We start from the raw sequence: 254,706 nt of genomic DNA, 5'->3' as shown, positions 1-254,706 counted from the left end.
CTTAAAGCCATCATGGCCTGTAGCCATTGACAACTTTGTCTGTGAGTTTCTGCCTAATTCCCTTCTAAAGCCATCCAGGTTTGTGGCCATTGCTGCATCTTGTGGGACCCAATTCCACAGTTTAACTGTGTGTTGGGTGGCTTCCTTTTGTCTGTCCGTTCAGCTTCATTGCAATAGTCCCAGCTTTTAGATGTATGATGACAGAGTCTGTCCAATTTTATCTACACCACGCATTGGCAAAGCTCTCAAGAGCTGCTCCTTCCCTGATCCATGAAAGACAACTGAAGGCGGCCCTGTTTAGGGAAGTTTTAAATGTCTGACGCTGTATTGTTTTTAATATTCGGTTGGAAGCTGCCCAGAGTGGCTGGGGAAACCCAGCCAGATGGGCAGGGTATAAATAAATTATTATTATTATTATTATTATTATTATTATTATTATTATTATTATTATTATTATATTTGGTCTTCCTTCTGCCATGATGCTTTTCCAGGGAGGTGTTTCTCTGTGTGGAGCTGAGGGAATCTCCTCCCTAATTGTTCGAATAAATGTTGCACCTTTAGATAACTACTCAGAACACAATTTTGTGTGTGTGTGTTTTATGGCTCCTAAGTATTAAGAAAGAGATGGTACAAACAATCACTTATGGATTAAATGACTAAAATGATGCCATGGGTTATTTATTAATCCCGGAACTGTAAAAGCATAAAACCTGGATATTAAGTGACACCAGCCTTATTAGACAACAACGTCCCTGAGTTCGAAGGAGAGATGGGCAACTTTCATGTAAGTAATCTTCCTCCTTCCCTTTTGCCCATTTAGCCTTGTTCACTATGGGGGTCCAAAGATCGATTTTTTTCATGTCTGCAGCCTACAGACATACGGGAAAGGGGCCCGTTTTAATCAGCCTGTGCTATTTTTCTAGAAAAAGGGGTGTCAGAACTGGCCTGAACGCCTCCCGCTCTTTTATAATGGCAATGGCGCCCACGTGAGAGGTGACAGAACTGAGTTCCTGTGAGTTCTGGCTAAGGGGGGAAAGCACTGGATTCAGCCAGGGATTTCCCAGCATCCCAAACTGGCTTAGGCAGGCCAGTATAAGCCTCCCAAGGGGAATGTTCAGGGGTGGCGGGACTTAGCCTAGGTTCTAAGCCTGTTTTGCTTGGTCACTTGACCTGCCCATCTGGCACTGAAGACTACAGTGGTACCTCTGGTTATGAACTTAATGCGTTCTGAACCTGAAACCTTTCTTTTTTCTTTATTTTCTTTATTGATTTTCCACATTTATGACAAAAAGAAAACCCATTACAATACAATAAACTAAACACAAAGGAAATTTGTTTTTTCAAATACCGTATTTTTCGCTCTATAACACACACCCGACCATAACACGCACATAGTTTTTATAGGAGGAAAATCCGTAGGCATGCCACCCGTAGGCATTCCCTCCATAACACGCACAGACATTTCCCCTTACCTTTTAGGAGGAAAAAAGTGAGTGTTATGGTGCAAAAAATACAGTATCTAATTCTTGTTACATTGATAACTGACTTCCTCAAATCCCCCTTAACTGAATTTCATTGTATCACCTGTGTAACAGTTCTCCAAAATCATATTTCTGATTAAATCAACTCCTTTCATTTACTATCCTCTTCTGTTTTATTAATATTCTAATCCTTAATATTTACTACCACATATTCTACCCCAAAGCCTATTTATTACTTCCAATAATTTTCTATTTATCTTATATTACAATATTTAGCTAAATATTCTTTAAATTTCTTCCAATCCTCTTGTATCTCTTCTTTCTGGTCACGGATTCTTCCAGTCAGGTCAGCCAGCTCCAAAAAATCCAACATCTTAACCTGAAACCGTTCTTAACCTGAGGTACCACTTTAGCTATTGGGGCCTCCCACTGCCGCCACGCAATTTCTGTTCTCATCCTGGGGCAAAGTTCTTAACTCGAGCTACTACTTCCAGGTTAGCAGAGTCTGTAACCCGAAGTGTTTGTAACCCAAGGTGTTTGTAACCTGAGGTGCCACTGTATTTTAAAGTCTTGTTTTCTCTCTGCCACGCTTAGCCAAAGCAGCAGCAAACCTGTTGCTGAACTGGGTTTGGATCTGGTGTAACTTTACACCGGCTTAACTTAAACCGGTTTGCTTATGCCACCTTCTCATGCTTCCCGAAAGGCAATTTTGGTTCTTCTTTTGAAGCTCTCTTGGCTCCTTGGAGTTACCGCACGAGGGAATAAAAAAAGAGGAATCAGAAAATTATATTAATGCAGAGGGTTGCTTCTTAACATTACATTGTAAACAATCTAGACTTTTATGAATTCTGAACGTTAATACTATACAGAAGTCAAGTCTATCAGAGTTTGGTAAATGGTTTACTAAGGGTGGGGTCAGTATGGGCACACAGATTATCTGGACCATTTCTGGAGGAATAGTTGACCCATGGGGATTAGCTGAAAGCTGAAGAAAAGCCTTGAGGATTCAGAGCAAAAGCTTTGTCTAGAACACCAAACTGTTCTCACAGTGGCCAATGGAAAGCCTGAAAGCAGAACCTCCGTTGGTGGGCACAGTTGCATCAAGGGTGGGATTAATGGACACAGTTTGGCCTCCAATACACACATTTGACGTGCTCTCGAACTGCTAGGTTGGCAGGAGCAGGGACCGAGCCACGGGAGCTCACCCCGTCCCGGGATTTGAACCACTGACCTTCTGGTTGGCAAGCCCTAGGCTCTGTGGTTTAACCCACAGCTCCACCCATGTCCCATAGGGCCCATGTTGTTGTTGTTGTTGTTGTTGTTGTTTAGTCGTTTAGTCGTGTCCGACTCTTCGTGACCCCATGGACCAGAGCACGCCAGGCACTTCTGTCCTCCACTGCCTCCCGCAGTTTGATCAAACTCATGCTAGTAGCTTCAAGAACACCATCCAACCATCTCATTCTCTGTCGTCCCCTTCTCCTTGTGCCCTCCATCTTTCCCAACATCAGGGTCTTTTCCAGGGAGTCTTCTCTTCTCATGAGGTGGCCAAAGTATTGGAGCCTCAGCTTCACGATCTGTCCTTCCAGTGAGCACTCAGGGCTGATTTCCTTCAGAATGGAGAGGTTTGATCTTCTTGCAGTCCATGGGACTCTCAAGAGTCTCCTCCAGCACCATAATTCAAAAGCATCAATTCTTCGGCGATCAGCCTTCTTTATGGTCCAGCTCTCACTTCCATACATCACTACTGGGAAAACCATGGCTTTTACTATACGGACCTTTGTTGGCAAGGTGATGTCTCTGCTTTTTAAGATGTTGTCTAGGTTTGCCATCGCCCTTCTCCCAAGGAGCAGGCGTCTTTTAATTTCGTGACTGCTGTCACCATCTGCACTGATCATGGAGCCCCAGAAAGTAAAATCTCTCACTGCCTCCATTTCTTCCCCATCTATTTGCCAGGAGGTGATGGGCCCAGTGGCCATGATCTTCGTTTTTTTGATGTTGAGCTTCAGACCATATTTTGCGCTCTCCTCTTTCACCCTCATTAAAAGGTTCTTTAATTCCTCTTCACTTTCTGCCATCAAGGTTGTGTCATCTGCATATCTGAGGTTGTTGATATTTCTTCCGGCAATCTTAATTCCGGCTTGGGATTCATCCAGCCCAGCCTTTCGCATGATGAATTCTGCATATAAGTTAAATAAGCAGGGAGACAATATACAGCCTTGCCGTACTCCTTTCCCAATTTGGAACCAATCAGTTGTTCCATATCCAGTTCTAACTGTAGCTTCTTGTCCCACATAGAGATTTCGCAGGAGACCCCATGTTAATTCTGCTCTCCAGGACAGCCTTCAACAAGCTAGCCATCTTCAGATGTTTGAACTGCAACTCCCATCAGCATAGCCAAAAAAAAAAACCCCTCCCTGAAGTCTAGAAGCTCCTAATACAATTAATAATTAAACCCAAGTCAATGGACAATTAATCTTGTCAGCCTTGATTTGCCTAAGCTAACCTTCTGCCATCAAACTGTATTTGTTGAACCGTAAATGAGACATTTGCTGTTCATGTCTTCAGGATTTCCTGGTTGACTTATTGACGTGGTTTCAGTCAATATAATTTATCTAACCCAGTGCCTTTCATTATGATGTGTGCATATGGATGCTTGGGATGTGTGATCTGTTACAAAGACTCCAGAGTACAGATCAGAGGAGAAATTCAGTTCATATTTAAAGGGGAGCCTACCTAATTCCACATTTTCCAAAACCACATAAGAACCACAGCACAGCTATCCTTCAAGATTCTCCCCAGTTTTGCCATATGATTTTGCAGCCAAGTAGTGCTCACAAAATTTCATAAATACAGTGGTGCCCCGCAAGACAAATGCCTCGCAAGACGGAAAACTCGCTAGACGAAAGAGTTTTCCGTTTTGGAGGTGCTTTGCAAAACGAATTTCCTATGGGCTTGCTTCGCAAGACGAAAATGTCTTGTGAGTTCCTGCGGGGTTTTTTCCCTTCCCCCCTTTTCTAAGCCGCTAAGCTGCTTATCAGCTGATCCGATAAGCTGATAAGCCGCTAAAAGCCGCTAATAGCGCTAATAGCGCTAATCCGCTAATCCGTCAATGGGCTTGCTTCGCAAGACAAAAAAAACGCTAGACGAAGAGAATCACAGAACGGATTCTTTTCGTCTTGCGAGGCACCACTGTATATTGAATGCTATTTTTCTAGTAAAAGTGGTGTTGGAGCTCACAATGAACTTCTCCTTTGTTCTCTTAGAATGGCAATGGCGCCTACCTGAGAGGTTCCAGAGCTGAGCTCTGGCTGAAAAGAAAAGCCCTGCATATATTAGTAAAAATAAAAGATCATATTAGAGAAAATAGATTTGCAAAAATGTGCACATGAAGAAAAATCGCATGCAAAAAATGTGTATACAGTATTAGGAGAAATTCACACAAAATGAAATCTTAGGGTCTGGGATGATGCTAACCTACAGACAACCCTACAGGCGAGCGTCTGGGTGTCAGGTGTGGCTGGTCAGTCTCAGAATGTGTCCCTTGCAGCTGTAAAGACAGGGCAAAGCGCAATTGCAGGTGCCATCTGGTTTAACCCTCAAATGCTTGCTGAAAGTTTTTCTATGCTGCCAAGCTTCTATAGGCAATTAACACAGAGGTAGGCAACCCAAGGGCCATGGGCCAGATGCAGCCCAATCGCCTTCTCAGTCCAGCCTGTGGACAGCCCAGGAATCAGTGTGTTTTTACATGAGTAGAATGTGTGCTTTTCTTTAAAATGCACCTCTGGGTTATTTGTGGGGCATAAGAATTCGTTCACACACACCCCCAATATATATATATATAGTCTGGCCCACCACATGCTGTAAGGGACAGCCCATGGCTGAAAAAGGTTGCTGACCCCTGAATTAACAGCTTTCCGTAATAGTTGGTGGTCTTTGTAATTTTTTCTGTATAAATATTCTTGTTATAAAGGCACCTTCATATTTTTAATGGTATATAAATAGAGAGAGAAAGGCAACTGTAGTGGGGAAGCAATATGGTCACCCCCATCAATTAATGATGTCCTCTGTTTCTTAGCCAACTATTCGGCGCCACCACGATTTTGATGCCGAGCGAGATGCCAAGAAGGTCCATAAAGCTTGCAAAGGGATGGGTAAGAATTCTGCTACTTACCTTGCATGGCAAGAATCCCATGCAGAGGACCAAACCCTGCCACAAAACAAGGCACTCTTGTTTAGATGGGGGGAGACAGTGGATGCGGGTGGTGCTGTGGTCTAAATCACTGAGCCACTTGGGCTTGCCAATCAGAAGGTTGGTGGTTCAAAATCACTCAACAGGATGAGCTCCCGTTGCTCTGTCCCAGCTCCTGCCAACCTTGCAGTTTGAAAGCATGCCAGTGCAATTAGATAAATAGGTACCACTGCAGCAGGAAGGTAAATGGTGTTTCCATGTGCTCTGGTTTCCTTCACGGTGTTCCGTTGCTCCAGAAGTGGTTTAGTCACGCTGGCCACATGACCCAGAAAGCTGTCTGCAGACAAAGGCTGGCTCCCTCAACCTGAAAAGTGACATGAGTGCCACAACCCCATAGTCACCTTTGGCTGGACTTAATCGTCCAGGGGTCCATTACCTTTTTTATCTTAACAACTCTCAGCACCCTTAACAAGCTACAGTTCCCATAATACTTTGAGTGAAGCCATGACTGTTTAAAGTGGTGTCACAGCATTTTAAATGCATGGCATGAATACGACCATTGTGAGGTTGTGGAGGACACCAGATTGGTAGTCAACATTCTATGTACCTTTTCTATATAAAAAATGCCTTTTGCCATTAGGGGAAGGGGGAGAAATCAGTTCAGCTCACATTTTAGTGGAAGTCTACCTAGTTGGCACTTCCCAATGAAACTATTAACATCAATCTGGAACTCTGTTAAGCTGGTGTTCATGTACAAATACACAGCAGTTACACAGGTTCACTTGCAAATATTGGTGAGATTTGATCAATAAGAGAAGCAGGCATGTCATTCACAGGAAAACTTTGCATTCCAAGATGGTTTGAGTAATCTGTGGTGTAGATGAAGAGACATCAACTGAATTCATCACAACTATTTATGGTAAAGGTGACAAACGTGTGGCCCTCCACACGGTTGTTGCCCGTGTTAGATCTCCTAAGAGTAGACCCGTTGAAATTAATCAACTCGACTTACTTAGGGCCATTAATTTCAGTGGCCCCCCTCTAAGTAGCACATAGTTGGAAGCAACCCAAGATGTTATTGGATCATAATTCCCATCATGCCTGACCGTTGGCCATGCTGGCGTGGGTTGGTGGCAGTTGGAATTCAACAACATCTAGAGGTCCACAAAGTCCCCATATCTGCTTTGGGGGACACAGGTGGCACTGTGGTCTAAACCACTGAGCCTCTTGGGGTTGCCAATCGTAAGTTCAGCAGTTCGAATCCGCGTGATGGGGTGAATAGCCGTTGTTCTGTCCCAGTTCCTGCCAACCTAGCAGTTCGAAAGCACACAAGTGCAAGTAGATAAATATGTACAGCTGCGGCTGGAAGGTAAATGGCGTTTCTGTGTGCTCTGGTTTCCGTCACGGTGTCCCGTTGCACCAGAAGCGGTTTAGTCATACTAGCCACATGACCTGGAAAGCTGTCTGTGGACAAATGCCGGCTCCCTTGGCCTGAAAGTGAGATGAGCGCCGCAACCCCATAGTTGCCTTTGACTGGACGTAACCATCCAGGGGTCCTTTACCTTATATATGATTTATGGCTATGTATGCAACATCTATTCAGTGCTAGCCCTAAACTCTCAGATTGGGAAGAAAGGGATAACTGTCCATCCCCTCTCCACTTTACAAGAAAGATTGGTTTCATGCTGACGTCCTCCTTTGCGTTCATATTTTCCAGGGACGGATGAAAAAGTCATTATTGAGATCTTGTCCAACCGTTCATCAGACCAGAGACAGCAAATGAAACAGAAGTACCAAGCCATATATGGCAAGGTATTGTTGTGCATGTATGGCCCTTGAAATGAAGAGAATGTGGCCCTCGAGAGTGCAAAAGGTTCTCCACCCCTGCTGTCAGCCGTGCATCACAGCACCCACCCACTGTTCCCACCAGTCCTCTTCCTTTTTTATATATAGTTTTTATTAAATTTTTCTAATTTACATTTCAAAATATCCATTTAGACAACTTTAAATGAATGACTTCCCTTCTCTTTCCACGGTTTATTTTGCATACCATACATCCCTGCATATTTTACATGAACTAAACCATTCAGTAGTCCATTAATACACCCATCAAAACTTATTTACACTGCTGAATTTATCTTAATGGTACCAGCGTTTTCAAATGTACACAATTTTCACCCATATAATCAGTAAACATTTCCCAGGCTTCTTTATACATATATTCTTCTTGTTCTCTTGTTCTGTATTTTAATTCTGCAAGGTGTGTGTATTCCCTCAGTTTAAGTTGCCATTCTTCTTTGGTTGGGACCTCGCTCATTTTCCATTTTGGGGCTAGCAAAACATGGGCTGCAATAGTAGCATTACATAAACAATATTTTTTTACACCTGGGAATTTCCCTCTTAATTATCCCCAACAAAAAGGACTGACTTTTTTGGGAAAGGAACTTTTAAACATTTTTTCCAATTCATTATATATTGTTTCCCAATACTCTTTTACCCTTTTACAAGTCCACCACGTATGATAAAACGTACCCTCTACCTCATTACATCTCCAGCACTTATTTGATTCAGACTTATACATTTTAGCAAGTCCCACCGATTCGCCTCCTGTCCTCTTGACCTGCTCAAGGTGTTCTTCGATGTGACTTAAAGGATGGCTTGTGATTATTTTTTCCCCTTATGTGTTTGTTTTTTTTAGGATCTGGGAGAAGTGCTGAAAGGAGAGCTGAGTGGGGATTTCGAAAAGACTGCCCTGGCCCTACTGGACCAGCCGTGTGACTACGAGGCCAGGCAGCTTCGGAAGGCAATGAAAGGTGTGGGGACAGATGAGTCGGTCCTGATTGAGATCCTGTGCACACGGGTCAACCAGGTAGGACCATCCGGCCTTCTGCATCACTTTTAAATGTCTTTTAACCAGATAACAACATAGAAAAAACAGCTCCTCCCGTAAAACCACCTGTTTTTCTTTTCTCTCTCTCCCAGCAAATTTTAGCCATAAAAGCTGCCTACCAAAGGAGTAAGTCATGTCTTATTTCAAGAACTCCTGCTTGCATGAAAAGGCCCGAGCAGTCACTCTCTTCCTTTTCTTCAAAGTCTTTGACAGAGATCTGGAATCTGACGTCAAAAGTGATACCAGTGGGTCAGTGAGGAAGATACTCCTCTCTGTGTTGAAGGTGAGGAGGGGTCAGACTGCTTCTTTATCACAGAGGGGGAGAACCTGAGTCCTGGAGACACCTGTCTGCCATTGGGGTGCTCTTTTGGAGTAGGGTCACCCCCAAACTGCACTGCACGGCAGATTGAGGGTTCACATTGCTGTGCCCAGCTACCATCTCATTCTACTTAATGCACATGGATTTTCTTATCTCCTTTGTTCCTTAAAGCTACTGCTGAGTGGGGAAAGCTCAAGGGGTGCAGAAGGCTTACCGTATTTTTCGCTCCATAGGACGCACCGGACCATAGGAGGGGGAGAACAGGGGGGGATTTCTTGTTCTCCCCCTCTAAAACAAGGTGCGTTCAAGGTACATTCACCAGAGCTTGTGGGGCTGGCGGTGGGGGTAAGCGCTGCTTTCCTCCACCGCCAGCCTCAAAGATCCCTGAAGCCTTTGGAGCGCAGCGCCCCGCTGCCCTACAGAGGTTTGCGCGCAGCCGTCCCCAAGCTAGAGCAGCGAGATGGAGCCCTCCGTCTCGCTGTTCTGGCTTGGGAACAGCCTTGCTAGCTTCTGCAGGACAGCGGGGTGAAGGCACCGTCCCCAAGCTACAGCAGCGAGACGGAGCCCTCCGCAGTGCTCCGTCTTCCTGTTCTGGCTTTGGGCTTAGCGGCGCAGCCTGCATTCGCTCTATAGGACGCACACACATTTCCCCTTAATTTTTGGAGGGGGAAATGTGCGTCCTATAGAACAAAAAATACGGTATCTTACGGGGCAAAACAAAAGTGAGGAAACAACAGGGAAAGAATGAGATTTGTGTGTCTTGTTTCCAGTTTTGCTTGTCAACACTCACTAGAGGGCAGCACAAAAACTGACGCGTCTCTTTGTCAGATGGTTTTTAAAGTTTTCAGAATAAAGGGTGCATAATCTACACCAGCCATTTTTCCAGAGCCATCCCTGTTTGTCCACCTCCGTTCTGGAGAATCTTGACAATGCACACCACTGCCTGCAACACTAAATTGTGTGGAAATTGTTCTGCTTGGTTGTGTATTCCCAACGCATCCGGACTATACATTCAAAGGAGTAACACATCACTTTAAACAGTCATAGCTTCCCGCAAGGAATCCTGGGAACTGTAGTTCATTAAGGGTGCTGAGACTTGTTAAGAGACCCTGTTCCCTTGATAGAGTTAAAATTCCTAGAGTTCCCCAGGAAAGAGGAATTGTTAAGCCACTCTGGGAAGAGTTCACCTGCTTTGGTTTCAATGACAGGACTCAATTCTGGAGCAAACAAATAAGTTATGGAGTTAATTTCCTCACCAGCAAGTAGTAGCTGCAGACCTGAAATTAAGAAGAAGGGTTTTGAAATCAGAGGGTAGAGCTGAGGAATGCTAAAAAAACCATTTCCAGTAGCCCAGGGCAGGGGGAACCTTCCATACTAGAAGGAAAACAACCTGTTCTTTGTTTGTGCTTTTTCTTAACTGGGTGCCATTTCCACCCCCAGGCTAGCAGAGATCAAGGGATGGAGACTAACGAAAACCTGGCCCAGAAAGATGCCAAGGATCTCTATGAAGTAAGCACAATGATGATATAACATAAACAGGTGGAGCAGCTTTTATTATTATTAGGGTTCTGAAGCAACCACACAGGCAGACAGCATGGTACCCTGTTATCAGACTCAACACATTGAAATTCCAAGCTATATTCCCAGCTGGATCCCCAAACTGGTGTTTCCCCAACTGTCCAGGTGCACTCTCTATAGAACAAGCAATGGAGAGTACATACCCTCCAACATTTCTTCGATGAAAATAGGGACATCCTATTCATGCCCTCCGACATTTCTCCGATGAAAATAGGGAGGTCCTAAGGAAAAGCAGAACATTCTGGGATCAAATCAGAAACCGGGACGGCTTCTGAAAATCTGGGACTGTCCCTGAAAAGTAGGGACACTTGGAGGGTCTCAAGAGTGTTTCTCCTTCTGACTTGCGGTTGGGTGTGATTTGCATTCCAGGTGCTTTGGTACAGCCAACCGCCCACCAGTTCCAATTAAGCAAACTCTTAATATCCACCATCAGCTAAAAGCTTCCTTGAGCATTTATCCCATTGCTAAACTGTCCTTACAGGGAAGGAGTTCCCTCCCTTGGGGTGGCCACTGTCTAAAAAATAAATATGCATCACCCAAAGAAGAGGCCAAGAATCAGCAAAGATCTGCAAAACAGACAAACAAACACCTGATATGTGCTAATTCAGCCTTTCTCTACAACTCCCATCATCCCTAACTAGCAAGGCCAGAGTTCAGGGATGATGGGAGTTGTAGTCCAACAACATCTGGGGACCCACAGGTTGAGAACCGCTGTGCTAACTGGTACAGGTGCAAATTTAGAAATAATTAAAATTTAAGCAGAGGAATACAATACATCTATCTCATCATAGTGGGGAACCCTGTGAAGAGGTGATCTACATGCCTACACAGTCTGCTGCCCAGGTACTAATGGCCGATGAGCAACTTTGAAGCTCCTATCTTTCCTTCTCATGGTTCTTTATCTTTAAACTGGACTTTGATCCTTTAAACCAGGCTTCCTCATCCTCGTCCCTCCAGATGTTTTGAGACTACAATTCCCATCACCCCTGACCACTGGTCCTGCTAGCTAGGGATCATGGGAGTTGTAGGCCAAAAATATCTGGAGGGCCAAGGTTGAGGAAGCCTGCAGAGGGCTAGCTCTTCTCCTGTTGAAAGAGGGCCTGTGGCCATTCTCTCTCTACCAGACATGGGGCAGAAATTGATTCAATTCGGGTTTAACTGTGAACCTACATGATTCACACATCCTGAAACAATATGCGGACTGAAATACAGCCATCCTTTGAAATTCACGCCCCTCCAAATTTTGCAGCGCAGTTCTCCAGCTGAGTAATGTGTACCAAAAACACATATACGAGGGTAGACTCTGCTTTAAAAATGCACACTGGTTGAAAAAACATATGCCAAAAATGCATTATCTTAGATAAAACAGCTTTGCAAAAATCTGTATATCAGGCAAACTTGTGTATTTGGAAAAATAGTCTGAGGAATTTTCTCATGAACCTAAAAAAAAAATTTGCGAACTCGTATGAAAATGTGGAGAACCCAACTTCTTATTGGAAAACTTGGGGGAAGCGAAATTGACAGATTCAACATTGCTTGATCTCTCTACACAAAAAACACAAACCAAGCTTGACCCATATTTACATTCCTGTAGTTTAAATTCTTAGCCTCTTGTCAGTGAATAGGTCACAAAACCTATAGTTATAGTGGTCTTCCAACTCTGAGGCAGGAGAAGGCCGCTGGGGAACTGACGAGCTGGCTTTCAATGATGTCTTGGCAAAGAGAAACTACATGCAGCTGAGGGCTACTTTTGAAGCCTACAAACATGTGAGTACCCTTGTTCTGTGGTGGCAACTGATACTTCACCTGAAGCTCCATGCTAGTGCTGCCAGTGGGTAAAATATTGGTCGAGCGTCTAGCTTTATAAAGTGCAATTGCTATCCCTGCAATGAAGTACCAGCACACTGAGCTGCTTTTCTGTATGCCTGTTAAACTATTGTGTTGGCTGGTGGCCATGACCAAGGAGAACCTGGGTCTGAACTCTCATCACCCTTGAGCATGGACCATGTAAGCCAGGGTTTCCCCAAACTTAGGTCTCCAGCGGTTGTTGGACTCCAACTCCCTCCATCCCTGACCACTGGTCTGCTAGCTAGGGGTGATGAGAGTTGTAGTCCAACAACCTCTGGAAACCCAAGTTTGGGACACCAATGGAGGCTCGTGGAAGCTAGAATCCAACAATGTCTTGAGGGCCACAAATTCCATGATGAAGACACAGCACCACCAATGTGAAGAGAAGAAGAGTCCAGTGTCTTGTTCTCATGGTGGCCAACTAGATATCTGCCGTAAACCCACAAGCGGGACCTCAGTACAGCAACACTCTCCCCAGTTGTGATTCCTAGCAACTGGTCTTCAGAGGCATATTATGACTAGCAGCCTTGGGTTGCAGCATCTGCCATGACACCTTTTACAGCTGCCCAAGAAGTTGGTGGACATCACTACCTCTTGTTGAAAAGTGCCATAGGTAGCTCAGTGGCAGAGCAAATGCTTTGCAGCAAGAAAGGTCCCTGGTTCAGTCCCTAGCATCTCCAGGTAGGGCTGGGAAAACTGAAATATTGAAATTGAATTGAAATACTTTACAGTGGTTCCTCGGGTTAAGTACTTAATTCGTTCCAGAGGTCCGTTCTTAACCTGAAACTGTTCTTAACCTGAAGCACCACTTTAGCTAATGGGGCCTCCTGCTGCTGCACCACCAGAGCACGATTTCTGTTCTCATCCTGAAGCAAAGTTCTTAACCCGAGGTACTATTTCTGGGTTAGCAGAGTCTGTAACCTGAAGCGAATGTAAACTGAAGCATATGTAACCCGAGGTACCACTGTATTGTCACTTGTACAACTAGTATACAGTGAGATTACACGAGCACCCCGCAGCTCTCTTAGTCTTAATTCCCCTCGTTTACTGACACACACACACACCAAACCCAAAAGTCAGTTGTCCTGTTGTTATCTTGTCATTCAGCAGCCTAACAGCCCACGGATAGAAGCTGTTCTTTACCCTGTTGGTCTGACTAATCATGCTTCTATATCTTCTGCCCGAGGGTAGGAGATCAAGAAAGTGCCGGCCAGGGTGTGAATCATCCCTGAGAATTTTCCTCACTCTCCTGAGGCAACGTTCTTCCGCTATTTCATCCAGCGGATTCACGGAACAGCCCATAATATCTTGTGCTGTATTCACCACCCTCCGTAGGCACTTCCTATCAGTTGATGTCAAACCAGTGTACCACACCGTAATGCAGTATTAAAGGACGCTTTCTATTGCTGACCGGTAGAAGGAGGTCATCAAATGTTGATTGACATCGTTCTTTCGCAATACCCTGAGGAGATGGAGTCTCTGTTGGGCTTTCTTAACCACCTGGGTTGTATTTATTTTCCAAGTAAGGTCTTCACTGAGATAAACTCCTAGGAATTTAAAGGAAGAGACTCTCTCCACACAGCCCTCCCCGATGTACAGCAGAGCTAGTTCTCCTCTCTTCCTCTGAAAGTCCAACACCATCTCCTTTGTCTTGCTGATATTAAGGTGCAAGTTTTTCCCTAGGCACCATGTAGATATTTTTTGGACCTGTCTGGAATCCTGGAGAGCCCCTGTCAGTCAGTGTCTACGAGACCAAGCTAGATGGAGCAATGGTCTGACTCAATACAAGGCTGCTTTCTCTGTAGTGGCAAATTCCACAGTTAAATCCTTCACTGTGCGAAGAAGGGCCATTTCCACTTTGCTGAATGCTACTGTTGTAAACAAAAATTGCCCTTTTCCCTTATGGGGTATCCAAGAGCCCATATAGAGTCCTTACATAGGTTCCCTGTTGGTAGGAGAAGATAACAGAGGCCAACCAGAGAATATTGAGAAGCAAAGCAGCTAGTAAGCTTGATCTTTATTGATCTGTTGCAACAGGGTGCTCCCCTCACCCGCAGGAAAGGAGGAAGAACCCTGAAAAATGGCACACAAGGCTTTATAAAGACTTTTGATATTCCCACCCTGTAGATCAAGACCACCCCCCAGAAACATCATACATACATCACAGAAGGGGCGTAACCTAAGACCACCCCTCAGATACATCATACCTACATCACAAAAAGGCGGTCTAAAACAGAAATTTGAATGTTGTTTTTCTCCTGTCCTTGTTTATCTCCTGTCTGGCAGGTTACTTGATTGGATTGCCTGGGTAGCCTGGCTAGTCTTTTGTAATGATAAATACTTAGTTCCTGGGCCATGTCACAGGCTCACACCCTATTCATATCTTAAATCCCCCTGGCGACTCATTGACTGAGCTTGTTGAGGGCTGGAATGCCCAGCTCCTGGCAGCCATCGATGAGATCGCACCTAAGCGCCCTCTGCGACCCCGCAGAAACCGGGCTCCCTGGTTTACCGAGGAGCTTCGGAAAATGAAGCGGGACCTCAGATGGCTAGAGCGAGTATGGCGGGGTGCCCGTGACGGAGCCTCAAGAACATCTTATAGGGCTTTTATGAAAACCTACGAGATGGCGGTGAAGGCTGCTAAGAAGTCATACTTCTCGGCCTCCATTGCATCCGCTAGCTCTCGCCCAGCGCAATTATTTAGCATAATCAGGTCTTTAACGTCCCTTGAGGGACAGCCAAATTTAAATAACAAATTGACACACGGCTGTGAGGCATTTGCGAGCTTTTTTGCGGAGAAGGTCTTGTCGCTCCGCCATGACCTCCCTGCCAATTTGGATACAATAAAGGAACTGGAGGCCCCTCAACTGTCCTCAGGTCCAGTATTGGACCACTTCGACCAGATATCCCCAGCCGATGTGGACAGACTCCTCCGAGCTGGAAAGCCCACCACCTGTCCTCTCGACCCGTGCCCGTCTTGGCTGATTAGAGCGTGTCCAGACGAGGTGCGGGCCCTCCTGGGGGATATCATCAATTTGTCCCTTGGCACGGGGACATTCCCAGGGGAACTGAAGGAGGCAGTGGTGCGTCCGCTCTTAAAGAAAACATCATTAGATCCTTTAGATCTATCCAATTACCGCCCGGTTTCGAATCTTCCGTTCCTGGGTAAGGTGATTGAGAGAGCGGTTGCTGAACAGCTTGGTGGGTTTCTGGATGAAACATTGGCTCTGGATCCATTCCAGTCCGGCTTCCGCGCTGGTCATGGGACCGAGACGGCTCTGGTCGCCCTAACAGATGACCTTCGTAGACAGCTGGATCGAGGCGGGTCGGGGCTGCTGATTCTTCTAGATCTATCAGCAGCTTTCGACATGGTCGATCACGAACTTTTGGACCACCGCCTTACCGACGTGGGGATCCAGGGCACAGTCCTTCAATGGCTGCGCTCGTTTCTCTCTGGTCGGGGACAGAGGGTGGCGCTTGGGGGGGAATTGTCATCGCGTCACTCCTTGGTGTGTGGAGTACCTCAGGGCGCGATACTCTCCCCGATGCTTTTCAACATCTTTATGCGCCCCCTCGCCCAGCTTGTTCGGAGTTTTGGGCTGGGTTGTCATCAGTATGCCGATGACACCCAACTCTATCTGTTGATGGATGGCCATCCTGACTCGGCCCCAGACACACTGACCAGATGTTTGGAAGCTGTGGCTGGATGGTTACGTGGGAGCCGGTTGAAGCTAAATCCTTCGAAGACAGAGGTCCTGTGGCTGGGACGGGGCGATATGGGATTGGGGGGGCAACTCCCATCTCTTGCGGGGGCGCAATTAGTGCCAGCACCGTTCATTAAGAGTTTGGGTGTAATCTTCGACACCTCCCTTTCCATGGAGGCGCAGATTGCAGCTATAACAAAGGCGGCATTTTTCCATCTCCGCCAAGCTAAGCAGTTGGCTCCTTACCTCTCTCGCCCTGACCTAGCCACTGTGATCCACGCGACGGTCACCTCCAGACTGGATTATTGTAACTCGCTCTACGTGGGGCTGCCCTTGAGACTGACCCAGAAACTCCAGCGGGTGCAGAATGCTGCAGCGAGACTCCTTACGAGGTCTTCGCTGCGAGATCACATTCACCCGGTGCTATACCAGCTGCACTGGCTCCCGGTGGAGTACAGGATCAGGTTTAAGGTGCTGGTTTTAACCTTTAAAGCCCTATATGGCCTAGGACCCTCGTACCTACGGGACCGCCTCTCCTGGTATGCCCCACAGAGAAACCTACGGTCTTCAAATAAAAACATCTTGAAGGTCCCAGGCCACAGAGAAGTTAGGCTGGCCTCAACTAGAGCCAGGGCTTTTTCGGCTGTGGCTCCGATCTGGTGGAACACTCTGTCACAAGAGACCAGGGCCCTGCGGGACTTGACATCCTTCCGCAGGCCTGCAAGACAGAGCTGTTCCACCAGGCCTTTGGCCAGGGCACAGCCTGACTCCCTCCCTCGGCAATCTTCGCAGAGCTCTGGCCCAATGGTTGCTAGTGGCTTGAATTAATTAATTTTTATAATGAATGATTTTAGAATATTGTTTATGTTGTACTTTTGTACTGTTTTATTGTTGTTAGCCGCCCTGAGCCCGGCTTCGGCTGGGGAGGGCGGGATATAAATAAAATTTATTATTATTATTATTATTATTATTAAATGTGCCCTTAAGACAGGATTTGTGAGGAAAGAGACAAAGGGAGGTTGAAATATACTCAGAGTCGCAAAGTGATTTCATGCTCTTTATTCAGCTCATAGTGGTGAGGAGGAATGAATGAATGTCCCCTCAAAGTATCTACTTTATATACATTATTTACACAATGGGCTGCACATGATTGGCTAATTCCGGAATTCTACTGTAAGCCAATCAGGTTGTGGATTCACTTCTATCTGGAGCCGGATTGGGTGGGTCCTGCCAACCAATCATACTGCTGCATTGTTCTAGGACCAATCAGACTGCTGCATTCCAGTGGCGTAGCGTGGGTTCTCAGCACCCGGGGCAAGGCAAGTAATTTGCGCCCCCTAACCCGTGGATTTTAGCACTCGAGTCTCTTCCGCGCGCCCCCAGATGTTGAGCCAGGTGCGGCAGGCCCCCCTGCACCCCCCACGCTACGCCACTGCTCCCACCACAAGTCTTCAGGACAGCCATCCGAAGGCTGGCGCGGGGAGAAGGTCTCTCTGCCCCACCGCCAGCCTTCGGAGGAGGTCCGAGGACAGTGGGGTTCCTGCTTCCTCGAGGAGGGCCGGCCAAACGCGCCCCCCTAAATGTTGCGCCCGGTGCGGCCGGCACCCCTGGCACCCCCCACGCTACGCCACTGCTGCATTCTGAATCCTATTGTTCTAGGACCAATCAGACTGCTGCAGTTTGGATCCTATTCAACTCAGTACATAACAGAGGTTTTCCCACTTTGGCCTTGCAGAGAAAACATTTGCTCAGTTTAGGAATCAAAATGGTTCCAGGTTGGTCTTCCTGTGCTGATCTATGTACGTACTTGGTTGGTATATTTATGAACATTACCATATATCTAAGACCATCAAATTCCTATCACACTGCTAATATACTACCAACAACATTAGTGGACAATAAGGTCCCACCCATCCAGCGGTGAATCAATCCTTTATTTAACCCAGGACAAGCAAGGGAGGAAGAGGAGAGAAAGGGAGGCAGGGAAACAGGAGAATAATATGGGTCATTTCCATGGCAGTTAGTTCAGTTACCCACCTCCTTCGAGGAAGGGTGGGATAAAACGTAATTTCAAAAAGTGTTGTTTTAACTAAACCCTAAGCCTATTTAGATTAAATTTAAAGTTATTTAAACACCTCGTTTTGCTTAAGCAAATACATTAGACTCTAAAAATAAGGCTTGCCACGAGCTCACAAGCTCTTTACCCCTGACTACTCGCTAAAGTTACCAACTGACTGGCCGAAGGTGGTCTGGCTTTTACACAAAATATCTTTTGTGCAAAAGCTAGGATTCGGAGCCGGCTGCCAGGTTTTTGTTTTTAATAGTTAAGGTGGAATTTCGGTTATATTTAAGCAGAGCTTCAGAATCGGTGACAGGGTTTAGGCCAGTAGCAAAGGGAAGAGATTCTGACTAAACATGAGGAAGAACTTTCTGATGGTAAGAAGTGTTCAACAGTGGAATGGACAGCCTCAGGAGGTGGTGGACTCCATTGGAAGTTTTAAAGCAGAGATTAGCTGTGATTCCTGCTTTTTGCAAGGGGTCAGTCTAGATGACTCAGGATCCCTTCCAACTCTGTGATTCTACGATTTTATAATAATAATTTTATAATAATTTATTATTTATACCCTGCCTATCTGGCTGAGTTTCCCCAGCCACTCTGGGCGGTTTCCAATCGAGCGTTAAAAACAATACAGCAATAAATATTAAAAACTTCTCTAAACAGGGCTGCCTTCAGATGTCTTTTAAAGATAAGATAGCTGCTTATTTCACATATATATATATATATATATATGCTTTCGTAGATTTTCACGGGTACAGGAATGCAGGTTTTGGTGTCTTCGGGTGTCTTCCCGTGTAAGAGTCGGGGTGTCTGGGCGACGTTTCGACGAGGTCTCACTCGTCATCTTCAGGCTGGTGCTTTCGGCTTCTTGTTACTGGAACAGAGCAGAATCTGGTGTTCGCAAATTTGTACATGGAACACTTTGAAACCAATGCTTTAGACAAGTCAGAACACAAACCCAAACTTTGGCTCAGATATGTTGACGACACCTTTGTAATTTGGCCACACGGGAAAGAAAAACTAGACAGCTTCCTCACACATCTCAACAGCCTACACCCCAAAATACAATTCACTATGGAAATAGAAGACAACAACCAACTCCCCTTTCTTGACGTCCTAATCTACAAAAAACCTGATGGCTCCCTAGGACACACTATCTACCGGAAAAAAACACACACCAACCGCTACTTACATGCACAATCACACCACCACCCTGCACAAATAAACTCCGTAGCCAAGACTCTCATCTCCAGAACCAAACGCCTGGCTGACAAAGACCACTTGACAACTGAGTTACAGAATCTCTCAAATGTGTTAATCGCCAATGGATACCAGAAAAACAAGGTTACGAAGCTAATCCAAAAAGAAACACCCCCCAAAAACCAAGACACAGAAGAAAACAATGGCATGGCCCTCCTTCCTTATATCAAGGGCACTACAGACAAAATTAGCAAAATCCTCCATAAACACAATATCAAAACAGCCTTCTGCACCAACCAAAAAATAGCCAATATCCTCAGAAACCCAAAAGACAAAATCCAGCTGGAAAACCAAGGGGTCTATGAAATACCCTGCAAAGTCTGCCCAGCCACGTACATTGGACAAACAAACAGACGAATAAATGCACGTATCGCAGAACACAAGAATGCCGTCAAAAAAGAAGAAAAAACTTCCTCTCTTTTCCAACACATGAAAGAAACAGGACACGAAATTAATTTTGCAGATTCCAAATTGCTCTTTAACATGGAACATCACCACAAGAGAATAATCATGGAAGCCATCGAGATAGAGAAACACCCTCACAACATGAACAAGCGTGACGACACGTCCCGCCTGCCTGACATCTGGAAATTAGCCCTCCCCACAAAAACCGACACCAGAACCAGAGGCACACAGAACGCCGTCACCAATCAACCACACCAGACCCAAACCCAGACCCTCTCCACAGACATATTACAGACTCCATCCAGTAGCCAAACTATAGTGGCACCTCCCGATGCTGCACCCCCCTGCAATCCCTACACAGATCTGGCTGGCACAAGGCACAAAATTACAGCTCGCCCCTATACACGAAGCCAAGCCAGAGCACAACTAAATGCAGCACAGCCATCTTCTCAGAAAAACTCTTCACAAGCTCAAGAGGTCAAGACACGAAAGCTTTAGCAACTAATCTACACTTAATGACCCACCCAGTGGTATTCAGAATATCACTCATGAAATCACCCAAGATATCCCTCAAGTAATTAAGGAACAAAAGAAGAAAAGGCACACTAATCTAGGAACTTCCTCTCTGCCCAGAACGTTGGAGGCTATACACCACACCCCTCAACTGTATTTATAGGAACTCAAACACCAGATTCTGCTCTGTTCCAGTAACAAGAAGCCGAAAGCACCAGCCTGAAGATGACGAGTGAGACCTCGTCGAAACGTCGCCCAGACACCCCGACTCTTACACGGGAAGACACCCGAAGACACCAAAACCTGCATATATATATATATATATATATATATATATATATATATATATATGCTTTCGTAGATTTTCACGGGTACAGGAATGCAGGTTTTGGTGTCTTCGGGTGTCTTCCCGTGTAAGAGTCGGGGTGTCTGTGCGACGTTTCGACGAGGTCTCACTCGTCATCTTCAGGCTGGTGCTTTCGGCTTCTTGTTACTGGAACAGAGCAGAATCTGGTGTTTGAGTTCCTATAAATACTGTTGAGGGGTGTGGTGTATAGCCTCCAACGTTCTGGGCAGAGAGGAAGTTCCTAGATTAGTGTGCCTTTTCTTCTTTTGTTCCTTAATTACTTGAGGGATATCTTGGGTGATTTCATGAGTGATATTCTGAATATCACTGGGTGGGTCATTAAGTGTAGATTAGTTGCTAAAGCTTTCGTGTCTTGACCTCTTGAGCTTGTGAAGAGTTTTTCTGAGAAGATGGCTGTGCTGCATTTAGTTGTGCTCTGGCTTGGCTTCGTGTATAGGGGCGAGCTGTGGTTTTGTGCCTTGTGCCAGCCAGATCTGTGTAGGGATTGCAGGGGGGTGCAGCATCCGGAGGTGCCACTATAGTTTGGCTACTGGATGGAGTCTGTAATATGTCTGTGGAGAGGGTCTGGGTTTGGGTCTGGTGTGGTTGATTGGTGACGGCGTTCTGTGTGCCTCTGGTTCTGGTGTCGGTTTTTGTGGGGAGGGCTAATTTCCAGATGTCTGGTAGGCGGGACGTGTCGTCACGCTTGTTCATGTTGTGAGGGTGTTTCTCTATCTCGATGGCTTCCATGATTATTCTCTTGTGGTGATGTTCCATGTTAAAGAGCAATTTGGAATCTGCAAAATTAATTTCGTGTCCTGTTTCTTTCTTTCCTGTTTCTTTACACAAAGAAGAACAGAAAGCACTCACCAACCTGAGGAAAGACAACAACATAATCATTCTCCCAGCAGACAAAGGCAACGCCACTGTTGTGATGAACACATCGGACTACCAAGCAAAACTATCAAATCTACTCCAAGACCCTACCTACCAACCTATAAAAACAGATCCCACCACCTATCTGGAAAAAACCACCAAATCCAAAATAAAAGCCTCTCCTATCAGTGAAGAAATCCAGCTAAGAATCATCCCCAGAGAAAAATCATCCAGATGCCCCAAACTCTACGGTCTCCCCAAGATACACAAAGAAGGAACACCACTCAGACCAATAGTCAGCTCCATAGGCTCACCTCTACAAAATCTCGCTAAATTTCTCGCTAAGCAACTTCAGCCCTATGCAGAATCCATCGCTTCACACGTTACTAACTCCTTCCAGTTCATAGAAACAATAAAGAAACAATACCTACATCCCGATGACCTACTTGTGAGCTTCGATGTTGTATCTCTCTTCACTCAAGTGCCCATTAATGAAGCCTTGACAGCCATTCAAAACAAATACAACCCCCCCAAATACATCCTGGACCTGACCAACCACTGCCTAACCAACACGTACTTCATCCACAATGGACAAAGATACAAACAGATAGAAGGAGCACCTATGGGATCACCCCTCTCACCGGTCATCGCAAATTTGTACATGGAACACTTTGAAACCAATGCTTTAGACAAGTCAGAACACAAACCCAAACTTTGGCTCAGATATGTTGACGACACCTTTGTAATTTGGCCACACGGGAAAGAAAAACTAGATAGCTTCCTCACACATCTCAACAGCCTACACCCCAAAATACAATTCACTATGGAAATAGAAGACAACAACCAACTCCCCTTTCTTGACGTCCTAATCTACAAAAAACCTGATGGCTCCCTAGGACACACTATCTACCGGAAAAAAACACACACCAACCGCTACTTACATGCACAATCACACCACCACCCTGCACAAATAAATTCCGTAGCCAAGACTCTCATCTCCAGAACCAAACGCCTGGCTGACAAAGACCACTTGACAACTGAGTTACAGAATCTCTCAAATGTGTTAATCGCCAATGGATACCAGAAAAACAGGGTTACGAAGCTAATCCAAAAAGAAACACCCCCCAAAAACCAAGACACAGAAGAAAACAATGGCATGGCCCTCCTTCCTTATATCAAGGGCACTACAGACAAAATCAGCAAAATCCTCCATAAACACAATATCAAAACAGCCTTCTGCACCAACCAAAAAATAGCCAATATCCTCAGAAACCCAAAAGACAAAATCCAGCTGGAAAACCAAGGGGTCTATGAAATACCCTGCAAAGTCTGCCCAGCCACGTACATTGGACAAACAAACAGACGAATAAATGCACGTATCGCAGAACACAAGAATGCCGTCAAAAAAGAAGAAAAAACTTCCTCTCTTTTCCAACACATGAAAGAAACAGGACACGAAATTAATTTTGCAGATTCCAAATTGCTCTTTAACATGGAACATCACCACAAGAGAATAATCATGGAAGCCATCGAGATAGAGAAACACCCTCACAACATGAACAAGCGTGACGACACGTCCCGCCTACCAGACATCTGGAAATTAGCCCTCCCCACAAAAACCGACACCAGAACCAGAGGCACACAGAACGCCGTCACCAATCAACCACACCAGACCCAAACCCAGACCCTCTCCACAGACATATTACAGACTCCATCCAGTAGCCAAACTATAGTGGCACCTCCGGATGCTGCACCCCCCTGCAATCCCTACACAGATCTGGCTGGCACAAGGCACAAAACCACAGCTCGCCCCTATACACGAAGCCAAGCCAGAGCACAACTAAATGCAGCACAGCCATCTTCTCAGAAAAACTCTTCACAAGCTCAAGAGGTCAAGACACGAAAGCTTTAGCAACTAATCTACACTTAATGACCCACCCAGTGATATTCAGAATATCACTCATGAAATCACCCAAGATATCCCTCAAGTAATTAAGGAACAAAAGAAGAAAAGGCACACTAATCTAGGAACTTCCTCTCTGCCCAGAACGTTGGAGGCTATACACCACACCCCTCAACAGTATTTATAGGAACTCAAACACCAGATTCTGCTCTGTTCCAGTAACAAGAAGCCGAAAGCACCAGCCTGAAGATGACGAGTGAGACCTCGTCGAAACGTCGCACAGACACCCCGACTCTTACACGGGAAGACACCCGAAGACACCAAAACCTGCATATATATATATGTATACACACACAAAACTTTTATTTTGCTTTAAACAGGTACAGTGGTGTCCCGCAAGACGAATGCCTCACAAGACGGAAAACTTGCTAGACGAAAGAGTTTTCCGTTTTGGAGGTGCTTCGCAAAACGAATTTCCTATGGGCTTGCTTCGCAAGACGACAATGTCTTGCGAGTTCCTGCTGGGTTTTTTTCCTTCCCCCCTTTTTCTAAGCCGCTAAGCCGCTTATCAGCTGATCCGATCAGCAGATAAGCCGCTAAAAGCCGCTAAAAGCCACTAATAGCGCTAATCCGCTAATCCGTCAATGGGCTTGCTTCGCAAAACGAAAAAACCGCTAGACAAAGAGAATCACAGAACGGATTCTTTTCGTCTTGCAAGGCACCACTGTACATATAAATATAAACAACCAAAATTACAAAGGAAAATTCCATAATAGTAATGGGGGGGACTACAAAAACTACAAAAAATATCCAAGTACATGACACAGAACATAAGCAACTATGGGAAAGATAAAAGAAAAGATAAAAGAAAAGGTAGCTGCTTATTTCCTTCACATCTGAAGGTTCCACAGGGCGGGCGCCACTACTGAGAAGGCCCTCTGTCTGGTTCCCTGTAACCTCACTTCTCACAATGAGGGAACCGCCAGAAGGCCCTCGGCGCTGGATCTCAGTGTCTGGGCTGAACGATGGGGGTGGAGACGCTCCTTCAGGTATACAGGACTGAGGTGTGTGCTTGAATTCCAGAGTCCCTACACATACACTAGGCAGACAAGTTCTTCCTTTCCCCACCTTCCCACTGATAGCATACATTTTTTTGTACCAGGCTAAAGGGGAAAGAGCAGAAACCCCTACTCGCCCCCCCCCAAAAAAAGCAGAGGCAATGCCGCATGGTATCTGGTGGCGCTGTGGGTTAAACCACAGAACCTAGGGCTTGTTGATTGGAAGGTCGGTGGTTCGAATCCCTGCAATGGGGTGAGCTCCCATTGCTCGGTCCCTGCTCCTGCCAACCTAGCAGTTCAAAAGCACGTCAAAGTGCAAATAGATAAATAGGTACTGCTCTGACGGGAAGGTAAACGGCGTTTCCGTGCGCTGCCCTGGTTCGCCGGAAGCGGCTTAGTCATGCTGGCTACATGACCCGGAAGCTGTCTGCGGACAAACGCCAGCTCCTTCGGTCTATAGAGCGAGATGAGCGCGCAACCCCAGAGTCAGTCACGACTAGACCTAATGGTCAGGGGTCCCTTTACCTTTATCTCTGTACTAAACTCTGCGCTACAAAGAGCAGTTATGAGATTTCTTTGTTTATTGCACCATAGCTGACTGGCAAAGATATTGAAGATGCCATTAAGAGCGAAGCTTCTGGAGACCTTGAGAAGGCCTATCTAACTCTTGGTAAAAACAAAGGCTTTTTACTATATATATATTTTTAAATCATCATCTTTTGAAGTGACTCTCTTTGCTACACTGGATGAAATCATGAGTGGAGAGGGGATCATATTCTGGAATCCGAAGCCCTTCTGACACAGCCCCTTCTAAAATTATAATTTGCCTTAATAGCACAATTCAAACTTCAGATCTCCCGGGATGAGCGGCGTTTGGAATAGGCGGGTTGGCATGTCTCACCTGAGCCCAGCAGATCTTGGGGAAGGGTGCTGGCTCAGCAGTTAAGCTAAGCATTTGCTCTGCATGCTGAGCCCAGTCTAAAACCCCAGACAGCTGCTGCCTGTCTGTGTAGACAATATTGATCTAGAGTGGGTCAATGGTCTGATTCAGTATAAGGCAGCTTCCTGTGTCCCCTTGTAGCTCAACTTGACTGAGCTGGGGCTCAACCAGTGGAATGTATGCCACTGTAACTCCCCCAGAATGGGTGTTTCACGGGATAGGAGGGTCAAGGAGGATCTGCACCTATTCCAGGTGACCCAGGGCCCAAAACTCAGGCCGACACTCACCTGCCAGCTGCACCAACAGTAGCCCCTGGAAACTCAGGCCATCATTTTCCCCTCTGCATCTGATTCATTGGCTGCATATTTTCATTCTCGATGGCACCATTGTGGGTCTTCGTGGGATGTTTTCCTTTAGTAAGATGTGCCAGGGACTGCCAAGCCTATTTCGCCACTCGCCTGTATGAGTCCATGAAGGGCGCGGGAACCGACGAGGAGACCTTGATTCGCATCCTGGTGACGAGGGCTGAGGTAAGAAGTTTGGGGATTCTTAAATTCTTGTGTGAATGTGTTATCGTTGCAGTAAGTACCGCCTTTAAAAGTGATAGAAAGAGGGGAGCACGGACATCACTTGTGCAGCATGCTTGTCACCCTAATAATATGCAGTAGCTCTGCTAGCACCAGTGGCCTAATGATTTTCGGCTTGTGGTCACTTGAAGGTGGGCTTTCTCACTCATGGACGCAAGTGAAATATGAAAGTCCACCCAACAGTATCGGCATTCTGCCGGCTCACAAAGGCACACCTCTTTAGGCAACCATTCCGCTGAACTTAAACTTCCTGATTTAATTGTGCCAACAGTCTCCTATGTAAGTAGACCTATGAAAACATTGTTTTGACATTATGTTGATGCTGGAATTGGGGAGCCCCTAACACATACACTAAGGAGGCAGGCTTGTTTCGCTGTGTATTTTCATTGATTTTGATGGTGATTTTAAAGCGCCTAGAAACCTTTATTTATTTATTTATTTATTTAATATCCTGCCTTTCCTCCCAAAAGTACCCAAGGCAGCAGTGTGGTGAGAGCCAGTGTGGTGTAGTGGTTAAGAGCGGTGGACTTGTAATCTGGGGAACCGGGTTCGCATCTCCGCTCCTCCACATGCAGCTGCTGGGTGACCTTGGGCTAGTCACACTTCTCTGAAGTCTCTCAGCCCCACTCACCTCACAGAGTGTTTGTTGTGGGCGAGGAAGGGAAAGGAGATTGTTAGCCGCTTTGAGACTCCTTCGGGTAGTGATAAAGCGGGATATCAAATCCAAACTCTTCTTCTTCTTCAATCATAGCCAGAATTTAAAAGCAAAAACATTCTACAATGGTTACAACTTTCTAAACACATTTTTTTAAAAAAAACTGGGCATATGAGCAGTATATAAATTAATTTATAAATGAATAATAAGAAGGTTATGACAGTACAGATTCATGCCCATAGGGCACCTGGCATGAGCAGTAATCAGAATGTAGTAAGCGAGCACATTGCTATCAGAGGGCATGACTAATGGGCACAATTCCGCTCACCCTCTCACATGTTCACTGAATATATTGGGAAGTGGGTGTCCTTGCAGGTCTCCTGATAGTCCACACAGAAATATGATTAAAGCCACCTATCAGATTTGAAGAGGCCACTGCTCCTCTTTCCCCGTTCCTTTTGGCACAGTAATTTCTGTCATTTACAAAGGTAAGGTCTACCAACTTGGAAAAACGGCAGTTTTGCGGGCTTCCTCTGAAGCCGCCTCTCCCAGAATACCTTACTCTATGGAAGGACCCCATTTCCTTTGTCAGGCGAGGCATGCTTCATCATTGGCAGTTGGGTTTTTTATAGTTTGTTCCAATCCTTGCCTATATATGGACAGGGCTTGGGGTCCACAAGCAACAGCCGGAAAAGTCTAACTTGAGTGCGTCCTGGGAGAGCTCACTTATCTTCTCCTGCTATTTCTCACCTATGGCCCCAAAGAGTATGCTCTGGCATGTCAAGCTTTTGACCCCAGGGCTCCTAATCTCTTCTCGTTTGCTTTCAAGATTGACCTTCAGACAATCAAGGAGAGGTTTCAGCAGATGTACAGCAGGTCTCTGGCCGAAGCCATCCGATCCGAGACTTCGGGAGATTTCAGGAAACTGCTGCTTTCCCTACTGCACTGAGACCTTGTTGAAAAGAGGGGTGCCGAAATGAATGGCGCAGATATAGATATAGATATATGAAGAAGGAGTTTTAAAATAGCTCCGGCAGATTACTACTTCAATTGTAGGTTTGTGTGGTTTTTTTAATGAAGACAATGAGCAGAATTCTTTGCAATGTTGGCCCTACCATTGGGCAGAGTCAAGAGGCAGCCTCGGGCGGCTGATACAGAGTGTCAATAAACAGCAACATAATGTTAGTAATTGGATATATTGTTGTTGTATTTTTTATTTCCAAGATCAGGCACGCTGGATTTTTCATTACAGCTTTGCCAGAAAATCTGCTCTTTTCCTTGGAGGGGAGGCAAACCGGCAATTGCTCCTCTCTCTCAAGAAGCACAATGCTGTGGACTGGCCCTGCTTACCACACTTAGCGGTTCTTGAAATAGGAGCTAGGCCTCCCCGCAGAGCTGGAGGGATAGTAGCCAGCATAGACTCAGCTTTCTCTCTGAACCTATCCCATGAGGTGACTAGATCTGGCCAGGAGCCAGAGGGCCTATTCTTGGGTTGACTCTCACTTCTGGGAGCCCAAGGGATGGAGCGTTTAGGTTCAAGTCCTCCTTGTGTTATAGCTCACTGTGTTACCACATGTCAAGCACTCCATGCTTTTAAAGCACAATGATACCACTTCAAACCATCATGGCTTCCCCCAAAGAATTAAGGGAGCTATTTTTCATTAAGGATGCTGAGAGTTGTTAGGAGACCCCTATTCCCTCATTCCACGGCGGGTGGCACTGTGGCTTAAACCACAGAGCCTAGGGCTTGCCGATCAGAAGGTCGGCGGTTCGAATCCCTGTGATGGGGTGAGCTCCCGTTGCTCGGTCCCGGCTCCTGCCAACCTAGCAGTTTGCAAGCATGTCAAAGTGCAAGTAGATAAACAGGTACCACTCTGGCGGGAAGGTAAACGGCGTTTCCATGCACTGCTCTGGTTCGCCAGAAGCGGCTTAGTCATGCTGGCCACATGACCCAGAAGCTGTATGCCGGCTCCCTCGGCCAATAAAGCGAGATGAGTGCCGCAACCCCAGAGTCGGCCACGATTGGACCTAACGGTCAGGGGTCCCTCTACCTTTACCTTTATTCCCTCCCCGGAGCTACTTTCCCCAGAGTGGTTTGGCAATCAGTCCTTTTGCACAGGAAGGCTAACGCAATGACCCCCACGTCTGAACGTACCCTTTGTATTAGTGAATCCCACAAGTTAATTGAGCAGAATATACATACAGTGGTACCTCGGGTTAAGAACTTAATTCGTTCCGGAGGTCCGTTCTTTACCTGAAACTGTTCTTAACCTGAAGCACCACTTTAGCTAATGGGGCCTCCTGCTGCCGCTGCGCCACCAGAGCACGATTTCTGCTCTCATCCTGAAGCAAAGTTCTTAACCCGAGGTACTATTTCTGGGTTAGCGGAGTCTATAACCTGAAGCGTATGTAACCTGAGGTACCACTGTATTCCCTTATGGCTGCCCAGAACCTATTGCAACTCACCGCCTCTCACCCTCGGCCTTGTAAAATGCGAGGCACAGTGACCCCCATTAATGCAAAACTAAAAATACTTTGAAATACTTTGTCACTTGTACAACTTGTATACAGTGAGATTACATGAGCACCCCCTACTCAGCTCTCTTAGTCTTAATTCCCCTCGTTTACTGACGCACACCCACCAAACCCGAAAGTCAGTTGCCCTGTTGTTATCATTTCATTCAGATTTTCCAAGTATGGTCTTCACTGAGATAAAAGCAGATTAGAAGGCACTTTGCAAATCAGCACAGCAATTCCTTCCCACGTTCACCTGGTAAGGAGCCCTACTGACCCCAGTGGAACTTGCTTTCAAGTAAACATTCATGTAACGGAATTGCATAAGCAATAAGTTGCTGTAGGGGGTCAGTGGGGTGAAGCATCTATTTTTCCGTTCTATTCTCACACTGTAAAGTGTGTCGTGGGCAGCTGTAATGTTGGACACAAGAAAATGTTGCAAGATGAACCGTCTTTCAGGGCAGAACTGAACGTCGCAAGAAGCAAAACAAAAAACAAGTGTTGCTGCCAAACGAAAAAACCCCACCAGCGTCTTAAGTTTCTTACTTCTCCTCCAAACCAGCTTGGATAACTTAACCCGTGTGCCCTCTTGGCTTCCTTACGCTATGTCATACTTCCCTGCCCTACATCTTTGACATCCACTGGCGGTAGTGGCTGAAGCACGTAGCATAATGGCTTAGTTAAGGGCACAAGGTCCCTGGCAAGATATTATTTTGCCCAACATGGGGCTTGAACCCACAACCCTGAGATTAATTGTCTCACGTTGTTTTAGTCACGACCTCTGTTAAGGGTCAAGCCAGATGTGCACTGGGACACCTCTGGTAAGGATCCCTTATGATTTTCAAAACTGTGTGTTTGTTTATTTCAGAGGTATATTTGAAACTTCAATGCAGGGGTGTCCAAACTTTTTTCAAAGAGGGCCAGATTTGATGAAGTGAACATTCATGAGTGCCAATTTTACCCCAGGTCATATACTCACACGGGGCCCAGATTAAATCTATCAGCGGGCCGGATCAGGCCTCCAAAATGGACTTTGGACATGCCTGCTTTAATAGATAAAGGTAAAGGGAACCCTAACCGTTAGGCCCAGTCGCAGACGACTCTGAAGTCGCAGCGCTCATCTCGCTTTACTGGCCAAGAGAGCTGGCGTACAGCTTCCGGGTCATGTGGCCAGCATGACTAAGCCGCTTCTGGCAAACCAGAGTAGCGTACGGAAACGCCGTTTACCTTCCCACCAGAGAGGTACCTATTTATCTACTTGCACTTTGACGTGCTTTCGAACTGCTAGGTTGGCAGGAGCCGGGACCGAGCAACGGGAGCTCACCCCGTCGCGGGGATTCGAACCGCTGACCTTCTGATCGGCAAGTCCTAGGCTCTGTGGCTTAATCCACGGCACCACCCACGTCCCTAGACTTTAATGTATATGTGTGCATTAAAATTTACATCACACATGTTCTGCCACAGAGTTATGGGAAGATTAACCTACCACCCAACTCAGTTTGGTTCTGGTCCAAACTGGACTCCCATAAAACTGCTATTATTTTTATCATCATCATCATCTTAAACTCAGGAGTGTCTGACACCGTGGATTGCTTACATCTGGTTTGATGTTTACATTTGAGGAGTGTACATAAGAGAAGCTGGTTTCCTGACCTAAAGAGAAGCCTGAGAATGCAGATATATTACTGGGCTTGGCTTTAGGTGGAAAAGATATAGTGGTCTCCTTAGATTCCAGGAAAAGAGGAGTCCAATGCATGAGACATGCATAGCCCTTAAACCTCCAGTTGCACCGATCGTCCTGTAATAGAAGCACAATGAAGCGGATCTATAAATAACCACTCAAGTGTCCAGACGTTCATACCAGGATCGACTGTTGCTCTGAGCCCATCCATGTTTTTCATGGGGAGCGGGGCATCTATCACAGATACTAGCAAAGTCAAGATCTCATGTGACGGAAGTACAAGCAGATTGCAACATAAGCAGAAGTGAAACCAAGTTCAAAAATTAGGTGCAACAGCTGAAAATCTAAAAATAATGGAGCAGGGCCTCAGGGAATTAATATGAGAAGCAAGAAAGCTAAGGGTCCATTTCTCTGGGTTGTATTAGCAAGGGAGCCACAATTCAAACAGAAATATATTAAATGTTATTAATTTAGTTCTACTCAAAGTTCTTGGAGCTAAGCCCAAGCACAAATCTTGACACAACTGCAGTTATTTATGGTTATTAAGGGACCAATTGTTGCAATGTACTTGGGTCATGGACTGCTATTCCAGTTGGCCAATTACATGCATCAAAAAGAGGAAAGGAAAGAAATAAAAGTAATGCAAAAACCAAAAAAAGAGAACAACAGATTGTACAGATTTGCATGGAATTTGCATATGCAAATTAAAAATTTGTTTATATATATCCAAATTTAGAAGCAGTGTCAGTAATTTAAATAAAAACACACTGGTGAGCATACCCCAATCTCAGAGTGGTGAGAGACTCCAGCAGTTCCAACACTTACTCAGGGCTTGATTTCCTTGGAATGAAGGTCAATGGAGACTGTGGTGTCTTTAGGATATATGGTTTAATTTACACATATATGCATAGCTGTCAACTTACAGATTTGAAAATAAGGGACCAGCAGCCAAAATAAGGGATTTTAGTCAACCGGCTGAAATACAAAGTTAAAAGGGACCAGATAATTTTGGAGAGCAGCGCCAGTTTTTAGCCCTTCGTTTCCAGAGGTTGCTGCTCAAGACACCAGCTGATGAACCACTGCAATTAAATAACTATAAGCAGCAACCACTTTTCGCGCAAAACAAAGTCCAAGCTACGAAGATGATGCTGCAGTTCTGTATCTTTTCTGTCGTGCCTCTGCCTCCGCCTCCTCTCTCTGAATTGCTTTCTCTATGGTTGCCCTTGCTCTCCTCTCAAGGCTCCTCAGCAATTCATAGGCCATGCCAGGCTGCCCATCTCATCTGGGTTCTTCGGCGGCGCAGCCGCAGTACGGCCTAGTGGGAGCGGCGGCGGGCAGAGGGGAGGCCCCAGGCAGAGACGCTCACTTCGGCAGCCGCGAGGAGGATGGCGGCGGAAGGGCACAAGGCTCCTGCCACTCCTGGCGAGGAGGGGCTCCCAGGGGCCGAGGCTGGTGAGAGGAGGCCAGAGGGGGCCGGGCCGGGCAGCCAAGCAACACAGTTGGAGCCTCCCTCCTCCCTGGCCGGCAGGGAGGGAGGGAGAGGAACTGCTTCCTTTGAAACCCGGGAAATTTAAGGGACATCATCAATAAGGGACAGCAGCGGGACACGGCGCTGGAATAAGGGAGTTTCCCGCCAAATAAGGGACGGTTGACAGCTATGCATATATGCAACCTGAGCATAGGGTGGAAGGGCTTGCAGCATTAGCACTCCAGCAGACCATGCTTCCCCAATTAGGTTTCTAGGGAAAGTCCTCCAAGCCACAGAATTGGATACCAGCACAAGGAATCAGAAGCCCTTCTGCCTTTCCAGCTTCCAGTCAACATGCAGACCAGCCCTGGCTATTGTTCTCCTACTTACACGATCATGTTGCCTTCACTCAGGTGATGTGCTGGGGAAAATGCCCACCCCTATTAACATTATCCCTTAGTTGTTTCCAGTGATATTTTTCTAGTACTCACCATTAACACCTCCCTCGTTCTCCTAGAACGGCAATAGCACTCATCAGAGAGGTGCCAGAACTGAGTTCCTGTGAGTTCTCCCTGAAAAAAAGGGCCTGGTTGTTTCCATGGTAACATGGCCACCTCTTTGGTCATGCAAATGGGGGTTCCTTCAGTTAGGGCCATCATCTTACAAAGAGACTGGTTTCACCAGTTGAAGAGGCTCCCTCTTGTACATTCCCCTCTCCACCACCACCATTTTGTAGATGCAAAACCAGATGGGCTTGTCCAATCCTCTTTTAATGCCATCCAAGTTGGTAGCCATCACTGCCTCTCGTGGGAGCAGATTCCCAGAGTTTAACTAAGAGTGTGAAACAGTACTGTATTTTCTTTTGTCTGTCTTGATCCTCCCAATGCTCAGTTTCATTGTATATCCCTGAGTTGTACAACTCTGAGACAAGGAGCAAAACTTGTCCTCTGTCCACTTTCTCTAAAGCATGCCTCTTAATCGTTTTTTCTCCAAATTAAACCCCTCAGGTGCTGTAACCTTATCCTCATAGGTCCAGCTTTCACTTCCATACATCACTACTGGGAAAACCACAGCTTTGACTATATGGACCTTTGTTGGCAAGGTGATGTGAGTTACTCCACCCCTTTGATTATTCTGGTGGTCCTTTTCTGAAACTTCTCCAAATAATTATATGAACACCCCTATTGTTTTCCCTCCTAAGTTATTGCCCAAAATGGTAGAATAGCATAGCGGCAAGGCAACCAAAGTTCACCCCAGTCGATGCCTGTGTAGAATAATGTGTGTCCAAAATATTCATTTTGTAATGAGATTGTGCTGACTGAGACAGTTGAGATCTGCCCCACCGTCCCCTTCTGTTCAGCCTCACCTGTACTTTCCAGTAAAAAGGACACCAGTTCACAATGTATTTATAGCAGGGTGTCTGGGACAGAAATAAAATCAGATCTGCGGCCTGCACATGGAATCCAGGCATGTGTTTGAGAAAGAATCAGACTTCTGGTGTGACTGGTGTTTTGTAGCTACACAAATTCTCAGACGTGTTCCATAAGCTTACTGTAAAAAGGAACACAACCCTAGTCCCTGGTTGCATGCTCATTTGGTACATTGATAAACTCCATAGCCTTTTCTAATACTGCAGCAACTCTGAGCAGGGTATAACTCGAGCTGGCCTACTGGCAAGCTTGCAAGAGTTCAGAATCAGGTTTTGATAAATCCATTGGCAATACCAGGGCTGGCACCAGTGGCGTAGCGTGGGTTAGCACCCGGGGCAAGGCAAGTAATTTGCGCCCCCTAACCCGTGGATTTGCGCCCCCTAACCCTAACCCCCAGATGTTGCGCCCGGTGCGGCCGGTCCCCCCTGCACCCCCCACGCTACGCCACTGGCTGGCACCAATACCTGGCAGCCTTGGTCAGCTGCAAGAACCCCAGTGGTAGTACAGCCCACAAGTATTGACCCCCTGCCATGACTCCTTGACCACAGGCTGGCAGTGAGCAGGTGGCCATTTTGATTTCCCACAATACCTGGGATGCTGATGTTATACAGTGGTACCTCAGGTTAAGAACTTAATTCGTTCCGGAGGTCCGTTCTTAACCTGAAACTGTTCTTAACCTGAAGCACCACTTTAGCTAATCGGGCCTCCCACTGCCGCCACCCCGCCGGAGCACGATTTCTGTTCTCATCCTGAAGCAAAGTTCTTAACCCGAGGTACTATTTCTGGGTTAGCGGAGTCTGTAACCTGATGTGTCTGTAAGCTGAAGCGTCTGTAACCTGAGGTACCACTGTATAATAATTTCCTCTTTCAATAAACCTTCCAATTGGATTTTATTTTATTTTTTTACCCCATCGGTACCTGTGTTGCATTTGAAATTGTTTTTCCACGTGTTATTGTTTTAACTGTTTTATATGTAATTGTTTTCATAGGTGCCACTGTTTTAACACAGGTGAATATTCTACGTATGTTTTTAATGCGTTGTGGAAGAACTTTGTGATGCTTCAAAGGAAGCAATTCGTAAATAAAATCACCATCATGGGTTTATGTGCCCCCCCCTGCTGCCATATAAGCCTATGGATAGGGCTGCACAGGTGTAGCGGGGGGGCGGCGGCCCTTAAACCTGGAGCCAGCCCTGGATAATCCTTCTGGACATCTGTCCAAACAGTGCTCCTGAAGGTAGGAGTCTATCAATTGATGAAGATGATCATCCAAATGTCATAGACCAAATGGAGCAAACAGCACGCAGACCTAGTGGTGGGAGGAAAAAATCCTTAAATAAGAGACACGGGGGAATGATTAATGGACTTCAATGTCTGTACACTAATGCGCAAAGCATGGGAAATAAACAAGATGAGCTTGAGCTCTTTCTTGGTACAGCAAACTAAATATGACATAATAGGCATCACTGAAACCTGGCGGGATAAGTCCCACGATTGGAATGTAAAAGTGGGGGGATACAATCTATTTCAGAGAAACAGACCAGACAAGAAAGGAGGAGGAGTGGCGTTATATGTCAGGGATGTGTATACCTGTGAAGAGATCCAAGATTTAGAACCTCAAAGCCAAAGTGAGAGCAGGGGGTTGGACTCGATGGCCCTTGTGGTCTCTTCCAACTCTATGATTCTATGATTCTATGAACTGCAAGAGCACCATGTACAGTGCCTACAATCAGGTCCCAAATTTTAGGTCCCCTAAATCTGCCTCTGCTACCATTCAATGAGACAGAGATTCCTACATTGTGCTCTTCAGGCACAGTGAATTAACTATGCATTGCACCCTACTTCCCTTCCCACGGCCTTGGAAGAACCCTGCGCAGGCCTGAGTTAAGAGCTCTGCCAAAGCGTTGTATAGACCCTATTCATAACCAGGTTAACTTACCAGTAGCTATGTGGCGCCTGAAACTCTGAAATGAAAGTTCAGCAGACGGCACAATTCCCAAAATCTGTACCAGATGCACATTCGTATGCCCCAAGCAGGGATGCAGTATCCCAAGAGAGAGGGTATTGGTAGAAGTTGGTCATCCAATTACTGTGGATGGTTTTGCCCACAGACAGTGATGCTGGCTGGAAGCTGGGGATCCAACAAATAAGAAGACTTCTGTTGGACCATGCCAAAGGCTCATCTAGACCATCATCCTGTTCTGATGACTATGGGAAGCCTAGAAGCAGGACCTGAGAGCAACATCACCCTCCCCATGGAATACCTGTGTTCTAGAGGCATACCATCACTAACACTAAAACATGGTCCTTGTGGCTAGTATTCATTGATGAGTCTTCAAAGGCCCACCAAAATCAGTGGGGCTTCATTCCTAACATTGCCTGAATTTTGCCCCAAGTTTGATGGTGCTCATGCCCCTCAACTGGGATATCCTGGAATTACAGAAGCCGTCCTGGCTTCTAACCAGATCCTGAGATGTCCTGTTCTAGCTCGTGCAGTAGTTTGACCCTGAAAGATGCACGTTTTGAGGGGGGGCATGCTGTTTTGCAGTCACCTGGCTCCTATGAGAGCACGTCCCCCAAAGTCACGCAACCTGATTTTCTTCTGTGGGATATTGGAGGGCATAGATGTCAACGTTTCCCCCTTTTTTAAGGGAAATTCCCTTATTCCGAATAGGATTCCTCACAAGAAAAGGGAAAAGTTGACAGCTATGTTGGAGGGTATGGGTTTTTTAAAGCCATCTGGTAATATTCTAATGTGCAATTGGGAAATGAATGCATCCAGGTGTATTTATTTACTGCAGTCCATTATTTAGATTTCCTGTCCTATCCCAACTCCAAGGTCTGCAGCACAGCTTTGTCTCCTTTTATCAACATTTTTTTTTGTGAGGAGGCCTCAGCTGAGAGGGCTAAGGTTCCCTTTGGCCACCCAGGGAGCTTCCCAACTGCGCAAAGAAAATATGAGCAGACATCTTTTCTTTTAGAACATATTAATCATTTTGGAGTAGTCGTGGATACCAACGATTAACTTAATGCATTTCCCTCTCCAATCAATAGGTATCTGATGAATCCAGGAGCTCCATTTCAGAATTTTGCTTTGCTAAGGGTCCAAATTACATGTGACATTAGTAGGGATGTCGGAGAATTCGGACAAAAATGGAAACAGGAACAAAAATTGCTGATGTTGGCTTATTTGGTCCAGGACAAAAATCAATCCAGCAAATATGATTGGTGTCATATGGTCAGAGACTTCCTCACTATGGTACTGGGGGTTTTCCTGTAGCAATTATTTCCATGTTTGCATCATGTAGCAGCATATGCACATGTTACTCTTAATTCAAACAAGCCCTGTAGCACACCATCTGCATGCAATATGTAATATCAGTAGGTGCAAGTATAACCTCCCTTAGGACAGGCCAAGGATCCTCAGAACCCAGCAGGGTCTTCATTCCGTTAGAGGCAGACAGCCGTAATTAGAAAGTACCTTCTGTGGAAATTTGAGGTTGTCAGGGGAGCAGAGAGGCCTAAGGTGTCAAGCGAACGCAAATAGCAAGCAATTTGAACATGTGGGTCAGAGTTCAGGTGGGGTTTGCTAGAGCAGGATCTGAATCAAAATTTCAGCCTCAAGCGTTCTTGCAGTGCAGAACAAATGCAAAAGTCCAGGATGCGAATGTTGTAAAGGTGTGTTGCACCCCACAAATGGGTCTGATGCAATTAACTGCAAAAGTGTTTTAGGTTAAATATTGTATGTGATTTTTTCTTCTTCTGGCATACGGTGTATCTGTTTAATATAGCCTTGTAAGATCTGTTTAATACAGCCTTGTAAGACATCACCTTGCCAACAAAGGTCCGTATAGTAAAAGCTATGGTTTTCCCAGTAGTGATGTATGGAAGTGCAAGCTGGACCATAAAGAAGGCTGATCACTGAAGAATTGATGCTTTTGAATTCTGGTGCTGGGTCAAAATTAAGGGAGAGAATAATAACAGAGACCTCATTGTGGGAGTTTACTATAGATCCCCAAGCCAAATGGAGGACATAGATGATGCCTTCCTGGAACAGATGGCCAAGCATGCAAAAGGAAGGGAGATAGTAGTAATGGGGGACTTCAGTTACCCGGATATTTGTTGGATGTCAAACTCAGCCAAGAGCATAAGGTCAAACAGATTCCTCACTGGCCTTGCAGACAACTTCATTGTCCAGAAAGTGGGAGAAGCAACAAGAGAAACAGCCATTTTAGATCTGGTCCTAACCAATGTTGATGACCTGGTTAGTGGGGTAGAAGTGGAAGGATCATTAGGCGCGAGTGATCATGCTCTTCTGAAGTTTACCATACAGCGGAAAGGAGCAGCCAAGCATACTAGGACTCACAGAATGAACTCAGGCTTGCCAGAGAGGTTAAAAGCAACAAAAAAGGCTTTTATGGGTATGTCCGTAGCAAAAGGAAGAACAAAGAAACAGTGGGGTCACTCAGAGGAGAAGATGGTGAAATGCAAACAGGGGACACAGAAAGGGCTGAACTCCTCAATGCCTTCTTTGCCTCAGTCTTCTCCAATAAAGTAAACAATGCCCGACCTGAAGAATTTGGAGCAAATGATTCAGCAGAGGAAACACAGCCCAGAATAACTAAGGAGATAGTACAAGAATACTTGGCTAGTTTAGATGTATTCAAGTCTCCAGGGCCAGATGAACTGCATCCAAGAGTATTAAAAGAACTGGCAGATGTGATCTCAGAACCACTGGCAGTCATCTTTGAGAATTCCTGGAGAACAGGCGAAGTCCCGGCAGACTGGAGGAGGGCAAATGTTGTCCCTATTTTCAAAAAGGGGAAAAGAGAGGACCCAAATAATTATCGCCCAGTCAGTCTGACATCAATACCAGGGAAGATTCTGGAGCAGATCATTAAGCAAACAGTCTGTGAGCACCTAGAAAGGAATGCTGTGATCACCAATAGTCAGCATGGATTTCTGAAAAATAAGTCATGTCAGACTAACCTGATCTTGTTTTTTGACAGAATTACAAGCCTGGTAGATGAAGGGAACGCAGTGGATATAGCCTACCTTGATTTCAGCAAGGCATTTGACAAGGTGCCCCATGATATTCTTGTAAAGAAGCTGGTAAAATGCGGTCTTGACTCTGCTACCACTCAGTGGATTTGTAACTGGCTGACTGACCAAACCCAAAGGGTGCTCATCAATGGTTCCTCTTCATCCTGGAGAAGAGTGACTAGTGGGGTGCCACAGGGTTCTGTCTTGGGCCCGGTCTTATTCAACATCTTTATCAACGACTTGGATGATGGACTCAAGGGCATCCTGATCAAATTTGCAGATGACACCAAACTGGGAGGGGTGGCTAACACCCCAGAGGACAGGATCACACTTCAAAACGACCTTGACAGATTAGAGAACTGGGCAAAAACAAACAAGATGAATTTTAACAGGGAGAAATGTAAAGTATTGCACTTGGGCAAAAAAAATGAGAGGCACAAATACAAGATGGGTGACACCTGGCTTGAGAGCAGTACATGTGAAAAGGATCTAGGAGTCTTGGTCGACCACAAACTTGACATGAGCCAACAGTGTGACGCGGCAGCTAAAAAAGCCAATGCAATTCTGGGCTGCATCAATAGGAGTATAGCATCTAGATCAAGGGAAGTAATAGTGCCACTGTATTCTGCTCTGGTCAGACCTCACCTGGAGTACTGTGTCCAGTTCTGGGCACCACAGTTCAAGATGGACACTGACAAACTGGAACGTGTCCAGAGGAGGGCAACCAAAATGGTCAAAGGCCTGGAAACGATGCCTTATGAGGAACGGCTAAGGGAGCTGGGCATGTTTAGCCTGGAGAAGAGGAGGTTAAGGGGTGATATGATAGCCATGTTCAAATATATAAAAGGATGTCATATAGAGGAGGGAGAAAGGTTGTTTTCTGCTGCTCCAGAGAAGCGGAAGCTTTGTGTATTCAGCAAATATGATGTCCAACACTGAACAGTGATTCCGGATATTGACTACTGTTTCGTAGAATTCTTCGTCAGCATGGTGGGAGGATATAGATTTGCTTCATAAACCCATCTATTTTGAATTAATGTACGTGAATGAAAATATTAAATGCTGTGGAACAGTGCTCATGTAATAATGTAGTCACTGCTCATGCCTCCTTCCAGAAGGATTTCCGACTGTTAGCTCCAAGGGCAACCGATTGCCAGTGCTTGGCCATCTCTTTAATTACACCAAGGCTCCTCCTCCCAGCAAAAGGAAATCTGCCAAGCTATGCTTGCTTCTCCACCCGGTTCGACGTCTTCAGAAGTCTCTCTTCACAACCGGAATCTCAGAGTTGGGGGAGAGACCCCGCGAGTCATTTAGCCCAATCCACCCCTCCCATTTGGGATGCGGGTGGCGCTGTGGGTTAAACCACAGAGTCTAAGACTTGCCGATCAGAAGGTTGGCGGTTCGAATCCCCGTGACGGGGTGAGCTCCCGTTGCTCAGTCCCTGCTCCTGCCAACCTAGCAGTTCGAAAGCACGTCAAAGTGCAAGTAGATAAATAGGTACCGCTCCGGCGGGAAGGTAAATGGCATTTCCGTGTGCTGCTCTGGTTCACCAGTCATGCTGGCCACATGACCCGGAAGCTGTAAGCCGGCTCCCTTGGCCAATAAAGCAAGAAGAGCGCCGCAACCCCAGAGTCGGTCACGACTGGACCTAATGGTCAGGGATCCCTTTACCCTTTACCCCTCCCATTTCTTTACAATATCATTTCCATACTATTAGAACTTCCCTGCAGTGGATGCATCAAAACAATTCAGAAGCATAGGGCTTGGCTTTACATCTCCACATAATCTAATAGCTAAACAGGGGTGAACAAAGAAGCGAGAAAGCTTATAGAAGTTACAGATTGTTTACAAGTTTCTAGAGTTACTAGTTTACTTCAGGTCCCTGTTGCTGCTTCCAACAGGGCTTCTGCAGATGCCCCATCCTTCATCCATGTCTATTTTCGTATGTAAACACTTGCCAGAAAAACACCCTCTGGGCATGCTCAGTAGCGCTGTGTTCCGTTCACCTCGCCGTTGCAGCAGGCAACTGGAAAGTCACATGTCACAACACAGGAAAAAGTACACGGGCAACTATTCTTAGTCGAGGAATGTATACAGTGCCTCATTGCGGTACCTCATGAGCCAACCTTCAGAGAGCCGTGACAGTGCCTTGATACTAAACAAACCCAGAAACCTCCCCCTATGAATCTTTCACCAGCGAAAGAACAATCTCAAGCTCCTTTTTTAAAAAAAGCAAAAACAAAATTTTAAAAGTCTTCATATTCATGGGCCTAGCCATGGAAAGTTTCAGCAGAGAATAAACAAGGCAAAGCAGGGATGGAATAAGGTAAACAGCTCTGCCATGATTTTCACTACAGATGTGAGAGATCTGGGAGACAGTTTTGCCTGCTGTGTGTTTTTGCTGCTGCATTTAGGCCTTAGCCAGCTGTGCAAAGTATATGGCTTATATATACTGCATTTGTGGGGAAGGACTCCAATTGCTTTGTTTGTGATGCCCGTATGTTGCATGTCTGTTGGATTCATGTTGCATTTGTGGGGAACGGCCGTAGTTTAATCGTGGAGCATCTGCTCTGCATTGCACAAGCTCTCAGGTTCAATCTCCAGCACCTCCAGGTACGACTTGGACAGAGTTCTACCTGAGACTCTGGAAAGCCACCAGCAGTCAATGTAGGCAATACTGGCTCAGGCAATACTAGGATCATAGAACTGACCTATGGTCTGACTGGGTATAAAACAGCTTCCTCTGTTGCTATTAGAAGGAGACTGCAGTGGTGGTTTGCAAAGTTATCTGCCAGCTATCCTCCTCTCCCTAGGACAGCAGATAACTTGTATTATTTACCCCCGCTTCCCCACTCCCCAAGCAGTATAAGCTAAAATAGTGGCTCTTTCTTAAAAAGAGATAAAACGTTGCATCCATTTTTTTTCCAGTGATGTCTTGCTTGTGTACAGATATGTGATGCTGTGGGAGCAGGGGGAAATGCTCCAGCAGACTTTTGCATACACCAAGTAAAGCGGGGAGAATCTACTGCTCTTATTCTTGGTGGATATGAAAGCAAAAGCAACCGGGGAATAAATAAATATATCATCCCCCCCCGCCCCCCACAGATTTCTAGACTCGAGGAGTTTAGTTTGTTATGTCGTGCTGCCAGAATTGCATTCTTTGGGAATGACTAATATTGACATGGGGCCGAGGGGTTTGAGATGGAAGATACTAAATTGTAAGTGCTTCATGGGAATGATAGGCAAACATGCATTTGTTAAGAGATACTTATCACGAAGAAATTGTTTGATTCAGGCTTTGTGCTTGAGCCACTAATTGCCCCTATTGTCTTGTAATGCATGTTTATTTTTTGTATTATTATTATTATTATTCTACTCTGTCAGAAATACCCCCAGGTAACCCCAGACCTCCAACCTCCCTGCTTGGTTTTATAAAACAAGACGTTCTGTGATGTTTCCTTCACCTACTTGGCCTTATCCTGGTGAATGAAGCTAGCTTTTCCATTTCTTCTGTAGGTGGACAGTGTTTAAACGGACCATTTGACTGTGATCTATCAAGTCAAGGAGGCTGATGAACCACCAATGAGAATTCTTGTTTGGCCAGTGCTGATATCTCTCTGATTCCACTATGGAAGAGAAATGCGCACAAGACAGGCTCTTCAAAGATCAGGATTTCTCCTCTGAGCTGCTAAAGCAGCTCAACGTTTTACGGAAGAACCGAATCCTAACTGACGTTGTCCTGTGTACGGGTGACACAGAAATCCCTTGCCATAGGAATGTACTTGCCTCAAGTAGCCCCTACTTCAAGGCAATGTTCTGCAACAACTTCAAAGAGAGTGGCCAGGAAAAAGTCAGCCTTAGAGATATCGACTCAAATGTTCTTCATTGCATCATTGTCTACGTTTACACAGGAGAGATCCTAATGACAGTGGAGAATATTTTGTATCTGATGGAAACTGCTTCCATGCTCCAGTACATGAAGCTATTTGAGGCCTGTTCAACTTACCTCCAGGACCAACTTGCTCCAGATAACTGCCTCAGCCTGATTCGGCTCTCGGAGATCTTGCACTGCGATAAACTCAAGAAGAAAGCCAAAGCAATGGCTCTGAAGTGTTTCCCTGAAGTAGCCATCTCCGAAGACCTGAAAGAACTCTGTGTTCTGGAGTTGATAGACTATCTTGGAGATGATGAGCTTTGTGGAGAGGAGGAACAAGTTTTTGAGGCTCTCATGGTTTGGGTGAGGCATGATCCCCAGGCACGGCAAAGCTATATCCAAGACTTGTTCAAGAAAGTAAGACTTCAGTACGTCCATCCAACATTTTTCTTCCACTTCATTGCCAATGATTCTCTCATTCAGTCGTCCCCAGCATGTAGAAATATCCTGGAACTGGCCCAAAAGCAGATGTTTTCTCTGTATAGCACCAGTGCTCCAGATATCAAACCTATGTGGCACGTTCCTCGGCGATATTCATGCCGGGAATTCCTCCTCCTGGTTGGTGGCCGGAAAGACAACCAACAGACGACGAGGGATGTCTTGCTGTACGACGAGAAGACAAACCAATGGTTGAGCCTTGCCAAATACCCAACACGGCTCTACAAGGCCTCTGTAGTGAGCGTCCACAGTAATGTTTATCTCCTGGGAGGCATTCCCATTGGCAATGGGAAGAACCAAGTCAGCGACAATGTTTATATCTTCTCACTCAAACTTAATCAGTGGAGGCTAGTGGAGCCCATGTTAGTTCGGCGCTACTCCCACAGAAGCATTGCCTATAAAAACTATATCTTTGCCATTGGGGGCATTGGAGAAAACCAGGAGATCCTAAATTCCATGGAAAGATATGACAGTATCTACAATGTTTGGGAGCACATGGCAAACATGCCTGTTGCCGTTCCTCATCCTGCTGTGTCTTCCAAAGACCAAAGAATCTATCTCTTTGGAGGGGAAGACACGATGCAAAACCCTGTCCGGCTAATACAGGTAACTCCCAATCTTCAACCATTTCACCTTCAAGATGCCAGTTGTCCTCTTTAGAGACAATGTTGAGCATACACAGAGACATGATTTCAGGCTTTTGAGTCCATTGGATCTGACCACACGTGGCTGCTCTTATGTTCTCCAAAGTAATGAATGACTTGTGCCCCGACTCAGCTGTCAATATAAAATTCTGTTACCTTGATGATTTATCATGAATTCCATGCTGTAGTTCAGGAGTGGCCAATACAGTGTCCTCCAAATACTGTAGGAATACAACTCCCATCATCCCCTGACCACTTTGGGTCATGCTTGCTTTAGGAGCTGTTGTCCAACAGAATTTGGAGGGCACCGCTGCTGTAAACACTCAAATGCACTTGCTAAGCAGAAACTGTCTTCTCCAGAAAACTGCATGCATATTCATTTCTGTTTACACATGCAATTACGGTAATTCCTTAATAAGAGTTTAACGAACTTCCACCATGACACTTTGCAAAGTCTCTGTTCTTAAAGAGGCCCACCAAGAAGGCTTGCATCATTTAGCAGCATGTAGTTCAGGGTGTATATCTGTTGATGTTAATATAAGCCTGACATTTTGAATGTCCCAGGCAGGCCAGGCCAACTGCCAATCAAAGCCTCGAGTCCAAAGACATCTGTGTGGTCTGCAAAACATTGCTAGACATGGCAGGCCATGCAAATTGCACATGTGTCTCAGAAGTCCTCTGGCCACTTAAGCAAGGCAAACCTGAATCTCAGACATTAGAGGAAGCGCTCATGCATCTTTACCATGCAGAAGGTCTCAGGTTCGCTTCCTGGCATCTCCAGGGAAGTCTGGGAACACCCCGTGTATGAAATAATAATAATAATAATAATAATAATAATAATAATAATAATAATAATAACAACAACAACAACAATAATAACAACAACAACAACAACAACAACAACAACAAATATTTATTTATACGCCGCCCATCTGGCTGGGTCTCCCCAGCCACCCTGGGCGGCTTCCAACAAAGTATTAAAATACAGTGGTCTGTTAAACATTAAAAGCTTCCCTAAACAGGGCCGCCTTCAGATGTCTTCTAAAAGTTTGGTAGTTGTTCGTCTCTTTGACATCTGGTGGGAGGGCGTTCCACAGGGCGGGTGCCACTACCGAGGAGGCCCTCTGCCTGCTTCCCTGTAACTTGGCTTCTCGGAGTGAGGGAACCTCCAGAAGGCCCTTGGCGCTGGACCTCAGTGTCCGGGCAGTACGATGGGGGTGGAGACGCTCCTTCAGGTATACTGGACCGAGGCCGTTTAGGGCTTTAAAGGTCAGCACCAACACTTTGAATTGTACTTGGAGAGAGTGTATAAACAATTCTGAGTTAGATGAACCAATCATCTGACTCAGTAAAAGGCAGCTTCCTGTTTTTCCATGTATGGAGAAGGATGCCTCTACCAACAACAAAGTGTAAGCCGGGAGGAGGAGGAGGAACAAGAGGGAATGCCACCATTGCCACCAAAGCAGGAGGGATAGCAGAGGGAGATGTAGGCAACGGGATCCCCACACAGTGTGATTTGTTCCACATCCCCAATGGAATGGTTCTTCCAAGGACTGTTCAATGTTCAATGGTTGTGGTTGCTGTAGGGGTGTGAGCAGTCACCCTCCCTTTCAGAAATGCAATCGGTGTGTGCAATCAGAGATGCTCTTTTTACATCTAATCCCAGAAATCTCATTTATGTGTTGGGTGTTCCTCAGGTATATCATGTGTCCAGGAACATGTGGTTCCGAATGGAGACCAGAATGGTGAAGAACGTCTGCGCACCAGCAGTTGTGATTGGAGACCGGATTTTTATTGTTGGAGGTAATTTGTTCAAGTGCTCTTAGACTGTTTTCACAACGCAGGTGCTCTAGGATGAGAGTGGGTAACCTAAGGTCCTAAACGATGCTGATGACCACAACACCCTGGCCATTGGCCCTGCTGGCTGAGGCTGATGGGATTTAGAGTCTGACTGTATCCCACTGCTGGCCCCAACACTGCTCTATTTCTTCTTTATTGCATGCCATTGCGGTGTGCAATTCCTTTCCACAACTGGTCACGCAGCCAAGTCTGTGTGTGGACATTGTGCAGTGCCTTGGAGCTTATTGCTTGAAACCTTCAAGGCAGAAAAGGGGCTATTTCAGTGGTTGGTGTCAAAGTCTCTCTCCCTTGCCTCCTGCCATAGTAGAACTAAAGTCTATCCTCTCCTTATTTTTACAGTCTTCTGTGTCAGGATTATAAACATGCCAAGAAGGAATAAAGCAGAACACGTCATGGAAAAACCCACTCCACACTAGATTTTGCTGCATGCTTCCATAGACTTATGAACTTGATGTTTTTGTCCACGTACAAAAACTAGTTTTATACCGTATTCCACCCGTAATTCCATTCAGAGGTAGACCCTAGTTGTTATTAACTGCATGGATCTGAAGATAAGTAGATGGTAGGAAGTTTATGGAAGGAAAGTTTCTGTGTCCTCTCCTCTCTCCCCTGGCAATTGTGTTGCACAAATGCGCATATTAGGGCAAAACTGCAGACAAAGGTATGTGCACATTTGGATAAATTTACACTGAAATGCTAAAGTATTCTAAAATAAAATTGAAAACTACAGTGGTACCTCAGGTTACAGACGCTTCAGGTTATAGACACTTCAGGTTAAAGACTCTGCTAACCCAGAAATAGTACCTCGGGTTAAGAACTTTGCTTCAGGATGAGAACAGAAATTGCGCAGCAGCGGGAGGCCCCATTAGCTAAAGTGGTACCTCAGGTTAAGAACAGTTTCAGGTTAAGAACAGACCTCCAGAACAAATTAAGTTCTTAACCCGAGGTACCATTGTAGTGTGGAAATGTGGAGAACAGAATTTAAGATTGAGAAACAGGGAGAAACAGGAATTGACAGATTCACCCATCCAAAACTCTGTGTGGTCATTTTGCAGGGGTCCTGTGGTCAGGGGTTGCGGAAGGAAGGGTGTGTGGTGGGGGCAGATTGACCCAGGTGTCACCACTGGGGGGGGGTTGACAAAATGGTGGGTGGCACTCACCACAGGGCCTGCAGCACACCCAAGCCACACGTCTCTCCTGGGAGTGACGCAGTGGCTTGGGTTTCCACAGGCTCCGCCCTGCCCCATACGGTCCACCCGCCACCTCCCTCTCAGCTGTAGGGTGGCTGAGTGGGGGGAGGCAGGCAGACCCTGTGGAGCATCCTGTCCCGGCTGGCCCCACCCCTTGGTGTAGGGCACAGGCGCCACCGCAGGTGCCCAACTGGCTTGCTCCACCACTGCCTGTGGTGCATAGCTTGGACTTTGGCCTTGAGATTCAACCCTAGCTACATAACCCCGAGGAGAATGCCTTTCCGACGGATTGTGGGTCCCTTCTGAACAATATGGGAATGATAGAGGGGGCTGCTGGAAGAAGGGGAAACAACCCCCTAATCAGTTGTCGGCTGGTCTGATTTTGAACGAATGCCCTCTCCATCCTAGGCCTCCCACACCTTACTGCCTGAATAAGGCTTTTTTGTACATGTTTTTTCCTTTATGAAATTTATGTCTGTGTCAGAAAACACAAACGTATGAAACAGCTTGGTATGAGAGAAAACGAGGAGCTCAAAATGTGAACGCAGCAGAGATGAGAAAAAGACGATTTTTCAAAAAAATAACGCCTTCAAATGTATTTATTCTGAATTTTTGTGCCAATAATTCAACTGACAAGCTTAAGCCGTAAGCTTTGGGGGGGGGGGTTACTTAACAAAGCACACAAACATTTTGTCTAATTTCAAACATAACTCATTCTCTTTCAAAGTGGAGAGATTTACTACCGATAAGTTTTCATTTACCAAGTAAGTATGCCATAACATCATCTAGTTGTTCTTGGCTTATCAGCAGCTGGAACTGAGAAATCACAATGATAACAAACACATTCTTTAAAAAGGGGGGGGGGGGAGGCATCCACTATATTTCAAGTCTTCATTGCACAATACACATCAAACAAAGCTGGGTTCATTGGCTCAACTAATGGGATTCTTGCTTTTAATTAAGTGGTGCTTTCTTTTTTGATGTTATCGCCTACTGCAGTTGTGTCTAAAGCTACATTGGTTCTGAGTTGAACCACTAAGTGATAAAACATAGTTGTTTGAAAGGAAAACAATATAGCAAAAAGAGAGCTTTCCAAAGCTCGTTTGCAAGTCCTCAGAACTGAGCTATCTAGCCACTCAGATTTACCAGCAACACCTCAATATTTACTAGATTTCTGTGATCTTCAGGGTAGGAAAGGGAAGTTCCTCCATACTTTTGCCTACTTCCTGCTCCCAAAAAACCCACAACCTTACAAGCTGTGATGATTTGCTATGCAGTAGGCAAAAACCCAATGGCAATCTGCCAAATGGACAAAATTTCTACCAGGCCATTGCCCCAAAAGCAGGCCACCCCATAACAGGCATAGCAAGGTCAAACGCAACAGCCATAAATTAGGGAGGGTGGGCGGGTGATCCGATGCACACAGCAAAAGAGACTGGGAAAAGCTGCGTGCCAAGAATATATAACCTTTGGGCCAACCCTCTAAATGGTAACATCAGAATCACCCCAACAACCCAAACTGGCCCAATCACAGTCATGGCCATCCAAATGGTCCCGCCCAGTAACCAAGAGGGGGTGTCCTGTTAGACCCCACCGCAACACGTGCTCTCCATGAAGGAGAACACGCTTTGCCATCCCATCAACCATTCTTCCTTTGAGGGCATTCTCTCCTTCCGTTTCCGTGCCCAGAGAATCCTTGCCACTAACAGCATTTTAAATATCTGGCGTGCATGTGACCATAGTCAAAAGGGACAGAGCTATTCACACAAATGTTTTGCCATGTGGAGCTGCTCTGACAGCGCTACAGTATCTGTGCCACAAGCGTGTTCCGGGCCCGCGTTTCAAATATTTTGGAATTAACAATCACCAGCACTTCTAACTCTGAAACCGCCTCTTTACGCATTCAACGCAAAGGATTTTTGCAAAATTCATAATTGTCTGGTGTGTTTCTCTCCACCCCCCCTCCAGGGTACACCAGACGAGTGATTGCTTATGATACCAAGGCTAATAAATTTGTGAAATGTGCAGACATGAAGGACAGGCGGATGCATCACGGCGCTGCGGCGATAAATGAGAAGCTGTATCTGACCGGAGGTCGTTGCCTTACCTTTGACAATGAAATCAAAGACTCTGATTCGCTCGAGTGCTACGACCCCAAGACAGACACCTGGGCTTCAAAGGGGCACCTGCCCCACAGACTCTTTGACCATGGGTGTCTGGCGCTCCAATGTGTGCCTTATGCCAATCTCTTGTGAGAGGAGGGTTATGGGGAAATGGCCATTGTCCTCTTCAGCTTGAAAGGCCCATGTTGCTCTCTGCGTAGAGAAGGCTGGTAGACTCTTGCCAGAAAAACCACCAAAACGGACAAACAAATAAGGTGGAGACCTTAGGGTTTCAGTTCCTGCTTTGGACTCCCATTCCCCACTATATCTTGAGGTAAAAGTGACATAGTGGCAGATTTTGAGTGTGATGAAATGTCTGTTGTGCGTAATGTTCAGAGCTTCTTGTGGGTGGGTGGTTTACCATGAGGGATATAATTTGGATTTTTTTGCCTAAAACACCAGAATGTCCCATCTCCTCTTTCCTGCCCTCTGAGGGACTTTCCTCACAACCTCAACGGGCCCTTCGGGGAAGTTGTGACGCAGATCAAGATCAAGCATTGGCTTCTAACAGGTCTTCCAAGCAACCCCATCCAGACAACAGTGACTGTTGATTTTTTTTTATGGTTTTCATGTGTATCTCTAAAGTGTTCACTGTTCCTGTTTTCTTCGAAGCTGTGTCTCTTGACAATTAAAGAATCTGTCCAATTCTATGGTGCTTCATAAAAGCAGCAATGGATTGTGGGAAGGCTCCGCACTGTTTGGCAGGGCTTAGTGGCACCCAGAAGTCAGGCATTATGGTTGGACGACTGCGAACCATGGATGAACTCCAAAGGGGTAGAAGGTGCCAGTGGGCCATGGCATGAAACGCAGGAAGAAGCTGCCTCAGGCCAGGTCAGACCATTAGCCTATATAGCCTATATAGCTTAGCATTTCCTACACTGACAGGCAGTCCTACCAGAAGATGCTGAGGATTGAACCAAAGTAGACGCTCTACTGCTGAACTGCAGCCTTTTCCCAAAGTAGAAAGCAGGCCCCAGGTGGGAATGGGATGATAGCTTGAGATCAGCCTCCAAAAAATGGCGGAAGGTCACCTAAGCTTAGAGAAATGAAGTTGGAGGGTGTCAGGAACCAGTTGGGCTATGCTGTCACATCAGGGCCTCATTAACCCCACGGAAGGCATTTTAGTCTTCTTCCCATTCTATTTCCTCACACTTCTATCTCTTTCTGTCCCGTTAACCCTTTTGTGCGTTGTTCAAGATTTTCACTGTAATCCTCGCCAGGAGCTTTTGGCGGTGGGGTGTGTGTGTGTGTGTGTGTGTTACGCCTGTGTTCTTTTAACTTCAGGAGTGAGGATGGTTCCAAGGGCAGCGTTTCCCCCTTTGTATTATTTTATTGCATTTCTCATTTCCTTTTGATTAAACAGACCTGACAAGATTACGAAGGAAACCGGTGCAAAGATAAATAAGTGCCCCAGTTTTTTGCCTGTTCCCCTCCCTCCTCATCTGGTTTCAAAACTTACCCGGTTCAACAGGAAGGGATTTGTGTGCCGCGCCATTTTTTATTTTTTGAGGAAAAACAAGTATGAATGGGACAGTCAGCTGATCTGTCACTTTTGCTTAGCATTCAGTTCCTAGAGCGCGAAGTTCTAGCCTGACAAGACGTCATGGGTGGTTTCCACTCAACCCCTGGAGGTCTTTGGAGGTGCAGAGTGCACCATTGGCCCCTGCCCACATGAAGCCTCTGGATTGGCCAGACCTAGTATAAATATACAGGGGCATAGCATGGCGGGGGGCATCCGGGGCAATTGCCCTGGACAAAAAAAATTAGGGACTCACCTCTTCAGTTGCCATCCCAAATGGAGGCACTTGCTATCCTGCCTGCCCAGCTCACCTGAGCAGCATGCCAAGCAGGAGTTGAGAGAGGGAGGGCACTTGCATCCATTGGCCATGCGGCGTCCCTCATCCATGGGGGAGGCAGGCGGACAGCGAGAGTCGTGGCAGTGCCCCAGCCTCAGGAGGTGGACATACACGTCCAACCACTTTGCCAGAGCTCTGTCTTGCGGCAGCGGCAGCGCCACATGGAGGTGCCAGTTAGGGGCGCAATACTTGCCTTGCCCTTCTTTAGTTAGTATACCTATCTATAGTAACAGTATAGTACCTTGCTGAAGTGTAGATGGGTGTGTGATAACAGCAAGAACCTTTATTGAACTCCAGTCATACCTCATGTTATGTCCGCTTCATGTTACGTACTTTCAGGTTACATCCCGCGGCGACCCGGAAGTACCGGAAAGGGTTGTTTCCACGTTTCGCCACTCGCGCATGTGCAGAAGCAGCGAATTGCAACCCACGCATGTACAGACGTGCCGCTGTGGGTTGCGCTCTTTTCATTTTGCGAACAGGCCTCTGGAACGGATCCTGTTCGCAACCAGAGGTACCACTGTGCATAACTGGGAAACAGGGGCAAAGCAACTGCTTATATGCATTCCTGAAAGCCTGGGCCACTCCCACTGCCTGTGTGATTGGCTCTCTAAACTTCCAAGCTGCGAATCACGACTCAGAGTTCAAGGGCCAATGACAGAGGCCCAAATCCTAAAATGTTCTGTGATTGGATGTCATGTATTGAATCAGAGCACAGGGGCTCAGAATCCTTAGTCCAGACTCAGTCTCAGGCAAACACAGACCACTGAACACATAACACTTGCTTTGCATAAAACTCAGCCTTTGCCATGAAGAACATGCCCTCCAGGCCTGGATATGAGAGAGAGAGAGAGAGAGAGAGAGAGAGAGAGAGAGAGAGAGAGAGATGGGTTGAAATTAAATGGTTTACTGATACTTCTGAATACTTTAATTGTGAATGTTGTTGTTTGTTTTAAAACTTTTTATTGTACATCACCTTGGGAAGGTATTTTTATTTCTATTTTAAAAGGCAACCAATAAGTTCCTTAAAATAATAATAATAATAATAATAATAATAATAATAGATTCTGCAGATGAAACAGGGGGCCTACTTTGCATTCTAGCATGCCTATTCCCAAACCAAAGGCTGCATTTCTGAAAACACAACTTTGTCTGCCGTATTTATTTATTCTGCAATCATTTATTCACTTATTGAAAAGCCAGGTTGGTGTTCGTAAAGATAGGCATGAGGGCAAGCAGGGAAAGAGACCACTGACAGGTTGCAATTCTGTGCCCATTTAATTACTGGGAATAAGTTCCACTGCCTCTCCCATGGACTAACATAGGCAGAAGAAGCTGTGCAAACTTTATTCTGTGGGAAGGCAGTGCTTGGGAAACTGCCCAGTCAATGACAGGCTAGGAAACCTTGCCAGCAGTTTGAGGCTAACCGCCTCTGTTCTTTGATTCATATACAGGCCAAGGCCAGGGCCAGAACTTGTGGAAAGCCATTAAAGGTAAAGCAAAAAAAGAAGGTTCTGGGGAAAGATGCTCAAAATATGAGAATAAGGCAGGCTAGAATCCTACACCAGAATAGGCCATGGGCATCACTGGCAAATAGGAACGCGGGTGGCGCTGTGGGTAAAACCTCAGTGCCTAGGACTTGCTGATCGCATGGTCGGCGGTTCGAATCCCCGCGGTGGGGTGAGCTCCCGTCGTTCGGTCCCAGCTCCTGCCCACCTAGCAGTTCGAAAGCACCCTTACATGCAAGTAGATAAATAGGTACCGCTTTATAGCGGGAAGGTAAACGGCGTTTCCGTGTGCTGCGCTGGTGCTGGCTCGCCAGCTGCAGCTTCGTCACGCTGGCCACGTGACCCGGAAGTGTCTTCGGATGGTGCCGGCTCATGGCCTCTTGAGCGAGATGTGCACGCAACCCTAGAGTCGGACACAACTGGCCTGTACGGGCAGGGGTACCTTTACCTATCACTGGCGAATGGGTGCTGTGAGGGATCTTGTCAATATCCAGTAACACTAGGGAAGGGGCAGAAAGGTAACTCTGTTCACATTTAAAAGCAAACCTCTGCACTTCCGGAAACTACGTGAACTGAAAAACAGCCATCCTTTGAAATTTGCACCCTTTGAAATTTGCACTTTGAAATCTGAAAGTTTTGCAGCACAGTTCTCCAGCCCAGTAATGTGTACCAAAATGCTAGGGTAAAACATGCACCAAAATGCATATTTTAGTGAATGTTACATACCAAAATGCATTAGCTGGAGGGAGAAATGCTTTGCAAAAATGTGCATTTTAGGCAAGAAATGCATACAAAAATGTACATATTGGGCACTAAAATGCTGTTTGTTTGTTTGTTTTAAATGCAAATTGATGCAGAGAACTGAACTTAAGTGCTGGACAAATGAGAAACCGAGAGAAACCAAAACTGGCAGATTCACCCATTACTAGTACCTACCTAGTGGGTGCTTAGGAGTGGGGGGGGCAGGGAAGCGGTGGACTTAATTAAGCCAGCTTGGGTGCTGAATTAGACCGACTCTCCCTTAGCCACCTCCACTGAGTGGGTAGAAACAGGGTGAGGCAGAGAAACACGGCTGCTTTGTGTTGTTATGACACATGTCTACAGGGCCCTGAAAACATTTTAAAGCACAGCGAGTGTTATGCTGTTGGGTATGGGAATATTTACCAGCCGAGGCTCAAGTTCCAAGAGGCTAAGTAACAAAACATCATGGGATATAGATGCTGCAATCCGAAGGAAATAAGAGCATCAGTCTTAACCCCACAAGCCGGGATGAGCCAAGTGTAGCCAAGGAATCAAGGGCAACATCCACGGTGAAATGTGTTTAGTTTAGATGGATGGGGAAGAAGAAGAAGAAGAAGAAGAAGAAGAAGAAGAAGAAGAAGAAGAAGAAGAAGAGGAGGAGGAGGAGGAGGAGGAGGAGGAGGAGGAGGAGGAGAAGGAGGAGTTTGGACTTGATAACCCTGCCTATCCTTTAAGGAGTCTCAAAGCGGCTAACAATCTCCTTTCCCTTCCTCCCCCACAACAAACACTCTGTGAGGTGAGTGAGGCTGAGAGACTTCAGAAAAGTGTGACTAGCCCAGGGGTCTGCAACCTTTAAGACAAAAAGAGCCACTTGGACCCGTTTCCGAAGAAAAAACAACAACTGGGAGCCGCAAAACCATTGCGACATTTAAAACAAATATATCTCCAGAGCCACGATCTGACAGCGGGTGGGAAGGTGATGTTGGGACGGTGCGTAACTAACGCATGCACCGCCCCCATGCGACTTCACAGCCAGTACAGCGCCCGCCACAGTGAGGAGTGTTGGGGCGCACAATGCGCCTCCTCCCCTCGCTAGTATCCGCCCCGGAGCCGCAGCAAATATGTAAAAGAGCCACATGCGGCTCCGGAGCCGCAGGTTGCAGACCCCTGGACTAGCCCAAGGTCGCCCAGCAGCTGCATGTGGAGGAGCAGGGAATTGAACCCAGTTCACCAGATTACAAGTCCACCGCTCTTAACCACTATACCACGCGATGCCTGCTACTTGAATTTGTCCCTTTGTCACACTCTAGCACAGTGTTTCTCAAACTTGGGTCCCCAGCTGCTGTTGGTCATCTGGTCCGACCCTCTTCAATGCAGGAATCTCAACTAAAGCATCCATGACAGATGACCAGCCAACCTCTGCTTAAAAACCTCCAATGAAGGAGAGTCCACAACCTCCTCAGGTTGAAGCCCTGACCAAGAGCCCTTGTGTTAGGAGTATGCTGCAACATTTTGTTGTTTGCTGTGTTCCAGTAGGACAGTAGCTAACAGCTGATATCAAAAAGTCTTGGCACTTTGGCCAGGGGTCGGGCGGAAAAGCCTGGGTGGGTGCAAGTATGTTGGGAAACTGTACAGGCAGCTACACACACAGAGTCAATTAAGGTTTGGCAGACAGCCGGAAGGCAATCTGAAGGAGTAAGTCTGCCTGGTGATAACAGAGACATGGAGACCTCTCCCTGATTGGTCAAGCTCTCTCAAGGGAGTGATAACTAATGGCCTACTAACTGGAATGTGTTAGTTCGGAGTTCGTGAGTTCAGTGGTTCAGTGTGTCAGTGAGTGTAGGAGTTGTGAGTCGTGTCAGAGAGAGCTAGCCAAAGATCCGTGTTCTGTTCCTGTAAATAGTCCACTGTATATAATAAACACCTAACTACAAGTTCCTGGTTCCTGCTTCATATATCCTGTCTGCAGCCAGGTCGCCAATTGCTTCATGGCTGAGTGGGGACTTGAACCTGGTCTCCCAGGTCCTAGTCTGACACTTTAACCACTATGCAACACCACCGTGCCTAACATAGAAACAAAGGAAGCCTCCCATTAGTCCATCTAGTTCAGTGTTTCCCAAACTTGGGTCTCCAGCTGGTTTTGGACAACAGTTCCCATAATCCCTGACCACTGGTCCTGCTAGCCAGGGATGATGGGAATTGTAGTCAAAAAACAGCTGGAGACCCAAGTTTGGGAAACACTGATCTAGTTCATTGTGGGCTACATTAATTGGCAGCAGCTCTCCAGGGTTCCAGAAAGGGGACCTTTCTCCTTTCTACTCCTACTTGGAGATGCTGAGAATGAAACCTGGGACTTTCCGCAGGCTCAAGAGTTGCTCTACCACTGATCTACAGCCCTTCGCCTCAAGTTCAAGGCTCCGGCTTGCTTTGTTAAAGTGGCCAAAGGACCGCTGAGACACAATTTGCAGCTCCCCCCATCCAGCAATGTTTTACAGACCACACAGATGTTTCAGGATTCAGCCTTTGATTGGCAGTTGGGCTGGCCTGACCGGGGCATTCAAAATGTCATGCTTATGTTCACAGCAATAAATATAAACCCTGCGAGATGATGCAAGCCATCTTGGCGGGCCTCTTGAAGAATAAAGACTTGGCAATGTGTCGCCGTGGGCAGTTGGTTAGGCTCTTAATAATAAATTAATTGCATGCGTAAACATGAACGAATATGCATGTGGTTTTCTGGCCAGCTTAGCAAGTGCATCTGGGTGTCTTCAAGCAAGAGTAGCCATCACTATAACCTCCAATTGTTGTTGAACTACAACTCCCATCAGCCCCAGTTAGCATGGGCGATTGTCAGGGCTTAGGGGAACTGTAGTCCAAAAACACCAGGCAAAGCATTCAAAGAAACCTCCATTGTGATGTCTACATGGCCTGTGATTCATGAATGCTGCAACTTTTCCTAAAGCAAGTGGCAGTTCTGAGTATCTCTTTACAGACTATCTGACATGGTGGACCAGCAATTTTGGGCAATCTGGGCTATGTTGGAGTCACCACAGACTTGAAACTGATGGCTCGTGGCAGTGGTGTAGCATGGGTTGCTAGCACCTGGAGATGCACGGGGGGGGGGACGATGGACAGAGTACACATGCGCATACAACTGCCTAATGGTTTCGCATCACCCAGGAGATCATAGCTGCAAAGATAAGAAAAGAAGAGTTGTTCTGTTGTCTGGTTCGCATGTCTGTTGTCTGGTTTGCATGGAGAAGCAGCACCAAGTGTCAAAATTTTGCACCCGTGACAATTTCGCACCCGGGGCAACTGCTCCTGTGTCCCGCCAGCTACGCCACTGGCTCATGGTCCAGCACGAGTCTGCAGTTTGCTTTAAACTGTTTTATGCTTCTGTTTATCGGACGGTTCTACTTGCTAGCTGTTGGCTGCCACAGTTTTTTAGGCCTCTGTCTGGGTGAAGCATAACATCCTCAGTCAATAGTAATTAACGGGAACAGTTTCCTATGCAACCCGCAGTTTCTGGAATTAAACCGATCTGTTTATATGTGCAGGATCAGAGCAGCGCAGGAGACATCACATGCCTCTCATGTGACTCTGAGAGATTGTGCAGGATGGAGGGGCCCAGGCAGGAGGGAAGGTGACAGATCCCCCGCATGTAGTTACAGCGATGAAGAAAGACATTGCACAGGGAGGAATGGAAAATGTTATGAAGCGCAGTTGGACTTACAGCAACAGGTGCCCTTGTTGCCCACGTCCCCGGTCAAACTCACAGGAGAGAATATCTGAGTCTCTTGAGCTGGGTGATCATGTCAGTTCATGGGAAGCGTGCTTCAATCCGGAATGTAAACAGCTTGGGAAACGATCTGCTCTTGGAAATAACTTTGACAGTAAATCACATCGTCAGCCTTTCTCTCTGGCACTCCTGGAAGGAGCTCAGTACTCGTAATTCCAGTGCAGAGAACACAATGGTGCACAGCTTCCAGCAAGGAGCAGCGGGACCAGGAATCTCATTCGCTTCCCTTTCCCTAAAGCAGTGAAGCATCAGGGACTAACTAGATGAATGCAATTAGCTTGCATTTTTTTGGTTAGGTAAATAAGAAAATCTGGGGAGGCGGGAAGCTTAGCGGGCTTGAGACCATGAAGGATGGGAAGTTTCACCCTCCCCTGCTTGCCCCCATTAAAAAAAAACAACTCCTCTCCAAAGCTTCTATTTGCATTTCAAGAAACTCCCCCAGTACCAATGGAGCCTTTTTTATGCAAATAGCAGCTTCGGAGAGGTGATTTTTTTTTTTTTTGTATAGCAGGGAAAGAAAGAGTTAAGCTTCCCTACCTCTCCAGCTTTCCCTCAGATGCTATTTGCATGACACAAAGAGTGCAACATAATTACATCAGTGTAATTAATGTCACATTTAGGGGTCCTCAGGGGTGGCCAGGAGCAGCTCACTCAGTGGAGTAGAGCAACAGCCTCTCAGATCGGATCTGCCGGTGTCTTCATGTAGCCTCGACCGACCGCACAGCCGCTTTGCCCCTCCTCCTTCTCCCAGTATGCAAGAGGCTCTTGCTGCAGCTCTGCCTCCCAGGGTGAGCCACTCCTGGGGCTGGCTGGCTGCTGCTTCCAGGATCAGAATCCAGATACTAGCCACTGGGAAACAACAGTGGGAGAGAGCTATTGTCCCTCAAGTTCTGCCTTCAAGTTTCCTATAGGCATCTGGTTGGCCACTGCAGAAAAGAAAGTGCTAGACTGGAGAAGTTTTTAATCCAACAGGGTTGTTCTTCTGTTCTTCTGCTGTTCCAGGGAAACAGATAAGGCTGAGGCATTGTTAGTCGGTGATCTGCCAGAACCAGGCTCTTGGCAGGGTTACACACACTCTCTGAAGTAGCAGGTACACAGCTTACTTCTGGATCCATGGCTGTTGCTTGAGGCTCAAGTGGTCTCAGTGGCGTGGCGTATTTTCCATCTGCTTCTGCTTGTGACGCAACTGAGCCCCTATCTGGATAGCCTAACCACTGCTATCTATGCTCTGGTAACCTCTAGGTTAGATTAGGTAAAGGTAGATTAGGTAAAGGTAAAGGGACTCCTGACGGTTAGGTCTAGTCATGGATGACTCTGGGGCTGCAGCGCTCATCTCGCTTTCCTGGCTTCTGGATCATGTGGCTAGCATGACGAAGCCGCTTCTGGCGAACCAGAGCAGTGCATGGAAACGCCATTTACCTTCCCTCCGGAGCAGTACCTATTTATCTACTTGCGCTTTGATGTGCTTTCGAACTGCTAAGTTGGCAGGAGCAGGGACCGAACAATGGGAGCTCACCCTGTCGCGGGGATTCGAACCGCCAACCTTCTGATTGGCAAGTCCTAGGCTCTGTGGTTTAACCCACAGCGCCACCCGTGTCCCTGTCTAGGTTAGGTTACTTCAATGCATTAGATATGGGGCTGCCTCCAAAGATGGTTCAGAAACTTCAGCCGGTGCAGAATTCGGCGGCCAGGTTGCTCATCAGAGCAAGACAGTTGGAACATAATTCCGGCCCAACTGCACTGGCTGCCAATTAGTTGTTGTTGTTTAGTCATTTAGTCATGTCCGACTCTTCGTGACCCCATGGACCAGAGCACACCAGGCACTCCTGTCTTCCACTGCCACCCGCAGCTTGGTCAAACTCATGCTGGTAGCGTCGATAACACTGTCCAGCCATCTCGTCCTCTGCCGTCCCCTTCTCCTTGTGCCCTCCATCTTTCCCAACATCAGGGTCTTTTCCAGGGAGTCTTCTCTTCTCATGAGGTGGCCAAAGTCTTGGAGCCTCAGCTTCACGATCTGTCCTTCCAGTGAGCACTCAGGGCTGATTTCCTTAAGAATTGATAGGTTTGATCTTCTTGCAGTCCATGGGACTCTCAAGAGTCTCCTCCAGCACCATAATTCAAAAGCATCAATTCTTCGATGATCAGCCTTCTTGATGGTCCAGCTCTCAGGCCCAATTCAAAGGGCTGGTTTTTACCTATAAAACCTTAAATGCCTCGAAGAGCGCCTCTCCTTATATGAAGCAACTTGGACCCTTGTGATCATCATCTGAGACCCTTCTTCATGTTCCTCCTCCATGAGAGGTCCAGAGGGTAGCAACACAAGAATAGGCCTTCTCTTCAGCATCTCCCTGGGGAGGCTTACCTGGTGCCAACATTATATATCTAGGTGCCAGGCAAAAACATTCCTCTAAAACCATGCCTTTGGCCTTTAATTATCTGTGGCCTTTTAGAAGTAGGTATTTAGGTATCAAAATACATAATGCTAAAGTATTTTAAAAGCTCTACAATTTTGTCTGGATTTTTAGGTGTGGGAATATGGCAACCCTGGCAAATAGAAGGGGAAGAAATGGAGGCACTGAGAGATTTTACTTTCTTGGGCTCCATGATCACTGCAAATGGTGACAGCAGCCACAAAATTAAAAGACAACTGCTTCTTGGGAGAAAAGCAATGATAAACCTAAAGAAGCATCTTAAAAAGCAGAGACATCACCTTGCCAACAAAGGTCCGTATAGTTAAAACTATGGTTTTCCCAGTAGTGATGTATGGAAGTGAGAGCTGGACCATAAAGAAGGCTGATCACTGAAGAATGGATGCTTTTGAATTATGGTGCTGGAGGAGACTCTTGAGAGTCCCATGGACTGCAAGAAGATCAAACCTCTCCATTCTGAAGGAAATCAGCCCTGAGTGCTCACTGGAAGGACAGATCGTGAAGCTGAGGCTGCAATACTTTGGCCAACTCATGAGAAGGGAAGACTCCCTGGAAAAGACCCTGATGTTGGGAAAGATGGAGGGCACAAGGAGAAGGGGACGACAGAGGATGAGATGGTTGTACAGTGTTCTTGAAGACAGGAGTGTGTGGCGTGCTCTGGTTCATGGGGTCAGGAAGAGTCGGACACGACTAAACGACTGAACAGCAACAACAACATTTAGGTATCAAAATACATAATGCTAATGTATTTAAAAAGCTCTACAACTTTGTCTGGATTTTTAGGTGTGGGAATATGTTAACCCTAAATGTGTGTGTGTGTGTGTGTGTGTGTGTGTGTGTGTGTGTATGTCATTTTCTTTGGTTGGTTGGTTGGTTGGTTGTAAGTCACTTTGGGTTGTCTTGGGTAAGATAAAGTGGTGTATTATTTATATAACAAATGTTAACAACAACAACAACGCAGTTTCCTGTGTTGACTATGACATGTTAAATACCAACCACTGGAATCAGGCACAAAAGGGTAAATCTGAAATCAACATCGCATCCACCCAGAAAGTATAAAAAGCCTTTTCATATCAGCAACAATGCCCTCCATCCCGCATCTGCAACCATCTGAAAACAAAGGGCATCAAGAGCAATCTGGTTGTACACAAACAGCGCTCAAGTACAGAACGTTACAGGACCACATGACTGTTGAGACATGAGCAAGCAGAGGCCAGCGAAGATCATGGAATTCATCCAACAGCTGCCTGCAAAAAGCTCAGCGGCTGGAGATGAAGAACCCACAAGAACTCACAAAGAAAGTTAATTTCATGTATAGATTAGAATTAAACACTCAGCCTCTCATCAGTCACAGAGATGAGAGGTTGCAGATCTGGGTTTCAAACAACTGCAAATCCAGGAACAAAGTCTGGAACACAATGTTTTCACCCAGCCCATTCTTATTAGACAAAGGAAGCTGCTCGTTGCAAATGACTTGCCTAACTTTGGATTTTCAGCCATGCGTTTTGTCAGTGTCAGTAGTGGGGTGATGGTGTTGAAATCATGAATCTTCACAGTGCTGGGCTGGGACTGAGCCCTCAAAGCCACAGCTCCTCTAGGGGAGCCACAGCTTAGGGGCAGGGTGTCTGCCTTCCATGCAGAAAGTTGCAGGTTCAATCTCCCAACATCTCCACGTATGGAGGTCCCCTGCCCAGAACTCCAAAGAGCTGCTGCCAGTCCGTGTAGGCAGTATTGAGCTAGATGGACCAGTGGTCTGAGTTGATACGAGGCAGCTTTGGGTGCTACTGCTTAATCAACAGGTTGTCTGAAGGGGCAACAAGTCATGATCTGCTGTTGCAGCTTATGGCCCTTTGCAAAGGTGAAGACTCGGGCAACTGATTTATGACATCTTCCCGCAAGTGTTTCATTTACTTAATATAACTTTGAAAGTGTTTGAAAAAGCACTTCATCCAATATAATGTAGCGGTACGTATTTCTTCTATCTGAAAATAAGACAGCAATAGTATACTCCCACTGCTGAAAGACCTAGCAGAGCAGAGACATGTTGACCTGCCCCCAAAAATCAAGGAAAGGAGGAGTTTGCCCTTAGAGACTGAAGGGTCATAAACCTGGAAGGTGGGGAGTGGAACATTTGTTGCCACACAACTTCTTGAGCAAAGCTTCAAGTTACCTTTGAACCTCATGAGTGCTATGTATACTGCTCTGTATCCAAAATGCAAACAGGCATTCAAGTCAACTTAGATGCTGCATTCTGAATTACCAGCAAAAATCATCTGAACCTGAATTCAATACAGTACTTTGAGTTCTGCATCCATTAAGATGGTGTGTGCGGGTCGCACTCACTTGTGGAGCACAAGCAAATCCTGAGTGCAATTCTCCAAAACAAAGGCAAATCTATATATTTTTGTTTCTTTATGAAACCACACCTGCAGAGATAGTGGTCTGAAACCCAGTGTCCGACTCTCACAGAGGGAAAATTGCTGTTGGATACAATCGTGCAGCTTCTGCTGGTGAAAGCAGAAATGAAAGGAGAGATTGTTTCAGAGTTAGCAGATAACATTTGCCGTGCAATGTGAAATGTCTTTCCCTCCAGCAATAAGAACCGCAGGCATATGAAAGTGAAACGATAGCCAACAGGTCCTTTAAATCTGGATTGTCCACAATGCCAATGAATGTTCAAGTTTTTGGGAACGTTTTGATGCTGAGCTGTTCCTAAATGTAAGAATATTTCCAAAGTCTCTATGGAATATGACCTTTGCTTCAGCTTTTATTTATAAATTTACTTGGTGCTTATTTTTTCTGCTAGAAATATGTTCTTTCATTGAGGTTTTGAAACGTGGAAGTTACGGTATTTAATTGACTCATAAAGGAATCTGATAGTCTATTGAAATGCAAGTCCTGTTGAGTTCACACACACACACAAGTATATAAACCATGTGTCTGAAATAGTACAGGAGAACAATCCTGAAGCCATTTTAACTCTCCCAATAACCTCAAGTATTCCTCTGCAGTAAGGAAGAAAAATGGGGAAAGCCTTCCCATTGTCTTTTCACTTACAAATCCTATCTAAAGGGTGTATTTGTGGATGAATAGGGTGAACCTGTGACCTGGATTCAGGAACTAAAGCATTAACCATCACAAAAGAATGGCCAGACTGCCCAGGTAATGAAAACAGTGACCATCATCAGGTATTCTGCCAGACAGGATTTCTACTGTAGACCGCCTCCTTCTGTGATGTATGTATGGTGTTTTTTGGGGGGTGGTCTTGGGCTACAGGGTGGACAATTTCAGAAGTCTATATAAGGGCTTGCGCACCGTTGTTCAGGGTTCTCCTCCCTCCTGCGTGTGGTGAGTGGGGACTCTGTTGCAACAGTTAATATAGATCAGGCTTACTTGTCTCTTTGCTTCTCAATATACTCTGGTTGGCCTCTGTTTTTTTCTCTTACCAATAGGCTGTTAGAATTCCTGCTCTGTGATTGCAGTTGTGGGATTTTTGTCTATCACATGACGGTGTATGTTTTGACTCCACAGAGTGGGAAGTGTTGGAGACAGGATGTTTGTGTTACTATGTTCCGTGAAATGGGACTATTCTCCTTTGTTCTTTTTCTCTTTGCTGTCTGATGCGAGAGAGAGAGAGAGGGAGCCATGTTGCAGTGCTCCGTGTGTGTTTATATGTAAATAAAGTAGATTAGCCAAAATGCTGAGTTGCTGCTACGCAAGCTGCGAAGACTCTGCTGATCCCTAAGTGTGCCGATGTCTGAGGGCATTGGTCACTGTGATGTTTGGGCTGAAGGAAGCTTTTGAAGCTCCCGAGCGATCGACCAGGAGGGAGGGAACATGCCAGTTGGGCATGTGTCTCTGTCAGGGTCCTATTTGAGAGTAGGACGAGCTCCTGACATAGGCAACCCACTCAGGGACTCTATGCAGGCTCTTGGATAGGGAAAAAGAGCAGTTGTTTCTCATAACAAGTTCAATGGGTCTTACTCCCAAGTAACTACATACACACCACACCTTTAAAGCCTATTTTCCTACCCCAAAGAATCCAGGGAGTTAATTAAGGAAGGTTGGAGCTGTAGCTCCATGAGAGATAAACTATAGTTCCCAGGATTCTGGGTTGGGGGTGCTTTAAAGGTATGGTGTGTACAAAGCCTAAGAAATTAAAAAGAGGTCTGCTAGATCAGATGAAAAGCCCACCTAGTTCTGCATCTTTTTCTCACACTGATGGCTCAGGTATCTGCAGAGGCCTTGTTTATCGAACGTTCATCCTGATTTGTTTCGAGGGAGATCAGAATATGTTGCATTAAAACAAATATTATCCCAGACTTTCCAGTGCATTTCCTCATCCTTTCCTTAATTAATCTTTTGGAGAAGCGGGTTCGTAGCACAGGACCTCCCAGTCAACTATAGCCTTGCAATCTGAATCTATCAGTATGTGATTGAATCCGACTCCAAAATTGCAACAGTCTGGAAGTGCCTGTAATCTGATGACCACATAAGCTTGGTGCAAGCAAATCGGGACAAAATGCTCAATGAAGAGATCATCACACACAGAGAGAGGACAAACATACAGACACACACCACAGACCCTTGCTCCTCAGCTAAGCTGTGCAGTTGAGGGTGCAAAATCACCAACTCCCTGCTCATCAGACAACTGACTGTCCATCAAGACACTGGGCTGGGCAGAGAGGTTTAAACTTCCCACCCACCTGACCACTGCCGCTCAAACGGTTGGGGTCTGTGAGGGGCAGAAAAGACCGTGTGGGGGTTGCATCAGGCCCCTGTGCCAGGGGTTGGGTACCCCTGCTCCAAGGAGAAGCAAGCAAAACAAGTCTCTGATTTCTCGTTTTGCTTTCTATTTTGGGAAATCACCTCTGGCATAAATTACAAAGCTTTGCTGTACTCAGAGGCAGGCTCTTCCGTGAGATCAGTAGAGCTGATCCTGGAAAATCACTTTAGCTGCTGCAGATTTTTGTTTTTCCTTGGCCGAGAAGTGCAATGGACAACCCTGGGGTTGGTGGGGGGGGGGAAGGGGAGTCATTCCCTTTCTACATATGGGAAGCATTCTTTTCCACTAGATTCGCATCACTTGGTTTGGATGCTTGGGACAACATTGTGGCTTGGCTGAAAGAAAGCGGGATTTAGTACAGCACTCCCATTGCAAGGTACCACTTGGGTGCAGAATCTAACCCCATTATACATCTGTGCAAAGTAGGGGGGGCGTAGCTCAGTGGGGAAGTACGTGCTCTGCATGCAAACGGTCCCAAGCTCATTCCTGGCATCTCCAGTTAAAGAGTTTCAGAAATCAGAACTGGGAATGATCTCTGGCTGAGACCTCGGAGGCGAGCTGCCAGTCAGAGAAGTCATGGCAGCACAAGACAGTGCCTTAGTCTGAGTCACAAGATTGGTCCGTCTAGCTTGGCGGTTCTCAACCTGTGGGTCCCCAAAAGTTGTTGGACTACAACTCCCATCATCCCTGAGCTCTGGCCTTGCTAGCTAGGGGTGATGGGAGTTGTAGTTCAACAACATCTGGGGACCCACAGGTTGAGAAAGGCTGGTGTAGCTCAATATTGTCTACACTGATCGGTAGTGACTGTCCAAGGCTTCAGTGGCTTTTCCAGGGTCTCTCCTAGCCCTGCTTAGAGATGTCGGGTATTGAGCCTTATGCCTCCTGCATGCAAAACAGATTCTCTACCACTGAGCTACAGCCCTTCCCCCAAAATCCAACACAAATCCAACAGAAATATAGTTGGATGAAGTATCGTCGCACTGGGGGGCACACCCATTTGTCTCCATATTTTGTTTAGATGTTAATCAAGCCTTTGCCTTCAGATTATTTCCCAGTGTTTGGAACAGCACACATGGGACATGATAGGCAGGAGCAATCCATGGCATTTAGAATAACCACCCAAGATCCAAGTACCCTTGACATTTGGGGGCAGCTTGGCTCAGATGGGAGCTTTGATGTCTGGTCTTATTGCTAATTGTAATGGACTCCTCTTATCTTCCTCCAAGAAAGACATTGCCAGGTGTCTTTCTTGGTCTGGAACACAGCGTTCTTGCACAAATCTTGAGGACCACAAGAAGAACTGGACAGAGAGATCTGCAGCTGTACTTGGTATTTAGGTGTCAATGCTCTGAGCGTTTTATTGTCACCCATGTTCTCAGCGGACCAGACAACCTTACACTTTACATGGGCCGGGCAGACAAGCAGGGATGGGGGGCGAGGAGCTACATACCAGAATACCTGCCCTCTGCAAAAATCTATACCCTCCCATCTGTAGTTGCAGCAATGTGTTGCACCCACATTTAGATAATGTTCTGTATTCATCCCTAGCCAAAGAGTGAATGAAAATTGTATATTTTCCGTTGTGGATAAGTGTCCTGAATGGAAAGCAGGTTTGTGGATCTTCTTGATAGATCAATGGAAAGCAGGGGAATGGCTTGCTTGCGCAAGCTATCAGCCAGTTACATCTTTGATTCACAACAATGGTTCAGATCTAACTTACAGTGCTTTGGAATGGGGGAACAACTGTGCCCAGTTAAGTCTGTTGTGTGGATAACTGCATGCAGGCAACGCTAGCTCCGGCCCACCCTTGAGGCAAGGTTAAGAGACTACCTCAGGCGGCAGAATCCACAGGGACAGTAGATCCGGACTCCAAGGAATGCATTATCCGTTGCTGCTGCCACTGCTGCGGTGGCAGCGATTAATGCGGTGAATGTGCAGCTAAAGCAAGCTTCCTCAAACTTGGCCCTCCAGATGTTTTGAGACTACAGTTCCCATCATCCCTGACCACTGGTCCAGCTAGCTAGGGATCATGGGAGTTGTAGGCCAAAAACATCTGAAGGACCAAGTTTGAGGAAGCCTGAGCTAAAGCATCCATGACAGATGGCCATCCAACCTCTGCTTAAAAACCTCCAAGGAAGGGGAGTCCACAACCTCCTGAGAGAGACAGTTCCACTGCTGAACAGCTCTTACTCTCAGGAATTTTTTTCTGATGTTTAGTTGGCATTTCCTTTCTTGTAACTTGAAGCCATTGGTTTGAGTCTCACCCTCCAGAGCAGGAGAAAACAATCATGTTCCCTCTTCCATGTGACAGCCCTTGAGATATGATTCTGCACTGTGGAGATTAACTTTACAAATCAGCCGTGTGTGTGTGTGTGTGTGTGTGAGAGAGAGAGAGAGAGAGAGAGAGAGAGAGAGAGAGAGAGAGAGAGAGACTATATTCCAAGCAAGTGGACACAGGAAGCTCCCTTGTTGTTGTTGTTTAGTTATTTAGTTGTGTCCAACTCTTCGTGACCCCATGGACCAGAGCACGCCAGGCACTCCTGTCTTCCATTGCCTCCCGCAGTTTGGTCAAACTCATGCTGGTAGCTTCGAGAACACTGTCCAACCATCTCGTCCTCTGTCGTCCCCTTCTCCTTGTGCTCTCAATCTTTCCCAAAGCTCCCTTGCAGAGAGTCAGAAATACCAATCCCTCTAGCTCCGTACTGTCTACACTGGGGATGAGGAACCTGAGATGGATGACAGCCTCCAGGAGGATTTAGCTTCAGCAAGGTGGCTGCAAAATGTGCCCTCGGACCATTATTATTACTTTCCCCCACCCGTTCCCTTCCCTTGTGTGCCCGGTCATATTTGGTCCATGCTTTGCGTTGGGTTTGTGCACAGTGCTTAGTTCTCGTTGGTGCAGAATAGGGCATCTGTGACCCGACAGATGTTTCATGCAACTCCCATCATCCCTGACCATCTAGTATGCTAGCTGAGGCTCATGGGATTTGAACCCCAAGAGCATCAGGTCCAAACTGACTGTTGCCAGCTGTCCAAGGTTTCAGGTAGAAGCATTTCCCAGTTCTCCTGGAGGATGATGGAGAAGACTGAACCTGGAACCTTTTACATGCAAAGGGTGGGCTCTACCCACTAAACCTCTTCCCTTGATATTAAGGAGCAGTCATTCTACAAATGTTCTCAACCATCCTGTGGAAGGGCAGCTATCAAAACAGACTTTTAGGAGCCAACACCTCTGGGAATCAGAGCTTGGAGTTTCTCGAACCAGGACTGAAATGGAACCGTATGAACTAAACGGGCAACAAGCTGTTACACAAGCTCAGAGACAAAATAAACATGGCTTCCACAGTTGTAAGTCACACTGCTGTGTTGTGACACCTATCTGCTGTTACCATGAACTCGGGAGCTTAACAATTCAGCTGTTCACTCAGCTGCGATCTATTTGTGGTTTCGTAATTCTCAAGTGTTACCTTGGTTGAGAGTTATTTTCCGCAAACATATGTGCCAGAGCTTCATTTAAGCCTCCTCTGATTGACACCATTCATCCCCCACCCTACCAAAGCTTTGGGTTGAATTTCCTGGAACAGGATCCCACCCACCCCTCCCAACTTTCCAGTGCACAAAAGATGGGCCCTGTTTATCTGGGACTAATTATCTTGTGCAGCAATTCACAAAATTTGCAGATGCCCTTAAGTAAGGGGAGGGTTTGCATTTAGCATGGGGATGGGGGAGTCAAATTCAATTCAGTTTGCATTTAAAGGCAAAGCTCCCTAATTTGTGCTTTGCAAAAATGAGGAGCAACACACAGCCATCCTTCAAAATGTGCACTTTTCTGAATTTTGCAGTGCAGTTCTCTAAGTAATGTGTACCCCTCCCCGCCCAATGCATATACAGATGAAGTGTGCATTAAATGAATATATTTGTGAAAAGAACATACAAAAATGTTTTGTACAGTGGTACCTCGGGTTACAGACACTTCAGGTTACAGACGCTTCAGGTTACAGACTCCACTAACCCAGAAATAGTACCTTGGGTTAACTTTGCTTCAGGATGAGAACAGAAATCGCGCAGCGGCAGGCCCCATTAGCTAAAGTGGTGCTTCAGGTTAAGAACAGTTTCAGGTTAAGAATGGACCTCCAGAAAAAATTAAGTTCTTAGCCTGAGGTACCACTGTATTAGGGAGCATTGCATTTTTTTAAAAAAATGTTTGTATTAGAAGAAAATTGCACAAAATCCTGGTGAATGTTCATTACTTTGAAAAGATTAGCAAACTTGTGTGGAAATGTGGAAAATTGAACTTTGGATACTTATATCACCCGATAAAACATTTGCTAGAGATTCACTGTGCCTAATTCACCCCGAATTCAGTTTTTTCTAAACAGCAGCCTGTCTTGTATTGGCTTTCAAAGCAGGTGTGTTAATAAACCAACGTCACAGTGTACTTCATTAAAAACAAAAAACAAATAAGGTTTAGTAGATGTGTAGGACACAATTTTATTCTGCCATTAGGCCATCTGATCAGTGTTAGGGGGCGACATAGACTAGCAGCAGATATGAAGTCAGTGTATGTGAGGTCCCACATACTTTGCCCATCTCACAATGGATCTGGCTGCACTATAAAATAGCTGCCATGGAGGCTTTCAGTTGAGATTCCTGCGTTGCAGAGGGTAGGACTAAATGACCCTTGGGGTCCCTTCCAACTCAAGAATTCTTTGATTCTATGAAAGCGTGTTCTCCTTCATGGAGAGCATGTGTTGTGGTGGGGTCTTACAAGACATCCCACTGTTGCTGGGCAGATAAAGGTAGTTGGCCACCATTGCAATTGGGCTCCCCTTGTCGTTGGGGAGAATTTGATGTTGCCATTTTTTGATTGACAGCCAAGAAGTTTTATATTCCCTGCGCGCAGCGTTGAGCTTCCTCTTTTCGCTGCATGCATCGGATTAGCAGCCCACCCTCCCTATATTTAGGGTTGTTCGCTTTGACCTTGCTATGCCTGTCATGGGGTCATCTGCTTTTGGGGCAGGGGCCTGGTAGGAATTTTGTCCTTTTGGCTGATTGGCTAGTGCCATTTGGTTTTTGCCTACTGCATAGCAAACCATCACATCTTGTAAGGTTGCGGTTAGGCATTGGTTTTTATGAACTGGTTGGTGGAGGGGCATGGATTGGCTGTGCCTGCCCCTCCAATGTGGCTGCAAGGGTATTCCATTAAAGGAATCCAGGGGCTTGCCATGCTTTTGTCCAAACCCCTGTCAAGGGGCTAGGGCCACGCAAGAGCCCCTGGGAGCATTTGGGGAGAGGTGAGGGCATGGTACCCAGCTCCATCTTTCTCCCCAAAATGTTTTCCCTTTCTGACTTTCACGGGCGTGAGAATGTCAGTCTTTTCCCGGGCGGGGACAGATAGTCGCAACCAATGCCTAAGCAACCACTCACATTTTTTGTATTTTAATAGAGTTGTGGCCAAAATTATGCCAAAAACCTTAAACAAAAATTCTGTGTGAATTGTGATTTATTGGGGTGGCTTGGGGACCTCGACACACAAATGCATTAATCAGTGTTTACTCTCGGGATAGGCAATGGGTTAGTACATCTAACAGACATTGCACAAACACTGACAACATAAAAAATTTCTAAAGGTTTCCCCGAAAGGAGATAGGCAATGATCAGAGGCAACTTGTGGGCCCTGTAAAGCAGAACGAATCCATACTCCAACCTACTTCTATGGCTAGTTTTCAGATATGGAGCCAAGTCGAGAGAGCTGGGAAGCACCGTAGCTTAAGGTCAGGGCCATAGCTCAGTGGCAGAACATCTGCCTTGCATACAGAAGGTCGCAAGATCAATCCCTGGTATCTCCACATAAGGTTGGAAACGTTCTCCTGCCTGAAACCCTCGAGATATTAAGCCAGCCAATGTAGACAGATGAATCTAGATGAAGTGATGCTCTGGCTAATCATAAGCCACTTTCCCATGTTCCAGAGCAGATGCTCCAACACACATGAATGCGGCCCTCAATACCTTTTTGGTGGCCCTCAGCAACATTTCAAGCCACCACCCCACCAGCCCTCCTGCTGCCTTCCCAAAGATGGGTAAGCGAGGCACTGGGCTTTGGAAAGGAGGCAGGAGGGCTCTGACAGGGTCCTAGAGAGCCGGTGTGGTGTAGTGGTTAAGAGCGGTAGTCTCGTAATCTGGGGAACCGGGTTCGCGTCTCCGCTCCTCCACATGCAGCTGCTGGGTGACCTTGGGCCAGTCACACTTCTCTGAAGTCTCTCAGCCCCACTCACCTCACAGAGTGTTTGTTGTGGGGGAGGAAGGGAAAGGAGATTGTTAGCCGCTTTGAGACTCCTTAAAGGGAGTGAAAGGCGGGATATCAAATCCAAACTCTTCTTCTTCTTCTTCTTCCTCCCTTCTTCCTAAAGCCTAGTTAGCACTTTCCCGGCTTTGGGAAGGAGGTAGGATGGATCTAGGGCCTGGCCAGAGCCTTACACTGTGATTCACACGACGGTCACCTCCAGACTGGATTATTGTAACTCGCTCTATGTGGGGCTGCCCTTGAGACTGACCCAGAAACTCCAGCGGGTGCAGAATGCCGTGGCAAGACCCCTTACGGGATCCTTGCTGTGGGATCACATTCACCCAGTGCTATACCAGCTGCACTGGCTTCCGGTGGAGTACAGGATCAGGTTTAAGGTGCTGGTTTTAACCTTTAAAGCCCTATACAGCCTAGGACCCTCGTACCTACGGGACCGCCTCTCCTGGTATGCCCCACAGAGGAACTTACGGTCTTCAACCAAAAACATCCTGAAGGTCCCAGGCCACAGAGAGGTTAGGCTGGCCTCAACCAGAGCCAGGGTTTTTTCGGCTGTGGCTCCGATCTGGTGGAACACTCTGTCACAAGAGACTAGGGCCCTGCGGGACTTGACATCTTTCCACAAGGCCTGCAAGACAGAGCTGTTCCACCAGGCCTTTGGCCAGGGCACAGCCTGACTCCCTCCTTTGGCAATCATCACAGAACCCTAGCCCAATTGGTTGCCATTAATCTGATTTGAATTAATTTTAGAATTAAATGATTTTAGAATGTGTGTCATTTTATTGTTGTTAGCCGCTCTGAGCCCGGCTTCAGCTGGGGAGGGTGGGATATAAATAAAATCGTATTATTATTTTTTATTATTGTTACACCTCCTTTCCAAAGCCCAATGCTTTGCTTAGCCAGCTTTGGGAAGGCAGCATGCGACCTGGAGGGGTGTCAAATTTTGGCCTCCCCCCCCCCGTGAGACAAGGTGGTGTGCGGCTCGCGGCTTCCACATCGAAGTATTCTTGCGATCCACTCGGTATGAAAAGTTTGGCTGCCCTGTTCCAGCCAGAGGAGAGGATGGCGAAAGAAGCCTTCTAGAATCCTCAGGGAAGATTCCTCACTTGCTTTACAAAAGGAAGACTTAGAAGGGCTTAGCAGAGGAACATGAAGATTGCTTCGAAACAACCACAAGCATTCCAACACAAAACAAGCTCATGGCAAGAACATAATAAGGGACTGTGGAATGTCCTCCTTTAATGATCTCTGAATGAAGAAGGATGGATTTCCTTGCTTGCAAAATTGAAACCTCCCCACCCGGCATTTATATACGTGCTTGTTTGTCTCCATAATATGCATATTACAAAGTTATGCAGTAATAACCCACTGCATTGTTTTGCAGTTCCTCTACATATATATTTATGCATGTGTGCATTGTGCTTTGGAATTTAAAGCATACGAATCGTGAAATTGGCAGCAGATGAGTAATATTTAAAGCGACAGATTGGGGCTGGGGGCGAAATCAAGAATGGATAAAATCTTAAAAATGTCACCACTGTCAACCCCTGACTAGAGTTTCCCTTTCTTTTACTTGAAGGCAAACTTTGCAAGCTGTGCTGTGGTTGGTTAGCAAAAAGCCTCATAAACTCCACTTTGATGTCACATTCCTGGCCCAGCTTTTTGTCAGCTATGCAAGCAAAGAATGTATATTTTGGGAATGCAGACTGGCTGGAAAATATTTGCAAAAGCCAAAACATTCTGACCGCATCGAGAATCGGAACCCGCTAATACTAATTAGCTGATAATTGTGGAATGTTTTAGATTCAGCAGTGTCAAACACGCTCTGAAAACTTTTCAAACTGGGTATATACCTAATACTGTATATTGCAAAGTTAAACCAGTTTCAAAACACGGGGACTCCATTCACCACTCTTGGTGGACTTTGTGAGTTGAAGTTTTGATAGTTCTGTCTTGCCTTTGAGGTCCCTTGAGAACTACATTTCCCAGGGTGTCTTGGTTGGAAAACCAGGACTGTTTGCAAGCTTGAAACTGGCAGGTGCTCTACCACAGAGTTATGGTGCTTCCCATAATGTCCTCCTGTAATTTTTCATTGGTTCATGAGCTAAGCCACATGGTGAGTCAATGCATGGATGTCCTGCATTCCATTTATTTTGAGGACACTGAATCATAGTTTGGGCAGGTATTCATTCTCATTCATTCTCTCTCTGTGGAATGAAGAGGGTGACTCTCCCTCACCTTCCTAAAGTGAGTTTGGAGCTGATTAATGCGTGCCCAAATTACTTGTAAGCCTCAAAGAGTTACACAAATGGTGCAGGGACCTCTGTGATTAAGCAGTCTGTGTTCACCTGTGAATAGGCACAGCTAACACAGAGATTTACACTCACAGTTGTTACTGGAGTATTTTTCGCTTGTATAGCATCAAAAGGATGCTCTGATGTTGGCTGGACTTCACAGGGTCTGGAGGAAGTCGATTACCTGAAGCTGGGCAAAGTACAGGTAACCCTGACAAGCTCTGGCTCCTGAAATATTGATTCTAGGCTCTTCAACAAAGATGGAAATGGATGGATTCCTTTTAAAGGGATAGCAGCCTCTTTTTGATAAGGTTCCAGAAAAGAAGGCCTTGTCTAGAAGAGCTGAGTGACTGTGTTGTCAGCAGCAGAGTTACTGCTTCTATTACAAGTGGAACCTGCAGCAAAATGTTGCAGCGTATTTCCCCTCCCAACAGCACCTATACAGGCTCCAGCTTGTCGGCCATGCATTCTTGTTGATTGCTTCTTTAGAAGTCTTATACCCTGATTTATGTCATGCAGACCTCAAAAACAGCGATGTCAAGGACATATAACAAAATACAAAACTGAAAATGCTCGTGCATGTGTCGTATACCTATTCTTTTCCATTTTGGGGAGAGTGCCCTCTTTTAGGTTTGTTCGATTTGAAGGGCAGGCAGTTTTGTACTTCTGCTACAAAGTAGGGATTGATAATGATACCCTCTTTCCTATTGTTGGTGGCCCCAGTCTGGCTCCAGCCATGTTGGCACAGCAGGCACCGAGTTCACTATTAGAGGGTGTGATAGCGCCACCCGTGAACATGGTGCATCAAAGTGAACATGTGGACAGTAACCTGACCTCATGTTCTGGTCCAATGCTGGATCCCATGGAAGCAAGGCAAAGGCTGGCTAGAAGTTGCAGGACCACGGACAGCTCCAAGTGAGCCACTTGCTCTAGCAGAGGCCAAGAGCAGCCTACAGCCTTTTAAGCTGCTGTCTCCAGACTTCCCCCTCCAGGCTCCACCCTCTTGTGATGAACTTCAGAGTCTTAAAGGGCCAACACCCCCAACCTTCCTCCATTCCATAGACTCCTTCCTGGTGTACTCTCTATGCTGCTGGATAGGTGATGTGTGATTGAAAGCACCTGGTTCCTCAGGGTAAGGTGTCTGTGGGGGTCCATGAGGTCCTGGTGGCCTGGCGTGATTTTGGGAGAGTTCCAGTCTGCCAGCCTCAGGAACACTGACTTCCTGGTCTCCAGCAATCAGTTCCGAGCCCTAAACTTGATCTGGGTTCTTAGCTGGTTCCTGTGCAGCTTCCCAATCTGTGCCTGGATTGTGGCTTGATGGCACCTGCCCACAAAGGTCTTATAATTTATAAACTGACCAGTATTAGCTCCCAGATCTAAGCGGCCCACCTCCTTGCTACTGTCACCACTGTCTGTCCATTGCCCTCTATGCCCAATCTCACCACTGCCAAGGAGGAATAAGCAAGGTAAGTGGACAATACTTCTCACCACTCAAACACTTGAAGGTGATAGAAGAACAGGCAGCAACAGGAAGGAGAAACTGGCCCAGGGATCAGCAACAGAACCCCTGTTGGCGTGTGGGACTTGGCAGGTGCCTAAGCAATACTGACCTCAAGACTCCAGCTCCAAAGTTGACAGAGGAGAGACAGACAACAGGAATGGGATTCCACCCCTATAATACACAGGGGCTGCCTTCCTGGGGTGAAAACAATGAAAGGTCAAGCCATATCCTCACTTTTCTTGGCTTGAAATAATCTGCACGTGTGTATTCCACTGCACCACAAAGGTCACAGAATGATGGAAGGATGATATGAGATGACTTCATCTACCCTCCGGGCTGCAGTGTTTCAACAGCCCATGTGTATAACCTGTACGGACAGGTTCACCTGCACACTTCCAAGAACTGTGACTATAATGACATCACCTTGCAAGCACCTGGAAGTGAAGCCGACGGTAAGCTCACTGTATTGTTGAGGAAGAAAGACGTTCTGAGTGAGGCACATTGTTGGGACGTGCCTATTCTTGGCTGGGAGCTCTTTATGTCACAGATAACTCACATCACAGTGCACATATAGCTCTAGAACTGTGTTTCCCAAACTTGGGCCTCCAAGTAGCCTGTTTTTCAGGCTACAGTTCCCATCATCCCTGACCACTGGTCTTGCTAGGTAGGGATGATGGGAGTTGTAGTCCAAAAACAGACCTAAGTCTGAGAAACACTGCTCTAGAACATCCTATGTCTACATGGTGCCTTCTAGACATTGTTGGACTGAAAGATCCATCACCACTTGACTATTGGTCATGCTTAAGACCCATGGGCCATTTTAAAGACCTGCTGATTTCAGCTGGAGAGAGAGCGCATTGGGAATGGGCTTACTTCTGGGGAGATCAAATGCTCAACCGAGGATGGATTGTCCCCAGATTCAATTATGTCTTCTGTTTCCATCACAGCCGGGTAGATTTATGACCTCAAGACTCCAGCTCCAAAGTTGACAGAGGAGAGACAGACAACAGGAATGGGATTCCACCCCTATAATACACAGCGATGTGAATTATGGTTCCTGGGAAGTATCCAGGGTGTGTACCTGTGATATGGTTTACCTAGCTTTGATTACCTGGAAAGATAAGGCAGGAATCAGGCAGCAACGCTCACCTGACTGGCATTGCTGCATCTTACCAGAAGGAGGGGGCAAGGCAGCAGGGAAGGTATGCTGATGATACCCAGCTCTTCCTCTCTTTCAAATCAGAACCAGTGAAGGCGGTGAAGGTCCTGTGTGAGTGTCTGGAGGCAGTTGGAGGATGGATGGCAGCTAACAGATTGAGGTTGAATCCTGACAAGACAGAAGTACTGTTTTGGGGGGGGGACAGGGGGCGGGCAGGTGTGGACGATTCCCTGGTCCTGAATGGGGTAACTGTGCCCCTGAAGGACCAGGTACGCAGCCTGGGAGTCATTTTGGACTCACAGCTGCCCATAGAGGCGCAGGTAAAATCTGTGTCCAGGGCAGCTGTTTACCAGCTCCATCTGGTATGCAGGCTGAGATCCTATCTGCCTGTGGACTGCCTCGCCAGAGTGGTGCATGCTCTGATTATCTCCCGCTTGGACTACTGCAATGCGCTCTACATGGGGCTACCTTTGAAGGTGACCCGGAAACTACAACTAATCCAGAATGCGGCAGCTAGACTGGTGACTGGGAGCGGCCACCGAGACCACACCTTGAAAGACCTACATTGGCTCCCAGTACATTTCCAAGCACAATTCAAAGTGTTGGTGCTGACCTTTAAAGCCCTAAATGGCCTTGGTCCAGTATATCTGAAGGAGCGTCTCCACCTCCATCGTTCTACCCAGACACTGAGGTCCAGTGCCGAGGGCCTTCTGGCGGTTCCCTCACTGCGAGAAGACACGTTACAGGGAACCAGGCAGAGGGCCTTCTCGGTAGTGGCGCCCTCCCTGTGGAACGCCCTCCCACCAGATGTCAAAGAGAACAACAACTACCAGACTTTTAGAAGACATCTGAAGGCAGCTCTCTTTAGGGAAGCTTTTAATGTTTGGTGTATTACAGTATTTTAATATTTTTTTGGAAGCCACCCAGAGTGGCTGGGGAAGCCCAGACAGATGGGTGGGGTATAAATAATAAATTATGTGTGGTGCAAACCCACTGGCAGGAACACAAGGAGGGCCTGCGGGATCAGGTCAACGGCCCACCTAGTCCATTCTTCTGGTCACCAACCAGATGCCTGTGAGGTGCTCTTCTGGCACACAGTTTTTTCCTGCTGTACTCATGGTGGAAACAGAAGCAATGCTGTCCAACATTGATGCTCATTGCTGGGTTACAGCACACCCACTGCCGTGACTGACATTTATTGTGGTGTGCCCATATATCGGACAAAAAGCCACAGGTCCATAACACAGCAAAAATAACATGGTAAAAATGCACTATGTGAGGGGAAATTGCTTGCAGAAATGTGAGTGTCAGGGGAAATTGTACAGACAAATGAGTGCCTCAGAAGAAATTCACACTGAAATGCTGGTGAATTTTCATGAAGGCTTTTTTATTTTATTTTTAAATCACAAACTTGATGCAGAAATGTGGAGATTGGAAAAATGGGGATATTGTTGTTATTGTTATTACAGTGGTACCTCGGGTTACATACGCTTCAGGTTACATGCGCTTCAGGTTACAGACTCCGCTAACCCAGAAATAGTACCTCGGGTTAAGAACTTTGCTTCAGGATGAGAACAGAAATTGCGCCGTAGCAGCGTGAGGCCCCATTAGCTAAAGTGGTGCTTCAGGTTAAGAACAGTTTCAGGTTAGCAACGGACCTCCAGAACGAATTAAGTACTTAACCCGAGGTACCACTGTATTATATTTGTAAGCCGTTCATCTGACTGGGTTGCCCCAGACACTCTGGGCAGCTCCCAACAGAATATTAAAAACACATTAAAACATCAAACATTAAAAACTTCCCCAAACAGGGAAACAGAAAGAAACCAAAACTGACAGATTCTGCTGTCTCTATTTCAACCTTAGATTGTTTCAGGTGCAGATATTTCAAGGCTTCCTGTATTTCCCATGGTATGTACCTACCGTACAGGGGAATAGCTTTGATGAAAATTGACTTTGACTGCAGGGGAATAGCTCTGATGAGGATTTAGTCAGCAACCTTTTGGAAAGAACCAAGTGGTTTATGTGTCAACGAACCACATGGCAGAAGAGGTGGCAAGCGAGACAGTGACTCAGCAGCTAACAGGTGTGGGCAATAGCATGATCCAAACACATGCTTGCCGTGTTTATATATAGCAGGGTTAGGGTTGCCTTCTGAATGAAAATTGGTCTGCCTCTCCTGTGTTGCCACAAACCACTACTTCGTGAATCAGAGAATGGGAGAGAATGAGTGGGTTGCAGAAATCAGGCCTGTCATGTGCCTTCTTAACATGGCCCAACTCTCTACACATATGTGTGTGTTTAAATGGCAAGTAGTTCATCGAATGATGGCTGTGGTATCTATAAGGACATCTCATGATGATGATGATGATGATGATGATGATTCCAGAGGACTAGGAAATTTTCAAGTATACTACAATGATACCTCGGGTTACAGATGCTTCAGGTTACAGACGCTTCAGGTTACAGACTCCGCTAACCCAGAAATAGTACCTCAGGTTAAGAACTTTACCTCAGGATGAGAACAGAAATCGTGTGGCGGCAGCAGGAGGCCCCATTAGCTGAAGTGGCACCTCAGGTTAAGAACAGTTTCAGGTTAAGAACAGACCTCCAGAACGAATTAAGTTCTTAACCCAAGGTACCGCTGTAACCTGTGGAAGCCCATAGTAGCACAAATGTTTCCAAGTGTGGAATTGGGGTGGAGGGTGCCTGTCACAAACTATCCACTCAACTACTGGAACAAAGTAACCCAAACATTTTATCTTCACTGGTAATGCAGGCAATATTAGTACAGTGGTACCTCAGGGTACAAACACCTCGGGTTACTAACACTTTGGGTTACAGACTCTACTAACCCAGAAATAGTACCTCAGGTTAAGAACTTTGCTTCAGGATGAGAACAGAAATCACACGGCAGCGGCGGGAGGCCCCATTAGATAAGTGGTACCTCAGGTTAAGAAAAGTTTCAGGTTAAGAAAGGACCTCCAGAACGAATTAAGTTCTTAACCAGAGGTACCACTGTATAGGCCAGTTCAGAGCTTCTCCCTTGTGTAGACTCTCCTTCCTTGGTGGTTTTTAAGCAAAGGTTGGACGGCCATCTGTCATGGATGCTTTAGCTGAGATTCCTGCATTTCAGGGGGCTGGACTAGATGACCCATGGGGTCCCTTCCAATTCTACAGTTCTATGATTCTATGTTTGCTGGAAGCATGAATGCACTTCTAAACTTGCCCCTTGATGTTGACACACCTGTTGGTCCAGTTTCCATTCCAGATTAGCTGCATATTTTACTTTAGTCTGAAAAGTGACTTATATGTAAATAGCAGGTGTATGAGTGTAGGTCTTCTCCACATTAATGGGAATGATTCCTCAGACCCTCTTTCATAATAAGTAATGTTTGTCAATAATACTATATCCCATACATTTTTGTACCATTGCAAAGTGTCAACTGTTTAATCCGATTTCTTCCTCTGGCTGCCCTTGCTGCAGTGATCACAGCAACTACGAGTTGCAAACCAACCTCACTTACTGTGTCTTTGGGACGTCCCACAAAGAATGCCGTTTTTTAAAAAGTCTTGAAAGTAGTTTGTTTCGCATCAAGTATACACATAGTTCTTCTGGTCAAAACAGTATTTGAAACACTACAGAAATCTGAACATAATTTGAACATATTTACCATTATTATTAATTAATTATTATTATTATTATTATTATTATTATTATTATTATTATTATTACTATTATTATTATTATTATTATTACCACCCCACCTATCTGGTAGGGTTTCCCCAGCCACTCTGGGCAGCTTCCAACACCTATAAAAACATACCGTATTGTCCTGAATATGAGCTGTACCCGAATACCCAAATATAAGCCGCTCCCTTAAAATTCTGCAAGCACTCACACCTATTCTGTTTCACCATATGTCTGTTTCAGCAGTGATATTGTAAAAAAGCAAATTTTTGTAAGGTCACAAATTTAAGCTCTACTTTAACTTTTCACAGTCAGAATTGGGGGGGGGGGAGATGCGGCTTATATTCAGGCCAATACGGTAATAAAACACCAGCCATTCGGAACTTCCTGATACAGGGCTGCCTTCAGATGTCTGAACACAATGCAACGAAAGCAACGATCCTTCTTTCAAATCATCTTCAACTCTCTGAAAAATCACAATTCTGTTCCCAGTCTATTCCAGCAGGCCTGAAGGACTTAAACAGTCCGTTCTAGTCAACTACAAGATGTTGCTCTCCCATTCTCAATTACTTGGCGCTGGTGCCCACGAGGCCATTGCCCATCCCCACCCCGAGGGAGAGATAAAACTTGAGAGATTTATGTTTACAACCTTGAGCTCTTGGCTTTCGAGACGTTGTTTTGAAAGAGCACATATCACCTTGTACATCAAATGCCAGCTGTTGTTGTAACTCTGCAAGTCAGCAGATCTATCAACCCCCAGGAGAAGAGGTGACAGCGTGACTGGGATTAGGGCAGCAAGACTTCTGTGGGGGTGTTTATCTCTCAAGCACTCTTATATAAGCAAACTCAGCCCACCTTCCCTCCTCTTCCTCCATTAGTAGCAAAGGGAGGGCTGGTCTATTTGGACCAGTTGTGTAAAACCAGCATCCTCAGGTGAAGGCAAAGACGACAACAAGAATTGCAGATGCCTCTCAGCAGGTTCTCTAACTGTGGGATGGGCCTAGCATTGCAACTAAAAAGGACGGACATAAATAACAGCAAATCGATGCCTGGGAATTAGCCTTGTTCCGTTCATTTTAAACCTTGCTTTTCTACAGTTAAGCACCCAAGGCAGGTGACAACATGAACATTCCAAAACACACACAAACACACCAGAATATTGGGAAACAAAAGTCCTACGCTTCATGTAAGCTGTCTGCTCTTCATTTTTTAATTTTAAAAAGACACATACCTGTTTCTTTGCTGCCTTGCTGTTTTTAAAAGGGTAACCATGGGACTTTTTGTTAAAAAAAGGAGAAGAGCGAAATTGTTCTCGCAATTGAAAGAGGGAGGTTTCATGAAGGATAAAGAGTATCAATGGCCAGTGGCATAGCGTGGGTTGCAAGCAGCCAGGGCTGCACAGAATAAAGGAAACCGACAGAGTATGTATGTGCATTCAACTGCTTAATGGCATCTGCGTCACCCAGGAGATTTGCAACCACAGAAATAAGAAAAGAAGAATCATTCCATTGCCTGGAGAGATCACGTCCTGTTTCACACGGAGAAGTCATTTCCCACAGAGCCCAGCAACAGAAGCATGCAGTTATATTGAGGCAGCACCAGGTGTTGAAATTTTGCTCCGCTAACAATTTTGCACCCGGTGCAACTGCCCATGCTATGCCACTGTCAATGGCTAGTAGCCACAATGGCTATGTCTTGCCTCTGCTGTTGAAGGCAGAATGCCTCTGTTGCTGGTAAGGGCCGGTAGAGCTTCCCTTAGGCATCTGATTGGCCACTATGAGAATAGATAGCTGGGCATGAGGTGTCTGTGGTCTGCTGCAGAAGAGCCTTACATTCCTCTAAGGCCAACCAACACTGTGCGCAGCCAACTTCAGGCTTACCAGAGAGCCAGTGTGGTGTAGTGGTTAAGAGTGGTAGACTTGTAATCTGGTGAACAGGGTTCGCATCCCCGCTCCTCCACATGCAGCTACTGGCTGACCTTGGGCTAGTCACACTTTTCTGAAGTCTCTCAGCCGCACTCACCTCACAGAGTGTTTGTTGTGGAGGAGGAAGGAAAAGGAGATTGTTAGCCGCTTTGAGACTCCTTAGGGTAGTGATAAAGTGGGGTATCAAATCCAAACTCCTCCTTACCAAACTGCGCTTTGCCTTTTGTTCTTGGCATTCTTTAATTGCATGATTAGTATTTTAATTTCATGGTTGGCAACCATGCTTGGGTTTAAAAGGAACCGTTTAATAATAGGTTTTCCCCTCCACCTCCCATCATCAGGACCTCTGCATGTGGGAAGCTGTAACCCCTTCCCTCCTCACCTGGGATCCTGTCCCCTCACATTGCAGTTAAGCTCCTACTGGTCTCTCTTTGCCAATAAGCAGGAGGCACATTTGTGCTAGGATCATGGCTGGAGAAGGAAGGGTTAACCATCCCGCTTGCTCCCCTCCATCTACTACGTCTCTAGTGTTGACCTCTTTTAAAATGCAGGTGTAGCTGCTAATCACATAATCAAAATTACATTTGCTTAGATTCTCATGCAGGCAATCTTCCCAAACCCGCCCACAGGGCTTGTGAATGATGCTAAAGAGCTAACTATGCATGAATATTCAGGTTGAATTGCCCAGCACCTGCTTCTTCTAGGGGAAAGGCAGGTTTGGGAGGAGACAAAATGCAGCTGAAATCCATGTGGGTGTGTTGTTGTTAAAGGTAAAGGTACCCCCCTGACCATTAGGTCCAGTCACAGACGACTCTGGGGTTGCGGCACTCATCTCGCTTTACTTGCCAAGGGCGCGTACAGCTTCCGAGTCATGTGGCCAGCATGACTAAGCCGCTTCTGGCGAGACCAGAGCGGCGCATGGAAACGCCGTTTACCTTCCCGCCGGAGTGGTACCTATTTATCTACTTGCACTTTGACGTGCTTTTGAACTGCTATGTGGGCAGGAGCTGCCCGAACGAGAGTTCACCCCATTGTGGGGTTTCGAACCGCCGACCTTCTGATCAGCAAGCCCTAGGCTCTGTGGTTTAGACCACAGCACCACCCGCGTCCATCGTGTTGTTGTTAGGGGTTGCTTAACCCTTTCCACTGCTCAATTACTCAAGGGAATAGAGCCTTGGTTGTCAACCAGGATGCTGTGGCACCTTGGGAAGACTTGAGGAATGTTCATGGGAACCCCAGGGAGCCATCTTTCAATAACTTGCGGCCCAAATCTTTCTACATTATCTCTCTCTCTCTCTTTCTCTCCTCATTAAGGGGAGCCTGTGGCTTTAACCTACAGTCCAATATCTTCCTGCATCTCTCTCTTTCTCTCTCTCTGGCAGCCTTCCTTCCTTGAGCACCACTCAAAAAAGGGGCAGGGTGGAATGGGACAGGGGCAGAACAGGGGGGGCCACCGAAAGAATGTGCTTAGTCAAGGGAGCAATGGACTCAAAAAGGTTGAAGGTTGAAAACCGCTTGAATAGAGCAACTTCCCTATGAGGAATACATTTGGGGCTTTTTCATATAGAGCAGGCATAGACAAACCCGGCCCTCCAGATGCTTTGGGACTACAACTCCCATGATCCCTGACCACTGGTCCTGATAGCTAGGGGTGATGGGAGTTGTAGTCCGAAAACATCTGGTGGGCCGAGTTTGCCTATGCCTGATTTAGAGGATGGGCGAGAAAGAGAAGACACGATAGACTAAAACTATGCATAGGTTGGAGAAAGTGGAAAGAGGAAAGTTTTTCTCCCTCTCTTAACACTGGAACTTAAGGACATCTGATGAACCTGAATGTTGGAAGATTCAGGATGGCCAGGACAAGGCATAACTAAATTATGGAACAGACTCCCACAGGAGGCAGTGATGGCCACCAGCTCGGATGGCTTAAGAAGAGGATTAGACAAATTCATGGAAGGCTACCCATGGCTACTAACCCTGACACAGGCAGCGTGCCTCTGAATGTCAATCACTGAGAATCACAGCTGGAGAGAGTGGTGTTGTGCCCAGTTCCTGCTTGCAAGCTTCCCATGGGCATATTGATTGGCCACCATGAGAGCAGATGGACCTTTCAGAGGAGTGGCGCTATGGTCTAAACCACTGAGCTTCTTGGGCTTGCTGATCAGAAGGTCGGAGGTTCGAATCCCCGCAAATGAGTGAGCTCCTGTTGCTCTGCCCCAGCTTCTGCCAATCTAGCAGTTTGAAAGCACGCCAGTGCAAGTAGATAAATAGGTACCATTGCGGCAGGAAGGTAAACGGTGTTTCTGTGCACTGTTGCACTCGTCACAGTGTCCTGTTGTGCCAGAAGCAGTTTAGTCAGGCTGGCCACATGACCCAGAAAGCTGTCTGTGGACAAACGCCGGCTCCCTCGGCCTGAAAGCGAGATGAGCGCTGCAACCCCATAGTTGTCTTTGACTGGACTTAGTTGTCCAGGGGTTCTTTACCTTAGATGAACCTTTGGACTGATCCAGCAGGCCTCTTCCTATGTTCTTATGCCCAGCCACTTTTCCACCAGTGGATTCCAAATGCCCAATGGGATGTTGTTGCACACATATGCCTATAACGCATAGTTCAACTCTGCAGCAAGTTAAGGAATGCTCTGAGCAGGCACTTGAGGACTTTGTAGCTGATTTATGCTTTGCTGCACAGCGTGTACAAAACCAAGCTCTCATTTTGACAGCTAGCTCAAACAAAAAGCAAGACGCTTGATTGACAGAAATAAATATAAGCGGTTGGTGACGGCTTAGGGGAGAGAACCCAAAAGTGTGTGATCTTTGAAAGTTTTGAGAAATACAGACCGGTTTCCTTCTTGCATACCTAAAGCGTTAAGAAACAGAAAGGACAAAGGGAAGTTATAAACATTAGAAGCACTTACATTGTTAGGTATTTCAAAAGTTATGGTGGTGTTATTGTTAGGTGTTTTTCAGGGTGCAGTGTGACTGATTAACCTTACCTCAGCTAACCTTCTCAGCAGCCCTGTGAAGCAAGTTGGGAGAGGAGGAGAAGGTCTGTTGTTACACGATCACTCGCCCTAAGACAGTGATTTGCAGACTTTCTACCTTCAGGAAATTCTTTCCATGTTGGTTGCCTGCCAAAGAATTTGAGCGCCTGCTGCATATTCCCTATGCATAGCAGGGGATCCTGAGGGATGTTCTAGACTCTAGAACGACTGTGTGCTGGAGCGCTGCCTTGCCCCTGCAACAGAGGGTGCCCAGGGCATGCCAACATCACTCGCGCATGTTGAGGGGGTGTCCTGTTGTGCCATGCAGACACCCCATGGCCTGCGTGTAGAACTGCTTTTATGTTTGCTTTCTATTTGTAAGTTGCTTTGAGCAAGCCCTTTGTGGAAGAGAAGAACACGGGTATACATTTTAATTATTTTTTTTTGGGGGGGGAGAAGGGTGGCATTCAACTAAGCTTTACTCAGAACAGACCCAGTGAAATGAGTATAACTTAGTTTCATACCATCCTTGGTAAATAATCAATGGAAAGCAAATTAAAGGAACAGGGGCTAATTTGTCCTTTTAGTTTATGAGGGTAATGTGCAGGTGCTTAAGTGCAAAATTCATGCGCAGAGCATGAAACTCAGGTTTGTGGGTTCGAGACCCATGTTGGGCAAAAAATCCCTGGACTAGATGACCCTCACGGTCCCAAATCTACAAGTTTATGATTGGAACACCTGTATTTCCTAGGCAGGGTTTTCTCTTAGTATGTTTAGGACAGGCATAGGCAAACTTGGCCCTCCAGAAGTTTTGGGGCTACAACTTTCATCATTCCTAACTAACAGAACCAGTGGTCAGGGGTGATGGAAATTGTAGTCCCAAAACATCTGGAGGGCCAAGTTTGCCTATGCCTGGCTTAGGAGTAGTTTTCAGGTCCCTCCATCTGTTGGGAAATCTCAATAGCTACTTTCACAGATGTGCTGCTGATAGCTCAGTCGGTAGAGCAGGCGTAGGCAAACACGGCCCTCCAGATGTTTTGGGACTACAACTCCCATCATCCCTAGTTAACAGGACCAGTGGTCAGGGATGATGGGAGTTGTAGTCCCTAAACGTCTTGGGAGCCGAGTTTGCCTATGCCTGCAAATAGGGCATGAGACTCTTAATCTCAGGTTTAAGGGTTCGCGCCCCATACTGGGCAGAAGATCCCTAAACTGCAGAGGGTTGGACTAGATGGCCCTTGCGGTCCCTTACAATTCTATGATTCTATGTACATAACCGTTCTTGAGTACAGGAAGCTGTTGTTGGTGGAGGGAGTCCACAGTTCCATGGAGAATCAGCGATGGGGAACCTCAGGCATTGGGAGCAAAAGGTGTCCACCCCGCAGGTATTTCAATGTTTCCTCAGAAGCCTCAACATGCTTTTGCCTGTCTGGAGTGTGTTCCTGGCTATTGCTTGCTGCAATGGAGAGTAGAGAGGAGTTTATGAGAACATGCAGAAATTATCCCACAAAAGCAAATTTTAAATTTGCTGCTCTGCATGCACTCCCTCCCATGCACCCACCTAAATCTCCTTCCAGGGAAGCAAGAGGCATTTATCAGAGCTGAAGGACACACTCCAGGCAGTCAAAAACACTCCAGGCGAGAGAAAAGCAAGGTCAGTAGCAGGTGCGGCCTGGGAAGACTTACAAGGGCCAGACAGAAAGGCTTTGAGGGCCACATTTGGCTCCCAGGCCTCAGGTTACTCATCCCTTAGTTACAGCTGAGTAACAGCTGCACCAACAACTCAGCCTGTGCCGGAGTGTCTTACGCAGTGTTCCCCAACCTTGGGCCTCCAGCTGTTTTTGGACTACAATTCCCATCATCCTTGACCACTGGTCTTGCTAGCAAGGGATGATGGGAGTTGTTGTCCAAAAACAGCTGGAGGCCCAAGGTTGGGGAACACTGTCTTACTGGATACCTGGGAGCTCTGGGTTCAAAGCCCCCCTGAGCCATGAAGCTCACTGGGTGGCCTTGGGCCAGCCTCTCGGCCTACCCTACCTCACAGGGTTGTTGTGGAGGACCAAAAACGAGGTGGAACAGAGCCCCTGCCTTGCCCTCCTTGGAGGAAAAAGGTCGAACACAACAAGCCCAATTCATGCATATTCCCACCCTTTACTTCTGCTGGGGGCCTTTGCTGTTGTTCTGTGTGGCGTTTTTTACTTGGCTCGGGGACCCTATAAATAAACCGAAGCCGGGCAGCTGAGAGAGGGGACCCCGACGCCAGAGCACAAGTTTCCATTTCCAGGGATTGCGCAACAGGCAAGGAGCAGCCCGAGCAACAACCGCCGCTTCTCCCGAGGAAAGAGCGCAGCAATAAACAAAGCCACGTGTCTCTCCTCCCTCCCCGGGCGAGAGGCGGAGCTTGCAGGCGCTCTTCCGGCAACAAAGAGCCCCTGCAGCCCGCAGATAAATACGGAGGCGGCCGGAGCGAGGGCAGAGACAAGGATCGGAGTGGCGGAGCGAGGGCGAAGGAGATCATAGTAGAGGAGGGGGAGAGCAAAGAATAATAGTAATAATTTCTGTGTAGCCCTTTGGCTAGGGACATTGCGCTTCCTAGGTATCTTCGCTTGGGAGAAGGCGGCGAAAGGGAGCGCAAGGACAACTTTGGTTGCTGGATTTCTTTGGCTGGCGAGGATGCCTTTTCTGGGCCAGGACTGGCGCTCCCCGGGGCAGAACTGGGTGAAGACGGCGGATGGTTGGACGAGGTTTCTGGCCGAGAGGGAGAACAGCAGCGGCAGCTTCGCCAGCGAGCGGAACAGGTGAGACCGGCGCGGAGAGAGCCGGGTGCCTTGCGCGCTGCGTGCGCCTTTGGAGAGGTTTGCCCCACCTGCAGGTGGGGGTGTCGTCCCCCCAACCCCGGACATAATTGCTAGCAAATGCTGCCGCTGTTGTTGTTGGGGCTGCCGAGTGGTAGCAGGCAGAGAGATACGTGGCGTATCACACACACACACACACACACACACCGGTTTGCATCTTTGCAAAATAAAAAAAAATGGCAAGCCTTGCTTTTTGCAAAGAACGCGCAGACATGGCGGTTGTTTTCTTAACGAGGCCGCTGTTTCCCCGAGTGCATCTCTGCCCGTGCGAGGCTGCAGCGCCTCGGTTTGTGTTGTTCTTGGGGTTGTGGCGTCATTGCGGGAAGGAGGATCATCTGGCGAGCTAAACCCTCTCCAGGAACCCGGAGGCGGAGGCAGGAGCGAGAGCGCAGCGCCCACCTCCTGCGGCGCTACCAGGAACGTGCCGCTTCCAGCTCTCCAGATGTGACTCTCGGCCCGTTAAATGCGTTCGCGCATTTGCTCCGGATTTCTTAAAAGCGAAATGTCCGTCTTGCCCACCCGTCTATTATATTTGGGGTTGGTTGGAGAGTGGAAGCAAATCTGTGGGATTGTGGATCGGAGAACCACCATTTTATTATCGCAATATGGAGGGAGTGGAGGGCTGTATCTTAAGGTTGGTCCTACTCGGAGCAGACCTATTAAAAATAATGAGCATTACTAACTTGGGTCCAATAACTTCATTGGGCTTCTCTGAGTATAGTTGGATGGAACTGTGTGTGGGGGGGGGGGTTGTTCATATATGTCCCCAAGAACAATTTGACATTAAGTGATAAGCAGTAGGACCTGGTGTTTCCAAAAATCCCGAGCCCTAAAAAAAAGTCTCCAGAAATCTTCAGTTGTCCTAGAGGCATATTCTGGCAAAAGCAACAATGGCTCTTTAAAAAGCAGGCATAAACCTTCATCAGTTCTGTCTGGGCCCTCTTCTCTCATCTTCTCCCATTCTTTCCATGAGGTTGCCACCCACCCAGAATTTTTATTGGGCCAGTTTGAATTTGGTCATCGGAAATGTGAGACTCAAAGCTGGACAATAAGCCCTCGCCGGACAGTTATTGTTGTTAGTCATCTTAGGTGTCACCTGTTCTGGTTGTATCTTTGGCACCATGTCACAAAGCATGGTGTGTTGTGAACATAAATGCATGCATATGTCCTCTGTTGCTGTTTCGAACTCTGGATGATGGAGGTGGTTGACTGCAGTTGGTTTGCATGCTGTGGCTCTGTCATTGTGTGTGTGTGTTTCTCCTAGCTGCTGTGCAAGCACACCAGCCACCCCAGAACCTTGGCCTCTCTCCCCCATGGCCTTCTGCCAGCCCTCATCTGCCTACCTTCTTACTCTACAGCTTATCAGTTTCCTCCTCCTCAGCCTCAGGTTGTCCTTGCAGAACTCAGCAGGGAGGGGGAGGGGGACAGAAGAACTGGAGTGAACTACATCTGCCGCTCATTGGCTCTGGCGCCACCTAATGTTGGTCTCCTTGCCCTCCACCCTATCAGTCGCAGTGGGCATCAGACAACACTTGCTTGCCCTTATGCTCTAGGTCAGGCAGCCCCAAACTCGGCCCTCCATATGTTTTGGGACTACAATTCCCATCATCCCTGACCACTGGTCCTGTTAGCTAGGGATGATGGGAGTTGTAGTCCCGAAACATCTGGAGGGCCGAGTTTGAGATGACCTAGAGCAGGCATCCCCAATCTTCTGGTCTCTGGATGTTGCTGGACTACAACTCACATCATGCCTGACCATTGTCGAGGCTGGCTGGGGCTGATGGGAGTTGGTGTCCAATGATACCTGGAGGTTTGCAGGCTGCTTTGCAACAGGGATCTCATGGGACCACTGCCAGCAGATGGTGCAACACCAGATTCCAAAGCACAGCAGGACAGACTGTTTCTGAACAGGCAAGGAAGTATTCCCTTTGGGAAAATAATTCTGTGCATGTTCAGAGACACTCAGCCATAAAGTACCTTTTTAAAATAAGTACCAGTTCTGTCCCACCTTCACCCATTTCCCCACCTCTCATACTCTATCCAACCTTTGTCTTCTCCCCCAGGTTTTGACCAGGATGTTGCTAAGTCTCTCCATGTCCCTGGAGACTGTTTGGTCTGATGCAACACACACACACACACAGAGAGAGAGAGAGAGAGAGAGAGAGAGTTTGTGCTGCTCTGCCTCCATCCCTACCCAGGTTCCCTCAGTCACAGCGTACAGCTGGGCAAAAGTGCTTGAAAATCTAATATTCTCAAAATGTTGTTGCTTTGGTTCAGGGAAGCGAACAATCCTGCAAATTGCTTTCCTCGAAAACCAACTCCTCCTAGAACTTAATGAGAAACTTAAATAATAAATTGGCACACCAAAGAACAGAGGAGTTGGAACAGCAGCAGATAGTATGTCAGTTACTGAGGAAGCAGGTTATCTGCTAAGCATGAATGCTGGATAGCTCAGTTGGTAAAGCATTAGACTCTCAGGAATCTCAAGTTCCCGGGTTTGAGCCCCACATTGGGCAGAAGATTCCTGCAATGTGTAGGGGGTTGGACTAGATGACCCTCGTGGTCCCTTCAAACTCTAAAATTCTACGATTTGTATGAAGTTTATTCATGAATTAAAACACCCACCAGTCCCCTTAGTGAGGATTCTTTTGATGGAAGCTTGTGCATGTTGCATTATGCAGTTCACGTTGAGAATTTTGCTTGGCGCACAGATATTTCCCCCCTGCTTCTGCCTAAAATGTGCAGCAAACCAGGATTTTAGATGGATGGTTTCTGTATGAGAGCCAGACTTTTTGTTATTAGGGTTTTGGAGCTTCTTGGATGGGTTCGCTGAGCAAGCAAGAAAATGAAGAGAAAACAGATACAACCCAGTCTGCAGCCTAGTTAGGCCACAATGTTTGGATTTAAACTGACACAAATCCCCTTCCATTTAATGGGGCTGCAATCCTTTGCACGCCAACCTGCCTGTAGATCCCAGTGAACACAGTGGAGTTTACTTCTGAGTAAGGGGTAGAATTGGACTGCCAAAGCTGCTCACTTGGTTAGCTAGGCTTGCTGAATTTATTTTGGAAAACCTGCTTTTGGGAAATGGAGTTGCAAAACTAAATGCAAGCCCTGAATTTAGTCGGACTTTCAAATTAGCATTACGTTATCTGGGAAGGAAGTATGTCAGATCTAACTAGGCAATATAGATTGAGACTCCTGCCTGATAATTTTGGAAGGCTTGTTTCCTCTAACTTCTGTTTATGCTTTCCAGGAAAACATCAGTTTGAGTAATGTATGGGTTAGTTTTGCAAAATCCTCGGTGGGTGGTTCTTTTGTTGAAACATAAATTTGTGGCAGCGGGAACACTGCGTCCCCATTAGCGGAGTTGTGCTTCAAAACTTTCGCTCAGACGGGTATCTGTTTAATTACAAGAAATCAATACTGACAGTTTAAGTGGCTTCAGAGCATGCAGTAGTTAAGATGTGGAACTTAACAAAATGGGTTGAGTCTATTTTTAAACTCGGAGCTCTCTTGGTTTACTGTGTTTAGTTAACAAAAGCCTTGGCTATGGCAGGGCATTCTGGTTTATTTTGTTTGGCATCTAACAGAATGTTGGCCACTTAAGCAGAGGCCTGTATTCATTGCATATTAAAGGCTTCTGCCCGAAAAAATGAAATGTTGTTAAGCAATGGGCCATCAAGTTCCGGTATCCTGTCTTCAGCAGGGACCGATACTGAAATGCCACAGAGCAGGCTGTTTACATTCTCCCACGAAACTAGTGGCAACTGTGAACAAGATTCAGGATAGATTTGGTTGGACCAACTGTTGGTTTCAGGATCTTTCAGTTTGCTTGTGCAGCATGCAGGGGATTTCACAACCAAATTAAAAACAATTCTACTGTTAGTAAGCTGTAGCCCAAACTTTTTTGTCTAGGCTGCTCATTTTGCTAAAAGTTTGCGTTGCTAAATATTACTACCTCTACTGAGAAAGTGAACCCAGGTTTTTTGTTTTTAATTCCTGGCTTTTGAAACTGCAAAGGCAAAACTAAAAGCAACCACTTTTGGATTAGACGTGAGTGGCAACAGTATGACATAGCACATGGGAACGGTGCCCTGATCATTTCTTTGTCATTCGCTTGGCATCTCTCACTGCTTAAACATGCCATCTGTCAAAGCATGCCTTGACACACCAGTCTTTGAGCCCTGGTGTGATGCTCCACCGACTCCTTGTGCAACAGTAGCTCATCCATATGAAATAGACTGGAAGGAAAAGCCTTGCCTTGGGGCTGTGCTGATTTTCACAGTTTGAAAAAGAAAACTGGCTAGATGTGGGCTCTTGCACAACAAGAGAAGTTAGGTGCACAGCTGCCAAAGTATTAAATCTCTATATCAAAGTTAGAGTGCATTGCAGTGGCATTGCTAGGGATGAGGAAGGAATTATGGCTGGCTGTTTGGAGAGACCACTGCTTGGCCCTGGTTCTAACCCTCCTGTAGGAAGAGGCAGCAGAACCGTAGCTAGGTGATCTTGCGCCCCTGGCAGAACCGTCCAGATTGCGCCCCAGAAAAAAAATAGGGAAAAACAGGGCCCCTGCATAACATATACTGTAAGGTAAAGGGACCCCTGACGATTAGGTCCAGTCGTGGACAACTCTGGGGTTGCGGCGCTCATCTCGGTTTACTGGCCGAGGGAGCCGGTGTACAGCTTCTGGGTCATGTGGCCAGCATGACTAAGCCGCTTCTGGTGAACCAGAGCAGCACACAGAAACACTGTTTACCTTCCCGCCAGAGCGATACCTATTTATCTACTTGCGCTGTGACGTGCTTTCGAACTGCTAGGTTGGCAGGAGCAGGGACCGAGCAATGGGAGCTCACCCCGTCGCGGGGATTCGAACCACCGACCTTCTGATTGGCAAGTCCTAGGCTCGGTGGTTTAACCCACAGCGCCACCCGCGTCCCAACATATACTGTGAAGACCCTCTGTTTAAAACCTTTTTCTTATGAGGCAATGATTGATATTTTTATTTATAGACATATTTAGGGAAATATTTTCAGCAGATATTGCGCCCCCTCCTTGTCTGTGCCCCTGGAGGGGGGGGGGTCTTCCTCGCCTGCCCATCCTTCCCTGAGAGGCAGGATTTCCTCTTTGGAAATATAGGGAAAGGAACTGTAGCTTGTGGCGTGGGTAGAGCACATACTGCATGCAGAAAACCACAGTTTCAAAGCCTGGCATCTGTAGCTCAAGGAATCAGGTGACCTTTATTGGGAAAGAGCTCTCCAGAGTTGCTGCAAACCCAAGTAAGCAACCTTGGGGTAATTGATAGACACTGCTCAGTCTGCTTCTCATGATTCAAGTTGCTTCCCTGCGCGTTGAAATCTCTGTAGAAACCTTCTCCATAACCTCTGCAGCATAAATTTGCCCCTGGCACCTCAAGATGGGACTGTTAACAAGTTCCAGGTCACATCACATGACATTGGGCAATAAAGCGCTGTTGAATCATCTGATCCGGTGACATTTCTATGTCCTAGTAACATAGCCCAGTAAACAGAGATACAGTTTCTACTGAAGATAAGGAGTGGGTGACGTTTGCTTTGGGGAAAACACAAAGAGATGAGAAGGGGATGGGGGTAGGGCGAGGGTTCCTTGGACACGCAGCAGAACTGTAGCTCCTTCGGGTTTCAAATAGCACCTGTTCTCTTCAATCGTTCTCTGTTGCTGCACCATCAGTTTATAAGCCAAGCCAAACAGTATATTACTGGACACTTCCATAAATACCTCTGCTTTCTGGGCATTTTCTGAGGAGCTGTCTGAAAACAGTGCCTTTCTGGATTAGCCAGAATCAATTCTTCACACCTGTGGTGTTAGGAATTTCCCTGTGCATACGCATAGACCTGGTCAGTTCCCCACACCTGTGGCGTTAGGTATTTTCTGTTCTGTATTTGATCCGATAATTTGATTCCTCCTGCGATTGCATAAATGAAGGGCTGGAAATAACCCTAAACACTTTATACAGGGGTATCTTGGTTTACGAACTTAATCCATTCCGGAAGTCCTTTCTTAAACCAAGGCTTGCTTTCCCATAGCAGCAGGGGACTCAATTTACAAATGGAACATACTCAACAGGAAGCGAAACATGTTCTGCTTCCAAGGCAAATTTCACAAACCAAAACACCTACTTCCGGGTTTGCAGCGTTCTTAATCCAAGTTGTTCATAAACTAAGCTGTTCTTAAACCAAGGTACCACTGTACTGTGATTTGCAGATCAGGTTCTTTCTAGTAAGGAAGGGTCGGGGTGAGGAGCTGGATTTTATAGAGTATACCTGCTTCTGAATTTACACCTTGCAGTTACAGAGCTTCAAGGCACCCTGCTGACCACATTGTGTCCCACAGTGTCATTTTAATATGCACATGGCTGCATCAACACAAGTTTGAATCCCATGCTTCACTGGAAGCCAGTACCAAAAGTGCTGATCCCATGAAGTTCAGAGCTTCACTAGTTTAATGCAGAAGTGGACAACCTGTGGCGGCCCTCTCGATATTGTTGGACCCCAACTCCGGTCAGCCCCAGCCAGAATGGCCAGTACTCCGGAATGATGGGAGTTGAAGTCCACAAAATCTGCACAGCCACAGCCACAGGCCTCTGCCTTAAAGAGCGTGGCCGAAAATCTAGTTGCGCCATAGATTTGTATAACGGCATTATGAAATTGGTAGCTTTATTTACAGTTCCCTTCCTATTGATCCCTAGCAGAGCATTTGCCTTTTTCACAGCTGCCACACACTGGGTCAATATATTCACTACTACGAGCCTGAGGTCTTTTCCTGGTCAGTCGCTGGACACTTCAGACCCCATGAGCGCATATGTGTAGTTAAGATTATTCAGTTGTTGCCCAAACAAGCAAGATCTTGAGTATTAGGTGACTGATCTCTGCTATGATGTACGTTAGTAAAGGACCAAGTCGTTTTCTTTGGGGTTTTGTTTGTATTACTTTGAGGCAGTCAAGAATGAAATTTAATATAAAACTCCAGCTCTGGCCAGGAGATTCTGCAATAGAGGCAGCTGTCTAAAGATGACTCTGAACAGGATCTTGTTACAAATACAAGATGGAATGTGATATCTTTCTGTAGCAGAGCATTATTTTGTTGTACTGCCCGCCCGCCCCCCTCTCCGTTTAGACAAGTTTTTAAAATAGTTTACGACCCAAGCATTAAGCATGGGGTAATGAAACAGATCGCTATGTAAATAAGTACAACTTGTGCATGAAGCTGTAAAATTGTAGATAGAACTGCAATGTGGTTACCCTGATGCAATTATTCCACTCCGCTGGAAAGAAAAGCCATTGTGGGGGTGCTGTGTATGTGTACATGGACACACATTTTGCAGGTGGTTTTGCTGAAATCCTTGGGAGCAATGCTGCAGTCAAGGCTGTGTTGAAACTTTCAGTTCTGTCACTTTATTGGCTGAACTCAACTTCCATTTCAGGGATGCGGGTGGCGCTGTGGGTTAAACCACAGAGCCTAGGACTTGCCGATCAGAAGGTCGGCAGTTCGAATCCCCGCAACAGGGTGAGCTCCCATTGCTCGGTCCCTGCTCCTGCCAACCTAGCAGTTCGAAAGCACGTCAAAGTGCAAGTAAACGGCGTTTACGTGCGCTGCTCTGGTTCGCCAAAAACGGCTTAGTCATGCTGGCCACATGACCCGGAAGCTGATGATGGGAGCTGTAGTGCTAAAACATCTGGAGGGCTGAGTTTGCCTATGCCTGATCTACGGGGACTCCGAAGGGTGTGGAGGTCTAAGAAAAGGACATTAGATTGAGATCTACTAATCAATAATTCCCCCCCCCGATAGATGATTAGCCACAGATTGGAAAAGATTTCAGACTCCCAACGTTTCAGTTCTCCCAGACTCCCAGTTCTCCCAGACTCCCAGACTTCAGTTCAACGTTTAGCAGCAACGAACAAAATCTTCTTGCCCCACTACCCTCTGGGAAACAACCTCTGGAAATCCTTATCTGTAGTCTCCAAGATGTAGATTTGTACTGTGAACCTCCATTATGCATTTGGCTCACCTGTCTACAACCTTGCTTTTGCTCCTGACTCGCATTGACCCTCAGGGTGTGAGCTTGGCAGGATGTTTAAGACAACCATGCTAGGTTAGATTCGGAGAGGCAATTCAACCCCACAACAGACTTGTGAATGGTGAGGACCATTCTTAAATTGCCTGGTGGCCAAGTGAAACAGACCTCTACAGAAAAATGGTTTGGAAACTGCAGCCTTAAAGCCATTCTACAAGTGCAGTTCAGCTTGTAGCACGGAGGTCTCTGCCAGAATCAGTTTAGGCTGAAAATGGAAATAGTATGTTTTTAGTGTTTCCCATAGGGAGTAAACTCCCTGCGATTAGAAAAAGTAGCACAGCGGGTAGAAGACTACACCAGAACATTTCTTCCTTGCATCCAAGTTCCGTTTGGGCATTGAACATTTTTTATCTTCAGTGTATAGAGCTTTTCATATTCCCGCATTGCTCTCCTTAGCCACCCTTGACCTGCTGAAGCTCCTCTTCCGACACAGTATTATTTGCAGGCCTTGCAAAATATGTCTGACAATAGACAGATGCCTGTAACCTGTGTGTTTCCCTGCCTGAGGACATCTCATGGCACAGGCAGGAAGCGATGACATCAGGTGAGCAGGAGGAGGTTAAAGAAAGGGCACTGATGTTGCACCCAGGTCACGAGGTTCGTTATGCAACTGCTACTTAATTATGGGTGTAATTGCCTCCTCGTTCCATTTTTCATCAGGACAGTCTATAAAAGTGTCACTGGAGCTTGTCCTGAAAGTGACAATTCCTGGTACATTTCCTGAACGTGCAAGGGTGTGTACAGGAAAGGAAGTTTGCTCTACGGTTCATCTTGTTTATATAAAAGAGCATTTAAATAAAATTCTTTCAGATGTGTAGGACACGGTTGGTGCCAACACCTAGTAGACTGAATCAGATTTGGAGCAGACTTAATTTCCAATAGAAATCTATTTGGTCCCTTGAGGTCCAGTGTACCAACTTAAAAACTGTGTACAGTCATACCTCATGTTGCGTCCGCTTCAGGTTATGTGTTTTCGTGTTGTGTCCCATGGCAAGTACCGGAATGGCTTACTTCTGGGTTTCACTGCTCACACATGCGAGAAGCGATAAATCATGTCACGTGTGTGCGCAGATGCAGCTATTCAGCTTGCGTCAGTTCCTTGTTATGGACGGGCCTCTGGAACAGATCCCGTCCGTAACATGAGGTTCTACTGTATGTTGCAATATCTGCCCAGAAGCTATTTCTCTTCTTCCAATTCGACCCCAATAACATTTACTTACCAACTAAGTGTCAGGAGCTCATCCTACACTCGAGTAGGACCCTGGCAGAGACACATGCCTGGCATGTTCTCTCCCTCCTGATCAATTGTTCGGGAGCTTCACAAGCTTTCTTCTGCCCGAACATCACAGCGACCGATGCCAACAGACATCGGCACACTCAGGGATCCGCAGTTCATGTAACAGAACTCAGCAACTCAGCATTTTGGCTAATCTACTTTATTTACATATAAACACACATGGAGCACTGCAACATGGCTCCCTCTCTCTCTAGCATCAGACAGCAAAGAACGAGAACAAAGGACAATAGTCCCACTTCACAGAACACAGTAACACAACCATCCTGTCTCCGTCACTTCCCACTCTGTGGAGTCAAAACATACACCATCATGTGATAGACAACAATCCCATGACTGCAATCACGGAACAGGAATTCTAACAATACGTTTCTGAGATAATCTCTAGGAACATCTTTGGGTGTCTTCCTGGATTGGTGAGACTTGCCTAATGGCAATACAAAATTGAGCCTTCTGCCTTGTGGCCCAGTCTTGTGGAAAGCTCTTCCAACAGATTCAGCCAGTATCTTCAGTTCTTTCCCCAGTAATTTACCCAGACCCTCTTTTTTTCCCCGACCCTCAATGTGTATATATTAGGACCCACCTTATTTCTATGATTGTAAGTTGTTTTAAACTGCTTTTAGTACTGTGTTTTAATGCTGTGAGCGTAGGGTGAGAGATGGATAAATATCAACAACAGCAACAACAACTTCTAAACATTTGGTGGGAAGCCTCCTTGAATTGGGGGGTGATCTTGCGAAGTGGGAAGCCTCTTCCACTCAATGGAGGTCCTGTTGGTGTGAACCCTAGAAGGACCTAGTCCTAAATCACGCAGAGAGACTGAACCTTTTGGAGGGAGGGAGCGGAGAGCAGCGCAGAGGGTCCTTCTTGCCCTTCTCCCTGTTTGCATGTTGCTTTAACAAAGGAGTAGAACTCCTTAAGAGGTTAGTGGCCTAAGTTGTGGTTAGCTCAACCTACTGATTTCAGAAGGACAGAAGTTCAGTTTACTTGGACGGGGTCCAATCCATTATCTCAGAATAAAGGCTCAGGACCGCAATACCTCAAGGACCGCCTCTTTCCATATGAACCTTCCCGGACCTTGAGATCGTCTTCTGAGGCCCTCCTTCGTGTGCCTCCTCCTCGACAGGTCCGGAGGGTGGCAACACGAGAATGGGCCTTCTCTGCAGTGGCTCCCCGCCTGTGGAATGCTCTCCCCAGGGAAGTTCGCCTGGTGCCTTCATTATACCCATTTAGGCGCCAGGCAAAAACATTCCTTTTTAACCAGGCCTTTGGCTGATCTGTTTGGAATCCTATACCCTTTTAAAATGTGTCTCTTTTCTGGGGGGGGGTGTTATTGGGTGGTTGTTGTTGTTATTCTGTTTATATACGGTATATTGTGATCTTTTCTGTGAGCCGCCCTGAGACCTCTGGGTATAGGGTGGTATATAAACTCAATTAATAATAATAATAATATCAAACTGGCAGAGGGAAGCATAGGGGAAGGTAGCCTCTCTGGGTGCTCTAGGTGGGGAATTCCCAGAGAGCAGTTGACGTTGGTCATTACAAGGTTGCTGCTGCTGCTCGCTGCCTTTGATGATCTCACCCACATAAGTGACTGGACCACAAACCAGAGCCTCACATGATATTCTTAAGGTGTGGGAGTGTTCATGAAGGAGGAGCTGTTTCCTTGAGTATTCAAAACCCAAGTTTTAGGGAAAGGATCTGTTCTTCCTGGTGTTGCTGGACTGCAACTCCCGCCAGCAATATAGGAGCAGTGGTCCAGAAATTTCTGGACGGCTACCTGGAGAAATGGTCAAATTTGTCCATTTTGGTTTCTCTGGGTTTCCTCATTTTTCCCAGTCTTAAATTCGGTTCTTCACATTTCTGCATCAACTTGCACTTTTTTTTAAAAAAAAGGAAACCTGTTTGAAAATTCACCAGCGTTTTAGAGTGACTCTCTCCTTCACATAGGCAGGTTTGTGTGCAATTTTGCCTACTAGACACATTTTGGCAAAAGCCATTTCCCCGAACGTAATACATTTTTGTATGTTGAATTGCACTTATGTGTGCATTTTGATGTACACTTCCCCCCCAGCATATGCATTATTGCACACATTACTTTGCTGGAAAACCACGCTGCAAAATTCAGAGAACTGTGAATCTTGGAAACTGGTTCTGTTGTGCTTCTTGAATTGTTTCAGAAAATGTGAATTAGGTAGAGCCAGCTTTCAATGTGAACTGGATCGAATTTCTCCTCCATCCCTCCCGCAGGTTCCCCATCCCTGCTTTTAGAAACTAGATCTCTTTGAAACGGACCCAAAAGTCCATTTGCTGAGGCAATCTTGTCTCATATATTGACTTAACTGTTGGTGTTTGTATTCCAGACTCCTCTTAATGGAGCTGGGGAAGAGATTAGTCCGATTGCAGAAGAGATTAAACCTTTCTCCTTCATTTTCTGGTGTCATCCCCAGTTACTGCCGAAAAGAGGACTACAATAAGGAGAATATTTTGAATAGCATGAACTGTGATGTTGCTGTGAAGAAGAGAAAGAAGGACCATCTGAACAACAAGACAAAGATTCAGTGTAAGGCTGGGTAGATACTTTTATTTTAATAACAATAAACAGCTGTGTTTGGAGAGGGGGCGGGAGAAAACCCAAACTTCTCGCTCCATGAATTGACCTCTGACCCTGGAGAGGCTTTGCACTTATGCTTTGACCCTTAGCCGGAGAACTTGGATCCGTTGCAATGTAGAATCTTATGCCTGGGATCTTTGCTCTGTGTTTATCACTTGTATTTGGCAGAGGGGGAAGCGATCTGTTTCCAACTTCTCCCTCCCCCCCAGCCCACTTGGCAGGTACATAACCCCACAGCTTGAACCAGTCCCCTTCCCCAATGTTCTTTAATCATGCACCCCCGAAACCACAAGATGGTGTCTAAAACCAGATGGGGGAGAGGGAATAAAACCATTCACTTGAACCCTTTCAAAGTGGGGGACTCCCTGTCTAATCAGACTGCCTAGAGCAGCCTTTCTCAACCTGTGGGTCCCCAGATGTTGTTGAACTACAACTCCCATCACCCCTAGCTAGCAATGCCAGAGCTCAGGGATGATGGGAGTTATAGTCCAACAACATCTGGGGACCCACAGGTTGCGAACCGCTGCCCTAGAGTCTTATTTAATGGCTCGTATCCAGTTGCAGTGCTGTGCAAGGATCCCCACTTGCACAATGGGACTTTCCTCCCACTCTCCTTGCCCCCACATCCTCCCCAAATCTCCCAGGGGTTGGGGGGATTCCAGAAAATATGATGGGGGGTGTATTTGAGGAGAAGAGACAAGATGGCCTCTTGTGGAAGCGGGAATCCTTGTGCTGGTGGTATGATTATTTAGTGCTGTGTTGGATATGCGCCAGTATCTCTGCAATTCCTGTGAGAGCTAAATATCTTCCAGCTTTGAGCTTGGCTCAAAGCTGACTCACCATGGAGGTCAAAGCTTTTGCGCCTACAACCCAGAGTTGGGTTCCCAACATACCATGCCCAAAGAAAAAGTGCTTCCAAAGGCTCATGGTCTGCCCTTGAGGAATCCCAAAGCCCCGCCACCTCTCCTGTTCATTATTATTATTATTTTGTTCTTGTTAAAATGTAAGCACCGATGGAAATTCTGCAGCTAAGGTGTTGCCACAGGGAATTCCAGGCCACTGCTCCTCTCCAAATTTTGAGGGCAGGGGAACTATCAAGAAGGCCCTCTCTGCCAATCTAAACACCCGAGAGGGTCTGTGTGGAAGTATGTGGTGGTGTATTCAACTCATTCGTCCATGAGGCCAGATGCAAACCAGGATGATGGTGGCTGTTGGCAACCAATGACAGACTGAAGCAAATTGGGGCGAGGGTCATAATTTGCATGGCTTTAAATCAAGAAAATGTGGTTTCATTTCAACAGATTTTCACCAAGAAAAGTGGATTTACGTGCACAAAGGAAGCACGAAAGAGGTGAGTATCCCTTATTACGTGAAACATAGTAGCTTTGCTCAAAATTGTTATTTAAAACTGCCTAAAATAGCCCATTTACCATAACCAAAATGGCTTAGGGCTGAGTCAACAATCATTTTTGGCATGTTCTGGGTCATTTCTCAACAAACCTAAGTATGAGTTAAAGGCAGAAGCGAATGTGGCCTGTTGCATCGTATTTCGACTTTTGACTTGGCATATCTAGAGAGCTGCCCAGTGCAAGGAGATTGCAACTTTACCAGTTTGGCCCAGAAATGCATTGTTCTCTTGGTGCCTCTGGATTGCCTTTTTTATCCTATTTGCTTAAATTATAGATAATCTGTTTAAGGGTTCATCTGCACTCCTGCTTGACCTGTGCAAGGGGATTCCTCCTTGTCCTGCTCCTTTCCCAGTGAAAACCTGCTCTTGAGCTCTATATCAGAGCAATTGTCAATCCAGAGAAACCCCAAACTGCTGTTTGCTCCAATTGAGCACTAAAGAGTGGCTTTCCCCAGGAAGGGAGCAGAGGAACAAGAGGAAGTGTAGATGTGCCTTAAGTTCATGGACACTAGAGGCTGATGCGATGGCACCATAGCTCAGTTGAAGAGCAGCGTGATCTGCTTGCAGAAGGCCATGGGTTCAAATCCTGCAGTCTCCAGTTAAATGAATGTGTAGAAGGTTATGCAAAAGATCATTCAGTATCTGAGATCCTGGAGGGCCGTTTCCAGTCAGAATGAAAGATACTGACAAATAATCTCACCTTTTATAAGGTAGCTTCTATTTCTGGTTTGACTCAGAGAGAAGATAAGCCCGCTGGTTTATATCCAATTGCTCCAGATGTGGAGCTTGAAAGAATATCTCTGCCCTAGGAATTCTTGGACCATTTTAAGGTGTTGGGAGGCGGGAAAGGGAATTGCAAGCGCTTGGTCAATCTCTGGTGAGGCCAAGCAAGGAATCCAGTTCCTCTGGAATCCAAACTCGGCCTGTAGTGTTATTTTTAAGAGCATGTCGCTACTGCCTCTGTTCCAAATCCTGAGTACAAATGAATCACTTGTCGTATTCCTCTCTTTCCCCACCCACCCTCCTCTCAGCGACATGGCTATTGCACTCTTGGAGAAGCATTCAATAGGCTGGATTTCTCAAGTGCCATCTTGGACTCGAGGAGATTCAACTACGTCGTACGGGTGAGTGTTCACCAACGGCTTGCACCGCTGAATTGTTAAATCTAGCTGCGGCTTTCAGGTAATCCAGGGGCGAGACAGAAAACAACCTGTGTCTGCATAGCATAGCCTTTTAAATTGTGTTTTTCCATTTAAGAGTAGTCTCTTTGATTTTTGTGGACATCATCCTCGATTTAAGATCACCAGTGTGCGCTTCAGACAAACTTCGCATGTGTTGAGTCTTAACTGAATTGCCACAGGCTACAATTAAAAAAAAAAATCCATTGCCACTTAACTCCATCCTTTATAACCCCTCCACTGCTTTTTTACCCATTTGTAGTATGTACCCAGAGTCGTCCGCGACAGGACCTAACGGTCAGGGGTCCCTTTACCTTTACCTTTAGTATGTCCCTAGTAGCTGAGGGTCAAACTCCATCCATCTCATGAAATGGGTTCTAGTTAACAAAAGCTTTTGCCCGTAAGAAAGTGTGTTAGTCCTTAAGGTCCAAAAGACTCTCTTGCCTTTTGCTGCAACAAACTTAACATGGCTACCCCCTGGAATTTTTTAAAAATATTCCTTTCTTTTTGTGTGTTGCGTGAACACAACAAAGTTGCTTACAGTGGAGAACTGCACAATATATACCAAGAAGGCAATTTGCTCCCCCCTTGTCTGACTCACCGCCTGGAAACTTGCCATGATAGATCTTGGTGTCACTCTGACTCCTAACTCTTCAGTTCAACTACTGCCCTTTTTCACTGACATGTGATCTTTTTAAAAATTGAGTTGGCAGACAACAGGAAGGGCATGGCGTTTTAGGAAACAGCTTGCCCGCCACCTGCTTTTCAGATCAGAATTGAGCAGAGAAGATTTGTTGTAATAAGGGAACACACCAGCCTTTCCCAACCTGGTGCCCTCTGGATGTGTTGGACTGCAACTCCTATCAGCCAGCAAAGCAATAATCCTGCCTTACATGTCTGTCTGTCTCTGTCTCTGCAATAATAATAATAATAATAATAATAATTAATAATTATTTATACCCCGCCCATCTGGCTGGATTTCCCCAGCCACTCTGGGTGGCTTCCAACCGAATATTAAAAACAATACAGCGTCAGACATTAAAAACTTCCCTAAACAGGGCTGCCTTCAGTTGTCTTTTAAAAGTAAAATAAGGAAATAAACAACTATTTTACTTTTAAAAGACAACTGAAGGCAGCCCTGTTTAGGGCCCTCTCATCTGCTGGGAGGGCGTTCCACAGGGAGGGTGCCACGACCGAGAAGGCCCTCTGCCTGGTTCCCTGTAACCTCGCTTCTCACAGCAAAGGAACCACCAGAAGGCCCTCGGTGCTGGACCTCAGTATCCGGGCTGGATGATGGGGGTCAAGACGCTCCTTCAGGTATACAGGACCAAGGTCGTTTAGGGCTTTAAAGGTCAACACCAACACTGTCTGTCTGTCTCTCTCTAATTCTCACAGACACACACACACACACACACACACACACACACTCTAAAACACTACTTCCACTGTGGTTTGAAAAGGTACCGTCCAGAAATCCAGTTTCTTAATTCTCCAGAAAATTAATTTCTCTGTACAGTGGTACCTTAGTTCTTGAACTTAATCTGTTCTGGGAGTCCATTTGACTCCTGAAACCATTCGAAAACCAAGGCACGGCTTCCGATTGGCTGCAGGAGCTTCCTGCACACAAGCGGAAGCCGCGCCCGAAGTTCAGCTTCCGAAAAACGTTCGCAAACTGGAACACTTACTTCCGGGTTTGCAGCATTCGGGAGCTGATTGGTTCAAGAGCCAAGCCGTTTGAGTACCAAGGTGCCACTGTATTCAAATGTATAGGCTGCCCCAAAGAGCCCTCAGAATGGCTTAGAAAACAATTTTTTAAAAAATATTAAATCAGCAGCAGTCATAAAAAACAGAATAATACAGCAATAGATAAAAATCAAGGTGCAGGGAAGTTCAAACAACATTAAAAAATGAAATTGAGGACAATATTAGTGGCTTGTAATGTGTAGAATGGATCTTCGTTTAGGCCATTTCTGAAGTCCTTTATTTTTCTCCGCACTAAGATTAATACATGTAGAAATTGCAGCATTTAAGAATTCACAAAAGCGTATGTTTCTCCAGCCAATCCTCTAACTTCCTGGAGCCTCGGATACTGAGTGGTACCTAGAAGTTGAAAACTCTTTAATTCAAACTGGCTGTCAGTTTGGCAGAGAGAAAACGAAACCTTCCATCCAAGCACCGCAACTCAAACAAGAACACTGTGTTAAAAATGAATTGATCCTATCAGCCAAGTCCCTGGTGAATAATAGCTCACGTCACAGATACCACATAAATGGCTGAGCAGGGTGTGTGTGTGTGTGTCTGGAAAACCTCTGCTAAGCCTGGAGTCATTCACTTGCAATGCAGAAGAAGAAGAAGCAAATGACTGCTGTTTTGTGACTAACCCTCCTATGGCTCAAGCCGTGTATATGGGACTGGCAGGCTGGCTTTAGCTGTTGGGCCAGAGGGTTTTTTTGGCCGGGGGGGGGGAGGCAAAGTTTAAAAAAGAGCAAAGTTCTGGCACTTTTCCAGTGCTTCTGGTGCAATTTGGATAAGGAGTGTGATTTGGAGGAATGGAAATGGTTGCAAATGGTTGGTGGTTTTATCTTTTTGCAAGCTACTTTGAAGTTTCTCTCTCTCTCTTTAAACAATCAAGTAATGTATAAATTTTATGAAATAAAATAAAAACCCACCCCACAACTAGAAGCTGCTTCTATATATCTATATCTGTATCTATAGCTATATCTGCATACTTAAGAGTTCATGTTTGTTGAACAGGGCAATAGAGAACAGTCCATGCAAGATTTTACCACTTCAAACATGTGTCCGTCAAGTTGCTTGCTTAAAAGCATTCTTACACAATTTCCCTGTGCATTAATAGCAAACGTATAGCTTAAAAGGCTATATTGCAGGTGTTAATATTGTGCAGCTTGAAGCAGCTGGATGTATGAAAACTGACTCCTTTTGGAATAAAACTTTGTCCAGACCCATTAGATATTACTCAAAGCTTTACTTGCAGAACTTTCTTCAAAAGAGAACAAAAGCAATCAAAGATATTTGCAAATAATTCCATCGGACACATGCCTTCCAAGGCACAGGTTCAACATCTTCCTAGGAATAAAATAACGTATAATCAGAGCTGAGAAACATAGCTCTCTTTCACACAGGTGCCATTAGCCTGCATTCCAGCCCCATGGCTGTTGAGCTCCTGGAGTGATTCATTTGACCTCCTTCTCCCACGGAGGCCTGGAACAAAAAGACCAGCTCCCCAAGAGGGTGATTTGCAATTCAATATCTCTCATGTGATCTAAGGTTAAACACTCACGTGTTAGCTAGCAGAGAACAACAGTAGTTAATTATCAAACTATCTAGGAGCTCAGAGAGCTTAATGGAAATTCCACATGTTGAAGCCTTCAGTAATACACACAGTCATTCTCCATTTCAGTATGAATTGAGCAGTTATACTTAACAGGCCGCACTAAAAGATGAAAGCCTGTTTGGCGAGGTAATCACACCTCCATGCGTGTGCACGCATAGGCACCTCTCCTGTTTTGAGTCCTAGAAATAAAGCCAGTTAGTTAGAATGGAGGTCACTTTATTTGAACCTGAGCCCGAGTGTATCCTTTTCTTTTCTTTCCTCCCCCTACCCCCTGCCCTGCAAAACTGTCCCATTTCAGACAGCTTTGCTTGCTGTCTGGGGTGTTATGTACAGGCAGATGACAGTGGCAGATTCCTTACTCCAGAAGAATTTGCCGTGTGATGCGCTCTTAAGCAATGTTCTGCAAGCGCTCACTCGCCCGCACCGCAGAAGCAGGAGAAAGAATGTGTGTCTTAATTTACAAGGGGAAATCCAACGGAACTTATTCCAGAGGAGTTGTGTTACGGGGAGAAAGTCCTGGCTCACTTTTTGTTTACACGCAGGCTAACACCATTCGCTGGAGGCTCCAGCCACGTATCCCGGGATCCTGTGGGCCAAACTGGCTTCTACAGTTTTAGGACAACAGGGGCAGAGAGCCTTTTCCATAACAAGGCTCACATTCCCATTTGGACAATTTTCTGGGCACCATGTACCAGTGGGGCCAGAGGCATGGGTGGGGCCAGAGGCAAAAGAAGACAATGTATGGGGTCTTTATCTAGCAGAACACAATATTTGCTGCAATGATAATACAGGATATAAAAAGGTAAAGGGACCCCTGACCATTAGGTCCAGTTGTGGCCGACTCTGGGGTTGCGGCGCTCATCTCGCTTTATTGGCTGAGGGAGCCGGCATACAGCTTCCGGGTCATGTGGCCAGCATGACTAAGCCGCTTCTGGCGAACCAGAGCAGCACACGGAAATGCCGTTTACCGTCCCGCTGGAGCGGTACCTATTTATCTACTTCCACTTTGACATGCTTTCGAACTGCTAGGTTGGCAGGAGCAGGGACCGAGCAACGGGAGCTCACCTGTCGCGGGGATTCGAACCACCGACCTTCTGATCGGCAAGTCCTAGGCTCTGTGGTTTAACCAACAGCACAACCCGCGTCCCCATACAGGATATAAGATGGAATAAAAATGCTGTTTTCATAGAATCAAAGAATTATAGTTGGGAGGGACCACGAAGGTCATCTAGTACAACCCCCCTGCAATGCAGGAATCATTTGCCCAGTGTGGAACTCGAACTCACAACCCTGTGATTAAGAGACTCATGCTCTACTGACTTTTGTTTAAGGTACCCCTTTATCCTCTCTTGGGATTCGGTGAACTTGGAAGTCTTAGTGTCTTAAGAAAGTAAACAATTTTTTTTAAAAAAATAAACTTATAAAATTTACTAATAAAATATCAGCGAGTAGCAGCAGAAAGTACATGAAAAGGTCTGAGCAAATTTAGAGATCTTTGTGTGATATGCAAAAGTAATTGGGGAGGCTCCCCTTCAAAGGCAGGCTGCCATGGTTAAAAAAGCTCTTTCTTGTTTTACTGCTCACCTAACTTCTGATAGCTGTGTACCTGGAGAAGGACCTCAGATGATGATCTTGGGCCTTATCTACACCTACCTTTTGTACTAATGTTTCTAGGCACAGGTCTGTGCTTTAAATCTCCTTGTCTGAGCACCCCCCCTTCTTCCCCCTTTTTGCTCCGGAGCTTTCCTCACAAAAAACTGCTCTTTAAAGCTGAATCGGAGCAAACAGCAATTAGGTTTTTCTACAACTTGCCATTTCCTCCCGATTCAGCTGTAAAGAGGGGATTTTCACAGGGGAAGCTCTGGAGCAAAAACAAAAAATAGAGTGGGCACTTGGGACGAGGAGCGTGGACTAGGCCTGGAAAGAGCGGAGAAAATGTAAGTGTGAATAAGCTCTTAGTAAACCCAGGCATGATTGTGTGGGGTCAGGATATCCTGGTACCAAGCCATATAGGACATTTCCCCACCCCACAATCTTAAGGTCTAAAAGCTGAATTAAAAAACATCACCACAACACCACCATGCTTGGAGCAGCTTCAGATGCCAAGCAGGTCATGTAGCACAGTTCCCCAGGACTTTTGTTTATTTCATAAAATGTATACACTGCCAGATTGTCAAAAATCCTCAGTTTACAAAAAAAAAAAAAAAGGCCAAGCAACAAAATTAACGGCTAAGCAAAATTAACAACAATTTAAAACGTTTGAAAAGTAAAAATGGCAATAGATTTAAGAAGCAGATTAAGACTCTCATCAGCTTTCTAAACATCCAGATAGTCTTGTGTATACAGTGGTACCTTGGGTTAAGTACTTAATTCGTTCTGGAGGTCCGTTCTTAACCCAAAACTGTTCTTAACCTGAGGTAACACTTTAGCTAATGGGGCCTCCCGCTGCTGCCGTGCCACTGGAGCACACTTTCTGTTTTCATCCTGAGGCAAAGTTCTTAACCCGAGGTACTATTTCTGGGTTAGCAGAGTCTGTAACCTGAATTGTCTGTAACCTGAAGCGTCTGTAACCCGAGGTACCAGTGTACAAAAATGTTTTTAGGCGGTTCATACAAATGAAGGCACCTGCCTTATATCAATCGGCAGGGAGTTCCAAAGTGTAGCTGCCGCATCAGTTCCTTACAGATGCAAAACAGGTGTTGTGTAATAGTGCCGATTCCTCTGATCAAAGAAGTTGATTGGGCATGCATGGGGTAAGGCAGTCTCGCAGGTAAACAGGCCCCAGGTTGTGAAGGGCTGCACCACACAGAAATGTGATTTCGTGTTTGAAAGCATCTCAAAGTCACGCACCTGTGTATCACTCCGCTTGTCGTGTGTCTGTGTGCGCGATTAGTTAGCACATCAGGAGCTATTTGAAAAATGCACACCTGTGTGCGTATTCATGTTTTGGTTTTTTAAAACTTCCCCTGAAATGGTGAGTCATAGAAATGAAGGCGATTAGCCGGGGTTAGACGGCTTAGCAAATTAGCCAGGGCTCCTTCCCCACCCCGGTCTCCCTTGGTTTTTCTACCAGTCATGTGGCCACACGAAAGGTATTAATAGAACGCTCACGTAGGAGAGCCATCTGTTGGCGTTCAAAGTTGGCCGGGGAGATAAACAGACGGGTGGATCAGTCACCCTCGGCCACTTCCCCGCCTTGAGCTGATAGTCACACGGTGGTGACAGCGATGTGTAAGAGGAGAGAGCAGCTGAAGCGATCTCTTTCTCCTGTTCTTCCCCTCACCCCCCTTTTCCTCCTTGTCCCATGTGTTCTGGCTTTATAGAAAGGCGTTGATAAGTGCAAACAAATTCTTATCATTCTTCCCACTGGGCAAAGCACTTTTCAACCCATGACTTGATGTGTTTTATCGTTTTAACATGGTCAGAATTTCCTGGCCGGGTTCATGACAAGTCCAAACTGCCTGGTGGTGGTGGTGTTGTTCTAACGACAAACAGCAAGGTGGCAATTCATGAACAGGACATGGGGTTTGGGGTATGTGAAGGTATATTGTATCTGTACATGCAGGTTCCTTTTAGCTCTTGTAGCAGAGATCTTGCCTTTTTGACACTGGCTCAGATCCTGAGATACATTAACATGGGGACGTTCAAGGAAGGAAACTTGTTGTTTAGTCATGTCCGACTCTTTGTGACCCTATGGACCAGAACACGCCAGGCACTCGTTCTCTGTCGTCCCCTTCTCCTTGTGCCCTCCATCTTTCCCAACATCAGGGTCTTTTCCAGAGAGTCTTCTCTTCTCATGAGGTGGCCAAAGTATTGGAGCCTCAGCTTCAGGATCTGTCCTTCCAGTGAGCACTCAGGGCTGATTTCCTTCAGAATGGAGAGGTTTGATCTTCTTGCAGTCCATGGGACTCTCAAGAGTCTCCTCCAGCACCATAATTCAAAAGCATCAATTCTTCAGTGCTCAGCCTTCTTTATGGTCCAGCTCTCATTTCCATACATCACTACTGGGAAAACCATAGCTTTAACCATATGGACCTTTGTCGGCAAGGTGATGTCTCTGCTTTTTAAGATGCTGTCTAGGTTTGTCATTGCTTTTCTCCCAAGGAGCAGGCGTCTTTTAATTTCATGACAGCTGTCCCCATCTGTAGTGATCATGGAGCCCAAGAAAGTAAAATCTCTCACTGCCTCCATTTCTTCCCCTTCTTTTTGCCAGGAGGTGATGGGACCAGTGGCCATGATCTTAGTTTTTTTGATGTTGAGCTTCAGACCATATTTTGCGCTCTCCTCTTTCACCCTCATTAAGAGGTTCTTTAATTCCTCCTCACTTTCTGCCATTAAGGTTGTGTCATCTGCATATCTGAGGTGAAGGAAACTTATCTGTTCTCTGTTTTCAACTGCAACTACCTGTGCCTGCAATAGCATCTCTAGAGGGTTAGAAGAGAGGGGAAATCCCTTCTCACTAGGGATAAGTGAATTGGGCAAGTACATTTTCTCATTTTTCTAATCGTAGGTTTGTATCTCCACACTTCCAAACCAGTTTGCGAGTTTTGTTTTGTTTTTCCTTTAAAAGGTCCTTGTGGAAATTTACCAAAATTTTTAGTGCCTTACACAGCTCAGGATCTCAATACTTTAAGGACTGCCCCTCTCTATACAAACTGACCCAGACCCTGCTCTTCTCATCCGCGGCCCCTCCCTGAGGGGTTCAGAGGGTGGCAACATGAGAATGGGCCTTTTCTGTGGTGGCTCCCCATCAGTGGAATTCTCTCCCCAGAGAGACTCGCCTGGTGCCATCATTACATGTATTTAGGTGCCAGGCAAAAACATTTCTCTCTGCCTAGGCCTTTAGCCATTGAATAACCTATGGTCAGGTTGAAGGTGTTGGGAGGGGCTGTTATTTTGATTATTCAAAGTGTTGGTGCTGACCTTTAAAGCCCAAAACGGCCTCAGCCCAGTATACCTGAAGGAGCGTCTCCACCTCCATCGTTCTGCCTGGACACTGAGGTCCAGCGCCGAGGGCCTTCTGGTGGTTCCTTCACTACGAGAAGCCAAGTTACAGGGAACCAGGCAGAGGGCCTTCTCGGTAGTGGCACCCGCCTTGGGGAACGCCCTCCCACCAGATGTCAAAGAGAAAAATAACTACCAAACTTTTAGAAGACATCTGAAGGCAGCCCTGTTTAGGGAAGCTTTTAATGATTAATAGGTTATTGTATTTTAGTGTTCTGTTGGAAACCGCCCAGAGTGGCGAGGTATAAATAAATTATTATTATTATTATTATTATTATTATTATTATTATTATTATTATTATATTTTATCATATTGCTGTCCATTACTATGCTTTGTTTTATGTTTTTGTTATTATGTTCCATAAAATATGTTTTTCATGTTTCACACCACCCTGAGATATTTTATTAAAAAGAGGTGTACAGTGGTGCCCCGCAAGATGAATGCCTCGCAAGACGGAAAACTCGCTAGACGAAAGAGTTTTCCGTTTTGGAGGTGCTTCGCAAAACGAATTTCCTATGGGCTTGCTTCGCAAGACGACAATGTCTTGCAAGTTCCTGCGGGTTTTTTCCCCTCCTTTTCTAAGCCGCTACGCCGCTTATCAGCTGATAAGCCGCTAAAAGCCGCTAATAGCGCTAATCCGCTAATCCTTCAATGGGCTTGCTTCGCAAGATGAAAAAACCGCTAGACGAAGAGAATCACGGAACGGATTCTTTTCGTCTTGCGAGACACCACTGTATAGTTGTTGTTAATGATCTGGATTTCTCCCAATGGGCACACTTTTTAATGCAGTTTGGGCCAATACACACCTTATTGCACATTCCAGGTGTAATAAGACAAATGAGAGGACCTATCACCATCTCTGTTGTGCAGACCTGAATGGGGACGGCAGACACCAGCAGCATATCTGCATCTGATCCGTCCTGGCAATGTGTGCATGCCCTGCTGAATTGGGACCAGTATCTTCCATTGCCTTGGAAGCCTGACTACCCCCTTGGTCCTCCAACCGAGTTTACATATTATCTCACCGCATTTGCTCATAACGATCCATTGCTACACTTGTCACTCCCTCCCCATCCTGTTGCATTTCCTGCTATGAAATTCAGATTGCAAGCTCCCAGGGGGCAGGTCTGCATGAAGTTATGCTTAGTGCTATAGCAAATATGAAAGGATGTTTCGGAAACGAGTGTGTCCCCCAATTTTTTTTTTAATGTAGCTGCCCTTGGTGGCTGCAGCTGAACCTCAAAATATAGTTGCTTGCTGTAGCAAAAGCACCAAATTGCCCACATCGCTCTTTGTGGTTAAGATGCTCCCATGTTCAGCAAAGCAGCTTAGATGACCACAATCTATTTTTCTCCTCTGCTGTCAGTTTTAATGACTTGGCTTAGTAATTAAGCCAACGAGAAGAGGCAGAAAGATTGCTATCGCTTAAGCTGCTGCATCTGTCTTTCCTTTCTGGCTCTCTTGTCTATCCATTCCCACCCTCCCTCCTCCAAAAAAGAGAGAGAGAGAGAGAGAGAGAGAGAGTGTCAAGCAACAAACAAGCTTCTGAACTGTTTTACTGTGCATCACATGACCAGGAAGCTAAGATTAGAAGACTGCCTTTGTGCTCTTTAAGGCTGAATGTCTTTATTTTTATCCACAGCTGTTGGAGCTGATAGCAAAGTCTCAGCTAACGTCACTGAGCGGAATTGCCCAGAAAAACTTTATGAACATCTTGGAAAAAGTAGTGCAGAAAGGTAAAGGCAACAGGCGGGGAGGTGCAAACCTAAGGTTACCAACTTTGCAAGCAATAGGCTGTGGGTTCTTCCAGATAAGCTGTTTGTTGACCATTTGATTTGTTCAAATAGAGGTCATTCAATGATGAACATTCGTCCTGGTTTCTTCGTGCGATGGCTATGTCTTCCCTTATTCATCCCACACTTCTCAGTGCATTTCCACAGAACCAGAGTGTTGGATGATGACCTGAGAGACCCCGGTTCAAATCCCCATTGGCAGTGTTAGAAATTAGCCAGGAGCCAGGCATTTTTTGCACCTGGCGCAGGTCCAGTTTGCGACCATGTGGAGATCTCGGGGTGCCTGGTTGGCGACTGGGGAAAGCAAAATGTCAGAGAGGGATCTGAAATATTATCCTTGAAGCTTGAGTTTGTTTTGTCTGGATGGTTTTGTTTGACGTTTCAATGTGTTGTAAACTGCTTTGAGATAAAACGGGGTAGAAATGAGATGGATAATGGTCATCATCATCATCATCATGGTGGTGACTCAACCTAGGTTTAAAATGCCATTTGGCAATTAGATTATATATCTGAGTTTCAAATGCTGCCATTCAGCCAGGAAGCTCATTGGGCCATTTGCCATCTTGTAGCCTAACCTACTTCACAGGGTTGTTGTGAGGGTGAACTGGGAAGGGGGAGGAGAGCCATGTACACCACATTGAGCTCCTACGAAGAAAAGATGGCATATGATTATAATAAATAAAAATAAAATAAATTTCCTAACTCTGGAAAAGTCCAGTACAGTGACACTCGGGTTGTAACGTGATTCGTGCGGGAGGCACATTCGCAACCTGCAGTGCCACATCTGTGCATGCGCGGGTCGCGATTCAGTGCTTCTGCGCATGCGCAAAGTGCCAAAACCTGGAAGTAACCCGTTCTGGTATTTCCGGGTGTGGTGCACAACCTGAAGTGTCCGTAACCCGAGGTATGACTGTATTTGTTGAGCTAGGGCAACGGAACACTTTTGTCCACTTCAGATGGGGTCCTTACTTAGTGCTGGTACCTACACTACAGGCTTGCTTAGGATGTTCAAGGCCATAAGTGTGGGATGCACGACTTGTGTTTTTCATGGACAAGGGAGCTTAGGAGAAATGGCTTTGGAATAGCCATCCCCTGCTGTCTGAGGTGGAGCCACATCTTGCTGGAGTCAAAGGACAATAAGCCAAGGGTCGGCAAGGCTTACTGAGCATGGGCCGGATCACTCCCACAGAGATCCTCTGTGGGCCGGACCAGCGCAGCGCGACGCCGGAAATCACGTCTGCGCATGTCCGCAGTGCCTGAAATTGCTTCTGCGCATGCTCAGATGCCGAAAATCGCGCCTGCACAGAAGCAATTTCCGGCACCACGGACATGCACAGACATGATTTCCGGCGTCTTGGCATGCACAGAAACAACTTCCAGAGCCGTGGAAGAGAGTCCCCATACCGTGCTGCACCGGTTTAGCGCACCGCGCGGGGACTTGCCAAGCGGGCGTCTCAGTTCAGGGGCTGGTTAAATGACCTTCGGGGGCAGCTTCCAGCCCATGGGCCTTAGGTTGCTGACGCCTGCAATAAGCAAACATGGTCTCACTGATAAGAATATAATGCGTGCTTCTTTAGCATTTTTCGTCTTCTTTGTGTCTCATTTCATTCCTTCTCTTTTCCTATTCAAAAAGTCTTGGAGGATCAGCAGAATATCCGTCTAATCAGGGAATTGCTGCAGACTCTGTATCTGTCTCTGTGCACTTTGGTCCAAAGCGTTGGCAAGTCTGTCCTGGTTGGCAACATCAACATGTGGGTCCATAGGATGGAGACGATTCTTCATTGGCAGCAGCAGCTGAACAATATCCAAATCACCAGGGTGAGTGGAGTATCCTGCCTTGTTTGTTTTCGTGCTGAAAATGTTGCTTCTTTGCTCTTTCACGAAGCTCTTTTCACACCTTGTTTTTTTGCATGCTCTGTCTTTTCCCTCCCAGCCTGCCTTTAAGGGCTTGACTTTCACAGACCTGCCCTTGTGTTTGCAACTGAACATCATGCAACGCCTGACAGATGGAAGAGACCTGGTGAGCCTTGGGCAAGTAGCTCCAAGTCTTCAGGTGCTCAGTGAGGACCGGCTGCTGTGGAAAAAGCTTTGTCACTACCATTTCACAGACAGACAGGTAATAATAATAGGCTGTTGTAATCTTGAAACTATGGGGAGAGTGATGATCACAGAAGCAGCAGAAATACTGAAAATAAGACCACGGTTTTGTTTAGTTTTATTGCCCAGTCGTGAAGCAGGATAAATTAGGCGTTTAAAGGCGAACCTGTGTAACTCAGTTTCTGAAACAATACATGAACCATCTTTCAAAAATCACACTGTTCTGAAGTTTGCTGTTCAGCTCTTCAGCCAAACAAATGTTCGCAGAAATGAATGTGTTAGTGATGGTAACATGCAGAGTTGCATTGCATTAGTAAAAAACTGCTTTGCAAAAAAAGTGTCAATGAGTCAAAATTGCAGATAAAAGTGTGTGTTGGCGAAATTAGCACTTACATGCTGATGGATTTTCAGGAGGACTTTAAAACACACACACACACGAGTAAACTTTAATGTGAATAACTAAATTTAAGACTGGAAATATGAGCTTGACAGATTAGTCCATCCATACTGCCCAGACCAGTCTTGGGTCTTGAAGGTACTTGCCAGCTTTCTGCAAAATTCCTGAGAGCATGCCTGTACCATTCTTAAGTCCTACGGTGGGGATCCAAAGAAACAAGATATCTGCATTTTCTGCCCCCAAAGAGACAAGACCCCACTCATATGAAAAAGCGGCTTGCTGCAGAACTCACCATGAAAAACGCCTGAATTTCTTATATCTTATGCTGAACAATTCTCAGTATTTAGCAGGCAGCAGTCCTAGCTTTATCAATCTGAATTTATGTAAATTTTACTACTATTCCTGTCTCCTACTTATGCCACACTTTGGGTGTTTAATTTGCTTGGTTGTGGCGTATATTCTCTCTGGGGTGGTCTTGGATTTGCCTGATCCTCGTTTCACTGTTGTGTGGCTCATAGGAGAATAGGAAGTCAGATCATTGGGATCCACCCAGTTCCGTATTGCCTATGAGGATTGCCAACAGCTCTTCGTGGGGCTTCATTCAGGGTCTCCCCCTAGCCAAATCTGGAGATGCCAAGGATTTGAACCTAGGACTTTCCGCATGCAGAACAGGGGCTCTCTCACTAAGCTGTGGCAGCTGCCTTAAACTAGCCAGTCCTTGGACAAATTTCCCAGGCCTCTGATTCCATTGTGGGACTCTCTTACATTTCAGATTCGTAAACGGCTAATCATGTCAGAGAAGGGGCATTTGGATTGGAAGAAGATGTATTTCAAGCTTGTGAGGTGCTACCCAAGGAAGGAGCAGTACGGCGATTCTTTGCAGCTCTGTAGACACTGCCATATCTTGTCTTGGAAGGTAGGTGGCCAGTCCCAAATCCTCTTGATGGCTGGAGGTTTAAGCTTGGGGCAGAGGATATATTGCATGGACTACAATTGCAGCATCTCGCTTGAAGGGTCTTAAAGCTTGAGCTCTTGGACTCTGGGTGGAATTCAGTGCTACACTCTCCCAGCTGTTCTGCTTGCTAGATGACACAATCTCCCCTCTCTTCCTCCATGCATTGTTCTGAAGGTTCTCCTGACTTCCACCAGAGCCAGTTTCATGGAGGTGCAAGAGCCCCATTGCATGAGCATAAGTCCTTGCACAGGGGCTGGTTAGGTGACTCCTGCCCTCTGGTTTCTTTGCCTAGTGCGCAAGATGTCAGTCGCTTTCACGAACCATTCCTTGGTGTTACAGCGGTGGAAGCGTTTCTGTTGGGTGGAGATCTCAGCCACGCAATAAACTGAAAGCTAGACAGATCAGTGGCAATCCCTGCCCTGGCCCTAGTTGAAACCAATCTAACCTCCTTGAGGCTTGGGACCTCCAAAGTGGTGTTGTTTATGGACCTTAAGGTCCTCCACAGGGCATACCAGGAGAGGTGGTCCCATAGGTATGGGGGTCCTAATTGTAGCCCCGAGGTTCCAAGTTCCCCATATCTGATGCATGTGGACCAACAGCCACTTGTACTACGTTGACGGCATGAGTGACTTCGCTGAGCTTGCAGCTTGTGCCTCCAGCAGCAGCAAAACTCCCCTTGCTGCAAGTAAGCTGTTTCATTGCTGCTAAGCTACGGTACCTACAGATATGCCATCTACTTTGCTGCTATCTCTATACATCCAGATTTTCTTCCTTTTCAGGGCACCGATCATCCATGCACAGCTAACAACCCAGAGGGCTGCTTGACTTCTCTTTCACCCCAGGACTTCATCAACTTGTTCAGATTTTGAATCCCCAAGTAATTTTCACTGTGTAAATATTTTGCTATACTGATGGGACACTTTATACTGCCGAACAGGCTCGCTCAACCTGTATATTGTGTGTAAATATTACAGCTTTGGAGTTCCTGAGTCAAGAGGACAAGAGGATTTTAGGAGGCGAAGGGAGTCATTATTCAGTGGCATTGAACTCTTTTTGAGAATATGGCCTTCCAACTGAACTGATAAATGTGTAAACACTGTAAATATATGATGCTTTGTAAGAATCTGATTTCAAGCAACTGGGGAGAATCCTTATTCTGCTTAGAAAATTCAAATTTGTTTTGTTTTGTTTTTTTGCATCCGTTTGAAATGTCTCTTTGGTTTCAAAGCCTAGAGAAATTAAAACACCATGATTAGGCTAAAGCTGTTCAACTACTTCCCACTCTGGGTTTTGTTTACAATAGATATTTATACCGAAGACATTTTTAGAATCGGTAGCTTACAAGGGCATAGCCCTTTATCCTTTAAGATGAAATGAAAATCAATGTAAAATGTACACACCACACCATTTTCTACCTCTGAAAAGCTTTGCAGCCAACCCGATATGCAATGTGAAGTGTTTGTACTTTGTAGAGATTTAAAGGGGGGAAGTTGATGGCAAAAGTAGACTTAACTCCTTTTTTGTTACTTCTTAAGAGTCTGCTTGCTCTTTTGTTCGAAAAGCCTGGTTCTCAGAAATTTGGAAAGGCTCCAGCAGAACAGTGGGCCTGTTGTGATTGCTGGTAAAACAACAAACACGAAGAAGAGCGAATGATGGTTGGTGTGCCACATCACATCGGCCCTGCGTATTTTCTAGAGGCCTGCTGTTGCTCTCAATCTCTCTCCAATACATTGCCCAACTTCACATGTCACACTGAGCCCAAACTGGCTTAGCATGTATGCTTGGGTGTGAGAGCAGAGATCGCAGGTGCATTGCTCCTCTGGAGTCGATCAGCTGCTGTGCTGAACTAAACCATAGTTTGGATTAGCATGTCTTCCAAACCTAGTCTTATGGCTAAGCTCTGTCCAGACCAGGCATAGGCAAATTCGCCCTCCAGATGTTTTGGGACTACAACTCCCATCATCCCTAGCTAACAGGACCCAGTGGTCAGGGATGATGGGACTTGTAGTCCCAAAACATCTGGAGCGCTGAGTTTGCCTATGGTTGGTCCAGACTAACCACAAGCTATACCCTAAGGTCTGCCCTGTGGTTTACAGCTTTCAGGTTGTGTGGAAGAACTATACCACAAGCCCAGGTTCAGGCAACATGCTCAAGCAAACCATGGCTTAGCTCTCAGCGTGATGGAGCAGCAGAATGACCAGGGAGGAGCGAAGGAGCTGCAATGTCGCCTTCAGCACTGGTTGACTTTGCGTACGTACAAATACATTGTGCTGTGAAAGTGGTGTAGCCAGCCTTGCTTATTGTAAAGAGACATCGCTTGTCTGTTCTTGGGCAAGCTCTAATGTGCAATACATTCTGCTATGTAGGCTTTAAGAGCTTGAATGTGGAAGATCCACTCTTTGGCTGGTGCCTGTGAACGCACCTCCTCCTTCCCACACACACCCCAGAACAATTTTGCAACTTCCACATCACCTGCTCTCAAACTGTAGATCTCGCTCGGATGGGATTAAACCTGAGGCTTTCTGTTTGCAAAGTGGATGCCCCTATCACTGCCCTTCTCCTTCCTTGCAGAACCGGCCCAGTATTAAATTAATTGCAGGCGAAACACTAAAACTCCACCAAAGGTGGAGGACTCGCCTCTGTCCCCCTAATAAGTGTTGATGTTGGATTCTGAGAAGTGTGTGGCCTAGAGAACTGAAGATGAGCTTGAATAAGACCACAGGCAGGTGTGTGCATTAAGAATGTCTAAACCCCTGTGAGGCACATGTATCTGTGCTTAGCCTATGTTGGTACCACACATGGTCTAAAGGGTACAGCTGCGCTCAAACGAGCTACATTATCCAAAGAACCAACATGACAAATTTGCCCCATGTCGTGTGAAAACGTTTCTCCTTTGGAGCTGCTGCTCCTATATACTGTATCAGGTTTGGTGCTGAAATACAGGAGAAATTCCTCGCACAGGGATGTAAAAGATTTCAAATAATCACAATCATTTTATTGGTATTATTCAAAGCAGTAAACCAAAACAAAGGTACAGTCTGACAGCAGGGTACGTGCATAAAATACCCTTTTTTTTGGCTAAGATTTAAAATAGAAGCACAGGTTTTTAACGACGCTAAGGGTTGTTTAGGGGCATTGCTGGAGCCAGGAGTTGCGGAAATAAAGTGAGGTTGGAACAGGGAACTGAGAGCAGAGGCGTTGGTGGTGGTTGACGCGAGGAGTTGGTAAAAGTTGTTATGGAACTGATACGTTTGCCATGTGGTTGGGTCTTTCAGGAAATGAATTTAGCATCCTATATAGTATAGGAGGGTAGATGATGGGTCTGAGTGTAAGCAGAAAGTGGCTTTTGGTGTTTAGACAATGCGTGAATGAAAGAGGGAGGAGATTCAGTGGTCCCTTAGATTGAATGGGATGTTGTCCCACCAACATCCTGTCTTCCCTCAGCCAATTCCAACTCCTTTCTTACTTGCATCAACTGGCTATTGACTTCCTCCTCCATGGTCTCAGCATTGCCACAATAGAACTTGGTAGCGGGGAGGATGGGGGCAAACCTAGAATGAATTGGCTGTGCCTGTCATGGGCTCTGGCGCCACCTATTGTTGGCCTCCCTGCCTTCTGCCCTACCAGTACCAATGGGCGCCAGCAACCACTAAAGGGATTGCTTACATATATATGCTGATTCGTTTTTATTATGAAGCCCATTAAAATAAAAATAAAAATGGTAGGGTAACATTTCTGGACCTATCGAACATTTCCAAACTAGCCTCTAGCAAACAAATTCCCCTGGTTTATATTAGGATAGGGCTTTTTTTGATTTTTACGAAATGTGTGAGTTTTATACTAGAGAAGCACTTATTCCACCCGTTGTTTGGGGGAGTTTTGTACTCACCTTGTATATATTATTGTTTAGCTATTGGATGAATCAGAATCTCTTTCATGTGTCGAAAAACACGCATGCAAGTGACCAAAAACCCTCAATGGCACCTCAGGTCATTTTGGGAGCAGTTTGGTTGGCAAGTATGGACTCTTTGTATAACATAAAATCAGATGCTGGGGCACCTGTAGGATGGATACCTGTGGATATGTAGTACTGTACAACTTCAGACACCAAACTCCTCCTTGAGGGCATCCCAACAGTTAACTAACTTTGCCTCCTTACCAGATTTATCTGACCCTGGATGGCTTAAGCTGAAACAAACCAGGATCCTTCCAAGTGCAGTTAAGTCTCTCGTAAAACTGACGAGATGTTCCTGGGCTTGAAACCATCCACTTGTTGTACGGGCGGGCGAAGGGGGAGATGTTGGCACAGATCTCCGTGCAACCTGTCGCAAGGCTCATTTTAACGACCCTTCTTGCATCTTGCCATAAACCCATATATTTAATTGAAACCACTCCTCTCGCTAGCTGACTCGTTGGCGAAAACAATGAGTTGCTGTCAATGTGATGCCTTTATGACTTAAAGTCACGCTCCCTTTTTTTTTTTTTTTTTTTGCAGATGAGATTAGCTCTTTCCCCCTCCACCCCTATTTTAGAAAAATTGTTAAGCATTCTGGAGTTCTGCCTATGACATACGTGAGGCAAAATACTGACAAGGTTGTTTTTTGAACCCTTTTTTTTTAACGTAACTGCAGTCATAAAGACGTTTTCCAACTGCAAGTGACAAAGAGCTAATTTAGCTTTGTCTGGAAAATGCCCCCTTCTCATTCCATCGTCAGAACCCAGTCTTATTTCTTTCGTACAGGTTTTACGTCCAACGAACATAAAATTGCTGGATTTTCACCCATTGAACAATCTCTGTCTGTAGTGTCTTAACTCTGGGAATGTAGAGGAGTACTGCTGCAAAATGTGATGTAGTGTCGGGAAAACCTATTGAAGGCGATGGGCTTGATCCTGACGAACTTAAGGCCCGTTGATTTCAGGGTTAACAAACTTGGGTGCACAATCCTATGGTTCCTCAGAGTGTCCCAAGGGCCATACAATATGGCCGATCTTGTATTCTGTGGGCAGAGGGGGAAATCTGCTCTCGATAGGGGGGCGGGGGTCCTCCCAGCCACCGTGGAAAGAACTGGTGCTATTGCAGGCATAGGCAAACTCGGCCCTCCAGATGTTTTGGGACTACAACTCCCATCATCCCTAGCTAACGGGACCAGTGGTCATGGATGATGGGAGTTGTAGTCTCAAAACATCTGGAGGGCCGAGTTTGCCTATGCCTCTGCTATTGCTTCCCCTCCCCCCAAATTGGAGCTCCGATGGTGAAGAGGATGAAAAGGCAGAGGCGAATTAGAGGAGACGTGCCATGGGTCATTTTCCTGACATGGCCTTGGGACAGTGAGGAGTTTTCACTGGCCCTTAACTGGCTTTTCTTCTTATTGGAATCAATGGATAGGGTTTGTTCTCTTTGAGAGGATAAAACCATAGGTTTCCCTTCTGTAGAACATCCAGCAAATAGAATGACAATCTCAGTACACTTCCACAAATCGCTCCCCAAAGAATTCTCTCCCTGTTCCAAACATATTTTCCAGGCATTTCCGCCCCCCCCCCCAATTAATTGCGGCCAGGAATTGGGGAGCAATTCGATCCAGTTAGCATTTAAAGGCAAATTTGCCCCATATCTTGAAGCAATACGTGAACCGGAAAAAAGCCATCTTTGGAAATTTGCACTTTTCTGAAATTTTGCAGCTCGATTCTCTAGTCAAGCGAGGTGTGCGAAAATACATTCTCTAAGAGGAAATTGATTTTCGGGGGTTGGGGTGTATGCATCTATTAGGAGAAATTAGCATGGACATGCTGGTGAGTTTTCATGAGGGTTTTTTTTAAAAAAAAAGAATTGCAAAATGTTGTGGAAGGGCGGAGAACTGAATCTGAGGGTTTTTTAAAATAAATAAATAAATAAAACTTGGGAGAACCAAAATGGATAGATTTCTCCATCCCTGAATGGATGGAAGACAGCAACCTGAAGATACAGCCATAAGACCCTTGTAGCATTCCTACATCCAAGGGCCTTCATCCTCATGTTCAATGGATCTCTGCTTTTGGGTGTTTGGGATTAGTAGCATGTACCAGTTTGAGGAAAGCCCTCAGAACCCTTTACTCCAGAATGACCCTGTTGGTTACCATCAGATCTTCTCCAGCGTACTTTGGCTGGGACTTGTGGCCGTACACCAGAGAAGAGGAAACTGCTGTCTTTCAGCATGTCAAGGATGATCCAAAATTTCCTGAAGGACCACAGCTTGCCCATCCTTGCGCTCCACCAAAGATGCCACGACAAAGCATGTTGGCATCAGCGGAGCTCAGCTGCAGCCTCTGTAAAGCAGGGCTGGTAAAAGCTCTCCGTCGTTGCCTTATAGAAATGAGAATCGTTCCATTCATTCAGAATCGTGCATTGTTTGGAAACTGGGGAAAAGGGAGAGGCATCCGTTTGGCCCTCCGGCTCCTTCTGCCCTTTTCCCTCTCACGTACTGTCTTGACAGAAAAAAGTTATATTTCACTCTACATCATGCCAATAGACCAGCTCAAAAATGAATTATTTTCTTTAAAAAAAGAAAATCAAGGTGTTTTTTTTAAGAACTCCATTGCCATTAATAATATATAGCTGCCTATATTTGTCTAAAAGTGGAAACTTTACTTGTTTAAAGGAGGTTTACTTTGATGGGATGCTCAACAGGGTGGTTCAGAGGTTGAAAAGCATACCTTGTTGTGTAATTGAAACCCTTTTTGTGTATAATGGGGTGCTTGAAAATCTCTTCATATAAATGTCGCACATTCTTTTCTTGCATGTTCAGCCGTTTTTTGATTTTTACAACTGTTTGGAACAAGCAGCGATGTAAAAAGATTTTTTGTAAACTTTTTTGACACTGAATTATAAATAAAATGTTCAGAAATTATGAATGTGGTATTTTCCCCCCTGTCTTTGTTTGACTCAAACTTGCCCTTTTGCTTCAGTCCCTTTTATCTCTCTCTGTTCTCCCCCCTGCCATGCTCACCCAGCTATGGGGACAACTTAAATATATTGTGTCTCTTAATTCTTCCGAATTTTATTTAAGTCATTCCTCCCCAATCACAATATCCATAGGAATCTGGCTGGCCACTGTGAGAACAGAATGCTGGACGAGATGGGTCTTTGACATGATCCGCCAAGGGTCTTCTCATGTTCTTACATAACAGTCCAAACATTTTACAGTTTTAGATAAGATGAAAATCTCTTAATGTTGCTCTTCTGCATTTTTTAAAAAACAAAACCCTTTTTGCTGTTAAGCTGCTTGCTTTCATGCTTATAAAGAAATGTTTGAAGAGCTAGATCTGTCCCCAAATGTGTGAAACACTAAAAACATGCATTTATTATTATTATTATTTATTTAATTGGTTACAGTGGTACCTCGGGCTACAGACGCTTCAGGTTACAGATTCTGCTAACCCAGAAATAGTACCTCAGGTTAAGAACTTTGCTTCAGGATGAGAACAGAAATCGAGTGGCGGCAGCGGGAGGCCCCATCAGCTGTAGTGGTACCTCAGGTTAAGAACAGTTTCAGGTTAAGAACGGACCTCCAGAACGAATTAAGTTCTTAACCTGAGGTACCACTGTATTTTTAAACTTCTAACAATTCTCTCTGGGATTTACTCCCTAAAATAACTTGTTTTCAATACAAGTTTTACCAGCTCTTTTATTCCTGCAAGAGGGAGGGATTTCTGTCAATTTCCCCATCCTTCAGCAGTCCGCAACTCCTATGAATTTGTGGGGGCTACAGAGTGAAAAGCAGAGATTGAAAGCCCTAATTCCTGTCCTGTTCACAGAAGAGAAATTAGGATAGAAGCTCTGTAGCTTCAAAGGTAACCTATCGGTATTTGCCAACTGTATTTCACATTCTGCAACCCTTAAGTCAGAGTTGGGGCTGTGTTATATGCGATATTTCTGCACCTGTACAAAACGCATATGCATTGTGTCAGATGTGAAGTGCACTCTTGGGAGTTAGTGTGTGTGTGTGTGTGTGTGTGTGTGTGTGTGTGTGTGTGTTTTAATCGTTGTCCAAACCAATGCCCAAGATGCATTGCCCAACCATGAAGTGTCAACTGAATCAAGACTTTTGGTGCAGATGTGATTTAATCCAGAGTAACTATATTGGACCATAAAGAAGGCTGATAGCCAAAGAATTGATGCTTTTGAATTATGGTGCTGGAGGAGATTCTTGAGAGTCCCATGGACTGCAAGAAGATCAAACCCATCCATTCTTAAGGATATCAGCCCTGAGTGCTCACTGGAACGACAGATCGTGAAGCTGAGGCTCCAATACTTTGGCCACCTCATGAGAAGAGAGGAGGACTCCCTGGAAAAGACCCTGATGTTGGGAAAGATTGAGGGCACAAGGAGAAGGGGACAACAGAGGATGAGATGGTTGGACAGTGTTCTCAAGGCTACTAACATGAGGTTGACCAAGCTGCGGGAGGCAGTGGAATACAGGAGTGCCTGGCATGATCTGGTCCATGGGGTCACGAAGAGTCGGACACGACTAAACAACAGCAACTTTATTTCACAATTCTAATCACTCTCCTGCTGAAATATCTCATTTTGCAACCTCAGTGTCAACGAGGCATGCTTTGCTGCACTCATTTCAGAATTTCCTCAAGTCCCTTATTTTTTTTCTTCAAATTAAATGTTTCTTTCCTCAAAATAGCTGGCTTGTGGGGTACTGAAGCGCAACCTACCATTTTCCCGTCACCGCAAGATTCATGCTTATACAGCCGCTATTTTTAACACGACGACGGGACTCAGGGTTAATGGTAGTTTGGAGATGCGTCTAGACTGTTGTGATGGAGTGGGGGAGATCGAGGGAAGCACAGGAAATACCCAGCATTGTAGAATGAGTGGAGATATAAACCTTCTCTTTCTGCTGAGTCCACAGCCTACTTGAGCAGTGTTTTGTTTTTGAGTCGTATTTGGAAGTTGCAGGAAATATCAAACACACACACCAAAGGAATGCAGTCTGCAACATGTTTACTTAAGAAAGGGCTCACTAAAGGGAAGAGTAAGTGGGTTGCTGCTGCCAAAATAATGACATTTCTGCAATGCACAGAGGGATTTCACATACGAACACACATTTCTGTTTTCTACTGCTGCTCCCACATGCTAATTCCTGTACTCTAGTCCCCGTGGGAAAGCTCCACTTCACTTAATTTTATTCAGTTTTTGGTAACCGAAACGTCCAAACGCATGAAATGGTATTGTCACATGGGAGTTCCAGGCACCCACTAAGCAGATTCCAGTAAAACAATAAAAAAGGGAAGATGATGGTTCATTTCTGGTATTACTTATTATTAATAAACGAATGGAATATTCTGTTTAATTTGCATACAATTTTCTTTGTAGATTGAACATACACCACTCATTTATTTTTCTGCATGTAATAATTCATGGGTTTTATCCACTGCCATGACAGTGCTCAAATCATGTACGTGAGGAATGGACAGCTTTATGCTTAGAGTCCCACTGGTGTCCAAACGTTTTTCAAAGAGGGCCAGATTTGATGAAGTGAAGGGCCATGGGGGCCAACCAAAGGGAAATAAACTGCCACAGGGGCCGGATTAAACCAACCGGCGGACCAGATTAAGCCCCTGAAACGGACTTTGGACATGCCTGGATTAGACCTTTGTTCTTTCAATAGGAGACAAACTGCAAACAGTGACACCTAGTGACAGAACACAGTATTAGTCTTCCCATCAAGAAACTACAGGAGACCTTCAAAAACAGCCACTTCCCAGAATTATCTATGGCTGGAAGTCTTTTTACAGTGGTACCTCAGGTTAAGTACTTAATTCGTTCCGGAGGTCCGTACTTAACCTGAAACTGTTCTTAACCTGAAGCACCACTTTAGCTAATGGGGCCTCCTGCTGCTGCCGCGCCGCCAGAGCCCGATTTCTGTTCTCATCCTGAAGCAAAGTTCTTAACCTGAAGCACGATTTCTGGGTTAGCAGAGTCTGTAACCTGAAGCATATGTAACCTGAGGTACCACTGTATTTTGTTTTGTTCGAGGCTTGCATTCACCCTAAACCAACCCTCTGGGGGCCACATGCCAATCAATTGTTCCTGGAAGCCTTTAAGCAGGAAGAGCACTGGATAGCTCACTTGGTTAGCACCTAGTGAGGATAATGCCAAGGTTGCAGGTTCGATCCCTGTATGGGACAGCTACATATTCCTGTATTGGACTACATGATCCTCAAGGTCCTTTCCAACTCTAAAATTCTATGAATCCAGCACTTCTAGTATTCAGAGGTGTACTGCAACTCCGCTTAACCAGGGGTGTCCAAACATTTTTAAAAGAGGGCCAGATTTGATGAAGTTTACAAGTTTACCCCAAAGTTGTTGACCTTTTTGGGGATTTAACCCAAAAGTTGTTGAGTTGTTGAGCGTGTTTGGGGATTGGAGTTGTTGAGCTTTTTTTAGGATTTTACCCCAGGACATATACTGCCATAGGGGTCAAATTAAATCGACCAGCGGAAACGGACTTTAGACATGCCTGATTTAAGCCATCACGGCTACTAACTACTGATCAAGAAAAAGAAGAGTTTGGATTTGATATCCCGCTTTATCGCTCCCCTTCAGGAGTCTCAAAGCGGCTCACATTCTCCTTTCCCTTCCTCCCCCACAACAAACACTCTGTGAGGTGAGTGGGGCTGAGAGACTTCAGAGAAGTGTGACTAGCCCAAGGTCACCCAGCAGCTGCATGTGGAGGAGCGGGGATGCGAACCCGGTTCCCCAGATTGCAAGACTACCGCTCTTAACCACTACACCACACTGGCTCTCATAACATAACATGCCTTCCAAAAATGCACCTATTTCTTTTTACAGCTGTCTGAGCCACTGGTCATCTTGTGGCGATTCAGTTAATTGAATGAATGAGTTTTGTGATGTGTGAATAAGTACTTCTTTTTGTCTCCCCTTGTCCCATTTCATAGCTCGTCAAAGGATGAGAGGTTTCCTTGCCTGTGGTGTACAAAATTTCTTTTCCCTTCTGTCCCTTCAAGTCACACAAACTTTACTAGCTTTTGAAACACTTCAAAAATCCGCAAGCCCTAAGCATCCAAGCCTCTGAAAATCTTATAATCTGTGCTGCCCTTTGTCCAATGCTAAAAGCACACTCTGCTGGCTATAGGTAGATCTGCACCCAGAGAAAATTCCGAGTTGCATTCAAAACGTTAATTGCGTTCAATAATAATAAAACAATTATTACCTCTATAGACATCCAGTTCATGGTGCAGCTCAAAATGCAACACGTTTTTTGTATGTATGAAAATAAACAGCCTCTTTTCCAGCCTTGGGGTGTAAATGTAATAAGAGCTCCCAGGTTCTGGTTGAGAACATTCAGATCTAAATGAGAATATCGTTTGGCCATCGTCAATTTGTGCTGTTTTAGGTGAGATCATTTATCCCACTAAACGAGGCAGCCAGTGGGTGCACAGTTTGGTACGATCAGCTGGGAATTACTGGCATCGTTTTTCTACCGATATCTGACCCATTTTTTTGCAATTTGCTAAATTCTTTTGCCACAGCATTTGCCTTCATAGAAAGGAGCTTCGTAGCTCAGCTTTCCACATACAGTGGTACCTCGGGTTACATACGCTTCAGGTTACAGACTCCGCTAACCCAGAAATAGTACCTGGGTTAAGAACTTTGCTTCAGGATGAGAACAGAAATCGCGTGGCGGCAGCAGGAGGCCCCATTAACTAAAGTGGTGCTTCAGGTTAAGAACCAGTTTCAGGTTAAGAACGGACCTCCAGAACGAATTAAGTTCTCAACCCGAGGTACCACTGTACAGTGGTACCTCTAGATACGAATGGGATCCGTTCCAGAGCCCCGTTTGCATCTAGAGGTAAACGTATCTAGCGACGGCATGTCTGCGCAGGCGCGCATTGCTTTTCGCCGCTTCTGCGCATGATGTCATTTTGAGCATCTGCGCATGCGCAAGTGGCAAAACCCGGAAGTAACGCGCTCCGTTACTTCCGGGTTGCTGTGGAGCGCAACTCGAACGCGCTCAACTTGAAGCAAATTTAACCCGAGGTATGACTGTACTTGCTTTGGAGATATTGCGACTGAGCCTCCCAATTTTAGGCTCACATGAAGAATTTCACAAGAAAAATGGCATAACGTACCGGTAGAGTATGCAGAGGTTCCCGGTGTCAAACGCTGGCATGTCTGAGAACTCCTAGTCTGAAACCCTGGAGGGTTGTTGCCAGTCAGGGTAGGCAATACTGAGATAAATGGACCAACGATCTAGTCTTCCTATGTTATTTTGGCTCCTCTCAATATATATAAATATATTTTATTTTTTATTTTTTTTAAAAAAAGGTTTTATTCCGTTGAGTACATTTTCTTTTATTTCCCCCCGCCCAAATGCAACCAGTACGATTAGTCCGACTTTAAACACCTGAATGCAATCAATAGGAATGGCGCTCGTCAAAAGGATTTCTTCGCCGTGAGTCAAAAATCAGTTCTGGCTGCCGAACCCTTGCACAAATTCAGGGAGAGAGAGCACAGATCCCCATCCAACATCTGGATTCATACTGATGAAGTCATCCAGGTTCATCTTGAAGTCTTTTTTTAAAAAAGAGAGAGAGAAATAATAAATTATTATTATTATTATTATTATTATTATTATTATTATTATTATTTGTACCCTGCCCATCTGGGCGGCTTCCAACAAAATTAAAAATACATTAAAATGTCACACATTAAAAACTTCCATGAACAGGGCTGCCTTCAGATGTCTTGATGTCTTCTAAATGTCAGGTCTCTTTGACATCTGATGGGAGGGCTTTCCACGGGGCGGGCGCCACTACCAAGAAGGCCCTCTGCCTGGTTCCCTGTAACTTGGCTTTTTGCAGTGAGGGAACCGCCAGAAGGCCTTCAGAGCTGGACCTTAGTGTCTGGGCAGAACGATGGGGGTGGAGACGCTCCTTCAGGTATACTGGACCGAGGCCGTTTAGGGCTTTAAAGGTCAACACCAATGATGTCAAGAGTACATTTGAGTGTCCCAGAAAGCTGTCTGGGAGATGATACATAATGAAATGGGGGGAAAATGTTGAAAATAACTTTTGTTAAGAAACCAGAAGCTTTTTTTATTACTAATTACAGGTTCCGATCTACCAAAGGAGCAGAAAAGACTTTTTAATGTCTGGAACAACAGCCGCCCGGGTGTTATTAGCTTGGAGTTGGAAAGAAGATAAAGTCCCTACCAGAGAAGAATGGCAAACCAAGCTGATGGACTATGCCAAGATGGCAAAGCTGACAGGAAAACTCAGGAACCAAGAGGATAAAAACTTAATAAAAGAATGGGAAAAACTTATAAGCTATCTAGGAGACCATCTGAAAAGCAGATGGAAACAAGAGCAGGATTTTGACTCACTTGGAGTGTAAAAAAATACTATGGACATTATGGTTTGATGGAGTTCTGTATGATTATGCAGTTGCAAATTCTTGAAATGAGACCCCATGGAGGGGAATGGGGGGGGGGGAGTCCCGAGATTCAGAGAATTTCTTTATACAGATTATCTTTACTAGTTTGTGTTTATTTGTACTTTGTGTTTGTAAAACCAATAAAAATGATTTAAAAAATAAATAAATAGTATATTTGAGTGGTGGAGGTTCCTAAACAGACCCCTAAAACACCTCTAGGCAATTTGGCTGCTGGTAGGAAGGTTTTGGCATCTGACAAGAGCATCTGTCCCATGCTCAAGACCATTGTCTGCAAACCTGGAGAGACACTGCCATTCATTGTAGAAAATGCTGAGCTAGGTATGACCAATGGTCTACAGGTAGACATGGACAGGTGCATGGGGTCTATGTTCTGGACAGGCTCAAACCAGCAAATCTGGAGGCAAAGAGGGTGGGCTGTTAAAAAGAAAGGAAGACTTAAGAGGGGAATTTCAGCAATAACTGACTCCAAAAAAGGTTGTACATATTGAAGCCACAGGAAAACTCAATCATCTCTACGTGCGGCAGGGAACCGAAGAGCTCTTGAAGATTTTGCAGGGGTATTTGATGGAACTTTATGGCATATCTTAATAATCACCCCTATCTCAATATAAAATCCCCCTCAAAGTATGGCTCCATCTGGAAGCAGCTTTAAGTAGCATTGTCCGTTTGTTTTCTGGTCCATGGTGTCACGAAGAGCTGGACACGACTAAACGACTAAACAACAACAACAAAGGGGACTGAGAGTGTCCTAACAGTGTCTAAGACTACGGTTCTCAGGATACTTTGGTGGGAGCCAGGACTGTTTAAACTGGTGTGATACTGCATTGGATGTGTAATGGAGATGCGTCCATGCTGTCAAATATATGAAATGCTTTGAGCCTACGAAGGGAATGTTAAGACAGCAGATGTAGCGGGAATCTAAAACAACTTCTTACCTCCGGTCTCGATGCACGGGTATAACGGAGGCGGCTTTTGCCAGTTCCCGCTAGCATCTTTCATGTGGGATCGGTCAGAAGCAAACGTCTTCAGGTACACGTCGGCTCGAACCAACCGGACTTTTCTAAACAAGCCAAACACTTATGTGACGGGGATTGCATAGTCCGCAATGGAAACATCAGGGCTGACTCTGCTCCTAGTATTTTCAGCTACAGCTGGACTAAAAATGGATCGTTAGGCATCAAACTCCTCAAATGTAGTTAACCGTGAACTGTTTTAAAAGGAAATCCACTTTAAACCCGCAAATTACATTTTTGAAGTCTGGTTTAAATCGCAATGCAATGGGGCTTAACTTTCAGGTTAAGGGAGTGCATCCTAGGGCTGCAGAGCCCTATATGAGAATAAAGCCCCACTGATCACAGTTGGGCTTACGTCCAAGTAGAAATCATAGAATTGACCTGGAAGCAAAAGCAACCATGTGACTCTCTCTCTCTGTGACACTTTAAAAGACTAACAAGTGCACTGCTGCAAATGTTTTTGTAGGCAAAAACTTGCTATATCACTGTGTAGTTCCTGAAGGAGCATCTCCACCCCCATTGTTCAGCCTGAGGTCCAGCTCCAAGGGCCTTCTGGAGGTTCCCTCCCTGTGAGAAGTGAGGTTACAGGGAACCAGGCAGAGGGCCTTCTCGGTAGTGGCACCCGCCCTGTGGAATGCCCTCCCACCAGATGTCAAGGAAATAAACAACTACCTGACTTTTAGAAGACATTGGAAGGCAGACCTGTTTAGGGAAGTTTTTAATGTTTGATGTTTTATTGTGCTTTTAATATCCTGTTCAAAGCAGCCCACAGTGGGTGGGGTATAAATATATTATTATTATTATTATTATTATTATTATTATTATTATTATTAATTAACTTACTGACAAAACAAGAGAATCTAAATCAGTTGGTGCCATAGGTTGCTTTATGGCAAGCATAGGCAAACTCTGGCCCTCCAGATTTTTGGGACTACAATTCCCATTATCCCTAGCTAACAGGACCAGTGGTCAGGGATGATGGGAACTGTAGTCCCAAACATCTGGAGGGCCGGAGTTTGCCTATGCCTGCTTTATGATTATGGAAGGTATCCCAGCCTCCCTTTGCCCCCAAATCGTTTACACCCATGATCTACAAAAATGATGAGCAGAAATATAAAAAGAGGAAAAACAAAAACATTTTATGACAATTCCACTTACCTGTGTAGCATATATGCAAACTGTAGTTTGCTAAGGGTGCTGAGAGTTGTTAGGAGATGGGAGGTGTGAGGAGGTCAAGGAAATAAGTAAAGGAAGAAAGCTATGTAAAGGTTTAATCTGTTCTTCTTTGTAAAATTTTTTGATTTTTTTAATTGAATGTATTTTCATACCTTCTTTTTCTTTCTTTTCTGTTACTGTTGTATTCTTTTTTATATTTTTTATTGTTCTTTTTTCTTTTTGAAACCTTAAACTTTGAATAAATATTATATTTTTGTAAAATATAGTGTGGTGTAGTGGTTAAGAGCGGTAGTCTCGTAATCTGGGGAACCGGGTTCGCGTCTCCGCTCCTCCACATGCAGCTGCTGGGTGACCTTGGGCCAGTCACACTTCTGTGAAGTCTCTCAGCCCCACTCACCTCACAGAGTGTTTGTTGTGGGGGAGGAAGGGAAAGGAGAATGTTAGCCGCTTTGAGACTCCTGAGGGGAGTGAAAGGCGGGATATCAAATCCAAACTCTTCTTCTTCTTCTTCTTCTTCTTCTTCTTCTTCTTCTTCTTCTTCTTCTAAAAAAAGAGAGTTGTTAGGAGACCCCCTGTTCTCTTCACAGAGCTGTAATTCCCAGAGTTCCCCGAGAAGAGAGATTGGCCGTTAAAAACCTGGGAACTGTAGGATCGGGAGGAGAATAGGGGGTGCCTAACAACCATGGGCACCTTAACAGACTAGTTCCCAGGGTTCTTTGGGGGAAGCCATGATGATTTAGAGTGGTATGATACTGCCTGAAATGCAAAGTGCAGACGTTCAGCAGAGGCCAACTAAACCTGTAATGCGCCATGCCAGTTTTGAGTAGGCCCAAATCTTGGTTGTTACTACAGTTGCACAGGCAATGTCTGCCCTCACCTTTGAAATTCTGGATGAATAACGCTGTCTGATTTAAAAGCCTTTTCAATATAGGTGTCGATGGGGCAAGGGAAAGGCAGCAAAGTATCAAGGTCGTAAATGAAATTCTGGTCTCCGCTGGCCACATGAAGCAGAACAACATGATAGTCCTGTAAGTAGACAGTATTACAACTTCTTAACTGTAAGAATCTGTGACAAATGGCTGAGAGAAGTCTCCATCTAGGAATAAAACAATTCAAAAACATATACAATCAAATTTTAAAAAATATTTTTTTAAAAAAAAACATTGCATTTTTTTCTTTCCAAGAAATCGAGTTGGTGTAGTACACACTTTGAGCCCTGTGGTCTAAACCACCGAGCCTCTTGGGTTCGCCGATTGGAAGGTCGGCGGTTCGAATCCGCATGACGGGGTGAGCTTCTGCCAACCTAGCAGTTCGAAAGCATACCAGCACAAGTAGATAAATAGGTACCACTGCGGCAGGAAGGTAAACCGTGTTTCCATGCGCTCTGGACCCCATCCTGGTCAGCAGTTTTTAGTCATGCTGGCCACATGACCCGGAAAGCTGGCTGTGGACAAACACCGGCTCCCTCGACCTGAAAAGCGAGATGAGCGCTGCAACCCCATAGTCACCTTTGACTGGACTTAACCGTCCAGGAGTCCTTTACCTTGTCCCCCTCTTCATTTTATCCTCACAACAACCCTGACAGGTAGATTAGGATGAAAGGCAGTAGTCAGAAGGGACTCCAAGGGTCATCCATTCCAACCCCCTGCAATGTAGGAATCTCAGCTGAATACCACTCAGAATATACATTTACCTGGAAATATCACTGGACGCAGTTTAACTCCAGCTCCCATCAGTCCCAGCTATGGCCAGGCATGATGGGAGTTGTAGTCTTAGCAACATCTGAAGGTCCACAAGTTTCCCACCTCTGGCTCAAGGAGCACAAATTAGGATTCATATCATACTGCGTTGCCTAGTGTGTTGGACATGGACACACAAGACATATATTTAAATTCCTGGCAAGGCCGTATTTCATTGACTGGCCTGGTGCGTGTCACATATTTGAATGAGGCGCCATGCCAGTTTTGAGTAGGCCCAAATCTTGGTTGTTACTATAGTTGCACAGGCAATGGGTGAATTGCATTAGAATTAAGCGCTTTAAAACAGGCCTCTAGCCTAATACTGGGTAAAATCTAGACATATCTACAGCTTTTTAACTGTGGGTTATGCAGGGAGGTTGAAATGGGGTCACAGAACTCACTTTCTCTAGAGCGCCACCTTTTTTTAACGCAATGGGTGCGTTTAAAAAGAAAATAAAAGTAGCAGTAACAGTTGTTAGCAGAGGGACCAGGATAAAGCAGACGGAGTCCAGAGAGAGAGAAGAAACAGGTAATACTTTACCGAGGTAAACGGTACAAAAACAGCATATGAGAAGAAAAGAACAGAGGCATTTGTCCTTCTTAGGTCAGGCCTACACAGGGGGGAAACGCCTTCAAAACTCCATTTCCAGCAACAGTGGAAGGGGCAATTGTAATATTAAACTATCTGCCCGCGGACTGCCTCGCCAGAGTGGTGCATGCTCTGGTTACCTCCTGCTTGGACTACGGCAACACACTCTATGTGGGGCTACCTTTGAAGGTGACCCGGAAACTACAACTAATCCAGAATGCAGCAGCCAGACTGGTGACTGGGAGCAGCCACCGAGACAATATAACACCGGTCTTGAAGGACCTACATTGGCTCCCAGTACGTTTCTGAGCACAATTCAAAGTGTTGGTGCTGACCTTTAAAGCCACAAACAGCCTCGGTCCTGTATACCTGAAGGAGCATCTCCATCCCCATCATCCAGCCCGGACACTGAGGTCCAGCACCGAGGGCCTTCTGGCGGTTCCATCACTGCGAGAAGCCAAGTTACAGGGAACCAGGCAGAGGGCCTTCTCGGTAGTGGCGCCCTCCCTGTGGAACGCCCTCCCACCAGATGTCAAAGAGAACAACAACTACCAGACTTTTAGAAGACATCTGAAGGCAGCCCTGTTTAGGGAAGCTTTTAATGTTTGATGTATCACAGTATTTTAATATTCTTTTGGAAGCTGCCCAGAGTGGCTGGGGAAACCCAGCCAGATGGGCGGGGTATAAATAATAAATTATTATTATTATTATTATAAACAAAGAAAGGAAGCTCTGAATTTCCTCACCCAAATCACAGGTTGACCAACCATGCCTGCTTGCTGCTCCCAAAGGGGCACCTGTGAATTACAGAGAACAGGTGAGTGCATTTCAGTACGGTAAACCAACATAAAAGAGTTCAGATTGCCATTGAGTTAGCCTTTAAAAAAAATTACCTGATGCAGCTAAGATTTTTTTTCATTGGAATACAGCATGAGACCCAAATATCCCCATGCCGAGTGCCTGAAAAGCTCTTGAAGACCCAGGGAATATTTGCTCCTAACATTAATGTAGTTGAGCCATTTCTAGTTTGGTATTTCACAGCGAACCTCAGACTCACGCCCTCCCCTCTCCACCTTCCAGGGTGGCTGTGATGAGCCGATCGAAAGCTTCTGTTCCCACTTAGATTGAGCTCATCTTAGCATGTTGTCCAAACCCTAAACTGTGGTTCGTATGTTCAAGCAAGCTGGTTTCATCATCCGTGCTCTGAAACTGGCTGAACAAATCATAGTCAATATCAACTAAAGCACTGAATTGGTTTGAACAGAACACACACAGCGCATAGGCAAACTATTGCTCCCACAAGATGGGAGCAATTGACACCAACTTGGGTGGCTTTAAAAAGAGAACTGGACAAATACATGAAGGATAAGGCTATCCATGACTACTAATCCTGATGGATATATTCTGTTTCCATGGCTGGAAGCATAAATGCTCCTGAATTGCTGGAATACCCACAGGTCTGGAGAATGCTATTCCGTTCAGATCCTGTTTGCATCTGTCATAGGTGCTTTAGCTGAGATACGTGCATTCCAGGGGGTTGGACTAGATAATAATAATAATAATATTTATACCCCACCCTCCCCGGCCAGAGCCAGGCTCAGGGCGGCTAACACACCAATAAAATTTCAGTAAAAACCTAATAAGAGGGGGGAAAGAAAAAGAAAAAAACCAATTTAAAATACAGGTTAGAATGCAATTTAAAATGCAGCCTCATTTTAAAAATCAAAACCATAAGGGGAGGGAAACATAAGCGTCAGACTGAGTCCAAACCAAAGGCCAGGCGGAACAGCTCTGTCTTGCAGGCCCTGTCAAGTCCCGCAGGGCCCTAGTCTCTTGTGACAGAACGTTCCATCAAGTCGGGGCCAGTACTGAAAAGGCCCTGGCCCTAGTTGAGACCAACCTAACCACCTTGTGACTTGGGACCTCCAAAATGTTGTCATTTGTGGACCTTAAGGTCCTCCGCGGGGCATACCAGGAGAGGCGGTCCCGTAGGTACATGGGTCCTAGGCCGCATAGAGCTTGGAGTCCCATCCAAGTCTACAATTCTATGATTCTATCTGGTTGGCCACTAAGAAAGCAGGAGGCAGGAGTAGTGGTCATGGGCCTGATCTTCGTTGTCTTTCAAACCCTATTTCCATTTGGCCTGTTTACTCAGAAGAAAGTCCCCTTGATTTCAGTTAGGCTTACCCTCAAGAGAAGTAGGTATAGGATTACAACCTAAAACAACCACCAGGATCCTATTCTGCATGCAATAGCAAATAAGCCACTTAAGCTATCACATATATTCTATAGAACCCAGCTTCTGATGCTGCTGTGGCAAATGTCATTTCGCATTACAGAATCGGTTCAAAATGCCGCAACTCACCATCCTCCTGTCATTGGAAATGAAAACCGCATAAAATTCTTCTAAAGGGTATAGATTCTGGTTTCGGATGTATTCACAAAGTTTCCACACATTTTCCTCACTGTAACAGAGAAAACAGAAACACAACCTACTACATTTCCATTCCACGTTCTCCCCAGTAATAAAATTTCAACATTGCATGCATTCAGTGATATTGATTAGGACTTTATCTTGTTTTTTAAATAGGGAACCTTTCCCAGCCTGAGAGACCCACACTCGCTTCCGGACAAGATTCTGAGGTCCACTTGCTAGTGGGTGTTTGGGTTCAGAGACAAAATTGGTCTAAGCAATGAATATAAGATTTTATTTTATACAGTAGGCTAGCTTCCACATAGGGAAGCGGGTGGCGCTGTGGTCTAAACCACAGAGGCGGGGGCTTGCCGATCAGAAGGTCGGCGGTTCGAATCCCCACGACAGGGTGAGCTCCCATTGCTCAGTCCCTGCTCCTGCCAACCTAGCAGTTCGAAAGCACGTCAAAGTCCAAGTAGATAAATAGGTACCACTCCGGCGGGAAGGTAAACAGTGTTTCCATGCACTGCTCTGGTTCGCCAGAAGCGGCTTAGTCATGCTGGCCACGTGACCCGGAAGCTGTAGGCCGGCTCCCTCAGCCAATAAAGCGAGATGAGCGCCGCAACCCCAGAGTCGGTCACGACTGGATCTAATGGTCAGGGGACCCTTTACCTTTACCTAGTTTCCATATACAAACGCCCACCTCTATCCTCCCTTCAGGCAAGCAGGATGCACTATCAGGGTTCAAAGAAACATTCTGACCAGGCCAAAATATTTGGGATGAGAAGCATGGGCAGTGAGGGAGAGTTTCAAGGATCAGACTGAGGACAGCAATTGTCCCCTCAGGGCAATCGAGACCACAATTGCCCCAGGGTACTTGAGGTTCCCCAACCCATTCTTTACAGGGTTTATTCCTCATTCCACTTTCATGTCCCACTCTGAAAAGCTTGATCCAATCACTTTTAAAAGCACGTGTTTAATGTAATCAGATTTTCCTGGAGCCCTTCTTATTTCTCCCAGTATCTATGCCCACTCCAAACATACACTTTTGATCCCAGGTATGCTGATGGACGCCTGCTTCTTGGGAGAAAAGCAATGACAAACCTAGACAGCATTTTAAAAAGCAGAGACATCACTTTGCCAACAAAGGTCCGTATAGTAAAAGCTATGGTTTTCCCAGTAGTGATGTATGGAAGTGAGAGCTGGACCATCAAGAAGGCTGATTGCCAAAGAAATGATGCTTTTGAATTATAGTGCTGGAGGAGACTCTTGAGAGTCCCATGGACTGCAAGAAGATCAAACCTATACATTCTTAAGGAAATCAGCCCTGAGTGCTCACTGGAAGGACAGATCCTGAAGCTGAGGCTCCAATACTTTGGCTACCTCATGAGAAGACTCCCTGGAAAAGACCCTGATGTTGGGAAAGATGGAGGGCACAAGAAGAAGGGGATGACAGAGGATGAGATGGTTGAACAGTGTTCTCGAAGCTACCAGCATGAGTTTGACCAAGCTGTGGGAGGCAGTGGAAGACAGAAGTGCCTGGCGTGCTCTGGTCCATGGGGTCACGAAGAGTCGGACACGACTAAATGACTAAACGACAATAACAATGCTGATAGAAGTTCATAACTTCCCAATGAAATGTGGGGTGTTTGCATGCAGTGATCAGGTAACCTCAAGGTGAGTGAACCTATGTCAGCAAGGCAGGTCTCGTCATCTGGGGAGGTCATGGAGGTCATTTCGGTGCTATTAATGCAGCAATTTGACTTCACCCCCAGAGGCGCGCTCCTTTGTCTCTCAAGACAGACAGATGCCAGCATCAATCAACTACAATTTCCACAACCTCCGGCCACTAGCTGTCTCAACTTCCTGCAGTGGCGTTAAGGGGAAGATTTCTGCGGAAGCAATTCTCCAGGAATCAACTTCGGAGGGGCTTCTAATATTTTGGAGAGCTCCCGATATTCTGGAAAAGGTTGCAGCAGCTGCTGCGATCCTCTCCAGAGCTGCGATGCTCTAGAATTAAGTGGTCCTTATGTCCTATTCTATTAGGAACATTGCAGCAATCGCCTCTTCTCCCCCCCGTGTTGCGCGATTTCTTACCAGTAGCAGCCGGTGTAGACGCAACCGGGCCGAGGAGGCACCGCAGGCTCATAGCCAGCCGGCGCTGCAGCTGCCGCATCTGCAAGACCCGGCTCTGCCTGATCCATTCGGACCCTCACTCAGCTAGCAAGGGGGAAGGTTGTGCGGGGCTCATTTCCCGGAGAAAGGCTTGGTGCATTTCGGCGCCGCTGCAGCTGCTTAGACCCGGGAAGCACCGCGCGGCTTGTGTTGCAAGCAAGTCCTTCCCCGGGAAACGCGGCAGCGTTGCAAAGATTGGAAATCCCAGGGAAGCGAAGCCGTGCACGGAAGGGGGAAGCCTCAAGCAAAAGCTGGTGGGAGGTTTCAGCAAAACCACCTTGGCCTTGCTAACCCCGAGCCTTGCTTTGCATGCATGCTGTTGCTGGGGGGCCCGCCCCAAATAAATTCGTCACCAAAACTACCGTAATCTGTATGAAACTGCCTCTCAAAGACACAGTACTGCGCCCCAGGCTGCTGCCTAGCCAGTCTAATGAGAACACCAGCTCCGGATGCAGGGCTGCAATCCTGCACAATTGCACAAAGCAAGTCTCGCTTCCGATGCAAATTTTTTTTTTAAAAAAAAATTATTTATTTATACCCCGCCCTCTCCTGCTCAGGGCGGCTAACACCAATAAAATTACAGTAAAAACATAATGGGGGGGACGATGACACACAATTTAAAATACAGGTTAATATGCAATTTAAAATGCAGCCTCATTTTAAAAGTCAAAACCATAAGGGGAGGGCAACGTAAGGGTCAGACTGAGTCCAAACCAAAGGCCAGGGGGAACAGCTCTGTCTTGCAGGCCCTGCAAAAAGATGGTCAAGTCCTGCAGGGCCCTAGTCTCTTGTGACAGAGCGTTCCACCAAGTCGGGGCCAGTACTGAAAAGGCCCTGGCCCTAGTTGAGACCAACCTAACCACCTTGTGACTTGGGACCTCCAAAATGCTGTCATTTGTGGACCTTAAGGTCCTCCGCGGACCTGTTGAGAAGCGCAACGACGCACCATGGGAACTCAAGGCTGTGTGCGGGTCAGCAGCTGCAGAAACAACAGAAAAGCCTTATGTGGCCCTTGCCTCTACATTGCAGGGGGTTGGACCCAAGGGATTCCTTCCTCCTCTACAATGCTGTGATTCTGAATGTACTGTAGTCCAATCCAGGAAACCCGATTCCGTCGTGAATTTGCCAGCTTTTAAGATTCAACTGGGCTGTTCTCATTTTTGCCATTTTCAGATGTGCACCCAATGTTTAGTCACAATGCATGATCCTTCGTTTAAGTACGCCTGGCTAAAAGGGCGTTCAGTACACTTGCATTTCCACCTTCTCATTAATCACTGAGTTTTATTGGTGCTTTTACTGCTAATTTTAGTGGGATGGAGTTGTACATATTCAACTGAGGATATGATTTCCTACTGCTGTTTTGTACGCTGCCTTATGAGAAAACTTGTGCTGCAATATTTTAATAAATAACAACACATACATTTGTATTGTGGAGCCCAGTTTCATGGGGGAGGGGTAAAGACCCACTTCATCAAATAGGCACTAGACTATTAATGGAGAGCAAACTTTTTATCATGAGTAAAGGGAGGTGTGTTGTGTGCTAGTATTTTTAGGAAGCGGGGCCAAAACTGCAGGAATGAACAGCACAAATTAATCCAGTTAAATGCATAAGATCCAATCAGCGTGGATGTGGCCCATTCTGGAAGGGAGGAATATGCAGAGCATGTCAGTACCCTTAAGTGCTTTAATAGATAAGAGGTCAAATTCTTAGTCGATAAAGAGATGAGGGAAACCCCGCCCTCTTCCTTAAGGGAGCGAAAATCTTGCAGGTTTTGTCTGGGGACTTGACCTGAGACCTGACTCGGGGCTGGAGAGAAGAGGCTGGTTTTTCATCCAGGAGAGGCGATCCTCTCCATTTGGGATCTGTTCCGAAAGTTACCTGGGATCTTACCGGTGAGAAAAGCTTCCCGTCTTTTAATACGCTTTTGGGCAGGGCGTCCTTCGTGTTAAAGTCTAGGGCAACAGGGATGAAGGAAATGCAAGATTCCTGGGAAGAGCCACGTTTGGAAGAGCTTGCAGGATCAGGCCAATAGCCCATCACAATCCGATGCCCATGAGAAACCCAAAACAAGGCCTGAGCCCATGAGCCTCTCCTGCGGTTTCCAGCCACTGGTAATGAGGAGCGTTAGGGCAACTTGTCCTCCAAGAATTTCTCTCAGCTTTTAAAAGCCCCCCAATTTGGTGCCCCTCTTATAACCCTGCTTGTTTTATGACGGCGAGCATGCATTGCACAGGCTTTTTTTCCTATGTGCGTGCATGTTGTTGGCTTGGAAGCAAGTCCCGCTCGCGGGTAAGCGGAATGGGGGGGGAAGGGTGCTAGTTGTGCTGCTAGGCAGGGTTTTCTCTGCAGAAAAGCAACCGCCTCTTATTTACAGAAAAGCGTTTGTTTTCTTGCACTCCCTCGTTTGCCAGCAGCTTACTTCGTAGTAGTTGGCGGCGGATCGCTCCCACACGGACGGGATCTTTTAAAAAGGAGCCTGCTGGCTGTGAAAAAATATCACCCGTCTTTGCTCTGCTCTGTCTCTCCAATGTGCCGTTCCTGCCCATCGAGGTGACCGCTTTAAGGCTTTACGTCGCAATGCACTTAATTAGGATATGCAATACTTTGGGCCGGTGTTTGCGTTGCTGCAGGATAGATGCCCTTCCAGCAAAAACTGTTTAGTGGCGAGTGCAGATATAACATGCAATATAAAAAAATAAAAATAAAAAATCGGGCAACGCGTTGCATTTGCAACAAGGGCTGCGCGCCCTCCTAGTTATTGCACAATGTTTATTTTGTTAATATTTTTTCAAGTTTGGCCCCTCCAAACCCACACGCTGCGCCGCCTCTGCAAACTGGCCTCGGGAAGGCGCGGGATTTGATGTGGGGGTGGGAGGAGCCTGTGAGGCAGAGCCGCGCGCGCCGGGCCCCGCCAGCCAATCGCTGCGCAGAAGCAGCAGCAGGACAAGCGGGCCCTCAAAACAACTTCGCGCGCGCCAAAACTGCGGAGGAAAAACGCAGCGCTGTGTCCCTCCGCCGGTTTGGGACTACTTGTCCAGCGGCGAACTCACTAACCCATAGGCTTTTTCTTAAAAAGTGTTCTGTAGTAAAAATAGGGAAGGAAGGGAAAGTAGTTCAGAGCCTATGAGGTTTGGCAGGGGTCTTGTATTTTCCTTTCCTGCCGTGTGGTTGAGAAGCAAGCGCTGAGGTGCGGAGGGTTTCGAATGGCGGTTGGGTGAAGCGGCTCCTCCCGGTTTGTGGCGCCAGAATTCGTCGGCGGCGAAGGAGCCTCGTCTGTGGCGGCCAAGGCCTCGTCCAGCTGTCAGGGCGACGCGACGGGAGGGCATGGTGATGCTCCGAAGCGGCTCGGGCGGCCCTAGCCGTCCAGGCCCGGGCGGCGCTCCCGCCGGCAGCAGCAACTCAGGCAGCGGCCGACGGGGCGCAACGCCGGCGTCGCCTTACGACGCGATGGAGACGAGCTCCGAGTTTCTCTCATTGGAGCTCCCGTCGGCTTCCTCGGCAGTGGCCGGCGGAGACAAGGCCCGGAGAGCCGTCGCGGTGAGGAGAAAACCGGAGGCGGGGGGGGTCACCTTTTACTTTTATTAAGTCCCTTAGGGAGATTCAGGCTCCTCCCCCAGGCGGCAGAGACTGTTTTATGTGTAATGAATTCATTATTATTACTATTTTTTTAAGTTGCTGGCAGCTGCTGCTTGCCACTAGAGGCTTTGGAAGCAGCTGCCCAGAAAAACCGCAGCGCGCGATAAAACCAACTCCAAAACAACGCAGCTGGGCAGCAAAAGTTTCATAACAAGCTTCATACATGAAAAGTTTCGGCCAAAAAACAAAACAACCATTTTATATGTGGGGTTTTTTTTGGGGGGGTGGGACCCCGTAGGGTGACCCAGAACCTGGGAAGTCGTTGTTTTGTAAATACTATTTATTGCTTTTTCCACACACCAGAAGCTACGAAGTCTTAAAAGTTGGAAGATTAGAAACCGAAGTTGCCCATCTAAGTCGATCATCCTTTTCCCCACTCAGCCTGCTGTTGATAAGCACAGGGAACCCAAAGCGCACAGCCATTAGTTAGACGGGGTTTGTGGGGGGGGGGCAAGCTTAATAATTCCCCTTTTGCCCGCCTCAATCGCCCATATTGCATGGTAGCGAGTGCCACGAGTTTTGAACTATATGTCCCGAAACTCGCCCTAAGATATCAGCTCCATTGCATGACAATGCCTTCCAGCAAATTGAGCAATCCGCCCCCTCGAGCTTGTCTTGGAAGTGGTTTTTTTAACAGCAGGCTGTGGGCTTGACTTGCCCAGAGGGTATATCATTGCTCTGTTCGTTTCCTTTGTCATGCAGAGTGCCTTTCTAAACATCTCAAGTTGGGCAGTGGCCCTGTCCCTCCCCCCTTTCTCTGATTCTAGCTATCTTTCATTGCCTTTACTCACCTTGGCACTCAATTGCTCCTTTAGAATCTTTCAAACATGCAAACACACACCCCATCCAGCACGGTTGCTCACATTGATCAAACAATGAGTGGGGTAGATGACAATAGCTTTTTTTTTGGTGATGCTAATGTGGCTGTTGGTTGGGAGTGTAGCCAAGTCAGTTCCACTGTGAGCAGACCTACCTGAAATCAATGAATGTAAGTTGGTAATGCCTATTACTTTTAGTGGGTCTATTGAGAGTTAAGGTTACCAGATGTCCCCGTTTCCCGGATTTACAAATCAGTTCCCTGACAAAATCCTATTATTGAAAAGTGTCCCCGGATTCATTGGAAAAAAAATTGGTAACCTTATTCTGAGTAGAACATAATACAGCCCATGACCTAGCATTCGGGCAGGAGTGGTCTTGAGTACCAGTGAGTACCTACCTACCAACCAACAACCTGCCTTGTCTGAATTGAATCTGTTTATTTGACTTCATCCTGCCTGGTGGTTTTGCATTTCCTGGGTATCTTGGCTCAGATGTAATGGAGAAATAGTTCTTGACTTTAAACCTCCAAACTATCACACACTTGTATTTTAATGTAGATATCATAAGGGACAGAATAGAACTGTGTGGGTCATGCCATGACTATAGTTGAGCATTTGTTGAATGCTTTCATCTCTTAATTTTCAGTTGATGTTTCATGCTCTTGTTAGTTGCCTTAATAATCCAATTAGTGCATGTTCCTAATTGGTTTTTACTTCTTCAGGAGTTTTCTTCAGATAAAGAATGTGAACATTTACATTCCTTAAGATCTATGAGGAAAAATAATCAACATTATTCAGACTCTAGTTTTGACAAAAGCGTGACAATGCTGAGTGAGAATGGTATTAACAGGAAACATTTTACAAGGTAATAACTTTTTCTACTTCTTGCAGATATGTTTGTAAGATCATTTTATGTTCTACCTGTATTACTTGTAGCCTAGTTTATTAAGTCCTACACTCTTAACTACCAGAGTTTTTTTATACACGTGCTGTGCTCCCCGCAGAGTAAATTAGTACTTACAAATCTGACGGCATGTAGAGCACCTCACATTGCCAGAACTTAAGTGGGCCCAGTTATGCTGGTTGCTATTTGTATTCCATGCCTTGGAAATTGTCTTCTTGAGTGAATTTGTCCTTTGGTCATTGTTAGAGAAAATTGTGGTGTAGAAACTACAGCTTTTCTAAGGTGGATTTCAACTAAAGTTCTTGGTTGAATTGCTTGAGGATGATGGCACAGGCTTATATACTTTAAGATTTAAATACCGTATTTTTCGCCCTATAGGACGCACTTTTTCCCCTCCAAAAATGAAGGGTAAATGTGTGTGCGTCCTCTGGGGCAAGTGCAGGGTTTCGCTGAAGCCTGGAGAGCGAGGGGGGTCGGTGCGCACCGACCCCTCTCGCTCTCCAGGCTTCAGGAAGCTATCCACAAGCTGCGGGAGAGCTGCGCAAAGTCGCACAGCTCTCCCATGGCTAGCGGAGAGCTTGCCTGCACCCAGAAGCTTGGGCTTCCGGCTTTGCGCAGCTCTCCCACGGCTAGTGGAGAGCTTGCCTGCACCCAGAAGCTTGGGGCGCGCTGAGCTCAGCACACCCCAGGCTTCCAGCTTCGCGCAGCTCTCCGCTAGCCGTGGGACAGCTGCATGAAGTCGCACAGCTCTCCCACAGCTTGCGGATAGCAGCCTGTTCAGGGGTCGGGGGAAGCTCGGGCTTCCCCAGCCCCGCACCTGGGGGGGGGGGAATATTTTTTTCCCCTTTATTTCCCCCCCCCAAAAAAAAAACTAGGTGCGTCCTATGGGGTGAAAAATACGGTATTCACATCTTGGACTTCTTGAATGATCATACGTTTCTACTACCATCATGTGAAAAGATCTCTTTTAGGGTTTCCTGTTAACTAAGTATTGTTTATATGACATACATATCTGGACAGGCAGCCACTCCATTGACATATAGTGGGCCTTGGCTTATGATGCACCAGTGAATTGTGCCCCATTTTGCTCCTCCCAGCTAACACTGAAAAGTAACCACAATCCATGGTGAAGTTAGGATTGTAGTTTGTTTCAATGCAACAAACCACATTCAGTAAGCCCAAGAACAAATCTTTGCTACAGAATGTGTTCAAACATAATTCTAAGCCAGAGATGGTGGTTTGTTTCGTAAAGCCAGGAGAAGCAATTGACTTGATTCATTCATGCGGTAAGCAATGGTTTATGACTATCACATGAGAATTTGGCCAATGCCAAGCAAATTGACTGTAAGCAATATGAACTAGAACATGTATTTATTTAAAATATTTCACTTTTCAGTGGCCAATCAATATTTTCCAAGTAGTTTACTAAATAGTAAAAAGTGCAAATGTGAAAGAAATAAAATATAAGAGCACAGGATAAAAACTTGCAGCATCTTAGAAAAAATAAAAAAATAGGTTTAAAAGCCTGAAGGAAGGGGAGGTTGTTGTCTGGTACTAAACTTACAGCAAAGTAGGAGCTAGGCAAGCTTCAGGTTATCTCCTGTTTGCCACTCACCTTGCTTCCAGTGGTGAGGGTATCTGGAGAAAGGTATCAGGTCTAATTCTTGACACACAGGCAGATGGATCCAGGAATAGACTTCTTAGTAGATACTGGTTTGTTAGTTGGGTAGAGCTTTTAAATAAGTACCTTGCACTTTGAACTGAAGTTTTATGTAATAGGGAGCAAATTCAAACTGTGTGATTATTATCCCACCTCCTGGTTCCTTTTAGCAGTCTTTAACAGCTGTGTCCTCCACTAACTGGAACTTTCAGATGTCTTCAAAGGCCCCATAAAAGAGCATGTTGCAGTAAATCATATCTGGAATTTACTGGAGAATTAATAACTGAGGCCAAGATGTATCTACTCTGGAGAGTCTGTAACTGGTGCTGTCCAAAATACTGTACTTTACATGCCACTGGAGCACTGGATGGCAATAATGGATTTATAATCATCCTCAAACTACACACCTGATTCTTGTGGAATACGGCAACCCACTCTAGAACTGAATGAACACAGTCTCTCTGAACATATGAACCAGCCACCAATAGTTCCTACACCTTGGCAGAATAGAACTTCATTGAAAAGAAATTGCAGTGTAGCTATTATATCAGTGAAAACTATTAAAATGTTTTACATTTAAAATGCATTATTTATGTACTACATATCCCAGAATTATACTGCAGCTTGTGGAGGGCAATCTCCACAGTTAACACAGAAATGTAGTAAGACTGGAAAAATACAAATAATTTTGGTACTAGCGTGCAAAGCCCCAAACATCTTAGGACCAGGGTATCTTAAAGAGCACCTCACTCCCTATAGGCTGCCTAGGTCATAGAGCTTCAGGGCTGACCTTTTGGTGGTGGATCCCGCTCTAGATATCAGATTTATTTTTACTCAGAAGATAGCATTTAGCATAGTAGCCCATGCATTATGCTACCCTTCTAGCAGAGGCAAGATTCATTGGTGGAGGTGAGAAGATTCTGACACTGGGTTTTGGCATACCATAAAAACATTTTTATTTGAAGCATTTCTGGGGTGTTAATTTTATCTGATTAATTTTAATATTCTGTGTTTTTAATGTTTGCTTTTCTACTAATCATGTAGAGATTATGGTTATAAGCAATTTTAAAAACTCACTTTTTTAAAAAAAAAGGCTTAGTGTACAAGCAGCATTACATTTTAAAATGATTTTGGCACTACCTTTTGTTAACTTGAGCTTTTAGAATTGATCTTTTTATAACTGAAAATTGAACAAATAAAAAGGATTTCATAAACTAAGCAAATTCAAATTCTCAAGAGCGCCAGTCCTTATGAAGCTAAAACATTCCCTCAAGCTTTGCATAAGTACAAATTTTCCTTTTGGGTGGTGGGAGAGAACAAAAATATCCTAGTGAGAACTGAGCTGGTAGATGGGTAAAAATGGGAGTATTCTGGAAAAAGAACATATTTGGAACCCTAAAGAGTTGGAGGTCCCAGAGTTCAACTCAGTTCCAGTACTGAGCCAAATGAAAATTGGTGAAGTCTTAACTTTGAATCTATTTGTTTCTGTGCAGGCAGCTGGCTAGACAACAAGCAGATAAAAAGAATGAAGATTGTGAATATGGTAAATCTAGTAAAATACAAATCTTGTGAATTATAGAAATGTAGAGTTGTAAAATGATCCAGTGCACCACTGATGCCATTCAACCTCCTAGCCTGGGGAAGGTTGACATTTGTGTACCTTTGCAGTGGAAGGACATTCCATAGCTTTCATAGGCACTGTGTTCTGCTGTAGCAAGAATGATCTGACCTAAAACTATGCCACTTATCAATACCTATTGCTCCTTTTGTATTTTTAGAGATAGGGTAAATGAATGTGTCCCGTCAGGCACCATTTCAGAGGACCCCTCTACCATTGGTAGAGGGTGGCTTGCAGAGGTGACAGGGCAGCTGTAACAAGGTGAATGGGTCAGGATAACACTTTTGAACAAGGGGAGTTTCAGATATTTTAGAGTTGATGCTAAATTTTAATGTTTTCTTGTGGTAATGAGAGCCAATTGCTCCTGGATTTGATTTTACTTTGCTCCCAGAAATACTGCATCCAAACATCAGTTTTGAAAAACCTCACAGAAATAGATGATTAACATCATAAGAAGTACCTAGGACTACTGCATAAATACTAAACTTATTTTTGAAACAATTCTCAACGCCAAAGAATAATGCCTAAAAATCTGTTCTTTATGTAAGCCAACAGACTAATGAAAAGAATTTTTGTTTTAAAACATAGGAACTGTAGTTCGTGTCACTAGGTCTTTGAAAACAGGAATAAATTCGAAGTCTGGTGAACATGTTGCAGAAGAAAATGGGGATGTTGAAGTCCGCCGCAGTTGCAGAATTAGGCGAAGCCGCTTTAGTACTATGAACCAGTCCGTTTTGTTTGACAAGCTTATTACAAAGTAAGGACTTTTTATAGTGTCAAAATGTCTTGAGAAAGCATTTTCTTGAACAACTGTGGTGGAAATGGAAATTTTGTGAAAAACATGGTATTTCCCCACTTTTAATTTCTGATTGCAGCTTCTTGTATTATACTGGATAGCTCTATAACTACAGGAGTAACGTCAGGGATTAAAATGTTCTGTAGTGGAAAGAGGGGACTTAATAGTTATGTTGAGTATACATGCGGCTCTGCATAGTAGCCTGTTTATGTTATTTATTGGAGTGTTTATATTGTTACTATAGTCAAATAACTTGTTGCTAAAATTCAGTTTAAAAGATCCTGCCCTCTGTCAACCAACCAGGTTTATATCGTAAGTTCAATATTACTATTGTTATCGTTAAGCTTACAATATAAACATAGCGGATGAAACTGGGTGGGAATTTTTATTGAATTTTACTATTTTGATGTTGTCGTCTTCCATTATTACCATATATTTTTATTGATGTGAAATGTCCTGATGCCAAATATGATGAAAAATAGTATAGAAGCACTCAAAATATGAGTAAATCTTTTAGTTCAACCTTAATGCTAAATAAAAATAAACATTCATTAACACCTATGGATTCATGCTCTGATTTCCCACTCAACCAGCAACTGCTTCAATGGTTTCTTAGTTTTGTTGTAAGATAGGGTGTTATCTTTGTGATTTGTGCTTGAATAATAGAAAGTTCTGCTATTTCACTTTCAGGTGGGACTGTAGTAAAATTCTTTTATCTTGCTGCCATTCATTTCAAACCTTGCACACACACACACACACACACACACACACATATATTAAGCTAGTTTCATATTCCCATAACCTGTTAGCGCAGCACCACAGCTTGCTCTGTTTAACTGATTTTTGTTTTAAAATATTCTTCATGTTCTGTTTGATTACATCTTGCACTTTGTCAAGCACTGCAGAAGCTGTACTGCAAAAAATGGATGATATGAAGAAGATGCGTCGGCGACGAATGTTGGATTTGGAAGATCTTGGAGTGTTTAATGATGGAGAAGAGGTACATTTATATACAGATTGTAAAAGAATAATTTCTTGCTATTTTTCTTGTTAAATATGTATTTTGCAATTTTAACTTCATCTTTGCTTATACGCTAAGCAAGAGGGATGGAGATGGAAAGCTTAAACATTTATTCCATAGTGTTTTGCTACTTTTATTGGAGCTGGCCTTAAAGCTGATAGTTTCATTGCATGTATGATACGTGTCATGGGATGACTTGAATTACATGTTTTCACTTGTTATTATTAGGAAAACCTTAATGTGTACTCAAGAGGAAAACCAAAAAGAGCAATCCAAAGGATTGATGAAGAAACCACTGATAACCAAGATGGAAGTGCAGGTTATTGTTCTACTTTTAACTTTTTAGAGCTATATTCAGTTTTATTATTTTAATACAATGCAGTACAATTTCACCATACTTTTAGGTTTTGAGTGAGTGAATTAGTATACTCCAATAGGATAAAAAAATATGCTTCATTTTGGAATCTCCCCCCCCCAAATGTTTTTATTGTTTTTCAGTAAAACAAAATACAAATTAGATCAACATAACTTGTATACACAATGGGGAACCTTTTTGTTTATAGAAACATCCTTCACCTTAGACATTTAGAAAATGACATGTGGAGATGGTAGTTAATTACTCCAAAAATCCGTTTAGTTTGTAGTCCTAAACTCACAAAATTTATTGGGATTTCTGAGGAGATGCTATTACAGCAGGCATCCCCAACCTTCGGCCCTCCAGATGTTTTGGACTACAATTCCCATCATCCCTGACCACTGGTCCTGTTAGCAAGGGATCATGGGAGTTGTAGGCCAAAACATCTGGAGAGCCGAAGGTTGGGGATGCCTGTATTACAGTCTTAAAATAACAAATCGTAATAGCTTTTACTGTAGTGAAGCTGTTCCTAATCCAAGATTGATAGTGTCTAACTGCACTTACAGCCCTAGAATCTGTTGTAAGTCAAGTAAGTTTCTTTAAGCTAAAGAGAATTCTGTTATTTAGAATCTTCAGAAGAAGGTGAAGACCATGAAGATGGAGAAGATAATCAAAAGCGTTACGACCTTAGACAGCGGAAAACAGTTGTGCATTATCAGGCCTCACCAGAAAGTAGGTGTCCACTATACCATCTTCCCCTGGAGTTTATTTACCCTTGCATGTTATATTTGGAAAGCTTCGCTATTTTGGTATATCAACCCCTGTTTTGTTTTTGCTTTGTTTTGGTTGTCTTTACGTTTTGCCACACAATTATACATGTTTTCACTACGTGACTACCAGAAAATCTTCCTGTTTGAATGATTGAGAAGTCTTGTCCCAGAAATGAAAACACAAACTTAGTTCATGTTAGAACTAAACTTAACATATAAGTGTGATATTCCAAAATTTTGACATTTTATATTCTCATCAATTAATATGTAAGGGGAAACATGTAACTGTTCTTACTTTGATGTTTGTTAATAGAACCAAGGCACCAGAGGAAGCCCAAATTGTTTTATCCTGATGCTGCTTCTCCAGTGAGACGAAGATTTTCCTTCAGCCCTGCGGGATCAAGGAAGATTAACAGGTTTGTTGATTTGTTGTGTATTAGTGCTCCAGTATTATCAGTGCACGAATGTTTTCTCTCCTCCTGACTTACTCAACAACTATGGTTTCAAATCAGCTGCACTTTCCTTCAGTTGTACTTGCTGTTATGACTTCTTCATCTATAGCAAATTGTGTAGAGCAAGGGTGGCCAACTCCCAAGAGACTGCGATCTACTCACAGAGTTAAAAACTGGCAGTGATCTACCCCCTTTTGGGGGGTTCAGGTCAAAGTTGTTGAGCTTCTTTGGGGGGGGTGTTCAACCACCAAACACATCTGCATGCAGCTTACCCACTTTGCTGATACATGGAATAATTTGGATGCCTCAACTGGCCGTGTAAATTAATTGTGCAATTTTTCACAGTGACTACTTAACAGGTTTTGTCTTTTAATTAAAACAGACGAAAGCATGCAATTCACAATAGTGATTCTACATCTTCATCATCTTCTGATGACGAGCAACGCTTTGAAAGGCGTAGGAAACGAAGTCGGAGCAAAGCATTAAGCAGGTATCCTGCAACTTTTGGACTCAGAATAACAATGTACATATTATACATTCTTATCTAGCTCAGTGGTTCCCAAACATTTTCCCAATAGACCACCTAAAAATTGCTGAGGGTCTTGGCAGACTACGTTTTCTGCCTATTGTGGCAGTTATAATGTGTTGTGCTAGGTCAGGGTTTCCCAAACTTTGACCTTCAGCTTTTTTTTCCTTGCTTTTTTTTCTTTTTGTACAACTCCCATCATTCCTAGCTGGCAGGACCAGTGGTCAGGGATGATAGGAATTGTAGTCCAAAAACAGCTGGAGATGCAAATTTGGGAACCCGTGTACTAGATGCTGCATGATTTTTAATGTTACTTTTACATGCACACCACAAACCACCTGAATTTAACTTAAAATCACGGTTTGGGAGTCCCTGATCTGGATACTAGATGATTAAAACATTGTTAATGAGAAACCTAGAGAATTCTAGTTCCTCAGATTAAATAATTTGTTCAGAAGACACAGAACCGGATTGGACTTAATAATTGCATTAGCATGAGGCAGGACAATGAGTCATGCTAGTGCAGCTGGGCTTCCCCTGCACCCTTTGAAATCAGTGTTGGGGGGGCAGAATAAAGTGTGGGGGAAGGAGAAGAGAGATTGTTTTGTCTGGCAAGCAGAAATGCTTCCACGGACAGAATGATTGTACAGCATTGAATTTCACCCACAATATTCATAAGAACTGTTTTATGTTTAGCTAATGTAGATTCTACAGCAGTGTTCCCCAAACCCCGGGCCGCGGACCGGTGCCGGTCCGTGGATCAATCAGCACCGGGCCGCCCGAGGAACTTCAAATCATTTCACTGTGGCGGGCGGCCAAGGCGCAGAGCATTGCACCCTCCCAAGCCCGCCCATTGTGTGACAATAGCGAATGAAAATTCGCTATTGTCACACTGATGCTCCTCCTGGCGAATCAGGGAGCGGGTCCTCCCGCTTCCTGATTGGCCGAAAGGCAAACCTCACGCCATTGGCCGAGGAGGAGGCGCCACGGGAGGACTGAGGACTCGAGGTCGGAGATGCGGGGACTGAAGAGAAGCTGCCGTGAGGTAAGTGCACGGGGGGGGGGGGGACACCTTGGATTGCCACCAGCGAAAAGGCAACGAAACTTCGGTTCCTGCGTTCTCAACCTGTCTAAATGCAGGTATAATATCGGAATCCGAATCCGCTGTCAAAACTGCAAAACCAAGCTGTGAGTAGTGCCATTTTGGAGCAAGTCGTCTTCTCTTTTTTAAAAATAATATTTATTAATTTTTCAACAGTTTAAACACAACACTACAGAAAACCAAAAAAAAAAAAAAACAATACAACAATACAATACAAAAAACACTACAAAACACTAACACATACAACTAACAAAACAAAACAAAAACCATTTAAAACACAAGGAAGAGCAAGTCTTCAGGGCTGGGAGCTGGCTTCGAAGAAATCCTTCTAGCTTTGGGGAAGTCGCCGCCTCTTAGCCTCACTCAGTTGGCTTTTGTCTGTGAATCACGAGTAGAAGTGGTGTCCTACCTCACAGGGGTGCGGCGAGGAAGAAGGGGTTTCACCCCGATCTGATTATTTTTCTTTTTTTAATGGGATGGGTGGGAGTTAATCCCACGATTCAACTGGGGCGTGTGAAACATCGAAAGCACAGGGGCTGCTATCCTGCGCACACTTCCTTGGAAGTAAAACTATGGGGGGAAAGGAGACGCTTCCGAGCAAACGCGGTTAGGGCTGGCCTGTAAAAGTGGCAGCCATATACCCAGACTTTCCCCCCCAACCACCCACCCGCTTCCCTTTGAGGAGTGGGTGTATATATTATAATCGTATCTGCAGACAGAAACCAAATAAATCCTCGAAAGCCTTTTTAGGCACTGGTATTTCACCCGGGATTAACAGGTCAAGAGGAGGGGACCAACACCAGGGGGGTTTCTCGCGAGCCGCATTGGGCTTTGGCTACAGGCGCTGATGTCAAGGGTCTAAAAAGAGGCGAGCGCCGGATCGCCAGCCATATAAGGAAGCGCGTTGAAGCTGGCGAAGGGAGCCTCCATGGCGGGCAGGCGTGGGAGAGAGAGCGTGCGGATGCAGCCGCGGCGGGATCGGCCCTGGCGAGGTTGGCAAGGCTCAGAACACGCCTTTCGCGGCCGGGCAGGAGCACGTGGAGGGCGGAAGCAACATGCCAATGCATGCCAAGGGAGTGCAGACACCGAAGCAGAAGGCAAACACCGAATGCCCACAGTTTGAATACTTTGGCAAGGTGTGAGATCTGCTTCGTCTACGTCAAGTGTCTCTCACGTTCACACACACCCGCCGCCGCTGGCAATTCCAAGCTCGCGAATGAGGCTCCTGTTCGTGTCACGTGTGCGCAGGTGGCACGATCCTCACAGCATGCGTGTTAGTCTAAGGGAAGCTTACTGGTTTTTGCTCCCAGGCAAGTGGGGAAAGGGCTGCAGCGTGCAGTTCAGGCCGGCCATTTGCAAAGCGCCGGGATAGTTTTTCCGATTTGGCATTTATATTCATTTTTTGGTGTAGCTGTATTTTATTTTGAAGGCATGTTTAGATACAATTAAATTAAAATTATTAAATCAAAACAAGCGGGCCACGGAAAAATTATCAAAACATTTACCGGTCCGCGGCGATAAAAAGGTTGGGGAGCACTGTAGTATTTTACAGATAGTATGGAGTAGATTTCTAATTTGAAATTACATCTCGTACTTTTGCTAAATTAAAGGCAACCCCATTTCCATGTTTCAATATGAACTTGTTCCTTCTCTATTACTTAAAACAACTCTTCATTCTCAAATTAGGTGCCTTCCACTAAACTTTAGGAAGGATGAGTTGAAGGGAATCCACAAGGATCGAATGAAAATTGGAGCAAGCCTGGCTGATGTTGATCCAATGCAAATAGATTCTTCAGTGAGTGTTTAATTTCCTAGTTTCTTAAGTACATTTTGTTATTGACCACTCTCTTAAAATAAGCACAGCTTTTCAAGTTTTGCTGATTAACCTGAATGAGAACTGTGTAGCTGTTTTGTTCATTTAAGTACCCATTAATTTTTTTAAAGACTTAAGTAATAAGGTTTAATTATTCACTTCTGTGCTTTGTTGGCCTTCATTTGTTAATTCTGCTTCTCCTTAGATCCAGTTTGATAGTGTGGGTGGACTATCTAGCCATATTTCAGCTTTAAAGGAGATGGTGGTTTTCCCACTACTTTATCCAGAAGTGTTTGAGAGATTCAAAATTCAGCCTCCAAGGTAGGAAGCAAACATTTTGTTTGCAGGATGACAGTGAACGTACCCCAATTGTAAACTTTGATCTTCTCTTCATGATTGCTAGGGTTTTTTTTAGCCTGCCCTCCACACAAGATTACTTTTTGCATAGTTAATGACTTTTGCATAGATGCAGCATGTTCATACATTTTTTTCAACACGATGCCAGCAGAATGCAAGTTGCTTTTTGAAATTGGGAGAGAGGAATATTGAAATGAGTTGGTGGCACCCAGAAGAGGGGAGGGGATGAAATCTCTCTTAGGCAGACAGAAACTCATAAGCATATTTAATGAGGTTAGCTTAAATTATATTATGATTAGGTAAAGTATGATATACTTTTGAAAATTATGAAACATTCTACTAACCAAAATACTGCAATTTCATACTTTTAATAGGGGCTGCCTCTTCTATGGTCCGCCGGGTACTGGAAAAACTCTTGTTGCCAGGGCCCTTGCTAATGAGTGTAGTAAAGGTGATAGAAGAGTAGCATTTTTCATGAGAAAAGGTGCTGACTGCCTCAGTAAATGGGTGGGAGAATCTGAACGACAGCTTCGTTTATTATTTGATCAGGTAATTATACTTTTATCTTACTCTATAGTGTATTCTGTATAGGGCCTTCAGAATTTCTACATTTGAACTTTTGTTTTAGGCCTTTCAGATGCGTCCTTCAATTATATTCTTCGATGAAATAGATGGTCTTGCTCCTGTACGATCCAGTAGGCAAGATCAAATTCACAGGTACAACTTTGTTTGTTTTCTATGTTTGTCTTCAAATCTCCTGAACCTTTTCCCTGAATACATTACTTCTTGTACAGATACTCTTATGACAAGTCACTGTTTCCATTGTAGATTTGTAAGCTTTAAATTTGTGATGTGCTTAAAGTACCTTTGTATTTAACCAATTGCCTAAAGTTAGTAACAGTTCTTCCTGGCAAATGATACGTAAGCCTCCAGGTATGCAGGCAAACTTTTGCATGTGTACTGCAACATTGGTTTAGTATACACATACACACTCTGTGAGTTGTGTTAGAGCACAAATTTGAGGTTCAGCAACACCATCCTGTTTCTCATACCAGTTCTCAGAACTGGTTTATGTGTTACCTATGTGGCATCACGACAGGAATATAAGATCTGCTAATGTGGAACATTTTGACAGTGTTGCCAGGTCTTGAGGAAGTGCAGCTCTGGCATGATTTTGTCCCATTTGAAATATTTGTCCCATGTAACTAATTGACTCTCACATAAGTTATTTTATCTTTGATGAGTCAAAACTTCATTTGAAATTTCAGTGAGTGTTTATAGGTTGGGAACAGCTTTCTTATTACAAAGTAAAGTTATGTTTCCTTTTAATTGGATCTCTTCAGTGGGTAGAAAATGATACAGGCTTGGACCCCAAAGTCAAAATGCCTTCCACTTGCAGATTAAATATGAGGGTTGCTTATTTCTCACAAACACTCAGTCCTCATCTGTATGCTGCACCATAGACATGAAAAAGTTGAGTGTCCCCTGGCCCAAGAGTCAGTTTTCTAGAGCAACAGGGATTGCAGGTGGAGCTAAGGACCATGGTTTCTTCCTTTTGGTTGTGCCAGCAAAATCTTGCCCGAGCCACAGTGGATAAAATATTTTTGTTTTCTTTTTGAAAGTTCAATCGTGTCTACATTGCTTGCACTGATGGATGGCTTAGACAACAGAGGTGAGATTGTGGTGATTGGAGCTACCAATAGATTGGATTCTATAGATCCTGCTTTGCGAAGGCCTGGACGTTTCGATAGAGAGTTCCTTTTCACCTTGCCAGATAAAGATGTAAGACTCAATTTTGTTCATGCATATTTGGCTTTAACCTACCCAGAGTCTATGGCAGGGGGTGGAAGTTGATTTCTACTGAAAATTGTTCTGCTAGGCTAACAGGAGAGGAGTGGCGAACACTAACATGTGAAAAGTGTTGGGCATAGACAGCTGATGCCACTTCACAAATCCCAAATGCATCCAGATGATATAGGTTCTGCTGTAGCAACTGGGAATTTGGTTTTCCATAACAAGAATGAATGAATGAATCTTATGATAGTAAAAATGAACCCAACATCTGGAGGGCCACAGGTTCTCTATCTCTGCTCCATCCACTACTTACACCATGCATGGTTTTATAAACCTCTCGTCAGGTACTTCCCCTTAATAACTTTCTCAAACCTGAAAAGCTTGAACACTAACCTTTTTTTTCTGGAATTATATGTGAGAGCATGCAGTAAATAGTGGAATAACATCCCACTGCTTAGGACAGGCAGGTTGGGGTCAGAAGATGCAAAATGATTGCATCAGCCAGCTCTTCAGTCTGCCTCTAGTTCCCTCCTTGCTTTGTCTTGCGACTGAGCATTTCTGAATCCTCCTTACTCCTTCATAGTTGTTCATTTTTCCCTTGCCATCTCCAAATTCCTTACTACTTTTAATTTTTTTCCCTGTGTTTTCCTTTTTTAAACCAAATTTAAAAACTCCCCACTTCAGAACATTTGTAAATAGTGTAATATTGAAAATGTTGGTTACTGTAACTAGAAAGGAAGATACAGTATTTGAAAGGGAAATAATATGGGTAGTCTTTTGAAACTAGATGTATTTGAAATACATGTTTGTGTTTCTAGGCAAGGAGAGAGATCCTTAAGATTCACACCCGAGAATGGTGGCCTAAGCCATCAGAGATGTTCCTTGAAGAGTTAGCTGAAAAAAGTGTTGGTAAGATGATGATGATAAAACTTTTGACAGTTTGAAAAGAGACATCTGCCATCTCTGCAGAACCCTCCTAACAATATTTTTTATTTACATGCTTATTAGCCAAAACACTGGTTTGAACACTTAAAAAAAAAACACACCTTGAAATTTGCAATTTATGCCATCGTTCCCTCTATTTCTGATGACGTATAACAGCGTTTTACTCCCACTGCACAAATAGGTCTCAATAGAGTACAGTCAGTCTTTAGGACACGCCCTTGCCGGAACAACAACAACCTGGAAACAGTCCAGTGAGGACTGAGTGTGCTCGGTGGCCATGGAATAAGTTGTGTACAGAATGCTGTTGAATACTATTTAATCAAATAATACAACTGCTACATATAACAATGTCTGCCATGCAAAGTAACACATCCATTATTTGGGGATTGCTTTTATATTGTAGCACACCTACTAGGCTAATGTTACAAATGCATGGTAGGCATCAGCTGTTCATTCTTTACATCAGCACTATATGAAACGTATATAAGGTATAGCTAATAATATAATAAAAACAATTTTTTTATTTATACCCTGCCCTCCCCGGCCAGGGCTGGGCTCAGGGCAGCTAACACCGAATATAACTTACAATAAAACATAATAGGAAAAAAAAACCCAGTTAATTAAAATACGGCTTATAATAGTCAACTTGTGATCTGTGTTTCTTATATTGCATGGAATTGGCCTAAATAACCTCTAGTTTTGAGACAGGAAGGATTATTTAATCTTTTGTATAAATCATGATTAGATCTTTGTGTGGCTTATAAGACTATTTGCAGGCCCTATAATTTCATACAGATGTGCTTTTCCTTTTGTAGGGTACTGTGGAGCTGACATTAAGTCCATATGTGCTGAAGCAGCTTTGTGTGCCTTGCGCCGACGTTATCCTCAGATTTACACCAGCAGTGTCAAGTTGCAGTTGGATATCTCTTCTATTAACATAACAGCTAAGGATTTTGTGGTGGCTATGCAAAAGTCTATACCTGCTTCTCAGAGGGCAGTGACCTCACCTGGCCAAGCGCTCTCCAACATTTCCAAACCACTCCTTGAAAATACACTTCAAAGAATCCTGGAAGTCTTACAGAATGTCTTTCCGCATGCAGAACTGGCACAGAAAGGGAAGTCAGGTATGTGCACATTTATTTACATTGGGGGGGATGAGTGAATATCGTATCTAATTAATCTGATGTGGTATACAGTACAGAACTGAAACTTGAAATTATCCTCTCCTTTAAGAATTACTCTATTTTGCAAGCCAAAAACAGAAAACTACTAAAACTTGTGAGGAACTGAAGCTTCAGATTGATTATTTAGCAAATAAATTCACCCATACATAAATTTGTTTTCTGTGCCAAATACATTTTCTCTAATATGCTACCTTTCGAGAAAATGATCTCTTAGAAAGGGAACTGCAGTCTAAGACTCCTGCTTATGTAGCCTATCTTAATAATATCCATATAAGCGCCAACTGATAACAAGTGAAGATTCATGATAACTGGCCCAAATGTGGAGACTGGAAGAAATATGCCCAGGTTAGAGGCGCAAAACTCCTACTCTGCAAGAAATTTTCTGATTCTGGGCCAGAAGAGCCAGTACAGCAGTTGTGTACCTCAGAACACATAGCGGTGGCTTTGGAAGGTACAGAACAATTTCTGCCACTCCCCAGAAGACAGAAAATATATTATCTCTGTCCAGATAGGGGCACAGCTGGGCCAACAACCAAAGCTGGTGGAAGGCACTCTGTTCCAGCAGGGCCATTGAACCTCAAACAACAGTAAAGGATCCAGGAGTACCACCTGCGCCTTCAGAGGCAGTGTAACCTCATCAAGAGCAGGCAGTCTCTCATCCATCCAGTATAGGGAACCACCCACTAACAGTGCCTCAGTCTTATCTGGATTGAGCTTCATTTTGTCATGAATGATAGCAAATTTTATTTAAAACATTTCTTCATCAATAATAGGTTCAATAGTATGAAAAAACTTGTTCATACAATATACAACTACAAAATAAGACTAAACAATTCAGTGCAACAATATACAGCAAAAAAAGAAGATAAAAACCCATAAACTTAAAAAGCACAGTAAACCAAAATTCCAACTAAAATATAATCCAAAATTCCTGGGCAAATGGGAAGGTGCTGAAATAGTTGTTGTATTGGTGTTGTACTTCCTCGTTGGGGAGGGCATTCCAGAATTTGGGCACTGCCAGCGTTTCATAGGATCAGAGTAATGCATGATTTATTTATTTTTTGCACAACATGGGGCTCGAACCCTTGACCCTAAGATTAGGAGTCTAATTGTCTACTGACTGAGCTATCAGTCAGGAAGTTCCTTTGTATTTGCTCTTCATTCACAGTGTTATTCTGTTTGTTTAGTGGCTTCTTGACATTATTAAAGTTGCTTAAGCATTTTAGTTACAGATGGGTAGCCGTGTTGGTCTGCCATAGTCAAAATAAAAAAATTCCTTCCTGTAGCACCTTAAAGACCAACTAAGTTAGTTCTTGGTATAAGCTTTCGTGTGCATGCACACTTGTGCATGTGTATCTGAAGAAGTGTGCATGCACACGAAAGCTTATACCAAGAACTAACTTAGTTGGTCTTTAAGGTGCTACAGGAAGGAATTTTTTTATTTTAAGCATTTTAGGTTACTGCATTTATGCAGAGTTGAATCACTTGGCTTCAGTGCATATAAAATGTTAGCAAGAACAGGAATGTTTAAATTAGTACCAGGCCTTAGAAATCGGACACAATATTCCAAAGGAAATAATGCAGAGTTTTGTTTTATTTTTAAGATTTTGCTGGTCAGGTATTTGACAGTGACTTGCTGTACAGTGATGAAGAGGAACTACCAATTTCTGAAACTGGACCTTCTCAGGAAATATATGATAAACGAAAAGAAATGTTCCTGATTTTTAGCAGGTAAGTGATAAAAGGTTGCAGTTGGTTGGTTGGTCTTTAAAAGAAGCTTCATTATTTTCACATTGAGGTGGTTGATGTCATATGCTTGCTCCCTCATTCTCCCTGATGATCAGTACTGAGGCTTGTAAGGTGGGCCATCATTCAGTAATGACCTCCCTTCAGTGCCTACCTTAAAGTGGGGTGTCTCGCCTTCTGCCTGCCATGGGGGGGGGGGGGCTTGGCAGGTGCCAAGGGGAATGTTGAATGCCCTCCTGAAAGTTCTGGAGAAAAGGGAAGTTCCTTACTATGAATTTCTGTTACACAAGTCATTCCATGTGCCATTTCTGGCGTCAGCTCTGGTGATTCTGTTCTGCCATAGCTTTGTAGCTTCTGCCAGTGGCATACGTGTGGGGGAGGTAGCTCCCTAAATCCCTGCCTGTTTCCTTCCATGCCGTATATCACTTGATTTATTTTACTTGTGCTAATTTATATTAAGCTGTGGCTTAGTGTGTTAATGTATTGTAGTTGGGGGTTGTTGGTTCAGGGGATTTGGAGCAGCTCCCCCGCCCCAAAATCTAGGGAAATAAAAAATTGTTGGCTCTGGCTGTGGGTTCCAATATAGGCTGTTTCCTCCTGAGGAAGTGAGGTGGCTTCCAGGAAACCCAAAGGAAGAAAATCTCATGATAGGAAAATTTCTCACTTCTTATAGAAATGCTTATCACCATCCAACCTCTTGCCGACCAAGACTTTTAATAGCAGGAGAACCAGGATTTGGACAAGCCTCTCACTTGGCTCCGGCAGTGATACATGCTTTGGAAAAGTTCGCTGTGTATACACTAGACCTTTCCATTCTTTTTGGAATCAGTGCCAAAACACCTGAAGAAACATGTGCGCAGGTATTTCAGCTTTGTAGTAGTGCTACTTAAGTGAGGCTAACAGAACAGAATTTTTCAGCAAATGCTGAAAACGTTACCACTTTCTGGTGGAAGACAATTCTAGAGAACTGGAATGTCAGATCATCTTCCACGTGTGGGTGGGAGGCTTTTTGCCCCAGAGGATTTTTTTTTTTTAAAGTTTGGCTAAGGTTTGAGAATTATAATTATGGTTGACAATATGAATGCTGCTTTTCTTCAGTCATGCTTCATTGGGTTTTTTTTTAGCTCATTCATATCATGCTTCTAACATGATGGAATTCAAGGCAGTATTTCCATCCCAGCAGACCCAGAAAAACTTACAGTACTTCAGGGTTGCTACATATTCCTTCAGACATTGCCTCATATCTTTTAGTGTTGTACTGTTTGCATCTGAATTGTTTATAATTAATCTGGTTAACAGATGACTAGTATATTTGATTTCGAGTGCCTTCCAGAAAATAGTGATGAATTAAAATAAAGATTAATGAGAGAGGCAAGAAAAGGGGTATGGACAAGTGACTATTCCTCACTTTCAGAAATACCCCTGAGAAAATGTGTATTGCTAAAGCAAATTTGTTATCATTTGGCATTATGCTGATTGTTCCTTCCTGTTTTTATAGATTTTTGTTTTAGCTTGTGCTTGGTTTGGGGTTTTTTGGTTTTTTTTTGTCCTATCAGCCATTTTTGGGATTTAGTGCAGATAGGCAGGCAGTAACTACACAAACTAAAAGTACCTTTTTGATTTTGGGAATCTGAGAAAATCTGGTGGGGGCTGGTCCCAAAATTAACAAATTTGGGGAATGGGAGTGGTTAATGATTTTGATTTTGGTGTCTTTCAGGCAAAAAAGTCATGATTAAAGGACAAATGTGCTAATGACCTGTCAGCTGATCATTTTTCTTGTATTTTACTAGTTAATATGTGAAGCCAAGAGAACAGCTCCAAGTATAATATACATTCCAAATATTCATTTGTGGTGGGAGACAATTGGGCAAACACTGCAAGCTACATTTACTGCGCTGCTACAGAACATTCCATCTTTTGCTCCAATTTTGCTCCTTGCAACATCAGATGTACATCATGCATCTTTGCCAGATGAGGTACTTTATGTCATTGAATTATTTATATCTGCCAAGTTTTAAGCTAAAGTTTTTTTGTTCAGATCCTCAGTAATTAAGTAAAGGTAAAGGTAAAGGTACCCCTGCCCGAACGGGCCAGTCTTGACAGACTCTGGGGTTTGTGCGCCCATCTCACATCTATTGGCCGGGGGCCAGCGCTGTCCGGAGACACTTCCGGGTCACGTGGCCAGCGTGACAAAGCTGCATCTGGCGAGCCAGCGCAGCACACGGAACGCCGTTTACCTTCCCGCTGGTAAGCGGTACCTATTTATCTACTTGCACCCGGGGGTGCTTTCGAACTGCTAGGTTGGCAGGCGCTGGGACCAAGCAGCGGGAGCGCATCCCGCCGCGGGGATTCGAACCGCCCACTTTTCGATCGGCAAGTCCTAGGCGCTGAGGCTTTTACCCACAGCGCCACCCGCGTCCCCTAATACTAATTAAGTATTAGTAGTTTAATAGCCCTGGAACTCAGATCTTTTCTGTCACTTTCGACACTCTTATTTCCTTCTCACAATAACTTGTACATTTCAATATTATTCATTTATTTAAGGTACAAGAATTGTTTGACAAAGTGTATGGAGAAGTTTTTGATGTCTGCTTGCCTAGTGCTGATGAGAGAAGAAAGTTTTTTGAGAATTTAATTCTTCACCAAGCTGCTAAACAACCTGCATCAAAAAAGAAAGCAGGTTTGTATGTGCAACTAGAAAGCCCTGTAAAGGTGATGGGATGTTGAAAATAACTGCAGTCAAAATATCTGCGCTTTAACTCATCAAAATGGTTTCTTTCACCCCGCCCCGTCCCCGTCGTCCGTCCCCCACAGTTTTGCAGGCTCTAGAAGTGCTACCAGTAGCAGCAGCACCTGAACCACGACAACTAACAGAAGAGGAGGTCAAACAACTTGAGGGGCAAGAAGAAGATACTTTACGTGAACTCAGAATTTTCTTAAGAAACGTTACTCACAGGCTTGCTGTTGACAAACGTTTCAGAGCCTTTACAAAACCAGTTGACTTACATGAGGTAATGCTTAGGATTTTATCTCTGCTCATCAAATAAATAAACAATGATGTGGCCCAAAGTAATTATCTGTGTATGTTCCTGCCACTTTATTTGGAACATACATGTTTTATGCTGCAATAATTAACATGTTCTGTGATGTAGTAAGGTAGTTATCATTTTGTCTAATGTGGATCTAACAGGCTGTACAAGTGCAATCAAAAACTGACACAAAATGGCATCCTGAATGCTATCCAAAGCTGATACTGCCTTTTCTAGGAATTAAATAAAATTGCAATGGAAGGCAAAGCCTGTTTGAAAAACTTCAAATTTAGAAATCTCTTATGTTCAGTGACAGGAAGGTGCCATAAATGACTTACAAATGCTGTCCAAGCTCTTATTTACCTGCATTGTGAATCTCCTTTGTTACCACCTCTTCATTGTCCCATCTAGCTCCTCCATTTACCTTCCTTCGCGTGCCTACTTCTCTCTCACTGGCCCCTGAGGACTTGGTTTAACACTTCCAGTGTAAAAATAACATTTAGCTCATGGTTCACTCCTATTGTGTTTAAAGTGTCTCTTGACTTTAAAAGTGTATGTGTGAGAGAAAAGGAGTTGTTTGTATGCACAGCTTATAATACTGGTTGTGTTTCTGTGTGTGTGTGTGTGTGTGTGTGTGTGTGTGTGTGTGTTTGTCTGTATCTCTTCAAAATATAAAGAGTATTTTCAATTCTCAAAAGGGAAAGGAGCACAGGGAAAGCATTTTCCTTGAGTGGCATGTAGGAGGCTCCCAAGTTCCTATAGCTGGCAATAACAGGAACTAAACCTCATCTGATCTTATTGAGAGAATTTTAACCTGTCACAGGCAGTCCAGTTGATTGACAAATTATTTGCTGCTGCTTCCTGCCAGTATCCTGATACTTCAGTTACAGTTTTAAAGCAAATTTAGTAACATTAAGACCAACATAAAGGTAAAGGTAAAGGTACCCCTGCCCGAACGGGCCAGTCTTGACAGACTCTGGGGTTTGTGCGCCCATCTCACATCTATTGGCCGGGGGCCAGCGCTGTCCGCAGACACTTCCGGGTCACGTGGCCAGCGTGACAACGCTGCTCTGGCGAGCCAGAGCCGCACACGGAACGCCGTTTACCTTCCCGCTGGTAAGCGGTACCTATTTATCTACTTGCCCCCGGGGGTGCTTTCGAACTGCTAGGTGGGCAGGCGCTGGGACCGAGCAGCGGGAGCGCACCCCGCCGCGGGGATTCGAACCGCCGACCTTTCGATCGGCAAGCCCTAGGCGCTGAGGCTTTAGCCCACAGCGCCACCCGCGTCCCTAAGACCAACATAATGAGATGTCAAACATTCTTAAAAAAAAAGATTTCTGTTTTCTAGCTTAAGTGATACATTTCTAAGTTTTTTATGTTACATTTGTAGGTACCAGACTATGTTACTGTTATCAAACAACCAATGGATCTTTCAACAGTTATTTCAAAAATTGACCTTCACCAATATCTCTCTGCCAAAGACTATCTAAAAGATATTGATTTGATCTGTAGCAATGCATTAGAGTATAATCCAGACAGAGACCCTGGAGGTGAGTACAAAAATACTACTGTATTTGTTACAGAAAAAAAATGTTATAAACTTACTGTGATATCCAAATCAGAAATGTTAAATGACAGTTAATGTTTTAGAAGCTGTATTTTCTTTTTACAGAACTCTTTCGTTGTAACATACTTTTATTTCAATAAATCACAGTAGTTCAGCAAGGAGTATAAATGTTACAGTATAATGGAAATTACTGGTGAAGCTGCTACAAAGTATTTTTCTTGTGTGTGCATTGATAGATCGCCTTATCAGACACAGAGCCTGTTCTCTCAGAGATACAGCATATGCAATAATTAAGGACGAAATGGATGAAGACTTCGAACAACTTTGTGAAGAAATTCAAGAATCTCGGAAAAAAAGAGGTGTGTTACAATATTTACTCAAAAAGCAACTACATTATAGTTTATCTAAGAAGAATATGCCGAATTTCCATTTCCTGCTGCAGCCCCTTAGACTGTTTCAAATTCCCCTTTCCAGGACCCCATATTCTTTAAGAGCCAGTGCTGTGTGTGCAATGTACACACAAAGGGCTGGGGGAGATCTAAAAAGTCTAAATGCACCCTTTGGATTACACATTCTCCATCCCCCCCCCCCCCGGTGATGGCTTGTGTATGCTCTTCGCAATAAGCACCTCTGCTGACTCAGAGATATTTACAGTTCTTTATTTTACATATGTACAGGCAGCACATTACAATCATGTGTCTGAATCCTCTGGTTCAGATTCTGGGAGTGGCCTTTGCAGGCTTTTCCTCCAACAGAAAAGCAGGGAAGTTTCATGTGACACCTCTCCTCTCCTTGGCAGACGGAACAGGCACCGCCTCACCATCAGTGCCGGAACTTCCTGTGCGGTGCTGGGGCTCTGCTTCACCATTGGAGAGCCTTTGCGCCTCCTGGCTCTCTCCCCCCCTTCCCCATCCGTCACTTCCTGTCCACCTCCCTCTGACTGTTCCTGCTCCTCCCCGGCATTCTCTGGAAGTCCCATGACACCCCCTCATCTTCGAACATAAAATATCATTATAGTTCAGTAACGTTTAATAAAAGATGCCTACAAAAATTAATTTCTTTTTAAAGGTTGCAGCTCCTCAAAATATGCTCCTTCTTACTATTATGTAATGCCAAAGCAGAATACCACCTTGGAATACAAGAAATTGGATTCTGAATTTGGTGAGAAACTGAAAATCCAACCAGTGCCTCTGGATTCTAGCTCTCCCTGCCCTTCTAATGGTAAGTGTTACTTACATTATTCTTACTTAACGAACAATTTGTGAACTGATTTCAAGTTGTCAGTCTTGTCTTTAAACGAGACATAATGGGGTGTATCCAATATGAGTCAGAGTAGACTCGTTGGGATTAATAGACATGACTTAGATCCATAAATTTCAGTGGATTTACTCTGAGTAGAATTTAACTGGATAGTAGCCCAATGCAAGGACAACACACATAATCTGGAATTTTAATTGTGTAAAGCAGTGCTGATCTCAGAATATCTTTATTTTATGCCACTGTATCAAGTGCCATCTCCTATTATTATTATTCCACCCATCTGACTGGGTTGTTTCAGCCACTCTGAGCAGCTCCCAACAAAGTATTAAATGCACAATAAAACATCAACCATTAAAAACTTCCCTGAACAAGGCTGCTTTCAGATGCCTTCTAAAAGTCAAATAGTTGTTTATCTATCTGACATCTGATGGGAGGGCATTCCACAGGGTGGATGTCACTGCTGAGAAGGCCCTCTGCCTGGTTCCCTGTAGCTTCATGTCTCACAATGAGGGAACTGCCAGAAGGCTCTTGAAGCTGGACCTCAGTGTCCAGGCTGGTCCGTCCGTGGAGATGCTCCTTCAGGTATACAAGGCCGAGGCTGTTTGTGGCTTTGGAGGTCAACACCAACACTTTGAATTGTGCTCAGAAACACACTGGGAGCCAGATCCTTTAGGACTGGTGTTACGTAGTCTCGGCATCTGCTGCCATTCATGAGTCTTGCTGCTGCATTCTAGATTATTTTAGTTTCCAAGTCACCTTCAATGGTAGCCCCATGTAGAACACATTGCAGTAGTCCAAGCAGAAGATAACCAGAGCATGTACCACTATGGCGAGACACTGTGCAGGCAGGTCTCAGCCAGCGTACCAGATAGAGCTGGTAGACAGCCACCCTGGACACAGAATTAATCTGTGCCTCCATGGACAGCTGTGAGCCCCAAATGACTCCCAGGCTGCGCAACTGGTCCTTTAGGGGCACAGTTACCCCATTCAGGACACAGGGTATCCCCCATACTTGCCCACCTCTTGTCCCTCTCTCCCACTTCTCCACAGGAAGACTTTGGTCCTCATAAACAGCATTGTTGTGTTAATTTAGGAAACATGAAACTATTTTTAATATCTTGAATACATTTTAAAATTTTGATTTATACCTTTGCTGTAGCCTTATCAAAGAGAAAACTCAGACGAAAGAGCCGATGGTGCCAGGGTAACCTAGCAAAGCGGAAGAAGACTTCTCATTTCAATAAAGAGAACAAAGCTCCAGGAGAAGAGCAAGATGAAGTAGAGAGTGAAGGAGAAGAATGCATTGGAAATCATGACTCCAGCATGGAACAAACTGAAGTGGAAGAATCTGAAGCTGTGCTTCCAGACCAGCACACAAATAGCTCTGAAAACAAATCTGATACAGAGAATGGGAGTGACCAGTCTGCCAGTAATGGTGCTAAGTGTAGGTCTGAGGAGAACAACAAGGATACTAACTGTTCAGAGCAAAACAGAGGATGTAATGGAGATCTAACAGAGAATTCTTTAAATAAGGATATCAATGGTAAGTGGAGAGTCATCTGTTGGCATTATCTGAATACATAATTTCCTTTTTTTTACTTAATTATTCTCCCATCCCCACATACATGCAATTCTGTGAGATGACCACACCAACAACTCTGGAAATATTTGCAAAACAGTTAAGCAAGGTGAAATTTTCAGTGAAATTTTGATCATGCCAGGCTAATTGGAGCAGACATTTCAAATGTATCAAATTTGACTTTTGTTCAAAACCTTATGTTTGAATTCTTGTGTTTTTTAAGTTACCTTTCTTGCGTCTTTGCAGATACAGACTCCCTAGCCTTAGATTTGCAAGACATATTTTCTCATTTAGCTGAGCGTAAATCCTATTGTACTCAGTGGGAATTGCATTCAAGTAAATGGGCACAGGGTTGACCCTGTTATAGAACTAATGGGTTTCATAAATACCTGGCAAAATCTTAGCTATTGTGACCCAATAGAGAACTTAGAGCAAGGCCAACATATTATATAGATAGATCAAATTACAAAATGAAACAGTTGTATTTAAAAAATCTTCTGGTTTGAATCTGTTTCTGCTACTCCGTGGAAATGATATTCTTTAGCGAGAAAGAATTTGGGCTCGGTTTTGAGTGTCTCGGAAGCTGGACATTTCAGTTTTTGAACGGCAAAAACTCAGAAGTAATTGCTTCCGTTGTCGAACAGCTTCCGCTGCATGTTTTTCATTTTCCTTCGATTATTTGGTTGTTCTTATTCTAGCTTCATTTTTGTTATTCTAGATGTATGTATGCTTCGCATGACTCGTGCAAGGCGTTCTCAAGTGGAACAGCAACATCTCATTAGTGTTGAGAAAGCTATGGAGATTCTTTCAGAGCAGACACCACCACTCATTGTTGACCATGGAAAACTTAATGTATGTACACATTCTCTTCCTACTGAATACTAAATAAGAGATTAAATGCATCTAAAAATTAGGTTAATGTGTGGCTTCTGATGTCATGGGTGCATGCTTTGGGGCAGATAATATGGCAAAAACTGGCAGAAAATTCTTTTCTATGAGTTGAGCAATTAACTTATTTTAAATTATCTTCAAGTAGTATTTTGTTGCTAATGAGCTCCAATTCCCAGATGGAAAATAAATGCTGTTTGTTAAGACATTGTTGTTAGTCTAGTGAACTGAAATTCATGCATGCTTAGTATTTCTTGGACCCAAATTGGAATTTAAATTTTAAAGAGCTTGTAGCCGTGTGGATGGGAATAGAGAAATTCAAATACATCATGCTTATACGCACCAGCCACTTTGACTTCTGCATTGTACCTTATGTCTCAATGTGTTCTTTACAACGCTGTACAATCAGTGGTTAAGGGAATAAAGAAAAAGGATTGTTGTTGTTTTAAACTCATCTTTTCCAGGAATTGCTGAAAACTGTTACTGAGAAAAGTAGGAACTACACTATACTTCAGTTGGAAAAACTTTATGCCTTGCTCAGCCAGTGTATTTATCGACATCGCAAGGACTATGACAAAACCAAATTGTTGCAGGTATGATATGTTAACGGGTGTTTTCTTGTGATCCAATTGCATTGCTTTATAGATACCAAGACACTTCAATTTGTTGTGTTTTACATTAAGTTTGCGACTATTCTATTAGTCTGTTTTAATGTCCTTTTTGTATGCAGACTTAAGTCAAACTTCACAAATATACTGAAGCATTTGACTCCATGTTGCAATTTTCAGTTGAGGTCATAGTCATTCATGCCAGTTTTGTCTTAAGATGTTTGTGTTACTTACAGTCTACATATGTCAAACTGTTAGCTTCTATAGTACCTTTCAGATTAGCATATATCGTGTCCTTATGTGATGGGTTATTCCATGGCAGTTGGGTTTTCCCTGTGGATGCTTTTCCATTACCACAGATTCTCCTCAGTTTTAAAGCATCTCTGAGAACTGGAGATACGACTGCTTTTTAAATAAGCATTTTGTATTTCATATGCACAGACACACCACTCTGCCCCTGTTAAATATCCTGTTCTAGACAATATGGACCAAAGATTTTGAATGCGGGGGTGTAAAATTGGCATTGGCATTCATCTGTGTCTTGTGACAGTGAAGGAGTGTGCCTTTGGGGGTGAGGTCAAGGTGTTGGAAGGTTGAAGCACCTGTTGTGGCTGTAGAGACCAATGTGAGAGAGACATCTTTTGTCATAGGTGGGGCAGGTGAAGGCGTCCAGTTGTGCTGCTACAGATGCACCATGGCGTTTCTTCTCTTGGTGAAAAGTGTTAGGCCTTAATGTATTATAAAAGAGCAATTAGTTCAAACATAATGTAAAGCACAACATAACTACTAAAATCCAGTGATGTAGCCTACTTTGCTCCTGCCTGCTAGCTTGTGTGATAAATGAAACAGGGTTCCTGGTATTTGTTGCTCCCCCCACCCCTAGCATGTGGGGGGAAAGTGACTTAAATCTGTGCATTCACAGTAATCTATTAACAATGTTTTAATTTGATATGTGTATGAAGCCCAAAATACACTTTCCCAACGATTATTGTTCCTCACCTTAAATTGAAATACAATAGATGAGACTGCTCTTTCCATTGAAAGCTTACAATGTAAATCTGCAAACATCACATCTGGAGAATATAATTAGGTTACAAATTCATTTTGGAGAAAAGTACCTAATAAAATTCTGTTCGGTTTTGTCACTGATGCTATTATTCATTTTCAGGAAATGACAAGAGAAATTGCAGCCTTTATTTAAATCTGCTTATGAAATCTTCTTGTTTGAAATGTTATCCCCTATTAATTTGGGATCAAATAGCTGCATATAACAAGCCTAAATGTTCTTGATTCAACTCAATATGGATGTAAAAGCCATAGACATTGAACAAGCTGGATGAAAGAACTAAAGAATGCAAGTGATCTGTCCACCCTAACAGTCTTCATACAATATGCTTGGGGGGGTTTTTCTCTTTGAAAATAAGTTTGTAACTTTGTGGTGCTAATATGTGTTCTTTAAAGAAAGAAGTTGAGTGGAAGTTTTCATTAAAGTTTTGAAAATATCTACACACATTACACCACTTTTCTCTGTAAAATGAATACATGCTAATTTATGTCAAAATGTTTTTCAATTAAATCATGTATATATGTTGAACCGCTATTAAAAAAATATATAGTTGGTGTTCTAAAATCTCACATGGGTTTTAAACAAGTGATGGGACATTCTAGTATTCTTATTTCCTCAAGTTTTTAACACAATCTATATTTCTATCACTGCACTAATTCTCGTGTTAATACAATCTGTAATCTCTTTGTTGTATAATATATGAATATGTTAAATCTTAATGGACAAAATAAATTTCTGTACTCTTTTAAAAAAGTTGGCTGGCATACCTTTTTAAAGTCACTATTACAGCTTAAGACATGGATTAATCCCTTCTTTGTTTTCTCCTGTTTGTAGTTTCTCTTTTTTCATAAATCCCAGCTCTTATTAGCTTCCCCCCTTCCCTCCCCCACCTTGCTTTTACTGTTGTGAATTGCCTTAGTCAGGATCGTTTAAGTCTTTTTCTTCTGGGAAAGACCTCAAGTCCCACGTGCTTTAAAGCTCCTGCTTCTAGGCCAGTGTTTCCCAACCGGTGTTCCGCGGCACACTAGTGTGCCGTGAGACATTGGCTGGTGTGCCGTGGGAGGGAGGCGGGTGAGTCGGGCGGTGAGAGGCGGCGGCGGCGAGGATCCGCGTCGAGCCGGGGGCGGCTCCGCGGTGGTGGTGCCGAGGTTTCTCTCTCCATTCTCCCCTCACACACACACACAGGAAGATCAGTTGACAGGACCCAGCCAATGGGGGGGCGGCGGGGCAGCGCGTGCAAAAGGGAGGAGCACGAGACAGCGGACGAGGAGGAGGCCGGCATGTCCGGGCAGCAGCAGCAACAACAGCAGCAGCAACTCCCGGCGACGGCTCCTCAAGCCCCGGGCAACCCTACTCCCTCACCGGCCTCGGCCGCCCTCCTGCTCCACCCGCCGCCGCCTCCCCCGCCGCCCCCTCCTCCGCCCGCTATCGCCGCCACCACCACAACAGCCGCCGCCTCAGCTGCCGCCGTCCCTCAGTCCCTCGCTCTGCTGCCTCCTCCCCCCCACCCCCAAAGCTTGGAGGTTCCCCGGCAAGGGGGAGGGAAAAAAATTGAAAACTTTCACTTTCGTGCGGCCCTCCCGGCGTGACGCTGCGCGCTGACGTCACGGGGCTGTAATGGTGGTGTGCCGCGAGATTTTTTTCATCAAACAAGTGTGCCTTCGCCCAAAAAAGGTTGGGAAACACTGTTCTAGGCAAGCTAGTTGCCTCAGTGACAAACAGCACCCAGTCACTTGCTCTTCTCTCCATGGCTATGTTACGACAGAAGTACCTTTGAATTTGGTTGGGGGACATTGTCCCAACAACATCTGCTTGGCAGGCTAGGTGAGACAATTCTCTCCAGAGCACCTGTTTGAGGGAGCTTTGGGTTTTGGCAGGGATAGCTCAAGCAGCAGTGATGGAGCTTAGTAGTAGCCACACATACACAAAAAAACCCCCTGCTAGACAGATGCTTGTCATCCCCCCCCCCCCAGCTTTCCCCATGAGTCTGGTGGAAGCTGGAGTTTGTTTTTGAATGAAGAAGACTTTCTGGAGGAGTGGCATGAAATTTAAACTCATCCCACTTGCGTATGTGTCCTTGCCTGATTGGTTTATGGTAACACATTAGCCAAAGGGATAAATGGCAGTTTTGTGCCACTCATATATAATACACTCTCTGTATATGCTGTACTTGTGCTGTGTCTGAGCACCACATGAAAAATCAGCCCTAGTTTGAGAAAATGCGTAGAAAGCATAGGAAGACGGGCATATCTTAAGGCATTGTTTCCTGTCTTACAAGTTCAGATCTTACACTTCCTTGAAAAAGAAATCAGATGTAGACCTAACAGTTAAGCTTTAAACTTTAGATGTGATGCCTATGAGCTGATGGAAAACAATCCTATCAGTGGAATGGGGAGAGGCGATTTTTAGCAATCCATCCTGTGGGGGGCAGATTTAGAAGGTGTGGGGCACAGCAGGGAGGGATCTCAACAGAATGCAACACAAAAAAGCAGCTGGAGAAAGGCTACAGGGGACTTTTTAGCAGAGAAAAAAGGAGCCATGAGGGTATATAACATGCATGGTGTGAGGAAAGCCAGTAGTGTTTTCCTCTTGAGTATAGAACCTGGAACAAAAGGAAAGTGCTTCACACAATGTGCAGTTAAACCATTGAATAGCGGGAGAACACCGGCAAGGAACTGAACTAATTAACCTTAGATCCAACCCAGCATGGCTGTTTGTTATGTCAAACGCCGCTCCCTCCACCCGTTTGCAAACCGACCTGATTTTTGCGGCGGCTGACAACCAACAGAGTCATGCATTGCAAGGGGCTGGACTAAAGGGACTCAGCTATCCTTTCCAACTGCAATTCTATGGAATATAGAAAAAGCAGGGCGCTCACCGCCAGCCAGCGGAAGCAGAGCGCTTTCCTACCACCAGTTTGTTGTTTTTTAACCACCCTAGACAGCAGCTCACGAGTTCCCAGAAAAGCCTGAACCGCTGCAGTCCTCCTCTTCAGAAACTTAAAAGGCAGGTCCTCGTGCATGTGCGTAAGAGGGTGGCGCAAATAAATAACGCAGGTGCGTTAAGTAAAAAATAATAAATGTCATGTGCTGTTCCGCTTTTCACCCTCCCCTGCCCTCGCGGCGCGGTTCCCTATGGCCAGCGCCTAGTCTCTCCGGGGCCAATCAGAGGGTTGCTTTCAGTTGGGTCCGCTGCTTGCAACTAGGGGCTGTGACCCCACCCACTCCCTCGTTTCCCACAGTCCGGGGGGGGGAGGAGTTGAAGGCGTGGGGGGAGAGAAACCCTCTTGCAGGGTTTCCATTGGCTCCGCCCTTTCTCCGCCGTTCCTTCCGGCTCCTTTCTCTGGGTTGCCTATGGGCGAAAGCGAGACTTTTTGCACACATTCGCAATTTGCTGCGGCGCTTCCCTCCCCCCCAATCACTTTTATTGTTTTTTTAAATAGAAAATATTCATTGATGTCATCGGGTGTAGAGGGAGGGAGAGGAACGAACCTCTAATTTTCATGCTTCATGGGGGGAAAGTGAACGAGGGCGGTGGGCTTCTCTGTTTTTATTTTATTTTTAAAGTCCTATTCTTTAAAGTGCTGGCTTCCAGTTCAAAGTTCACAAAGCATCGCTTACCCCTCCTCCCCCTAAAAAGTGCAGTAGGTTTTTCTCTTTTTTTTTAAAATGCAAGATGGCGGACTTGCACTGAAGAAGCAGAAATGCAGAGGTCTCTAAAAGCTGCTTGCAAAATATTGCAAGGTAGGGATTTGTTCGCTCTTTAATAATCTTCCGGGTGAGTGTTGCGGGATGGCGAGAGGGGTGAGGGTGGGGGTGGCTGTCCCTACAGGCGTGAAATGGCCAGCAGACTTTAAAAAGAAATAAATGATGGGCTAAGTTACAAAAGCGTTTTCTTCTTCCATGCAGCAGTCCCACAGTCATCGCCTTCGGAGCTAGCATTTAGGAGATGCAAGCTGGCTTCTAATTGTCCCTCAGATCTTAAAAAAACACTCTCTTGGAGTCGTGGGGCGAGGAAATGAGAAACCCTGTTTTCTGCTTGGCGTCCCCCTATTTTATTTTTGTTTTTTTGTGGGGCACTGTGTGAGAAAACGGGGGTTGCTCTAATTAGGAGGATAAATCATTTGGGGAAATGTAACTAGAAATAATAATAAAAGAAAACCACATTGAAGTGATGGCTCTCATCGCAAATGGAAAATAAATATTATTGTTGGTGGCAATCTTTCGATATTTGTTGTGGCTTTCTGGTCAATACTCCTGGCCTCTATTGTTTGTGGGGTACATGTGGTGTTTTGGCTGTATAGTTCTTCTGAAGGAGTTAGGAAACTGGGTAGCAGAGAGGTGAAGGTGGTAGTCAAAATTTGGGCCCTGTGGTGAAAAAGAGAGAGCTTCTTAACTTAAAAAAACAAAACAAAACCCCCAAATCCTGTAATGATCCTTGACAGTTCCATTTCTCTCTGCATTCGCCCTGAAAAAACACAGGGTGCAATTATTTTATCTAGCACAGATTGTACAGATAACCGTGTGCGTGTGTATATTTTAGGTTGGGAGTAAGGGAGCTTTTTGTGTTTTTTACTTGCCCCTTACAACATACATTGAGGAGGGAGTGGCTCATGGAGGGGGGAGCATAGCTGTATGTGTGTGTTCACCAACAGGCTACGGGGGAAATTAAGCCAGCCAAATTAAATGTGTCACATTTGTTCTGCACCATTCCTCCGGCGTGGAATCTGGGGCGATCTTGCAACAACCCCCTTGAGGGTGAGGTAAGCCTGGCTTGCTCAAGCGTATTCAGCTTTATGGGTAAGTAAGCAAGGATTTGAACCTCTAAATCTGACCTCCCAGCATCTAGCCACTGTACGAAAGCGTACAGGAATCGTAGGATTTAGAGGCCCAGTTTGCGTGAACAAGTTACCCTCTTTCCTTAACTACTTGGGAGGTTTGTGGAATTGTGTGCGAGCCTGCAGAGTTCTCTTTCCTTTTGACTTGAATTAAATCTACACTACAGCACCATTTGTACGACGAGCCCATGAAAATTTTTATTTTTCAGGCTGCCTAATATCTCTGCCCTTGTCGTTGTGCTGGATGACGCTCCTCCTTCTGCCCCCAAGAACAGATGGATGTAGCGCTGGAGTCTCTAAGGAGACTTAAAATAAGTTTATAATTGCAGACAATCCCCTAGGCTTCCGTAAGAACACCTGAACTCAGCAATAAGCGCTTTGCTGCTAGGGCTGGTTTAGCTTTTGGGGTTCCTTAGCTGCCTGCCCAGTCAGCTAAAACCTTTTATCATCTCTCGCCTTGATTTTTTTTCCTCTTCCCTTGTTGTGCATTTGCCACTTCTTCCCAGAACTCTGCTGGCAGATTCTCTTGCCTAACCCTAACACAGGAACCCCCTAAAAAAAACACAACAACATAGGAGTCAGACCCATTGGTCCATCTGACTATTGTTTACTCCAAGGCTACATTGACGCCATACAATTCAAAGCACTATGGTATCATTTTAAATAGTCAGGGCTTCCCCCCCAAGAATTCTGGGAGCTGTAGTTTGTTATGGGTGCTGACAATTGTTAGGAGACCCCTGTTCCCCCACCACCACAAAGCTACAGGTCCCAGAGTGTAAGAGTCATAGAATCATAGAGTTGGAAGAGACCACAAAGGCCATCGAGTCCAACCCCCTGCCAAGCAGGAAACACCATCAGAGCACTCCTGACATATGGATGTCAAGCCTCTGCTTAAAGACCTCCAAAGAAGGAGACTCCACCACACTCCTTGGCAGCAAATTCCACTGTCGAACAGCTCTTACTGTCAGGAAGTTCTTCCTAATGTTTAGGAGGAATCTTCTTTCTTGTAATTTGGATCCATTGCTCCGTGTCCGCTTCTCTGGAGCAGCAGAAAACAACCTTTCTCCCTCCTCTATGTGACATCCTTTTATATATTTGAACATGGCTATCATATCACCCCTTAACCTCCTCTTCTCCAGGCTAAATATGCCCAGCTCCACAGGGAATCTTTGGAATTGTGGTTGCTTCTAAAGGGAGGTGTTAAAAATGAGTGCATTCAGTGTACCCAATAGCCTCAAATCACTGGGCATCCTTAATCACTGTTTGAATGAAATGCTCTATTTTGCTTTGATATAAGTGGGGAGGCTCTAGATCAGGGATGGAGAACCTTTGGCCTTGCAGATGTTGGTGGACTATCTCTCCCAGCATCCCTGACGATTGGCTATACTTGCTGGAACAGCTGGGTGTTGTGGTTCAATGACATCTGAAGGGCCACAGGTTTCCCCTGTATAGAGGAAGGAACACAGATTGAATATTGGGCTTTGCTTGACCTCTGGGGCTACTCTGGACATTTGCCATGGAACTTGATGGGAAAAGCACCCACCCACCCACCCGCCCCACCTCCCCTAATGGGTCTCTCAGATTTCAGCCAACCATTGTGTTGTCAGATGCATCCAGTGCAATAAAAAAGAGGTAGGTAGCCGTGTTGGTCTGACGCAGTCGAAATATATATAAAAAATTGTCCAGTAGCACCTTAGAGACCAACTAAGTCTGTTCTTGGTAAAAGCTTTCGTGTGCATCTGAAGAAGCGTGAATCTGAAGAAGTGTGCATGCACACAAAAGCTTATACCAAGAACAAACTTAGCTGGTCTCTAAGGTGCTACTGGACAATTATTTTATTATTTTTGAATATATAAAACAGAGTGTGAGCTTTGCAGTTTGATATCTCTAAAGTGGTACAGTGAAATTACCGTATTTTTCGCTCTATAACACGCACCCGACCATAACACGCACGTAGTTTTTAGAGGAGGAAAATCCGTAGGCATGCCACCCGTAGGCATTCCCTCCATAACACGCACAGACATTTCCCCTTACTTTCTAGGAGGAAAAAAGTGAGTGTTATGGTGCAAAAAAATACGGTATCTAACCTGCAGGTCCTGATTAGATGAACTTATGACAATGGTTCCCAATTGATGGTGCGGACCCTAAGGATTTTTTTATTTTTATTTTAGTCTTTAAAATATAAAGTGGTCTAGAAATGAAATTAATAAAAATAATAATAAACACTTTGGTGGGTGGAGGGCAAGAATGGCACCTGGTCATACCATTGTGTGTGGCAACCACAACCTAGGTTTTTCAGCTGCCATTTGATGAGCCTATATATCTGAGTTTCTAACACGGCGTGTAACCCACCCAGGGGATCCCCATGGCACATACCTGTCAACTGTCTGGGACATCCTCTTTTGGGCGGCAAGCACAGCTCCCCCAAACGTGCAAAATCACAGCCAGACATGCATCTTGTGCGAGATCGCGGTGCCCAAAAAACCACATGTGTTATGTGACTAATGCAGGCATGCGGTCTGGAAAACGCACAGCCCAGTATTGTGCTGGGACAGGTTAGCGGCGATGGTGGCACCATTCACATAACAAAAACTACCAACATTTTCAAAAGCAGGGGGGATCCGTGGCTTGGCTTTTGGAAAACGGGGTTCGCAGTACGAAACTCATTGGGAACCACTGTTCTGTGACATCTGTCTGCTGCCCCACAACAGAAATCTAATGAGAATGCTTTGCTCATCTGTTTGTGGAATTATCCTGAACCACTTCTTTTGGCAGAAGGTTGGAAGAGAGATATGGATGGTGGGTTCAAAATCACCAGTTGCCCAAATTTATGCCCTTCCTCCTGTTAGGGGAGGAACAATAACTTGGCGTTAGAGCACTCATTTTGCATCTGTTTGTCACAACTGGACCTAACAGTCAGGGGTTCCTTTACCTTTACCTTACCTCATCCTGTAGAAGTTATGTTTTATCTGCACAGTCAGAATGAATTTCAGGAACCAAGAAGCTTTTCCTGTGCAGCCTAAGCAGGAGCAGTGAACAACATTATAGTTAATTGTTCTCGCTTGTCTTCACTTACCCCCATCCTACTACCCTGCCCACAGTTGTGAAGAATATTCTTAGGTTATGAATGATCTGTGTCACCATTAAGAAAAAGAGGTCGGAATAGGCCAATATGTATGAGGACTGTCCCTGGATCAAGTGACTTTTCTTCTTTAAGTTCTCAAAGTTCTTAACTTGGCTCAAGGTTGTCTGAACTGGCCAGATGTTTAGCTGAGAATCAATCAGTCAGTCCACCATTTGAAAAATAAGACTTTAGAGCCATCTTCCCCCAAAATGGCAACTAGACATCCAGTTTTGGTGACTGTAACCTTAGTTTAAGGATACAGATAGGTAGCCGTGTTGGTCTGCCATAGTCAAAATAAAAAAATTCCTTCCAGTAGCACCTTAAAGACCAACTAAGTTAGTTCTTGGTATGAGCTTTCGTGTGCATGCACACAAAAAGTATCTGAAGTGTGTATCTAAAGAAGTGTGCATGCACACGAAAGCTCATACCAAGAACTAACTTAGTTGGTCTTTAAGGTGCTACTGGAAGGAATTTTTTTACTTAGTTTAAGGAGCCATTTGGCTCCTAGCTTATATAGTGAGTTTCTTGAAACCGTTTCCCCTCTTCCTCCTCCTCCCATCCCCAACTTCCAAATTTCTTCCAGTAGCACCTTAGAGACCAATTAAGTTTGTTCTTGGTATGAGCTTTTGCGTGCATGCACACTTCTTCAGATACACAGATTCCAGATTTCTAAAATCAGAGCCTTGGTTTCATGCATAGGTAAAGGTAAAGGGACCCCTGACCTTTAGGTCCAGTCATGACCAACTCTGGGGTTGCGGCGCTCTTCTCGCTTTATTGGCCGAGGGAGCCAGCGTACAGCTTCCGGGTCATGTGCCTAGCATGACTAAGCTGCTTCTGGCGAACCAGAGCAGCACATGGAAACGCCGTTTACCTTCCTGCCAGAGCAGTACCTATTTATCTACTTGCACTTTGACGTGCTTTCAAACTGCTAGGTTGGCAGAAGCAGGGACTGAGCAACGGGAGCTCACCCCGTCACGGGGATTTGAACCGCCAACCTGATTGGCAAGTCCTAGGCTCTGTGGTTTAACCCACAGCGCCACCCGCGTCCCCGGTTTTATCCATACATTGGTCCAAAAACTGACCTGCAAACAGCGTCTAGTCGATACAGATTCATATTGAAAAGTACTAAGCATCATTTTCTGCATAAGTAGAAATTGTGACAATTAGGAGTTTGGTCACTTTATCTTGTGTATTAACCATTTGGTGGTGGTAGAGGAGTAAGGCTTTAGAATAAAAATTGGTGACTGGTTCTTGCAACCAAACCTGCAAATGTTATGAACCCACAGGGTATTTTTTTTACTTTACTGTTCTGATGCCTATATGTACTTGGCCTGGAGCATATGTGAAGAAGGCGTTTGCAGGATGTTGAGCGGTACAACAGTGTGGTTTGGGGAAAATGCCCTAAATCAGTGTTTCTCAAATTTGGGTCTCCAGCGGTTTTTGGACTACAACTCCCATCACCCCTAGCTAGCAAGAGCAGTGGTCAGGGATGATGGGAATAGTAGTCCAAAAGGAGAAAGAGACCCAGGTTTGGGAAACATGGCCCTAAATTATTTATTTAGTCCAAGGACTACGTTACTCTCTAGGCGAACTTGCCAGCAGGGGCTTGGGCCAGAGCAGAAGTGGGGGGAAATAATTAATGTAAGATTTATCCTTGTGCACAAGGCTGGTTTCTACACCCACTTGCACACTGCTCACTATCTGCTGTCCTGGCAACCCAAGAGGTCTTATCATTGTGTCAAGGACAGATTCCAGCCAGACAAAGCATTCAAGGAGGATGCAGAGCATAACAGAGCTGTTGCTTAATGGTAGAACACATCATTTGCACTGGGTTCAATCTGCAGCATCTCCAGGTAGGGCCGGGAAGGACTATGTGTCTGAAATCTTGCAGGGCTGCTGCCAGTCAGTGCAGACAATACTAGCCTAAAAGGCTCATTGATCTGACTCTGTATAAGGCAGCTTTCTGTGCTGCTAATAGTAATAAAACGGTAGCTAAAGAGTTGGATCTGGACTTGCGAGTACTGATGAGAGAGAAATAATCTAGCTGAAAATTATGCTAAACAAATGGTCGAAAGGGGTGGGGTGGTATCTGAAGCATAATCTATGCCTGGATTTTTATTTCAATGAGTTCACATTCTATGTCCTTTTAAATGTGTTTGTGTGAGGAGGGGTTATTGGTTTGGTTGGTTTTTGTTTTGTATTTTTATACTACAAACCGCCTTGAGATCTTCGGGCTAAGTTTGATATACAATTGTACCTTGGATCTCGAATGTCTCAGCTCCCGAATGATCAAAACCCAGAAATGAGTGTTCCGGTTTCCAAACGTTTTTCTGGAAGCTAAACATGCAACAGAGCTTCTAATTGGTTGCAGGAGCTTCCTGCAGCCAATCAGAAGCCGCGCTTTGGTTTCCAAACATTTTGGAAGTCAAATGGGCTTTTGCAACGGATTCCATTGGACTTCCGAGGTATGACTGTACAACTGTAATAAAGAAATAAATAAAATAAAAATACATTACGCATACTTGGAGGTAGGTCTGTTGAAATCAAGGGGGTGTAAGTCTATGGTTACCAGATTTTTTTCAATGAATCCGGGGACACTTTTCAACTTCAATAGATTTTGCATGGGGGCTGATCTGTAAATCCAGGGACGGTCCCTGGGAAACAGGGACATCTGGTAACCTTACGTTAGTCCCGTTGAGGCATCCCTGAAGCCCCATTCATTTCAGTGGGTCGGCTCTAAGTATGGCCACGTTGGGCTCCAATGCAAAATCCATAAAACAAATACAACAAATTGTAATGTTAGTGATGAACCGAAATGGATTGAAAGGGTCAGCAGGAAGATATAATTCCAGCGGTGCAAGGGCATTTGGTTTCACACAATGGAAGCAATGCATTTTAAAATCTTTCTTTCTTTCTTTCTTTCTAAATGCAGGTGGTAGACGCCGAAGTTAAGAAGCTGCTGCTTGTCCTTTTATTCTTTGCACTGCAAGTCGCCGTCTTGCCTTGTTGCACTACAGAGATGCTGCTAACGGGCTGAATAATGCTGAGAACCTGCCATGCGATGACGGAGAACCAAAAGCCATTATCGTAACACAATCCTCCAGGAAGCTTGACTCGGAGCGGGAGCCGCGTCAACTCAAACCTGCCAAGTCTCTTTGCCGCAGCAGAATGGCAAGTAAACGGAAATCCACTACACCCTGCATGGTCTTAGCGAGTGAGACAGACCCAGACTTGGAGGTGGTCTCAGACGTGGAGGAAGGACCGCCTGCGATCACACCAGTGGGAAGTGTCTCGAGTGACGAAGACTCTCAAGAATATGCGGACTCGGACAATCAGCAAAAAAAAAAAGTCGAAGGGGGTTATGAATGCAAGTACTGTACGTTCCAGACTCCAGATCTCAATATGTTTACTTTCCACGTGGATTCTGAGCACCCGACCATCGTACTGAGCTCCTCCTACGTCTGTCTTGAGTGCAAATTCGTCACCAAGAGGTATGACGCCCTTTCGGAACACAATATGAAATACCACCCCGGAGAGGAGAACTTTAAGCTCACCATGGTGAAGCGTAACAACCAGACCGTCTTTGAGCAGACAGTGAACGATCTCACTTTCGATGGGAGTTTCGTCCAGGAGGAGAAAGCAGAGGAATCGGAAGCTTCCGAGGGCCATCTGTCAGGCATCTCGATCAGCAAAACCCCAATTATGAAAAGGATGAAGAATAAGAACGAATCGAAGCGGATCGCCGTGTTTCACAACGCGGCGGAGGATGGTGCCGTGGAGGAGAAAGACGCCGATTCAGACCCGGAGTGTGAGGAAATCGTAGAGAAACCGGCTCCTGCCGTTTTGGACCCCAACCCAAGTAATTCACTGGCGGCAGAAACCATTAGCACGGTTGTGAACCCCACCACAGTGATCCAGCCTGCGCAGGTGATTACTACCATCACGTCTCCGCAGAACTCAAACTTGATTTCTAAAGTCTTGATCCCTATCAATAGCATTCCGACCTATAACACTGCTTTGGATAACAACCCCCTCTTGCTCAACACCTACAACAAGTTCCCGTACCCAACCGTGTCTGAAATCGCACTTCTAGCCACGCAAGCGAAATACACCGAGGAGCAGATCAAAATCTGGTTCTCTGCCCAGCGCCTGAAGCACGGTGTCAGCTGGACGCCGGAGGAGGTGGAGGAAGCAAGGAGGAAGCAGTTCAATGGCACCGTGCACACTGTCCCTCAGACCATTACGGTCATCCCGGCACACATTTCGGCAGCCGGCAACGGCCTGCCGTCCATTCTGCAGACCTGCCAAATAGTTGGCCAGCCGGGCCTGGTGCTCACGCAAGTCACGGGCGCTGGCACGCTTCCGGTGACTGCCCCGATCGCGTTGACGGTGGCCGGAGTCCCGAACCCGGCCCAGTTGCAGAAAGCGCACGTGCAAGCGACTCAGCCCGTTACCGAAACCAAGCAGGTGGCTGCCGTCCCAGCCCCTCAGCTTACCAAATCGGAGGTGGTGGCGGCGGCAAACGTGGACGTGGTTGGGGGACGTACGAAGAAGACCAAGGAGCAGCTGACGGCGTTGAAGATCAGCTACCTGAAAAGCCACTTCCCTCTCGATTCCGAGATCATTCGGCTCATGAAAGCGACGGGCCTGACCAAAGGGGAGATCAAGAAGTGGTTCAGCGACACCCGGTACAACCAGAGAAACTCGAAGCACAACCACTATAACCATCTCAACAACGACTCCTGCACCATTGTGATTGACTCGAGCGACGAGACGAACGAGCCCTCGGCGCTGGTGCAGCCGCAGCAGAAACAGTCGTGGAATGCCTCTGACCTCGGCCCCCAGAAATTTAAGGAGAAGACTGCCGAGCAGCTTCAGGTCCTCCAAGACAGTTTCCACAACAACCCTGCTCTTACAGACGAGGAACTGAACAGGATACGGTCGGAGACCAAGCTGACCAGGCGGGAGATTGACGCTTGGTTTTCGGAACAGAAGAAACCTAACGTTCCGCAGGACGAAAGCGAGGAATTGGCCGAAAGTAATTCAGGAAGCTTGAAGGAAGCATCTGCTGAGGCATGTGCTGGGGAAGGAGCTGGAGCCCAGAAGTCGGGGAAGCTGTCTAAGAAGTCACCGGAACAACTGCACATGCTCAAAATGTCCTTCGTCCGGACACAGTGGCCATCCGCGGAAGAATACGACAAGTTGGCAGAAGAGACCAAGCTCCCCCGGACAGAAATTGTTAGCTGGTTTGGAGACACGCGTTACGCCTGGAAAAATGGCGGCTTGAAATGGTACTACTACTACCAAGGGGCCAACGCAAGCGGTATGAATGGCCAAGGCTATTCAAGGCGGAGGGGGAGAGGACGGCCAAAAGGCAGAGGGAGGGGAAGGCCCCGTGGGCGGCCGAGGGCCAACAAACGGATCAGGCCTTGGGACAGGACGCCGATCATCAAATTTAAAACTGGAAAAGCCATCCTGAAGGATTATTACCTGAAACACAAATTCCTTAATGAGCAGGACCTTGACGAGCTGGTGGCCAAATCGCACATGGGATACGAGCAGGTCAGGGAGTGGTTTGCAGAAAAGCAGAGGAGAGCCGACTTAGGCCTTGAGTTGTTTGAGGAGGAAGACGACGAGGAGGAGACATTGGAAGAGCAGGACGACGAAGACGAAGGTGAGGCTGAGGAGGACGAAGAAACAGATGACAGCGACAACTGGGAGCCTCCTCGACACGTTCGACGTAAGCTCTCAAAATCGGACTGAGGTTCCAGTTCTTTGATCGTGGGACGTGGCTGTGCGGTGCCAAATGATTGACGCTGTCCCTCCAGTCCTGGTGGCCCCTATAGATTCCCTCCACTTTTGGAAGGGGGGAAATGAGTCATTGACTCCTGTAGCAATCGCATATTTGCTCCTTGGTTGGCCGAAGTGAACAAGCAGTTCCGGGATTTGGAATTTACAAATTTGGCTCTCCTCCACATCTCTGCTGGCGAGGCTGCACCACATAAGGGACTGTTGGTTTAATGGCCTTATGTTTGATTCCAAAAATCCTTTAAGGGTGCAGATGATTTTTTAAAAAATAAAATAAAATAAAGAATCCTCTTAACCACAGTAGGAAAATTAACTGCAAAACGATGTTTGAAAAACGTGCTTCGTGTTGCAAAACTGCATGTCTATTTTCCTTCCTCTGAGCAGAAGGACAATTTTATTTTATTTTCCAGAGAAAAACAAGATGGGTTGGGGGTAAAGGATACCAAAGGGCAAATAGCAGCAAAAGCGTGTGAGGATGGCTTGCAGTTTTTGTGTGTTTTCTTAGGACAATAGAGGAAAAGGAGTACCTTTGTTACATCCGAAGCCTGTGTGCTAGGTTTACAGAAGTCCTATTGAATGTGTCTCTCTAGCTGTGTTCAGGGAGCTTGGGTTGGAAGTATGCTTTTATATTAAAACTAATCAGTGTATATCATATTTAAATACTAGATACGATTAATGCAGCCAATACCAAAACTTGTCTTTGACCGTACAGTTCTTTTGAAATCGCTAACAATAATGGCTTGCCTCCGTACAGAAAGGTTCCCTAAAAATATGTATAGCAGGCTTCTTTAAGGAAAAGAGCAAAGCTTAAAAAACAACAACACAACAGCCGTCTTGGTTTTTAAAGAGCAATGGCCAAATACTTTAGCCTGGGGGAACCTGACAGTTCCCAACCTAGACATCATCTCCTCTACTTCTCTTCTCCATTGTGACTCTTCCCACCCATCACACCATCAAGCAACTTGGGCTGGGGAGAATCTGCCTGCACAACCTGTGGAACACATATTGTTGGGACTCCAACTCCCATCAGCCCCAGGCAGCATGGCCAATGGTCAGGGATGATGGGAGTTGTAGTTCAGCAACATCTGGAAAGCCGCAGCTGGCATCCCGTCTATCCGCCAAAAAGCATCCTGTGAGTCATGGTAGCTCAGTGGTTAGAATGTGATGCTGATAACACCAAGTTTGCAGGTCTGATCGTTGTAAGGAATGCCTGCATATTCCTGCATTGCAGGGGGTTCGGCCTTTCTCAACCTGTGGGTCCCCAGATGTTGTTGGACTACAACTCCCATCATCCCTGAGCTCTGGCCTTGCTAGCTAGGGGTGATGGGAGTTGTAGTTCAACAACATCTGGGGACCCACAGGTTGAGAAAGGCTGAACTAGACGGTCCTCCAAGTTTCTTCCAACTCCAATAATTCCAGATATGCCACCATTTTCAGGTTAACCTCCCTGGCGGAAGGCCATTTGCCAGCTTAGAAGGGGCACCATTTGCTTTCTGCCAGGCACAAAACGGGTATAAGGAGTTGAATGGGAATAATGACAAGAGTTGGATGGGAACTGCCAATTCTTGGTTGAGAAGAACAGTGGTTCCCAAATTCCCTCTATCAAGGAACTTGTGGATTTGAAGTCCCCCACCCAGCATAATATAAGACCAAGCAAAGCAGCTCAGCTAGCGGAACTTGCTCTGGGTCTGTAATCCTGCAACCGGGCAAACTGAGCAGACAAGGCCAGGCAGAATCCAAGGTGTCTTGGCTTGTGTGCTGTGCTTTAAGCGGCATAGAGCAAAAAGAACACAACAAAGGAACCAGCGGCCTGTCTCCTTGACCCTTCTTGTGGTCCAGCAACATTGCCCTGCAAATTCTGTGGAGATGAGTTAACAGGGGAGCTTACAGTTTCCCGGGACCTTTAGGGACTTTGAAACAGGTTTGCAAGCTGGAGAGAGAGCGCAGCCTGAGATCCAGACAAGAACACTTCGGGTTTATTTTTACACCCCTTTTGCTTTGCCAGTGTTTGAATTCATACACGGTTTAAAATTGTGACATTTCCTGCCTTTCCAGCACTGGGTGTGTGGCTAAATCTCCTGTGTGGTTCCACGTTGCCTCATTTGTCTTCCTTTGCAGTTGTAGCTCGAGCAGACGAATTTGCACAGCTAGTTGAACCAGACTTCATGGTAACTAATTCAGGCAGCCAATTACTTCTGCAGCTTTGCAGCGCAGCCAAGCATTCTTCTTTCCAGTTCAGTTCTTTACCTTATTTATTTCCTTTAACTTGCCGGGGGGGGGGAATCCTTTGTGGCGTTCAGTATTAGCCTCCAGAAAGCTGCCTTTTCCCAAACGTTTGACAGGCCAGCTTAAAAACCATGCACTGGAATTATTTGTCAAAATTAGCCAGCTTTCAAATGGGCATGGTCCAATGCAGAGGCAGTGCTAACATCCTGCAAACCATGGTTTACAACTTCAAAACCAGCCTTGAATATATGTGTCCCCGCACCTTCCATGTGCACTGACCATAGTTAAACACAGTTAACCAGGTTTCCTTAGGACAGACTCATTCCAAACTATCGTTTCAAACTGTGGTTTATGAGAGGACTGTTGTTTTGTATCTGCACATATGAAATGCTAAGTCATGCTTAAAGCCAGTCAGGGAAGGGACATGGAGAGTTGCTTCAGAAAGACTGACTGCTGGTGTGTAAACCATGGTTTACAGGGAACCAGTGTTTCATTTTCACTTGTTTCCAACATCCAATCCCTTCTCTCAATGCTTTATGCGCAGGGGCTGGTGGTTGTGGTTTTGACACCGTTCAGGGTGCTAACTTAGGCAGTTTTTGTGGAGAGGGCACAAGAGGGCATGATTCCTATGTTTTGTGCTTTTAATGTGGGAAAGTAATCACAAAACTATTTTTCCCATAGTCTTTCATGTGACAAACATTTCCCCTCTTCACAGCAGAAGCAGGTGGTTTGATCTTCGGTCTCTCCCCCCCCCCCCAGCATGGTTAAAAAAACCCTGCTGTCTCCACTTTAGGACACATCTGCAAAAAGAGCATTGTGAAAATGATGCAGTTAAAACCAAACCATCACGAGGATTTTGCCATCTTTTAAGGGGGTGGGACTTAAGAGACTTTGGGTCCCTTCCAACTCTATGATTCCAGTTCAGTAGAAGCGAACATCGATACTGGCTCTTGTTTTTGAAGCTATTTTGGTTCTGGCAGCATGCCATAGGAAATAAATCCTTTCGGGGGTGGCATTTATTTATGAGCGGCAATTTTTGTTTGTTAAATTGTAGGCTGTTTCACACTTCGCCATCTCGAGAGAGAGGGAGGGACCTGTGTTGAGCTGTTGGGAATAGGCCTATGTATTTAAAATGTAGTCAGTCGGTTCAGAAAGCAGGTTGAGTCAAAATCTCTCTCTCGGTTGGCAAGACAGACTACAAGCCACCTATTAAGACATTTTGGGTGCTTTTGAAAATTAGGAGACAATGTATGTCCGTCCCTCAAGCATCACCACCAATTTAAGAGCAAGTTTAGCAGAGGGGCACATGGATTAAAAACTGCCACGCAGAGAGGTCCATGTCTTCGCTTCTTTCATCAACCAAAACTGGAGAGGGTTTGGAAGTCAACGGGGAGCTCGCAAAGAACTGTCCACTCTGCACTAGAGAGATCAACTCCATATTTGAGATCTGTTGCCAGGGGCTGCTCATACCAGATCTCTTTTGTTTGCTATTTTTGTTCAAGTGTGTTGTGGGACCCAAGCAACTTCCCTTTCCAGCAGCAAAAGCATTTTAGCACTGATTAAATAAGCCCTCCAATGGAGTGATGCCGTTTCTGTTTGCATTCCTGTTTTTTAAATGGGGGTGGTGTTTTGTTTTGTTTTGCAAAGCTTCTTTGGCCTGACGATACCCGTAGGATGTTGTTTCAGCTTGCATTTGTTTACAGCACAGCTTTCCCCAACTCCCCTTAAAAAGGAAAATATTGAAAAATGATAGCGTTGCAAGCACAAGGTTGCGAGGTGACGACCAGCACTGTGACGAGATGAAGCGTGGGGCTGCCTGTTATGTTGCTCTTTTTCAAAGTGGCTTCCTTCCTAATTTCTGGAAAAACTGCTCAGCAATTTGCTATTTTTCCTAGGAAGTTTTTTGGGGTGTAATACAGGGTGAGAGAATTGCACTGAGCCCCTCAAGGGTCCCCAGATTTTCCTTCCGTGAAACTGCTGCCGCTTTTCCTGTACGTACACTAAGCATATTATTTATCCTGATTTGCAGTTTGCAATTACTGTGTTGCGATTTATTCGGGATACGAGAATGGTGCTTTGGGAATTGCCAGTAAAGATTTGAGCAAGTTGCTAAATCTGTTTTTCCTGGTTTATCGTAATAGCAGGTGACCCACTGCTGTTACAAAAGTTTTGGGATTTTTACTTGACAGGTGCACAGTTTCCACCCTTCCTTGCTTCCCAAAGTGATGAAGGGGGAAACAAGTTTTTTTGGGGCGGGCGGGTGGGAGGTGGGAGAGGCAGGCTTGCTCATCTTTGGTTTACTGTGAATGATGGTGGTCCTTTTGTGAAAGCAAGAAAAGAACTGGACAGACCTAACCCCAGGACTGGAATACGCCACAAGGATTGGATTGTCCACGATGTGCCAAAGTTTTTTAAAAATAAACACTTCTTCAGCCAGCAAAAGTTCTGCACTGTAATATGACTGGTTCAATGACAACTTGTACAAAGGAGGGTGGGGAAAATCTGGTTTTAATACAGACCGTTTTTATTCTGCTACGCGGAGGGGAAGTTTAATGTTTTGAAGACATTTAATTGAGAGGAGAATTGGTGACCCATTTTTCATCTGGCTTGAACCGATAACTATGTTCTTGGTATATAAAGATGGGCTTTAACTGCCTGTGTTCTTTGATAATGTGATTTAAGCTTATAGCTTTGAGTGACCAAACATTTTACAGAGTAAAAGTTCTTAGAAACAAGTAAACTTAATGGCTATTTTCTGTGTCTTATTTATCAGGATTTGCACAGAGGTACATACATACAGGTTTTTTTAAGAAATGGTGGAAGTTGCAGTGGACTTCCATACACAAGCATGTGCAGTACGATGAGTTATGTAGGTGCGGTTTGTCTTCTAGAGCGGATGTCTGTCGCTTTAAGAGATTTGTATTATTTCGGAAAAGACCCGGACCCTCTGTTGATCCACACAAATGAAGAAAACACAACAGGGCTGGCAGCTCGGAACGCAGAAAGAAGTGCTCAAAGGCCACTGCAGGAATAATAAAAAGTCTGCACCAAATATGTCAACAAATAATATCTGCTTGCTGCTGGTGTGTCCCCCTCCAAGATGGAAGCAGGATGGAGCCAGAAAGCATGTTCATACAAACAGATAGCCTTACGTTCCTCCCAGCATGTTCTTGGGATGTACAATTGCAGCCAACTGATTTTTAACTGGGGGTATGTGTTTCTTAATGGAGCCCTTTCCTAAGGGCTGGTGAAACTGACCGCCCATTGAATGATCTTCCTAGCAAGGCACACTGAATACAGTGGTACCCCGGGTTACAGACGCTTCAGGTTACATACGCTTCAGGTTACAGACTCCGCTAGCCCAGAAATAGTGCTTCAGGTTAAGAACTTTGCTTCAGGATGTGAACAGAAATTGTGCCCCGGCGGCGGGCGGCAGCAGGAGGCCCCATTAGCGAAAGTGGTGCTTCAGGTTAAGTACGGACCTCCAGAACGAATTAAGTACTTAACTCGAGGTACCACTGTACCTTCTATCATTGCAACATTAACCAGCGTTTTCGCAAAATTCTGCCACTAAATCAGGGGGAAAGACCTGTAACTGCCCAGATGTTGTTAGACTTCAACTGCCCATCAGCCTCAGCCAGCATTGCACCAAGTCTTGTTGGGAGCTAAAGCCCAGCACCTCCCGAGTTAAGCTGCACCCCCTAAACTGTTCATATGTTTAGTGCTGGCCCCATTGTTCCGACAATGGGAATATGTTTCAGCAACATGTTTTAAGGATCAGGCTATCTACTGAATTGCTATTTGGTGGTTGAGTTGTTTTTTGTGTAGATTTACAATAGGGCGGCAGGTAGGTTCTATTGAATACTTGTAATTAAAACAAAAACTCCACCATGCGCTATGATGGTTCCTCTTATAATCTTAACGCGTTTGGATTTTCTTATTTTCTTTTGGCCAATTGTGATCTTCAATCAGTCTGCAATTCTCAACATTTTCAGTGCTTCAAAAGTTTGTTCGCCATGTTTTCATATACTGCAAAATGAGGCCCTTTAACACATTTATATATTATTACCCATTTCCACTGCTGTAATAACCACCTGCCATTGTAAAGAGTTTTGCATCTGCATTTCTTTCTACAGAGTGCTGAGCTGACGTTTGCTAGCTATGAGATAATTGGGGAGGGGAATCAGCCCATATTTGATTTGCGCCTTTTCATAATAAAGGTGAGCATCCCGTAGCAATTCTCTTCCACTGATTTTCCACTTATTTCTAAGTGAAAAATCACACTTAATTGCGGCAACGAATGCCTTCATAGACCAGCAAAATCACATTGCCTATCCAGAAGGGAACACATTGTATTAAAGACTTCAGGCGGCAATTCTGTGGGTCGGTTGATGCAAAACTTTGTAGGCATCTGTCTGTCTCCAGAGACAATGGAGTGCACCTCCAGGGGTGAAGTCAAAAATCTGTTAGCCCCAAAGTGACCTCCTTGGGGTGCAAGCCTGGGTAGTGTGTATGGAGTTCCTGGGATGCCCACCTGAGAAGACTCCCTTTCGGCCTTGCTAATGTGGTCCAAAGGAAAGCAGAGCAATACGTTTCGCCCCAGCTTGGCTGTAGGAGTTGCCGGAAGGAGGCTGGTACAAGGCACCATCCGACCATCTAAGGGACTCCACTCTGGGTTTGTGTAGGGTTTACTCCTTCGCCTTTTCTTTTCCCAAAGTTATCCCTCAAGGCTGTGGAGGTTTAGTGAAATATACTGGGAGTCGAGAGTGGATTTCATACTCTTTATTCAGCTCATAGTGTTCAGGAGGAATGGAAGTTCCCCAGAATGTCTGCTTTATATACATTATTTACACAATGGGCCCCACGTGATTGGCTAATTCTGGGATTCTCCCGTAGGCCAATCAGGTTGCGGATTCACTTCCACCTGGAGCTGGATTGGGTGGCTCCTGTGGACCAATCAGACTGCTGCATTCTGGAGCCTATTGTTCTAGGACCAGACTGCTGCATTCTGAATCCTATTGTTCTAGGACCAATCAGACTGCTGCATTCTGGATCCTATTCAACTCAGTACATAACATTTAGGGGATCAGAATTTACCTTCTCCTAGATGGGCTACCTTCTCAGGTGGACGAGACCCATCTGCTCCTCATTTCCCATGCAAATGAAATCTAAAGTGGCCAGTCCTCAGAATATAACATCACTACCATCCAAATCTGTTGCCTTGGACATTCCTTAGCTATAGATCCCTGCTGGCATTTTCACTATCAGGAACTGCCTTTACACTTTTGATGCACATCACAGTATGGAGTCAGTACCTGTGATGTTCCTGCGACAGCTATATGGGTGATAGGTTGGTATTATTATTTTTTTGAAGGCCAGGCTTCTCGTTTGTGTGTCTCACTGTATAAGACAAACTTCCTCAACCTCGGTCCTCCAGATGTTTCGAGACTACAATTCCCATCATCCCTGACCACTGGTCCTGCTAGTTAGGGATCATGGGAGTTGTAGGCCAAAAACATCTGGAGGGCTGAGGTTGAGGAAGCCTGGCATAAGAGAACTCACAGTAGGCACTTAGTTTTTGTTACCTGGTGTAGTGGTTAAGAGCGGTAGTAGTCTGGTGAACCAGGTTTGCTTTCCTGCTCCTCCACATGCAGCTGCTGGGTGACCTTGGGCTAGTCACACTTCTCTGAAGTCTCTCAGCCCCACTCACCTCACAGAGTGTTTGTTGTGGGGGAGGAAGGGAAAGGAGAATGTTAGCCGCTTTGAGACTCCTTCGGGTAGTGATAAAGCGGGATATCAAATCCAAACTCTTCTTCTTCCCCCACTTCCTCACTTCTACAATCATCATTCTGACTTCCACTACAGTGGTACCTCAGGTTACATACGCTTCAGGTTACATACGCTTCAGGTTACAGACTCTGCTAACCCAGAAATAGTGCTTCAGGTTAAGAACTTTGCTTCAGGATGAGAACAGAAATCGTGCTCCGGCAGGGCAGCGGCAGCAGGAGGCCCCATTAGCTAAAATGGTGCTTCAGGTTAAGAAGAGTTTCAGGTTAAGAACGGACCTCAGGAACGAGTTAAGTACTCAACCCGAGGTACCACTGTGCTGGGAGAGGAACAGGGAGAGAAGATAATGGGCGGGGGGGGGGTGTCACATGGAAACTGAAGAGTGCATATGCTTCAAATATCCGCGGTGCTGTTGAGCAGCTGCTATCCTTTACTGAGTGCCAGTGGGAGTTAGAAAGTCACAACAGCAAAGCAACTCTTGAAGCCACTTGAGAAAGTGGCCCCAGCGCTTGGCAAACTCGTTCACAGGAAGTCCTTAGTGGCTGGTAACTGCTATGCTTGGTACCCGACAAGCTGAAGAGCCGCAGCTGCGATGCACAGAACCACCACCAAGAAGATAAGAACAGCCCTGCTGGATGAGGCCAATGACCCATCTCATCTAGCAATCCTGTTCTCACAGTGGCCAACCAGCTGCCTGTGGGAAAGCAGAAAGCAGGATTCGAGCACTCTCCTACCTGTGGTTTTCTGGTTGTTGTTTAGTCATTTAGTCGTGTCTGACTCTTCGTGACCCCATGGACCAGAGCACGCCAGGCACTCCTGTCTTCCACTGCCTCCCACAGTTTGGTCAAACTCATGCTGGTAGCTTCGAGAACACTGTCCAACCATCTCATCCTCTGTCGTCCTCTTCTCCTTGTGCCCTCCATCTTTCCCAACATCAGGGTCTTTTCCAGGGAGTCTTCTCTTCTCATGAGGTGGCCAAAGTATTGGAGCCTTAGCTTCACGATCTGTCCTTCCAGCGAGCACTCAGGGCTGATTTCCTTCAGAATGGAGAGGTTTGATCTTCTTGCAGTCCATGGGACTCTCAAGAGTCTCCTCCAGCACCATAAATCAAAAGCATCAATTCTTCGGCGATCAGCCGTCTTGATGGTCCAGCTCTCATTTCCTTACATCACTCCTGGGAAAACCATAGCTTTTATTATACGGACCTTTGTTGGCAAGGTGATGTCTCTACTTTTAAAGATGCTGTCTAGGTTTGTCATTGCTTTTCTCCCAAGAAGCAGGCGTCTTTTAATTTCATGGCTGCTGTCACCTGTGGTTTTCTAGCAACTGGTATTTAGAAGCATTGCTGTGTAGGCAGAGCATAGCCACCATTGACAGCCCTCTCCTCCAGGAATTTATTGAATCCTCTCTTAAAGCCATCTGCGCTGGTGACCATCACTGCTTCCTGTGGCAGTGAGTTCCATAGTCTGACTTGTGTGCCCTGAATCTTCCCATGTTCAGCTTCACTGGATGTCCCCCACCTGTTAGCTTAGCTTGCCCAATACTCAGGTATAATGATAACTGCATCTAATATATTATAATCTCAGAGTATTGCGGAAGAACGATGTCAATCAACATCTGATGATCTCCTTCTACCAGTCCACAATAGAAAGTGTCCTTTCATACTGCATCATCGTGTGGTACGCTGGTTTGACATCAACGGATAGGAAGTGCCTACAGAGGGTGGTGAATACAGCACAAGATATTTTGGGCTGTCCCGTGAATCCACTGGATGATATTGCAGAAGAACGTTGCCTTAGGAGAGTGAGGAAAATTCTCAGGGATGATTCACACCCTGGCCGGCACTTTCTTGATCTCCTGCCCTCAGGCAGAAGATATAGAAGCATGATTAGTTGCACCAACAGGGTAAAGAACAGCTTCTATCCGTGGGCTGTTAGGCTGCTGAATGAAAAGATAACAACAGGGCAACTGACTTTCGGGTTTGGTGTGTGTGCGTCAGTAAACGAGGGGAATTAAGACTAAGAGAGCTGAGTGGGGGGTGCTCATGTAATCTCACTGTAGACAAGTTGTACCAGTGACAATAAAGTATTTCAATTTCAATATTTCAACTTAATATACATAAGTTGTAAAACTATTTCTGTACCCTCGTGTCATAAAAGGTAAGGGCAGTGTATGAAACATCATAAAAAAACCACAGCAGAGTGATTTGGCATTCATGCGCTGCTTGCAGCGTGCTTCCTACAAACATCTGGTAGCCACTGTGAGAACAGGATGCCGGACTAAATGGGCCACTGGTAAACAATGCTATCCTAATGCTCTTATCCCTATATTCCAGATTAGGGCGGACTACGGTTCACAACAGCCCGGCCGTGTCAAGGAAAGTCGAGGCTACCCCAAGAGAATGGAGGAGGAGATGCAAAACACCTCCAGATGGCAGCGAGGACTAAATGCAGAGCTCGGTTTCGCATGCAAGCCGGCTTGCTCCATTGGCAGACATACTTGACGTTTCAACTGCTGAAACGCAGAAAAGAGAGTGGGGTATAAGGCTATGGAGTAAGCGCGGCGAGGGCGACACAGATGCTGTGCAATCGGTGCTGCGCAAGCCCCGCCTCCGTTTGCCCGCGCCGCGTTCCAAGCGCCAGGTTCGACGAGGAATGCCTTCCCAAGCCGACCCGGAAGCTCGCACCTTGCGTACGCCTCCACTGCATTTACAAGTCTATGAGTTGTCTCCGTAAGCCCGCCCAGGCCTGTCTAGCTTGCGGCGCAGCGCCGTCCTCTGTGATCCGGAAACGGGACTCTCTCTAGGAGCGTGGGCTTCCGGCGAGCGAGCTCGCCTCTCTTCCCAAGGCGGCATGGCGCTGCCTTTCGACTTCGAGGAGTCGGTCTTCGAGGGGCGCTGCCGGGAGGGGAAGGGACGCGGCTCCGCCTCTCCTTCCCTCGGCTACAGCCCCCGGTGCTGTGAGCCCGAGGTGAGGGAGAGAGAGAGCAAAGGCTGGGGGTGGGATGAGAGGAGGCCCCATAGACTCCTGGGAAGTGTAGTTTTTAACCCTTCCCCCCACAGAGATACATTTCCCAGGATTCATTGGGGGAAGCTTTAAATGGGTGTTGGTCCAACCACGCAGCTCCCAGGGCAGGTTTTGTCCATGCTTCTGCCTTCCCTGACCTGGTGCCCCCCACATGCTTTGGACTGAAACTCCCAACAGACTGAAGCTGGTTGGAATTGTCATCCAAAACATCTGGAGATTGCAGCCTTTGTTCTGGCAAAATGTGGGGCAAGGCGGTTGGGGGGTGATTTCTCCCCCCATTTGGTGTTTTTAAAATTTTATTTTATTATTAATATTACATTATTATCATTATTGCAATTATTATTATTATTATTATTATTATTATTATTATTATTATTGAAATTATATTATTATTATCATTATTGTAATTATTATTATGCTGCCCATCTGATTGGTTGCCCCAGCCACTCTGGGCAGCTCCCAACAAAATATTAAAAACACAGGGACTTAAAAGCAATCCATTACAACTTACTGAGGCCTGACAGGATGCACCCCTCTGAAATTTGTCACACAAACACACAAATTTTATAAACCTGCCCGTGGCTACCCAGAACTTAAATACACACTTAAGTACGTGATCTTTCACACACCCTTTCAAACATATGCGTGTGTAGAGGATCCCTAACTTTTTTGAGGGGGGCGTAGGAAGAGAGAGAGAGAATGAGAGAGAAAAAGACGACCTGAAATACAGGACAAAACTGTATCAGTACAGGACATAGCATTTTACATTGAAATATGGGACAATCCTGTATTAGACAGGACAGGTGGCAATCCTATCTGGAGATGACCAGGTTGGGGAAGGCTGATTTATGAGGTAGAGGGGAATTCAGTATCATAAAATTGTAAAGGGACCCCCAAGAGTCATCTAGTCCAACCCCCTGCAATGCAGGAATCGTAGCCAAAGAATCCACAAGAGATGACTCTGTTTAAAAAACTCCAATGAAGGAGAGTCTAACAGTCCATCAAACGGCTCTTACCTTCAGAAAGTTCTTGCAAAACGTTCGACTCTTCCTAATTGTTTAAAGAGCCTTGTATCCCTGTTGTGCGGGGCGGGGGAGTAAAATCAGAGTCTTGTAATTCTTTGCAGCAGGAATGGTGGAACCTGTGGCTCACCAGATTATTGCTGGCTGGAGCTGATGGGAATGAAGGCCACGGTCTCCCAATCCCCACTTTGAAAATGTAGGCAGTTTATTCTTTTGGCATGAGTTTTCATAACTAAGAGCCTGCTTTGTCAGTCTGATGGATGGGTGTATCCAGCATGCAAGAGTCAAATGATATTTATGGAATCGATTGGTAACCCAAGCAACACAACTGATTTTTCTCCCCTTTTCCTCCCTTCAGTGGTTTTGTGAAGAAACAGACTGGGACGATGATGCCGAATGTGTCAACATTAAGAAATTCAGAGGAGATTTGGCATACAAGCAGCAAGAATTTAAGGTATTTTGGATACTATTATTTGAATGTGTATCTTTCAGGCACATGATAAAATATTGCACGCGAGAGCATGCTTATATCATTTATCCCCATGACATTTTTTGAACGGACAAATACTGACTCAAATCAGAGGGTTCCCCTCACTGTTTTTTCTTTGATTTTTTTTTTAATTCTACGTTTACATTTTGCATCTTGCCCACTTTCCTTTTCATATTTTGGTGTTGTTGCAATTGGTCCCAGGAATTTGGTAGAGGGCAAGGTGACAGGGAGATGGCAGAATGTCAGCTGGGTGCTAGCCTTGCGTAACAGCAACATCCTGTGCACATCAATGGGACTTGCACCTAGGTAAGGGCGTTTAGGACTGCACACTTTAGTATTTAAACAAGGAACCTCAGAGGCCAAATGCCACACTCCACACTTTTCTGTCTAGCCCTCAAGTCTTAATGGCCCTTAAAAAATGACTGCCCCCCGCCCCCTAGTGATCTTACCTGGCTGGAACGCTTCCTGAGAGCCAGTGTGGTGTAGTGGTTAAGAGCGGTAGTCTCGTAATCTGGGGAACTGGGTTCACTTCCCCGCTCCTCCACATGCAGCTGCTGGGTGACCTTGGGCTAGTCACACTTCTCTGAAGTCTCTCAGCCTCACTCACCTCACAGAGTGTTTGTTGTGGGGGAGGAAGGGAAAGGAGAATGTTAGCCGCTTTGAGAGTCCTTCGGGTAGTGATAAAGCGGGATATCAAATCCAAACTCTTCTTCTTCTTCTTCCTTGAACTGTGACAACACATCTTGTTTGCCTTGATGGAAGGCGGGAAAGTGGTGCGCGTCTGGCCACATCCACCGCTGCCATGTGGCCCCCAGAAGGTTACCTAGAATTGAATGTGGCTCTCAGGCTGAACGGAAAAGGTTCCCCGTCCTGCTTTTCAGCATTAATATTATTTCTTACCCTAGAACTTGGGCCTTGATCTTGCTTTATGCCTAATGATTGCACACAGATCTCAGGCCACCCAGTCTTCCTGAGTCGCACTAAGTTCAAGCTCGGTATTTGCAAAATCTCGTTTCAGAAGGCTCTGTGCGAATATTCCGGCTGCCTCGCGCTGCTGCCTCTCAGCAATGCTGCCATGCGGAGAGATGTGCAGGAGAGCCAGGCTCGTTGCTTTGCTCACCTGGGGAGACACAAGGAAGCCTTGGATATCGCAGAAACGCTGGTTGGTAGTTTCCCCATTTCCCCCCTCTTTTTTTAATTGTTGCACATAACACCAGTCTTGAAAGACCTACACTGGCTCCCAGTACGTTTCCGAGCACAATTCAAAGTGTTGGTGCTGACCTTTAAAGCCCTAAACGGCCTCGGCCCAGTATACCTGAAGGAGCGTCTCCTCCCCCATCATTCAGCTCAGACACTGAGGTCCAGTGCCAAGGGCCTTCTGGCGGTTCCCTCACTGCAAGAAGCCAAGTTACAGGGAACCAGGCAGAGGGCCTTCTCGGTAGTGGCACCCGCCCTGTGGAACGCCCTCCCACCAGATGTCAAAGAGAACAACAACTACTAGACTTTTAGAAGACATCTGAAGGCAGCCCTGTTTAGGGAAGCTTTTAATGTTTGGTGGATAACTGTATTTTAATATTCAGCTGGAAGCCACCCAGAGTGGCTGGGGAAACCCAGCCAGATGGGCGGGGTATGAATTATTATATATTCTATTCCATCTTTCCTCCAATGAGCTCAAGGCGGTCTACCTTGTTATCCCTCTCCCTGCTTTCATCATCACAGCGACCCTGTGAGGTAGGTTAGGCTGCGAGGGAGACTGAGGCTACACACAATATATTTAAAGCTCATGACTTCCCTGAAAGAATTGTGGGAAGTGTAGCTTGGAGGTTGTAGCTCTCTGAGGGGTAAACTACACTTCCTGGTATTCTTTTGGGGTAGTAATCTGCTTCAGATTTATGGCATGTACTCATTAGGGGAGTGCCAGTTCAATGAAGACATCGGCCCAGTGTGTGAAAAAGGCAAAATCCTTGTTGTGGGATCATTAGGAAAGGAACTGAAAATATGATTATTGATATCGTAATGCCATTATACAAATCTGTGGTGTGACAGCATTTGGGATACTGTGTACAGTGCTGGTCATCTTACCTCAAAAAGGAGCGACTCCACTGCGAGGAAAGGTTGCCACATTTGGAACTTTTTAGTCTAGAGAAAAGGTGAGGAAGATAGACATTTATGCATAGCATGGAGAAAAGTGGATAGATAACAGCTTTTCTCCCTCTCTCATAACACCACAACTTGTGGATGCCCAATGAAGCTGAATATTGGAAGGTGCAGGGCAAACTGAAGAAAGTACTTCTTCATGCAGGGCATAATTAAACTCTGGAACTCACTCCCACAAGAGGCAGTTGTCAGGTGTTCAGCCTACACGCGAGTAGGACCCTAGCAGAGGCACATGCCTAACTGGCATGTTCTCTCCCTCATGGTTGATCGGGAGCTTCAAAAGCTTTCTTCAGCCTGAACATCACAGCGACTGATGCCAACTGACACCAGCACACTTAGGGATCTGCAGAGTTGGTGCATCATGCGTAACAGACCCCAGCAACTCAGCATTTTGGCTAATCTACTTTATTTACATATAAACCCACACGGAGCACTGCAACATGGCTCCCTCTCTCTCTAGCATCAGACAGCAAAGAGAAAAAGGACAATAGTCCCACTTCATGGAACACAGTAACACAAACATCCTTCGTCACTTCCCACTCTGTAGAGTCAAAACATACACCGTCATGTGAAAGACAAAAATCCCATGACTGCAGTCATGGAGCAGGAATTCTAACAGTTATGGCCACTAACCTGGGTGGCTTTAAAAAAGAGGATTGGACACATTCATGGAGGTAAAAGCTATCAGTGGTTATTAGCCATGATGACTGTGTTCTTGCCTCCACAGTTGGAGGCAGCATTGCTGCTGAAACCACAGGAGGGGGAGAGTGAGGGGAGAGACTCCAGCAGGCAAGGCCTCCTTCCATCTGCCTTGCCCCACCCTCCAGTCTCTGCTTCTCAATTTGTATTGTAATATTTTATGCACCGTGGCTTGCCGTTGTTTTATTGATTGCCATTTAGAAATTATTTATTGTAATTGTTGAGAGTAGATTTCTGTTTAATTTTTATATGCTGATATTTAATATTATTCTATATTATTCTAATGATTGTTGAATGGGCTGTAACACTCATGCAAGCCAGTAGTTCATTAGTTTGTAGAAATAAAAGGAGTTAGGCTTCACAGCTAGCTTCTGCGTTATTTATACTCTGAATGAGTCTGGTGCTCACAATGCACAGTTGTGGGTCCAGTGCACTGGGACCTGTTTTCCAGGATTGGAAGGTCTCTGAAAGTGCTCCAGTCACCTAGCCCAGCCGGGGCAGAACCAGTTATTGAGCCCAGCCGCTGACATCGGTTGAAAGGCGTACTCACAGGTTGCTTATTTTAAAGCTATGTCTTATCACATTTTTGTATTGCATTAGATTGTTATAAGGTGTACATTCTTTGTTTCTTTAGCTTGTAAACCGCCTTGGGTATTGTAAGATAGAAAGACGGTATACAGATTAAAAGTGGTGATGATGATGATGAGTTCTCTTGGGCTCGAATCCTGCTTGCTGGTTTCCCACCGGCATCTGCTTGACCACTGTGAGAGCAGGATACTGGACTGGGTGGGTCACTGGCCTGATCCTGCCTGCTCTTAAGTTCCTATAGACCAAGGCCCCTTACTGAGTTTCATGACTGTCACTTAGTTTGCAGAAGAATGCCATTATTCCCCACCCATTGTTTCTCCAGAAGTGTTTCCACTGGTGCTATGCCGTATATGTTTGCGGACATGTAGAGGAAACCACATGCTCCATGTGCCTAACACATGGGGCATAGCATCTGTCCTCTGGAACAGTTTTAAGCTGGTTTAGCTGGTTTCTAAGGCCACATCGGGACGTGGGTGGCGCTGTGGGTTAAACCGCAGAGCCTAGGGCTTGCCGATCAGAAGGTCGACGGTTCGAATCCCCGCGACGGGGTGAGCTCCCACTCCTCGGTCCCTGCTCCTGCCAACCTAGCAATTCAAAAGATAAATAGGTACCGCTCCGGTGGGAAGGTAAATGGCGTTTCCGTGCGTTGCTCTGGTTCGCCAGAAGCGGCTTAGTCATGCTGGCCACATGATCCGGAAGCTGTATGCCGGCTCCCTTGGCCAATAAAGCGAGATGAGCGCTGCAACCCCAGAGTCGGTCACGACTGGACCTAATGGTCAGGGGTCCCTTTACCTTTACGGCCACATCTGTATGTAACAGTATGCTGTGTGCTGGTATCTCTACCTTGATCAATCCCACTTTGCTCTCCCCTGGCAGAGATGGGTAAACAAGCCTGAAAAGGGATAGCTGAGCATCAGTGCCCAACGCTTTGGTTGTGGTTCGTTTCTCCCTAACAAATCACAATTGGTAAGCCAACTACAAACCATTGTTTCAGGCTGGTTCGCAGGTATGGTTTGTTCAGGCAAAGAAAAGCCAAAATATTGCCTTTGCTGGGTTTGGACATATCCCTAAGGTCTCCACTTTCCATGCTTCTGCCAGGCAACAAGTGAAATAGGAGGCACTGTGAGCTTGTTCAGGCAGTAATTTTGGCTTTTCGTTATGTGCTATCATGGCCATGGTGTTAGCTCTATTGCTTCTTCTTGCCCTGTTAAATTTGGATAATATTTTTAAGCCGTCTGAGTGCGTACTTCTTTATTCAAGAAAATGTGTCCCCCCACCTTTCCAGATTCTAATAAAAAAAGTCAATACTGCATCCTTTTAATCCTCAAATTTCTTTTCTTTCTTGCCAGAGACTAGGAGCAACAAACACTGACCACATAACAACAGTACTAGGGCTGCAGCTGGCCATTTACCAGACTCTGGAGCGTGTCGAGGAAATAATTGGGTGCTTACAGCCGCTGATTTTGTTGCACCCCTTTCACCCAGGGAACTGGAAGCTGCTTGCTGAAGCTTATGCGAAACTCTTGGAGTTTCCAGCCCCATTGTCTCTGTCGGAGGCGGATCTCTTGCAACCCGATCGCTTGACTGCAGGCAACTGTCTCAAAGCTTCGGCAGAGGAATGCAGATCCCAGTGCTGCAAAAAAGACAGCTCGAGGAAGGGTTCCTCTTTGCAGTTTTCTCCCTGGACAAACAACAGCTTTGGATCTTGTGAGGAACGCCAAACAGGAAACGGGCATTTTGGTGCCTTGGGAAGGACGAAGGCACCTTTGCATGCGACCAAGGCGGTTGTACCTGATTCCTCGGGACAAGAAGGGTCTAAAGATCTTTGGATATATGCATGTGCTTCCTTCATCAGAGCAAGGTAATGTGCAACACTGTCTATAAAATTATCACTGTGTGTGTACAAAATATTCCATACAGTACTCCTCTTTTTTTAAAAAAAATAAAATTAGACAATTTCAACATAGCAAATTATCAATCCAAATAATCAGTTACATTATTTGTCCCCCCCCCTCCCTCTCTGCCCCACCCAGGACTTCCCTCAGCTCCCCTCTCTGGTTTCTTTGCACATATTCTCTGCATGTTATAAGTAAGTTCTTTGTTTTTTTTGGGCAGGTCTTGTCTTACAATCCCTAATAGAAATACTTCTGGTTTTTTTTTTCCAAAAGTCATTTTAAACATTTTTTCCAGTTTGTTATGTATCATTTCCCAAAAATTGTTAACTTCTCTACATTCCCATCACATATGATAAAAAGTACCTTCTTTTTCTTTACATTTCCAACATGTGTTTGACCCGGTTTTGTACATTTTTGCTATTTGTACTGGTGTAGTATACCATCTGTACATCATTTTCATGTCATTTTCTTTCAAAAAAGAACATTCTGTAAATTTCAGACCTACCTTCCACAGTTTTTCCCAGTCCTCAAATTGTATATTATGTCCTGTATCTTGTGCCCATTTGATCATGACTGATTTGACCTCCTCGTCTTTTGTTTCCCATTCTAGCAGAATACATACAGTTCTCCTCTTGACATATATTTATTAATAATATTTATATCCCACCTTCCCAACAGAAGATTGCTCAGGGTGGCTCACAATAAAAGGAAAACATGTCAGACTAGAAACTAAAACCTATTAAAATACACACTGGAAATCGCACACCCTAGAAACAAGCTACGCTTGAAACCAAGAGGGGCTTCAAGGTTTCTAAAGGTTACCTACTTTTTAAAAAAAGTTGATGTTGAGTGAAGCCATCTCTTGACTTCTTCTGCGACAGACACAAGGTTTACGTGATTACCGTAATTTTCGCTCCATAACACGCAGTTTTTTGCTCCTAGAAAGTAAGGGAAAATGCCTGTGCGTGTTACGGAGCGAATGCACTCGACCGGAGCCATGGCTGCCGTCAGTCAAGCAAAGCGGAGCCGCTTGCAGGGCTTTGCACAGCTCTAGCTTTGCTTGCTTTACAGCCAGGAGGAGGGGGAGGAGCTGAGGAGGAGGGAGGGAAGGAGAGCCATGCCAGCAAAGCGGGCAGCAGCCGCTTACACGCGAGGAGGGACAGACGGGAGCCATAGCAAGCCGGGAGAAGGCAGGCAGTTCAAAGCCAGCAGGCGCTTTTAAAGTAGCCGGTAACAGCTGCTGCAGCCTCAGCTAGCAAAGGTCCCAGCGCTCTCTAAATGGAGCAATGAGGCTGCAGAGGGACAGGAGGGCTTGGATCAGGAAGGATAAAGTTTAAGCAACCAGCAGCAAAAAAAACCCAAAACCAAACTGGAGCTCTGAGCCACGAGCGCAGTGAAAACCAGGAAGTAAAAGAAAAGGCTATCCCCCCTCTTCTCAGCTGTTTTCAGGCAGGATAGATTTGAGCATTGTCTGGGTCCTAGTGCCCCTACTGCTTTTTGTGCTCCATTCTATTGCTGCTGGTGGCTGCTTATCACTCAAACTGAACCTGATACCAGTAGCCACCTGTACAAACAAAGTAGAAGGCTGCAAGGAGGAGAGCTTTTACATAGCTAATGGCAAATCCCCTGCAATCCAAGTCCTCCTCACTTGCTCAAATCTATTCTGCCTCAAAACAAGGAGCAGAAGAAAAAGGCTGCAAACTGTTAAATGGAAAAAACCCCAGGCACAGGGCAAATACCTTAAGTATACCTTTAAAGCAACAGTGCTCTTTCCCTCCCTGCTCAGCTCGCAGAAAAGCTGCTTCTCCACCCACCCCACGCGTGCTCCTTATCCCTTGAGTGCTTTTCCTTCCCTCCCCACTTAAAACGTGGTTACAAAGCACGGATCCACATGGATCCTCAGGATTTTTGCACTGGGTCACCCCAAACTCACCATCAGATCACATGTCTGTGGCCACAGCATGAACCACAAAAATCATACATCTACTGTTTCATTTAGAATTTTTTTTCTTGTTTTCCTCCTCTAAAAACTATGTGCGTGTTATGGTCAGGTGCGTGTTATAGAGCGAAAAATACGGTAGTTAAAAAAAACAAAAAACCAAAGCCTCATCTGGCTCAAAATCATGTAATATTAGCAAGAGCACCTTATGATACTGAGATACATATGACCCTGGCTGATAAATTTTGGTCCAGGTTTCTACATTGTTCACAGGAGAAATCATCCATATTGCTATCTTAGGGGTGAAAGAGACATGACCCTGGAAATCTTTTATCTTTCTTTTATGGTTTTGATATTGTGTTAAACCGTGTTTGGGTGTTACATTTGAACCTTTTCTTTAACACTCTTTTCAACTTGGACATTTGTAAAGAAATAGCTCCGCTGCAAAACACTCAAACTTCCCATATTGGGAACTCTTCCTGTGAAATCTTTAAATTCAACAACGTTGTCATGTATTCATTTTGGCTGTCAAAACTCTTACAACTCCGCTGTGTTCACTCAGCTTTACTTTCCCTTTTTATCCAGGCTCTTGCTGCAGCTCATGCAGTCGAATCAGTCTTCCTTTGCGTTAGAGCGTAACTTGAAGGCTCAGCAGGAAATTGAAGACAAAATCACATCCTTCGGCGTGAAAGGCGACGCCTTGTTTTTGATGACTGAGGTGAGTGGAAGTTCTGATCCAGGTTAGGCAACCTTGGCCCTCCAGCTATGGCTAGACTGCAGCCTCTGTAACCCCCGATCGTTGGCCATGGTAGCTGGAACGGATAGGACTTCAAGATCTAACAAGATCTGGAGAGCCACAGGTTCCCCACCCCTGCCAGAAAATGTCAGAAGCCACTCTGAATGTATAGAATAATAATAATAATAATTTATTATTTATAACCCACCCATCTGGCTGGGTTTCCCCTTTTCAGCCTGAGGGCCACATTTCCTTCTGAATACCAGTTGTTGGAAACCACAGGAGGGCGCTCTTGTGTTCAGGTCCTGCTTGCAGGTTTCTGACGGACACCTAGTTGTCCACTGCGAAGACAAGATGGTGGACTAGATGGACCATTGGCCTGATCTAGCAGGTTCTTCTTACATGCTAATGTAGCCCGCCTTTCCCCCCCTTCCCTGCAGGTCATGGGAGAGGACCTTGTCCCAGAAAAGCTCAAGGAGGATGCTCAGGGAGAGGTGAAATGCTTAGGTGCTTCAACCTTGGCAACCATGATGACTGTGACTGCCGTGGAATTTGAAAGGAAGTGGTTTCAGAAGCTCAGAGACCAGTTGCCACACTTGGACTGTCACACATAGCGCAGCGTGCCTGCACGGAGACTCTTGGATGCATTTTTGGTTTTTCCTGGTTATCAAGATGATTTGTATGTAAGTGCCTAGAGCAGGGGTCTGCAACCCGCGGCTCCGGAGCCGCATGTGGCTCTTTTACACCTTTGCCACGGCTCCGGGGCGGATACTAGCGAGGGGAGGAGGCGCATTGTCCGCCCCGACACTCCCCACTGTGGCGGGCGCTGTACTGGCTGTGACGTCGCATGGGGGCGGTGCGTGCGTTAGTCACGCACCGTCCCGACGTCACCTTCCCGCCCGCTGTCAGATCGCGGCTCTGGAGATATATTTGTTTTAAATGTTGCAATTGTTTTTGCGGCTCCCAGTTTTTTTCCCTTCGGAAACGGGTCCAAGTGGCTCTTTTTGTCTTAAAGGTTGCAGACCCCTGGCCCTAGAGGATTGTGCTGGCCAGAGAAGAATTCCACTTCTGAAACTGATTCCATCTGTCTGAGCCTGGGATTGTTGCCCTCTTCAATGTTACATGAGAGTGGCTTGGCCAGCATGGGGAAGGTTATGAACTTGTTTTTGGCAAGGCGATTGATGAATGGCATGTCAGGAGTTCAGCCTACACTTGCCTGACTGGCATGTTCTCTCCCTCCTGGTCTTTCGTTCGGGAGCTTCATAAGCTTTCTTCAGCCCGAACACCACAGTGAGTGATGCCAACAGACATCAGCACACTTAGGGATCCACAGAGTTTGCACAACTTGCGTGACAGACGTCAGCAACTCAGCATTTTGGCTAATCTACTTTATTTACATATAAACACACACAGAGCACTGCAACATGGCTCCCTCTCTCTCTAGCATCAGGCAGCAAAGAGAGAAAAGAACAAAGGACAATAGTCCCACTTCATGGAACACAGTGACACAAACATCCTGTCTCCGTCACTTCCCACTTTGTGGAGTCAAAACATACACCGTCATGTGATAGACAACAATCCCATGACTGCAATCATGGAGCAGGAATTCTAACATAGCAAGCCATTTCCCATGCTGCTGGTTCATGACCCATTCACTTTTGTGTCTCCCAGTGCAGGGATCTGCTTCGTGAAACGATAGCAGAGCAGCACGGGCCTCAAATAAGGTTTGACAAACTTCCCTGCCCATTTGCAAAAGGGATGTCCATGTGGGAAAGTAACCCTGGGGGATCTTGAACAGGGGCATGTCTCCCATTTGTCTCTTGCATGTGCTACGATCCTCTTCTTAGAGGTTGGTTCTCTGTAAGTATAACTTCTTGTGAGCAGCTTCATGTCATTCCCCAGATCAGAGCAGGGGAAAAACAACATCTACCGTATTGGCCTTTCTCCCCAAATTCTGATCATGAAAAATTAAGGTGCGGTTTATATTTGCAACCTTATGGTAAGTAGCCAAGAGCACAGCAAAGTGGTGCCCTCCCCATGCGTAGTCCCCTGTGGGAAAATGGTTGTTTGTACATAAAAGCATGAACAAAAGCTTTTTATTATTGCAGAGTGATTTTGCAGCACAAGACATTGCTTAGAGCATGATGGGCGGGTGAACACCTCATGCTAGACTAAATGATTGGCTCACGTAGCATAGCACTCTCTGTCTGCGGGAGGAGGAAAAAGTTGCATTCCATTGTTACATTTGGAGGACAGAACAGAACAAACGTTGGGCTGGAAGAGAGAGGATGATTTATTTTTACTGCTCACAATAAACATTGCGCTGCTGCAGTCAGACCTTTTTTCAAGTCATCTTGGTGTGAGACTGATTTTCTTATTGATGCCGAGCAGGTTCTCGGCAGTCCCCTGTCCTCTCCCCCAAGGCTGGGAAGGGAGAGAGCAAGGAAAGCGAGTGGCTTATATTCTGTTAATTTCTCTCTCCCCAATTTTAAAGGTGCAGCTTATATTCAGGTGCAGCTTATATCTGGGCCAATACGGTATTATGCTTCCCACCTCAGAATAGTCCACATTCCAGATTGTTAATAGTTCAGTCCCTCCTATTTTCCAGCTAAACAATCAGGTAACAGGTGACGGGGAGATCCAGTTACCTTGACATTCTACATCACAACTTTTCATATATTAGACATCGGGCAAAAACGTTCCTCTTTAACCAGGCTTTTGGCTGATTGACATCTAATGCCCTTTTAAATGTGTTGTGGAAAAGGGGATTATTGGGTTGTTTTTGTTTTTATTATGTATTTTTATATTGTGATTTTATGTCGTAACCACCCTGAGATCTACAGGTATAGGGGTGGTATACAAATTTAATAAATAATACTAATAAAATAATAGGGGCGGCTCACTTTTTTTTCAGGGTAGGTGCGGGGCCATGTGCCAACATGGGTGTAGCTGAAGTGTAAAAAACAGGCGGGTTGAGGGCTGCGGCTCAAAAGGCTGCCTTCCAAAATGTTTCCCTATCAGCTAGTGGACACTGTTTTTAATGATTTTCTATTGTTATTACATAAATGCGGAAGGAAGTGTGGGGCAGCTGGGGCTTGTCAACCTGGAAAAGGAGCCCATTTAGGAGAAGGAAAACTCTGATCCTAAACCTCCTCTGCCTTTGTGGGATATATTTGGGAGAAGAAACGGCTAAGAATTAAACCCTACACAAATCCAGAGTGGAGTCTCTTAAGACCAGGGGTCAGCAAGGCTTATCTTCCCTGGGCCGGATCGGTCCTGCAGAGATCCCTCCATGGGCCGGATTGTGTGTGCTCCTGCGATTTCTGGCGTCTGTGCATGCGCAGACACGATTTCTGACATCTGCGTCTACGGAGACATGATTTCCGGCGTCGCGGAAGCAGGTCGCTGCGCTGCGCCGGTTTAGCACAGCACACGAGCGGGCGGCTCGGTTTGGGGGCAGCTTGTGGGCCAGTCAAACAACCTCCCATGGCCCTTAAGTTGCTGACCTCTGCTTAAGATGGTTGGATGGCACCGTGTATGCCTTCCAGCTCCTGCAGCCAAGCTGGTGCCAGACATCTTTGGACCACATCAGCAAGAAGGAGAGGGGGGTCTTGTCGTCTGGGCAGCCCAGGACCTCTATACACACACATGCCCAGACTTGCGCTCCAGGAGGTCACTTCAGGGCTGCTAATACAGCAGTTTGACCTCACCCCCGGAGGTGCACTCCATTGTCTCTCAAGACAGACAGCTGCCGACAACATATATAGGGTGGAATTCAATGCACCGCTATGCCGAAGGTTCCATCTGAGCTTGCTGGGCGGAAATGTTTCCGGCAAGGTTTTTTAATTTCGCATATGCTGAAACACGAAGCACAAATGAAGAGCAGATATACATGAAAGCAATATACATGAGGAAGATGCCGTGGATACGTAGCCTCAGCGACCCAAAAGGATACGGCACCAGGGATTGCAGGTTTTTTAAAGGTAAAGGGACCCCCTGACATTAGGTCCAGTCATGACCGACTCGGGTTGCAGCGCTCATCTTGCTTTATTGGCTGAGGAAGCTGGCGTTTGTCTGCAGACAGCTTCCGGGTCGTGTGGCCAGCATGACTAAGCCGCTTCTGGCGAACCAGAGCAGTGCACGGAAACACCGTTTACCTTCCTGCTGGAGCGGTACCTATTTAGCTACTTGCTCTTTTGGTGTGCTTTCGAACTGCTAGGTTGGTAGGAGCAGGGACCAAGCAATGGGAGCTCACCCCGTTGCGGGGCTTCGAACCGCTGACCTTCTGATCGGCAAGTCCTAGGCTCTGTGGTTTAACCCACAGTGGCAGGTATTTTAGTGGGTAAAAAAAGATCCTGTGAGTGGGTGTTTTGCCTAAATTAGCATCACTTAGAAATGCAACAAGGTTCTCTCCGCTTCTCCTCCCCAATGTTTTTCTCTAGCCCCCAGAATAGATGAATACATAGGGACAGAAAATGCACGTCTTCAGCCTAGGTTTTGTGTAAACAAGTCTTAATCCTGCAACCCTAAGCGTATTTACCCAGGTGTAGGATTTCTGAATAAAAAGGCATAGGATTGTATTTACAGTGATCTGGCTTGGTTCACACAGATGTCTAAAGAGGTGCTGAAATGTTTCTCTGGGGGTGGCTGGGGCCTTTACAAAGCTAACACATTCAGGAGAGGACTAGGTTTAGAACTCCTCCCTGGCAACTGGTTTATAAAGACGGATTAAAAAAAATAAATGAAACTGAGGAGCATTCGTTCATTTGATTCTTTCATCATTGATCTGAAGTGGTGCAGTTAGTTCTAAGATTTCATGTGTTCTCCGTGATTTGCATCCAGTGTCAGTCCTACTCAGAGTAGACCCATTGAAAGTGGTGGGCACAACAAACTTGGATCTGTTAATTTTAAATAGCTCTACTCTGAGTATAACTTAGTTGGATACAAACTTTAGACTTCAAGATTATTTTCAAATGCAATCTTAAGGTCTTGTTTTCTTTCTCACACACACACCTGCACGGAGTTGTTTCTGTGTGCACGAATTAGACCTGTACACTGATCTTCGGGGTTTGGCAAGAACAAGGTCTACTCTGGGTTTTTTCTTAGGGTGCATTTCATTCTCCACTGACGAATATGGAGTCTGTTTACATCTAACTGAACTCAGTGTTTGGTTTTACAGACTCCTCAAAATCATGAACTGCATACTCTTCCTGATCAGCTTTCTACTAAAGTGGTACCTCAGTTCTCAAACGTAATCCATTTTGGAAGACCATTCGAGTTCTGAAATGTTCGGAAACTGAGGTGCAAAGGGCTGTCTACAAATTCAATTGAGAAAACTGAAAAACACACAGCGGAAGCCGTTCGACATCTGAGGCGCGTTCAAAAACAGAAGCATTTACTTCCGGGCTTTCAGCATTCGGGTTCCGAAACATTCGTCAACTGAGACGTTTGAGAACCGAGGTACCACTGTATAGTTTTGGGATTATTTTTATCCACAACCCCCCACACCCCGGATTTCCATTTCTAAGGCATCTAATGCAATGCTGTGATGTTTTCTCATGGTGCTTAGCCACCCTGGAGATTGTCACTTTTCACCTTAAAGGAAAAAAAGACAACCGAGATTCTCAACCTGCGGAAAGAGCAACCGGGTCACACTTTCGGGCTACTGTCTCATGATGAAAAGACTGTGGGATGTAAAAATCAGGTGCAGTCAAACACAACATTGCTAGAGTAGACATGAAGGTTGTCTCAGTCCTCCAGCTGGAACTTCCTGCTTTCCAGGACTGAGACGAAACTTCCTATGTGTAACTTGAGATGGGCATGGCCTCTCAAGAAGTTGAAAGAACTAGAACCACAGGCTGGTGGCCATCTTGTCTCGTCTCTCTCGATGCCATCTTAACAACAGCACTACTAAGATGCACCCTTGATTCCAGTCCAAGAAAAGAAAAGGGGAGCTTTCTCCCATAAGGATATAGTCACCACATTTAAGTCTGCCTTCTGGGAACCTTTGTGTGAACAGATGATTACTTTTGAGTAAACGTTTTATACTTTACCGAAGACTCTGTAGCGTCTTATTTTAGGAGGGATTAAACGGGAGAAATACCAGGAAATATTTACAGAGACTCTAACGAGTCTGAGCAAGCTATCTGCTGTGTTTTAAAAAAGGGGGAATGTTAACTCTGCTGATTTTGCTGAACTTGTAAAGACAAGTTGGGATAGGATATCTTGGACAATATATCCTCCCCTGCATCCCTAAACATTCCCGGTGTTATGTACTGAGTTGAATAGGATCCAAACTGAAGCAGTCTGATTGGTCCTAGAACAATAGGATCCAAATTGCAGCAGTCTGATTAGTCCTAGAACAATAGGATTCAGAATGCAGCAGTCTGATTGGTCCTAGAACAATGCAGCAGTATGATTGGTTGGCAGTAACCACCCAATCCTGCTCCAGATAGAAGTGAATCCACAACCTGATTGGCTTACAGTAGAATTCCGGAATTAGCCAATCATGTGCAGCCCATTGTGTAAATAATGTATATAAAGCAGATACTGTGAGGGGACTTTCATTCATTCCTCCTCACCACTATGAGCTGAATAAAGAGCATGAAATCACTTTGCGACTCTGAGTATATTTCACCCACAAAGACAGCAAACCCCTGGCCCCAGTCAAGTCATCCAAGCAGGTTAGCGTTGTGAAGGCACCTCCAGACTGGGTTCATCTGTGCCCTTTTGACATCCTCTTGCCTCATCCTCATAGGCCTGTAGATGTTGACTTTGTTGTAAAGGACCGCCGGCGAGTCGCTGATGTATTGCCGGTGGTAGTAGTTGACCTGGATGCCGTTTGGCTGCGGGTTCATGTAGGTGGTGTAACCGTGGAAAGAATGGACCCTGCTGAGAGGCGACGGCGACGCCGGGTGGCTGCTGCGGACAGGAGCCTTGGGCGGTTGCCTGCTTCGCGAGCCGCTGTGGTTCGACGGGCAGCTGAAGGGGTCAGACGGGGTGCGGAGGCTGCCCTGGTTGCTGCTGTTGGTGAGGCTGCCTTGGGTGGCCGCCGTGCTCTTGTTGAGCAGGAAGAGGGACGTGTGCGACGGAGGTCTCAACCCGGCCACAGGCTTGGATAGGGCGTAGAGGTGCCGGAACTCCTCGTCGAACAGCTCCACCACTTGGCCCGTGAACTTGGAGAGGAAGTTGCGGTGGACTTGGCCGCACAACCACGTGAAGCTGGGAGGCAAGAGGAGGCGGGTGGTTGGGTGCAAAGCGGGGGAAAGATGGGGAAAATATCCAGGTTAACAGCTTGGAAAGGAATAGTAATAATAATTATTATTACTTATACCCCGCTCATCTGGCTGGGTTTCCCCAGCCACTCTGGGGAGCTCCAAACAGAATATTAAAAACATGATAAAACATCAAACATTAAAAACTTCCCTAACAAGGGCTGCCTTCAGATGTCTTCTAAAAGTCAGATACAGTATACCTCAATATTACGTCCGCTTCATGTTACGTTCTTTCAGGTTATGTCCTGCAGCGACCCGGAAGTACCGGAAAGGGTTACTTCTGGGTTTCGCCGCTCACACATGTGCAGAAGCGCAAAATGACATCATGCGAATGCACAGAAGTGGCGAATGGCAACCCGCGCATGCGCAGATGTGCTGCTGCAGCTTGCGTTCTTTTCATGTTGCGAACGGGCCTCCGGAATGGGTCCTGTTCGCAACCAGAGGTACCACTGTAGTTGTTTATTCCCTGACATTTGATGGGAGGGCATTCCACAGGGCGGGCGCCACTACCGAGAAGGCCCTCTATCTGGTTCCCTGTAACCTTGCAGTGAGAGAACAGCCAGAAGGCCCTTGGAGCTGGACCTCAGTGTCTGGGCTGAATGGTGGGGGTGGAGAAGCTCCTTCAGGTATACTGGGCTAAGGCCATTTAGGGTTTTACAGGTCAATACCAACACTTTAGGGACGCGGGTGGCGCTATGGGTTAAACCACAGAGCCTAGGGCTTGCCAATCAGAAGGTCGGCGGTTCGAATCCCCACGACGGGGTGAGCTCCCGTTGCTTGGTCCCTGCTCCTGCAAACCTAGCAGTTTGAAAGCACACCAGTGCAAGTAGATAAAGAGGTACGGCTCCGGCAGGAAGGTAAACGGCATTTCCGTGTGCTGCTCTGGTTCACCAGAAGCGGCTTAGTCATGCTGGCTACATGACCCGGAAGCTGTACACCGGCTCCCTCGGCCAATAAAGTGAGATGAGCGCCACAACCCCAGAGTCGGTCATTACTAGACCTAATGGTCGGGGGTCCCTTTACCTTTACCTTACCAACACTTTAATGGTCAGCACCAACACATAGCCTCTTCTACACATAACTCAAGGGACTGATGTGGACTTAAGAACGTAAGCCCATCTAGTTCAGCATTCTACTCTCACCGTGGCTAACCAGATGCTGTAGGAAACCAGTCAAGTCATAGACTCGTAGATTTGGGAGGGACCACGAGATTCATCTTGTCCAACTCCCTGAAATGCAGGATTCTTTTGCCGGAAGCGGGGCTCAAACCCACAGCCCTGAGATCAAGAGTCTCGTGCTCTACCGGTTGAGCTAGCCCAGGCTATATAAGAAAAAGTGTTTTGACTTGCAATTTTACTAGACTAAAGAAGTCCCAAGTGTCCAGGTTTTCTTCTTGCTAAGCAACTGGGTGGAAAATGGCTTGCATGGGTTTATAAATGTTTTCTTTACCCCCTCTGCAAGTAAAACTGGCTAGAATTGTAAGGGATCTGGAATATCCCCAAGAGCTTGAGGGGTTTCCCCCCGCCTGCTTCCCATCCTCTAACCGGCTCTGCCCATTCTTAACCAAAGGAGGAAAATCAGCTTTCTTACTGTCACCAGCTGTTTTTCAACATGCATTGTTTGGGGGCTTGAGGGGAGATTTTAGGTTTCTGCATAATTTAGCTTTGCATAGCTAAAACACAGGCAGGTGTGCCAGATATTGCTTAATGCCGCATATCAATGTCATGACGAGGCACATGCATTTGTGTGTGTTTGTAAGAAAATTAATTGGGTGTGAAGATCTCTTCTAGCCCAAAGCTAGAATAGTTCTGTTTAAAGTTGGTTTCTGGGGAAAAGAAGAACCAGCGTAAGGCGGGACTTGGTTTTGGAGAGTACACCTCTAAATCATGCTCTTCAATCCCCTATGATTGCAAGCAGTTGTTGTTGTTGTTGTTGTTGGTGCTCACTGGTACAGAGTACCAGTACCTCTTTCATTTTCATCAATATATGAGTACTGGCATTGCATTATTATTATTTTACCCAAAAAGAGCAGTGACTGCAAAAGTTCAGGCACAAACAATGACACCTGTATGAAGGCTGTCGGAACACCAGGTTAACTGTTCAAATTTAATACTGTTAAACAGCATCTTAAAAAGCAGAGACATCACCTTGCCAGCAAAGGTTCGTATAGTTAAAGGTATGGTTTTCCCAGTAGTGATGTATGGAAGTGAGAGCTGGACCATGAAGAAGGCTGATCGCTGAAGAATTGATGCTTTTGAATTATGGTGCTGGAGAGTCCCATGGACTGCAAGAAGATCCAACCTCTCCATTCTTAAGGAAATCAGCCCTGAGTGTTCACTGGAAGGACAGATCCTGAAACCGAGGCTCCAATACTTTGGCCACCTCATGAGAAGAGAAGACTCTCTGGAGGAGACCCTGAGTGGGAGCCAGTGTGGTGTAGTGGTTAAGAGCGGTAGACTCATAATCTGGTGAACTGGGTTCGATTCCCCGCTCCTCCACATGCAGCTGCTGGGTGACCATGGGCTAGTCACACTTCTTTGAAGTCTCTCAGCCCCACTCACCTCACAGAGTATTGTGGGGGAAGAAGAAAAAGGAAAAGAAGAGAAAAGAAAGCTGCTTTGAGACTCCTTAGGGTAGTGATAAAGCGGGCTATCAAATCCAAACTCTTCTTCTGATGTTGGGAAAGATGGAGGGCACAAGGAGAAGGGGACGACAGAGGACGAGATGGTTTGACAATGTTCTCGAAGCTACCAACATGAGTCTGACCAAACTGCGGAAGGCAGTGGAAGACAGGAGTGCCTGGCGTGCTCTGGTCCATGGGGTCACGAAGAGTTGGACACGACTAAACGACTAAACAACAACACATGATGTTAAACTGTCTTTGTGCTGTTGCTTCAAGTATGCATTTAGGAATATGATGGGGCTATGTGTTTGATACAGCATATGCTTTTTGGTGGGGGCTCTCCCGAAAGGTTGCCCATGAAGTGGACTGAAAACTGTTGTTGTCCCCGTCATGATTAAAATGCATCTTGTAACTTCAAACATTATTTTAGTAAGTTGGCAACCCAAATACACAGAAGCACTCGGGCCAACTTGTGCATTTGGCAGCCTAGTAAGTTAATGTTTATTAGAGATATTTATGCTTGTGATATAGTCACATAGAAGATTTTTTTAAAAAAAAAATGTATATAGCAGCAAGGGAGGTGTAGTCGCCTGGCAGCAGTTGCTGTTGCTCATCTGCTTGAATTGTTCCTCTCACCAGTCAAGCGGCGCAAATGAACTGTCAAGTTATTTTTCCTACAAGCTTCAGCGCAGAAGGCAGCTGTGAGCACAACCCTCTTGCAGCGGGGTGAATGGATGTAGCAGGTGAGCTTACCTGTACGATCCAGACAGAACGTATCTCCAGTCTGAGATGATGAATTTTTCTTGGATTTGCCCAGAGAATTTTCGGCCCGATTTGGCACAGTAAACCTCCCCTGTGACGCTCCGCACAGAAATATTCTGGGAAGTTATCAAAGAATGCTACAAGTTAGTCACAATCTCTTGGCCTGATCTACTACACAGGGTTGTTGTGTGGTTAAAATGATGCAAAGCCACCAGCTCCTTGGAGGAAAATATCGACACATATATATTGATGGTTATTGTGCATCTCACGAATCAGACTAAAGTCCACAAAAACTTAGGCATTTTTTTAAAAAAATTGTTAAGGCGCCACAAGATTCTTGGTTGGTTTTGCTATGAAAGGACTAGTGTGTCTTTTTCTCTGGAAGCTGTTATTAATTGTTTTCCATTATTTATTTCTGCTCTTGTATAGATACTTGTAAATAATACCACTTGCATTCTGATGCACTGAGTTCCCCTAGAAACCTGCCCCATTCCAGCCAGAGGATTATGAAAGTATGTGGAGCCCCTCAGATATTTTCCAAGTTGCCTCTGCTACCTCACTACAGTCCATCTCCCCAACAAATCTGACATTCCTTCAGGTGTATGAAGGTGAAATTCCAGCTCCTGACGCTTTATCCTTGAAGTGGGATCTGCAACAAAACGCTGGGTCATCCCAGGCTTTCAGCACACGTATGATGGGTTTGGAATATAAGGTAAAGGTAAAGGGACCCCTGACCATTAGGTCCAGTTGTGGCCCACTGCGGGGTTGCGGCGCTCATCTCGCTTTATTGGCCGAGGGAGCTGGCGTACAGCTTCTGGGTCGTGTGGCCAGCATTATTAAGCCGCTTCTGGCGAACCAGAGCAGCGCACGGAAACGCCGTTTACCTTCCCGCCGGAGCGGTACCTATTTATCTACTTGCACTTTGATGTGCTTTCGAACTGCTAGGTTGGCAGGAGCAGGGACTGAGAAACGGGAGCTCACCCCGTCGCGGGGATTTGAACCGCCGACCTTCTGATCGGCAAGTCCTAGGCTCTGTGGTTTAACCCACAGTGCCACCCGTGTCCCTTTTAAAGCACATAGAATTGTAGCATTGGATGGGACCTCAAGGGTCATCTAGTCCAGCCCCCTGTAATGCTGGAATCTCAACCAAAGCATCCCCGACTGGTAGACATCCAACCTCCGTCAAAAAACCTCCAATGAAGTCCACAACCTACTGAGGAGTCCGATCGACTGTCAAACAGCTCTTACTGTCAGAGATGTTTGCCAGCACCTGGCAACCCCCAGAGAATCCTGGGAACTGCAGTTTGTTAAGGGTGCTGGGAATTGTAGTTCCGCGAGGGGGAAACTGTGGTTCTCAGGATTATTTGGCTTGAAACATGTGTTTTTAAAAGCATGATGTGGATCTGCCCTGATTCTCCATGAACTGGAGAAAAAAAAGTCCTATTTTAAAGACATCTAAGCTGGCGGCCGTCAGAAAATAACGGGGACGAGGTCCCCCCCCCCACTCCTTTACTTAAAACAAGCTAAGCCAAGACAACACACATACACCAAAACAACCTTTCTATTGCTGTGTTTTGATTCAAGCTGGTTGGGGCTTGTGGAGGAGGATGGACAAGAGACTGCAATAGTACCTTGAAGTGACCCTCGGCCACATGGAGCTTGTCGCACATTTCGGTGAAGAGCTTTAGGTTGCTGTGGTCGAGCAGCAGGTAGACAAACACCCTCCGTTTGTTTGCGGCTTCCAAGACGTCGCAGAATATCTCGGCGTCAGTGAACACATCCATCAGGATAGCCAGTACCTGGGATGGGGTCCAGAAGGAGGAAGGGAGGGAGGCAGATGAAGGCCAAGCCGAAATACACTCTGAGGACCTGGGAACATCGTACCTGCCAAGCAGACCGGTGGCAGTACAGTGGTATCTTGGTTCTGGAAGTCCGTTCCAAAACCAAAGCGTTCCAAAACCAAGGTGCGCTTTCCCATAGAAAGTAATGCAAAATGAATTTTACTGTCTAACAAGACCATTGATACATAAAATGAAAGCAATAAGCAATGTACTGCAGTCACACAATCAATCAGTAGCTGAACTGGGTTCCACACATTCACACAAAAAAGAGCCGCAAAAACAGAAACGTAAATTAAATAAATAAGCAAAAACAGACAGATCTCAGGGTAACACTCAAAATGGAAGTGTGGTACAGTGGTACCTTGGGTTACATACGCTTCAGGTTACATACTCCGCTAACCCAGAATAGTGCTTCAGGTTAAGAACTTTGCTTCAGGATGAGAACAGAAATTGTGCTCCAGCGGCGCGGTGGCAGCAGGAGGCCCCATTAGCTAAAGTGGTGCTTCAGGTTAAGAACAGTTTCAGGTTAAATACAGACCTCCAGAACGAATTAAATACTTAACCCAAGGTACCACTGTACTCAGATCAGAAGCATAACACTCAAAACAGAGCATGCTTGGCTTTCAGAAAAAGTTTGCAAACCAGAACACTTATTTCTGGGTTTGCAGTGTTTGGGTTCCAAGTTGTCTGAGTACCAAGGTATTTGAGAATCAAGGTACCACTGTATTTATTCAGAACTTGCTGAGCATTCAAAGCAAGCTTTAACTTAGCCATCCTCCCAGCAGCCCTGCAAAGTATGCTTCAAAGGTATCATGCATATTCTTTGCAAACAACCTTCTCCGGGGAATCCTTGCAAGATGCTGTAGAGAATGCTCTCCCCACCGCCTTTCTAGCTAGCTCCTGAAAAGGCAAATAAATACCAGGTCCTTCCCTGCCAAAAGGAAGCTCTGTATTCATTCAGGTTAAAATGTAAGAGGAGATAACCATAAATCTGAAAGCAAGATTTTCTCAAAGATTATCGCCACCCGTCCCCTCCAGCCACATATTAAGCAAGGAAGGATGGGGACTTTGCTGCTTCCATGCAAACGGAGCACACCGTAGTTCAGAGGTAGAACATCTGCCTTGCAGCTGAAGGTCCCATATTCAACCCCCAACATCTCTAGGTGCAGCTGGGACCTTCCCCTGTCTTAAACCCAGGAGAGCTGCTGCCCATCAGAGAAGACAATGATTCATTTTAAGGTTCTTCCTATATACAATACGATAATCTTTATAGTCATTGTCCCATACAGAACAACGAAATTGAAAAATCTACATCAGACATTCAAAAACCAACACGCCTGCTATCTCAGCCTGGTTAACCCCCTAAAAACTCTGATACCCCATAATTAAATACAATATATTCCCATAAAGCATAAAGCTGTCAACGTTTCCCTTTTTAAAAGGGAAATTCCCTTATTCCAAATAGGATTCCTCACAAGAAAAGGGAAAAGTTGACAGCTATGCCATAGAGACTACCTTACACTGTGTTTAAAACCAAAATCGCATTTGGATAGAAACTGTTTCTCAGGCGGCTAGTCCTAGCCTTATAACCTTCTTCCAGAAGGCAGAAGCTGAGAGAGATCATTTCCAGGGTGCGCACTATCTCTGCACCTTTCTTATGAAACCTGGAAGCATAGATTTGATCCAAGGTGGGAAGAGTGCACCCAATTATTCTCTCCGCAGTCTTTACAACCCTGGACAGCATTGTTTTTCCCTGACCATGCAGCTCCCAAACCACATACACGGACCATAAGTTAATATCCCAAATGACCTGCGGCATTGCAGAGGGTACAGTGTCCACTGTGCTGCTGACATGTTGCGCTCATAAAAATTGTAGAGTTGGAAGGGACCCTGAGGGTCATCTAGTCCAACCCCCTGAAATGCAGGAACCTTTTGCCCAACATGGGGCTCAAACCCACAGCCCTGAGATTAAGAGTCTCGTGCTCTACCGACTGAGCTATCTGCCATCCTTCTCAGCACATCAGAAACCATACAATAGCTCTGGACTCTGACACAGCTTCTGGCTTTATTATTATTATTTCGTTTGGCTCATTTAATGTTTTATTATTGCATTCCTATCCCACCTTTCCTCTGAGATGGCGTGCATGGCTCTCCCTTTCTCCATATCACCTTCCCAACAACCAGCTTGGGCTTAGAGTTTGTGGCTGGCCCAAGGCCACTTAGTGAGCTTCACAGCTTGAGTGCACCTTTGAACCCGGGTCTCCTTGCCTGACCCACCACAGCCCTTGAGCCTTGCCTCTCCAGGCCTAGCCTGCCTGCATATTGAAGCTCGCCCATTTGCCCACCCAAATCCCACCCGCCATACCTGACTGGTCTTGTTGATACAGCGGCGTATGAGGTCCCGGATATTGCTGTTCTTATCCGTCTGGAAATACACCGTGGCGCTGGACTTCTCCTTCAGGTAGGGCTTCTCAGATGCACTCCATGTGTGGAGAAGAGCTGGTTCGCTGCTCTCTGAGACGAGAGGGAAGTACGTCCCTGACTGGAGGGACCTGGTGTCATTATTCTGCCTCGACCCGGCTTCACCATCAGGGTGCGTGTCGCTGGCGTAGTAAGGCTCCCTCATGTTCCTCTTGATGTACTGAGCTTCCACTGTGGACAAGAAGTCCACTTCTCCTTCTTCGTCCAAGGCCTTGAGATAAGACTGGAGACCGCCATCTAAGAGGGCGTCCGTGGCCAGCCGGACACTTTCGTTGTGACTGAAATCCAGTTTCGCCAGCCGGAAGGACCAGTTTTTGACGTCCTCCAGCCTCCTCCGGATCTTGCCCATGTGTCTTGATCGATTCATGGTTCTTCACCAGGCCCATGCGCTTGAACAGAGGGCTGGATCCGGTCTGGCCTGGCGTGGTACTGGCTTAGGCAAACAACAACACACCACTTGCAAGCTGTGTAGGGTCCCACACCCAACACCTGGAGGTGCCGGGTTGCAAACTCTCTTTTGTCAAGAGCATAATTTGTTAGCGAAGAAACCCACAAACCCTCAGCGCCTAAGGCGAATTGTCCTAACCACCTCTCTTCTCGATTCCACAGTGCGGATGTTTCTCTAGAAGAGGAGAAGTCGAGCAAGCTTAGCAGAGGCACTTCAGTAACAATTATGCTCCAGGTGTCCCAAGTGATGAGTTTGCTCATCTGAGAAAACTACACCTTCTCCTCGGGGCCCAAGAAAGTGGGTGGTGGGTGGACCAAGAAAGAAAGGAGGGGGGGGAAAGAAACAACCCACCAGATGCTCATTATCCAATTATGATTTCATCAACTGATTTCCTTTTCTCCTGTCATTCAGCCAGGCAAAGCAAGGCAGAGCTCAGGCGAAAGCAGAAGCAGCAATTCTGAATAACATTGGAATAGCTCAGGCTTGACAGACGGCTGCAGATTTAAAGAGGTGTGGTGCAGGTCATGTTTAGTCCAGCTCCCTTGCAAGATGTTCACAGCTAGAGAATCACCAAGGGATGTGGAAACTTGTTTCCTGAAAAGACAAAGTTTGAAGACCACTCACTGCCTTCTCGAGTCATCCAGTGTTTGCCAAACAGGTGGTCTTCAGATGTGTTGGACCACAACAGCTCGCTCACTCAGCATAGCCAATTGCCAGGGATCCAACAGCAACATCATCCAAAATATCTAGAGGGCACCAGTTTGGGGATGGCCAGACTAAATCACCGAAGGTTGCAAGTTTATTCCACACATACCCATGTCTGCATAAAAGCTTGGTATTAAGGTTACAGGGGATCAGGTTTGATTCTATTTTTTAAACAAGGTTATACCACATGGGTACATATGGTACATAGGGACGCGGGTGGCGCTGTGGGTAAAAGCCTCAGCGCCTAGGGCTCGCTGATCGAAAGGTCGGCGGTTTGAATCCCCGCGGCGGGGTGCGCTCCCGCTGCTCGGTCCCAGCGCCTGCCAACCTAGCAGTTCGAAAGCACCCCCGGGTGCAAGTAGATAAATAGGTACCGCTTACCAGCGGGAAGGTAAACGGCGTTCCGTGTGCTGCGCTGGCTCGCCAGATGCAGCTTTGTCACGCTGGCCACGTGACCCGGAAGTGTCTCCGGACAGCGCTGGCCCCCGGCCTCTTGAGTGAGATGGGCGCACAAACCCCAGAGTCTGTCAAGACTGGCCCGTTCGGGCAGGGGTACCTTTACCTTTACCTTTATACCACATGGAAGGGACGTGGGTGGCGCTGTGCGTTAAACCACACAGCCTAGGACTTGCTGATCAGAAGGTCGGCGGTTTGAATCCCCGTGACGGTGTGAGCTCCCGTTGCTCAGTCCCTGCTTCTGCCAACCCAGCAGTTCAAAAGCACATCAAAGTGGAAGTAGATAAATAGGTACCGCTCCAGTAGGAAGGTAAACGGCATTTCCGTGCGCTGCTCTGGTTTGCCAGAAGTGGCTTAGTCATGCTGGCCACATGACCCGGAAGCTGTACACCGGCTCCCTCAGCCAATAAAGCGAGATGAGCGCCGCAACCCCAGAATTGGGCACGACTGGACCTAATGGTCAGGGATCCCTTTACCTTTATACCACATGGAGGAGTAAAACTATAGGAAAATGTGTCTATTCTCTAATGAAGCACATTTATGTCTGACATATGTTAGTAGTTTATTGTTATTGTAATTAATAGCAACACGGGGGTGGACTGGGCTGGGCTTGTTGGGTCACAACTTGAGCAGGCCAGTTTTAAAAAAGAAAGGCATTTAGGAATTCTAATTATTACAGCCTGCTGTAAACCGTTGAGCAGAAAGTCCCAGCGCAGACGTGTATGTGAGGAGCAATATACGAAGATCCTTTCCCTGCCATTTTCAATCATGCACCAGCCTTTAAGGTCCAGTTAGTTAACTTGACATTAACGAATCACAGTTTTGCTCTCAACATCTGCTTGCAGCTGCACCAGGAACAACAAAAAAAGCAATTAGCCAGCAACCTGCTAAAGGCAATTACATGGGAGAGAGTCATTTGGCATCATTAACTGGACGGGTAAATAGCGGCCTGTCAGTTCGTATCAGACCAGCTGAAATGTGAAAATGTATGACATATGCCTAAATTACTGGGGCCTTTTCTTGTTTCGTCTTTTAAAATGCTTTTGTATTACGCAGGCTGTATTATCATGCATTGCTCAGCAATGAAAAGCCGTAAGTAGATATGAATTTCTAGGTGTGCTGCCCCCATTTCCTACACCTAAGAGGAGCCTGAAAGGCAAATATTCAAGTGCTAAATATTTTCCCAGCATGGAAAGGCAGGGGTGGAAGTGCTTTGCCTGTTCAATTGCTGTCTGTAATGCAGCTCCTGAAGGAAGGCCCAGAGGCTCTGTCTGTGATAAATACATAAAAATGCTTCGAAGGTTGCACACCTATTGGAAAAAAGACATGAGACTAGAAAGCTGCTTTGTTAGCAAATGCTCCCCCCCTCCCCACTCAGCTGCATAGAAAAGGGAATTTTGTACTGAAGAACGAAAAGTTGCGTGTGTGGAAATGGTCAGCAATAGTACAATGCTAACTTAGTTTCAGTACAACATCAATTGTAATACAGAATAATTAATAAATCAGAGACATCACCTTGCCGACAAAGGTCCGTATAGTTAAAGCTATGGTTTTCCCAGTAGTGATGTATGGAAGTGAGAGCTGGACCATAAAGAAGGCTAATCGCCGAAGAATGGATGCTTTTGAATTATGGTGCTGGAGGAGACTCTTGAGAGTCCCATGGACTGCAAGACGATCAAACCGATCCTTTCTGAAGGAAATCAGCCCTGAGTGCTCACGGGAAGGACAGATCCTGAAGCTGAGGCTCCAATACTTTGGCCACCTCATGAGAAGAGAAGACTCCCTGGAAAAGACCCTGATGTTGGGAAAGATGGAGGGCACAAGGAGAAGGGGATGACAGAGGATGAGATGGTTGGACAGTGTTCTCGAAGCTACCAGCATGAGTTTGACCAAACAGCAGGAGGCAGTGGAGGACAGAAGTGCCTGGCGTGCTCTGGTCCATGGGGTCACGAAGAGTCGGATACGACTAAACGACTAAATAACAACAGTTAATAAATCATCAATCAAGCAATTTCAGTCTATAAGACACTGCTAACAAAGCAGCAATTAACAAATAAGCTAAACATCACAATTAAAGCAAATGTCATATTAACTAATCAATACAGCATTGATAATCTATTAAACAATTTTAACGTTAGTAAAACAGCAACAACAACAAAAACTCAGCACTGTTATAAACAGGCTCTCCACACACACACACCCGACCCATAATCTTTCCCCTTTATTCAGCAATGATGGGGCTCTGAGTTCAGGAACATTTGAATTCCCCCTTCCCTTGCTTGAAGGTCTGGGAGTTTTCCTTTTCCAATTACAGTCACCAGGACCGGATTTAAGGTGGGTTTAATGGGGCCCTAAGTTACTGAAGGGAATGGGGCCCTTTATATGTCCAGCTGTCCTTTGCCATCAACAAATTGTCTGTGCTGTTTTTTGTGTTGAATATATGCTATATGGTAATTTATGGACCTAATAGTATCTAAAGCTATTTGCACATGCAGAATGTAGGCACCCTATATATAGAAATGAGCAAACCAGTGATATTTTAGGCAGCAGGCTGGACCATAAAGAAGGCTGATCGCCTCAAAGGAGCCTACACAACACAAAACACAAAACCCCAAGAGAGTGGGGCCCTAAGCTATAGTTTGTTTAGCTTATACGTAAATCCAGCACTGAGTGTCCCCCACAGATCCTACAAAAGCTTTTCAAAAGTTCCTCTCCTGCATTAATGCCTTAACGGCCAGCAGCCTTTGGGGCTTGCAATAGGGCTGGGGAAGCAGGATTATTATTGCTGATGTAGTTATATTAAGTTTCTATCCTAGCCCTTCTTCCCAAAAGAGAAAAAAAAATTAGAAATGCAATTAAACAAAAATGAAATTTAAAAATGCAATTACCCCCCCCCTTAATTTTTAAAACATTAAGGACATCTAAAAGACATGCAAATCATTGAGATCTTCTGAAAGCATTTGACATAATTGGATAGTGGAATCCTCTCTCTCTCTCTTGCATATTGTTAAGTTGTGGGCAACACATATATCCTACAAGAACTGGGCTCCATCCACTATGCATTCAGAACCAGCAAAATGAAATATTCCACACAAGGTGCAAGTCGCTCATTCTCACAAGGTATGTAGTTGGCTTTAAAATGGGGGGGGGGGAGAGACGAAGAGCAAAGCCGTGGAAGAGAAGGTTGTCTCTGACTCTTGGCTCAATGGAGCCTCCTGCTCAGGAGTAGTCTACCTCCGGACTCCAATGGGAGGGAGGACAAGCGTGTCCTGGCTCGTGGACTTCCTGGCAGCTTCTGGTCATGGATACAAAGCCATTAGGTATGCTGACATCACCTTGCCAACAAAGGTCGGTACAGTTAAAGCTCTGGTTTCCCCAGTAGTGATGTTTGGAAGTGAGAGCTGGACCATAAAGAAGGCTGATGCTTTTGAATTACAGTGGTACCTTGGGTTACATACGCTTCAGGTTACATATGCTTCAGGTTACAGACTCCGCTAACCCAGAAATACTGTAGTACCTTGGGTTAAGAACTTCAGGATGAGAACAGAAATTGTGCTCCGGCGGCGCGGCAGCATCATGACGCCCCATTAGCTAAAGTGGTGCTTCAGGTTAAGAACAGTTTCAGGTTAAGAACGGACCTCCAGAAGGAACTCGAGCAGAGACATCACCTTGCCAACAAAGGTCCGTATTGTTAAAGCTATGGTTTTCCCAGCAGTGATGCATGTAAGTGAGAGCTGGACCATAAAGAAGGCTAATTGCTGAAGAAGGATGCTTTTGAATTATGGTGCTGGAGGAGACTCTTGAGAGTCCCATTGACTGCAAGAAGATCAAACCTATCCATTCTGAAGGAAATCAGCCCTGAGTGCTCACTGGAAGGACCGATCGTGAAGCTGAGGCTCCAATACTTTGGCCACCTCATGAGAAGAGAAGACTCCCTGGAAAAGACTCTGGCATTGGGAAAGATGGAGGGCACAAGGAGAAGGGGACGACAGAGGACCAGATGGCTGGACAGTGTTCTCGAAGCTACCAGCATGAGTTTGACCAAGCTGCGGGAGGCAGTGGAAGACAGGAGTGCCTGGTATGCTCTGGCCCATGGGGTCACGAAGAGTCGGACACGACTAAACGACTAGGCAACAACAACAACATGCTCTTTGCAGATCTGCCTGATCTGGAAGTATTTTTGCTAAGCAACGATTTGGAGCAGCAAGGAATTGGCAGCTCTTTTGCAACATAATGCATTTGTTTATTTCAGGGCCATCCTTTTAGTTTTGCATTTTATTTTATCTGAAACCAGTGGGGGAGAGAAAAGGTGTTGGGCTGGGAAGGGAGAGAGCCCTACTGTTTGTAGCCTGCAAAGATCAGTAGCTGCAAACTCTCACTGTCTCCGCCTTACAGGGCAGGAAAGATCAGCTGACGTCTAGGGTTTCCCCGTTTCACATGGAGCTTTGCAGCGACACCGCTCCGACCGCCTCGTTAGCGCAGTAGGCAGCGCGTCAGTCTCATAATCTGAAGGTCGTGAGTTCGAGCCTCACACGGGGCAACGGCAGCACTTTTTTCTGAACCCTCAAAAAAACACACACACAAAATTTCCTTTTCTAGGGTCGCCCGTGAAGCTCCTCGCCTGCACCAAAACTGACCTAGATTGCACCGTATGCAAACGACAGGGGCGGAAATTCAAACTGCTTGGACGGTTTTAGGCGAGAGAATGTCTTTTTTCCAATCAACTCGCAAATTGGGTTGGATCCCTGCAGGCCGGATCCTGGGCACGTGCACGGAAGAAGTAAATCCCACTGAGTTCAACGGGAATCCGCAGAAAGTATTCATTATGTAGGATGCAGGGAGGATGCATTTAAAATTGAAGTTTGCAGCATCTCTGCACCCCTTTTGCCTGGGAGCGAGCGCCATTGAACCCAATGCGGCTTACTTCCGAGTAGACATGTGCAGGATCCTCTCTTGCAATATGTCAGCCGCTTTATGCATGCTCACTCAAAAGCAGGGTGGATTTGATTTAAATCAAATTGATTTAAATCACTAGTCAGTAAGGCTTGATTTAAATCATTTTTTTCCCTACTGCTCCTTGCTGGTATGATCTTAATATTTACAACCAGATGAAGGGTTCATTTTTGGAATAGTAAATTTTCAGAGTAGTTTTTACAGTTATGTCAAAAATTATTGATTTGGTTATACTATTAGAAATACATACAGATAATTATGAAATTATGGTGAAGTTTAATAAGTTAACTGCTTATATTTGGACAACTTTTCTGCTGTACTTTATTGGAAGGAGAAAAATAGAATCATAGAATCATAGAGTTGGAAGAGACCACAAGGGCCATCGAGTCCAACCCCCTGCCAAGCAGGAAACACCATCAGAGCACTCCTGACATATGGTTGTCAAGCCTCTGCTTAAAGACCTCCAAAGTAGGAGAGTCCACCACACTCCTTGGCAGCAAATTCCACTGTTGAACAGCTCTCACTGTCAGGAAGTTCTTCCTAATGTTTAGGTGGAATCTTCTTTCTTGTAGTTTGGATCCATTGCTCCGTGTCCGCTTCTCTGGAGCAGCAGAAAACAACCTTTCTCCCTCCTCTATGTGACATCCTTTTATATATTTGAACATGGCTATCATATCACCCCTTAACCTCCTCTTCTCCAGGCTAAACATGCCCAGCTCCCTTAGCCATTCCTCATAAGGCATCGCTTCCAGGCCTTTGACCATTTTGGTTGCCCTCCTCTGGACACGTTCCAGTTTGTCAGTGTCCTTCTTGAATTGTGGTGCCCAGAACTGGACACAGTACTCCAGGTGAGGTCTGACCAGAGCAGAATAATTTTATTAATAACAATTTGAACAATTTATTTAACTAAAACAATTACATTATAGCATATGTATCCATGTTTGTTAGCTGATGTAGTTAAACAATTTTTTTTTAAAAAAACCCTTAGACTGAGTTTTAGCAAAACATGAAAAACTTAAAACAAATCCTTATTTATACTGATGAATACCTTTGGACTATAATGTAACAAATAGAAAACTATCTTTAGAAGGATTTCCCCTCCAAAAACATTTTATTTAAAAAATCCAATTTTAATTTTAAAAAATCTAATTTAAATTTTTAAAAATCCAATTTAAATTTTTAAAAATCCAACTTAAATTTTAAAAATTTTAAGCCCCATGCATCTGATGAGTAAGACGCTTGCTGCCTCCTAGGTGTATTGGATACTGACTTATTTTGCTTTGGAGAGAAATCAGCATAATTTAAAATGCCACACTGCCCACTGTTTAAGCACCCAGTGCTCCTCAGTGCTTCAAACAAGCAGCTCCTAAACTTTTCTCATTCGCCTCCCACACGTCCTTGCACTTACCTTCTCAAAAGACAAAACCAATCCATGCATTTAGGAATTTCCTTCTCCCCCCCCCCCACCACTGCATGTTGATGGGCAGGAGAAACAGGGCCTTTTCTGCTGTGTCCCCTCCCTTCTTCAAGATTAAGGAATGGAGGTGTGGGTGGCCCAAACTTCTAATTTTTAAGTGAGGTTAAAAAAAACCACCCAGAACTTTTTGAGTTTGAGCCACCTCTGTTAACCTGTTCTTTGAACCCATCTATTTGCAGTTCCTAGTCATTTTTAAGCTGGCTTTTCTGTTTTAATACACCTGTAGCATTGCTGGGTTTTAAATGGTTAGTTTTCAAAATCAGTTTGCTTTTATGAGATGCAAGCTGCCTAGGGTTGCCATAGATTTGGAAAACTGCAATTGGCAGCAGTGTCCGGGCGGAAATCAGGACAATCCGGATACATGGCAGCCCATGTTGGCAGTTCCGTTTTTTAAAAAGAAAAAAAAGCAGCTCAACAACTTTTCTGTCCGTATTTTCACTGTTTGAAAAATGGCAGCCCTAAATCTGCCCCTCTTAGGTAGGCTGTGTCTTAAAAACTGGGCAGCAAATAAATTTATAAATGGTTTTGTATGGGGGCGGTGCAGTCTATATTTATTGTTTGTTAGCAAGTGAGTACTGTATTTTCCAATCTGGTTTTATCTTCCATGGCATGCAAGTTTCTTGAGGAAGAGAGAACTTGAGAACATTCAAACCACACCCACCCACACCCCGCCCCACGTGTTATGGGGCTGAAACAATGTGTTTTCTCATTATGTGACATGCTTCTGTTTGGCATCAGTGAACATCATTTTTGTCAGTAATATAAGAGATTGCACATAGACTCCATTAAGGTGGGTTACTGGAATTTGGGCAGATTTAGTCCTCTTTATACAATCAGTGGGGCCAAATAAGCTTGTATCTAAGCACTACAGCATTGACGATTTGGTCAAAATATGTTACCAGACCTATTTCTGATAGGGACACCGAGCAGCATGCTTTTATGCACCATGTATTGCTGATGTTTTATTTGAAAATACTTGTGTCTTTACTTTAGAGATTTGCTTTAGAAAACAGCTACACCTTTCGTTTGGTATTTTATTTTTATGTACAAAAATATTTCTAAAGGCATTTAGAATAAAAATGGTCTAAAAAAATCAGTCCCTTTGATCTCTTAAATGCAGCTCCTAAGTGGAAAAAGTCCATCTGCAGGCAGATGTTGTCCCTTCAGCTGCTCCACTGCGCATCTGTCGGTGGGGCTTGCTTTCCGCGCGCCTGCGACATGACCTTTCGCCTGAGCTGTCTAACTTCCACCAGCAACTCCTGCTCTCTGGATTCCAGCTCTTGCCGTCCTCTGTCTAAAGAAACTAACAAAAAAAGGAAAGATAAGAATTAAAAGCCCCCTGGGGATTACAAGCGTGGAACAGCAACTTTTTGGAGATCAAAGCGGCACGAAGTTATGTTTTATTTGGAAAGTGTAATTGCACATGTGAAAAGAACATAAGATGAGTGTGCGGGATTGAGCACCTAGTCCAGCATCGTGCTCTCTCAGTTGACAGAATGCGGGTGGCGCTGTGGTCTAAATCACTGAGCCTCTTGGGCTTGCCAATCAGAAGGTCGGCGGTTCAAATCCCCGAGATAGATTGCTGTTGCTCTGTCCCAGCTCCTGCCAAACTAGCAGTCTGAAAGCACACCAGTGCAAGTACAGTGGTACCTTGGGTTACAGACGCTTCAGGTTATAGACTCCGCTAACCCAGAAACAGTACCTCGGGTTAAGAACTTTGCTTCAGGATGAGAACAGAAATTGCGCAGTGGTGGCATGGCTGCAGCAGGAGGCCCCATTAGCTAAAGTGGTGCTTCAGGTTAAGCACAGTTTCAGGTTAAGAACGGACCTCCAGAACGAATTAAGTACTTAACCCGAGGTACCACTGTAGATAAATAGGTACCACTGTGGTGGGAAGGTAAACGGCATTTCTGTGCGCTCTGGCTTCTGTCATGGTATTTCATTGTGCCAGAAGCGGTTTAGTCCTGCTGGCCACATGACCTGGAAAGCTGTCTGTGGACAGACGCCGGCTCCCTCAGCCTGCAAGCGAGATGACCGCCGCAACCTCATAGTCGCCTTTGACTGGACCGTCCAGGGGTCCTTTACCTTTCTACCTCTCTCAGTGGCCAGCCAGATGCCTTGGGGAAGCCTGCAAGCAGAACCTGAGAACCCACAGAACTTTCCCCACTGGTGATTCCTGGTAACTGGCATTCAGAGGCATAATTCCTGCAACAGTGGAGGTAGAAGATTATACAGTGGTACCTTGGGTTAAGTACTTAATTTGTTCTGGAGGTCCATTCTTAACATGAAACTGTTCTTAACCTGAAGCACCACTTTAGCTAATGCGGCCTCCTGCTGCAGCAGTGCCACCACTGTAACTTGAAGCGTCTGTAACCTGAAGCGTCTGTAACCCGAGGTACCACTGTATTTTAACGGAGGCATGGGAACCTGTAGTCCTCATCTGCCCCAACCACTATGGCCAATGGTGTTGGGGCTGGGGTTCATACAATGACAGTCATCTAGTCCATCTCCCTGCAAGAGTGGAATCGAACCCACAACTGAGATTCAGAGTCAGATAAAGAGTCAGTTCGGAAGGAGCCCAAAAGACTTTGCTTAGCCACTTACAGTGTTTTGATGCTTCTTCTGCCGGTGAATCGTTTAAGCAGACGTTGCCAGGCTGTGATTGAGTCTTGCTGGGTGACAGGAGGGATTCTGAACTCTTTCGGGTCTGGGAGGCTCTCAAGTCGCGCAGTCTCTCTGCAGAAAGGGAACAGGCGGGATCCAGGAAGTTCTTGCTAAGTTAAAGGCACACTTTGAGCCAATGCATTTTATCAGTTTTACACCAAAGCCACCTCAACGTTATACCCTGAATCATGATGAAAATGATGCCGTTCTTGGAGCTGTGATACAAAACTACTTCATTTATTCATGGAACATATTATCTGAATAATAATAATAATTTTATACCCTGCCCATGTCCTTCATATGCCGCCTTGGTTCATTCCTACACTAGCCAAGACCTTAGAACAATCTTCAAGAGCAACTCCATCATGTCAGTCTAGCCTCAAGGCCCACAGAAATACAGAGCTAGTCTAGGTTATCTGTGAAGCAGGATGACCCAGGAATCATCAAATCATACGAACTGAAAGGGACACGAAGGGTCATCTCGTCCAACCTTCTGCAATGCAGGAATCTCAACTAAAGCATCCATGGTAGATGGCCACCCAACCTCTGCTTAAAATCCTCCAGGGAAGGACAGTCCACAAGGATTATCCAGCCCCTAGTCTGTACACAATGAAGTAATGATGGAGAGATTGATAAACTGAACACATTGAACACATTATCAGCATGATTCCAGTGTACTACTGTTATCAAATCCCCTTCTTTCTCCAAGGAGGTGTGAATGGGGGTTATCCCATTTTATTTTCATTCTAACCCTGACGCAATCATTTAGGAAGTTTGAATCTGGGCTCAAGGTAACTTAGGACAAGGGGGGTTGCAAGCGCCTGGACCAAGGTCAAAACTTGGAGGGATGGGACTATCCTGATGTTGTGTAATAAAGTGGTACCTCGGTTTACGTACTTAATCCATTCCAGAAGTCCGTTCTTAAACCGAGGTGCACTTTCCATGAGGCCTCCCGCCGCCGGTGCCCTTCCACCGTTCGGATTCTGTTCTTAGACTGAGATAAAGTTCACAAACCGGGACACTACTTCCAGTTTTGTGGAGTTCATAAACTGAATCGTTCATAAACAGGACTGTTCTTAAACCAAGGTACCTCTGTAGTTAAGACAGTTGGACTATGACCTGGGAGTTCAGGGTTCGAATCCTCACTCAGCCATGAAGCGCCCTGGGTGTCCTTGGGCCGGTCCCCATCTGTTAGTCTGACCAACCTCGCAGGCTTGTTAGCGAGGATGAAAGGGGGAGGAGGGGAACCAGAAACGCCACCTTGAGATCTTTGGAAGATAAAGGTGCCATATACCGTATTTTTCGCTCTATAACACGCACCTGACCATAACACGCACGTAGTTTTTAGAGGAGGAAAACAAGAAAAAAAATATTCTAAACGAAACAGTGGATGTATGATTTTTGTGGTTCATGCTGTGGCCACAGACATGTGATCTGACGATGAGTTTGGGGTAGCCCAATGCAAAAATCCTGAGGATCCATGTGGATCCGTGCTTTGTAACCACGTTTTAAGTGGGGAGGGAAGGAAAAGCACTCAAGGGACAAGGAGCAGGCGTGGGGTGTGTGGAGAAGGATGCTGCTAATAATGCAGAAGAGGGGTATAAGGGGAGAAGGCTCCTCTCCTCTCCCGCTTTGCTCTTTTAAAACAAGCAGGCTCTGCTTCTCTCCCTCTTCCCCGGCTTAGAGAGCTGAAAAGCTTTGCTGCTATTTAGCGAGCTGAGTGGGGAGGAGAGAGGGACAGAGAGCGCGGTTTAAAGCAGCCAACCAGACAGTTTCAAAGCGAGCCACGGAGGAGGGAAGGAAGGGGAACCATGGATCCTCTGCTCACGACTGCAGCAGATCCCCCTCCCCCCGCCACCCACAGGCATTCGCTCCATAACACGCACAGACATTTCCCCTTACTTTCTAGGAGGAAAAAAGTGAGTGTTATGGTGCAAAAAATACGGTAAATGTTAAAGATCGGCTCCCATCAGCCTCAGCCAGCACTGTCAAAGGTGAGGGATTATGCGATCTGTTGCCCAAGGAGATTTGGACGGCCACAGGATGCTCACACATATCGTATCCACAATATAAGCACACTAGCTTTCAAATGGACCACAAACGTTACCATGTGTTTCAACTTTGATGTCTGAGGTAGTATTAAAGGTTTTCTTTTTAACAGAAATGCCTGAATAAATGAACAAAGCACGTGGACTGCATGCAGGAGGCACTCACCAAAATAGCTGTCTTCGTCTTGGAGCTTCTCAGCCAATTCTACAGCATCATTCATTTCCCGTTCAAGAAAGCGCTTCCTGTTGGCATCCAAAGCAGCGGTCACAGCCTGCTCTGCTGCTAGCTGCTCTTGCTTTTCCAGGAGTTCCTCCCACTGAAAGAAAACAGGCACAGAGAAGATGTTGTATTGAAAAAGGGAGAGAGAGGAACTAGGCAGAGGGCCTTCTCAGTAGTGGCGCCTTCCCTGTGGAACACCCTCCCACCAGATGTCAAAAAGAACAACAACTACCAGGCTTTTAGAAGACATCTGAAGGCAGCCCTGTTTCGGGAAGCTTTTAATGTTTGATGTATTATAGTATTTTAATATTCTTTTGGAAGCCGCCCAGAGTGGCTGGGGAAGCCCAGCCAGATGGGCGGGGTATAAATAATAAATTATTATTATTATTATTATTATTATTATTATTATTATTAAAGAAGGAGGCAGCAGCATCAGGGACCAGCACTCTTAAAGGTAAAGGTAAAGGGACCCCTGACCATTAGGTCCAGTCGTGACCGACTATGGGGTTGCGATGCTCATCTCGCTTTATTGGCCGAGGGAGCTGGCGTACAGCTTCTGGGTCATGTGGCCAGTATGACTAAGCCACTTCTGGCGAACCAGAGCAGTGCACAGAAACGCCATTTACCTTCCCGCCGGAGTGGTACCTATTTATCTACTTGCACTGGCGTGTTTTGAACTGCTAGGTTGGCAAGAGCAGGGACCGAGCAACGGGAGCTCACCCCCGTTGTGGGGATTCGAACCGTCGACCTTCTGATCGGCAAGTCCTAGGCTCTGTGGTTTAACCCACAGTGCCACCCGCGTCCCCTTCCCCGGCCTCGAATTTCTCCAGAGCTTTCTACGAAGGCGATGGATAGAGGCATAAGTGCAGGGATCCCAGTTGGTGTGGGGGGGTCAGGTGGGATTGCTATGAGGAATTATGAAAAATGAAGCATGCCATTGTGTCAGCGATGAAAGCATTGCTTTGACTGGGCTTGATTCATTAACAATAATTTCTGATCAAATCCCACAAGCCTCTGCATCTCTGTCCATTCTCTCTGCCTGACAGTCACGTATAGCATATTACACAGGCCAGTTGCTTCACCAGGCATCCTGGGTCATAAATATAGAAGGTAGCTTTTGATATAGCTTTTGTCAGCTTTGTTAATCTTAGGGTCAGGAAGAGAGTTCACAAGGAGATGGTAAATACTACCTGTCCTTCCTCTCCTGTTTACTGCTGTTTATGACCTCCGGGGTTTGCTAAAAGCATTCTTCCTTGATTCCTATTTTATTTACTCTGCATGCTCAAGTAGGTAATAGTTTCTTTGTAGTTAAAAGGATTTCTCTCATCTAACTTTGTCCCACATGTTTTTGAAATGCTCAGAGGACATCTGATTGGTTCTTACAGCACTGGGTTATAAGTTCTTTTGTTAATAAAAGGGAACTGGGCCAGGGTGTGACAGATTATTATACACACTTCCTCCCAGAATCTTGCTGGCCAAGCCTCGTGTGTATTTTATTAATCAGGGTCCAATCCTTCCTAGCCTTTGGAACGCAACAGTTGGGACTGTGGTGAGGAAGCAAGCGGGCTGCTACATTTTGAAGGAATAGGAAGCAACACACCGTAAGCCGCCCAACCAGAGCCACGCAAGAGGTGAACTGAATGTGTGCTTCATCAGCCACATAAGTGGTCCCTCTCCGTGCCCTGTGACCCAACCGCGTCCACCAGCAGAGGCGCAAACAACTCTGGCCAACCTCACAGCACTCACTTTTCTGGCTTCCTCCTCTTTCATTGCCCCAAACAGCTCGGACTCTGCCATTCTGTTGTTACGAAGGTGCCTGGCCAGCTCTCGATATCGCAGGTCGCGATCCAGGTCGCCGCTTCGTTGCTTGCGCAGGACCTGAGTCCGCCAGTCCGTGCTGATGTGCTCTTGATCGGCTTTGGCCAGGCATTCTTCAACCACCTCAAAAAAAAGAAAAGAAAAGAAAGATACCATTTGCATCAGGGAAAGACAGGCTTTGAGTCCGTTCCCTCGAGGAATGAGCCAGGCTTGTAAGAGCTACCACCTCATTGCTTGCCTATGAAGGGTGAAAATTCTCAGCAGGCGATCAAAAAAGGAGGCTTTGCAAAAAGGAATCTCCCCCCCCCCCATTATCCACAAATCACTAATAAATGGGTATATTAACAACAACAACAATTTATTATTTATACCCCGCCCATCTGGCTGAGTTTCCCCAGCCACTCTGGGCGGCTTCCAATCAAGTGTTAAAAACAGTACAGCGTTAAATATCAAAAACTTCCCTAAAAGCCTTCAGATGTCTTTTAAAGATAGGATAGCTGCTTATTTCCTTCACAACTGACGGTAGGGTGTTCCACAGGGAGGGCGCCACTACCGAGAAGGCCCTCTGCCTGGTTCCCTGTAACCTCACTTCTTGCAGTGAGCGACCCGCCAGAAGGCCCTTGGCGTGGAACTCAGTGTCAGGGGTGAATGATGGGGTTGGAGACGCTCCTTCAGGTATACAGGTATATATATATTCAAGTATATATAAATATATATATTTGGGTAAGTGGAGCAGACCTTTTGTGAACTTTCTGTGTAACCCTGAAGGTACAGTAGCTTGCTTTGTTTAAAAGACATCTAGAGATGAATAGGCATGTGAAGCCAGGAGAGACTGGCCTGGTTTGGGGGCACAGAGTCACACTCCCCAACAGTAGGCGCCACTACCATTCACTGAGACAGTGTGGGGCAGGATGGGCACAAGATGGGGGTCACAATATTGATTATGAATTATGGGAAAAGTTGTGTGTTCCAACACAAGGTTAAAAATCAGGAGCTACAACAATTTCTGCTCTTACTTGCTTTGCGTTCGATTCTCCGTCTTGCTCAATTTCAATCAGCCTCTGAAGGAAAAGGTCTTCGTGATCAGCTTTTGCCCGGCTCACATCCAGTTCCCCTTTTACTTCCTGAGCCACACTTTCCTGCTCTTTGAGTAGTTTCTGCCGAGGTAGAAACTTTGGTTAGAAACAAGGATGGCGTGGAAGAGTGTTTTTTATCAGCTGGAGTTTGTTTTGTATCAGAAGGACTAACAGGGATGCATCTTCAAAAGGTACAAAAAAGGACTGAACTGCCATGCCAAACAAGAGGAGCCAGAGCGATTCTGCAGGTTAGAACGGACGGATTTCTAGCCCGTTGCCAATTTGAAAATCAGATTGGGCAGCACAGAATCACAGAGTTGGAAGCAATCCCTGAGGGTCATCGTGTCTAGCCCCCTGCAACGCAGGAATCTCAACTAAATCATACATAACAGATGGCCATCCAACCTCTTCGGTCCCTATCCAACACAGTAAACTTTCCAAGCCACTCAGATTTCCATCTGCATCCAATCTCAGCTTTGACAGTGAAGAGGATAAAGCTCTAACCAATTGTAGAGATGCATCAAATGTCTACCAAACCACAGTGAAATAACAAGGGCAAACAACAACAACAACAACAATTTATAATAATAATAATAATAATAATAATAATAATAATAATAATTTACTTATACCCTGCCCATCTGGCTGGGTTTCCTCATCCACTCTGAGTGGCTCCCAACAGAATTAAAAGCACAATAAAACCTCAAACATTAAAAACCTCCCTAAACAGGGCTGCCTTCAGATGAGATACGACTGCAGGGTCCCAGCAAGCGAAGCACACAAACCTGCTCAAAAAGCCGCCTTTGTGCCGTGAGCTCCATCTGCCGCACTTCTGCATCCTGAACTGTAGCAGCAGTTTCTTGCTCTCTCATAGATGCCTAGGACAGAAAGAGATTAGAATCATAGAGCTGGAAGAGACCACAAGGGCCATCGAGTCCAACCCCCTGCCAAGCAGGAAACACCATCAGAGCACTCCTGACATATGGTTGTCAAGCCTCTGCTTAAAGACCTCCAAAGAAGGAGACTCCACCACACTCCTTGGCAGCAAATTCCACTGTCGAACAGCTCTTACTGTCAGGAAGTTCTTCCTAATGTTTAGCCCAGAAGAGCAACGATGTCCTCCTTTTGTTGCCAGCATCTCCGAATACAGTGGTACCTTGGTTCTCAAACTTTATCTGTTCCAGGAGCCCCTTTGACTCCCTAAACGGTTCAAAAACCAAGGCGTGGCTTCCAATTGGCTGCAGGAGCTTCCTGCACTCAATCGGAAGCCGTGTCGGATGTTCGGCTTCCAAAAAACGTTTGCAAACCAGACCATTTGTGGCGTTTGGGAGCCAAAACGGTCGAGTACCAAGGTACAACTGTATATATAAATAAATAGCAACAACACACCCACCCACACACCAGGGTGGAGGGAAGCGGTATCATTAACCAATACAGCTTCTCGTAAAAAGGCATCTTCCACCTCTCAGCCTCCCCTTACAGCAGCCTTTCTCACCCTGTGGGTCCCCAGATGTTGTTGAACTACAACTCCCATCACCCCTAGCTAGCAAGGCCAGAGCTCAGGGATGATGGGAGTTGTAGTCCAACAACAACTGGGGACCCACAGGTTGAGAACCGCTGCCTTACAGATTTCCTACTTGGATCTAGACCAGCAGGGTCTAACTTTTCAGGTCTTGGTGAACCCAAACCCATAGTGAAGTTGTTTGGGGCTGGATCCACACACTCAAACGATGGCTACTTGGCCATAGAGAGACCAGCTCACCCAACTCAAGAAAGCTGTTAGTTGGCCCTGGGAAATGAGAGAGTGCTCCAAAAGCCCTCAAAGTCGCGACACCTGCTGGTTTCTGCAATCCACTTTCGGCTTGGTCCACACCCAAGCAGGAGAAAGATGCAGGAGAGGCATTTAAAGGCAGAAGAGTAAAGCTGAGATGGGGAGCCTTTGGCCCTTCCCAGTGTTGCTGCTGGACAGAGCTTTACCTTTCTTGCAATTTCGTCATCAAGCCGTTTGAGCTCCATTTCCCGCTGATCTTGCTGGTACTTCAGGAAACGCCTCCTGGCGGCTTCCAGTAACTGCAGCTCCTTCACTTTCAGCTCTCGCTTCACAGCCGCTAGTCTTCAAAATGCAAACCAAGAGACAGGAATCAAGGAGGGCAGGAACAAGTGACCCTCTTGTGATACAAAAGTGACACTGGGCATTTTCTAAGCAGCTGCCCCAGCTACCATTGCCAGGGATAATGAGAAGTGTAGCCCAAAAACTGATGCAGTGTGAAATTCTGGAAGCAGCTTCCAGCTGCCTATTGTAGCAATTCTCACTCTATGACAGGGATAAAAATCAAAGATTTTTTAAAAACTACAACAGATTTTTAAAATTTAAATCGGATTTTTAAAATAAAACGCTTCTGGAGGAAAAATCTTTCTAAAGATAGTTTTCTATTTAAGTTACATTGCACAGTGGTACCTTGGTTTTCAAACTTAAGCCGTCCTGGAAGTCTGTTCCAAAACCAAAGCGTTCTTATATATTAACAAATATAGTTATGAAAGTACTTGATGTTTGACATGATTGAGAAACTAAGATGTGGAGATATGCTTCAGAGATCCAGACTGTGGGGAGCTCCGAAAATTTAATAAATATAATTTGGACTATAATTTGGTCTTTTTTATTTTAGTTTTATATTTTAATTGGATGTTTTTTATTGGAAAATCAATAAAAATGATTTTAAAAACAACAAAAACAAAGCGTTCTTAAACCAAGGCGCATTTTGCCATAGAAAGCAATGCAAAATGGTTTAATCTGTTCCAGACAATTAAAAACAACCCCTAAAACAGCAATTCAACATGAATTTTACTATCTAATGAGACCACTGATCCAGAAAATGAAAGCAATAAACCAGGCCGCAATCTACTACCCAGTATCAAAAACTGGTAGTGATCTACCCATTGCCATTGGAGGGATGAGAAGGGAAGGGGGAGTTTAAGCGGTGTGTGTGTGTGTGAGGAAACACTCAAACTGGAGGGACGAAGTGCACGTTTGGGTGTGTGTGGGGAAGGAGGTGGCTTACTGGATGCAGGAGAGGAGAGTTTCAGTGGGGTGGGGAGGAAAGGGAGGCAAAAGTTCTCTTTGCCCCCCAAGCCAGCCAGCCCCCTTGTCAAAGCAGCTGAGCTGCAGAATGCTGCCGGGACACTTTCCCCCAATCAGCACGATCTTTCAATCTCTCTCTCGTCAAAGCAGCTGTGCTTCAGAGCACTGCCAGGACACCACTTCTCACCAGCCCAATCAGCGCGATCTCTCTAAAACGGAAGTGAAACATTAAAACCAGAAGCTCAGGACACGTCCGACTTCCAAAAAAATATATCGAGAACCAGAATGCTCACTTCCGAGTTTGCGACGTTCGGGTTCTAAGTTGTCTGTGAACTAGGCTGTTCAAGAACCAAGGCACCACTGTAGTCCAAAGACTATGCATCAGTAAATAAGGATTTGTTTTAAGTTTTTCATGTGTGCTAAAACTCTAAGGTTTTTTGTTTTTTTTAATTGTTTAACCACATCAGTTAACAAACATGGATACATATGCTATAATGTTATTGCTTTAGTTACAAAAATTGTTTAAATTGTTATTAAGGAAATGGTTATTTTCACCCTTCCAATAAATTATGGCAGAAAAGTTGTCCAAATATAAAGTTAACTTATTAAACCTCACAATAATTTCATAATTATCTGTGTATTTCTAATAGTATAGCCAAATCAGTAATTTTTGATGTAACTGTAAAAACTACTCTGAAAATTTATTCCAAAAATGAAACCTTCATCTGGTTGTAAATATTATTATACCAGCAAGAGTCTGTCTGTTAAAAAAATGATTTAAACCAAGTCTTACTGACTTGTGATTTAAATTGATTTGATTTAAATCAAATCCACCCTGCTCTGTGACCCAATAACGTAGAGCTTTTTACAGATGTAATCTAAACAGGGAAATGATATTTTGCAAGATGAAACATTACTTTTTTGGCAAAACAAGTCCATCTGCGGAAGAGCAGTTCTTCCAGTAATATTCCTGTGGTCAGTACCAGGGATGCTAAAATGGAAAATACCTCCGCCTTTGCTCTGCTAGTTTCTCCTCTTCCTTAAGCAGAATCTTCCTCCTTTGCTCCTCAGCCTCCTGAAGCAGTTCTTGCTTCCGATACCAAGTTTCATCTTCCACTCTGCGCTCAGCTGCTTTGGCTTCTATCTCCTGGACCAATTGTCTGCAGAGAACAATCACAGGGAAGTTTTCAAATGTTTGATGTTTCATTTTGATGTTACATTTGTTGGAAGCCGCCCACAATGCGTGGGGTAACAGTGAAGTGGACAGGATCCAAAAAATAAAACAAAACTATTAATTATTATTATTATTATTATTATTATTATTATTATTATTATTAATTTCAAACTTGACAGTTTAATGAAGCAAGAGTTCAAGCAAGTCCATCATGCTTTCAGTTCCAAGTACAAAATAGTTTTTAATCTCAAATACTATACGTAGGCAGCATAGATCACTATAGACTGGCCTAGATTATAAAGCAATGCAGGCTGAAAGGAAAAAAAAGTTTGTTGTACATTAAAAAACAACCCCATTGTTCCAAAGGCTATACATTTATCTACAGTTGTACCTTGGAAATCGAACGGAATCCATTCCGGAAGTCCACCCGACTTCCAAAATGTTTGGAAACCAAGGTGCAGCTTCCGAATGGCTGCAGGAAGCTCCTGCAGCCAATCAGAATCCGAGCCAGACGTTTGGGTTCCAAAAGAACGTTTGCAAACCGGAACACTCACTTCCGGGTTGGCAGAGTTCAGGAGCCAAAATTTCGACTCGCAAGGCGTTCGAAATCTGAGGTACAACAGTACTGGCAATAGATGGGCAAGTCCAAAAACCCAATATATTTTTCTCTTCAAATGTTCAGTTCTTCCCTTTCACAGGGGCAACTGCCTGTCAAAATGACACAAGGATGTCATTGCCCACATAGTTAGAAATCAAACCACACGGGCTAAGGAACATTGATTTGCAAGTGTCACTCATTAATGGTGCCTGCATCTCCTGCCCTTTCAGCCAAAAAGCCACCAGATCTTTGCAAAGCAGACCTCACTATTTCCAATGGGCAGGCTGTTCCACGGTCAAACTGCTCTTGCCAGTAGGAAGGGTCACCCAAATGTTTAGCCAAAATCTGCTTTCCCTGCAATTTGCACCCACTGCTTCTAGTCCGGAGCCACAGATAAATACAGTGGAACCTCGTGTACCCCACCCGTATAAGACGCCCCCTATTTTGGGGGACTTCAGTTTAAGAAAATGGGGGGAGATGGCCTCCGTGTATAAGACGCTCCCACATTTTAAAGGGAAAAAACCTAGTCTTATACACGGAAAAATACGGTAAGTTCGTAACCGGAGGTACGACTGTAGGACCGCAGCATCTTCTAATGCAACTGATCTCCAACCAAGATGGTCCAAGTTCTGCTTTACAAGATTGGGCTACATTGTCCTCCCATCGGATCTGCGAAACAGGCCGCCCAACTAATTCCCTGCTGCCACCCGTTCAATACCTCTCTCTCAGGTACTCAATCTCATCCTGTCGGATTCGCTCTCGCTCCTGAGCCTGGTAATCCACAATGAACTTGGGGTACTTGTTAAAGACGGGGTACTGGCCCTTTGTCAGCGGCACAAAGTCCTCCAGCATGCGGCGCGGGTGGATGTCGGCCGGGGTGCATTCCATGAGGTGGTAGGCCTCTTTCAGCACGGCGCCGACGTCGAGGTTGTTCCGATGGTGGAAGAAATACTGCAACGAAGGTGGCCTTTGGTTTAGGACAGAAATAAATACGGGGAGGATCCTATTCAGAGCTGGCTCAACTTTCCTGAGATCATGGCAACTGGACCTCAGTCCCCCAGGCGCTGCTGAACTACAACTCCCATCATCCCCAACTGTCAACGAGGCTGATGGGAGGTGGAGTCCAACAACATCTGGAGGGCCAAAGGGCTCCCTGCCTTGAACCTGACAGAACCTGCACCAAAGGCATTAAGAAAATATACAATTTTGTTGCCCCCCGCCCCGTGCGTGCTAGAATTGATGGTTTGATGATTTATTTTGTTTCTGCGTTCCAAAATCTTACAAATTTCAATTACGCTGCAGTCAAAATACCAATCCCTTATATCGCAACTGCCGTTTCAATGACTTCCATTCATATTGACACGTTAAAGGATTTCTACGCCTACAGATGAAGCATTCAAACTCTCTCTTTCCTGCGTGTGACAATTATTCTGTCTGTAGTGTTTCTTCCTGTCCTTGTAATATATCTATCTTTTGTCAGTTGCTGCTGTTCTCCAGTATGCCTTGGGTGGCGTTTGTGTCCCATTGTTGTTTCAGAAGTTCTCCATTACTCTGTCCCTGGTTCACTGTTTTGCAGCTGCAAAAGTCACACTGTCCCAATAAATTTCCTGTTTTCCCTCACAAAGGCCCTGTCCCATGCCTTTAAGAGATGCATGAGGGTGCAAATCAACAGAAGAGGGGGGGGGGAAACTGCAACATCTTTCGCTCTCAAAAGAGTCACCAAGTGGGGTCCTGTCCTTCTCATTTACATTTATTTAGCAGATTTCAATCCTTCCTTCAGGGCTACCACCTTCTGTCAATGACGCGAATAACAGGGTAAGAGGTGACTCCTCTTCTGCTCGGGGTTTGCTGTCAGTTGGGTCCCCCTTCATGCCAAGGGGCACTGACTTTCACCTAGAGCAGTGATCTTCAGCCCTCGGTACTCAGATATTGTTAGACTACAACTCCCATTATCCCTGATCGCTGGACTAAGCTGGCTGGGGATGATGGGAGTTTTAGCCCTACAACATCTGGGGACCCAAGGCTGAAGAATGCCAGTTGAGAGCAAGGGTGGTTAACCTGGGTCTCTCCAGATTAGGGATGGGTAGACAAATTAGGATCTGGTCTGTCCCAGTTCTGCCTGGTGAGGGGACCGAGCCTGTTCCACTCCAATGCTGAGCAGATTCTGAAAGGAAAATCCTTAAGAAATCTGCACAGAAACATAAAGGCAATGAAGAAAGAACAAATAGGGCTTATATAATGGTCTGAGGGCTGCAGAGCTATTTCTTGCCTTTTAAGAGGTAAAGGACCCCAGCCAGTTAAGTCCAGTCGCAAACGACTCTGGGGTTGCGGCGCTCATCTCGCTTTACTGGCCGAGGGAGCCGACATTTGTCCGCAGACAGTTTTTCCAGGTCATGTGGCCACCATGACTAAGCCGCTTCTGGTGAAACCAGAGCAGTGCACGGAAACACTGTTTATCTTCCCGCTGGAGTGGTACCTATTTATCTATTTGTACTCTGACGTGCTTTCGAACTGCTAGGTGGGCAGGAGTTGGAACAGAGCAACGGGAGCTCACCCCGTTGTGGGGATTCGAAGCGCTGACCTTACAACCGGCAAGCCCTAGGCTTAGTGGTTTAGACCACAGCGCCACCCGCATCCCTTCTTGCCTTTTAGGAGGTTATAAAAACAGTTTATCTGCCTATCTACAGTCTGGGAGTGGCTGGGCGACCTCATTTTTGAAAAATGTGAGAAATACCTTTTATCAGAACAGAGGCAGTGCTGCAGCCGTCAGCCTACCTTGTAAAGATTCTGGCAAGGCTGCAGATTGTGAAGTGGATCCGCGATCTGATACAGGTTGTGATCCACCCAGATCGAGTCAGGCGAGTATGCTTTTGAGTACCAATTTGGTGGATTCCTCCCACATTCCCTACTCCAGATGTTGCTCCACTATGCCTCCAATCAGCTCCAACCAGCATGGCCATTGGCTAGAGATTATAGTAACTGTAGTTCAACAACATCTTGAGGGTCACAGGTTAGTCACCCTGATATAGAGCTTAGTTATCTACTAGTGTGGACTGGGTCGTGCAGTAAGATCTAGGCTCCCAAGCGAATAGAGTTAGGCCCCATGAGGAGACACGCCGACCCAGCAGCAAGATGCTCACCTCAAAGTCTTCCTTCTGATTACAGTGAAGCAAAGGAGCTCTGGAAGAGATGATGTAAGCAGCAACCACCATCAGAAAGTAGGAAGGGTGGTTGGAGAAGATGTTATCGAACATTTTCAGCCATTCCTCCCTTGTCAGAACCTCCGAGAACATGGTTTCCAGAAGAGGCCAGGCGTAAACCTGGTGTCAGGTGGCAAAGACAATTAATGGTCACCTAAGCACAACACATTGAACAATCTCATGCTAATATTGTTCCATGCGAAGGTTGAATATGTATTTATTTTTAACCTGTGATGTTATATTGTAGCTCATGAAATGCTGAAGCAGCTCTTTGTCATGGTGTGCCAATATGTTTTCCACCATGCCGAGGATGTTGACTGGAGGGTTGGGGAAAAACTCAAACCAGTGCTGACACCAATTAACTAAAAAGAAAAGAAACAGAAACAGCTCATTGCACTAACAGCAGCACACAAATGCAAATTCGCCTGCAGTTTTGGTCCCACGAATGACTAACTCATGTTTGAAAAGTTGGTGGATGCAACAAGGGGGCAGTGATATTGAATCTTTCTCCCAAATGTGCCTCCCATTTGACATTTTTCAATGACAGCATTACACGCTGTGACATTTTGATGCAGCTCCTGCTAGCATGTGAATAGACGTCATTCAATCTTATTGGGAAAAGCTACATGCTGTGATTGGGGACACTTCTGAGCAGTGCAAAACCTCTCCCACCCATTCCTAATATTCGGTAGCCCAACCCTTATTGACAGAGGGGCTCTTGGGGGTTGAATGTGCCTGTGTTCGGGGCACACAGAGGTATGCTGCACATCCCACAGAAGTCCTCAGCATACCAGCCATCACAACAAGGGGCATTTTGCTAGCTGGTAAACAATTTCCCCCTTTAATGGACTCACACATTCTTTACTGTGGAAATCGAGTGGATGCTGGACTCCATAGCTGCACCAGCAATTCACAGCTCTCTGTTATTTGCAAGCGGTCTCTTGGAAGGCAGTGCCTGTGCTTGGACAATCGTAGCTTGGTTTAATTGCAGTGTTTCCCAAACTTGTGTCTCCGTCTGTTTTTGGACTACAATACCCATCATTGCTGACCACTAGACCTGATGGTTATGGATGATGGGAGTTGTAGTCTAAAAACAGCTGGAGACTCCAAGTCTGGGAAACCCTGGCTTAACGGAACCAACATATCATTATTCAAAGACAGCCCACAGTATAGGAAGTGTGTCATCATTCAAGAGCACTCCTGCCTTACCTATTACAGTAGCAACCACTTCAAAGCAGATGAGCTGATTGTTCTGGAAGAGTTTGACGAAAGGGAAGGCCAACAGAGGGACGTAGGGCATCTCGCCAAAGATGGCGGACCAGTGAGCTAGAGCAGATAAGGTCCTGTGCATGGACAGAAGAAGCAAGGGCTCAGAGAAAAGTTGGCCAAGAAGAATCTCATTTAGTGAAGAGTTAAAATCAGCCTTAACTAAGCTGGCGCCCTTCGGATGGTTTGGACTATAACTCCCATCAGCCCTAGTCAGTGTGGCTGAGCTAGCTGGGGCTCATCTTCCCTTCCTTCCCACCTGAAAACATGTCCATATTTACCTTTGCAGGACTCTCAAGAGTTTCCTGCTTTTAATAGGGTATTCATTCTGAAGGTGCACAAAGGCTGAATGGGTCCCTTTATCCAACAGGCTGCTAAAGGCCAAGTGGTTTTCTGGGAGATGAAGTAAGGACCGCCAAACAAACATTCTGTAACGACAAGGGAGATTTGCAGATACAGGCCAGTTTTGTTCAGAAGCGGCAGAGCCACAGTGCTAGCTTCCCAACAGGTGTGGTCACAGTTGCTTACTGCGAAGGATGAGGCAGCGGAGAGGTCAGCAGGGTGCAAATGCAATGGCAGGAGTGTCTCCACCAGAACACATGCACCACACAGGCTTCCCCGCTGCCTCGCACTTGCAGTAAGCAGCAGCAACCCCCCTGCTATGGGGTTGGTGTAGTGGCTCTGCTTCTGGTAGAAGGAAAGACACCAGGTTTGCACCCCACACACCTGTATTTTGCAGGATACTCCCCAAATCCTTTCAGCAAGGTTCGCAGCCGCTTCTTGTTCAATCCATCGGGCAGCTCATTCTGGAACAGGAGCCACAAATTACTTCTTGCACCGAGATGGCCTTTTCCCGCCCTTCCTGTCTCTCCTCTCTAACCTCTTTCCTCCATTTTGAATTCTGCACCTTGCAGTCTCTACTGTGGGTCCTCATTATGACCAAGCTGCCCTTCTTTTCTGTCCTTTGCACCTTGAAATGCCATCTATTGATTTTCAAAACCAGCTGGGTGCTGCCCTAGAGTGGCCACCCTGTGAGGCACAACTTTTGAATCAACCGTGCAAAATCACCAGATGTTTGGCGAGAGGGGTATTCCCAGACTGGGATGTTTGCATCTCTCTGGCAGAACTCATCTCGGCCAAGTTGTAAGGGAGAAAGAGCTGGGAACTGGGAAGGAATAAAATGTGGAATGAAACATGTATCTTCCAAATTTTTTTAGCTCAGAAACATATTGGGGAGGAGATCCTGCCTTGGCTTTAGTGGTCGTAAAGTAAAGGTAAAGGGACCCCTGACCATTAGGTCCAGTCGTGGCCAACTCTGGGGTTGTGACGCTCATCTTGCTTTATTGGCCGAGGGAGCCGGCGTACAGCTTCCAGGTCATGTGGCCAGCATGACTAAACCGCTTCTGGCAAACCAGAGCAGCGCACGGAAACACCGTTTACCTTCCCGCCGGAGCGGTGCCTATTTATCTACTTGCACTCTGAGGTGCTTTCGAACTGCTAGGTTGACAGGAGCAGGGACTGAGCAATGGGAGCTCACCCCGACGCGGGGGTTCGAACCGCCAACCTTCTGATCGGCAAGTCCTAGGCTCTGTGGTTTAACCCACAGTGCCACCTGCGTCCCTTAGTGGTCGTAGCAGAAATTTGAACCCTGGGTGCGCTATTTCCAAGGAGGAAGATTTATACTAGCCTCCTCAACCCTGGTAGCCTCCAGATGTTGGACTCCAACTCACATTGGCCCCAACCAGCATGGCCAATAGTCAGGGAAGATGTGAGTCGTAGTTTAGGAAAACAACAGCACATCTAGAGGGCATCAATGGTAGGGAAGGCTGTTCCATACAGTCAGTCACAGTAGTGGCAACCTTCTATTTCTTATTATTTTATTTATTAATTCCACCCTAAGAAACTCACGGTAGTGTGTGTGGATTTTCTACTTCAGGAATCAGATCTTGGCCCTACCCTGTCAAAGGTTCTTACCTCTTTATCCTCATGTGACACATCTGGCTGTGGTTTTAACCTTTTGGTTTGGATCTTTCCCCTTTTCGATTGCCAGGGTCTCTCTGAGATGCCGGGTGTTACTCTCACTGTCAGCTTGGTAGTGTCAAATTTGCTTTTGGACGAGTCTTCAATCACTTTAAACAGAGGTGGGGGAGGCTGAAAATTCAGGAAGGAGATCCATTAAAAACCTTTCAACGCCAGAATACAGAATGTATTCTGTAAAACCCAGCTAAAAGTCTAAATAATCCTGGTCACTGCCTAAATACAAACCAATATGCTGCTGAGTAAGAAATGTAGAGTAAGAAATGTAATTCTAGAAGCCTGTCTAAATTCTGCCCTATAACTCACAAGAGGCATTAGTGGATAAGGCAGTTTTCCAAAGACTCAAATCTGGGTTGATTGTTTTTAAGCTTTTAAGGTAGATATTTCCCCCCTCGATTCATAAGAATGGCATACAGTAGTACCTCGGGTTAAGTACTTAATTCATTTCGGAGATCCGTTCTTAACCTGAAGCACCACTTTAGCTAATGGGGCCTCCTGCTGCCGCCGCGCCACCGGAGCACGATTTCTGTTCTCACCCTGAAGCAAAGTTTTTAACCTGAGGTATTATTTCTGGGTTAGCGGAGTCTGTAACCTGAAGTGTCTGTAACCTGAAGCGAATGTAACCCAAGGTTATATCAATGTGCAGACTAAATCAAGTAGTTTCCAACCCACCTTAAATTATAAATCAAGTCAAAGCCATTATCCTCCAGGGTGAACTCTTCACCTGGTTTGAAATCAGAACTCTGAGATGTATATTTGCTAAAGTAACACACATGAGGTGTTGCTTGCGGGGGGGACTGGTTGGGAGGAAGGGTCCCCTGCCCATTGATTTTCCATTGCAACCCCCTCCTCCCGCACTGAAGCCATAGCTCTTCCACAGCAGAGCATTGGAACTGGAAGCAACTCGGACCAGAGGAAAACACATTCAATTGAAGGCCCAAAGCAACAGCCGGCAGGGACTTCCTAAATGCATCTGTCAGAACAGAATGCTGGACTGCATGGGCCTTTGGTCTGATTCATAAGGATTCTTCTGATGTACCTTGTTTACTTCTTTTGTCAGTGCCTGGACACTATATATGTTAAGGCTGCCGTTCTCCATGACCGCTGCAATGTACCTCCCATTAGGGCTCACTGCAACAAGGCTGATTCCCTCCTCATGGCTGCCGACAACAAAGAGTAGCTTGCATGTCCTTATGTTGATGATTCTCATGATGTTATCTTGACTCAGCACTCCAAGAACCTAGAGGGCAAAGAAGAGGGTGTAAGAGAGCTAATGTGGAACGGACAAAGAGCTTAATTTGCTTTATTAAGCAAACAGACATAACAATGCTGTGATCCTAAGTAGGACTTCTATTTGGGCAGGCATGTGTAAGATTATGCAGTAATATTTTGTAGGCAGGAAAATGGTTTTCATTTACATATGCAGATGCTAATGCAACAGGTTTTTTTAAAAAATTATGCAGACATGGAACTGTTGTCACATGTTTGTTTACATTCCAGCACAGTTTTCTGGGAACTTCCGTTGTGTGTATAGCCTTTGCTTTTCCCCGTCTCTCTGAGAAGACAAAGAGAGAGACGACATGTTTCTTTGTGCTGATTTATGATTAATAAATCTGTAGTTGTAGTATGCTTCCACAAGCCTCACGCCTATTCTGTGTGTGCAGTTCGCTCTGCTGATATAGGGTGCCCTGGCTTTGACGCTTGGGTGCGCAGCCCGAAAACGTGTAATCTGAAGCGTCTATAACCCGAGGTACCACTGTATAAGATGATGCTTTTTTGCTTAAAAAAAAATTATGCAAAAATTGGGCGTCGTCTTATACACAGATAGCGAATGCAAAGTGGGGACGTGCAATTAATGGCAGCAGCAAGCAGGAGATTGGCAGCAGTGATTGGGCGGGTGATTGGTGGCTGGGGCAAGTGGGCGGGTGAGCTGTTGGTGGCAGTGGGTGGGCAGGCAATTGGTGGCTGTGGCAAGCTGTGTGATTGGCAGTGGCTAGGGCAAGCGATTGGTGGAAGTGACCTCCCCCACCCCCCCAAAAGCTAAACAATTTAATTTCTTAATTATGGGTTTAAAAAAATAGGGCTTGTCTTATACATGGGGGCGTCTTATACATGGAAAAATATGGTATGTGCCAGCTATCAGGAGCTTAGTGAACACCATTCTGCTTCGAACTCTGCCACCCACCTGATTCGAACCACCGTCAAAGCTGTCTGGGAGGAATTCGAGGTGGCGAACGGCTCGCACTTTGGTGGGCATCTGGATGATCCGAAGCAGCTGCTTGGACTCCAAGCACCACAAGTGAAGGTGGTTTGATTTGCCCCCTGCTGCAAGAACACGACCGTCTCTGCATCCCAAAACAAGACATAGTTGATGTGAATGGAGGGGAAGAGTCACAGCACAGTGGTAGAACACCTGCTTTGCATCCAGAAGGTGTGGATGTCTTCCACCTGACTGTCTGGATAACCGCTGCTAGTCTGGGTAGCTGATACCAAGCCAAGTGGACCAACAGTCTGACTCAGTAAAATGCACCCGGCTCTGCCAGCTGATTGGAGGCAAGCACCTCTGGCCAACAGCAGAGGAAAAATAAATCAAAAGGGATGAGACACTGACCAGAGGAGGAATGACTGCTGGGAAGAGTGCAGAGAGAAGAATGCCCATGGTACACCTGTACCAGCAAAACCAGACGCCTTCATCTGCCCCAGCTGGCATAAAACAGATCTCTGCCATACTATACGATAATCTTTATTGTCATTGTCCCATACAGAACAACGAAATTGAAAAAATCTACATCATTCAAAAACCAACAAGCCTGCTATCCCAGCCTGGTTAACCCCCTAAAAACTCTGATACCCCATAATTAAAAACAATATACTCCCACAGAGACTACCTTACACTGCACTTAAAACGAAAATCACATTTGGATAAAAACTGTTTCTCAGACGGCTAGTCCTAGTCTTTATAACCCTGTACCTTCTTCCAGAAGGCAGAAGCTGAAAGAGATCATTTCCAGGGAGCGCACTATCCTGCGCTATCTCTGCCGCTTTCTTATGACACCTGGAAGCGTAGATTTGATCCAAGGTGGGAAGAGTGCACCCAATTATTCTCTCTGCAGTCTTTACAACCCTGGACAGCATTGTTTTCTCCCTGACTGTTCAACTCCCAAACCACACACACAGACCATAACTTAATACACTCTCAATAGTAGAATGGTAAAATGCCATCAACAGGTCCTCTGAGAGATTATTTTTCTGGATGATTCTCAGAAAATATAACCTCTACTGTGCTCTCTTCATCAAGCCTTTAAGTTAAGGAGTAAGTTGTTTTTCCTGCACCACTCCCCCAACTGCTCAACTTCCTTCCTATAGGCCACCTCCCCCTCTCCATATCAGTCTCTACAGTCATGGTACGAACTGTAACCTTCCAACAGTTTGACTTCACCACCAAAGGCGCAATCTATTGTCTCTCAAGACACATGGATTCCAGAAAATCTAACCATAACTCAGCATTACCTAGAAGGACTTCTGCATGGTTGTAGTGTGAATTACCTTGTAACAGCAAAAACTTTGTAGCTCAACGAAGATCCTTCAACGGGCGAAGGCAGCTGAAACTTGCAGCGAAGGGTATCAAACTCCCAGGCAAAAATAGAGTTATCTTTAAAGCAGCTGAGGATGGTGTTACTTAGTGGAAGAAAGAAAACCTGAAATCACAGGGAGGAAGACTTGGAAAGAGTCCATGCATTGAGCAGGAAATACCTCCAAGGTACAGAATTCTAAAATATGCGCTTCCAGATTTCAACTGTTTAATCTCTTACACTTCTGTAATGGGATAGGACCACATGAGCTTTGAGGTACCCGAGACTAGGACTCCAGGAGAACCTGGGAAATGGGGGAAGTCAGGCTTGAGTTTGTGAAGCACAATCAAGCTCTGGCAAAAGGAGGAAATGCAGGAAGCGATCACTGAAAGCAAATACTTCGCAACAATGGCTGGAGCGGGCCATGTGGTACTGTCTAAGCCTCTCTGAAAGTGTCAAAAAGGTTGGCAACCTGGGCAAAGGAAATGTTTCTTTGGACTGACCTTCTGAATGCCCACAGACTGGCGGACCTGCAGCTTTCTTTTCCTCTGAAAAGTGTCGAGATCCCAAAGCTGGGCTGTGTCGGTAGATGACGTGATGGCATATCTACCGGAACCATGAACGGAGATGGAGGACACCGAAGATTCGTGTCCTCTCATCCAACTAACAAGTTCTTTGGTATCTAAGAAAAGAAGAAGAGCAAAGAGATAAGATCGTGGTGGGACCTTCTAGCACACAGTCTAATTCAAGCTTCTGGGGGAAGTCTCAGCGGTGTCCGGTGCAAACAGGGGAAGCCATATGAAAGTTGACTCTGGCAGAGATGCTTCAAAGACAGCGTTTACGCCCAGATTCACTTCCAACCTGAAAGGTGAATCACCTGTCAGATGATAAGCAGGTGCCCCCCCACGTCAAAAACAACCAGTGGAAAGGTTATCATAGCACATATTTTGTTATGTTCTTTATCTTCAGTTTATTAATAAAAATGTATTGTTGTTTTAAAAAGGAGAGTAGCGGAGGTTGGGTCAGTTCTGGGTCCTGCTCTCAGGCTGAAAAGGGTTCAGTACTCCTGGTTTAATCAAAGGTAATAAAACTCCAGTTCTGAGGTTCCTAAACTAATCCATGGACCTCCAGTGGTCCACGAGGGTCATTCTGGTAGTCCATGGTGTATTAGAGGATTTGTGACTGAAGACAAGAGATGGGACACCTCTTGCATTAAACATTAATATTGCTTTTTAACTGCTGTATGGTTGTTTTTAAAATAAAACAACTAAAAAACCACACAGCATCTAGATCACCACATTACAACTGCTACAACAGGCAGAAAAGCCATTAAGTGGTTCACCAAGATCCTCAACAATTTTCAAGTGTTTTGAATTTTCAGTGAGAAAAAGAAGTTGAAAACTGCAGCTCTAGTTTTATCATCACACACGAGATGAAATAGACACTGAGAAGCAGTCATATAGAAGGAACACAGGTTTTGTTAACCGTGCTCAGTACCTGTGTCGAAGCATTTAATGGAATAATCAGCCAAAGCCACAAGGAATTCTGTTTTCCTGCGGAGATTAAATGCCAGAGCAGTACAAGCTTGCATTGTTCGTTGCACCAGTTTGAACCTATTTGTACAAATCAAAATTATTACTTCAGAAGACAAGGAAAACTCATTGCAGCCATAAATCAAAGAGTGATTGTTGGTAAGACACATGCCTCAATACAGCCTTTGTGATTATATCACAGGCTATATAGTAGCCAAAATAACAGTTGTTAAAATCAACCAAAGTTTGTGAGGTTGAAACAACACAATAAACCATGGTTAGCAAAAACCAGAAGCAAAAGCTTCCAAACTGCTATTTGCGCCTGTTCTTGGCAACAGGGTGGGCAGTGTTTGAGATAAGGCTTCATTAAGCTTGCTTTTGCAATACTAAACTATGTTTTAGAGTTACAGAGAAATCAGCCCAGTTTTTTGAGTATATAAACAACTGGATAGGAACTTACTAGGGCCAGGAGGGGTAATCTAGAAAGAGCTCACCTCACTACTTCATGCTTAAAACTGTGCTAGTGTATGTATCCCTCTACTGACCCACAGTTTATATATTTTTAATCAGAGCACATCAAAAGATCAGAGACAAAGAAGCAGCACTTGCCTGTTGCCCACCAAGTCAAAAACATAGATATTCCCTTGATGATCTCCAGAAAGCAGTGCATCTCCGGAACTGTCAAAAGCCACATTCAAAAAGCGAATGGTCTTGGAATGATAGCCTGTGGCACTGTGAATAATATTTACGATGACTCTGAAAACAAGATGTCGTCAACAGAATGGTGTTAAGAAGTGGTGAGAGCACCTTCCCCTACCCTTCTTTTTAAGATGCTGTCTAGGTTTGTCATCACTTTTCTCCCAAGAAGCAGGCGTCTTTTAATTTTGTGACTGCTGTCACCATCTGCAGTGATCATGGAGCCCAAGAAAGTAAAATCTCTTACTGCCTCCATTTCTTTCCCTTCTTTTTGCCAGGAGGTGATGGGACCAGTGGCCGTGATGTTCGTTTTTTGGAAATCAAAAAAATGTGTATAAGATGTCAATACAGTGATACCTCGGGTTAAGTACTTAATTCGTTCTGGAGGTCCGTTCTTAACCTGAAACTGTTCTTAACCTGAAGCACCACTTTAGCTAATGGAGCCTCCTGCTGCCGCTGTGCCACCAGAGGCCAATTTCTGTTCTCATCCTGAAGCAAAGTTCTTAACCCGAGGTCTCAGTCTCAGTCTCAGTCAGTTTTATTGCACATAGCCAAAGGCTGCCACAATGTACACAGAATTATTTGACAATTAAAAGAAAATATACTGAATTGGTAAAAAAAGACTTAAAACATTTATATTATTAAAACATTACATACTCTAAACAAAGCTATAAAAGTACCCCAATGTACAAATAAAAACATTAAACGATAAAATTCATAAGCTAAAATCATCACATGGTCACTAATGTTAAAAACTATATCAATTAATACAGTGTGCAATTTATACTCAGACTTTGGTGACAAAGATAGAGCATGGCCTAAGGTAGATAGATGGGATCAAATAAATTCATCTCCTTTACAGTTGATGGCTACCTTGGCTATATAATTTGCTCTAATTTTCCTAGCAGCAGTTGCAAAAAGTGCTACCCGCCAGGTCACATACTTATCTGTGTCTGCAAGGAAATATAACATCATATAAAAGGGGTTCTGGCCAGGGGACCCTGTCATTATAGGTACCAAAAATCTTTTTCTTGCATCATTATATAACGGACAGTGCAAGATATAATGCATAAGGTCCTCTACTTCAGAACATCCCCTAATGCAAACACGTTCGTTTTTTGGTATGCCTCTATGTCTCCCATCTCTATAAGCAGAGCTTATTGTATTAACCCGAGGTACTATTTCTGGGTTAGCGGAGTCTGTAACCTGAAGCGTATGTAACCTGAGGTACCACTGTATATGTTTTATCACTGTGGAAAATGATATGCTGAAAATTAATTAAAAAATATTTTAAAAAAGGAGAGGCCAATTCAGTAGGGACTGCATTGGAACCGAAAGGGTAGCCTGCTCCTGGACATGGGAGCTCCACTGATGACACCCAAGGACAGGGCCCCCCCCAGCCCCCCTAAAGCCAGTTTCCCCGCACGGTTTACCCCTGCTGCGTGGCCGGGGAGGGCTTGCGGTGCCAAATCTTCCCGTCCTCCCGGCTCCCCAGGTCCGAGCTCTGCATCCTGACGAGGAACTGAGGCGAAGCCGCCGCCGCCGCCGCCTCCCGCTCGAAAAGGTTCCAACCGCCCAGGCCCCGCCCCGCTCCAACCGCCGCTCGCCTTCCGTGGCCCCGCCTACTTCGGAAGGCACCAAAATCCCGCCGGGGGTGGGTTTAGACCTCCCTCGTCTTCTTTGAGGATTCCCGAACGCCAAAAGGCAGGAGAGGCTTCTATCTCTCGACCCCCCTCCGCTTCCTTCTCAGGATGGGCCAATCCACCCCCGTTGCATGCCGGGAGTTGTGGTTTCTTTTCCACCCCCACAGGTGGAAACTGCGCTTGGGAGGCGTTGGGAGCAGGCGGGCCGGTTCAGGTGTTAACGGCCAAGGCTGTGGGGTTAGATTCAGGAGGCTTTAAAGTTTGCTTTTATTGTTTAGCTGCAAGGTTGTCTTGGGTTCTCATTCTTCCTCCTCTTTGTGGTCGAAACCGATTTAAATGTATGCATTCTGCGTTTATATATTCTGATTTTATCCTGTGAACCGCCTGGAGAGTTGCAGGTGTATGGCGGTGTATAAATTTTTTAAATGATAATAATAATAATATCACTTGTTAATATGTATAGAATGATTTCACAAAGTTAAGTTAAGCTAAGCAGATATATAAGGCTGAATGTTTCATTATTGAGATACAAGAATACAATCTCAGTAATAAAGTTATAAAATAATAATAAGGAAGTCACGCATGGGTGGAAGGAAGACACAGGGCAAGAAATAAGAAATGGATAAATGTTAGTACATAATGAAATGTGAAATCTAACAATCTGGGATCGCAGCGGGAAATGGCGCTGGAATAAGGGAATTTCCCGCAAAAAAGGGAAGGCTGACAGTTATGATAATAATACAGTGGTGCCCCGCAAGACGAATGCCTCGCAAGACGGAAAACTCACTAGACAAAAGAGTTTTCCGTTTTGGAGGTGCTTCGCAAAACGAATCTCCTATGGGCTTGCTTCGCAAGACGAAAATGTCTTGCGAGTTCCTGCAGGTTTTTTTCCCTTCCCCCCCTTTTTCTAAGCCGCTAAACCGCTTATCAGCTGATCCGCTAAGCCGCTAAAAGCCGCTAATAGCGCTAATCCGCTAATCCGTCAATGGGCTTGCTTCACAAGACGAAAAAACCGCTAGACGAAGAGAATCACAGAACGGATTCTTTTCGTCTTGCGAGGCACCACTGTATCACTTGTTTTAAAAATAAACCGCCCACCGTAATTAGAAGGCATTCCATGGTGCAAGAATAATCGATCGGAAGGGATTCTGCGGTCATCAAGTTCCTTGCAATGCAGGAATATCATCGAATGCATACATGACTGATGGCTATGCAACCTCTGCTTAAAATTATTATTGTTTATTAAATCTGTATACCACCCTTCATCCAAAGATCTCTGGGAGGTTCACAGCATAAAGAATACAAAACAAAAACACAAAATGCATAATGAGACCAAGAACAAACCAATCCGATAACCCTCCCTCCAAGCAAGGAGAGTCCACAATCTCTCTTGGAAGTCTGTTCCGGCGCCTTTAAAAAAAATGCATTGTGGTAGGTAGACATTCAAGAGGGGCCCAGTACCCATGCAGGGGTAGAGATTTGCTAGGCTTGCCACACGTCACCAAAAATACTGACATGTCCTGGCTTTCGGGTGTAAAAATGGGGTTTGGGAAATGTTGCAGAATTGGAAAAATGTCAGGGAAAACCAAGATTTATTACAATGTGGTGGAAAAAGCAGCGGAAACAGCTCCAAACTACAGTACTGTATTTGTAGCT

The 254,706-nt window shown here is 45.5% G+C and overlaps 9 protein-coding genes across 16 annotated transcripts; 6 read left to right on the top strand and 3 right to left on the bottom strand.

Moving 5' to 3' along the window:
* The first annotated feature begins 709 nt into the window (after window positions 1-709).
* ANXA13 (annexin A13) lies at window positions 710-27,805 on the top strand. Of its 4 annotated transcripts, none has more exons than XR_014222854.1 (11): window positions 710-784; window positions 5,557-5,632; window positions 7,388-7,482; window positions 8,369-8,539; window positions 8,653-8,686; window positions 8,764-8,843; window positions 10,320-10,388; window positions 12,123-12,224; window positions 25,024-25,099; window positions 25,791-25,899; window positions 27,441-27,805. XR_014222854.1 is itself a non-coding variant. In XM_082235884.1 (11 exons), exons 1-11 carry the CDS (start codon window positions 770-772, stop codon window positions 27,558-27,560), a joined length of 951 nt encoding a protein of 316 aa, XP_082092010.1. In that variant the 5' UTR covers window positions 710-769; the 3' UTR covers window positions 27,561-27,805. The 4 variants fall into 4 exon arrangements, 3 of the variants coding, with proteins under 3 accessions (XP_082092010.1, XP_082092011.1, XP_082092012.1); XM_082235884.1 differs by having other exon boundaries at window positions 25,787-25,899; XM_082235885.1 differs by lacking the exon at window positions 12,123-12,224 and having other exon boundaries at window positions 25,787-25,899.
* Window positions 27,806-40,841: 13,036 nt separating this feature from the next.
* Window positions 40,842-49,622, top strand: KLHL38 (kelch like family member 38). Of its 2 annotated transcripts, none has more exons than XM_082235691.1 (4): window positions 40,842-41,072; window positions 42,263-43,724; window positions 45,460-45,565; window positions 45,962-47,318. In XM_082235691.1, exons 2-4 carry the CDS (start codon window positions 42,375-42,377, stop codon window positions 46,036-46,038), a joined length of 1,533 nt encoding a protein of 510 aa, XP_082091817.1. In that variant the 5' UTR covers window positions 40,842-41,072; window positions 42,263-42,374; the 3' UTR covers window positions 46,039-47,318. The 2 variants fall into 2 exon arrangements, with proteins under 2 accessions (XP_082091817.1, XP_082091816.1); XM_082235690.1 differs by lacking the exon at window positions 45,962-47,318 and adding an exon at window positions 48,781-49,622 and having other exon boundaries at window positions 40,844-41,072.
* A 36,785-nt stretch (window positions 49,623-86,407) lies between these two features.
* On the top strand, window positions 86,408-120,886 carry FBXO32 (F-box protein 32). The gene is made up of 9 exons (XM_082235840.1): window positions 86,408-86,742; window positions 98,657-98,769; window positions 100,122-100,171; window positions 101,260-101,352; window positions 111,409-111,502; window positions 113,193-113,377; window positions 113,493-113,675; window positions 114,826-114,969; window positions 115,788-120,886. The coding sequence occupies exons 1-9, from the start codon at window positions 86,618-86,620 to the stop codon at window positions 115,875-115,877; spliced, it is 1,077 nt and encodes a 358-aa protein (XP_082091966.1). The 5' UTR covers window positions 86,408-86,617; the 3' UTR covers window positions 115,878-120,886.
* Window positions 120,887-127,301: 6,415 nt separating this feature from the next.
* Window positions 127,302-137,943, bottom strand: NTAQ1 (N-terminal glutamine amidase 1). 2 transcript variants are annotated; one of them, XM_082235950.1, is made up of 6 exons: window positions 137,501-137,938; window positions 135,356-135,455; window positions 133,737-133,787; window positions 131,540-131,688; window positions 129,409-129,533; window positions 127,308-127,591 (listed from the first exon to the last, which is right to left on the bottom strand). In XM_082235950.1, the coding sequence occupies exons 1-6, from the start codon at window positions 137,605-137,607 to the stop codon at window positions 127,485-127,487; spliced, it is 639 nt and encodes a 212-aa protein (XP_082092076.1). In that variant the 5' UTR covers window positions 137,608-137,938; the 3' UTR covers window positions 127,308-127,484. The 2 variants fall into 2 exon arrangements, with proteins under 2 accessions (XP_082092077.1, XP_082092076.1); XM_082235951.1 differs by lacking the exon at window positions 133,737-133,787 and having other exon boundaries at window positions 127,302-127,591; window positions 137,501-137,943.
* A 1,395-nt stretch (window positions 137,944-139,338) lies between these two features.
* ATAD2 (ATPase family AAA domain containing 2) lies at window positions 139,339-169,826 on the top strand. 2 transcript variants are annotated; one of them, XM_082235477.1, is made up of 28 exons: window positions 139,339-139,471; window positions 142,756-142,898; window positions 146,091-146,140; window positions 146,804-146,972; window positions 147,909-148,011; window positions 148,261-148,351; window positions 149,015-149,119; window positions 149,471-149,588; window positions 149,992-150,099; window positions 152,924-153,032; window positions 153,256-153,371; window positions 153,782-153,956; window positions 154,036-154,124; window positions 155,030-155,189; window positions 156,020-156,110; window positions 156,962-157,270; window positions 158,935-159,061; window positions 159,750-159,936; window positions 160,867-161,052; window positions 161,621-161,756; window positions 161,891-162,087; window positions 163,496-163,655; window positions 163,909-164,031; window positions 164,741-164,893; window positions 166,092-166,475; window positions 167,230-167,363; window positions 167,864-167,992; window positions 169,176-169,826. In XM_082235477.1, exons 2-28 carry the CDS (start codon window positions 142,804-142,806, stop codon window positions 169,206-169,208), a joined length of 3,837 nt encoding a protein of 1,278 aa, XP_082091603.1. In that variant the 5' UTR covers window positions 139,339-139,471; window positions 142,756-142,803; the 3' UTR covers window positions 169,209-169,826. The 2 variants fall into 2 exon arrangements, with proteins under 2 accessions (XP_082091603.1, XP_082091602.1); XM_082235476.1 differs by lacking the exon at window positions 139,339-139,471 and adding an exon at window positions 140,574-141,116.
* A 2,557-nt stretch (window positions 169,827-172,383) lies between these two features.
* On the top strand, window positions 172,384-187,808 carry ZHX1 (zinc fingers and homeoboxes 1). Its single transcript, XM_082235571.1, has 2 exons — window positions 172,384-172,816; window positions 179,967-187,808. Exon 2 carries the CDS (start codon window positions 180,203-180,205, stop codon window positions 182,795-182,797), a length of 2,595 nt encoding a protein of 864 aa, XP_082091697.1. The 5' UTR covers window positions 172,384-172,816; window positions 179,967-180,202; the 3' UTR covers window positions 182,798-187,808.
* Window positions 187,809-193,672: 5,864 nt separating this feature from the next.
* Window positions 193,673-204,176, top strand: LOC309539489 (uncharacterized protein C8orf76). Of its 2 annotated transcripts, XM_082235810.1 has the most exons (6): window positions 193,675-193,824; window positions 195,262-195,357; window positions 196,412-196,555; window positions 200,187-200,698; window positions 203,257-203,389; window positions 203,848-204,134. In XM_082235810.1, the coding sequence occupies exons 1-6, from the start codon at window positions 193,708-193,710 to the stop codon at window positions 204,019-204,021; spliced, it is 1,176 nt and encodes a 391-aa protein (XP_082091936.1). In that variant the 5' UTR covers window positions 193,675-193,707; the 3' UTR covers window positions 204,022-204,134. The 2 variants fall into 2 exon arrangements, with proteins under 2 accessions (XP_082091937.1, XP_082091936.1); XM_082235811.1 differs by lacking the exon at window positions 196,412-196,555 and having other exon boundaries at window positions 193,673-193,824; window positions 203,848-204,176.
* Window positions 204,177-210,049: 5,873 nt separating this feature from the next.
* On the bottom strand, window positions 210,050-218,755 carry FAM83A (family with sequence similarity 83 member A; the record flags this gene model as incomplete). Its single annotated transcript, XM_082235774.1, has 4 exons — window positions 210,050-210,628; window positions 214,058-214,182; window positions 215,698-215,865; window positions 218,273-218,755. 4 exons carry the CDS (start codon window positions 218,753-218,755, stop codon window positions 210,079-210,081), a joined length of 1,326 nt encoding a protein of 441 aa, XP_082091900.1. The 3' UTR covers window positions 210,050-210,078.
* Window positions 218,756-227,443: 8,688 nt separating this feature from the next.
* On the bottom strand, window positions 227,444-252,999 carry TBC1D31 (TBC1 domain family member 31). Its single transcript, XM_082235537.1, has 22 exons — window positions 252,841-252,999; window positions 251,321-251,467; window positions 250,677-250,792; window positions 249,683-249,861; window positions 249,154-249,305; window positions 247,793-247,952; window positions 246,647-246,847; window positions 245,545-245,721; window positions 244,297-244,376; window positions 243,852-243,998; window positions 243,514-243,647; window positions 242,533-242,666; window positions 242,245-242,424; window positions 239,823-240,055; window positions 238,340-238,492; window positions 236,231-236,366; window positions 235,039-235,131; window positions 234,194-234,334; window positions 233,106-233,300; window positions 231,306-231,456; window positions 229,032-229,163; window positions 227,444-227,730 (listed from the first exon to the last, which is right to left on the bottom strand). The coding sequence occupies exons 1-22, from the start codon at window positions 252,915-252,917 to the stop codon at window positions 227,591-227,593; spliced, it is 3,258 nt and encodes a 1,085-aa protein (XP_082091663.1). The 5' UTR covers window positions 252,918-252,999; the 3' UTR covers window positions 227,444-227,590.
* Window positions 253,000-254,706: the final 1,707 nt, after the last annotated feature.

This window comes from Podarcis vaucheri (genome assembly GCF_965113315.1).
Source record: "Podarcis vaucheri genome assembly, chromosome: 8".
In the NCBI taxonomy this organism is placed as follows: Eukaryota; Metazoa; Chordata; class Lepidosauria; order Squamata; family Lacertidae; genus Podarcis; species Podarcis vaucheri.
The sequence above is the reverse complement of the archived record's forward strand: the minus strand, read 5'-3'. Positions and strand labels throughout refer to the sequence as shown.

Coding starts and splice junctions, on each gene's coding strand:
- FBXO32 (XM_082235840.1), top strand. CDS start 86,618: ATGCCTTTTCTGGGCCAGGACTGGCGCTCCCCGGGGCAGAACTGGGTG. Junction 113,378..113,492: donor ACAATATCCAAATCACCAGG/GTGAGTGGAGTA, acceptor TTTCCCTCCCAG/CCTGCCTTTAAGGGCTTGAC. Junction 114,970..115,787: donor GCCATATCTTGTCTTGGAAG/GTAGGTGGCCAG, acceptor CTTCCTTTTCAG/GGCACCGATCATCCATGCAC.
- NTAQ1 (XM_082235950.1), bottom strand. CDS start 137,607: ATGGATCAGGCAGAGCCGGGTCTTGCAGATGCGGCAGCTGCAGCGCCG. Junction 135,456..137,500: donor GTCTACACCGGCTGCTACTG/GTAAGAAATCGC, acceptor TCTCTGTTACAG/TGAGGAAAATGTGTGGAAAC. Junction 131,689..133,736: donor TTGGTCAACCTGTGATTTGG/GTGAGGAAATTC, acceptor GTCTACTTACAG/GACTATCATGTTGTTCTGCT.
- TBC1D31 (XM_082235537.1), bottom strand. CDS start 252,917: ATGCAGAGCTCGGACCTGGGGAGCCGGGAGGACGGGAAGATTTGGCAC. Junction 240,056..242,244: donor ATCAGAAGGAAGACTTTGAG/GTGAGCATCTTG, acceptor CCTTCGTTGCAG/TATTTCTTCCACCATCGGAA. Junction 227,731..229,031: donor AGAAGAAGCATCAAAACACT/GTAAGTGGCTAA, acceptor TTTTTTTGTTAG/TTTCTTTAGACAGAGGACGG.
- ATAD2 (XM_082235476.1), top strand. CDS start 140,904: ATGGTGATGCTCCGAAGCGGCTCGGGCGGCCCTAGCCGTCCAGGCCCG. Junction 153,372..153,781: donor TTCAAAATTCAGCCTCCAAG/GTAGGAAGCAAA, acceptor TACTTTTAATAG/GGGCTGCCTCTTCTATGGTC. Junction 163,656..163,908: donor TCCAGACAGAGACCCTGGAG/GTGAGTACAAAA, acceptor GTGCATTGATAG/ATCGCCTTATCAGACACAGA.
- KLHL38 (XM_082235690.1), top strand. CDS start 42,375: ATGGAAGAGAAATGCGCACAAGACAGGCTCTTCAAAGATCAGGATTTC. Junction 43,725..45,459: donor ACCCTGTCCGGCTAATACAG/GTAACTCCCAAT, acceptor GGTGTTCCTCAG/GTATATCATGTGTCCAGGAA. Junction 45,566..48,780: donor CCGGATTTTTATTGTTGGAG/GTAATTTGTTCA, acceptor CCCCCCCTCCAG/GGTACACCAGACGAGTGATT.
- LOC309539489 (XM_082235810.1), top strand. CDS start 193,708: ATGGCGCTGCCTTTCGACTTCGAGGAGTCGGTCTTCGAGGGGCGCTGC. Junction 193,825..195,261: donor CCCGGTGCTGTGAGCCCGAG/GTGAGGGAGAGA, acceptor TCCTCCCTTCAG/TGGTTTTGTGAAGAAACAGA. Junction 203,390..203,847: donor CCTTGTTTTTGATGACTGAG/GTGAGTGGAAGT, acceptor CCTTCCCTGCAG/GTCATGGGAGAGGACCTTGT.
- ANXA13 (XM_082235884.1), top strand. Junction 12,225..25,023: donor CTTTTGAAGCCTACAAACAT/GTGAGTACCCTT, acceptor ATTGCACCATAG/CTGACTGGCAAAGATATTGA. Junction 25,900..27,440: donor TCCTGGTGACGAGGGCTGAG/GTAAGAAGTTTG, acceptor TTTGCTTTCAAG/ATTGACCTTCAGACAATCAA.
- ZHX1 (XM_082235571.1), top strand. CDS start 180,203: ATGGCAAGTAAACGGAAATCCACTACACCCTGCATGGTCTTAGCGAGT.